Below are 288,358 nucleotides of genomic sequence, written 5' to 3' on the forward strand. Positions count from 1 at the left end.
AAAATTTTTGTGACTTATTGAGTTTTAAAAGCTATCTTTATATGTCTGTATGTAATATCATTGACTATAGGATGTCCTTCACTAATTAAAATAATAATATTTCTTGGTAGATAAATTGTAAAAAAATCAATGTTGAAGGGTCAAATAAAACCAACTGCTGGGTAGGTTGTGTAAGAGTAAGAGCAGTGGCTTCTTTTTTCAAAGTAATTTCTTCCCTGATAATGTATATGATAATAAAGTGCTCTATAATTATGTAATTAATTCTTCTAGCTGGGCACTTGTAACTTTGCAATTCTGCCACTTCAGGTGGAAAAAGCATGATTTGGTCAGGTGTTCAATACCTTGTTGATAATGGTGTCATTGGAGACTGAACACAATCTTGGATTAGATCAATATGGAGAGAGAACTAGGCTATGTCTTTTCAAAGCCACTTCCTGGCATTTGCTCTACACCTTCTAGTGAAACCACTGATGGAGATTTGAAGTCTAGTCCTCTTGAATGTGAGTCTGGTGTGTTAACTCCTGCACCATCTTACTCGATAATTGATAAGAAATTACAAATTGTATTGATGTTAGGTACAAACGAAACACCATCATTTGCACCCAGGCTTTCTGGACTTACTACTTGTCTATTTTCCCTTGTCAGGTACAACATGATAAAACAGATGTAGAGGCATAAAATTGAATGGCACAGAGGTAGGTTACTTCATAATCAGAAATTTTCATGAATAGTAAAAAGTCTTTATTTTGCACCTTTATCTGGTACAAAAGCAACTATCAATAAAAAAGCAACCAAAGTGTTCCTCAATACCATAACAAGTAATTACATTTCATACACAGTGAGCCATACTGAATGGCTCTAATATTTGATTCTCTTATCTGAAACTAAATAATAAGTTCCTTACTCTAGAACACATTATGTAAATGTAGAAAGCACAGGTTTCATTAAGCTTACTTTAATATAACTGAATATATATAAAAAAGACATTTGACAACATGTACAACTTGGTCACATATACATAAAAAAATCTAAAAAGTCACAGCACACAGTCCTCACTTTTACTTTGCTATCACATTTCAGTACAAAAATATTTATGGGTATGGGGGTCATGCATTGTGTGAAAACAACTGGAAGTGATTTACAATTTGATGTGAATTATGCAAAATGATTTTCTTTAAAACTGTGCCTAAATGACAGCTACAACATAAATTATGTATTAGTCAAATCTGATTATAAAATTTGTACATGTTCAGAATAATATGGATGGACAGTGAAACCTGCTGCTTGGCAGCTAACAACCATCATGTCCTTGCACTTTTGTGCATTGCACAGTCTTGACTTAACACCAAATCAAAATGGCACTTCATTTACTTATCCTTGAATCATAGTTTTAAAGGAAAAAGAAATATTTACAACAGATTGTGTTCTGAATATGCCTAACTTGTAACAGAATGTAGAAATTTACATTAAATGTAAAATCTGCCTTACAAGACTCAAATATGGCTACAGAATTGCTAATATAAATTAATACCTCATTAAAATAAAAACTTAAATTGCAGGTAATGAATCTAAGATTTAAATATTGGCAGTAACTATTAAAAAAAAGACTCTTCTGAATTTGGGAGATGGTAAAATTTGCATGAATGTTATTTAAGCCATTTTTTCAGTTAGCTACCCTTTCATGTGTATTAAAATGAATACTGATGGTCAGCATGTAAAATTTATAATTATCTGTATGAAAAGTGGCAAAGCAAGACAAATATATTATTAAGTGGCATGAAATAGCTGAAAAAACTAATGCTGCTATAACTTTTAAAGCTTTTGTTTTACACATGTTCTGCATAATAATATAAAAGTTTTAATTTTTAGTTTTGATTCTGGCTATTTTAAGTAATTATTAAATTGTTTTTCATCATTCATTACGAACTATGGCGACACATGCAACAGACACAGTTCACATGACCTGTTAAGGATTGAACCTTAAGCTGAAATATTTTATTCTGCATGTTATAGTGTACAATTTGACAGTAAATAACCACAAAATTGTTATTTTTGTGCAAAATTTTTACCGCTGTTCATTCTCTCAAACTCGGAAAACATTCTGTTTGTAAATGATATTTACTATCCGATTCCAATTACGTATGTTTCAGTTATAAACTAGTTCATTGGTCACATTACCAACAGTCTGTTCTTGACTTTGTGTTACCTAGAAGAATCAATTTGTTAATAATTCATGACAAAATCTATTTGTCAAGAATTATCAAAAAATAGTTCGCTGACACAACAAAATTAGAAGAGTAGTTTCTGCTTTTCCCATGTAATTTAAAGGGAGTATTATAAATTAGCAAAGCTGAACTTTAACACTCACTGTACAGTAGTTATAATATTTAATTAAAATTATCCACAGATAACATTTAACAAGGTGATAAACTTTATAATAAAATTACAATGGAAGACAATGTTGTTAGTCTGTAACACATGCAGAATATAATTCAAGTTATGTGTTTCTTTTAATTGCTAAATCATACAGCTAAGGAGACATCAATATATTCTCATTTCTATTTGCATAGCATATACTATCACAATTTTTTCACGGTATTCATTTATGAATTAAGGTCAAAAAGAGAAATGAAAGTGAAATTTATGAACCAATATGGCAACAACTGTTTTATTTTTATTTTACTGAAAGGAGAGTTCAGTTTATTTTTTGGATATAAAATGTATCTTGTACTCATAGTTTCAGATTAAGCAATTAATTGTGTAATTTTATTAACATATTTTTTAAAAAATTTTGTAGTGTTTGAGATCAACAAACCCTGAAACAGGTCATTCATTATAAACACTCTTACAACAATATTAGTATATCTAGATTCTGATGTTAATGTGAATTACATCAATTTGCTTAGATCTCAGATTTTCATTTATTAACAGTTCGTAAACTAGAATCACAAACATACTGTACAAGTATTTGTGACTCTCTGATAATTTCTCCTGCTTGTAAAATGCTTACAAGTTTAGAAGTCCACTCACAGATAACACAGTTGTGTTGAGCACTTAAGTCACGCGATGAAATGCACTGTCTTCTCTGAGCTCATTTATTTGTCTACTCAGTTTATCATAATCCTCACTCAAGGGAAAAGGTACTGAAATTAAAATAAATAAATTTCACTGTTGTTTTTGCATGAGACAAGTCACTCACTTCCTGTTTTCCATTGTGAATTACACAAGATATAATGTTGTTTCACCACAAATAACAGTAACTACAGTTCAGCTAAATGCACTTTTGTCATCATAGTGTCCATATGAAGCTGACTGATGTGCAAAATTCATCAAGAATTTTTTTGCTGATGAGGATCAGTGATCCATGAGTTCCACAAGTGTTACTTCAAAGCAATCATCACCATCCACTTGCTTTATTTCCATTATAAACAGATCTTCATTGCAATAATATTTTAGCATATCATCATCAATTTTGGCGATAATGCTGTAAAAATAAAAGACCCACATTTAGTTAACCAGAAAAATCAAATACTTCAGAGCATTAGTTAACTATAGAAAAAGATAAGTTAGTTAACTTGTTTTTTAAAAGTAAAGGTATATACATCAGTGCACTATATGGTAGTAATTTAAATGCTTGGTTAATGATCAGTTAGTAGAAGCCATTTGTTACTTATGATTCACTTTAAACTCTACATTAGCAATTCCTGATTGTCCAAAATTTCTACTTGAAGAATAGTTTGTGTAAGAGTTGACTGTCAGTGTGATCTCACTACCTGAGCTCAAAGATAAATATGAAATTATATCTTAACTACGTAAGAACAAAAATACTGTTTTCTGAGCAAACTTACCCTTTTTTGTTTTTTCGATACAAGTTACTAATGCTTGAAGTAGAAATTTTGTACTTATTCTCAATCTGTAAAATAAGGAAAACATATTAATAGTAACTGGACCTTAAAACTGCAGTGATATTTGGGAAAGTGGGTTGTAAATGGTAAGAACTTTATGTTTATTGAGTGCTTCACTGTACATTAATTGCTATTACAGATATTGTTTTAAAGCTGTTAAAGTGCTCCTGTACACCATTTACCCTCTATCTGTGTCCACAGTGTAAAACAATGCATGCAGTAATATTATAAGTTAGTATTTAATACAATACACATGCAAGGTACAAAAGTATGCACTTACCAGAATGACTAGATTGTTGGACTAATGGCAAACTATAGATAATAACTGAACGTTGTCAGGAGATACTTCCTTACTCTTGTTTCTTTCTTTGTTAAATCTTTTAAAATGGAAGTGTTTTCTTGATTGAACACAAAATGTTTTTTGCTGTATACTGAAACCTGGCCACAACAAAATAAGTTCCTCCTTACAACGTGAAGCAGATAAACGCAGTTTAATACAATAGGGTGTCTGTCTCAGTATGTGCAAGAACACAGTAGTCATTGTGCATTGACACTAATGTAAAGCAAACTCTGTGGCCTTCTGTTTCTATCATTTATCATCTTGTCACAAAGAGAAATATTTATTTTGTTTAGATGTGCAATATCTACATTTCAAGAAAAAGAGTAGTTAAATGCCCTAAACATGTAAGGAGGTACTGTTAGTTTTACATGTCGTGTGTTTGTGAATTAGTACTCTCTTTATAATACATCGTACATTTATGGATTGTGAATGTTCCTATTGTCTCTAGTTTTTGATGCAGTGATTTATGTCATGTAGAGTTGCTTAAAATTCCAAGAAAAAGAATAACGGAAGCTTTTGATTGATATGCAGATGCTGATTTCTCTTCTGTGCTTTTACCTATATTCATTAACATTTTCAGTTTCATTATATTTTCCTTCTTCATATTTCACTTCTAAAATAGCCCCTAAGTCCATATCGTCAACTGGATTTTAAGCCTTGTATTACCAAAACATAGTTTTGATTGCATTTATTTGTGACAATTTTCATGTGTTTCTTTGATGTCATTGTTGCACATGGTAACATCTTCCATGAAGTCATCATAAAAGTGGAACAATTTAGTACTTTAAATTGCCTATTAAAAATAAATAATTTTGTAAAATACATATTGTCTTTCATTATGTTTTTCTTTTTATGACCAAGTGACAAATGAAAAAAAAAAATCATACTTCCATAGGCCTCTGTTGATTTAATATCTACCTCTCTCTTTTTAATTTTTCTACTGTTTAATACAATATAGAGAGATTTTTTGTATTTGTTTTGGCTTAATGGCAATGTCAAAAGCAATATGAAGCAGATAATGAAAAGTACTTCACAAATTGTGATGTATAGCAAACATTTATTGATCAGGAGGAGGATGGTTATATGCAATAATCTCTGTATTCTCAAGCCATGTTTTTGGCAACTCAACCTGTTACATATTTCAAATATTAATAACTATACGTCTTTGTATAACTGTCTGTAAAATAACTGCACATTGAACTTGCTTCTATTAGTCCAAGTACTTAGTAATGGAAATGTTTACAGCCTTAAACTTGACTTGATAATTGTTAGTGACCAGATTAATAGCTATATGAGTATCGTTTTTGCATATTCTTAGTGGTTATTGGTACTGCAAAAAACTAATTTCTAAATTATGCATTGTCACGATACAAAGCGCCACCACTGAAGTTAGCCACAGAAGCAGTTCCTTTTTACAGTGGTCTCCATTCCACAGTACTCACTGGTTCAGGTACTAAACTTGCATTAAAAATATGCTCCAGTGATATGATGGCTGCTGAACGCTTATGAATAATTTTCTATGAGTGTCAAAACATGCCAATATTCTAAACGGTACGCAGGTAGCAGCAAATTCTATAAATCATTGTGATTCAAGGTAAGGAGGGACATTAACATAGTCTGTAACAAGCAGTCTAAACAAGACTTTTGATAATAAACCCAGTTTGCATTTCATACTCTTTCATCTGTAAAATGTGAATGGTTTCTTCTGATGCTGTAAACTGCAATAGCATCAATATATTAAATGAACATTAGATTAGTGAAAACTGGGATTAACAGTCTCTAATAAGCTGCTTTCTACGTGTTTTGTATGTATTGAATGAATTTATTTTATTGTACCAGGCTTCTTGATACAGCAAAATACATTGAATATAGTGTGCCAGAAATCCTTCACAACAACAACAAATATTCAAACACAGAATACAATATATACACTGTTTGATTACTATTTTGTAGAAATATTTTCAAAACAACATTTGAACTTAAAAGTAAAGGCAGTTTCAGAAACACAGTGGACCTGACTTGTGAAAAATTATGTTCCAGCATGTGTATGAAAAAGTAATGATATCTGAGCAATTAATCAAACAGCTTGCACAATCTTATTATGAAATTTCTGAATGCTAGGTCTGGTGTCCATATATAATTTAGCAACACTTAAGAAGATAAATAACTCTTTGAGCAACACCACAGAGCAACTGGAACTCACTGGCTGTTGCCATATATTAGTGCATGTGTCCACTCTGGTTCTGTAGAAGCCCAAGAATAATTTGCACAATGATTGGTACTAACTGCATTAAGTAGACCAGAGGTGGTAGGAGGGACAACATGTAGTGGTGTGTAGACATCTTCATTGTCCTGCCTCACATACAACATGACTCTTTCATTGAGTGGTGGACCTGCCATCAGCTTGGGCCTCTTCAGAGGAGGATTTGAGAACACACTGCCATCTGTTGACATTCCTCCATCCATTACATCCTTCTTGTCACTGCAACAGAATCACACAGATTTCCCAATGAGCACATTTTTTAAAGCAGAAATAGGTTAGCAATGGGAGATACACATGTTTGTAGTGGGCACATGTTTTTCAGCAAAAACAGATCATCATAGAATATGTACTAGGTAAGTTGTACTGAAGGAGATGAAGACTTCCTAAACATAAGCAGATAGGTCCAAGATCCAAAAACATTATCTTTTTACGACATTGTAAGGTTTCTCAAAATTTCAAGTAGGGAAAACAGCATTCACTTCAGAAACAGAGATCATCTATAAATTTGTTTACTGTTTTTTCACTCTATAGGAGTATGTTTGTACTATTCCTTTAATTCTAGTTTTGGAAAAAAGAAATTTATGGCACAATTTTATTGAAAGAAGGGACTGTTTAGTAGGAGTTTCCTGAGGCATCAAGAAATCACCAATTTGCCAATGGTGGATAAAAACTGTAGAGGAAGAGCATGGTTTGAACATAGTAAACAGGTTCATAAGGATGTAGGTTGCAGCAGTTATGCAGAGTGGAAGATGCTTTTGCAACATAGGCTAGTGCTGAGAGTTGGCTTAAACCAGTTGCTGGAGTGAAGAGCACACAACAATACGACTGGTCAACACACACACTACATACGAAGTTGTGGTTGGTCGGTTATCATTCAGTCCTCTTCTGGTTTACCTTGGAATTATTTATAAAACTGTTAACTTTCTGTCATACAGTTTGGTAAACAAATGTTGTGAAAAATAGATGTAGTATTTTGGATAGTGTTACTACCTTTCAGTCTCCATATATTTTTCCCTTGCCTTTAAGATTGAGCCCTGCAATCGTTCTGCTGCATGTGTGACATGCAGTACATTGATTACAAACTTCACATTTTTGTCTCTTCTTTAATTTGTCCTTTTTACTGAAATCTATTATCTATTGTTCTTGCTTTTTTCCATCTTGCCTAGGATAACAATTATGATTCCATTTATTTGTTACAACACTTAGAGGTATACATTCTTGTAACTGTTCTAAGTGATGTCACTGACATTGTCTTGCATTGTTTTGTAAAAATTTGTATTTCTTCTGAACCCAAAAGAAGCTTTTTGTGTTGAACTGGAATAGAAAGCTGATTTCCACTGTTATTCATTGCAATCTTATTTCCTTTGTATTACCTCAATAACACAGCAACTTAAGCAATCATCTGACACATCTTACTGAATAATTTACATTATGGAAATAGTGAATTGACAACTGGAAATAAAATTAATGCTTTTTATGCATCTGGCCGCTTTTCTGTTCTGTGACATATCCGACCTCCAGAATCTACAATATACTTCCTTCTATAAAAGAGCATTTTTGGATCAAAGTGAACTGTTAGGTTTTGCTTTAAACAGCTGGACAAAACAGATTTTTTTCCACTTTATTGAACATGACAAATAAAATACAATATAGAAAACAGAAAACACCCTACACTGTTCCTAATGCCTGTATCATACCCCTGGACTGTTTTTATGCGGCTTGCAGACTAGGATACTACATAATGTGCAATTATGCAACAACATTAGTTGTCATGCAAAAATATCTGATTTCAGTAATTAGAGCTACTCTAAATACTACTGATCCTGGATGGTAAGAAAATGGATTTCCCTTTCTTAAACTATTTTTTCCCAAATGTGTTCTCCATGCAGATCACAGACTATTGGTCAGCTTGAAATCCATAACCACTGAAGTGACAGGATAGCAAGATAAAAGATAAAAGATAAATAAGGGTTACCAGTATCCTGACAAAGAAAATTGAGAAAAAGAAGATAAATCAGAATACCAATGTGTCATCTGCTAAAAGGCCAATTTCAAGCAGAAAGCAGAAGTAAACTCATTAAGTTGTATAAGAATGTAGCAGAATGTACATGACCATAAAATCAAAAACCCAAAAAGTGTATCAGAACATGCAGTATCATATGTAACTGTGTGATGACGATAGGAAAAATTTAGTCAGAATGTTCCAAAACTGAGCCTGTGTTGTGCACACAAATGGCAAAAACAAATTAACAAGTACAGTGGCTAATTCTGTATTTAATTTTTATGTGGCAAGTAAATTACAGAACTTGCCACTTAGAATTTCTTACATAGAATGTATATAGTTTGATTGTTCTCATTTCTGGTGTTCCCTCAGATGATTATATGTTTTTAGATATTCCTATGTGATTAAGAATCACCTACCAATGTCATCATAGCTTCCAAAGAAGTGATTCTCTACATTATTTTCAACACTTCACTTCATGAAAAATTGCACCAAAACCACAACGAATATCAAACATATATCCAGAAGGTGCACATATACTGCACTGCTTCCTTTCCCAGGCAGTTGTGTAGGATTTTGCTGTTGTGTAGTTAGAAACAACCACTGGAGATGCAGGCCGTTTGGATAGAAACAGCCAAATTTTTGATCGCAAGCACAGGCAGAAATTGCAATGGAGTGTGTGTTCTATCCCCAGGAAGGTGCAGCAATAGCAGCAGCAGCAGCAGCAGCAGCAGCAGCAATAGGCATTGTCGTGCAAAGCAGGGTCCCCTGAGCCTTACCCAGGTGCATCCGGAGGGAAGTGGTTGTGGAACTTGAGAGTCGGCGTGGTGCTCGGTTTGCTCGGGTGCAGGAGGAAGGGCGAGCTCTGCTTCCCAAGCCCGTGCTGGGAACCTGCCTCACCATTCGACAGGCTAAAGCACACAGAGTTCACAAGTTAACACCCCACACAACAGCCAGCAGCACATGCACAGACAACCACAAGCTTTCTTGCACTTACCTTGAGCCATCTGTGTCGTGGTTGTAGAAGCCACCCAACTCGATTGAGGCCAGCTGAAAAAGAGAGTTCATGTTAATACACATAGCATATGGACAGAATAAGTGTTATCATTAGTGACAGTTGTTATCCTTGAAATATTTCAGAACCATTCTGGATCATAGATAGTACATAATCATGTTAAAATACCATTATGAAGTTGAATAAGATTTGACTCAAGACAGTGTTCACATATAAGCTAGAGTAAGAAAAATTTTTTTTAACTTAATGTTTGCGCTGTGTCAGATTGTTTCTGCATTTTGAAATAGTGTCAAATAGTTTTTCAACATGTCTTCCAAATGTTTTTAAATCATAAAACATGTTCTTAGTGTTTCCCATTAATTAGATTCAGTGAGCCCCTATTTTCTATTAAGCAGTCAGCAATATACATTCATTGTGAACTTTCTGTAGTTATATACTTCAGAGTGTAGCTACTGAGTGTACCTAATGTTCTAAAGTTTTGTGTGTTCCATATGGACTGAGAACGATATGGAGGAAATTCGTGAACATAAGTGTTTCATATCTAAATTTCTGCAAAAGCTTCACACATTCCTTACATCATTTTTTCTGCATGCAGTAATGTCATCATTTGTTGCTGATATCATACCATTTAGTACATTGCCACAAAGGTTTTCACTTTATTTTTCAACGTGTGAATCATAAACACACACCTTCAGTCATGCTTTGTCCATAAACACGATGAAGTTTGCACCAACTGAGTTAGTGCAGTGGTTAAGAGGCTGTATTTGTGTTCAGGAGAAGTGAGATTCAAATCCCCAACCAGCCACACATATATAGATTTTTCATAGTTTTCTTAAATCAATCAAGGCAAAGGCTGGGGCATGTCCCTCATAAAGTACTCTGCCAATTGCCTTTCCTATCCTTGTACAATTCAACCTTGTGCTCCATCTGTACTAACCTCACTGCTGATGGGCCATTAAAGCTTTTGATGAAGTTCAATTTCAGCTGCTGTGAAGCATTTTGATAATAACAAATTTATTTATGTACAGAGTTCACATCTGGAAGGCTTCTCAATTGAAGAACATATTGCGATTGAATACTGTAGAGGAACCAGTGACAGTACAGTACACTAGTAGTACAATTATATACATACTGATCCTTGGTGCAATCCAGTACAGACATTGTGTCACTTGACATTCTGCTTCTCATGTTGCACTAAAAGGGAATTACCTCTCTTTGTCAAGAGTGGACTACCATTCTCTGTAAAACCTATACCAGTGTAGCTTGAAGTACACTTGTGAGGGTGTTTTAGAGTGTGGCATACAGTGGAGGAGGAACAAGTCTATAGCTAGATGATTCTACACGAGATGGACTCTTGAACAAACTTTGACTACAGTTTCAGATGGGTGAGGCTTTTTTTCGCTACAAAGTATATCCTCAGCAATGTAGGAGCTTCTACAGTGAGTAGTGTTATACTTTACTAACTCCATGGGGGTGTCAGTTGGTGGAGAAGAGAGGGGAAAAAGCTTCACCAGTTTACATAGAAATGAAGATACACCAGCAGCATTAAAGATGGACATACTAATCTGGATGCTGCAGTGGATATAATAAGGTGGTTTTGGTGCCAGAAGAGGGGTACTCTTACAGTACACTACCCACATGAAATATATGTGTTTTGGCAATGCAGTGGTTGTAACACAGAAATCGAGAAGAGTCTGGTATTTGTACAATGTGCTACTCATTTGGGAAACGTGCTTCCTCTGCACCTTGCTGCAATGCAACTGTGTTAAGTCAGAAGTAAAGCTGTGATAGTAACACCCTACCTTGTCAATGTCTTCAGCAGGTGTGAAGAGCACCGGTGGCTTGGCAAGGTCGCTCATGCTGTAGAACTCTGAACGGTCTGCGGGTGGGTGGTACAGCTCATCCAGCTTCTTGCGGCCGGTTGCCGTCATCTTGCGTTTGGCAGCCCGCCGCTCCTCATCTCGCGTCTTCCTTTCCGCACCCTGTGAGAAAGAAATATGATCATTGCCATTAGTGTGGACAGGGCTTCAGCTGTCAGGCACAATTTGGCTATGCTAAAAGACATTATAAGTATTGATCAATGTTTTGGTGATCATGCCTTACTAGTAGATACAGAACATCCTGTACTGAACACATTGAACTAAGATGGATGCTACTCAAGTCGGACACAACTCCAAAAACCATGCTGAGAGAAGTGGTGCGGTGATTAGCACGGTTTGGAGGACGACATTTCTAATCCGCACCTCACATCCATGATTTCCCTGTGGTTCCTTTGAAAGCCCACAGCTGATATCTTTCCCCATCCTTGAAACAATTCGAGCTTGTGATCCATCCCTAATGACCTCATTGTCGTTAGGCGTTAAACCCTAAAAGTTTTCCCTTTATCCCAGGTGCACCCAAAAGAGAGCAGTCCACATTCATTATGCCTTTCGACATTCAGCACATGCTATAACGTGCGTATGCTGAACATGGTTGCTTCATGTCCCAATTTAGGAAGACTGTCCTGATTTTCATGTTGAAAACCAGATTGGCGAATAAACCCTATCGAAATACGCAAAAATGCAGCTTACAGCGACATGGATAATATTTCACATAATACAATTTGTTCATTAAGTGAATTATTAAATAAAGAGGCAGTCTTGTAAACGTGAGTGAATTTAAAAATTCAGCTTTTAGTTCGAAACGAGGTAAGTTGTTAACTTGTACTTAACTTCCGTTATGCAGAGTTTTTACGCATTCAGTAGTGAGTCGCATATCGATCAAAATAATTTGTTGCAATTAACATGCATTTTATAGGTCGCGCTGGGTTTGTTCTTTATATACGGAGACTGGAAACGAAGTTAAGAATGAATGGTGTAAGTTTTACTCACGACTCAGCAACGGTAATGATAATAATGCTCCCTGTATCATGTTCCATTCACATTTTCGTGTGTAACACAGAGCCGAAAATAGCGCACCACACAAATGGTAATGTTCCACTACGGAGCACAGGTGTTCGCAAGGGGGTTCAAAGGCGCCATCTCTCTCCCCTCCCCCTCCCTCTCCCCAACTATAAAATTTAGATCGCATTGAATGTTATGTCTCGAAACATTTATATAAAAAATTGAATTTTACAACCCTCCGAAAAATTTCTGCGGACGCCCATGCTATGGAGGTTGAAAATCGGGCAGAAACAGTGCTTTCCTTCAATTTTTATTGGAAGGACAATAATAAAGCAGTAATTGCAGGATGTATTTTTGAACTGTCAATTTTGAAAAAAAAGATAAAGAAAGAAAGCTGCTAGTAAAGGATTACGTAATTGGCAGAAGATAAGAGTTTAAGCTCTGTTGTCTTCCACTTAGCCCGTAGCTAAGCCGCCTATGGGAGTCGGCCATCTCCTCCTCATAATATGGCCAGGTAAACATTTCACTGACAAGAAAACCTACAATATGAACAACTTTTACATTACTTTATAGCACACCACACAGGGTTTGCTTTCGTGTCAATCCCGTTGACGGCTTATCTCTCGGGTTGTTTGAATCGTTTACTGAGAAAAAATGACTATCTCAACTTACAGAAGTTCTTAGAGCGAAAACACAGTTTCCGCTTGTTTGTTTTTATGGTCGTGGGCATTTTGTTGGGAAATACTACATTGTTATTAGTGCAACGATTTCGGGAGCGCACCACGTCAGCATCGTTACCGGTACCAGATTAGGTTTTCACACCAAGTTAAAAAAAGTGAGAAACACTTTAATCTAAGCACATTTTAGAACTGAAATGTAAGCTGCTGCTAGAAACTTGCTGTGCGACTGCAATAATCACTGAAAGGTTTGTACTATGTCGGCCTTGATGTGAAACGATATACTCAATTTCCCTTTTCTACAGTTCAGTAGATTGCATGCTAGTTGAGTTGACTGTTTTTAACCAAAGTTGTGAACATTCCGAGAAACTAATTAATAATGGAGGCAAAATGCCAAATCATTTTGATATGAACCACAGGAGACCCAGTGGGGCCAAATTGTAAGGTTAGTAAAGCGACGTAACGGCTTTCTCGACTGAGTTACTGTTATGCCACGATGCGGTGGACTAGTCAAAGCGCAAAGCAAACGGAAATAAAAATTACACACACACACACACACACACACACACACACATGCACATACACACAGAAGAAACAAGCGTGTTGATAGAGTCGGTGGGTAAGTGTTAGGGGTGGTTAGGAAGTAAGAAATCTAAAGTGATGACGGTAGCCGTCGGCCAAAATTCATAAGGCACCATCGGCCTTCATTAAGCCGGAGCCGATTCAGCTCTCCGTGTACTCAGGACAACAAATTGCCCGTGAAATCGCCACTTGCTGTGCGCTCGATCTCACGCTGAGAGATCGCTTTATCTCAGCCATCGCTTTTTTGTGCTCGGGCGTTTTGCTTTTACATATAATACCCTCGGATACCTGCCAATAATTGTTTTGGGGTCGGAAGGGGAGGTGATAGAAGCTGGCTGCTGCGAGAAAGATACTCTGAAGGTGAAAAAAAAAAGAAAAAAACAAAGAAGAGGAAAGTAAGCGAAACACAGGGCGTTCCTCAAGCAGCGTTCACTGCCCTTCATTGTTCCTTAATAACTGTCTGAGAGTAAGCAATTTAACGCTTCTGGTTTTGTGATTCGTGATTTACTGGACTTGTTCAGCGACCAGTTCTTGTGCACGGTTTGGTACTGCACTCCACAATATGCAGGCAGTGGAGTTTTTCAGCCCAGCACTATTCATAATAAAAAGAAACGTAGGTACAAATAGTCGGGAAAGATTTGTGAGGGTATTTTTGTTCCGTTGTTACAACTACAAGAAAATACGTGTTTTTCTCACCAGACGCGTTTGGCTTTATTGAAGTAATGAATCATCAGTAGTCTGTAATTAAAGATATTTACAATCTGATTCGTTTTGTAGATCGAAGAACAGTTCGTTAACAAATTGTTGGCTTTTCTTACGGTAATTTCTGCTTGGTTTATCGCTAAAATCTTCGTTAGACACTGATATCTGTGGTCTGATTTTACGCTGCTTTGGAGAACTATGCATTTCTGATGTTTAGAGTATCGTGTTGCCAAAATTGCCACTAGTTTTTCTTTGATCTTTGTATTTTTTTCTCTCTCTAGTTCATTTTATGTGTGTTATTCCTATTTAATTATGTTACTGTGTATTTATATACTTTGTAAGAAATATGAAGGAGTTTAAATGTTGTGTGGTGAGTAGCTGGGGAGGGGCGAGGGGAGAAGCATTGGACAGTAAGTGCATAGTAATGGGATGAAGAGTGAGTTGGAAGAAAAATGTTAGGGGTAAGATGTGAAATGAAATGATGAAGTAGGGGGGGGGGGATTTAGTAAAGGAGAGTGAAGAATGGAAAAGCTCTCCAAATATTGGTTTTCGATATTTATATAGTCATTGAGTAACTGTTTACTTTGTGATAATGCATTTTTTATTGAAGTTTTCTTGGAAGGGGAGATGGTGTCTGTTTTCTTATACTATGGCCACGCAAATGAAGAATTCGGAAACAGAATGATGGAAGAGAAGAACTAGGAGGGAGGAACCAATGACAGAGTTATTCAGTCTCAGGGGCGTGTTCGGAAGGCCCCACTGGTTGACACGACAGCTCCTGCTAAGCATGGTATCCGGATTATAACTGCGGTGTGACCACGACGTTCAACTGCGACCTTAGATGGGTAGTAGTTTTCTCTCATAGTATATGTGATATATGTTCTGACACAGCTTGGAGCAGTTTCAATGTCTATGACTAGCTATTTGAATCTTTGCTTAATATAAATGATTTTTTATTCGTCTTTTATGTAAATCAGTCAATCGTTTCTCCGTAGATGATACCCCCGTCAGTCCAAAAAGTTTTAAGACTAGACTAATAAAAACCAGAGAAAAAATAAGATGGTGATTTCAATACTTCAAGTGTGTTACATAGTCTCTCCTCACTTGAGTACATCACACAAAACGCTCATACAACCATGTGAACCTGTCAGAAAAGTCGTTCTTTGACAGTAGGCTGTGTCGTCAAAGCATTGACGCTGCATGTGAATATCTGAACTCCGCCGATTTGTGGAATGTTCATATTGATGACGTCAAGTCTCGTCGCCCGTGATGATTTTTTCCCAGAAAAGAATTGTCTGCGATTTGCGTTTCAGTCAAGTCGCGGCTGGCGTGCAAGCGTAGTAGATTATGCTCAAGAGTCAAGGTGTCCGGGACAAACCTTGCACACCCTTTTTTTCTTCTTAAAAACATTCTGGATCATCTCTTGAACATTTAGATATCAATAATGCTCTTTTAAAAATAGCTTCGTGACCGAGACACAAGGGAAGTCTTTTGGTTTCTACCCTTGCGGAAGTTTGTTTTACCTTTTCAGGGGTGAATACCTCCATGTTGGGAACCACTGATCTGGAATCGGTGCGGTTAAGCGTCGCTACCTCTTTGTCCTGCCGCATCCTCTCGGAGAGCTGTTATCGCTTACTGCCATCGGGTCGCCAACAGTCGTGGCACCCTCCTCTCAGGAGAATGCTCTGTTCCTCCGGTTAGTGGCCGCAGCATGAAGTCTGAGAAGCGGGCGGCCGGCCGCTACCACCTTCGGACAATGGGCGCCGGCAGGCCAGTAAACAGCATTTTTAATTTCCCTCGTTTCCTTCGCGAGCCGCCACGTTTCCCCCGGCAGTACGCCGCTGTTTATCTGATTTCTCCGCGCTTCGCCACTAAACATGTCTCTTTACTCCGGAATTATTTGGGGAAACCGCACCTGATACTCCACTCGCCCGCGCCCCTCCTCCCCCAACCCCCCCCCCCCCCCCTCTCCCATCCCTACCTATCCTATGCTTGCTTGCTTGCACTGGTAGTGGAGAAAGTACGACAAAAATTGTCGGTCCCAAACAATTTATTACAAAGGGCTATTAAGTTAATTACATTCCCGCGCCGACAGGAATTCTCCTCAGACACACGTGACGAACAATGGAGGTCCCTGAAATCAGCATTCCTGTGATTCATACCATACATATAGCCGCGCTGTGTGCGTCTCTTGTTAGAAGATATTATATAAAAAACGGGAGAGAGAAAGAGAGAGAGATAGATAGATAGAGAGAGAGAGAGAGAGAGAATAGCTCCCTCATCTCTCTGAATCTGAAACCACTCTAATGTGCATGCTCTGTCGACGTTCCCAACCAGAAAATTACTACTTCATTAGAACGTAAGATTTCTCAATTCCTAGTTTCATTGTTTCGGAACATCATGAAACTAACTTGAACCAACACCCTAATACATTTTCTCTTTGCTATCACTTCGGCAGATGAAAGAGGTGCTTTGTTTATTTTAACCTGCACAGTTTAACAAATATAGACTTGTCAATGTTTACAGAAGACAGATGGAAAACTTGGTGCGTGAGGCAGCTGCTGTAAACTTCAGTGTTTACAGAAGACAGATGGAAAACTTCGTGCGTGAGACAGCTGCTGTAAAGTTACTTACAGTGTGGTTGTCTTTCTTCCTAGTACTTACCATCAAAAGAGAAAAGCTTAAGTTTTAATAATAAGTTGACGATCAAGTTAGTAGTAGGAGGAGGAGATTAGTGTTTAACGTCCCGTCGACAACGAGGTCATTAGAGACGGAGCACAAGCTCGGATTAGGGAAGGATGGGGAAGGAAATCGGCCGTGGCCTTTCATAGGAACCATCCCGGCATTTGCCTGAAGCTATTTAGGGAAATCACGGAAAACCTAAATCAGAATGGCCGGAAACGGGTTTCAACCGTCGTCCTCCCGAATGCGAGTCCAGTGTGCTAACCACTGCGCCACCCCGCTCGGTAAAGTTAGTAGAACGGAATAATAATGGATCAAGATGTGGCAATGGCTGTTCGGAAAGAACCATCCTGGCATGTGCCTGAAGAGGTATAAGATATCGGTGGAAAACCTAAATCTGGATTGCAATCTTACACGTCCCGAATGAGTGTCCATTTCTTTGAACAGTGCGCCATTTCCCTCGATTCTGGAACCAAAAGGGAAATAAATAATTTAGCGTTTTTATCAGCAGATGGGTGTCGTGAAGTAACTGTGCACGTTAAGCGGTTACCAAGTGTAGAATCTGTTAGAATCACAATTAGTTTTCCTTTCAGTTTTTGTTCAGCCCGGTCTTCCGAATAACGGCGCTAGTCTATGACCCTAGACTGGAAGGTTAGAATTTCTAAGATGGACGTACTTTTCCTCTTCAATACGTAGCTATCAAGATAGACCATGCGCTTGTCATTGGACTGTGGACCAAAGTCATGAGTTAAGTCTCAAATGTGTCAGCCATTTCTTGTTGAATTGAATGTGTAAAACATAGCTGAAGATTATTTGTTCATCGGATGAAAACATTAAGCTCTCTAAATCTCTTAATTTACGAAGCCGATAGGATGCTTATTGGTATCATTTTACAACTAGTTCATTCAATTAATTCTTATGTGCTAGAGGATAAAACATGCCAATGGACGATTGCAGATGTATCTCTAGTAACTTATCAATTACAGTGGATCAACAGAGATATCTCTAGTAACATAGTATTCTCTGAAGAAGGCACAGATATACACAGTCGCACATTTGAAACTGTCATGAGTGAAACTTAAACCAGGATCTATTTCTTTTTTGTCTTGTGCGGACTTAACTATGTCTATTAATTGAGGAATGGCAAAACAGACCTGCGGGGATCGACTGATTCCGAGGCATTGTTCGTTTGCCCTCCAAGTCGAGGATCCGTGCTGAACAGAAACAAGATAAATGTGCTGCAGGAGTTAGTTTGTTCTTCGCATACTCTCATTAAAATGGGACTGAAGCTGTCCGGAGATAGGGGCTTTGTTAAATGATAAAACATCGGTCGCTAACGAAAGCGGAGAAATCGAAGAAATTACCACGCTTTCAGTAACTATAGTCTCACCCCGAATATAACGCTTAATTAGTAACCAGAAACACTTTACTGGCGCACTGATTACAGAGCCGAAGGCCTCCTACGTGGGTGTTTAACAGTCCTCAGTAAACACAGAATGCGTCTTCGTCATCAAAATATCAACGCGAACGAAAACCTGTTTGAGTACAACGCCGCGAAAACTGTTCTTAGGCTGTTACTAAATTCGCACCGTAACGAGCATTCCTGAGAGAGCAACGGGGATGCTGCACCTATCGTTATAAAACAATAAACCCCTTCGGTGCTGTAAACTTTAACGACGATGGCCTGATGCGCGTAGCTTGCCACGCAATCTTTTGCCTTGTTGTGTCCGTTCCTAACAGCATTCGCAAAAGAAGCTGTGAACTGAAATGGCTTGCTTGGAGGAAGTTTTATTTACAGGGTCACACGACCGAAAGGATATCTTAATGGTCAACAAAGTACATAGAAAGCACCGGTACTAGGCGAATAATTCAAATCGTGCGACGTCTGGATCATTAGAATTTTCTGCATTTATGGTCCAGTTTTACGGTAGCAACTTCAACATTGTCTGATAATACCCTCCTAGTGTCGCAATTTACATTTAATGCCGAAGAGGCGTCAGATCGCGAACTGTTTGCCTTCCACGCAAATCGCACAAACGTCTAGTTCACTTCGAGCGAAAATAAAGGTCTTAAGAACATCATTTGACCGTTTTTAATGTCTTAGATGTTACTGAAAAGCAAAACGAGGTCCTTGGTTTTGCTGCTATTTCCTCGGTTGTAACATGTACCTGCGATACAACCACCGTCGCTTGTTCTTACTCTATATGAGCGTGCGCATAAATGTTGGAAAACTTGGTAGGGAATTAACTAACGTTCAGACCGATATATTTTACTTTACCCACTTCTTTCCAAGTCATTTATAGCTTGAGATGATAACACTGCCATATCTATCTCAAACAAACAGGGAGAAGAATAACCATAATTTTTATCTTTCCCTTTGACGGGATTCCTTTTTCTGCCGGCTCACACTTAACAGATAGTAGTTTAACGTAACAATAGTTTCATTCTGGTAAGTTTGCTATTAGTTGTTCGCATCTCGCATCTGCAGAAGGACTTGTAGTGCATGTGTAGTCTACCTACACCAACAGCTACAGGGGACTGACAAAATATGGAAACACACAAAAACACAACACATTACCATGCCTAATACGGTGTAGGAAACCAGTCGGCATTCGAAACAACTTCCAGTCGTCTCGGAATGGATAAATACTCCCGCAAAATAGTGGTGAATATAGATAACGATGATGGGGGCAGACGGCGATCACGCACGCTTCTCTCCCAAGCAGACAACAGAGGGTCAATAATACTGAGATATGATGACTATTGTTGCCAGTTACGCGACCTTTCAGAGTAAGCATGGGGCCCCTGGAATACCACGACTTGGCTGCCCAAATCACTACCGAACACTCGCCATGTTTCACTCTTGGGACATAAACTCGACCAGATGCTGGAAACAGTGTGAACAAGACTCATATGACCAAATGACTTTCTTCGATTACTTCATAATCCAAGTTGGCACCACTTTTTCCTGTTACGGGCATTTGCATCACTGACGAGTGATTTTGAAATTTCAGTTCACATTGAAATCCGCTGCTTATGCAGCTCCCTTCGTGTTGTTTTGGCGCTCACAGAGCTCGCAAGTGCGACATTCAGTTCTGCAGTGGCTTTTGCAGCTGTCTTTCTCTTGTATTTCGCCACAATCGTCCTCAATGACCGCCGGTCACGATCGCTGAACGCGCACTTTCGTCCAAGTTGTGACTTAGCGGATGTTCCCCCATGGCAGTATGTCTAGTACAGTGTGACATTTATTGAACTATATGAAAAAAAAACGTAAGTTTCCTACAAACTAAGGCGTGCACACTGTTTATTCAACATGTACACGCCACTACAGATATTCGGATTTAGATTATGACATGTTCGTGATGCCTGCCATCACTGGCGATGATGTGGTGCGGACGAGTAGCGAAATTCTGCATGACCTGCTGAAGTGTCGGAACATCGATGCTACCGTGATCTCCTGAATAGTTGGTTCAGATGGCTCTGAGCACTATGGGACTTAACATCTACGGTCATCAGTCCCTTAGAACTTAGAACTACTTAAACCTAACTAACCTAAGGACATCACACACATCCATGCCCGAGGCAGGATTCGAACCTGCGACCGTAGCAGCCGAGCGGTTCCCGACTGCGCGCCCAGAACCGCTAGACCACCGCGTCCGGCCCTGAATAGTTGTTTACAGCCCAGGCATTGGGGTTATTGCGGTACACCTTGTCTTTCATATAACACCACAAAAAGCAGTCACATGTGTTCAGATCCGGAGAATATGGCGACGAATCGAGGCCTACGCAAGTGGACTCTGGGTACCCCAGAGCCAGAATGCGGTCCCCAAAGTGCTCCTGCAGGACATCAAACTCTCTCCTGCCTCGATGGGTCCGAGCTCCACCTTGAACCACATCTTGTCGAAATCGGGGTCATTTTAGATAACGGAAATGAAGTCATCTTCCAAAACCTTCACGTACCGTTCGGTAGTCACCGTGCCATCAAGGAATATCGTACCATTATTCTATGACTGGACACTGCACACCACCGTTGAGGGTGAAAACGTTTCTCGATCTTGAAATGCGGATTCTCAGTCCCCCAAATGCGCCAGTTTTGCGAACCAATCCAAACGAAAGTCGGGTTCATCGCTAGGCCATGCATGCATGCGCGTAATAATTCCCATGACGCCCCGCGGCCAACCATGCAGTCCAAACGTCCTAACGCAAACCGTTCAGAAGTTATGACGGCTTTATTTCTTATAGTTCAATAATTGTCATCCTGTATGTGCAATTTTAAACAGTTCGGGCGATCATCTGACAACACAGAACTGAACATCACAGTTCAGCTCTCTGTTCTGCGCTGCGAAAGAGATGTCAAAATCCGCATCGGATTTCAAATCACCAACCAACGTGAGGCACTCTAATTACCGCGGGGACTTCATAAATTCAGCTTATATCGATCTAGTTTTTTGTGTAAGTCACCCTGCTCCTTTGAATGAAGACATCGTGTTGCCTCCTCAAATCTCACACGGTCAGAGCGTCAGAGTTTAGGGGTCCCCAGCGTCTAACTTGTACCGAGGTGGAGGACATTTTCGGAGGACTCCCGGCTAGCGATGGCCATTGGCCCTCCGGTACGCGACAAACGCGTCGCCCGATCGCGGAGATTAATGCCCCCGCTGGCCGCGAGGATAACGGCAAGCCCCCGCGTCTAATAATTCGTCGTCTTTGTTGGCCACGATTTACTGCCCAATTAGGAGACACTGAAATTGCAGCCGCGAGACGTAACGTGGGATTTATGGCGAGTACGGCCAATGGCCGCGGTGTGTGTGAGGCGCACGCAGCACACATGACGCTTGTCGCCGCTCTGTTACGCACTGCCAGATAAGCCGATATAAGTACTCCGTAAAAAGGCGACGTTCCTTCTTTCCGAATGAGCCTTGCTTCGCCTTGCCCAATTCCGAGGGGAATTTAAGCCGAATTATGGGCTCCGCAGCGACATCCTTTGAAACCGGATAGCGATCTGATGGCTCTCTTGGAAACCAGTACCGATGTTGGTAAGTTACGCGCGCCCAGAATATGAATCTGATGTCAGTTATTCTTTTTTCTTCCGCCGAAATGCCATCCATTCTCTTTTGCCTTTTTGTTTGCAAACTGTGCAGAACAGTTGACAATGTGGCTGAATATGTTGATGGTGTTATCCTAACACACGTGGGAGACACATAATGGAAACCTCCCCCAGGAGCTACCTCGTTTTGGTTGCCTGTTGCAACGGTAAATCTGTCTGCAATCACGGAAGATACGATTTATGTTAGCATGGAGCTTTGATGTTTCACTACTAAATACAGTTACGAAGCATAGGTATGTGGCCATTGCCATATCAACTTAGTTTCTCATTCCAGACACGTGGCTGTCTTCTTTTAGTTTGGACATTACATTCTAAGTCAGAAATTAGGAGGGTATGTTTTGAAGAACCTTCTGCTCTATGAAAGGTTTACATAAGGCCGACGCTAGAAAGAAGTAATAGGCGAGCGGAATCCTCTTTTCAAATGGTTCAAATGGTTCTGAGCACTATGGGACTTAACATCTGAGGTCATAAGTCTGCTAGACTTAGAACTGCTTATACATAACTAACCTAAGGACATCACACACATCCATGCCCGAGGCAGGATTCGAACCTGCGACCGTAGCAGCTGCGCGGTTCCAGACTGAAGCTCCTAGAACCGCTCGTCCACAACGGCCGGCAATCCTCTTTTAACGTATATCCATCTTTCAGTTAATACGGCGCAATTGCTCATGACTGAAAACAGTTAAAGGAGCATTTTTCGCAAACAAACAATAGGACATGCACGTGGAGTGTTGTAGAGAAAACTGACAAGGCAAAAAACTTAAGTGGACGTTACGTCCTTTTCCTTAGGTCATTTTGCTCCTAAATCGCAAAAAAAAAAAAAAAAAAAAAAAAAAAAAAAAAAAAAAAAAAAAAAAAAATGGCTCTGAGCACTGTGGAACTTAACATCTGAGGTCATCAGTCCCCTGAACTTAGAACTACTTAAACCTAACTAACCTAAGGACATCACACACATCCATGCCCGAGGCAGGATTCGAACCTGCGACCGTAGTAGCTGCGTGGTTCCGGACTGAAGCGCCTAGAACCGCTCGGCCACAGCGGCCGGCTCATAACTCGGACTTTCGTGTTTGAGTGAATGTTATCCAGATCAGAGTCCACATCTCTGTTAGGCTACCGGCTTGCAAAAAAATCTACATAACAATAGCGGAAAAAATGAGAACGTGGCAATGTCGACCAAAACAACAAATCTCTCTATAAATCTGAGAATTCACACTGGCAAGAGAATGGTTTTCCTTGAAAGTTGAGAGCGCTGGAGATTTGATTCCACGAAGGCAAGCTGTGTGTGAATGCATCGCTTCGATGCTGTTGGGGACCAATTTGAAATAACATCTTCATGAGCAACTCAACACTGAGATTTTATCAGCCAAGTTCTTTTTTTGACGACTGAGGCCGTTAAGACATTGTTCACAATTTATGTCCTTCTGTGTTTTGCTCATCGTCAACTGTACATTGCCACGCCCCTGCGATATTCACAAGGCTAGAACCTCATGTATTTTAAGACATTGATTAAAAAAGTTTCTTAGGAGAAGAAAAGCTTCTTAGCCAAGATTGCAATAAAACTCTTATTGTGGATAAACGGTTTCGATAAACTATGTTACTATCATCAGATCTTCGTATCGGTTGTTAAGAAATGTCTTGTACCAGATTAACACAAAAGATGTACGAAGATCTGATGATGGTAACGTAGTTTACCAAAACCGGTAATCCACGAAACAGTGTTTTATTGTGATCTTGGCTAAGAAGCTTTTCTTCTAAGAAAGTAAATACAGATCGATCCTTCACACTCAGTATGAGTAAACTAATGGATGTGTTCACGAAACGAAGGTGGGGGAAACGAAGGTGGGGGAAAAAAAAGGAAGTGTAAACGTGTAAGCCATGTTTGTTTAGTTTCGGTTTCGCGAGAGAATGGAGTAGTGGCGACAAAGAACCAGTTTAAGAAATTAAGAAAGTGAAAATTTTAAAAAATGGCGAAGAGGATAATTTGGCATCGTAGCGGTCCTGACCTACTGCTCTTTATCCTCTGCCTATGGCGACACTGCACTGTAGTACTGTGTGCACTCGTGAACAGCACGCAGTTCTCTTGCCGGTTAATTTCGATTACGTAACCAGAGTCACTGTATCTCTTAAAAGTAGTTTCTTCCCGAAGCTGAGTTGAATTCCGTTCCAGTCCTCTAGCCAAAGTAAAATGCTTGTCAGAACAGTAAATCTCACGCCACAGCCTCCGTGCTACTGTCAGCCACGTTGACTGTTCACCAACGAAATTAGGTAAGCGTGGGCTGCAATTGCGAAAAATGGCCACTTGTCTGTGAAAAGATCTCTTGAGTGGCGTGGTCACCTATTAGGACGACGACATGCTCAAACTGTAGACTTCGTCGGGTGTGTTCTTTTTTTTGTGGCCGCAGCTGCCATTAAGGAAAAGCGCCGACCCCGCGGGCGACGGCAGTGAAGGCGCGGCAGATCTCACGAGATAGCGTCCGAGGCACGGACCCGCCTGCGGCGCTGATCGAACTCGCGACCGCCACGTGGAAAGCTTCCATCCCACCGCCCACATCGCACGACAGAGTGCTCGGCCTCCGGAGAAATCGTGTTTCCGTTTGCTTGAAGCAAGTATGGGACGAGTTTCGTGCTATAGGCTGGAATCCACTTTGTTTAGCTCCTCACAAATGTATAATGACTGCCCCTTTGTCGGTCAAAGCCCCAGGCAATTATCTAGCCGTATTTATATCATGGACAACATTGCATGTATATACCACTTTCCAGTCCGAATCTCCAGTCGGATTCGTTGCCAAGGAGAACACCAGTTCGTTCAAATGGTTCAAATGGCTCTGAGCACTATGGGACTTAACTACTGTGGTCATCAGTCCCCTAGAACTTATAACTACTTAAACCTAACTAACCTATGGACATCACACACATCCATGCCCGAGGCAGGATTCGAACCTGCGACCGTAGCGGTCGCGCGGTTCCAGACTGTGGCGCCTAGAACCGATCGGCCACCCTGGCCGGCTGCAACAGTGAAGACTTCTCTAACGAACTTGTCATCATCTCTCCAGATCGTAACGAAATGTCAGTCGAAGAACTCTTGCACACTTTGCAGAACTGGATATTAGCCCATACATGTGTCTGAAAGTGCATCCTTCGCTATTTCTTAAGCTTCAAGTCTCTCATCCGGTATTGGTCTTTTCTAATTTCTCTCATTTTCACAGTGCCTCCTGTATTCACTTTTTAGTTCTGGAGGCAAATTACGCACTAGAACGGTGTAAGGAACATTGCACTGCCTCGTTGATAGCGAGGTCATTATAGACAGAATGCAAGGTGGACATTCACTTGATACAGAGCAACCACATAACATCGAAAACATTATCACTGGGAGGGTATTCGAAACCTACCCACTACTCTAAAAGACGACTCTAGGAGCACCTCGCTGGTGTACTGAAAAAAATTATATGTAATTATTAGATGTGTTTGGCAACAGCCTTGCAGTGGGTACACCGGTTCTCGTCAGATCACCGAAGTTAAGCGCTGCAGGGCGTGGCCGGCACTTGGGTGGGTGACCATCCGGGTCGACATGCACTGTTGCCATTTTTTGGGGTGCACTCAGCCTCGTGACGCCAATTGAGAAGCTACTCGACCGAATAGTAGCGGCGCCGGTCAAAGAAAACCATCACAACGACCGGGAGAGTGCATTAGATGTGATTGGATCACACTGGGGCATGCAGAGCAATACGATTCAATTCTCCAAGTTTCCAAGCAGATTTAATATTTTTCTCTCGAATTCTTTACTTCTTTAGTCAATTTTGTTCATGTGGTCCACCGCCTATAGTCGATGTCAACGTGCAATAACCACTCACAAATGGCAGGCGGTAGCTACAGCACTGGAGAGTTTGAAAAAGCGTATCGGGGGACGCTGTAGCAGTGCATTAGCTGTCGTAATGCTGAAACGGAGCGATTTATGAGGCGTCCAAAAGGGCTCATTGGCTTTCGGGCCAAGGATGATGGTATTTCCGAAACAACTTAGTTTTTAAACTGTTCGCGTGCCGCCGTCGTTAAAGTGTACTATGCATAGCATAAAGGCACTATCCAAAACAGGCGCCGAGGCAACTATTGTGTATCACGGTCCAGGTATGGACGACGGTTGTGAGGCGAATAGACCTGCAACTGTTGAGCAACTGCCCGCCCAGATGAACCAAGGGGCGACAGTGTCTCCTCAATGACCGTTCAGTGGACGTTGCTGCGTACGGGCCTCTTCTGGAGAAGGCGCCTGCTTCATGCACCCATGGTGACTGCAGTTCATCGCCAGCGAAGGCTGGAATTTGCAAGAACTGAGTGGCGACAGGTGACCTTTTCAAATGAATCACTTTTTATTCTCCATCGGACAGATGACCGTTGGCGTGTACAGCGTGAAACGTCTGAAAGCAAACACCTTGCAACCAGGAGGGTGCGATATGGTCTGGGGAATGTTTTCCTGATATTGCCTGGGTGATATCGTCATTCTAGAAGGCACAATAGATCAACAAAAATATGCGTGTATCTTTGGGAACCACGTCCATTCCTACAAGCAGTTTGTGCTTCCTCGACACGACGTCATCCACCAGCAGGACAATGCGTCACACAGCTCGTAGTGTACGTGTGTGGTTCGAAGAGCATTAGGGTTAGTTTACGGTACTCCCTCGGGCAGCAAACTGTCCGAATTGAAACCCAGTTGAGAATCTGTGCGACCACCTCTATAGGGCTATTCGCGCCGTGGATACTCAACCGAGAAACCTGGCACAGCTAGCCACGGAGTCAGCACTACATCCGTGACGGTACCTTCCAGAACCTCAATGACTCTCTTCCTGCACTTTATATATATAATTTTCCAGTGCGTTGTATTCAGGATGTTTATGCGAAATCAGAGGTAATCATATAGCAAAGAGGAAATGAGTCGTGCGATTTCCGTGTGAGAAACGATGAAGAAACAACAAGAAGGCAAAAGCAGAGCACTGAACTTCTTTCTATGAAACGAGTCAACAACGTCTTCTTTTCAAAATGTTGAAACGCCATTATTAGGCATTTCATCTACATCTACATTTACATGGTTACTCTGCAATTCACACTTATATGCCTGGCACAGGGTTCATCGAACCATTTCCATACTACTTCATTCCACTCTCGAATGGCGCGTGGGAAAAAGGAACACCCAAATCTTCCCGTTCGAGCTCTGATTTCTCTTATTTTATCATAATGATCATTTCTCCCTACGTAGGTGGGTCACAACAAAATATTTTTGCATTCGGAAGAGAAAGTTCGTGATTGACATTTCGTAAATAGATCTCGCCGCAAAGAAAGCCGCCTTTGTTTCAGTGACTGCCACCCCAACTCGCGTATCATATCAGTGACACTCCCACCCCTACTGCGCGATAACACAAAACGAGGTGCCCTTCTTTGCACTGTTTAGATGTCCTCCGTCAATCCTACCTGGTAAGGATCCGATACTGCGCAGCAATATACCAGCAGAGGACGGACAAGTGTAATGTAGGCTGTCTCTTTAGTGGGTTTGTCGCGTCTTCTAAGTGTTTCGGTAACTAGTTTCTACTGATTTGTGTGTTCGTACAAGGCCATTTTTCCACCAAGAACTACATTTTCGCAGATATTTTTTGTCACAGTATTAAGACGTCTTCTAGCGGGTAAAGTCTTAAAGTTATTTGTGTTTCGGATGGGGTACCTTGTCAGTGTGTGTTTTAGACTGCCTCCTCGGCGCGGCACTGCAGATTGGCACGATTCCTCGGGGTCGTCGGAATGGTGATTCATTTCTTGATCTGCGGGCGCAGGGCAACTGCAGCGTCTCTCTGAACGCCGGCCGGCAGTAACTCGTGAGGAACGTCCGTTGGACGCGCGCTATTGGGCTCTCCATCAGCCGTCGCGCCGTGAGTAATAACAGAAATGAAATAGTGTCCGGCGCAGCGAAGAGAGGCCAGCATCTCCTCGGCATTAGTAAGAAACTTATCTCCATTTGCTCTTTACGCCTCGTGCCTCCCCGGCGCGCCAGTGTAATTATAACTTCATTTGCTGTTGGTTTTGCGGCGAGCCGATCGCCGGCACGGATAAACGGAACTACGACCGTTTCTTCGGCGGGAAAGAAAAATGCCGAGTCCTTTCTATTTCCCCGAGAGAACGCTTCGGTCCGTGAGAGATGTAATCTGGCGGAGAAACGCGGCGGGGAGGTGTGGGCAATAATGAAGTACTTTCAATTTATTGCCCCCGCTCGCTGTTATTTGTAATTGCGTTACGCTCCGTGGTTGCAGCGGATGGCGCCTCTTTGCGCAATGCGCATGCGCCAAGCCAGCGTCATCGCACTGCACAAAAGACGACGCCCTTCTTCAGCCTTTGTGTTCTAACGTTGAATGTTACTTTTTAGATGCATGTTTTAAGAGCTACTTATGGTTCGTTGCGTTTAGCTCTTAGTCCACGTTCGTTTATTCGATTTTGAACAGGCCATCACACCCCTATCACTTTCTATTACTCTATCACAGTCTTAATGGTTGACAGTTATACTCTGAGCGATTCCCTTCCTTTACGGAGTTGTCATTTCTACAACGTACGTAGCTGAACAGTCAGCGTGGCGGATTGTTAAGCGTAGGGGCCCGAGTTCGATTCCCGGCCAGGTCGGAGAGTTTCTCCGCGCAGGGACTGTGTGTTGTGTTGTCCTTACATTTTACCACAAGTACCCTTTCATTAGCAACTTTGAGCCAAGCACAAAATCAATTACCTCTCTACTGTATATCGTAATTAGTTTAGCAGGCTGGACATGGAGGTCTTAGTCTTAGTTTCTAGCTTTAACGTACCCTAATCTCTTCTAGTTAAGGTAGTTTTTAGGATGGTAGATGTTAAAGGCATGGTGAGCAACGGCCAGCGTCTTGAGGGTCATTCCAAGACCCGGGCCGTCGCCCACAATCGGGTGACGGGCAATATTATACCTATCCCTTCTCTATTCAGTTCTCTTCCTTCCTTCTTTCTAAATATTTAATTTCGTTTTGTTTATTAATACCTTACTTGATTTTGTATTAGTTATAAGTTTTTCTAATGCTGCACAAAAAAAAGATATCAAATGGATCCAAACAGAGCCCGCCTCCACGTGGCGGGACACGGGCAACGGTGTGAGTGGGGACGGGAGCCGGTGTGGTGTTACTTTCAGTCACTCCGGACCCCAGACCCAGTCACAGCGGCTAAGTGGCACATACGACCCACCATAAGAAATTAGACGGTGGGTCATAAAATATAAGCAGCTAGTGGGAAAAAAGTGTCCTTACATTCGCATCGTCATAACTGACATTATACTGTTGAGATGGATGAACAGGCGTAGCCCGAAAGCCAATAAATTAAAATAAAATACCACAACTGTATCACAAACAAGCGTAATGGACTACATGTAACAAAACGACGTTCAGCTCAGCCTGTATCCCGAAACTCAACGTCTCTCGACACATGATTTCCCTGAAGCCAGAATACCAGGTTATTTTGTGTTTAGAGGTTTGCGAAAAGCTATCAGTTCAGCAGCGCACAGACTACTGCTGAGGAAAATACAATAGTATGAGATATTTGGTCAGATTTGCGACTGAACTGTGGACGCACTGAATCAATTTGTATCCAGCCTAATCACAGGCGGATATTACGATTGTATCCGAGGATTACCCATTACTCATTTCATGCTATATGATTTAGCAGATTGCGTTAGTTGCTATCTTAGACTTCTGGCAGATGAAGCAACTACCTCTGAATAAATGTATTCACATCCAGTCGTCTCTGGAGAAAAAAATTTAGCCACATCCTAAGATTGGTAACTAGTCAACGTAGGGAAATGTAAAGTTCAGAATTTCATCAAATGTAGAAAAAAAGAGAGAAATAAACATTATGAAGCCATCATATAGGCTCAGTTGTAGATCAAACAAACGGCAGGTCGCGATACATGGCCAGGATTCTGATAAAATGGGGTTCTTCTAAAACAAATATTGCTGTGAAGTTCTTGAAAGTATGTCCAGTAATACAACTTGATTGCTTTGCAGCAATGCTCAGGATGTCACCGTCCTGATCTTATACCCAGGAGCCCCAAGTCGAATGGTCAGTATTCACGGATATAACAGGTACGATCATTCGAAGCAAAAAGTCTAGTAAAATGGGCTATAAAATGCTTACCTTAAAAGCTTTGAGTACAACTTTTTCTTCGATAATGTGAAACAAATTTCTTCTACTGAAAGGTCTTTGCTTTTCATATTTCAGAAGGAAGTTGTATAGAGCAAAGCAAGAGAAACTGTCTAGCAAACGTTGGTTAATGCATACCTTAAGAGGTATGAGTACTTTTTCAGTAAAAGAGGCGTATTTCAGAGTAGCGAAGATGAAAAAGTGCTCTTAGCTCTGAAGGTATGCATTTTAGAACCCATGTTTTATTGACTTTTTCGCTTCGAATGATCATTCCCGCCATATCCCTTATTATTTTCGACTCCTACTGGGACACCCTGTTTACAGGGATAAGTATTTTCCACTATTTTATCGAGAAAACCCTTGGTGCACATTCAATGGCACCTTTTGTGGTGAATTAAAAACTCAACGCATAGAACTTCAATTTTTGGCATTTGCTTTCTTTATTGGGGACCGAACAGAAACTAAAGTAGCATATATCAAGCTAAATTGATGCTGCCTATATTGACAGTTACTCATGTAATTCCCCGTGACAGCCCAGTCTTCCTTTAGTAACTATGTTGATGAATTATCGCTTAAGGCGTAATATCAGACATTATTATAAATATACTTTTCTATTTAAAGTATATATTCAACTCTTGAACGTGACTGTTTTCTGTTATTGTCAAGTCTTTGGATCGAGACTGTTTAGTCATTCAAGGAGCTTCAGTGGATCTCATTATCCTGTTACGTAAAGGAAAAAACTGTAATACTTTGTCCAAGTGAGAAGGTAATCACAAACTACACTAGACAGAAACGTCTTGCCAATGGACAACCTCACGCAAATGAGAACGCTGTATCCAAGGATAAACTTTAACGAAAACTACAGTACTGTACAGTCGATTTAATGTATCTTCCAGATTCTCACTAGTAAGGTATCAGCTATTTGTATTTCTTCAAAATTGGTCCAGACGCAGAACGCTGCCTTCACTATGGTGGTGTGTGCGCCCACTAGTTTTCGTGAGACATTTCAGTTGCAGTGGCAACCGATCCGGACACTATATAGAAATTGTAACAGATCTACACAAAAAAAAGCCTAGTTTCATCGGCTGATAAAGCTGTGTGTGGTTGTGACGACCTCGACATACTTTCCGTAACACTTTTTAGCATCTTCGTGATTTCATCAGTAACTAATCAAAAATGAAGGGAGGGGGGAAGAACTGTACTTGTAATGGGGCTACACGACACGTATTCCGTGCGCACGTCAGAAGGGAGAGCGGTGGGCGCACGCCAGCTGAAATTACGGGGCAGTTCCCCGCGGCCGTGGCAGACGCGCTCGGTGCGACCACAATGAGGGCCTTGCCGAACAGCAAACAATAGGCTCCGAGCGCGCGCGCTTTCGTGATTACCAGCATTACGGTCCGGGACACCGACTGCTCCCCGCTGTTCTGACGTCCCCGTTGACTTGTCCGATGCTCGTCCATTTACCGGCACTGTTAATCTGCAAGCTATGTGAACGGATGTCTGCGAAGACTGGCTCTGTTTGTTTGTGTGTGTGTGTGTGTGTGTGTGTGTGTGTGTGTGAGAGAGAGAGAGAGAGAGAATTGTGAAAGATCTCCATTGCATACTATGCTGGCTTTCCTTACGATCCATCAGGAGAGCGTTGGAGGAGGAGGAGGGGAAAAAGACACCAGTTCGGGGTGTCTAGTCAATAATTCGGAATGACAGCGTAATACGGGAGGCTGGCGCAGTACACAGATTACTTAACTAGCTCAGCGGTACACTTGTCAACTCAATTTTTGATCAATTATTTTGGGTGTGAAGTAATAAAGATTTTCATTCTGACCTCGCTTATGTCTCACCAAGGATGTACCACAAAGATGACTGCGATTATTATTATTACTTAAAATCAGCGGACACTCCGCTGCAGAGTGAAAATTCATTCCGGACATAGTCCCCTAAGCTGGTGCTAATCCATTTATCCGCGGAATCCTTTCTTGCAGGTATGCAGGTAGGGAAGGAGGAGAAGAGATACTAGCGGAAGCAAAGCCGTAAAGGCGGGTCGTGAGTCGAGCTCAGTCGGTAGATTACTTGTCCGTGAAAAGCAAAGGTTCCAGGTTCGACTCTAGATTCTAGGTTAAAATGAAGACTGAAAATTCCGCAGTCCTACCGAGATTCGATCCTGCAACCTCTTGGTTTCCAGGCAGCGCTTTACCTTTTTTTGTCGTCGTTCTCGGCATTTGATCTGGGCGGACGTTACATGACTCCCCGTCATGCATATCATCAAATACTTCACTTTTTTTTTTTTTTTTTTTTTTTTTTTTTAGCAATTGGCAGCCAGCCATCTGACCGAACACGCAAATGTACCGAGCTGGCAACCGTTAGACGACCAGGCCCGATGAGTGAGTGAGAGAACAAGAAAATGAAATACAAAAGATGAAGTAAAAAGACGCTATTTACTGCGTTCTATATATTTTTTGATGTGTTTGCGAGTATATAATTTCTGGAGCAAACAGATGTATATGTTCTGAAATGTTTGAATGACGCTTTTCCTATTCTTGCGTTTCTAAGGAGTGAGGAGAATTTACCACATGACCTCTGACATTAACTTCCGCTATTAATTCTGCTATGGATATTGATAAATTCTATTATGATTCCTTGTTCCAATATTTTACTACTAACTCAGTTTCACCGTTAAGATACCAAACTGCACAGTTGATAGCCCCGACAACACTGGCGCTGATGTGTAAACAAAAATTACCACTCGAAAGAGACGAGACTCAGTACGGGCATAAAACGCCAGGGGCGCTGCAGTAGACTCACTTTTCTGGAGTTGTCAATTAAGACAAGAATTTTAGCGAAATTTTGCGCTGGTGGGGCGAAATTGGCTCCTCGCGACCTGACGCTTCCTGCGGCAGCGAAACAAACGAGCGACGTAGCGCACCACGGATGTCTGCGACCGCAGGTGGGACTGCGCGCACACCGCGCCGATGCCCGGCGAGCCGCTTAAAGTGCGCAGCGCCGAAAAGCGGCAGGTGCCGGCGAGGCGAGGCGAGGCGAGGCGAGGCGAGGTGAGGTGAGGCTAGGCCAACCAAGGCCGCTCGCGCTGACATCATCGCGCCACGCCCACCGCGCTAACTGACAGAACTCATTACTGGCCCGGCGTGTCCTTCGGGCACCGTTACGGGGCGCCCGGTCGCTCATCACACCTACTCATTAGCCCAGGCCTCGCTGCTAGAAGTACAAAATTAATTCCTGCTGCTTAAGTGGCTTAACACGGCCGAATACCTCTCACACGTACCACTCCCCCGTAATCTCGAACTCATCTCTGCGCAGTCAGTGCCGCCGATGCAACACGCTGGTGAACTGATCGTAACCCTTCTTCCTCCGCTCGGTTTTTCTTTCTTTCCTTTTGTCCGGTATTAATCTAGCTGAGCAGCCATCCCATTAGCACAATCAGCTTGCTGTAGCTGTGGGAGTCAGACAGCCACAGGTTGTTGACCTACGGTTCGGTCGCCGTAATTCTCTACTCGTAGAAGCTTTGAAACAACACCCTGGTCTTGGGATATGGTCGCTGCCGCATAAGGTGGCGCTAAGTGAAACAGTTGTAAGTAGGCTGTTTAGGTTTTTATGTTGGTAACGCCACGTAGCGCTCTGTATGAAAATCACTGGCTGTGCTGTGTGCAGTCTGTGGCTGGTTGACATTGTTGTTGGAATATTCGCCATTGTAGTGTTGGGCAGTTGGATGTTAACAGCGCCTGGCGTCGCGCAGTTGGAGGTGAGCCGCCAGCAGTGGTGGATGTGGGGAGAGAAATGGCGTAGTTTTGAGAGTGGATGATCTGGACGTGTGTCCATCAGAGACAGTAAATTTGTAAGACTGGATGCCATGAACTGCTATATATATTATGACTTTTGAACACTATTAAGGTAAATACATTGCTTGTTCTCTATCAAAATCTTTCATTTGCTAACTATGCCTATCAGTAGTTAGTGCCTTCAGTAGTTTGAATCTTTTATTTAGTTGGCAGTAGTGGCTCTCGCTGTATTGCAGTAGTTCGAGTAACGAAGATTTTTGTGAGGTAAGTGATTTGTGAAACGTATAGGTTAATGTTAGTCAGGGCCATTCTTTTGTAGGGATTATTGAAAGTCAGATTGCGTTGCGCTAAAAATATTGGGTGTCAGTTTAGTGTTGATCAGAGTCGGTAAAGAGCGAAATGTCTGCGTACGTTCAGTTCTGCTCAGCTGTTTGAAAATCAAATAATGTGAGAGGTTTATCAGCACAGTCATTCATTAATTTTTCTAGGGGGACGTTTCACAGTATCATTACTGAATGTGAGATGCGTATCAGATAACACACGGCCGTGATCGAACAACACTTCTACAGTATCATTTCTGGCACATTAGAGCGTTATTACCAAGCTTCACGTAGACAGTGCTCGTTTTTGGGAAAAGCGATGTTCGTATCTCCGTACTGCCGTCAAGTTCATGGCTTTCTGCGCTTTTCTTAATTCAGCTGATGCGAATTTCAGGATGATTCTTGTTACAAAATTGCGTCTGTCCGCTCACCTCAATCTCTGTCCAATCCGGGCTGGAGTTATAATGACCTAACTGTCGGTGTACCTAGTTATGCCTTTGTTGACACAGTTCAATACGTAGCTTGATCGCCGTTTGCGTCTTGAGGCATTCTGGAAATAGAAGATTGTGCGGAGTCATTTTAGGGAGTTTTCGGTTTACATACTGGTGCACCTGGACACGGATCGAAGTATCCGTACTTACATCACACAGGCTGCTGTGAATCACATGTCCATCTTGTGTGACTTGTATTTGGAAGGCTACCGATATGTGAATAATGAAGGTCTACGTATGCTTCGCGCTCCATGCAGTGCCTATTGATTTTACTCTCTTTTTCCCCACACTCAGTGGGTGATACGATTCAAGGGTGATAGTACAGCTAAAGATGTATCTTTTAAGTATAAGTTGCTTGAAACACGTAATTCTTTTACGTGCAGTTGCCTATCGCATCAGGTACCACCAAAGACGGCGACACTATGAGCCAGCCTTGAAAGCTAGTGCTTTTGTATGGAAAACTTTTTAATTATAGATTGCTGGAACGTCACATCTTTATTTCTGAAGTGCTGATACAGTCGAAAACGCACTCTCCCAAAATAAAAGTTTCATCTAAATAATTTCCTCGTCGTCCCATTTGTTTATACCGGTTGTTGCACTTCGTTTTGCATCAAGAACGTCGAGTTTATTAAGCGTAGCTGCATTAAACAAATATACATGCAACTACAATGTACCTTCTGTTCATGTCGACGGCTAGGAAAGTCTTCGCTGTGCAGTCCTAAGTAGATATCGATCAGGGGGTGGGCAAAAATAAGGAAACACCACAAACAACACATTACCATCCCTAAATCGGTGTAGGAAAACTGTTGCCATTTAAAACAGCTTCCAGTTGTCTCGGAATGGATAAATACAGGTCCTGTATGATTTTCAAAGGTTCAGATGGTTCAAATGGCTCTGAGCACTATGAGACTTAAAATCTGAACAATATGGGACTTAACATCTGAGGTCATCAGTCCCCTAGACTCAGAACTACTTAAACCTAACTAACCTAAGGACATCACATACATCAATGCCCGAGGCAGGATTCGAACCTGCGACCGTAGTGGTCGCGCGGTTCCAGACTGAAGCGCCTAAAACCGCTCGGCCACTGCAGCCGGCTGATTTTCAAAGGAAGTTTATACCATTCTTCCTGCAAAATAGTGGCAAGATCAGGTAACGATGATGGAAGTGAATAGCGATGACGCACACTTCCATCCAAAGTAGAAAACGGTGACTCAATAATATTGACATCTGGTGACTGGTCGCCAGGGGAGATGCGATCATTCATCCTCGCTCTCAGAAGACCAGTCCTGGAAGATGCGACCTGTATGAACAGAGGCTCTGTCATCTTGGAATACAGCATCACCACTGGTGAACAAACATTGCAGCATGGATCTGACCAGCTGAACGGTCGTATAACCTCGCAGAATAACCATGGGGCCGCGGAATACAACGATATGTTTGTTCAAAATCTGCGAACCCACGCCATGTTTCACTCCAGGGCCCTACACTAGGCCAGTTGTTGGAAACAGAAATGAGACGCATCCGACCTAAAGGCATTCTCCCATTGTTCCACTGACCACGTTTTATGGCTTCGGCGCAATGTATTCCTCTTAGGGGCGTTTGCTTCACTGATGGGAGGTTTTGGAGCTCCAGCTTGTCCTACAATTCCCAGCTTCTGGAGCTTCGTGTTGTTTTGGTGCTGACAGGGTTCGCGATTGCGACATTCAGTTCTGCAGGGACATTTGCATTTGTCGTCCCCTTATCTTTTGTCATAATCCTCCTCAGTTGATGTCCATCAGGATCACTCTACACACACATCCGTCCGCGTAGTGACGGAGTGGATGATGTTTCTCCGCTTTTCCTATATGCGGCATAAACCTTCGATGCGGTGTCTTGGTTACGGAAGCACACACCACACGAGCACCATGAATTCGCCCAGGTTCAGATTCACTTAGTTACAACATAATGCACCGACAACTACACAGAACACTGTGCCGAGCACAACTGACATTTGTAACGTATTGAGGGTAGCGTTCAGGTGCTGTTCGTGGTTAAAGCGCAACCTTCAGGCTTGGTTAGCATCGGCATTTATGTTCTAGCATGCATTTCTCGCGGTGTTCCCACATTCTTGTCCAACCCCTCTACGTCGGGCGTCTCACAACAGATCGGCCGCTCATTTGCCCACTAGAAAGCGCAGCGCCGAGGGCGGTTGCAGGCAGAAGCTTCCGCGCAATGCCTCGACGCATATTTAGGCCCCGCGTCCTGCTCACGATAGCTGGACGTGGTTCGTAAGCTCCAACTAGCGTGCAGCGTGGTCACGATCGCTGCACGTATTCTTAGCTGCGATGGAGAGATTCTTCCGCACTCTACGCAAGCATTTTGCTGGCTCACAATTTTAACAAAGGTGATTTGGGCAGACAATCGTATTCTTCATGGTTTTCTTTTAGAATATCCTGCTTGACTAAAGTAAGAATTGTCGTAAGTTATTGTTCTTGGTGCGGTGAAGAGGAAATTTTCCGAATGACTAAGTCTGTATTGCTGGAGTGTGTGAAAGCGGAATGACGTATTACCAAAGCTCAAACTGGTGACCAGAAATTCGACGATTTGTATTGTTCATTACTTGATTAAAGAATTTAATTTTAATTCAGAAGTGGAAAGTATCTAGAGTTGTGCCTGAGATCTGATACCGTGAAAGGCCTCGACTGAAACGATTTTCGAAAGTGTCATTGCTGAGCGGAAGCACATATTTTGTGCATCGCGAAAAAGGCTTATTTTGACAAATATGAGACTACCTTCAGCAGGACGTAATGTATCTTGTGTAGTCTACCGGGTTTGCCTTCGGGTGCAACAACGTCTAAATTGTCTAACTAAATGGTTCAAATGGCTCTGAGCACTATGGGACGTAACATCTGAGGTCATCAGTCCCCTAGAACTTAGAACTACGTAAACCTAACTAACCTAACGACATCACACACATCCATGCCCGAGGCAGGATTCGAACCTGCGACCGTAGCGGTCACGCGGTTCCGGACTGAAGCGCCTAGAACCGCACGGCCACACCGGCCGGCAATTGTCTAACTCATTCATCTTGCAATAAACAAATAAAAAACAAGACTAAATTGCGCGTAGTGATTTTTGAAACGTGCCGCACGTAAATACTCGTATAATATAAAACCGATCTACCATATACGTTTACTAGCTACATGTGTGCTGTTCATATAAGCTACAATTAAATGTTTTGTTAGCGTACAGGTATCATACATTAACTACAGAGCACAAACAACAAAGTAAAAATCCATGTCGGAGACTTCGACGAGGGGTTAGGAGACGAACCACATATACTACGTGTTTGACAATAGATTGAGAGAAGAACAGTGCATGAAATCTGTTTTATTATGTGCCACAAAGACACTGTCTTGGCAACTGGAGCTTTGGTCTAGGAAACTTGTGGTGAGGGAGCCGGCAGGGCGTCACAAGCCGCGGCCGGAAGCGGCGCTGCGCTCCGTCAACGTCGGGCGGCCTGGCATCCAGCGCTGCCTACACGACTTGCCCATTACTCCACTGTGTCCGCCCCTCTGGCGCGCACACAAATTAAGATTATCCCTTCCTTCCCTCTCGTCCACCACCACGTTAGGCACTCCGTGGTGTCACTCGCACAAGTCCTCCATGAATCAGGGGAGGAGCGGCGGAGGAACGCCAGATCGGCCCCAGATCGTGGGGACGGCGCGCTGCAGTGCCAGCGGAAATGCCGGAGATGCCACGTGGTACACAGACGGCGAGACGCTCACGGCGTCACGCTTTCGAAATCGCTACTGAGAAAGACTCGCAGTCGGCTTCCGCTTTTATTTCCACGGAAAAGCGCCCGTTAGGTAGTCTACCCAATGCATCGGACGGATAAAGTGGCATACGCTCCAGTCAAAATCTGCCGGGTTTTAATAATTTAACGCTGGAAATGAGGTGATTATTAAGCCCATGAATACAATGTTTTTCACTGACTGTTAAAATACTTTTATTAGAAAGTCATTACTGGTTGTGCATCAGGGGAGATGCACTCCCAGGTGATAAGATTTTTAAAAAGTCATGGCGCAGTATAGTGGTTACTTAGAGCCACGTCCCATCGTTTATAGTTTAGACAAAACCGACAGCATGATGGGACTTGGCTCTAAAGCCGGCCGGAGTGGCCGAGCGGTTCTAGGCGCTACAGTCCGGAACCGCGCTGCTGCTACGGTCGCAGGTTCGAATCCTGCCTCGGGCGTGTATGTGTGTGATGTCCTTAGGTTAGTTAGGTTTAAGTAGTTCTAAGTTCTAGGGGACTGATGACCATAGATGTTAAGTATCATAGTGCTCAGAATCATTTGAACCATTTTTGGGCTTAAGCAATTTTGGCTGTTTATCGTGCAAGTAGAAAATACGAATTTAGTTACGATTATGATAATATTCTTCTTCGTCTTATGTTTCAATCCCATGTTTTTTGTATTCCTTGCCTTCCCCCGATTTTATATTTCTACATGATGCATGCAGTAATGCCATTACTTCATTGCCGGTTTTGTTTCCTTCACAGCTCTTACATTTAATTTCTTTCTGTTCAACACAGTAATTACATTAAAGTGTGACACAATTTGAGTAGTGACTTTGTGTCGTGTTCTTGTTGATGCACCTTGTGGCTGTACGCGCTATTACACCGACCGCACAGAGATTACATAACAGTACGATGTCGTAACTATCAATATCCTTTTTTTTTCTGGCCAGCAAACTCAGTTCGTCTACAAGATGAAGGAGTCCATATGGCTGTATTATTCTGGAACAATCGAGTTTGCCAAGATGGCCAGTAATTCTTCTTATTGCTATTACCGGTTTCGAGAGATTGACGCTGTCATCACCGGATCTTGTAATATTATTAGAAGTATATGTTTTTACAACAATGAAAGTCACACAGTCATTAATAACGTTACAAAATCCGATAACGACAGCGTAGATCTTGGCAAACTTGATTCTTCAAGAATAATATAACCTTCATATCGCCAGCAACGACTGACGCAATGTCAAACGTGTATGCAATCCATAGGGAATTCGCAGGGTGGGCCACTTTGGCATGTTTTACAATCAAGGCCTAAAAGACGCCAAGACATTCATAGGGAGATGGAAGCCATGTCCTAGGTGTAATTATTTCCATTCGTCTAATAGTTCCGACGTCTACCACTCTGACACTCTCCGAAGTATTAGGTAGACAGGAAGTCTTGATTGACATTACCTTCGTGGAGTATCCAGAAACTTCTTCGGTGTGCGTTTTTACTATCCATTTAAGTTTTTAGCTACCTTCATTGCCTTTCTCTGTGATAGTTTTTCTGCTCCAGACCTGTATACTCCAAATGAAAAACTTCGTTCTAAACCCGAATGGAATGAGGCCCCAGATCTGTGTACTCCAAATGAAAAACTTCGTTCTAAACCCGAATGGAATGAGGTATCAGCATCTATTCATGGACTAAACAAAAAAGCGATAATATAAGACTTTTACTAGTTTTACAATTGTTACCTTTTCAGATCAGGTATCTTCCACAAGCACGCATAATTTTTTTTATATATTGTAACTGAAAAATTAATTAATGCTTAAGAGAGGAGATCTTAAAAATATATTCTGCATTCAGTTATTTATCGAAATGAAGGTTGGGAGAGCAGCATTTAGATTTTCGATAGTGCGAACTCTTGGCTTACTTACCTTATCGCAGAAGACTTTGATTTGGCAGTATCCCCTGTGGATGACTGGTCCATCTCTCGGGTCTTCGTACGTATCTATTTGGAGATGTAGCGGCAGTCCCTGTAGGAATAAACAACCGCTTAGTAATCTGTAACAATAAGATGTTATATATAGCCTAGTATAAAGGAAAGGCGGTTCACTGTGTCCTGACCAGTCATTGGTGTTCAGCTAAGGAGGTCGGACCCGTTATTCTATAGACTTCGAATCTCGTATACGAATACGGTGGTAATCCCAGAATTTACGAGCGTGATCTACAGACACCTTTTCCTTTATGAAATACGGCACTGGTAATAGTCCGTACAGGACTCTGTTCTGGATACGGAAACGAAGCAGCGTTATTTAGATGACTCTATTTGAGCAACAAGGCCGTGATTTAGCCCCAGAGCGCGCGCCGCTCGCGCGCCTTTGTGGAGCCAGAAAATCTGGCGGCGCGAGAGTCCTGACGTGAATACGAGAATGGAAAATAATTTAGAGACGGGGTCTCCGATCCAGCGTGCTCCTTTCCCGAGGCCCTCGGCTGCATTACAAAGCCTGCCGGCCCTGCGGGGGTGTCGCGCTCTTTGTGCGTCCATCACTCCGCCGCCCCGGAGTGACTCGCGAGTGATTCAGGACGCGGCGCCACAAAAGACTCGCCGCGAGGCGCGCTACGGTGAGAAGCAGACGGGCAGAGATGCAGAAAAAAAAGGGAATCAAGAAGAAGAAGAAGAAATAAGCAGGGGCGATGTCGCTTGGTACCGTTTCGTACTGGAAACTGGGGAAGCGCGAGTGACGAGCTTATCTGCAACAACCGCAGGTGGCCTCCACAGGCCCAGTTGGTCCTGAAGGTTGCGGCGGGGCCCCAAGACCAGTTTGGAGGCCTACCCGAGTCCTGCTCCCGTCCAGATACGAAGGCAGATACCACCGTGTTTACACAGCCACCGGCGACTCCGCCCGCAGCCCTGCTTTCCTTCTTTCTTTATTTTTTTTCTCCCGCTTTCGCCACTGTTATTCTCGTTTCTTTTTTGCGCGATCGATCGTCGAGCACGTGAGGCGACTGCTCGCGGGTGCACTCTGCGCCAATCAGATCGACGTCGTTGCGCTGGGAAGGGATATTTAATTACGCGATGGATATCGGTACGTGGCTGGCAGATAGTGAGCAAAATGGGAAATTTCTCCCGTAGCAACATCGAAGGAAATCTTCGGCAGAAAAGCTTCCGGGTAATTCTCTTCGCTGCGGGATAGAATCCACAGCCGATTGCAAGAAAATGTGAACCAAATGACGGGTACAGAGAATCTTTTGTGTAGCTACGCTACCATTACCGTAAATATATATTTTTTTAATCCAGTATCTGGACAATGGGAGAGACGCACCTAGACTCAAGTAAAAAGAGCAAATCTAAAAGACTGCACAAGTATCAGTGCATTTCCACACAAGGAATAAGCCAAAAATGTAGCTATTTCACATCCATTAAAAGCTTTATTTTTTACTTGTGGTGATCACCAGCCTTTCCAGTAATTGTTTTCGTTACAGAACGAGAAGCAGGCCTACTGTAATACCTTATTGGCGTCGTAAAATTGTGTGTCCAATTGGGTCATATGTTCTGCTTAGCTTACCAAGTGGCTTTCCTCTTAACAGTGACCTCGTTCTGCCAACTCTTTCAGAAAAGAATAGCGCCCGAGCTTGACACGTTATTAGCAAACTGTACATATAGCTATTAAACACGGTTTGAAATCATTACACACAGCAGTTCAGTCGTAACGAATTACCTATAATATTATACGCAGTTACAATGTCTTCCGTATAGTTTGTAAGCACCTATTATGCCTTAATCACACCATCTCCAATAAACTAGCCCTAAACTGATTCTATTAAACAATGAACTAGAGATCGGTGCAGATAAGATGATAACATACGTAAAATTCATATTCCCACCGCATCTCCAAACGCCTAGTCGGTGACAGTAATATCAGAAATTGAGTCCGCCTTGTTGCAAAACACCTTGCTGTTCGTTTATTTCTTTATTATCCCAAACTAGTTTCGGCGACAAATATCACCATCATTAGTGTTTTTTTTAAATCTTATTTATTGTTATGTTACAGCATGTTTTAAGCAATTATTGGCGCTTTTTGTGTGCTCTTTTTTCTGTTGCCGTCTTTTTACTAAGCGAACATCATGTCATCTGCAACCATGTGAGCGGGTTCGTTGGATGGTATGTGGCTGCTTTTATACACAGAAAAACAAAACTTTTGCACTTTGTTTCTGATCCTAATCGGCCACCGAAAGGCTAAATTGTTTTAACCATGTAGGTACGTCGAAACTCTGACGGTAGGATTAAGCATGCGGTAAATTTTCGTCTACTGAAGTCTGACGTCGTAGTTTACATTCCACTAACTAAGAACGTAGAGATCGATCATGACTACATTTTAAAACAACATAGTCATATTTCTCATACGGTCCAGAAATTACAGTATTCTGTCGCAACTACTGAAACCGATTTTATGAACTTTTCTGCTTAACATATCCGCAACACCGGGAAGTTAAATGAAGTGGTTACCAATTGTCGTCGTATTGGACACTGTCAAATGTTTGTAGTGCTCTTCGTTTATTGAATGAACGTTGATTTACTATTATTATAATTAAAATATGATAGCGTGAAACGCTTCTGAGTGTAATAAGCGTTGCACTCAGTAATTGTGAAGAGATACATTGATAGATTCACCGATTTTATGCCAAACATTGTTTACGCCGGATATGAGACAAAAATAGGAGTCAGAGCATGAATCAAAGACTTCAGTGAATGGGGTGTCCTAGAGCATTCATCTCGTCGCTTTGTGGATGCTGTTGGTACTAGCATGAGTGAGTTACGTCCCTGTGAAGGAAACAGGTATATCTCAGACATAGGGAAGTTATTGTTACGACGGAAACAGGATGTGTCTCAACATAGACGAAAATCTTAATTCTAGCTCTTTCCTTTAACTTTTAACCACAAACTAATTATTATGAAGGTTATACCCAAATGATGCTGCTGTTGTGATCTCCAGTGGGAAGACAGGTTTGATGCATCTCTCCGTACTACTATATCTGTGCAAGCCTCTTCATCTCCGAGTAACTACTGCAAACTACATCCTTCTGAATCTGCTTGATGTATTCATCTCTTTTGCCCCCCCCCCCCCCCACACACACACACACAGATATTCCTCCTATACTAAGAAGATGGTCCCTTGATGTCTCAAAATATGTCCTATCAACCGATCCCGCTGTTCTAGTCAAATTGTGCCACAAATTGCTTTTCTTCTGTTCTATTCAACACCAGCCCAGTAATTACGTGATCAACCCATTTAATCTAAAGTATTCTTCTGTAGCACCATATTTCAAATGCTTCTATTCTCTTTTTATCTAAACTGTTTATCGTACATGTTTCACTTCCACATAAGATTGTGCTCCACACAAATACTTTCGGAAAAGACATCCTAACACTTAAATCCATATACGATGTTAACAAATTTCTCTTCTTCAGAAACACTTTTCTTAGCATTGCCAGTCTACATTTTATATGCTCTCTACTTCGGCCATCACCCGTTATTTTACTGCTCAAATAGCAAAACTTATCCACTACTTTAAGTGTCTCGGTTCCTAAGCCAACTCCCTCAAATTCACCTCATTTAATTCGACTAAATTCCATTATCATTGTTTTGCTTTTGTTGATGTTCATCTTAGACACCGTGTATTCCTTTCAGCTGCTCTTACAAGTCCTTTTCTGTTTCTGACAGAATTACAATGGCATCGGCAACCTCAAAGTTTTTATTTCTTCTCTCTGAACTTAAATTCCTATTCCAGTTTTTTCTTTCGTGTGCTTTAGCGCATCTTCAGTGTACAGATTGAATAACATCGGGGGTAGGCTGCAACCCTCTTTCACTCACTTCTCAATCATTACTTCTTTTTCATGCCCCTCGGCTCTTGTAACTGCCATCTGGTTCTGTACAAGTTGTAAATAGCTTTTCGCTCCCTGTATTTTACAATGCTACCTTCAAAATTTCACAGAGAGTATTTCAGTCAACATTGTCAAAAGCTTTCTATAAATCGACAAACGCTATAAACGTTGCTTTGGTTTTCCTTAACCTATCTTCTGTGATAAGTCGTAGGGTCAGTATTTGCCACCCATGTTCCTAAAATTCTCCGGAATCGAAATTGAATTTCCCCGAGGTTGGCTTTTGGCAGTTTTTCCATTCTTCTGTAAGGAATTCGTGTTACAATTTTGCAACCATGACTTATTAAACTGATAGTTCGGTAATATTCACACGTGTCAGCACATGCTTTCTTTGGAATTGGAATTATTGTATTCTTCTTGAAGTATGAGGATATTTAGCCTGTCTCATACATCTTGCACACCAGTTGGAAGAGTTGTCATGTCTGGCTCTCCCAAAGGCTATCAGTAGGTCTGACGGAATGTCGCCTACACCTGGTGCCTTGATTAGACTTAGATCTTTCAGTGCTGTGTCAAATTCTATCTTCATCTAGGTCCTCTTCAGCTTCTATAACCCGCAGATACACTCGAGGATATCTGTAACAGCTCGGATCGTAACTTCTGCTTGAGCCTTCTACCTTCTTTACCAATATACAAAGTCTATTTCGTGACGTTTTGCATAAACAGAAACGTGGGCTGTCAAACGTAAGCCACAGGGCTGCAAAAATAAAGAGCGTATAGCAGCGCAGCTGTGCGTTGAGGAAGGGTAGAAGCTATGGCCCTGCGAGGGCGCAAGGGCACCGCTGTGCGCCCTTTGGCCTACCTTTCTGCCAGCCCGCCGTCACTTTTAATTATTGGTGGTGTCTACCGCGATAAGCATCTACAACGCGCACACCGCCAGCTGCCCCCCCCCCCCTCCCTCACCCTTCCCTACATGCTGTGTTCTGTTAGCCGCCCATCAATTAACGCCAGCGCCCAGGCGGCGTGACGCGTACATATCACCGAGGCCGCTCTCACCAATTCCTCTCGGTCTGCCGCGCGTTCTGATCACTGATCTGGCCTGGCCGCTGCTTCGAGTGCTGGATAAATTAGTGCGCGCGGTACTTTTGTTGCTGTGGAGAGAGAGTTTTGCATGCGGACTGCTGCTACGTTGCTTACTGCCTTCGTCAACACTTGCGGCTAGATCAAGTTTCAAATGAGTCGGAAGTGTACAACTTTCAGTCTGACTCAGTGGATTCTGGGTAACACCGCTGTCACGAAAAACGGAGGTTCGTGGGTTCAAGTAGGGGATTTAAGTGTACCGTTGGCGTGTAACTCCTATACAGTAGCAGAATATAGTCGAGGTCCTTAGAAACGAAAAATAAAGTGACATATACTCCTGTGTTCATAGAAGACTATCAGCTCGCCCAAGGCGAAATTTCGGTTTTAATGTGTAAAAGTACGTGGGCAGCAATCAGAACTCCTCGTTCAATCGTTAGTATCCCCAAATGAGAGACGGTTACCTTGTTATACAGCTGAAGCTGATCACTGAGAATTTGTGATGGGATCAGGACTCGAACCTTAATTTACTACCTTTCACGAACATTCGCTCACCAAATCCTTGTTAGCAGAAAAAATCTGAGACCAGGAGGAATCGAACCTTTATCGTACAGATGACTAGCCAGTAACAGTACCCATAAATCTACTTGATCCTTACCGTTGCACGAAACAAGCACGTCCTCTGAGTCGCCCAAAATTCTCATTATCCGTTGATATATGTCAGACACAAATGCCTCCTGCGATGCATATCAATGCAGTTACTACGGTAAGTAATAATTCTCATGTAAAATTCCGATTCGTGTTTTATGTTCAATATATGCAATAAGAACTTGCCTAATTGCTTTATCTGCTTAGAAAGTAAATGTGGATTTTTTTTCAAGAATATTTAACAGAAGCGACTGTGACTTGTCTTTATCTTTCTGAGTGGGGTCACATTCGTAGTGATATTTCGTGGGATGTGGACAGTATCTTACACGAATTGCTGAGAAATCAAAGTCATTCGCCAAGTGGTTACTCTATAGGACGTCTAAGCGGCATTTGACTGTCAGCAGTTGGAAACTCTCCTTGGACCTTTGTAAGGTACATATGCTGTGCAGTGGGGCGATATGTATAGTTGAAAATGGTGGACACACTTCGTATGCCGTGATCACAGAGTAACATGGCAATTTTATAAGTTCCATAAGATCAGATGATAGGAGCATAAGGCTGTTGAAACCGATCATCTCTGAACAATAAAAGTGTCTACCCTGCAATGGCGGCAAACCAAGTGTGTTTTTCATTTCCGATAATATTTGCCTATTTTTTTCATAGTCAAGTGCCCGACACTCTTGACAGATCTGCTACGCAAAATCGAGCAAAATTTCTCAGATGTCAAACTGAGACGTCTCTGTGTGCGCCCTTTATTAGCACATGTTCATGCGTGTTCTACCTATAAAATACTTGATTGCGGTATCGTGTAGCTTACGGGATACAACATCTGCGGGACTCATAATATTTATTCATTTCGACAAGACAGCGCGGGAAAGCAGATGGATGAGGATGGCAGACGTGGAACCAAGGTGCTGCATCCACTCTTCGGAACACTAAGAACTGAAGGGCCTCCTGTTCTTAAGTCACGGTTCTGCTTCGTTAGCGATACTTTTTATGGAGCTTTTCCATATCGGAAACTTCGCTGTGTAATAACCGCGTGGTCTAGTTTGAAAGTAAAATGTTAATAAATATATATAAAGAGGACTTTTGCCCTTTTTTCTTTCCGTCTCCCTCCTCTCGCTACGAAATATCGATGCAATTACTTATTAGCATGCAAATCTGAATATTGAACATGAAGCTGAATTATGCATGACTCCACGCAAATTGCGCCATCAATTAAAAAAGGGAGCGGAAATTTGCATATCGAGCGAACAACTGCTTCTTTATTCATCAATTTGGTGTTCATCATCCTTCCACACGTTTTATTGGGCGCGCCGTACGCCTGGTCCCTTTCCCGGCGCACAAGAAAGCGCTGTAAGAAATCTTTATTAGCCGCGCACCATTTCGGACAAACCATTAGGCGGGTATTTTATGGCGACATCTGCGCTTACGGGAGCACCTACATCGTCGGGCAGAAATAAGAAAAATGAAATGTGCATAGAAGAGCATGTCGAAAATTTTTAATGGGCGAGTGCTGATAAGAGCGACAAAGTACCTGAACGCAGTCTTATGTTTCCGAAGAGTTATCGCGAGCATCTTGAAGAGGTTCGAAACTTAATACTTGCCGCGATAAGCTAGAAATTACTGCTCGTTTAAAGACACAAAATTACACTTCGAATTAAACTAGCTATGGTGTGTATAACATGCGTCTGAACGTTTCCTCCGTGTTTCAGCAGATATTTGCAATTTCGTTTTCGCACTGTGCAGCAGGAGTCACCCCAAACAAATACCGCCCGTCACGTCTATTATGCGACGCCCATTGTCAACGGAAGGCGCCGGTTTGTTTCCCGCTACAAGGAAAATCACTTCTAAAGCGTAATTTAACGAGCCCATTCGTTAGAGCGATCCGAAATTAGTTATAGAGCCTGGATGTGGTTTTTAGGCGGTGTTCCACACCCCTCTAGGTGAGTACCGGGCTGGTCCCCATGTCCCGCCTCAGTTACACGACTCACAGACATTTGCAACACATCCGCACCTTTCCATGATTTACACTAGACGCAGACAGATGGGGTACTCTGATTCCGTCCCGGGGGTACGGTGGGGGGGGGGGGGGGCGGCGGCAGGAAGGGCATCCGGCCACCCCTTCAAATAAACATAAGCGATAGATAGAATTACTGTCCCTGTTAATACATATCGATAACAGTAATATCGCACTAGCAATCTGGGACCGCTCTATAAATGAGCGCGTAAACTTCCGTTTTAAAAGTAATTTTGTTTGTAACGAGAAACAGACCGATGCTTTCCTCAACGCTTGGCTTGCAGGAAGCATAATATGATTTGTTTGGGGTGATCACAACTACATACTCAAAAACGAAATTGCATATACTTGCAAAACACAACAGAAAACGCGCGTGACGACTCTCGGGAGGGATATCCTGCATACAATATGGGGTGTTTTTGCGAAATGGGGACTAATGGCACGAAATAACTCCTAAGAGGACACGGAACAAAAAAAAAGATCAAATGGACATATGGCCGGAAATGTGTTCCGAGAGAGGTACATTCACTCGGAGGGGGAGATACAAGATTTTTGACAGTGTAGGTTTCAATGGTTGAAAGTGGACATGAGAACATACCACGCAAGTGGGAATTTTCTGTGTGTACTAGTGTTTTAACTCCCCTCACAAGAGGGCAGTGAATTGGAGCACCGTCATGTAGTAGCTATATTGTCCTTCGTACCACCAAAGGAAAGTCTTCCACCACGGGAATCAGGGACAGCGGCAGGTAGTGCTGATATGCCCAGACTGTGAAGTGTTGTGGAAGGATGGTTGGTCCCACAAGGAGGACGCCAAAAATCCCCACCCATACACTGAGGCTTAACAGGTGCTGGCAGTTTGCTGCCACCATACTAAGGGGATTCTCGTTGGCCCAAAGGTGAGTGGTTTGAAAACTGAAGATATCGTTCCTCGTAATGGTGGCCTCATCTGTGAATAGGATGGATGACATAAATTCCAGCCCCAGGAGAGACCTTTTCGGCTAACTAGCGACGGGATCATCACCGCAGATTTAGGGTCTATAGGTAATCATATGTGATGCGGATAGTCGCAGTTGTCGTGTACAATGTTCCACATGGTTGTCTGGCCTATCCCACGGCGATTGCCTACCTGTATAGTGCTGATACCACGGTTACTGACAGGTATCTTTCATCTCCACCCTCAAGTGGGTGTATCTTCCTTGGAATCCATTTCCAGACATATATCCACATGTTTTATGATAATGAATACAGACTGAAGCAATGAATTAAAATTTATACCAAGGTTGGGATTTGAAACCAAGCCTCATGCTCACTAGGCAGATGAACTAATCACTTCGCCGCGCTGGCATTGTGGCTAACACAGCTGCATGGATTCCCTAGTATGGCTTCCAACGTAACACAAACTCCAATTCATGCCTCAGCCCATGTATTAGGAAAGGAGGCTTACTAGGGTAATTCGTGCAGCTGTCTTAGCCACAGTGCCAGGTGACACAATGGGTGGTGCATCTGCCTAATGAACAGGAGACCAGAATTCGAATCCTGGCCTTTGTACCAATTTTAATTCATTACTTCGGCCTGTTTCCATTATCACAGATAAAGTGGAGACTTAACATGTGTCCGGAACATATCAGTACCATCCGACCGCCGTGTCATCCTCAGATGAGGGTGCGTATAGGAGGGGCGTGTGGTCAGCACACCGCTCTCCCGGTCGTTATGATGGTTTCCTTTGACAAGAGGCGCTACTATTCGGTCGAGTAGCTCCTCATTTGGCATCACGAGGCTGAGTGCACCACAAATTTGGCAACAGCGCATGGCGGCTGGATGGTCACCCATCCAAGTACCGGCCACGCCCGACAGCGCTTAACTTCGGTGATCTCACGGGAACCGGTGCATCCACTGCGGCAAGGCCGTTGCCGAGTTAAGAAGGGGAACATCAAAATGGGCTGAGGCGTGAATTGGAGTTTTTACTAGAGAGGGTGACATATTAGGTTAATCCGTACAACTGTGTTAGCTGCAATGCTGCGGTGGTGCAGAGATTAGCGCTTCTGCCTAGTGAGTAGGGTACCTAGGTTCGAATCCCGGCCTTTGTGCAATTTTTAATTCATTGTTTCAGCCCGTTTTCAGTATTGTACATACAGTTGAGACTTAATATGTTTCTCGAACATATAATTGCATCTTTTGCTCCTTATCCGCTTAGGAATTGTTTCCTGCAGTTTGTACCTACTTAGCAATATAAGTCTGTATATGAATGTGAAATATGAATACAAAGTGACTCGTTCAACATCATTACAATTACGTGTACACATGATCCATGGGACATAAAACTGGAGATAACAACACATATTACCCTTACTGCGCTTTTTTTCCTCGATGACTGTGAAAGTTTTTGTACACAGCAATGAGAACGCACTGCTAAGAGGAGAAAACTGAAGCAGCATTGTTGCATCATGTTGGCAGCTATACGGGGAGAATAACAATCGCGCTGCGGTCGTCGCCCCACGCTGTGGGCGCTCGCTCGCCCGCTCCGGAAATTACAGAACGCCGTGACGCTGAGAAATGCGCGGTCAGCGCACGTATGCAACCACTCCGATTACGGCGTCCAGATAAGTATCTAAATCACTCCTAAGTGCTGTCCGCGGGCGCGGGCGCAGTCCGACTCACCTTAACTCCCTTCTGACTGCTGAAGTCCGTGCTGAGACACTGCACCGCCACGTTGATCTGAAACAAGAGGAGAACACATACACAATGTGAACATAAATCGCGCCTGTTGCGGCGGCCAGCAGAATAATGGGTAATAGAACGGGGGCTCGCGGCGTCGATAAACGTGGCAGGATTAGGGCGGTGCCGGCCGGGGGGGAGGGGGCAGGTGCTCGTTACTCGGCGTGTCTGCCTGTCAGACCGACTCGCTCTCCTCTAGTTTGTTGACCGCAGTGGCGCGGTCCTTTCTGGGTGCGTGCTCTGGAGAATCGGCGCCAAGTTTCTCTCCGATAGCAGGGTGTGTCGCAAAGGGCGTTGTCGGTCCGTGCGTCTGGTCACTGGTGACCTGGTCAGTTCATTAGTGATGACTGGGTGTTGTGTGATGTCCTTAGGTTAGTTAGGTTGAAGTAGTTCTAAGTTCTAGGGAACTGATGACCATAGCTGTTAAGTCTCAGAGTGCTCAGAGCCAGTTCATTAGTGAGCAGGGGTCAGCTTTCGACTTGTGGCATGTCTCAGTGAGCAAGATAAGGCTCAAAATGTACTTCCGATTTACGTATACTAGCCACTCTGCCATAGGGAAGCATAAGAACTGCCTTGTAAATTTTTTTATTATTTATTTCAGCCTAAAAAAAGAAAGGCTTTGAGTTCTATGGGACTTAACATCTGAGGTCATCACTCCCCCCTAGAACTTAGAACTACTTAAACCTAACTAACCTAAGGACATCACACAACACCCAGTCATCACTAATGAACTGACCAGGTCACCAGTGACCGGACGCACGGACCGACAACGCCCTTTGCGACACACCATACTATCGGAGAGAAACTTTGCGCCGATTCTCCAGAGCACGCACCCAGAAAGGACCTAACATCACACACATCCATGCCCGAGGCAGGATTCGAACCTGCGATCGTAGCGGTCTCGCGGTTCCTGACTGTAGCGCCTAGAACCCCTCGGCCACCCCGGCCGGCTTTCAGCCTCAGATCACCAAAGTGATATCATTACGGGTTTCATCATGAAACCACGTAGTTATCAAATGACCTGTCTAAAAAGAGAGGGGAAAGAAGAACAAAAAGGAAGAGATCACCTGAAAATGACTTGGTAATAAATCGAAACAAGAAATAACGTAATGTGTGACCTGAGGTGACGTTGTCATTCTTTGTAACAATACGTCCACTACCAAAGCAGTCGTCTTCGCCAGACGCTGCTGCGACTCCGATGACACTATAGTTGGTGTCCAGGAATCAAATATATGTAAAATAATTTCTAGCAGCATTTGACCAAGAAAACTATGTTGGTCATCAAAATATTGTGCAGAAGCGTGCTACTGCCGTCGGTCTCAACACCCATAAATTCTTAAGTTACCTCACAAACACCTAATAAACTGCGCTGAATTGGTAATGGATTTAATAGGAACCATTGTCCAGCAAATGTGCTTGTACACCTGTCAATTAATTTAGGTACTAAGGGAGCAAAAGCACATTTTCCACTATCATGCATCTGCTGCGGGAAATAATGACACCAGCAGCAATTTGCCATGCCTCTTATAATTATTACATTCGTCATAACGTAACTATAGTGCTAACAATACTTAACACTAACCTTGCTGCTGCATTTGAATAGGAAGCTGGCCATTAGTGGATGGAGAGACAAATAATGTGCAGTTTTACCCGTGAACATTGCACATGTACCTCATTACTGACACATTTTCTGAAAACAACAACATTTGGAACAACGCAAATGCACCACCACCACAAGCACCACCTCCACCACCTCAAAAAACTGGCAGACACAGCAGCAGCAGCAGCAGCAGCTGCTGCCAGAACAGCTATGTCACGATTGCAGCATTAAATTTCTATTGTATTGGTTGCAATATCCAGGGTGAAACAACTCAAGATGACGCGTTCATACTGGAAAACAGAACAAGACATCCAAGACTCTTCAATTTTCTGACATTTCGAGGTGCTGTTCTAAAACGTAAATTAACTTTCGAAGTGGGTACCATATCATGGTGCGTTAAACCCTAATTTTCCCTCAATTCCGAATACTCGTGTCTCCCTCGCAGTTTTTCGCAATTTGTGTCGAAAAGGCGAAGTTCGTCTGTTACTTCGTCACCTCCTCTTATTTCCGCTGTACCCTTCTCTTAATGCCGGCCGAAGTGGCCGTGCGGTTAAAGGCGCTGCAGCCTGGAACCGCAAGACCGCTACGGTCGCAGGTTCGAATCCTGCCTCGGGCATGGATGTTTGTGATGTCCTTAGGTTAGTTAGGTTTAACTAGTTCTAAGTTCTAGGGTACTAATGACCTCAGCAGTTGAGTCCCATAGTGCTCAGAGCCATTTGAACCTTCTCTTAATGGCCAGGAGCTGTCAATAGACCGTAAATTAAATGTGGCATCTGCTGATACTTCCAGTCATCTTGTACGGCTCTATGGCATCAGGTACGAACCTCTTATACCTCCAAACCTTCCAAAACAAAGCAATCCGTATAGTAAAAGGAACTAACAGATACTTCCTTGACACATACATTAGACAACAGAGAAAGCCACCGTCTACTCCCTTATTCAGAACAAATAAAATTTTATGAACAATCACAAACTTCGCCCCACGTCCTGATCCAAGATCTAGGGAATGAACCTCTTGATGCTTCGCGCAGAAGGCCCAAACTGACCAAAACACGACAATTTATAGATGAACACCCGAACGTACGCTACCGTACCAGTAAGCGGCGATCAAAAATTTTCCGTTCGAAGACCGTACTGTCCAGAATCGGTATGCTAATCGAGCAATATCGCCGTGTGCGTTAAAGCAATTATCCCAGCGACGCATCAGGTTGAAGTTACCCGTTTAGAAAAATAAGCGTGTCCTGCTGCTTGAAGGAGTCCGTAACTGCCTATTGCACATTCTCGTCCGACAGTAATCATCGACCCTTCGACGCCTTTTTTAATGGACCGAAGGCGTCTTGATCGAATGGGGAGAAATCAAGGCTATAGGGTGCCTTCTCACTTAATGAACTAGGCTGGCCTCCCAGATCGACCGGCGTCTCATGTCGAATCGCAACCAGCATTGTGGTTTTCGACAGACGTGCTGGCACATACACATTCATCATTCTTCGATGGATGTCTACCGATGTTCGTCCTTCGGCAACCAAGAAAAGAACAACAACACGCTGATTCTGTTTAGACACATTTGGTAATGTTGCCGTAGCTCTCGTTTCCGCATTTGCCGCATTCACGGCGTGAAGCCACGAATGCCACAATGCTTCCTTTCCTAAATGTCAGTGCTTATATACCTGCACCCGTCAGGTTAGCCGAGCGCGCTAACGCGCTGCTTCCTGGACTCGGGTAGGCGCGCCGGCTCCGGATCGAATCCGCCCGGCGGATTAACGACGAGGGCCGGTGTGCCGGCCAGCCTGGATGTGGTTTTTAGGCGGTTTTCCACATCCCCCTGGGTGAATACCGGGCTGGTCCCCACGTCCCGCCTCAGTTACACGGCTCGTAGGCATCTGAACACTTTCGCACTATTCCATGGATTACACTAGTCGCAGACAGTTGGGGTACACTAATTCCTTCCCAGGGGGGTATGGGGTGGCGGTAGGAAGGGCATCCTGCCACCCCTTCAACTAACATTGCCACATCCGATGAACCATGCCGACCCTGCGTACCGGCGGGATAAACGGCACAAGCAAAAGAAAGAAAGAAAAGAAAGTGCTTATATACCCGGACCGGAGTCGCTCCGCGTTGCACATACGCTGGGGCAACGCCCTCAAACGAGACTTTTTGATCGCCCCGTATAGTTACACAAATTTTCATCACTCAAATTCCCGTTTTCTAGACCACTCTAGCGCAGTTTGGAGTCAGATGGTTAAAATGGAGAAAAATCAGCGTTGCCCTCTTCGAAGAGGGACATTGCGTTCGACTGGCCGCGGTAGACAAATTTGCTTCAGATTATTGTGTTGGAGTCTACGCGGCGCTAGTCTGCACGTTTCTCCTCACTGCATGGGCATACGCTGCCGTTTATACACCGGCCAGTTCACCAAACGTTGTAGCAGACGCGCCTTGTAATAGCGATCTGGCTGGGAATGCAGCCACTGCTTCTTGTACTAGATGTCGCTCGCGACTCGGGATCGGGCGCAACGCCGGGTGCCGCGTCTGCATGCCGGCACGTCCCGAAACCCGATAATGGCGGCCATCGTTCACGAACCGCGCGGCCCCGATAACGACCGCCTCGGCAGTCGTCCGAGACGACAATTTATGGAGCTCGGCCGGCGACTCATTCCGGAAGCACAGGAGCGCGCTGTTGCTGGCGGCTGTGCAACGGTGCGGACGCGACCCGCCAATCTCTTCTAATTAGTGGACGGACTCGTGAGGCACGCTGATCGGCATTTGTCAACGACAGCAGCGGCGCACAGTGCGATTGTTCAGGCGGGGACGGCGATAGCGGCCGGGCACTCTCCTACTCCCCCGCGAGCCGCAGAAATAATTGGTAATGCGGCGATAGCATCGGCAGAGCTGCTGTGCCGTGTTCAAATATATTGGCGCTATTTGTTTACCCCGTGACGCTTGAGCGACCGCGCGGCTGCTGGCTACCGGATGAGCAGTTCGTAGCTGCCGGTCATGCTCGCTTGCCTTCACAGAGGCGCTCTGCCGGGCATATATCTTTCAGCTGCACTCCATTTCGGTGCTTTTCGTGGACAACAGACGGCTGAGGCGAGTGTACGTAGCGTGTCGCGGCGCGCTTGTAGTTGCCAGTGTTGTTGTTGTTCAAAAATGGTTCAAATGGCTCTGAGTACTATGCTACTTAACTTCTGAGGTCATCAGTCGCCTAGAACTTAGAACTAATTAAACCTAACTAACCTAAGGACACCACACATATCCATGCCTGAGGCAGGATTCGAACCGGCGACCGTAGCGCTCGATCGGCTCCAGACTGTAGCGCCTCGAACTGCACGGCCACTCCGGCCGGCCTGTTGTTGTTGTTGTTGTTGATGATGATGATGATAATGGTGATAATGATGATGAGGACAGAGGAAAGGGGAACGGTGAAATCAAATCGTGGCAAAAAGTCACAACTTTTGAAAAGCATCACCCCAGTGTGATGTGGAGCGAATTGCATTGCTATCACAATCTCATTCACCGGACATGGCACTGATTGGCTTTTTTTATTTCCAAAAGTGAAGTTAGCTGTTAAAAGGGACCATTTTGAAACAGTACAGGACATTTAAACGGCTGTAACAAGGGTTTTTGCTGGTATACTGGAAGACGAGTTTCAGAGATGCTGCCAATAATGGAGCAACGTTGCAGTAAGTATGTGCTGGTTGAAGGGAGTTACTTTGAAGGTGATACCAGTCATGTTGGTTAAAAATGTAAGTGAAGGTGTTTTTTTCTGACCAGTCTCAGTACCTCGCGTATCATGTCATTTCTGGAAACCCAGAATCTACTCTGTAGGAATCAACACGGATTCCGGAAACAGCGATCGAGTGAGACCCAACTCGCTTTATTTGTTCATGACACCCAGAAAATATTAGATACAGGCTCCCACGTAGATGCCATTTTCCTTGACTTCCGGAAGGGGTTCGATACAGTTCCGCTCTGTCGCCTGATAAACAAAGTAAGAGCCTACGGAATATCAGATCAGCTGTGTGGCTGGATTGAAGAGTTTTTAGCAAACAGAACACAGCATGTTGTTCTCAATGGAGAGACGTCTACAGACAAAGTAACCTCTGGCGTGCCACAGAGGAGTGTTATGGGACCATTGCTTTTCACCATATATGTAAATGACCTAGTAGATAATGTCGGAAGTTCCATGCGGCTTTTCGCAGATGATGCTGTAGTATACAGAGAAGTTGCAGCATAAGAAAAATGCACCGAAATGCAGGAAGATCTGCAGCGGATAGGCGCTTGGTGCAGGGAGTGGCAACTGACCCTTAACATAGACAAATGTAATCTATTGCGAATACATAGAAAGAAGGATCCTTTATTGTATGATTATATGGTAGCGGAACAAACACTGGTAGCAGTTACTTCTGTAAAATATCTGGGAGTATGCGTGCGGAACGATTTGAAGTGGAATGATCATATAAAATTAATTGTTGGTAAGGCGGGTGCCAGGTTGAGATTCATTGGGAGAGTCCTTAGAAAATGTAGTCCATCAACAAAGGAGGTGGCTTACAAAACACTCGTTTGATCTATATTTGAGTATTGCTCATCAGTGTGGGATCCGTACCAGGTCGGGTTGACGGACGAGATAGAGAAGATCCATAGAAGAGCGGCGCGTTTCGTCACAGGGTTATGTGGTAAGCGTGATAACGTTACGGAGATGTTTAGCAAATTCAAGTGGCAGAATCTGCAAGAGAGGCGCTCTGCATCGCGGTGTAGCTTGATGTCCGGGTTTCGAGAGGGTGCGTTTCTGGATGAGGTATCGAATATACTGCTTCCCCCTAGCTATACATCCCGAGGAGATCACGAATGTAAAATTAGGGAGATTTGAGCGCGTACGGAAGCTTTCAGACAGTCGTTCTTCCTGCGAACCATACGCGACTGGAACAGAAAAGGGAGGTAATGACCGTGGCACGTAAAGTGCCCTCCGCTACACACCCTTGGGTGGCTTGCGGAGTATAAATGTAGATGTACCTTATTGTCGCACGTCGTACGTACTACCTTCTCACAGCAATGTAAAAGTCATAGAGCGACGAAGACGAATACTAAGCGGCTTAAAGGGAAAGTTGATGAGGTACCTGGGTGTCAGTACGCTTAAGAGAAGCTGCTTTTCGAAGAGTAATGGAGCGACAGATGGAGAAGGCGTGGTACTGATGCTGTGTTAGGTAACGGGAGCGGAGGCTGGCGGGTCCGACACGTGGGGCCGGCACGGCAGCGGTCCACCTGCAGCGGGCGCGACTGTCGGCCCGCGGCCAGATAAGTCGTCAGCTCCGGCCGCGTCACGCGATCCGGGGCGGTGCGGCGCTCCGGCGCAACGCGGGTAATTAGGTAGCCCGCTCGCCTGCCGTTAATTGTTGTCGTAAATCGTGCGGCCGCCTCTGCCCCACGCACCGCTCGCACGCACACACGTAACGCTCCGGCTGCAGAGGAGACCTATCGCAATTAAAGTTTCCCGCGATATTGTTTACTGGCTGTAAAGTGCTCACACGAAATGACGCCGAAAACTCCGTAAAATGCGGCTTCCACGCTGCCATTACGGCTCTCGCACTTAAAATACGACAGCTCTGATGAGATGTGAATTGCCCCGGCAATTTCCCCCCCGCGTGTGAGAGCGTGGCGTCACACGTGTGTTGTACGCTTGCTGGTTCGCCGTTTACGTTAGACGTCGCGGTTGTAAAATAGAATGTTGTGCAATTTTCTACACTACTACTCAAGCACTGGGTTCATGAAAGTGTAAAACAAAGATTTGTAAATTAACTGCCGGTGAATGAATCTCCAATACAGCTTTCTACGGCTGGGTCCCGCGTCTCCGTGCAAAACACAAATTTTTCTCCGTTCTTTTCTCTTTCTTTTTTCCAAAGAAAATTCTTAGACAGGGTGCAACAACATTCCTTTACAGTCTTTGAGGACAGGTTCCCCACTCAAAAACTAGGAAAAAAAGGCAAGTAATCGTGGGCTCCAAAATGAATATCGAAGGAATTGTGAGCATATGCTCATCTTCCCTACTGCTGAACTCATCTCTTCTATTGAACAAGGGCTCATAGCTTTTAAGGTATGCATTGTAAAGCCCATGTTTACTAGACGTTTTTTTCTTATTTTGTTATATATTTCTTCCTCTGAAAATATGGAAACCAAAGAGCTCGCAGTAGGGCAGATGTGTTTCACAATAACGAAGATGAACAATAGCTGATAGTTCTTAAGGTATGCATTTTAGAGCCAATATTTGCTGCACTTTTTTTTCTTGCTTTGGTGTAAGGAACCTATCCTCAAAATCTGTAAAGAGAATTTAGTTATACTGTGTATGGTTGAGACCCTGAAAACGGGAAGTGGTTTACGCATGACAGAACAAGAAAACTTTTTCCCCTGATAAATCCATCTGTTTAGCGTGGTATCATTTATTCAGGCATTCTAGTTACTGATATCATCAGATCAAAACTTAGAACTCGTAACACATCCAGCTTTTGGATAGGGTTTATTCCAACTGACACTGAAATTGGTTTTACGAATTTCTAGGTTTTAATACGATGGCAGCAGCCGAAACATGGCAATAAGCAAAAATACAGTAACCAATCTTGTGAATCGTGAAAATTCATGAACATCTTGCGCTAATTTAGGGAATTTATTCCTCTCATCAATAAGGAGAATATGTATGCATATATTTTTCCTGTGAACCTGTCTACTCTTAGGGCATCACGAACCAAAGGATGATTTACTCAAATAATTGTAGTGTAAATACGAGTTAAAGCCCTTTTCGCCTCCAATAGAACGGGGTAAGAAATGTTGACAACGTTTTTATCTGACTTTTTTCGCACATAATTATGCTCTTTCTTCATGAAGTGTATTTGTTGTGCTTTAAACTCTCTCGTGCATGCAGTCTGATGGATTGGTCATTGTAGAAATGCTTTACAATGCCATAATGTGTTATCTGGCTACTCCTGCTCACTGACATTGTGAAGTTAAAGAATTACAAGCAGTATATTCGCTGGGCAAACATACAAATAAACATGTTTTTGTTGTGTCACATGTAACTGTCGTGCAGCAATTATTTTGTTTATGGCGATGAAGGTAAAACCTGTTGGGAAAAATCTACTCTTCTCGAATACGAACAAGGTTGCCAAGCTTATAGTCTCCATTCGACGGGCGGATGCATACTATCAATGTCACAATTCGGTCAAGTCAGTTAGGAGGCCAACGAACTGATTCATTTATAAATGCCACGATAGCCGCAACTGGTTGTCTCATAATTGGAAACTGGGACTCCAATCTCTGACTAGCATACAGCATGTTCGATGCGACCCGTATATTTCGCTAGTCATGTTAGCAGGGACACTCTCGCGATCAAGAGCGACTTGCTAGTAGCGTCTTGCTTTATAAATTGTTGGTTGATTCCTTCTTGAAAGCACCGCCTGAACGGGCGATGAAAGTGCCGGCTTATGACGTAGATTCAGACTAGGGACCAGCCGCTTCGAAAAGGGCCAGCCGCTTCGAAAAGGGCCAGGAACTTCTAGAACCAGCTACTTTGAGAAGGATAAGCCATTTCAAGAACGATCAGCCATTTCAAGAACGACCAGCCACTTCAAGAGTCAGACTCTCGCCGCGGAGGCCAAAATTAATGGCTAAGTAGGTGTGTGCTGATCGCTCGCTAGCAATCTGAGAACGCGTTGCTGCGATACATTAAACTGAAGTTGGAAAGGAGCTGTCTCGAGATGGCACAGTAGCTGAATAATAAAGACAACGCTCCGGATCTGAGGTGCGCGGCCGGTTAACGGTGACCAGCGGGCGATTGGAGCCCGGGGCGGGTGTCTCGCTGCCGGGGCTGGAGCGGCTATACATATTAATGAGTCGGTCGCCGCCGCTACCGGGCAATCAGCGTGCCACTGCACATTTTGTGCGGGACGTCAGGCTATCGAAACTCGTGCTCTTAACGGGGCCTCACTATTTTCATAATAGCGCCGCTGCTACCATTTGCAATTATTCAAATTGATTGCCGCCGCCGCCGCTGCTGTCGTTGTCGTTGGCAGGGCCGCGGGCGGACCGGCCGCTGTGTGTGTACAGCGGGCAGTTCGCCCTCGAAGGCGAAAGATCTCGGGGCGCGGTGCGCTAGCTCACCTTTGCAGAACTCTCCAGCGGGTTCCAGTAGACAGCGATGGCGTTGTGCGACACTTCCTCTATACAGCCCACCAGGCCGACGCTGTTCTTCGTATCTGGAACACACAACGTTCACGCTGACATAGGACGGTACACTCCAGTGACACATGCTTAAGCATACTTGCACAACGGCTCGTTCGTAAGGAGACACAGATTGTAGTGTACAACAGAATCCATTGACAACTGAGAGCTCTTCAGTGATGTTATCAGAGTGCTTTGACGTATGGAACCTATGACCTTGCATGAGTGCACAATCGCTCGTCCCCAGGGAACACATATTACAGTTTTTTTATGAAATAATGTATACTGCAACTTTCACTTGCTATTAATAATTTATTAGCACGATGCGCTTCTGCAGCATGCTGCCATCATCAGGTGCTTTTACAGTTACTTTTACATTGTAATTAACATTGTAATTAATACGAAATGAGGTTAGTTTCCTTTTTTGTGTGCCGGGGTGGCTATATGTCGAAAAAGACGCCTGTTCAGGAAGATAAAAATGCTGTGGTGTGTACACCATGTGATAAGAATGATTAATCATTTTTTTTAGTGCATTTCGTTGTATCGCACACTGAGCACAGTACCAGGTTCAACACAACTTAACACTTTCACAATAATTTGTTTATATCAATCCGAAGAGTCTCAGAAGCTAAGATAAACCAGTTTCTATTGCTAAAACTGGAGTATACCGTGAAGATGCAACATTTATGTCTAGATGTACTTATGTCATGGCAAATATTAGGTGATTAGTTGATAAAAGTAATTTTCCTCAACTAAATGAGCATTTAACATTACAGAAATTTTTAAAGAAGTTAATATTGTTTCTTTCCAGTTCATCATTTACTACCACGTCTCCATTTGCTGTGCCATGAATAAATATTTCCAGTTCTACACGTAAGTCCATTTCGTGTCCCTTGTCCATTTTATGTAATATATGAAGATCATACGCAATATCATGGAATGGGTGGCCCGTGTTTTTTCACGTGAGTGACTATTGTTAGTTTGGTAGACATTTATATGGTCGCTGTATCTTTTTTGGAAGTCTTACCTTCTGAGACTCTTTGGACTGACGTCAAAAAATGATTGTCAAAGTGTTAAGTTGTGATGTACTTTTTTCTGTGCCCTATGTGCCAGACAACGAGATTACCAACAAAATGTAAGTAAATACAGTAATAAAACGTCTAATCATGCTTATCACACAATGTACACACTATAACATATTTACCTTCCTGAATAGGTGCCTTTTTCGACACATATCCTCACTGGCACACGCAGCAAAGGAAACTAACCTAACTTAATATTAATTACAATGTGAAAGTAACTGTAAATGCACCTGATGAAGGCAGCCTGCTGCCAAAACGCATCGTGGTATTAAAATATTTGTAAGATGGTGACTGTTGCATTATACGTTATTTCATAAAAATATTATAATACAGCCCTTAAATAACATCCATACAACAGGGATAAATTTAAGTTAAACAAAATACAGCGTACAACAGAATCCATCGACAATGGAGGACTATTCAGAGATGTTGGCAGAGTGCTTTGATGTAAGTAACCAGTGACCTCCGGAATAATATTGCATACGACAAATGGAACAGTTCAGAGAACCAAGACTTTATCGTCCAGTCGACGACGAGATCACTACAGACCGAGTATTCGCTCGCATTCGGGGTGGACAGGGAAGCCGTGTCTTTTTGAAAAGAACCATTTCAGTCACCTCGCACATTTTAGGGAAATCAAGCAAAATTGTAAATCTGGATGGCCGACGGTTAACTGAACCACCGTAATCCACATAGTGTGTGCAGTGGATTATTTGTTCCATCGTGCTCGAACATATTGAAACAAAAACAAGCAACGGCATGTTATAAATTACTGCACCATGTGTATTGTAGCAGAGGATATGCTCCTTTTCAGCAACTGTCGAAATGTCAACTACCGTCGTTCAGAACAGCGAATACCAAGTGACATTTACTGGTTAAACAGTAACAATTTTGAAAAAAGTCATATTTCCAAAACGGCAAAAGCTGCCGATACATTAATTATATATTTACTACTGGTTTTGATCTTCTGATCGTCCTCAGGAATTATTAAATTATTTACAACTTTCTTACAGTGGCGTCAAATAAAATATAAGCCATCCTGTGTCACTGTAGGGAGCACGTACAGTGAGTACCTCCATACGAAAAGATGGAACCTAATTGTGACGGCATATGAGGACCGATTAACTGTACTAGTATATTTTATTATTGAGTGTATAATGCATATTGCTGTCGGTGGCAGTGACTCAGCAACAGTAACAACCTTGCCATACAGGCTGTTGTAAATAATTTTATGATACCTGAAGAGAATCAGAAGACGAAAATAGGTAATAAATAAATAATTGATATACTATAATGCACTTCATACCCACAGTTTAGAGAAAGTGCAATATTTTGAGACACGTCTTTTGAAGATAAATTGGGGATTTCAGCCACAATGAGGTACCGGAAGACAGATGCCGGTAACTTCTCATTTCTCCTGTGTTGCGTAAAAAATTAGTGAAACTGCACAAGAAACCACAGACCCTTTATGTCAAACTACGTCGCCAACATCACTGAAAAACTCCAAGTTTGTCATTACAGACGGCGTGGAATGAATCAAGGGAGACATTAAATGGTAAACACTAACAATCTTTGACGACGATAAAGGAATAAATTCGCCTAATATATCTTAGACATGCTTTTCAACAAAAGATGTGAGCGATCTGTGTTTACATGTTGAAATGGTGCGTGTAACAAAAATTGTGGCTTTATGAAAACTTCTGTGTGTAGGTCGTGTGAAGCACTACATGCAACAGATCCGAGGTCTTACACATGCCATTCGTAATTCTATGGTTCGAAAAATAATCACTAAAACATGTTCACGCTAAACAGTATGAAGTTTTTAGCATGCAGTGACAGAATTATTCAGTACACGTTATAAATTAAGTTCTTGCGTTAACATATATTAATAACAGCTAGCCATAATGTTATTTGTTAGTGCCACACGGCTACATGAATCCGAAATGGTCTCATAATATGTATTTTTACTTACCAAAAGCGTTCCGAACAAAGCAAGCATGAAAAAACACGAATAAAATATTAAAACTCATTTTTCATCCGTTACTTGCTAAATATTGTCAGTACAGAAATTGTTGGGAACCTTATTACGAAGGAGAAATAAAGTTGCTAAAAATAAGTTACATTTAAGTGAAATCCTGTAACTGAAATAACAGGTAAACTACAGATTTTCTAGCGATCGTTGGTATATGTTAAATAACGCTTGCGTGGAGTTACTCTTTGAGAGTGTCTTAAACGCAAAGCAGTCAGCGACTTGCAGTTGAAATCCTCTCATAATGTGCAAATAAAATGTGTGAAGTATTGTTCAATGAGCAACCTGTTATAGTGGGTGTAAAATTGTGTTACTGTTGATACAAGTCAGAGGTGGCAGAAATCAGGTCCTGGATAATCCATGTAGCGCGTTCTCTGCCTTAGCGTCCTGAGCCCTCGCACTTATCGTTATCTGCTTTGCCTATTCAGTACGTCTCAGCTGATAGACCTGTGATCTTGCGCACTATTCAGTCCAACAATCCGCTTTCCCATTGCAGGATGACATCTGGGGGCCAAGTATTTTGCCACCACCAAGACCGGATTTTCGTCCCACCAGGTTGAGACAAGTCTTGTGAAGGTGGATTGGGGACTTCAGCCACGGACAAGCTGAAGAGGAAGACAGATACCGCGAAACTCACGTATCTGTTGCTGTAGATGACACATTACCAGAACTGCAGGTCATGGGTGGACTGTTACTTTGGTGAAACAAACTGACCATTGAGTTAAGGTCTTCATTGTAGTGTTCAGAAAGATGCGCAGAATTTATTAAGCGGCTTCGTAAACGCAGAAAAATGTAGCAAAAGCAGATATTGCCTCCAGGGGAAGCGATGATGCTGTAAGCAACCAAAATATAATACCTGCCGTATTATCTTAACAGAAATATTTTTAAAAATGGTAATTTTGAATACATATCTGTAAAGACATTTTTAAATACGTATTCTGGTAGATATTGTAATTTTTATAGATATACTTTGAAAGATAAGCAGATACGAGATGTACACACGCTCACAAAAGAGGCGATTAAAATGTCAATTTAGTTTTCGGTGGTTGTAAATTATCTTTGGATGCACCGCTATACCATGGACATTACAGATACGGTTGTATAGTCAATTTAATCTTTGGCGCTGTCAATGTCATCATTTACTACTGTACTTTAAAGATGAGTTTAAGTGCTATAGTACATCCATGTCAAGAACTTCGAAATCTCATTCTACACTAAAGCGCCAAAGAAACTGATATAGGCATGCGTATTCAAATAGAGATACGTAATTAGGCAGAATACGGCGCTGCAGTAGGCAACGCCTGCATAAGACAACAAGTGTCTGGAGCAGTTGTTACATCGGTTACTGCTGCTTCAGTGGCAGGTTATCGAGATTTAAGTGAGTCTGAACGTGGTGTTATGGTCTGCACACGAGTGTTGGGACACAGCACCTCCGAAGTAGCGATGTAGTGCGGGTTTTTCCTAACGACCATGTCACGAGTGTGCAAGGAATATCAGAAATCCGGTAAAAAATCAAATGTCGGACATCGATGCGATCGGAAAAAGATCCTGCAAGAACAGGACCACGATGACTGAAGAGAATCGTTCCATGTGACAGAAGTGCAACCGTTCCGCAAATTTCAGTCCTGGGTCATCAACAAGTGTCAGCGTGCGAAAGGTTCAACGAAACCTCATCGATATGGGCTTTCGGAGCTGAAGGCCTACACGTGAACCTTTAATGACTGCCTGACACAAAGTTTTGCGCCTCGCCTGGGCCCGTCAACACCGACACCTGACTGTTGATGACTGCAAACATGTTGCCTGGTCAGACGAGTCTCGTTTCAAATTGTTTCTAGCGAATGGACGTGTACGGATACGTAGACATCCTCTGAAACCACGGACGCTGCATGTCAGCAGGGTACTGTTCCAGCTGGTGGAGGCTCTATAATGGTGTGGGGCGTGTGCTGTTGGAGTGATATGGGAGCCCTGATACGTTTAGATACGACTCCAACAGGTGACATGGTACGTAAGCATCCTGCCTGATCACCTGCATCTATTCATGTCCATCGTGCATTCCGACGGACTTGGTCACTTCCATCAGGACAATGCGACACCCCACACGTCCAAAGTTGCTACGGAGTGGCTCCAGGAACACTCTTCTGAAAGTAAACACTTCCGCTTGAGTATATCTGGGATGCTCTTACCGATTTATGGACAGCCCCACGGGACTCATGGTGTAAATTTCCTCCAGCACTATTTCAGACCTTAGTCGAGTCCATGCCACGTCGCGTTGCAGCGTGGGCCCTACACGATATTAGTTAGGTGTACCAGTTTCAGTGTACTATCCAAGGTGAGTTTCAACATGTCAATACGCTCCAAAGGAAAGCGTCCTCAATCGAAAGAACCTGCGGAGCTATTCCTGGGACGTGTACGCGGGAAGCTGTATGGCAAATAGCGCACAAAACCGAGTGCAAGTAGGGGCTACGTAGCGTGGCCTGAGCTCAATGAAACCAGTCGGCGATGGCTGGAGCAGTGTGCGGGTTTCCGAGAAGCCGAGGTGCACCTGATTCGGCGGCGCCGCACGCCGTCTGGAGAGCGAGTGGAACCGGTCAGGGCCTGATGGAGTGGGGGTCCACCGGGATGATCCTAATGGAGACGGCCGGTGCAGCGGCCACCGAACCTGGCGTGGCGTGGCAGCTAATGAATGGCGGTGCTGCCGTTGCTCGCTATTGTCTTCTCAGTCAGGGACTGGCGAGCTGCCCTCAGCCGGTTTTGGAAGGTGGTCACGAACCTGAACCGAAAAACAACATCTGGACCGGAAGGTCTTCTCGACCACTTTCTCTAATAACCAACGCGTACGTGTACACGAAGTCACGTGTGAAATTGTTGGTTGGCTTGTGTGTGTGTGTGTGTTTGTGTGTATGTGGGAGGGGGGGGGGGAGAAGGTAGAGGGGAGAGGGAAACTTTTACAAAAGTGTGTGTGCTCTCATCAAGTGCGCCACCCAACAAACAACTACCATGAATTCCGTTGTCACTCCTTGAGACTCTGGAGATATTTGGTAAATACCTCGCGCCCTCGTGGACAATATGGCGATAGGGTGCTTTGCGCCACCACCTCTCTCCATCTTTCGTGCCGAAAACAAAAATTTCTTCCACTATCAGGACTTTAACTGCCTGCCACACTTGCAGATCGACACCGCATTGGAATACATTAAGGACGTTAGGTACGTTAATTTGTGGCATTTACTTGTAGTGAGAATCTAAATTTTTCACCATTTCGATCTAATTTATTTGAACGTACATCAGTTTGTCTGTACAGTCAGTACTGGTCAGCAAATAACGCAAGAAATTTAATATTCGAGAGCTGAAAAACGCATTTAACTCTGCGAGTATTACTCATTTAGCGAGTAAATTGCCATCGCGCCGAATATTCAGTTGGTGTCTACTAGTAACAGAGGCAGATTTCTACACACCACAGCTGTGTGTGCCGGCCGAAGTGGCCGTGCGGTTAAAGGCGCTGCAGTCCGGAACCGCAAGACCGCTACGGTCGCAGGTTCGAATCCTGCCTCGGGCATGGATGTTTGTGATGTCCTTAGGTTAGCTAGGTTTAACTAGTTCTAAGTTCTAGGGGACTAATGACCTCAGAAGTTAAGTCCCATAGTGCTCAGAGCCATTTGAACCACAGCTGTGTGTTCGCATCGAAACTATCCCTGCATTACCAAACTGACTTTCTTGTTGCCTCAGGATGTGTCCTACCAACCGATCGCTTAATTTAGTTAAGTTATGCGGCAAATTTCTTATTGTCCCAGTACCTCCTTGTCAGTTATTCGCAGCCGGCCGTTGTGGCCGAGCGGTTCTAGGCACTTCAGTCCGGAACGGCGCTGCTGCTACGGTCGCAGGTTCGAATCCTGCCTCGGGCATGGATGTGTGTGCTGTCCTTAGATTAGCTAGGTTTTAGTAATTCAAAGTGTAGGGGACTGATGGCCTCAGATGTTAAGTCCCATAGTGCTCAGCACCATTTGAACCATCTGTTATTCGCTGTACTCATCTAATCTTCAGCAGTCTTCTGCAGCGACACATTTCAAAAGCTTATATTCTCTTCTTGTCTACAGACCTCCTACTTATCGCTGAAGTTTCACTACTGTACGAGGCAACTCTCTGGAGAAATGCCTTCATAATAGACTTGCAAACACTTACATTTATGTTTGATGATGACTGGGTCCACAGCCTTCGTGAAATTTTTAAATGAATTCATACCGATTTAAGTTGTTAAAACGTTATTTATTGCGACTACAGTTTCAACTTGTATTATGTTTGACGACTTGAGAAAGAAGTGTCGAAATTTGAGTCGCAACAAATACTGGCTAATAGCCTACATCGAAAAGGTTTCGTTTAGAAGCTTACATTTACATTCGAATTTTCCTTACTATTGACAGTCTCATTTTATATGCTCTCTAGTTCGCCCACTGCCAAAATAGGAAAACTCTTCGATCGATTTACTTTTAGTGCCCTCAGCATCGCATGATTTAATTCGAGTATATTCCATTACGGTTTTCCTTTCTTTAATTTTGCTGATGTTTATCTTAACAATCTTCTTCAAGACACTGGCCAAATAAATAAATACCAGGAACTCGCGAAAGGCGATAGGCGATACACGAGATATTTTCAATTGCAGCTACAGTGTTCAGTGGTTAACAGCGCGATGCAGTTCTCGACAAGAGCTAGACGATTACAGCGTACGCCCTCCAGATAAAAAGTCGACAAGACCCATGCAAGTGTTCGCCGCGAAGCATCAGCTGCTGCAGCAGCAGCAGCACCTGGCGTCGCGGGCGTTCCCCGTGCGTGGGCGTGGTCCGCGCCCTTCAGCGGACCCTCCTCGTTACGTTGGCCAAAAACAAGGTGCGTGGATGGTGGCCAAAACGAGCGCCACGACGGCACCAGGTTTAATTAAGGCCCCTGTTAGCGGGGCAGGCCGGGGCGGGGTGTTTTTCCGTCCTTTGTATCTCATCTGGACGCACCCCTCGACTTCTTTTTCTCGCGCTCCGCCGGCCGAGCGCGCGTCGCCGTGCCGCGTCTAAAGGTCAGTGGCGGGCAGTGACCCGGCGCTAACGCCGGCCACCGCGGCTGGCCTACACTGCACCACATATTGGCCCCCGCATGTGTTACGCGCGGCGTGGTAGCTGCTGCAACTGTTAACGTCGCTGGCGGAGAGCGCCCGCCGAAGCTCTCGTGCTCCTACCGGGCGCGCTGGTCCGGTGCTCAAAGTCCACAAGATGAGCGAGCGAGTAAGCTTCGAAGCATTGTCTTTGGAGAGTGTGAGTGCCTACTGGGATTTTTACGAGGGGTTTCAGAAGTTACACATGTCCTCCCACGCTAAGACAACTACGCAACGAGAGTGAAGAATTATCAGAAGAGAGTAAATGTTCTTGGCTTCTTGCAGACGCGTTTCTGCTGCGGTACGGATAACAGATGCATCTCACTGTGTAACTGAAATGACGCAGCAGCTGCGAACGTACTCCACAGTCGAAGTACCTAGATGAGGCGTCTCGCTGATGGAGGATTTTTTTTTTCTGTGGTTCAAAAATGGTTCAAATAGCTCTGAGCACTATGGGACTTAACATCTATGGTCATCAGTCCCCTAGAACTACTTAAACCTAACTAACCTAAGGACAGCACACAACACCCAGTCATCACGAGGCAGAGAAAATCCCTGACCCCGCCGGGAATCGAACCCGGGAACCCGGGCGCGGGACGCGAGAACGCTACCGCGCGACCACGAGCTGCGGACCTTTTTTTGTGCTCCCGTTTAAAGGTGATGTAGACAACAGAAGTAAAACTTTATCCTTGGAAAATATGCAAATATTTCGTGAGAGTAAAAATTGTATGTTACTGCCAATGTTATTAAATCAAATAAATGACCTTGATCAATTACGCAGACACAAATCACACGTAATACGTGCGAGAATGCAGTCTGCTACCGTTGCCAGCGTTTATCTCTTGCAGCTGCTTAAACCACATCCCACGCAAAATGTCGCCACTGACTTGCTTGTAAAGCATTAACACAATGACGAGTAACCATATAGGTCATGCTAACTATCAACGAATGGTTCGAAAAGCAATTTCTCCCTGTTTAATAAATTCATGAGTTAACATAATATACAGTCAGTGATTCATAACGGCTTCCTAATGCCCCCTGAGCGTATATTCACTTTAGCCTTATAAATTGTATAAGTTACAATCAGGGGTAAAAAATCCAGAACTGCATGATACACGACTGACTCCCAAGGACAGAAACCAGACGAAGAAGAACGAAACTGGTGCAGGAGTTCCCATGTTCTAGAACAGTGGTTGCCAACCTGTTTCGGATAATTACCACTGAGTGCAGTCAGACATTAGCTAGTACCCTCCCTCTCCCCGTCATTATTACCAACTTACTTCTTTTTTTGTATCGCCATCAATAGCGTTTAATAATTCCAGCTCTGCCTGTGACAGCTATAGTGTGATAAGTCCGCTAATTTTATTAATTGTAACAGATGGTAATACAGAAAATGGAAACTGTGTTAGAGAGGTACGCTATCAGTATAGAGAGAAAAAAACGTGGAAATAAATGTACGAGTGTGTAGTCTGTAAGGAAAAGAAACACGAAATTGGGAGTTAAAGTCTCATCCAGAACGAGGCAATTACGGAAGGAGCCCAGGATAGGACACTAGAAGGATGGAGAAGGAAGTCTGACGCCCCTCTGTCATGGGAACTGTAAGTAGGCTGTTTAGGTTTTTATATAGGTAACGCCACGTAGCGCTCTGTATGAAAATCACTGGCTGTGCTGTGTGCAGTCTGTGGCTAGTTTGCATTGTTGTCTGCCATTGTAGTGTTGGGCACCTGGATGTTAACAGCGCATAGCGTTCGGCAGTTGGAGGTGAGCCGCCAGCAGTGGTGGATGTGGGGAGAGAGATGGCGGAGTTTTGAAATTTGTAAGACTGGATGTCATGAACTGCTATGTATATTATGAGTTTTCAACACTATTAAGGTAAATACATTGTTTGTTCTCTATTAAAATCTTTCATTTGCTAACTATACCTATCAGTAGTTAGTGCCTTCAGTAGTTTGAATCTTTTATTTAGCTGGCAGTAGTGGCGCTCGCTGTATTGCAGTAATTCGATTAACGAAGATTTTTGTGAGGTAAGTGATTTGTGAAAGGTATAGGTTAATGTTAGTCAGGGCCATTCTTTTGTAGGGATTATTGAAAGTCACATTGCGTTGCGCTAAAAATATTGTGTCAGTTTAAGCACAGTCTTGTATAATTGTTCAAAAGGGACGTTTCAGAACCACTCCACCATTCGCCTTAAATGACGTAATGGAACTCCGGAACTTAAACATCGTTGTCCGAGCTGGAATTTCAAAGCAATAGTTTGGTATATTGTGCCATATTATACCCTTTCATCACATATTGGTAGATTTGTTTCTGTTATATCTTCCATTTATGTGATCATCAGACAGCCTCGTCCGCAGCTCACGGTCTTGTGGCTAGCGTTGGCGCCTCTGGATCACGGCGTCCCGGGTTCGACACCCGGCCGGGTTGGGGACCTTTTCTGCCCGAGGACTGGGTGTTTGTCCTCATCATTTCATCATCATCATCACCATTCGTGACAGTGGCTAGATTGGGCTGTGTAAAAATTGGGACTTTGTACGGACGCAGATGACCGCGCAGTTGAGCGGCCCACAAACCGAACATCATCATCATCCAGCCACAACCATTTCAAATGACGTCTGCCATCAGTTTCTACAAATAATAGACGACACACATACACATACACACAATTTAAACTGACCTTTATGAGGAGAGCCTCTCAGACCACTGAGAGCCACGAAATATCTGAGCAACACCTATGCGCTAGTGTCTCTGCTTCTCTGCAAGGCATAGATATTGTGAGGAATCGTACCACTTTGTTGTACACGAACGTTGTATGTTAACCTAAGTGCTAACACGCTTCTCCGAGTAGTGAATTCGTGTATCTCGTGTACTGCGCTACGTGCGAAACGGTGGCTGGGCACAGATCTTCCCGTGCGACCCACGGCGGCTACCTCGTTGGTGGTCCGCGGTGGGTGTGCCTCTGCTTTACAGACCTCTGAATCGTTTGAACATAAGCGCGCGTGAACGTGGGCTCCCTTGCTCGGCGCCCGTGTCTGGCAAACAGACAAAATATCAGACAATGAGGCAATTAAAAACTGTAAATTAGCTTCCAGCGCACGTACACTGCTAAGCACAGGCTACGGAGATTGCGCGCCGTCCTTTGCTTCTTTTTTTCTCTCTCTCTCCTTAATAACGAGGATGAGGAGGTACAGTGCGCGAGAAGATGGAACGGGGGAGATGGAGGTCGGAAGACGAAGGGGTTAGGAGGAGGGAGAGGAGAGTGACGCAAGACTGGTGGTAGGGGAAAAAAAAAAAAAAAATCGTATCGTTTGTATTCGGCGCGGTGCGGTGCGAGCATTGTCCCCCCCACTCACTTAGCGTACGACCTGTAATTAGCCAGCGGGGAGATTGGAATCAAATTATCGGCCGCGGCGCGTCTCGCGGTAATTGAAGAAGCGCCGGACGGCCAGTATGCCCGCTTCTGTCACTCACGGCCGTCGTCCGCGCACAGCCCGCTATTAATATTTATACGCCGCTTTTTACCTCTCAGCTGCAGCGGTGAGCTGGCGCTGCCTTTTATTTTACGGCCGTGGCGGCGCCCGATGTCTCACTCTGCCGAGACCCTGAATCTTCAGCTGCCTTGCGTGTGGCGCAGGACCTCCGTCCCGAGTTTCGTTTCCTGCAGAGGTCTCGGCAGTAATTACTGTCAACTTTCTCTTCGAGGGCTCTGAGCTTAGGACGTTTTCCGTAATATCCGACACCGACCCGTGCTATACACTGCGTTTGACTATTGTAGGTACAAACGAAACGAGTGAGTAGAAGGCGATGAAACAAGCAAATAGTCCAAATAAACGTAGGTCCGGATACCAATGGTTTCCCAGTCCGACTTAGGTACAAGTGAGGGCATGCCAATTGTTTCATTCTCTTCTTTAGTGTATCTGCCTCAGGACGTGTTTCAGCTGGAGGCTCTCTCTCGTGTCCTCTTCTGAACATCTTCATCCTTCGGTTTGTAAGATTGTCCTCTTCCAATATCGTCCATCATTCTAAATCTCTTCCTACCTCTTCATCTCATTCCTTCCACTGTTCCGCCTACAACTGTTTACTACAGACAGTTCCTACGCAGTATATGTCCCAGCCGAGACTTTTTCTGATCACTTACAATAATCCATTCCTCCCCCTTTTCTTCAATACTTCTTCAGTCCTAAGTCTCCCAGTCCACTTCACCTTCTACATTCTTCTCCATAGCCACATCTCAAAACTTCCTAATTATCTCTCTCCTTTCTTTTCAACTGTCCAGGACTTACTCCTGTAGAATACTACACTACAGACATTACATTTAGTATTTTTGCTCAGCCTCACTGAAATTCTTCTAGACGTAATTGCCTCACCGTTTCAAATGCTGTTTCCGATAGAATCGTCCTCCAAATTTCTACTCTATAGCTTCCGTTACAATTCATAAAATTTCCCAGGTACAGAAGAGATTTAACTTGCGCCATCTTCTTTCCGTCTAAAAATATGTTACCTGGAGCTTCCTTTTAGCTTTTAGTTATCACTCTTATCTTTCCTATGTTTATCTTCATTCCGTACTCCTCGGCTCCTTCTTATAATGCTTTAAGGGAACAGTGCAGTGGGAAGAGGGATACAGCATGAGTATTTAATACGGTAGTTTCACCTTGCCTCACGTACCCTATGCCATTGGCATTGTGACACACATCCACCTTTAGGAGTAGTTTCCCGCTCCGAGGGCAAAAGAGTGCGCTACCGTCTACTCGCTCAACCAGCCACCAAAGCAGCTATTATTAAGTGCCACAATGAGTCGCCTTATCCCGAGAGGTATGTTACAAGACTGTTGATGTCTAAGGCTACGTTTATTTCGAAACACCGTAAGTTAGGTTAGGTTAGTGTTGTTTAACGTCCCGTCGACAACGAGGTCATTAGAGACGGAGCACAAGCTCAGGTTAGGGAAGGATGGGGAAGGAAATCGGCCGTGCCCTTTCAATGGAACCATCCCGGCATTTGCCTGAAACGATTTAGGGAAATCACGGAAAACCTAAATCAGGATGGCCGGAGACGGGATTGAACCATCGTCCTCCCGAAAACACCGTAAGTGACGCGTAAATTACAAAGTGATAAACTGCCCTTGTTTGATTATATCATTATTGCTGATACCTAAGTACTGATAAACTGCGTTTTGAACGTGTATGGGCATCGACGCGGAGACATACTGAAGTCTGCGGTGACTGTCTGCAACGCTTGTTGTAATGTTTGTGTCCTCGAGTGCACATCTGCACTTTGGACCCCCCGGGACTCTCTTATTAGGTGTTTATGTACTCCGCCGTAATACGAGACCACTGCTTTCCTGAGGTGTGTTGATTAGTATTATTTGCTTCTTTCATTCACCTGTACTTGTCCCCGATAATATCAATATACCCTGCATATTTCACATTTCTCCGTGTGAGGCCTTCGTATTGTGTACAGATGTTAAGAGGACGACTGAAACGAGAAAAACGAATTTATTTACAACGTATGGTGCCAAAAGATCCACACATGTGGAAATTTTCGATAGTATGCTAAACTTTTGTAGCCTCTCATATCGTTGCATTCCTAGCGGTGATAATGCAATAAGATATGAAGCGGAATGAACAAGTGAATCGGTAGTAGAGACGGGCGAGAGGACGACATAGATTTGAAAGTTGTTGCAAGAAAGTGTAGACTCTGAACTCGGTACTGGTAGCTTAAAAGCTGTGAATGGTTAAGGGTTTAGAAGTTGAACTGAAGAATATGCAGTTTTTAAATTGGAATGCAGAGGTTTCTTTTAGCTCTTAAGGTATGCATTTTAGAGCTCAGGCTTGCGAGACTTTTTGTCTTGTTGTCGTCCGCACTACCATCCCTGAGATTGTGGTGTTCTGATTCACCCTGTACATACCTTATTTACTCATAATAACACAACCTAACACCTAAAGAGGATTTTATCCATATTCACAATGACCGTGGAAGCCTACACATTTATATCACCTCGGCCACTGTTCTATGAATTGTTGGCGCGAGCGCATACACGCATACACACTCCAGAAGCCCCGATCACGTCATATGTGGAGCTAGGCGTTTCACAACAAGCAGGTCTGTTCTTTCCAAAATCTTCGACAATCTACCACAATATGTTTCAATAACTCCTTATTCGACCCAGAATCGCCCTCACTGTGGTTGTCCTCGCTACAACCTGTACATAACAACGTAGTGTGTAGCGCCTGTTCTCAGTTTCTGGGGGCGAACTTCGCAACCCCGCAACGCCGTTCCAACCGCAGGTGCGCCGAGCACCTCGCAGGCGGCAGCGCTTCGGCAGATTTTCGCCGGGCGGGCACATCATCACATCACATCACATCGCATCCCGGTGTAAGGCGAGCCCTTGGCGGCGGCGGAATGCAGGTCACTGGAGGCGCTGGCCGCCTCTGTCGCCGAGGTGGCGCGGCGCGTGGTGTAGGGTTGCTCCGAAACCGTATCCGCCGCCGCCGCTGCCGCCTCCTCCGCCTCCGCGGAGCGGTTTCAGTTACGCCTCGGGAGGCGGCCGCCCCGTCTTCCCACAGGCGGCGGGCTTTCACCGCTTCCCACTGTCGCCGCCGCCCATCACCCGTTCCGCGCCACTTCTCTGCTGCTCACACCCGATACGTCATCGGCCCGAAATATCGCTGTCTTCGCTGCAGTTACCCACACGCGGTCGCCCCGAGAGCTGACTTATTTCTGCTCTTTCCAGCTACCTGCGTGAGGCGTATCATTAGTTACACTTTCGCCAGAGAGTAAGAAGCTCAGTAAACGAAGCTTTACAATCCCTCGTTGCAGTTTTGTTGCTACAACGTTCAGAAGTGACTGAACGATACAACGACAAGAGCCCTTTTCGAATTCCCTTGCAGCCATCGTGTTTTATCGAATCTCGTCGGCCGAGTTGCGTCTGGTTATGTTATCCATTTTCCATTATTTTTCTTTATGGGACTTAACTTCTGAGGTCATCAGTCCCCTAGAACTCCTTAAACCTAACTAACCTAGGGACATAACACGCATCCAAGCCCGAGGCAGGATTCGAACCTGCGACCGTAGCGGTCACGCGGGTCCAGACTGTAGCGCCTAGAACCGCTCGGCCACTCCGGCTGGCGTTATGTTACCGATACACAGGAAGTTCGTATAGCACGTGCGTTTCGAATTGTGGTTAATATTTAAGTCATTATCTACCCAGCATCCTACACACACGCTAGTAATTTGTAAGAGAATCGGAGAATTACGCTGCATCACTGATACTAGCTCAGCTGTTTCTTGACTTTTATTTTTCATTGACTTCTGGTAATATACAATACTAGGGATGTTTAGAAAGTTGGGAATTATAGGCAGTGAAAATCAGGACTGTTCTATTTGAAACGGTTACCTACTCCTTCCAGCTACTTCTCTACACAAAAAAATGGCTCTGAGCACTATGGGACTTAACATCAGAGGTCATCAGTCCCCTAGAACTTAGAACTACTTAAACCTCCCTAACCTAAGGACATCACACACATCCATGCCCGAGGCAGGATTCGAACCTGCGACCGTAGCAGTCGCGCGGTTCCGGACTGAAGCGCCTAGAACCGCTTGGCCGGCGCTTCTCTACACAGTCACCGCTCCAATTTGGACATCTGTCGTAGCGTTGTACCAACTTTCCAATAGCCTCGTCATGAAATTCTTTTGACAGAGCTATGAACACTTGTTTCTTTTCCATACTTGTTTTTTTCTCCAGCTGCAAGGCAACATTATTCATTGAACGCAAGTGGCTTCATAACTCTACGTGATTAATGTGCCTTTCCCGACAGCCTCAGCATTAAGGACTATCGAATTGTGTAGGTGCTCGTGGGAAGAAATAGCATTATTATTTGCATAATGGGAGTACGAATACCCTAACTACTCGATGTTAATGCTGTACGTTGATACTCAATAGCTCTGTAAACCCACTATGCAGGCAAAACGGAGTCGCAATGTTGCAATCTGCAGGATTCTGCAGTCAGTACTGGAAGGCTCAGGAACGAAACACTTTGTCAGAAGACTCCAGAGTGTTAGACGATTAAGGCTCGTAGAAAAATGAGAGCCAGGCGTTACAGAAGTTTCGCTATGGCAATAATTTTAGTACTTGATAACGAGCTATGTGGGCTGAATCAAGAAGATATCTCTGCATTTGCCTGGCGGGCAGCAGAAAATTCGTACAAATTCTGTAGTCTATTGGAAGGAGTTTAATTTATTATAGAACTGTTTTTGAATTCAAAATAATGTCTGGAATTCAATAAGAGATGAAATGGGTACGGAGAGGTGCTCCTACATCAACTCTATAGTCCGCAAGCTACCATGGGGTGGGTGGTGGCGATACCATCATAACTTCCTCCATTTGTATGTTCAACCCTAAAAGGAACTGAATCGTGCGTATGGGATATTTGGCTGGGATCCGCTTCAGGGGAGTTCGGCCGGCTGGTACAAGACTCCTACTTCCCTAGCTGATGCATACCTTGCGGGACTAGCATACCTGGAAGAATGGATATTGCAGAGAAATGGTTTAGCTACAGCCTAGGATAAGTGTTTTCAGAACGAATTTTCCTGTGCAGCGAAGTGTACGTTGATTTTAAACTTTCCAGGTAGATTAGGACGGTGGGTGCTGATACGTGTCTTGATAACTCAGTCGGCAGAGCCTTTAAAGGGGAATAGCAAAGGCTCCGGGTTCGAATCCCGGTCCTGCACTTAGTCTTAATCTGCGAGGTAGTTTCAGTTGTCATGTTACTTCCTTGAAGTTTCGTCAGTGCGTGTTTATGGCACCAATCGTCACTAGGTATAGTGAATGTTTAGCAAGTGTCAATGACAAATAACCATGAACTGAAAAAGAATGACAATAGAGAACAAATCGACGAAATTCTGTCTCGAAATCTTGCCCAGAATCTAAGCAGATTCTGGTCGTATATTAAGTACATCAGGAGCAAGACAATCAATACCTTCCCTGTCCGACAGCAATGTTAATGTAAGGGAAGTCGGTCATGAATAATGACTTTATATTAATTTTCGTACCGCGCGGGATTAGCCGAGCGGTCTTAGACGTTGCAGTCGTGGACTGTGCGGCTGATCCCGGCGGACGTTCGAGTCCTCCCTCGAGCATGGGTGTGTGTATTTGTCCTAAGGATAATTTAGGTTAAGTAGTGTGTAAGCTTAGGGACTGATGACCTTAGCAGTTAAGTCCCATAAGATATTAAAAATATAAAAAAAAATTAATTTTCGTTGTGGATAGGTTTTGCCAGCCAAACGACTGTGAGTGAAACGCCAGAGGCAACTCGTAGAGAAGCTTCGATAAACAAATCGTTCGCACAATCCTAGGCGCGGTTGTGTTCTCTGGCAATGCCACGATACGCTCCAGTAAACCGATCTTCATCTACTCTTCCTTTGCCCGACGTCAAGTTTCCCCTCACGTTCTTGTTGGCGAATTCAGGTCACAGGATCTGCTACAAAAACAAAGTGACGGTTGATTAGCACTGTGCGAGGTTACATCGCAGTCCTCCGGGCGATAATTCCCCCGCAATTATTACGGACGGGCTGTGCTCCCTGGCCACGCGTAATTGCGTGTACACTGTCGTGCGTGCACGATGACGATAATCCGACAAGGGGGCTATCCTCCTTTTACTGCACGTCGTATTCGTCAGCGTGTATGCGACCGGGCAGTGTCATCGCCGAAAGGCTCCAGGGAGCGAGAAAAAGTGTCTGCTACAGCGCGAGGCACTCAGCGTGGTATCTGTTTCGTGGCCATCACGAGTGTACACGCCACATATTAAATCCATTATAAAGCGCATCAGGAACGGACCAGGTGGGAGCATCCGCCCGTGCACAGGCCGACGCTTGTTTTGTTTTGCATTCTTATTAGCCGCCGGCACCGCCGCTGTCTGGCACGGGGGGAGGGAATATCTCAGCCTTCCATCTAGGAGGCAGGCCCGGAAAGTCTTTTTGATGGATAACGTGGATGAGTGGACGCAAACAATGTGTGTCAGGCGGCCAGTCTGAGGGAGATAAAATTTAGGCGGATGGTAATAAGAAGCCTTGACGTGTTCCCAGTCAGTAAACGTTATGCGCTGTTACTGCATTTACGTGGTTATTTATATTATACCGGAGATTACTCTGAGAATTTTGAGGTATACTACAAGGCGATATTACCCAAAATATCTCCGTAAAATGACGAAGTTCGTGTTGCAGTGAAATTGCGGGTCCTATGATCCCAAACAAGTTTTGGATATCCTACGCCACACACCATAAGACGACTTGCTGAGTACTGACGTAAATCACACTATCAAATAAAAACTATCCGGACACTTCTGGTGGCCATTAATATGGGGTGTCTCCATCCTTCGCCTTTATGGCGGCTGTTGGAGATACTTTAAATGAAGTGTCAATGTCTGTGGAGGAATGGCAACCCGTTCTTTCCCAAGAGTCGAAACCAGAGAAGGTTGGGATTTGGACGGTGGGGTCTGGAACGAAGTCGACGTTCTGACCCATCCTTAAGACATTCCATTGGGTTCAGGTCGGAGTCTGGGCCGGCTAGACCATTTCAGGAATGTTCCTGTCCATAAACATGCTGCGTTATGATAGGGTGCATTGTCATGCTGACACAATCATCACCTTTGAACTGTTCCTCTACTCTATGCAGCAAACAATTCTATAAAATGAGTTCATATCCTTCCACATTTAGCGTTTTCTTAAAGGCAGTAACTGGACCATACCCTAACGACGGAAATACTCCCATACCATAGCATCGTCTCCTCCAGTACTTCAGTCCGCGGCTCGTGGCCTACTGGCTAGCGTTGCTACCTCTGTATCACGGGGTCCCGGATTCGATTCCCGGCTGGGTTGGGGATTTTCCCTGCCAGGTGTTGTCCTCATTATTCCGTCATTATTCGTGAAAGTGGCTACATTGGACTGTGTACAGATTGGGAATTTGTATGGGCGCTGATGACCGCGCAACTGAGCGCCCCACAAACCAAACATCATCATCATCCAATACTCCACTGTTGGTACTATACATTATGGCTGGCAACGTACTCCAGGCATTCAACAAACCCGAACCCTTCCATCGGATTGCCACCATGTATGGGGTAATTCATCATTCCAAATCACTCGTTTACAGTCATACACTACTTACTGGCATCGCTATCTGCACCACCTACACTGACTACAAGAATGAAGGCTTACGAAGGACTGCTCGATTATTCTACCCAGTGATGTTCAGCTGCCTACGCACGTCATGTGCTATCTGGACTGCTGCTAGCATTTTTCTTCCGTTGACTTCTTGCGATTTTTTTATTTTTCTTTACAAACAGCCTCCACAATGCTCTGTTGTCCCTGCAAGAAGTTAACGTGGGGTCTGACTGCTCTTGGTATGGGTTGTTTCTTCTCGTTCCATTTTGCAGTCACATCACCAACAGTCGACCTGGGCAGCTTTAGGAGGGTTGATGTGTCTCTGATGTATCTGTTACTCAGGTGAAATATAATGACGAGTACACGTTCGAAGTCACTGAGCACTCTTGATCGAACCATTCTCTTAGTACCGCATCTCTGCTTAAAACACAATACTTCGTGCCTCTTTAACAGTCGCGGGTCCGTCTCTCGTGACGTCTAATGGTCAATTCCGCATTACATGGTGGTGTCCGAATACTTCTGATCAGCCGGCCGCGGTGGTCTCGCGGTTCTAGGCGCGCAGTCCAGAACCGCGCGACTGCTACGGTCGCAGGTTCGAATCCTGCCTCGGGCATGGATGTGTGTGATGTCCTTAGGTTAGTTAGGTTTAAGTAGTTCTAAGCTCTAGGGGACTGATGACCACAGCTGTTAAGTCCCATAGTGCTCAGAGCCATTTGAACTTCTCATCAAATACTGTAAACAAAACGTGGTTATCTCTTTATCTGATAAAGTCGTGGTAGGGAAATTTACCATGCACCACCCTTCGAGTTGTACGAAGTGTGCACCTGTATAATGTGACATTGGTCCCATAGAAACTTACCACCGCCACCAACAGACTTGATCGGTCTGATAGAGAATAAAGTCTCGACCATGACGTACGCTAGAACACGATTGACTTTTACTGGGTTTATGGGGCTTTTCTGGAGGATAATGATGGTTGCCTCAAGACACTTAGTGTCCACAAATGGCTGTAAATGTGCGATCAAGACTTCAGATTAAACGCGTAGCCAATGGCCCCCAAATTCAACTCAAGTCAAGCAACGAGAAGCAATCTTTTGGTTAGTGCCCTCATTCATACGACAGAATCTGTAGGTAATGATTACGAGTTCGATCAAGATTTTCTCGAGTATCTTTCAGTGCTGAAATAAATTTCGCATACCTCAAAAGGGAGTTATTGAAAATCGATAAAATTTCGTCGATTGTGTCGTTTTCTGTGCGAATACTTTGCGGCAAGAGCTGTGAGAAGCAGTGAAGACTGCTTGGTTCTGGACTTCTATGAACACTTGATTGAGACGCTGAGAGCTGTTTTGGAGCACACGGCCTCTATTAATTTTCCGTTCAGCTGTGTTTGTTTCATTTTTACTTTAGCTGCATTCGATTTCGAAGACTTTTATGAGTCCAACTTCAGTTAGTCAGTTGTCGAAATACAGAATCTTTTTCTGCTGTATCACAGCGTCCTCTGAGGTAGTAAACATTCAAGTATTTTTGCTACATTAGGTGATAGTGTGGACAGTGACAAGACGTACATGCCGGTGGATTTCGATGGTTGAAAGTGTAAAGATGAAGCCCTAAAAGGCTACGAAATCAGCTGCAAGTAAGGTAAACAACAAAGCCTGCTGAATGGATGATTTGTATGAAAATAAGTAACCTGCACCTTACAAAACACCTGATTACAAAAGCATTAATGTGTTAAATATTTGACGTTAAGTATATATAAGCCTTATTGTTGAAAATAATGTAGTTTCTGATGGATGTCAAAGTTTATAATGATATTTCTCCTGAAGTATGTATCGTACTATGATATAATTTTGTAGCTACGTTTAGTGGCATATGTGGATACTGTCTGAGAACTGTATTGTGAATGGAGTGAGGAGTAAAGAAGTAATAAATTAAAACTTCATACTCGATGCTGAAGTTCTACTGCACGAACAGCGAAAATGTAGTTAGTGATAATTTTTTTTTCTCTTTTACTATCTTGTAGGCGGGTGTCAGCGAGAAAGAGTTTCGAAAAGGTTGATATGTAAAGTTTACCGTGTGTAGCTAAGTACTTGCACTGTCAAATACTGGACGAATATAGTCTGGATAATTTGCACGCCGTGTGTTCTGTCTCAAGTCATATACACAGATTCTAACTTTGATACTTGAGTTATTATGTTGAACCTTTAAGGTACGGTTACACTTCTTAATGAGCTGATGATGACAGAATTTTGTATTTTTAACACTGGACATAAGTTTTTTGTTGTCCCTGGAAGCTGATAAATAGGCAACCTGCAGCTGGGACCGGGTGACCCGTTTTATATCTTTAATAATACAGATAGCCTGAGTGATGCAAAACAAAATGATTTACAACTGCAGTCCCAACTATCGTGCGTCATGGAAGCAACAAGATCACTTCCAACTGGTCTGTCTGCCATGTCTATTGCTACTGGGTGGCTTTCCTAGATAGTACGGTTCGTCATGGTAACTAGAGTCCAGTTCAGTTATTAAAAAAAAAATTCTAGCTCCAGTGGGGCAAAGCCCAGAGGGCGGAGTGTTAGTGGCCGCTATGTTAGTATAATCGTAAGGTTAGTGGTGTCAGACAAGAGACGTGGCGGCGACAACCTTGCGACTCACCGGCGTCGAGGATGCGCTGCTTGACGCTGTGTTGGCGGCTGTGCCAGAACTGCCACGCCTTGATCTCGTCCTCGGGGCTCTTCTCCTCGCGGAACATCAGCATCACGACGCTCTGCAACACACAAGGCGCCCGCCGCGTCACCAACACGCTCTCTGACAAGGCCCACCCGCAAGGCGCGCGGGCTGTGGCTTACAACAAAAAGCGATTACTGTCCTTACCTTGTGAATTCATCCTCTCAATTTCTTCTCAAATACGAGGTGAGCATAAAGCCCTTCCCTGACCGCAAAAATGTACTTGTAAGGACTGAAGGGGGTGAATTAAATTAGGAAACACAACACATTAAACTAAACTAAAATTAAACTCAGTCCGAATAGGCCTTGGAAGGCCCAACGGTACCGACCGGCCGCCGTGTCATCCTCAGACCACAGGCGTCACTGGATGCGGATATGGAGGGGCATGTGGTCGGCACACCGTTCTTCCGGCCGTATCTCACTTTACTGAACCGGAGTCGCTGCTTCTGAATCAAGTAGCTCCTCAGTTTGCCTCACAAGGGCTGAGTGCCAACAGCGCTCGGCATACCGGATGGTCATCCATCCAAGTGCTAGACCAGCCCGACAGCGCTTAACTTTGCTGATCTGACGGGAACAGGTGTTACCACTGCGGCACGGCCATTGGCAAACACAACACATTACCATGCCTAATACGGTGTAACGGTGTAAGGAAGACTTTGTCATAAAACAACTTCCAGTGGCGTCGGAATGGATAGATATACAGTTCATGTATTGTTTCAACAGAATCTTATACCATTATTCCCGCAAAACTGGGGGACTTCACGCAGCGATGATGGTGTTGGATAGCGATTACGCTTTCTTCTCTACAAAGTAGAGCATGGCAATAATATTGAGATCTGGTGATTGTGGTGGCCAGGATAGATGCGATGATTCTTCCTCGTGCTCACAAAACCAGTTCTGGACGCCAGTTGCGTGAAGAGGAGCCCTGTTGTCTTGGAACATCACAGTCGGGGGACAAACATTGTACAGTGTACCATAGGATGGCCCTGGTCAGCCAAAATAGTCACATAATACTTGGCAGTAATGCGATCCTGCGGGCTACCCATGGCGTCCACGGGATACCACGATATGGCTGTTCATAACACCAGCGAATCCGCGCCATGTTTCGCTCTTGAGCCGCAAACTCTGCCGGACTTATGGATCGATAGAGAGTATCCAACAACTTGGCCACCACGTTCAACAGACATAATCTCCCTTGTTGCGGGCTATGTTAACATTGCCTGACATGATTCTCATCGAACATTTATGGGGCATAACGAGAGGTCAGTTTGTGCGCAAAATCCTCCACCGGCAAAACTTCCGCTATAATGGACAGCTATAGAGGCAGTATGGTTCTATGTTTCTGCAGGGGGCTTTCAACGAGTTGTTGAGTCCATGCCACGTCGAGTTGCTGCTATACGGAAGTCCGATGCGATATTAGGAGGTACCCCTTGACTTTTTTCCTTTCAATGTATTTACTTCTACAGAACGGGGGGGTGAGGTCTGAACACATGACAGCAGTAGACAGAGACGCATATCGGGGATATTACACAGACTTTTGAGTTGTTGTTCCTTTCTTCGCCACGTAGCTGGCAGAAACAACTACTTAGCTGCCTATCGGAATATGTTGAAATATCAAGGAAAATCCGTTTCGGCTTATTATAGAAGCTTTAACAGCTGATAACATGTTATCTTCTGTCCAAACGCAACGCAAAGTATAGGACGCAAGGAACGCGGTGATAAATCTTACAGAAAGACAGAAGATAAAAAAAAACTGCGTAAGACGGAAGGTAGGGTTGTTCACATTTCGTGTCAGGTTGGGTTACCTTTGGATAAGATAGTGACCTACGTTACCTCCGGCACTCTGCGCGAAATTGACCGCAGCTCGCTCCTCCACGTTAGTCGCCCGATAACACTACGAAGGGCAGCCAACATGTGAAATTACTGGTAGAGAGACGTTTGTAAGAGATCTTTAGAGGATTTTGAGAAGGTGCAGTACATATGTTGGAGAAAGACCCTATTGGGAATGGTCTACGGCACTGTCGAAGTGTTTAGACTCTCAGTTGGGTTTGACGGAAGACATAGGAATTATGACATTCACTACTGTGCTCGTAACAGATCGATATAGTTCATATGAAAGTGCAACAGATACACTCAGGAAACTTGTTTTGGAAACAATGCTACACACACTACCCTCAGTATGTTCCGAAACGCCAAGTGACTGTGAAGGACAATGGAAAGGAAATACGTCACAATATTGCGTTTTATTGTTTTCTAAATCTTTATTAAGCTCAAACAACACATAGGTAAACGCAACTACTAAATTTTAGATTGCTTAAAATAGCCGCCCTTAGCTTTAATCACTGCCTCGCATACTCTCGGCATGCGAAGGAACTGTTTTGCCTGGGTTTCACTTGGAATTAGTCTCCATCCTTGCTTCAGGACTTCCCACACATCTGTCGCAATCATGATTCCCCATTTTCAGATCCTTCTGTCCAACTCATCCCATAGTAGTTCGATTTGATACTATCACGGGACTGCGGAGGCCATTCCATATTTTTCAAAATTTTCTGAGCCTCTAGAGATTTCACGTAGTTCTGACAAAAGCGAAATGAATGTTTCGGGTTGTTGTCTTGCTGCAAGACAAATCCTTTCCCGATCAGTCTCAAACCAGACATGTTGGCATGTCCGGAGACTAGCATGATAATCTACTTTATCCCCTCCAGAAGATCCCCATACACTCATAAAACCTCTTCCACGCTTCACATTTGGAACTACGCACGGAGGATTCAAGCGCTCAGAGTGATGTTCATGCGGTCAGATTCTCGCTTAGTCCTCTGTATATCCTCCGAATAAATCATGTGCGTTCAAAATCAGGCTGAGAATTTCTAATGTAGTGGCCGTACGGCAAAATGACCAGATTCATTTACTAAAAAGGACTTAGAACCTATGACACTTCTCACGTAACGAAGGCGTTCGTGCTTTATTTAGCTTGTCCAGCTTCCAGAGGTACTGGACGGACAGTGACTAATATAGATATAAAGTACTCTATGTCACGCACATCACAGCGCTTGAGGAGTGTATATCAAGTACATGCGCACCGTTGTCTATCCAGTATGATAAGCGGCATCCTCACGCATTAATGGGAGCTGAAAGTGTACGAAAGATGCCACGCAGGGGACTTCCCCTTCGACAGGCCTGCCAACAGTGCACGAGACCCGTTAAGATTATTTCGGCCAATTAGGTAGCGAGGTGCCGCTAAGTGGCAGGGCCGGCAGAAGCCGTGAGCGATCGGCCGCCGTTAGTCGGGCCGATGGGCTGTCCTGTTTCCGGGAGAGCGGTCGGACCGCGCCGCTGCGAAAAACGACGGCGCGCCGACGCCGACGTCCGCTTGCACCGATGACATTTCCGAGGCTCGAGTGAAGAACGCCGCCATTACATTGCGGCCGTGATTAAGACAGTCGTTAGTGCGAATAGTTGCGTCGGAACGTCCGGCTACGCCGCTCACGTATCTATTTTTTCCTCCTTCGGTTGGCCGGCCTGACGACCAGCCTTCCCAGTACTGACAGGCGCCCGTGACAGCTGCTTGACGTGCTCCAACGGCGTGTCTCGTTTTTCCTCCTTTTTTCGGAATTGTTTCCCGGCGATTTCTTTCGCGGGCGCGCGCGCTGGGAACTCTCCTAGCTATCGCGGAGCCTTTCGACCCCATCAGTCATTCCTCGACGGCTTCCTAACAGGGACGCGACTTCGGTTTTAATAAGGAGCTCGTATCTCTGGCGGCGCTCTCTAGATCTCATTCGAGCCGTGTGCTTATGCGAGACACATACACGACGCGCATCCGGTGGACAGAGAAAACGCTCCGACGTAAACAGAAATTCGAGAAGCTGGAGGACCAGGAAAATAGAAATAATGGCCAACAGAGGTATAAGAATGGGAAAACGTTGAATGATGTTTGATGGTTTTGTTTAAAGTAGATCTTCGTCAGTACTATGCACCCAGCAGTCGTAGCCTTTCTATCACATGCTTCATTTGTTTATAAGATAATAGCTGAGTACCCGGTGTTGGTCAGATGTGTATTTCTTCCACTCTTCTATGAGACCATCTCATTACCCCCCCCCCCCCCTCCTCAACACTTGGCCATCTCCTCCCCTCCCCTTTCTTTTCTATCTCCGAGTGCATCTTCCTCTCCCCTCTCTATGTCAATCACCTCCTTCCCCTATATGTGTTCATTGCCTCCTTTCCCGTCCCTGTCAGTCCACCCGCTTCTGAGCCCTCCTCTCTCCACTTTATCATCCCTACCCCAATAGGATGTATCTGGATCTTATCCCCCAAAGGTAGTAAGTAAAATGTGTACCAAGTTTGACTGAAATAGATACAGAGGTTTACGAGGACCTCCCTGTCGGTGGTTTTGCTCACGTACTCACATGTCACATATACTTAACATATTGCACAAATAATTCAGAAGCCAAGATCGCTTAAATACTGTATACTGGATAACCGGTTTCAACACACTAAAGGTGCCATCATCGGATCTGAATGTAGATTAACATTTATAAACTATTTGGATATAACGATATATGAGGCAGACTAGCTGATATAAAATCATTGTCACAAAAAATAAAAACAACTGCTCCCATGGTCATTCTTTCCCATAAGATACGTAAAACCGAAGTCACAAGATAAAACTATTTGGTACATGACCGCTGCTCGACTAACAACGGCTGTCATTCGTATCGCTCAGCAGCGGCTCACAACAGGACTACCGAGCGAGGTGGCGCAGTGGTTAGCACACTGGAGTCGCATTAGGGAGGACGACGGTTCAATCCCGTCTCCAGCCATCCTGATTTAGGTTTTCCGTGATTTCCCTACTAAATCGTTTCAGGCAAATGCCGGGATGGTTCCTTTGAAAGGGCACTGCCGATTTCCTTCCCAATCCTTCCCTAACCCGAGCTTGCGCTCCGTCTCTAATGATCTCGTTGTCGACGGGACGTTAAACACTAACCACCACCACCACAACAGGACTGGCCCTTGTTATTACCTACGAAAGCAGACCCGCTTACCAACTGCACTTCAAACAACTGCTTAAATTAAGCCAGCGGAAATTTTTACACGTTTACACGCTTTGCAGTTAAAGAACGACATTGTATTTTCTTGTGATGACTTGATGGGCATTTGGCGCCTGTCATTCTTTCCGTTTTTGCTCTGCGAACATCGCAGCAGTAATGGTCAGCGACAATACATATCTTATAGACATCTCTTTGCTGTTGAGAAACCGGGGCCTACTGCACAACACACAGCATTTTCCAAACGCAAGACAGCGAGTTAAGCTAGATTTTACCGCCCAGACGAGTTCGAGATCTTTAGAGATGGAACACTAATTCATGTCGATAAGGAGGAAAAGGATTTCTCTAGCGAAGAAACAATGATTTAAAGAAATTAAATCAAGATGACCGAATATGCATATGAATCCCAGGTGAAAGTTGCAAGAGGTATCTAGCAATGTCTGTCTACCCAAACGCAGTGAACATTAATAGCACATAAGACGTACTATACACTGAGGTGCCATGGCACGGTATAGCGATATTCACTTACAGATGACGGGAGTGTCGCGTACACAAGGTGTAAAAGAGCAGTGCATTGGCGGAGCTGCAATTTGCACTCAGGTGATTTATGTGAAAAGGTTACTGACGTGATTATGACTGAACACGGAATAGCAGTTGGCACTAGACACTTGGGACATTCCCTTTAGGAAATCATTAGGCAATTTAATATTCTGAGATCCATAGTGTCAAGAGTGAACGGAGATTACCAAATTTCAGGCATTACCTCTCATCACGGACAACGCAGTGGTCGACGTCCTTCACGGAACAACAGAAAGCAGCGACGTTGCGTAGAGTTTAGTGCTAACAGACAAGTAACAAAGCGTGAAATAACAAATCAATGTGGGACGTACGACGAACGTATTTGTGAGCAATAGTGCGGCGAAATTTGTCGTTAATGGGCTGTGGTAAGAAAAGCCCGATGCGAGTGCCTTTGCTAACAGCATGATCTGCAGCTCCTCTCCTGGGCTCGAGACCATATCGGTTGGATCCTACACGTCCGGAAAACCGTGGCCTGGTCGGGTGAGTCTCGATTTGTGTTGGTAGGAGCTGATGGTAGGGTTCGAGTGTGGTGCAGACCCCAAGAGGCAATGGACCCACGTTGTCAACAAGGCAGTGTGCAAGCTGCTGGGGGCTCAATCGTGGTGTGGGCTGGGTTTAATGGAATGGACAGGATTCTCTGGTCCAACTGAAGCGATCATCGACTGCCAACATTTATGTTCGGCTACATGTCACCGAGCCAAAATTGTTTGCGACTGATTTGAAGAACATTCTGGACAATTCTGGCGATTGATTTGGGCAACCAGATCGCCAGACATGAATGCCATCGAACATTTATGGGACATAATCGAGAGGTCAGTTCGTGCACAAAACCCTGCACCGGCAACACTTGCGCAGTTATGAACGGCTATAGAGGCTGCATGGCTCAATGGCTCAGGGAACTTCCAATGACTTGTTGAGTCCATGCCACGTTGAGCTGCTGGACCACCCCGGGTAAAAGGAGGTCTGATAGGATATTGGGAGGTATCCCATGACTTTTGTCACCTCAGTGTGTGAAATTAGAGAGTGCACATGGACTCTTCAGGGGAATGTCTTCAACAGAGCTTCCTTATGTATCGCAAGAGAATGGTGAAAACAGAATAAAACGCGTGAGGTCGAAGAACGGTTGTGGTAATGCCTTTTCAAGGTAAGGCATCCACGTCTAAGCTATGTGGAGAGAATACGAAAAAGATTTGACGTCAGTGGTGGCAAACAGGGGAAATAAATTGTTGTTGAAATTTACGTGTTTTTAGATTGGCTTGGCGCTATAAGGAAACTGCGAGGTGCAGCGGTTAGGGTCAGCGGCTATGGCGCCAGTGTGTTCGGCCTTCCCACACACGGGCGCGCGCGGAAGCGGCGTCGAATAACGGTCCGCTAATCGCGGCTGCCAGAGGAAGCCAGGGGCCGGCTGCATTATTCATCCGCATCACTCTGCGACAGTGGCAGGATGTGACGCAACGCGAGCGGACCATCTCGCGGGTCCCCGCTGGCCTAGCCTGCGCCATCACACCCTACTGGAGGCGGCGTGCAGCCTAGGACCACCGGCGGTCACTTGTTGTATCCTAGAAACAAGTGTACACACACACACACACACACACACACACACACACACACACACACACGAGGGAGAACTAGAACCTCCAACGGGGGGAGAGAGGGGGGGGGGGAGCCGCACGAACCGTTCCAAGGCGCCTAAGACCGCACGGCTACCCCGCGCGGCTTTGTCGAAGTGCGGAGATGCACACACACGACTCAAATTCCTGTTCATATTTCTTAGACGACACATGCTGACAAATATCTCCACTATGCACGATATGCATGGAAATACGCTTATACACTCCTGGAAATTGAAATAAGAACACCGTGAATTCATTGTCCCAGGAAGGGGAAACTTTATTGACACATTCCTGGGGTCAGATACATCACATGATCACACTGACAGAACCACAGGCACATAGACACAGGCAACAGAGCATGCACAATGTCGGCACTAGTGCAGTGTATATCCACCTTTCGCAGCAATGCAGGCTGCTATTCTCCCATGGAGACGATCGTAGAGATGCTGGATGTAGTCCTGTGGAACGGCTTGCCATGCCATTTCCACCTGGCGCCTCAGTTGGACCAGCGTTCGTGCTGGACGTGCAGACCGCGTGAGACGACGCTTCATCCAGTCCCAAACATGCTCAATGGGGGACAGATCCGGAGATCTTGCTGGCCAGGGTAGTTGACTTACACCTTCTAGAGCACGTTGGGTGGCACGGGATACATGCGGACGTGCACTGTCCTGTTGGAACAGCAAGTTCCCTTGCCGGTCTAGGAATGGTAGAACGATGGGTTCGATGACGGTTTGGATGTACCGTGCACTATTCAGTGTCCCCTCGACGATCACCAGTGGTGTACGGCCAGTGTAGGAGATCGCTCCCCACACCATGATGCCGGGTGTTGGCCCTGTGTGCCTCGGTCGTATGCAGTCCTGATTGTGGTGCTCACCTGCACGGCGCCAAACACGCATACGACCATCATTGGCACCAAGGCAGAAGCGACTCTCATCACTGAAGACGACACGTCTCCATTCGTCCCTCCATTCACGCCTGTCGCGACACCACTGGAGGCGGGCTGCACGATGTTGGGGCGTGAGCGGAAGACGGCCTAACGGTGTGCGGGACCGTAGCCCAGTTTCATGGAGACGGTTGCGAATGGTCCTCGCCGATACCCCAGGAGCAACAGTGTCCCTAATTTGCTGGGAAGTGGCGGTGCGGTCCCCTACGGCACTGCGTAGGATCCTACGGTCTTGGCGTGCATCCGTGCGTCGCTGCGGTCCGGTCCCAGGTCGACGGGCACGTGCACCTTCCGCCGACCACTGGCGACAACATCGATGTACTGTGGAGACCTCACGTCCCACGTGTTGAGCAATTCGGCGGTACGTCGACCCGGCCTCCCACATGCCCACTATACGCCCTCGCTCAAAGTCCGTCAACTGCACATACGGTTCACGTCCACGCTGTTGCGGCATGCTACCAGTGTTAAAGACTGCGATGGAGCTCCGTATGCCACGGCAAACTGGCTGACACTGACGGCGGCGGTGCACAAATGCTGCGCAGCTAGCGCCATTCGACGGCCAACACCGCGGTTCCTGGTGTGTCCGCTGTGCCGTGCGTGTGATCATTGCTTGTACAGCCCTCTCGCAGTGTCCGGAGCAAGTATGGTGGGTCTGACACACCGGTGTCAATGTGTTCTTTTTTCCATTTCCAGGAGTGTAAATACGTGTAGTTCACTGACTATTGTGATCGGGAACATTCAGAGACCTAAGAGTCCCGGTTTTCGTCTTATTTCGGGAAAATGTGAAAAACATGCTGAACGGAGATTTTAACCTCACTCCAGAGTACAAATCAGTGCCTTGCCGTGGCGTGCCTCTGTGTGAGGACAATTGTTACGACTACAAATCAAAGGATCTGCGGTTCTGCCATTGGTTGCTCCTGAGATATTTTCTGTCACGTACCATTTTTTCACCTCTGCAATAATTAGTAAGTATCTCCACGGTTTCAGAATATGATGCACGAAAACTACAAGACACACAGAAAGCAGGCACACATCAGTGGACAAAGCATCCCTCCCCCCCTTCTCCCCCCGCACCCTCCCCCCAGTTTTTAGCTAACGTTACAGCTACTCAAGCTGGATACTTGTGACGCGGCAAACGTCAGTACGTGCATGCAGTTCATTGACGTTACTGATGCTAACTGCGGCCGCCGCCGCCGCCGCCCGGGAAGGCGTACGACATCGAATTAAATGTTTCAAATGGCTCAGAGCACTATGGGACTTCTGAGGTCATCAGTCCCCTAAACCTAACTAACCTAAGGACATCACACACATCCATGCCCGAGGCAGGATTCGAACCTGCGACTGTAGCGGTCGCGCGGGTCCAGACTGTAGCGCCTAGAACCGCTCGGCCACTCCGGCCGGCGACATCGAATCGCCTTGGAAATCTCGTCATTGGGTCCCACATCTGCAGCCACGAAGTGACACACTGCGATACTACATGTTCTGACACTCCAACGGTGTGTTCTGGAACTACGCCACAGCACGTCATATTACGAATCGAAACTCTGAGAGATTCTCTACCCTCTGAGAGATCTTATCTTGTGATATGTGCCATTCTTCTGTGTGTCTTGTAGTTTTCGTGCAGTCATCTTCTGAAATCCCAGAGGTACTTACGAGTAACGCTGTTTTTAAAACAAGTCTAGCTACTCTGTAGTTCAGAGTCGATGATAAACTGTAGACTGCCCTGTAAGTGTTTGGAAAAGTCAGTTCGACGGCAAGGGCATATCACCTCATATGGAATCGTGCCCAGCAAGGCACTGTGGTGGTCAAACCGAGCTTCTGGTTAAGGTCAGTTTTACCTAACCTCTGCACCGCCTCTATCGGTGAGTAAGTGGCGCTACCTGTTGCAAGCCGCCCTCAATGAAGCCATGTTACACGCTGGAAACGCTGCCCGCTCTGCCGGGCCGCAAACCGCAGCGTGGCACGCACTGGCGAGGCGGCGCACGCAATGCGAGTAAAATTACTGTCGCCAGCGGCAGGAAGTGCGCGTGACGCACTAGGCCGGTGTCCAGTGGCACGCACTCCCCCGCGGCGCTCGGGCCGTCTCACGTTTCCTCCTCCCCCGCCGTTCGCCTTACCTGTCGCTCCACGCCCGAACAACCTCACCGACGCGCCCAACCCTTTCGACCAGCGCTCTGCGTCGAGCGATCCGTGATCAGGTCAAAGGAGCTACCCGGTGCCGAAAGACGGCCGCGCCTTCTTCTAAGGCCTCATATGACCAGTCCGACCGAGCGAGGTGGCGCGGTGGTTAGCACACTGGACTCGCATTCGGGAGGACGACGGTTCAATCCCGCGCCCGGCCATCCTGATTTAGGTTTTCCGTGATTTCCCTAAAGCGTTCCAGGCAAATGCCGGGATGGTTCCTTTGAAAGGGCACGGCCGACTTCCTTCCCCGTCCTTCCCTAATCCATGAGACCGATGACCTCGCTGTTTGGTCTCTTCCACCAAACAACCCAACCCCAAACAGTCCGAAGAGGCAAGTGGTCAGCGTTACCGATCATTCGGCCGCTAATACCGTCCGACTTCTCAAATACTACCTAGGCTTTCGAGTGGTTTCATGCTGTCTTTTTATCATTTCGTATCTTAGGCTAATATTTTCATGTCTATGAAATATTACGCCCAACATCCTGGATTATCTATTTTGCATATTCTGGTCTTGGTAAAGCTCCATTATTTTTTCCTTGTGCTCCTTGTTCCCGCGCCTGGCTAACTATTCACAGATGCCCTACTAAACCATTTCTTCTTCTGTTACGTGTCTCCCATAGACTTCTGTCCTCACTTGTTGTTTCCATTCTCATTTCCTAACCAGAGCGTATATACTCCTTTTATACGAGAATTCGCTCCATTCAACCAACCTACTGCATTCCTGAGACTACAACTGGCTTTCATTTGTCTTCACTGATTTGAATAATATACGAGTAAAAAAGGAAAAAACTAAAAATTTCTGGTAAGTGCTACGGGACCAAACTGCTGAGGTCATCGGTCCCTAGGCTTACACACTACTTAATCTAACTTAAAGTAACTTACGCTAAGGACAACACACACACCCATGCCCAAGGGAGGACTCGAACCTCCGACGGGGGTAATCAAAAAGGACTTTAAAGCTTTAGAATGATATAGAAATTTATCGAAGTAACTTAAGGAATCGGTAGGTGTGTGACTTTTTAGCCAACAACCTCAAGTTTCATATAAAAGTGTCAAGTGTCATTTTGGTCCGATGTGAGTACCATTTGTTATGCGGCAAACATCCCATCGATAATCAGTTTCTTGCCACACTCGTAACAGCAAATCGGGCATAGCTTGTGCTACGGCAGCGTAGATTCGAGTTTTCAGGTCGGCCAAATTTTCTGGTAGGGGAGGAAAATACTTACGGCCTTTAACGAAACCCCAGAGAAAGAAATTCAGTTGTGTCAAGCCACTATCGAAGAAACCTCCGAACTTCCGTGAAGAAAGAAGATGGTGCACCATCTTGCTAGTAGTAAACCATCCCATCTCAGTCATGTTCGTCTATGTGAGGAATTAAAAACTTTTCAAGCATATACAGATACACAACTGAAATATTCTTGAAGAAGAAAGCGGGCGTCGTGGAGATTTATCATGTCGCAGGGAACAACCCGTCTTAACAAAGTTCTTGTGCCAAGAGTAAATTTCATGCCACTCTAAACCCAACAGTATGTGAACAATCTTTTTGTTAACGTTACCAGACTTAAGATGGATCAACTAGTCGCAGTTTTTAATTTGATGGTCCCTCGCATCCTTGTTCTTGCCCCCTTTTCCAAGTTACAGAATTATTATCTTCGGCCAATCTTGTCTCGTGAAAGTCTAGAGGCTGACACGTAATGTAGACGGTTGCTTTGCAGGTCCCCTCCCACTTCAAGACATCTGAAGTCGGTTACTAGCGGGAGGGAAATGGGCGTCGCGAATTGAGCCATGATGGAATGGTAGCGACGCGAATTGAGCCGTGATGGAATGGTAGTCTGCGGCAGCAACAAAGTTGCCAGTAGTTGAAGGAAAAGCGTGACATCATCGCGGCCTGTGGAGGGCCGGGTTCTGCTCATCGTTGCACAGGCTGCAATCTGAGGAGTGAACGTGCGGCCGTCGTTCCATTCGGAGGCAAACGCTTCCGGGACCGTCTCGCCGCTGAATATGCAATGCAGCCTCCGAGTTAAAAGCCCAGTCGATGAATCGAATCGAACATTACCCCGCCAAAAGTAGCCATTCATGTTTATGTAAGGCGAAAGGCGGCGCGCGAAATTAGACTCGTGCAGCAGAATCACAATAGCGCTGCCTCGCTAACCGGTAATTTGGTGAATGAGAAGAGCGACCCGGCGACATTGGGGGAGGCGGACCTCTGCAATTCAGAGCGCCGCTGCACTTTTACGGGTAGAACGGGATGCGCTGCGTTCTTGCTCGCCGCCGAGCTTCTGGAGTTTCACAGCTTGATCTGCAACTGCATGTCACAGCTAGGCAATAGCAGGATGTTGAATGCTACAACCTATATACCTCCTGAAACTTCAGATTACCTGAGCGAGACTCGAACTTGGGACCTTCCTCTTTAGCCAGCAAGTGCTCTACCGTCTGAGCTATCCAACCACTACTCACTACCAACCCTCACAGCTTTAGTTCTCTCAAATACCTTATCTTCTACCTTCCAAATTTCTCACAGATTCTGCTGCATATCTTGCGGGATTAACACTCCATATATATACACTTCTCATAAAAGCTAATTCGTACGTGCGTGACTACAAACAATAAAGCAATAGTTCAAATGGCTCTGAGCACTATGGGACTTAACATCTGAAGTCATCTGTCCCCTAGAACTTAGAACCACTTAAGCATAACTAACCTAAGGAGATCACTCACATCCATGCCCGAGGCAGGATTCGAACCTGCGACCGTAGCGGTCGCGCGGTTCCAGACTGAACCGCCTAGAACCGCTTGGCCACTCCGGCCGGCCAAGCAAAAAGTACTTTTATTTTAAGAACTGCATAGTTTAATGTACAGTTGGATTTATTTCTTATTTTGATTATCCGGTTTGCTCGAATTCAGACTATCCTCGGGTCATATGAGATTGCACAGCTGTAGTATCCAGACATTCTTGAAATCTTCTATTTAAGTACGACATGTGTTACAAAAGATATTTACTCTGCCTTGAAATGTAAACATTAATGTTCCTGGAACAACTTTAATATCTACTCCACTTCTGTAACTGCCCAAATACAGTACAGCCATATATCAGACGATGCACTTTCTAATATTTGTGAAACCTGTCCAATACAGCCTTCATTTGTCACCATTTGCGTTACTCAGTAACGTGGGATGGGCAGCTCAAGTCCATACAAACACACACACACACACACACACACAAGTTGTGAGATAATGCGTGTTCCCATATTTAACTTCCGTCTCAGTTTCCTATTTATGCAACTGATACTCGCAAATACTGCTACCATAATTGGATGTACGATCATCGAAGAACTGTGTGGCTTAGTACCCGTTGTTTGTCGGAAACTACAAAGAATATGATCCTGCCTAGCTGAGACGCATATATAGCTACGAATATGCCGTCTGGAAATACGACCTTCTACCTAATATCTTTGTTAGTCTTATCGGATTGGGAGATCACGTCTGAGGAAATTTCGTGAGGGTGAGAAATGTGGCCTGTCAGATGTAGATCCCTTCTAGGCCCAGACAATAGGCATTTACATATGACCATCCTGGCCTAGGAAATTAGACGGTGATCGCCAAGTAAGGCACATACTGCGCAAGCAGATTAAATGGAAAACACTAGTGGTACATCGGAAGCTACTGCTACTGCCGAGGGCTTGGCACTCTGAGGCGGATATGAGATTTCCGTTTTTTTTTTAATTTTTTGCTTTTTTTCAGGACCGCGGCCGGCGGTAGAGAGAGGAGACAAATCAAGCCGCTCCCGCGGCGAGCTGCCTCGTAAAGCGATCGGCGTTATTTCTGCCCGCGTGCTTGAGTGCGCCCGCGCGCCTTGCTAGTCGCTATAAAACGCCACTCGCAGCTAGCGGAGAGGCGGCCGCACGAGGGCCTAACGAAGCTGACGAGTACAGTAAGGCCGCCGGGGAGCGCTGCCAAAGGCACAGCTTGCGAGCAGCTCTTAAAGCCGATATATCGCTAAGTCACGCACAATAGGTATATACCAGAGGCTTGAAAGTATCCATTACCAACCTTAGTGGCCTGTTAGACGATCGGAAATGGCGCACTGTCTGCTGTTTCAGTGTCTACTACAGCACAATGTAGCAGCCTTTAATGTACGAATGCGTGGTTTCGAGGTGATATGTGCTGACAAAATTCTCTCGAGTTTCAAATCTACGAACTCTCGACCTTGTCATGTGGAGTACTCGGTCGAAAGTTCGTGGATTTTAAACCACTTCACGCGGCTGGCAATTCGAGATAATGTTATCAGCTTTTAATGTCTCTGGCACAAGCCGTCAGTCTTACAGTACTTATTCGATTGCACTGTCTCGGACGGAGCTATACCAGCAAGAGTCTCTGTCGCTCCTGGGGATTGAATCAGGACCAGAGCTAACGATGTCCCACTTTGCTGAGGACATTCAGGAAGAGCCACAAATCTCGATTAAATTTTCCATCGAATCTTGAATTACTGTAAATGAACGATGAAATGGTATCTTAAAACAAATGTCAGTGGCGGACGGAAGTTTGAAACCCAGTCACCTCGAATGTGAGTCATCTGTGCCATCTCACTTGGTTACTGGACCAGTGATTCGACTCCTTACTTCACTGAATTCTGGACGGGACGTTCTACTTTCTTCATATAACCACACTATAGGAGCGTTCACTACTGCAATTTTAGACCTGTTCTGATAGGGTAACGAGGTAGACAGGAAGACGAGTCAGACATGGATTCAATTCACGCCGCAGATTAACGACCGTGGGCTGGTACAACTGCGAGTCTGACTGTAGTTTTTAGGCAGTTTTACGCAAATGCTGGGCTGGTTTCTAAATTTCGTCTCTCTGAATACGACACACAACAAGTTGAAATACGATCACACACAGAACAAGATTCACACGGTTCACAGACGGATAGCTCACAAGGCTTCCCCCTCTTAGTTTATCTTAACTACTGTGGCGGCAGGGAGAGCAACCGTTGGCAGAGGTAAATAATGAAGTTCATTTTATCAAATACTGAAAAGGCGGAGCTGATACTAGACGGAATGAACGCTAGGCAAAAGAGAGGAGGAGGCTTTAGTATTGTAATTAGAGAAATGGTAATACGGGGAGTGGAAACTTCAGCTTGTTGGATTTACATAAATCGTTACTCTTCCAAGTATAAATGTAAATATCGGATGGAGTTGGTTAGGAAATTCCCTTGCCGTTCACGCGTGCAGTCGGTAACGACTGCGAGAGAGAGAGAGAGAGAGAGAGAAATACCATGTGCCAGCAAGTAGTCAGTAGCAAAAACGTAGCATTCAAGCCTATCGTCTCCATTCAACAGTTTACCGTAAACAATGTTGCAAGTCCTAATTCAAGCAGACGTCGCAGAGAGGCCTTGTACTTAACCCAGCACATTCATGCCTTGTCGGGAAGGAAGAAACTCCGGGAGCCGTTCAACGATTGTCACTCACTTTATAATTTACATAAAAAAACAGTCTAGGTAACATTTTAAACTGTTATTACCGGTTTCTGCCTAATTAGGAAGGACGATTGCTACAATGAGCGTCAGCTGGTGCGTGGTATTACAATTACTGCCACTTTTACGTTCTTTAGGAATTACGTTGTCTATGTAACGATAGTTGTTATTACACCCACATTCAGCAACGTTTATCAAAAAATCTGGTGGTGTTGCAGTTATCAAACTAATCGTTAATTACGTATCGATAACAGAGAAAATAGAAACAGAATGGTCACTGCGCTTAACCGTAATTTATCTTCATATTATAAAAAATGGAGTGCAGTAGATGCCAATGAACTCTCAATTCATTACTACTTCACTTACTTGTTTAAAAAAATCACGAAGATCAGGAATGAAAACTACATAAACTGCTGTGTTCTTGCACGATTCCTCAACTTTCGATATTTAGCGTTATTGAATTATTGGACTGGATATATGTGATTGCAGTCTTTCTCGGCGTATTCCAATGATGAATTCTTCTCGGATTATCAGCTGAGTGGTGGTGCCGTCTTGTCGCAACGTTTCGCCAGAAGACGATGGGTACGAAACTCGTGGAAACGTTCCGACAAGACGACGCCACCACTCAGCTGATAACCCGAGAAGAGTTCATTATTGGACTGGATGTTCCACTTTGGCGCAATAACGATTTCTGTGACCTTTTTGTGCTGTAGTGCGCCGCTGACAAGTGTAGTCTATAAGTAATCTATTACATCCGCTATCTCGACTGTAAAGGCTGTAGTGGGGACTAGTAAGATGTAACGGCATCATAGATAACTGTAACGCGCCCACGAAATCGGTGAATCGGACAAGCGCTCTCGCCTGTTTCGCGAGTGTTTCTGCACACGCTGCGTCCGATCGCTATCGGCTCGGTGGTGTGCGCACTGTAGTGCGAACTTGTCGGCGAGTGTTAACATCGGTACTCGCCGCAGCCACGCCCCGGACAGGGTACAAGTTCTTCCCAGCTGTGTCAGGAGACCGGTCCGCAAGCAATGTGGCTGCTAGCGGCAGGCTGCGCGGAACATTGTAAATGACGACTACCTCTTCCTCTGGACTGGATGCCGATGAGGTCGGGTCAGCTTTCTTGAAGGATGTGGAGGAGGCGGCGGAGAGGCCACGTGTAAGAGGATGCAGCACCTTTGGCTCGTTACTAGCAACGCTTTTCCGTTCACACGCTTACGTCCATGTGAGACCCAGTGAGCTGGCGTTGTTATTAGCATCTGGATGGATGGCGTTTCAAGTCGCCCATTGGTAATCCAGATTTTGGTTCACCTTCATTTCCCTAAATCGCTAAGTTATATCGATACAGTTTCTTTAAACAGACAAGTTCCTTCCCCACAGCAGACCGGTGTGGCCGAGCGGTTCTGAGCGCTTCAGTCTGGAACCGCGCGACCTCTACGGTCGCAGGATCGAAGCCTGCCTCGGGCATGGATGTGTGTGATGTCCTTAGGTTAGTTAGGTTTAAGTAGCTCTAAGTTCTAGGGGACTGATGACCTCAGATGTTAAGATCCATAGTGCTCAGAGCCATTTTTGGACCTTCCCCACTCTAAGCGACCCCCCCCCCCCCACCCCGCAATGCAAGAATATGCTCCATCTCTAAAGAACCCGCCTTAGACAGAACATTTAACCCTCCTTCCTTCCAAATATAAACAGAATAGAAATGTGGAAATTGCAGCTCGATTGTGCATGCTCGAGGTTTAATAAGGTATAGGCTTGTAAAAATACCGTAGACTACCACAAGTGTAGACTCGCTGGTTTTCCTGACAGCTTTGGTCAGTGAAGATTGTAACCGCATTACCTGTATGTTAGATGTGTTGCATACCTGTCTGGAGTTACCTAATTACGATCGCTTTGTTTGCATATGCGATGAGTGTCTTACTGGACTCTCCTAGAAACTGGAAGCAGCGAACCGCCTAGAAACTGAGTGAGGATATAAAGGGCTGTGTAACAATGGAACATTTTTGTTCTACACAGTTATCCTCCAGGCTATTACTTCAAAATAAATGGTATTTGTAGCAAAGTTGAAATTTAATTTTTAATTCAGCTTTTATTAGAAAATTGTTGATCAGTAACAGAGGGATGTTGTAGTAAAAATAAAAAAAAACAATACAGGTTTATCAGACAGAGCTAGAAGACTTAGTTTCCTCAAGAAAGGTAAAACTAAAAAAAAACACAAAAAAAATTTCTAACATCGCTTCAATACTTCGAAGAGCTTATATACGACATGTTTCTTTTGTTCATAAACAACTTTCGCACTTATCAATAACAACAGGAAACTCCTGCCTTTGATCATGATGATGAACATTCTATTGAGTACAAAAAACACAATAATAATACAGATTAAGTATGTATGTACATGTAAACTGTACTTTCATCAAAAGTAATTGCTTTGGTTACATCAAAGCACAGCAGTTAACCGATCAAAAAAATTTTATTACTTATAAAATGCACTTTATATTTTCTAAGGGTATAGAGTACACAATGGACTAACTCTGAATTATGTGCGGCCCTAATCATGTGCAAAACAAACGAAAAACAGAGAGAAGTCGTCTGCTTTCCAGTTCCTCTCTCACTTACGTTTCTTTCCCTCCCACTTCTAGTGAAGCACTGCGGCGTTTAAAACCAACAAAAGTGTTGAGGTCAGCTCCACCTTCTACTCTGAATGACATTTGAAAGCATTCAGTTTGGTAACAATCCATTAGTCCTGTTATATTAAATGAAAAATTGGGGAGCAAAGTACCATTAATAATCTGAATACTTATAAACGGCAAAATATTGAGCAACGCCCTAGTCTGGAGCATTGAACTGTCTGGCACCAATGCAGCAAAATTACGTCATCGGGAGAGAGATGTAGTCATTGTGGAGACCATGCACTCAGAATCAACCTGCTCCTCATTATAAGAAGACATTTTTTTACGTTCTCGGTGTTTTCCGCAAAGCAGAAGTGATCGCCGCCAATAGATAGTATGGAAAAACAAATGTCTTGCAACCATCATCACACCGTATGTCGTGGAAGAAACGCACTCATGGTGTTAGCCCGACTGACCGTTCCCTCTCGGTTTACAGGACACGCGAGCGTTTGTCTCTGCGTATCGCACATATTCTTGCCTCGTTCCATCGTAAACTCTCTGACGGAATTTTGTGCACCACACACAGTGTAGTAGGAAGTCATATCACGCATTTATGCAGACAACTGTGAGTGTAAGCCAAATTTATCCCCCGTTGGATCCGATGTATCAGAGAAGTGCTCGAAACGATAAAACAACCGATTGCCAACAATGAAAAGAACGGCAGGAACAGTAGCACCCGATCGGACAGGTAGAAATGTGGTCGGTTTAGAAAAATGAACATAAAGGCTATGGCAGGAGAAAGACCAAATGCTGCGCTTCACAATAAAATTCCAAGATGTTACAGCTACGCAAAAAAAAAAAAAAAAAAAAAAAAAAAAAAAAAAAAAAAAAAAAAAAAAATGACACGACTGCAGCTGTTCAGAAAGTAATAATACTTACGTCATTCGACGGGTAGGAATGTTAGTCTCTCAGACTTTACCCATGACTAACTGCCGAATCTTTTACACCCTCTGGAGTGTGTCAGTGCGGTCTTCAAAGCGCGGAACATATTTTATCCACTTCGTTCATGAATCCCTTGCCGGCTTAATCGCGGCGATTTCTCCTTTAGTGCAGTAGGGAAATTACGGCGCACGGCGGTGACACACACTCATATGCGACTATCTGCGGGAGCGTGGTCGGCAGGAAGTGAGTCAGGGTGTCCTTGAGCTTGGTGACGCACAAAGCTCGGGAAAACGTTTCCTCGAATTCGATGCACTGTTCGTGCGATGCGAACACCTTTATGATAAGCCACTTCGCTGTGACTCATAGCGGTTTCTCCCCGCATTGCAGCAACACCGTCCGCCTGTTACTTCAGTACTTCCGCATGCGACTGTCCCTTAAATAGTATATAGTATGCACGCTGCTGCTGACATTGATACCACTTGCTGCTTTGTTTTTGTATCGAACATGTGTAACCTACATTCAGGTATTAGTCACACATTTGTAAAGAATTGTTTACAAAAATGTGAAAGACATAAAACGTAATTATGAGGCGTTTTATTCTACGAAGTTATTATCGTATATTTACTATTATATAATTTTACACTGAGATGACATTCATGGGATAGCTATACTGTATACACATATGCAGATGGCGGTAGTGTCGCGTGCACAAGGTATAAAAGAACAGTGCATTGGCGGAAGTGTCATTTGTGCTCACTTGATTCGTGTGTAAAGGTTTCCGACGTGATTATGGTCGCACGACGGGAACTAACAGACTTTGAACGCGGATTGGTAGTTAGAACTAGATGCATGGGACATCCCATTTCGGAAACCGTTGGGGCATTCGATTTCCCGAGATCCGCAGTGTCAAGAATGTGCCGAGAGTACCAAATTTCAGGCATTACCTCTCACCACAGGCAACGCAGTGGCCGACGGTCTTCACTTAACGACCGAGAGCAGCGGCGTTTGCTTAGAGTTGTCGATGCTAACAGACAAGCAACACTGCATGAAATAACCGCAGTGCGAGAGTCTTTGCTAAGAGCACGACATCGCCTCACCTAGGCTCGTGACCACGTCGGTTGGATTCTAGACGACTGGAAAATAATGGCATGGTCAGATGGGTCCCAATTTCAGTTGGTAAGAGCCGATGTTATGGTTGAACTGTGGCGCAGGCCCACGAAGCCATGGACCCAAGTTGTCCTCAAGGCACCGTGCAAGCTGGTGGAGTCTCCACAATGGTGTGGGCTGTGTTTACATGTAATGGAGTGGTCCTAGTTATGTTCGGCCACCTCGAGACAATTTGCAACCATTCATGGACTTGATGTTCCCAAACAACGATGAAAATTTTCATGGATTACAATGTGTCATGTCAGCGAGGCACAATTGTTCGTAGCTGGCTTGAAGAACGTTCTGGACAGTTCTAGCGAATGAACTGGGCCCCAGATTGCCCGACATGAATCCCATCGAACATTTATGGGACATAATCGAGATGTCAGTTCGACAGCAAAATTCTGCCCAGCACCAAGTTCGCAATTCTCGACGGCTCGATATTTCTGCAACGACTTGCCGAGTCCACGCCACGTCGAGTTGCTGGCCTAGGCCAGGCAAAAGGGGGTCCGATACGATCTTAGGAGGTATCCCACGACTTTTGTCACCTCAGTGTAAGGATAAATGGAATTTCGTGTGATGTCTGCAGAAATTCTATCAGAAAATGCATAGTCGTATGTGAACTGCCTAGTATTTGTAACATGGAATCATAAAGTGTAGTATGGAACCAATGGAGCCTGTAATGAAGAAACTGTATTATTTTAAAACCTTTTGTTTTAGGCTGAAGTAGAAAACCGAAGTTTGAAAGTCACATGGATACCTCCGCGTTACCTCCTAGAGAACGTCTACCTACACCTCCAAATGTCTGTGGGAATGCGTCTCAGGCAAAGTGAACAAAACGTTTGGTCTGAACACCAAAAGTGCTTTATTAGACATGATTCTATCGGAGATGCTATGCCATCGCCTTCCTCCGACTTTTTAACTGTCTCACAGTGCCAGTAGTCAAGCGACCCAAGGTGCCACCGTAAATTGTCAGTATTGGCTCCTAAGCAAAAACGTTTGACGACTACTACTAGTCTACAGGATACATAGCGAATGGTTGATCCCAATACGATGGAAATCGTAATTATGGTCGATAGCTTGAATTTCAGATGTAAGAACGCTGTCCAATCGGCTTCGTGAAAAATTCCACAGGCGTAAATCAGGGGTGCCGATATGGAATTTGAGCCTCGCTTCTCCAGAATACTTGGTGTCTGTATCTTCACCACTGCTCTTGTTTGCTTTGAAGGTGAAATACTGTTCACGAGACTGAATAGTGGTCTTTCATCTCCGACCGGTCGATATCCTGACTACAAACGCTGCCACAGTTACACAGTCGTGAATGTTAGGTTTTCCTGATTGATGAGTAATCCGGAACCCGCATAGGGGCGTCACTTTCACGGATCAGAAGTTTTCTCCGAACAGAAAAATCGGACGGCCTCTGGGACGGTTTGTTGACCCTTTCATACTGTCGAGAGGAGAAAGGAACCAAATAAAGTGTCTTGAGTTACGGCAGCCGGCGTCGTTTTACTACCCGGCGCTGGGTTCTCTCTTTTTTTGGCCTCTGTGTTAACCAAACAGGCGGGGGCTGTAAAATGCGAGAATGAGACATCAGGAGGCGAGCCCGCCGCTATGCGGACCGCGGGTTCGGCGTGGCTCGCCGCGGCGTCTAGCGGGCTGCCGATTCGTTCCGCGGGGCCTGGCCCAGCCCGGCCGTGACCCGCGACCCGCCACTGCGCAGGCGCAGAGTCCCACGGCTGCGGCGCATGCGCACTTAGGGCTTGCGGGTGAGAAGCTTTAACCTCGACGTGAGGTGTGATGCGTGTTCAGCCACCTGCGGACGCCGGAGGACTTCAGAAGTAGCTCCCTGCCTCCTGGTCGAAACGTCGAGACTGTTGAAGAAGTAGAGGAGGAAAATGTCGAGACCCAATCGGTCAGAGGATGTTATCTTCGTTGACAACGGCTACCAGACCCTGTAGAATAGCTCAGGAAGCCACAATAAGGTTGTTCATTCTTCCGTCGGAAGAACGACTTCGATCAGACTCCATGTGCGCTCTATGTTATCTGAGTATCTGGTCATTTCCCAAGACGAATGTCGGAGGAAGCAATACGCTGCCCGACGCTTGTTGGAAACTTAACTCTCTGAACTTCAACAACAAACCTCACCATGAAGCCCACCGCCTCTATTGCACCGACTGTCACTTGAATTTGTTATGCATCTCAGTAACGCTCTCGGGCTCACTTCCGTGGATCTTCTCTTTCCATTAATCCGACACGAGACACGTGTTTAACTGGTGAGAAATACCCAAGAATTAGAATGAGATTTTCACTCTGCAGCGGAGTGTGCGCTGATATGAAACTTCCTGGAAGATTAAAACTGTGTGCCGGACCGAGACTCGAACTCGGGACCTTCGAGTCTCGGTCCGGCACACAGTTTTAATCTGCCAGGAAGTTTCATATCAGCGCACACTCCGCTGCAGAGTGAAAATCTCATTCTGGAAACATCCCCCAGGCTGTGGCTGAGCCATGTCTCCGCAATATCCTTTCGTTCAGTAGTGGTAGTTCTGCAAGGTTTGCAGGAGAGCTTCTGTGAAGTTTGGAAGGTAGGAGACGAGGTACTGGCGAAATTAAGGCTGTGAGGACGGGGCGTGAGCCGTGCTTGGGTAGCTCAGTTGGTAGAGCACTTTCCCGCGAAAGGCAAAGGTCCCGAGTTCGAGTCTCGGTCCGGCACACAGTTTTAATCTGCCAGGAAGTTTCATGGCCGATGTATACTCATCACCAAACAGCACAAAAGCGAGATGAAAGAAACTAAGTAAAGTGCCTGAAGAGAGAAACCGCTTGAAGCATGCATTTATAAACACCTCCGAGTGAGAGAGGGAGAAAGCCTTCCACAATTTACATTCAGCGGAGACACTAATACTGATAATCTTTTGTCATGAGTTATTACTACGTACATGAAGTAAATAGCCATTAAGTGTAGAATAAATGAACATGGAATTCAGCTTTTGGAAATGTGCCAGCATACACATCAATCTCGCGAACTTCAACTCTCACTTACCTCGCAATCGCGATGACAGATTGTACGAGGATCATTTTAACCTGAGGACGGCGGTGCGGATAATCGGTCACAAGGAGTGAGTAAGAACCTCCGCACGAGGACTAGTAAGGTAAAAAAGCCGGAAACAGAGACGCCCGGCGGGAGATAACAGAATGCCCACAAGAGATTTCAGGCAGTGCAGCCATTACGTAATAAGAAGACAGTGAGGCATAACTCAACCGCTCGTGGCAAGCGGAGCGGACGTAATTGAAAAACATTATACATTCGGGCTGTCTGTCCTCGCCATGGGCGGCCGCGAGTGATTTATGCGACGTTCATCAAATTGTGTTTGTGTTCCGTCCGCGGTAATGACTGCACTGTAAATCACGGCCTCGTGCTGCGCCACAAGCCATCCGCCCACACCTTGCCCGGCGGGGGCGTTTCTGCAAGTGTGGAGTGACGCGCGCTTTGTCGCCGGAGAGCTCTGGCGACGATGACGTCTGTGTACCAATGCTGACAGCTCCTATTGTGCAACGAAAGGAGTGAGTGTTCGCTTCAATTATGGCTACGTTGTCTTCCAGTGGAATTCGGTCGAAAATGTACATCATTAACCTTAGAAAAGAAGAATTTCTCTCGGAGTTACGGCTCTTGTAATATTTGACCATGATAGTCTTGGTCGTTCCTAGGACACTACTGAAGTGGAGCCTATTTGAACCAGATGATCTAGGGATGTTGCTGTATTTCTGCCGAAACAGTGTCCCATTTTCTGCGGTGATCCGCTCGCCCTTCCTACGTAACGCTCAAATACCCGTTTTCTAACCATCCAAACGTAACAAAGCTCACCGGACACATCAGCTAGGTCTGATGGATTGTTGTCTTCTACCCGAGAGAAGAAACCTGAGAAAGTACAACGTTCGCCGAAACTTTTAATATAGAATGGGTAAATGGTATGATCTTATTTCGTGATTCACCTGACCATCAGTATGATAGGATACGTCAAGTGTGAACATGTAATATGTCAAATTCTACGTCTAGGCGGTTTACTGTACATACGACGCGGAGGTAGAATGTAAAGGAATTTGATCAGATACCACCTTCATACATTTATTTCATCCGATACCACAACAAGCATTTATATCATTATTCTGTAAAAAAAAAGTTGTGCAATAGTTAGGACACTGACATCATTTTCGTGGGGACTCGATTCCAAAGATGAACATCTAGCAATTTGATTTTTTGTTGTGACTTCCTCACTTCAGACGAATGTTGCGGTCCATTCGCTTGAACGTTCTTCAGAATATTTATTCTCCATACTCCCTTTCATTGTCACATTGCGATTACTTGATGCCTCAGGATGTGTCCTGTCAACAGATCCCTCCTTTTAGTCAAGTTGTGCCACAATTTTTTTTTTAACCTTGTTCTACTGTGTAATTGATTCGTCACTAATGACCACGATGTCTACAAGACAAACTTTAAATCTCCTTTCTTCGAAACGAAGGAGTATAACCTCTTGATTCTTCTTCTGATATGTATGATTTTTCTGTTTTCGATTAGTACAGTACTAAATCGCAGTTGCACAGAGTACAGCTTTCTCATGTAGTCATGTTCCTTATTTCACGTAGTGTACGATTTTCGAATAAATGAAGAAATCTTATTTTTTATTCTTAATTACACAACATGGAGGGAGGGAGGTGGAGAGGGAGGGGGAGAGGGAGCGAGGGAGAGAGAGAGACTGAAAAGGTGGAAAAATGAAAGCAAAGCTCATATTCGCCACGAATGCCCTGATTTTAAGTATTAATTTGGTAGTTTTTCGAAAACGTATACATGTTACGAAAGAAGCAACAGTGCCATCTGTGGGCAATGTACGGAACATGATGATACGGCGGAAGTTTTTGCTGTGAGATAGAAATGATAAGAAGAAGCGAGCACATAATCAGCATATACTACATTTATGATATGCAATCTCTTCCACTCCCTGTGCCTATGTCCATACATGGGAGCGACAAAACGCTGTAAGGCAAATGCGTTAGCATTTGGTTACTCGCCCACGTGTTTGTATGGGTTGAGAAAGATTCGTGGTGAAGAGTGAGTTACTGCACGGAGGTAGATCCGCTGTCAGTAAGACGGGTTCGCAACTCTCGGTGAATTGTTGGGTGTAGGAGACGGCGTGCCTCTCAGCAGCGACGCACCCACCCTAAGCACGCAGCGCTGCTCAGCGTCTGGGGTCCCATACTTTCCCTTTGGCACCGAGGAGACCGTAAATCAAAGAAAAATGGCCGCCAGATAAATCATCATTTTAATTGCGACCCCTGGAAGCGGCAGGGAGGCTGGCCAGATACTCCGGTCGCGCCAGACGTGCATAAACACCGCCAGAAATTTCTTATTAATGGCCCGCGGTCAGATTTACTGCGCTCGTAATGGTGCACTTTGTGAACACCGTCACGTTACGTTCTCGTCGTCGTCGTCGTCTTTTTTTCTTTTTATAGGACGCTGCTTGTGCGACGCCTATGTAGTACCTTCGCAGGCGTTAGGCTCGGAGCACTAGCCGAGGTGTCTAAAAATTTCTAACTCTGCAGTTACACCATCAGATAAGTACACTGTAGTTCTATAAAGACTAGCAGTATTAACTGACTATCGTATGAATCCCTCCATTCTCGTGTTATACCCGTTAGGGATCCGACTGATGATCGCTCTTGCCTATTGGATTAAGCTAATCATTCTTCTAAAATGAACAGAAGCAGTCTCGACCGCAAGAAACCTTTATTATTATGGTTACCTGTTTCGGTTGGTTACGGACCATCTTCAGATCTCATACCATGGTGGTAGGCGTTGGCGGAGAACGGAACAAGCGTTGCGAACTCAACAAACCGCCTACTCTCATAGTATGATGTCTGAAGAAAGTCATATGATCGAAACCGGTAACCACAAAAATCTTGCGGTCGAGACTGTTCATGCTTATTTTAAAATACCAAGAAAAACCACTGTTCTCCGCCAAAAAAATTACATAATTCTTCTGGCTGGTTTGATGTGGCCCTCCACGAATTCCCCTCCTGTGCCAATCTCTTCATCTCAGAATGGCAGTGAAACACTATGTCCACAATTATCTGTTTGGATAGATTGCGATTTCTGTCTTCCCATACAATTTTTATCTACTATGGCTCCCTCAAGTACCATGGAAGTTGTCGTCCCATGTCCGAACGCATGCCTTATCATTCTGTCTCTTCTTCTCAGTGCTTTCCACAGGTCCCTCCCCTCGGTGTTTGTGCGGTGAACCGCCTTATTTCTTATCGGTCTACCTATTTTCAACATCCTTCTATGGTACCACATCCCAAACGCTCCGATTCTGCCGGCCGTTGTGGCCGAGCAGTTCTAGGCGCTTCAGTCTGGAACCGCGCGACCGCTACGGTCGCAGGTTCGAGTCTTGCCTCGGCAATGAGTGTGTGTGTGTTGTCCTTAGGTTACTTAGGCTTAAGTAATTCTAAGTTCTAGGGGACTGATGACCTCAGAGGTTAAGTCCCATAGAGCTCAGAGCCATTTGAACCAAGCTTCGATTCTCTTGTTTTCCGTGTTTTCCCGTAATTTATGATTCAAATCCATCAATGTTTTACTACAAGGGTGTATCCTCTCCATTTGATTTAGCAGTGATTATTTTTTGTCAGTGAGTGCCATTCCTGTTGTCCCCGATAGCAGGGAAAATTATGACCATCTGTGCGCCCGTTGGCAAAGCTTCGCTCAGTGCTGAAACAAGCAAGACCGGTAAAGGCAACCACCTCGACAACATTTAAACTTAATCAGAGCTAAAACGCGAGCTTTCGAAGATTCACAGCATCTCCTTCGTCAGTAGATGACTGAATGAGGTGAAAGTTACGTTGGGCAGGAAATCCGCACTGTCGCCGGGCGCTGCGTTGAACATAGACGGCAAATCAAGTATAGCAGTCTTGGGAAATCAGCGACAGCGGCACACAGCCTTACGATAGTGCTAAGATAAACTCTGAAGAAACGAAGGTCCTCTTCTGAGATACCGTAATAAAAGAAACGGTAGAAACTCGCATGAGCTCTACAGTTTTATGAGAGACGGAGCTTATAATCTGCGTGCTGCCTGGAAACGAGCACTTGAGAAGGGCTTCTTGGAAGAGATACAAACAAAAATCATATTTCTTAATGGAATAGGTGATGTTGGAGCTGATGTCTGTTACCTTTTCACCCTTCAACTGCTGCCCGATGGAGGAGGAGGCTCATATACCACATAACGGATTTTCTGCATTCGCGCACGCGAAACCATGCCCCCCAGCTAACGTCATCGCCAATAGAATTGGCCAATGACAACTTTGAACACGACTGTAAAAGAAGCAGACGTCGCTCCCGGCAGACAACCATCTGCTGTCGATGAGGATGGTGTTAATATTCCAGAAAGCTCAAGTTTTAGCTCATGTGGATCATGCTTAGTAGTGCCTAAACCTTTCATATGTGTTAGCATCGCAATCAAAGACATCTCAGGCTAAATGCATGTGGCACTGCAGAGATTCCCAAGATTCATTCTGGGAACAATGCCCTAGGCTGTGACTAAGACATTAGTCCGCAATATCCTTTAGTCCGTCATATCCTTTACTCCTAGTCACGTAAGGTATGCAGGACAAATTAAGTATGGAAGATAGGAAAGAGGATGTGACGGAAGTAAACCTGTGAGAGTGGATCATGAGTCATGCATGAGTAGATCAGGAGGTAAGAGCATTGCCTCCGAATGGCAAGGTTCTGGGTTCGATTGCCGATCTGGCACACAAGTTCAGCTTCCGGGAAGCTTCAATGATTTGGGGAAACTACACGTCTTTACTCTGCAGCATAATAGAGTTAGAGGCACATCACAGTACTGCTAGTGGGGTACGAGTGGCGTCTGATTTGCTGTGAGATGAACTAAGGACTGTTGCGAAATTGCACAGGGTGAGAATCGAAGTCACGACCTCCGTGCGGGACCATCGTAGACAGGCATTGTGCGCGCCCGTGCCAGGTTGGCGCAGTGACGTCATCTAGCTCCTTATACGGTGGAAGCAACGAATCGTCTGCTGAAACTTCGAACGTAACCTTCCTGGTTCTTCTGAGTTAAAGGTCGTCGCAAAATTGCACATTCGGGGGTTCGAAGCCGCGACGGCAGGCAGTGCCGGGCAGCGCGCGAGACAGTCGCACGCAGACGACACGGAGCGCCGATGGCGATGGGCAATTTAGATAGCGGCGGTGTTTGGGCAGCGCCGGCGTTATGGCGGTGTTTACGCGCTATAAAAGCGGCGGCCGGCGACCCTCCATCACGCATTGGCCACGGCTGTCGCGCCGTCCCTGAGCCCGTAATTGCGCCGTTGTCATTTCATTACCCGGCCCTCCGCTGCTGCCGGACGATGGCGGCGCCGGACCCCCGTCTTCATGTCATACGAGCGCTCGTGGGCGGCAGTTATCCCGAGGAAGGCAATGGGACTCCGCTGCAGTCCGTCACTCCACGTCCCTTCGTTTTCCTCATTATTCTGCATTAATGGGGAACAGCTTCCAGCGTAGACGTAAGACACGTTCTTCGTGGTGACAGTTATGTCAGAAATGACGTAGTTTACCGACACCAGCAGTGCAACATGGATGGAGGGAGGGAGGGAGGCAGACGGAGAGGGAGGGAGGCAGACGGAGAGGGAGGGAGGGAGGGAGGGAGGGAGGGAGGGAGGGAGGGAGGGAGAGAGAGAGACTAGGATTTAAAGTCAGTTCGAAGACGAGGTCATTAGAAAGTGGCCTAACATCCTACTGGACAAGGATTGGTCTGATATCGGGCGAGCCTTCTTCAAAAGAAGTAATAGTGGCATTCGCCTGAGGTTGTTGAGAACCACGAAAATCCGATGTTTGTGTAGCCGGAAGGTGAGTCGACACTAGCTCCTCTCGAATATGCATCCAGACACGAAACACACAAGTATGGTTTTTCAAACCTTCAAAGTATCTACAAAGTAAAGGGTTTCCTGGCGCTACTGCGCAACATCCTGCAGATTTAACTAGTACGAAACGAAAAACTGGACGAGACACATCTCCTTACTAATCAGCACAATCCGAAATTCCTTCATTGTATAGCAGCTTAACGTATAACATAAAAAGTGCACGCGAAAGGAACGTAATTGATTAATCAGATACGGTCAACAACACTGTCACATTGTCCACCGATGTCGCTGTTGTCCACCGGACAGTATCGTCGCGGGATAATGAAGAGGAAATTGCAGAACGCTGAAACTGTATTTCGACTTGGTATACCACGCAGTGACATTTCTTTTTAAAATGTCGGTGAACACTAGATAGTGTGGCAAAGAAAAGTATCCTAGATTACGCGATTACAAGGCTAGTGGTGAAGATCTGGAGCACGTCACGGTCTTTAAAAACTGAAATGTGACGGACATTTAAAATTGAGATTTGGTGATTATTAGAGACCCAGTAGCTCAGTTGCTCAAGGATTTGGAAGGAAATCGACCGTGGCGTTACTGTGAGGACCAACCAACAATTTTATTGAAAATACGGTGAACCTAAATCTGTATTAGCTGGACAGTGCTTTAATCACTGCACTACAAATGGATCCAAGTCAAATAACGACAGTGGCAGTGACTATTGTGTACCCCAAAGCTAACGACAAGGCTTTTATTATCTGTACCCACACAACACTATTACGACTGCTGATCTAATTGCAATTCTGGAAGGCCTGCTATTTGTACAGACGGCAACAGCACACACAATAGTCATAATCTCTGATGGCATGCCAGCCCTACAACTTATTACAAACAACCATAATAGTTGTACGAATAGCTGCAGCAAATGTCGAGTTTGTGTTTCGGGTGCAGCGGAACTGTCGCAACATCTTGATGGTATGGATGAAAGGCCATTCTCGGATACCTGGAAATGAATACGTAGATGTCCTAGCAAAGCAAGCATCTCTACATAGAGCTGTTAAATATTATCAACTCCCTCTCACCTATATGATACCCATATTCCGAAAGCAGTTGTCATCAGACTGGCAAGAGGAATGGTCGAGGAAGTCTAAAATTGAAAGCAGCCACTGTGCACTCATTGATTTCACGATTCCAAGAGTACCATGGTATAATAAAATATATACACCGAGGACCTTCAGGACATAGCGCGGCTGGAATTTAGTCATTGGAAGTACAACAGACACCTCTTTCGGTTCAACCTAAGCGCCAGAGAGGAAGAAGATAGAAACCATATCTAATTACAACGTCCTCGGAACACGTATCACATCAATTTCCTTACATGAAATCTTCGGGCGTTTGGTCAGCTGTTCCCAAAAAATGGTTCAAAAGGCTCTGAGCACTAAGGGACTTAACTTCTGAGGTCATCAGTCCCCTAGAACTTAGAACTACTTAAACCTAACTAACCTAAGGTCAACACACACACTCATGCCCGAGGCAGGATTCGAACCTGCGACCGTAGCAGTCGCGCGGTTCCAGACTGTAGCGCCTAGAACTGCTCGGCCACGGCGGCCGGCAGCTGTTCCCAAGCAGGCTCTAAACCTTGTCAGCATCCACTGATACAGAAATACACGAAATACTGGAAGAGTTGGTTAACAGAGCCAACATCCAGATATAGCTCAATACGCTGCTAATCTAATGGTTTTCATAATTAGAATGCCGGGGGAAGGCCAAAGCACAATTAACTGACGATATTTGCACTTGCTACTCAGCGGTATTTGGAAGGCTCAGCCTATAAATGTATGTCACTATGTTCCTCCTAGATGTATGTGTCTGAAGACTGGTGTATCTTTACACGTGGCTGTGATACCCAAATCTGGTCATTATATACTAATCTCGTGTTCTATCTACACGGTACTTATAGACTGCACAAATATTCAATTTTCTATCCGCAGCTTTTAAAACAATTCTGACAAGACATACAAAAGAGCATTTTATTGTTAATTTTGATACATAGTTATTAATATGGCTTGAAATGGGAAGATCCAAAATGTATACCAACGGTCTTATTTTTATTGCGTTACTAGTAGGATATTTATAACATAAATACCTCTGTGTATCTTCTGTTACAGTCTCATCTTGCTTATTTGTTTCAGTATACTGTGGATGTCAAGATTATGTCGCAATCTGTCCTTTGTTAAGCCTGTGTAGCTTCGTACCAGGTTACGACTTAAAGCAGTATATAACATGTACTGTGAGAACGAAACCAATCCTAGAATCATATTTCAAGTGTCGAGATAACTCTACCGGCATGTACCGAAAGCCACTAAATTAAAAAAAAAGTCATATCTCTACGTTGGTCAGTGTCAGGGGAGGAGATACATCAGATAGCTGTCGTCGTCACAGACTGTACTGCAAACGAAGCACTAAGCCAGTTGGTAGAGGATTCGATTAGGAAAGCGTTATCATTGAAAGGTTTATCTTGCGCAAGAGCTGCGAAATGTAATACTACAGACAGTGTATTTGTGAGGCCAGAGAAAGGGTGACAGCGGACTACAAGGATGGATAGATTAGATTGCATATACAGATGAGATGATCAGATCAGCGGAGAAAGAATGCACTGCAGCCTGCAGTTTCTTGGAAGATGCAGTCCCACGATTCATAACGGGAAATGACATCTGTCAGTTGCTAACTCAGTTGATGCAAGACCGCAGAAGTTCTGACAAAGCCCCCCGGTAATAGCAGTATCTTCAGCGGCAGGTAACTGGTCGTGAAGCTACATTGCGCAAAGATTATAACTTACTTTATTCACACGTGCAGAGACTCCTGCGCGCTAGGAACGGAAGACAGGAATAAATGCAATGGTGTGAAGCTACACACGTAAATATCCGAGACGCTGCAGGAATAAAACAAATCTCTTACTGACGTGCGAACAGCTTGCTGCTTGCCGCTTTCGGTTAACTTTAACTATAACTGTATGCGAGATATCGCACACGGTTACGTAGAGAAATATGATGGTGTAGCTTACAGAGATATGGTAGTCGTGAGTATTACGTGCGAAATGCTTGCTTGCTGTGTGGTGAGTTCAAGCAAATTATTGCACGGCAGGATTTCTTGATGCTGTGCGAGAAATGATATACGAGAAAATAAAATTTCTGCTAGCGGCGGCTGGAGGTCTCAGTTCGGCAACATTTCAACTATGTTGGGACTTTGAGTGCAGAAGTAAATCAGAGCGATTAATACGAGCAAGGCATATGTAGCGTCGTTCACAGAAATGCAAATGATGCGCGGTATCCGAGAAGGAGTTGTTTGAGCTACTGAATAAGTATGTTGTGGTGGATGAAAAGTACCGAAGTGATAGGACACGGTGAGAAGCGTTCACGGAAACGGAAAGTTTCATGTTTTCTGTCAGTGTGCTGTCTCTCTAGGTGTCATGGAAACTGTTTGTTGCCTCACACACGTACTTACATAAAAAATAGAGAAAATATCGTATTTTTATCGGTAAACGCAGCGACCCTTCGAAACATGCACACATCTCTGTCTCCAGAAGACATTTGAACTTTGAAGGTTTGGAAGAGCTGCCTTCACAGCTTAGGAACCTTCAATATAGTTTCCCACCGTGACAGGCGTATTTTCATGAAAGAATTGGCTACTCTAGTGTGTTACCTACGGAAACTTACGAAACATTGTAATAATTACATTGACAAACAAAATGTTCTACAGCTTACCCCCCACAGTACTTTATTTTCCTGAAACTGAGGTTTCGGGTTATTAGCCCGTTTCCTAACAAAAAAATATTCACTACCATCACCATCAACATCTTCGTCATCGTCGTCGACGTCTTCTATGTGACGTCATTTACTGCATTAGGCCGCATCAAACCTTCTGAGTACATTAAAGTTATGCGCACGATCAATATATCACAAAACATGTTAATGTAGTATAACTAACTAACTCCGTCCGAACAGGTCTTGGAAGGCCCAACGATACCGACCGGCCGCCGTGACATTCTCACACCACTGGATGCGGCTATGAAGGGGCATGTGGTCAGCACGCCGTCTCCCCGCCGTTTTGTCAGTTTACGAGACCGGAGCCGCTACTTCTCAGTCAAGTAGCTCCTCAGTTTGCCTCCCAAGGGCTGAGTGCACCCCGCTTGCCAACAGCGCTCGGCAGACCAGACTGTCACCCATCAAAGTGCTAGCCCAGCCCGACAGCGCTTAACTTTAGTGATCTGACGGAAACCGGTGTTAACACTGCGGCAAAGCCATTAGCGTAAATGTAGTATAGCCGTATTAAAATATTACCGATAGATTTGGTACTGATTTTGTTCTAAATGTCGAAACAGCTGTTTGATCATGATAGGTTTAATGGAGATATACATAATTTAATGGTCGTATTTGACTAAATAAAAGCCGAGAAGCGATTGCTATGCACGATTTCAGGCGGAGTTACGTATATAGGAATGCTGTTGATGGTTCAAATGGCTCTGAGCACTATGGGACTTAACTGCTGAGGTCATCAGTTCCCCACTTACACCTAATTAACCTAAGGACATTACACACATCCATGCCCGAGGCAGGATTCGAACCTGCGACCGTAGCAGTCGCGTGGTTCCAGACTGTAGCGCCTACAACCGCTCGGCCACGCCGGCCGGCGAATGCTGTTTAGCAAAAAACAATTTTATGGGAATAGTACAAGCGAATGTTTCATATTTTTTTCGTTGACTCTGGACACAAATACACCCAGGCCATTGTTACTGCTACAATGGGATTCCTGTTTTGGTATTTGTTCCTGGCATTTGTAGTTGAGAAACATGATAGCGGAAACTAGTGTTCATGTGCCAGAGTGGTTCTAAAATAAGCTAAGGAATGCATTAGATTGTATTAAAGACTCGAGCTACTAATGAATTTATTTAGTAATACTTTTGTTTCTGTCAGTTCCTTAAGCGTCACCTCAGCGGTCTGGGGGCTTGTGTTGTTGCTCATTGACAGGGAAATTGTGAGTTCGATACCCAGTGACCATAGGATTTTCTAGGATGGTGATGTATTAAAGGAAGTCACAAATAGCATTATGAGGGGGAAAAGCTTCTTCGATAGTTAAAAAGTGACCAAACACTCATGCCATCAAAGCAGCACCACGCTCTATGTGCCATGCGTCACTCATTTTCCACATGTTTTTCCTATAATTAATCCGCCTCCATAGCTGAGCGGTCAGTGGTATATGGAGGACCCAAGTTCGATTCCCGGTACTGCCAAGGATTATTCCTTGGTAGGAGGGCTGGTACAGAACGCACGCAGGCTCATGAGGCCAATTGAGGAGTTGCTTGACCCAATAGTAGCGGCTCCACGGTCAGTACAGTCTGCAACAACGAACAGGAGAGCGGTGTGCTGATCACATACCCCTCCATACCCATCCACATGAGGCCGCAAGGCAGGTATACATCCCTTGGGCCTTGACGACCGGGATGTGGAGTTTGTGGACTCCAATTGTTTGAGAAAGGTAGCTAAAGGACACATACGTTGCACAATAGGAAAAAAGGGATGACCAAGGGCTTAAGAGGATTGTATATAAATTGAGAGGAATCACTGCTGTCAGCTGCAGCAGGACGTTAGGCGGAATCATCGGCGACCAGTGAAAATGTTTACCGGAGCGAGATACGAACCCGGGACCTTCTGCTTACAAGGCAGGTGCGTGAACCACTGCACCTTTCGGGACACAGCGTTATCGCAACTGCACGTACCATCTCGGTGTCCCTCACGGCCGATCCACATTCTCCCATGTCCGAAAGAACAGACACGATGCATTCACGTAAAGGATTCAGAGGAGCAACACAAAGCCTTCGTTTCTTAGTGAACGCTTCCCTGTGGCCGACGAGCGGTACTACTTCTGTAGGTTTATATAATCTCTACACAGCACTCTACCCTTCAGGCTGTATAGCTGCTCCTTGCCCTTTTTTTTCTTCAGCGCTGTTGCCGAGCAACGGGTGCTGGACGCAAATTGATGGGGCAGTGCGGAGTCGCCGATTGAGGCGGTAAGCGCAGCACAGACATTACGCAAAGCAGAGCGCTTAACGAGTGCTAAGTGAGGGCGCCGGTGCCCTGGTGAGCAGAGTCGGCTCACGGCAGAGGCCGGCCTCCCGCAATTTCTGCCCGGAAATTAAAACCGCAGCCGTAATAGCGGAGCGCGCGGTCAGCGAACGGTGGACGCTGCGAGGGCAGAGCACCGTCCGTGTGCAAACACCGCTGCACGAGTTCGCCTGAACTAGCGAGTGGGCCTTCTTCTCAAGCCAGTGCAACATCCTGTTATTTGGTTCGCAGGTCAGCATTTATCGCTGCATCCTATTGGGCAACCCGAGTCTTGTCTAAAAGGTGTGCTCGGAATCGGAGAGATCGCGGTATTGAATCTCGGTCGGACCACGGAAATTTTCAATCTGCCTTTAATTTAGCCTTCACCTCTTAACGCTCTGAACAGTTGCCACGAACGACACATAGTTCGGATTCCACGTTAAAGTGTAAGCCCCCTTTGGGTAAGTAGGGTCATGCAAGTCGCAGAAGTGGCGTCCATTTGAAACACTTGAACCCGACCATTAAGCTCCACTAGGCAACTATCGCCACATTGCTCTGCTCTCAATAAACTGTCAATCAAGGCGCTGTGATACAATGCCTGAATACCGTAAGGCATACAGCATAAAAGTTTTCATTAAAAATTTCGACCAACGGTATCGTAAAGAAAATAGTACGGTGGGTCGTACTTGTAAACTGCTGACCAGAGTAATGTACACAAGAAACAAAGAAAAACATACTGCACGAAGATCAGTTTAGTAATAGACTCCGTAGTCGAGTTCGCTAATGCAAGCTGCAGTGCCACATGGTTCGAAGATAAGCCGGTTCGATTCCTGGTGGCGGATGAATTTTTCACTGCCAATATTTCGCTGGCAAGGGGAGGACCAGTGGTGGTGTAAAGCTTCCGACCACCAGTCTTCTCGTCAGTGTTCTAGATTAAATTCCAAACCTCGCTTCAGTGCGTTGTAAAGTGGGGGCATCTGACTCATCCGTTCATCGAATGAGGATGTAAAGCTCGACGGCCTCCTAGGTGCTATTCGAGAGAAGTAGGGCACGATCCGCCACCGGGTTATACTCTCTTCCTTCTTTCATCACCACCACCACCACCACCACCACCACCACCACCACCACCACCACCACCATCATCATCATCATCATCACTGAACAACACAACGCGACACTATATTACACACGTATCCATTACACTCACCTACACTCTACAAACACACATACGTCACTACACTTAGATAGCCGCAAGGAAAGAGCCAACGTGCGCGGAGAAAGAACGCTCTTTGCGACAGGCGGCTGAGTCCACCCCGTGGGATATCCCAACCAACAGTGCTATACAGCATTTACATTTTTATCAGTATAGTCTGAGGGCGGGAAATGGTACTACACAATTCAGACTATTCACTTGGCAATGGAAGGCAGATAAAGTAAAAATAAAGGTGTCTTTCTAGTTGCTGTGGATGTGGAGAGAGATTTCGACAGTCGGAGGTAGGCTAATATTTGTGCAGCCTTTAGAAGACTGGGACTTACGTGCAGACTGGCAAATAACTTACATCATCTACAAAGCGCAAGAATCTGGGGCACAGAGGTTTTATGCATATACTGAGCGGATGGCCAGCAATCTCTAGAATGTAATAAGTTTTGTATATCATCTATAAAATGTTGTTCTTTTGACATGTGTCGAAACTAACCAACTCATTTCTCATTTACACAAAAAAGGTAACATTTAGAGCCTTGCCTGCACCCCCCCCCCCCCCCCCCCCCAATCCCTCCTGAAAGAATTTCTGCGGCGGCCGTGACTGGGCTTAGGGGTAAACAAAGTAAAGGCGGAGGTATTGAAGATTAGAAGAGGTTGGAATAAATAACGACTTGATTCACATCAAAGCCGGGAAAGACACGGTAGTGGAAGAAGCAGGAAGATGTGACAACTAGATTGGCAAAGGCAGAAAAAGCTTGGTCCAATACCAGATTAGTATCAGATACTGAAACATAAATTAAGAAGAAGGTTTTGGAAGTGTACATCTGGAGCTCAGGCCACAGCAAATCCAACAACGAAGTAATTGGAAATATGTTAAAAATTAAGTGGGCACGTAAGGTACACAATGAACTCCAAAGAATAGGTGAAGACATAAGTATGTGGTAGACTCTTACGGCGTTCAGGTACGGTTAAGTTGGCGCTAGAAGGAATGGTAGAGGTAGATAAGTACTACAATAGGCAAAGAAAAGTTATAGAAAATACTGAATGCACAACTAAGGGAAAAATATGAGGGTAGTATAAAACCAGAAAGACTGAAGAGATAAAAAAGAAAGCGTAAGATGGAAACAATGAATTTTTACCAACGTGTATGAAGCTGATGCAATGACTGAACATTTGTCACAAATCGTGGATGCAAGCGCCTGTGCATTGCGACCGGGATAGCTAACTACCTTTTCGAGCTGCTAACGCCAGTAATCACTCATTAACAAATCTCACAGCGGGAGGGGGGGGGGGGGGGGGAGAGGGCACTGAATCTATTTTCTTCGCTACTCACTGAATGAATTCAGGAGGGGAGACGGTATTGAAGTCATGCGCCTACAACACGCGGTAACAAGCGTACCTTTTCGGTGTGCGAAATCTGATGTGCAGCATTCCACGGACCAATTAAGTGCTAATAGGCGGGCGTGCTGGGCGAGAATGCGGAAAAAGGCACTCGGCAGAGTCTAGCGCGCCGTAAAGTACCTCCCCCCTTCGCCCCCCCCCCCCCTCCTCCCCGGGTCTACTGACGTGGGTACCGCGACTGACTCACTCACGGTCGCGGGGCGCTACATACTCTTACGTCACTCTATGAGTCGTCGTTTAGTATTTAGAGGGAGAAATATTTTGTATCAGCTCAGTCGACAGTGATGCATTTATCATTCCGTAGGACACCACAACAACTTTATATTCGCCCTCTTTTGTATCAGCTCTGGCTGACTAAGGGCTAGATTATGCATATTCATTTACTTGAGTACCTGTTTGCTATCGGCTGTTTGGTCATGAGCATTCATTTTATGATTAACATTTTTCAAAGTGCGCACAGTATTCGAGTTAACCACAATTAATTACGTTCTTTCGTCCATTTATTCTCGTATGAAGTATATCATAGCTTACTACCTTGGTAAATCGCATCTACGCTACTTTCATTGCCCTAAAGCGGTATCTATCGCTCTTGTTTTGAAGACGATAAGATTGAGATCTACTGGCGTACAAAAATGTAAGCGACGACGATTTGGTGTAAGAAAACAAATGCAACGACGGTTTATTGGAGATGTAGCACAGTACAGAATGCGAAAGAACTGTTGGTGTCATTTCAAAGAAATCATCCAACAATTCACTTTAATCGTGTTAGATCACATTTAATCTGGGTGGCCGTAGGGGATTTTGCACTTCGTTCCACGAATGCGAGTACAGCGTCTTAAACACTAAGGTTCCTCGTTCGGCAAATAGTTGGAGAGTTTTTAGAGACACTGTAATAGCTCCACACGATATGCACGTAACTATATTAAAAAAAATGGTTCAAATGGCTCTGAGCACTATGGGACTTAACATCTGAGGTCATCAGTCCCCTAGAACTTAGAACTACTTAAACCTAACTAAGCTAAGAATATCACACACATCCATACCTGAGGCAGGATTCGAACCTGCGACCGTAGCGGTCTCGCGGTTCCAGACTGAAGCTCCTAAAACCGCACGGCCACACCGGCCGGCTAACAATATTTTCAAACTGTCCCCTTTATCAGTGTTGGATCTCTGTTGTAAAGGTTACACAAACATTCAGAGCATTCAGTGATATCGGATTACGAATGTCAGTTCTAAAAGAATTGGTGATACACAATTTCGATTCTCTCAAAACTGAGAGATGTATTTGTGGAGAATTAGTTATGAAACTTGATTTCATATTCGTGGGGACTTCATATCGTCTCACGCGAAGACCACTGCGCAACAATAGTAGCACTTTGTTAGGAGTGAGTACATGTTCCAGGATTCCGCGAGACAAAGTTCTGCTGCGGTACTGATAACACGTGAATCATAGTGTGCAAACTGAAATGGCGCGGCAACTGCAAACGTAGTCCAAGCTTGAAATCGGCTGGACAATACGCTTCTTGTGCGTAAAACGTCTAAACTACAAACAGATTCACAGTGAAATTGTAGAAGTATATGGATCTAACGCAATGTCGCGTACAGGCGTAATGAAATGATGCCCACAATAATTTCACCAAGGATGCAAAAAAGTGGGCGATGCTGATCAGGAAGGAAGGCCACTGACATTCGCAACAGACGACACGACAATGTTAACACAATCGAGGAACCGATTCGCAGCAATCACAGATCTTTTCCAACAATGTCCGCCCACGTAACTGAAGAAGAAAAAGTGATCAGCACAGCTGAACACCATGCGGAGGACCTAAGTTCTGTTCCCGGGCGGGTCAGAGATTTTATCCGCTCGGGCACTGGATGTTATGTTGTCATAATCATTTCATCATCATCGACAAGCAAGTCGACTTGCGATAGGCCGCCGAACAACTTCAGATGGAGGCCGTCGGCCAAAAGCGACATACGATCATTTCCTTTCATTATTTTCGACGATGAGAGTGTTCAGCGAACACCAGTTCCCGAATGGCTCTGTGACCAAGCAGCGGATTTCTATCGCCGAGGGACTCAACGAATGGTAGAGCTTTGGACAACATGGTTGTGGAGATGAAGCAGCGATTAGTATGATTAATCAATTACTCAAAAACAGTCTTAATCGCATTCATTATTATCATACCGCCAACCGGTTTCAACCCCACGTAGGGGCCATCTTCTGGGCGTTTACACCATTGGTCGACTGCTGGTGGTGCCACTCCTGCCTACATAACGGCAGGAAACTATCAAACTATCAATAGTTTCCTGCCGTTATGTAGACAGGAGTGACACCACCAGCAGTCGACCACTGGTATAAACGCCCAGAAGTTGACCCCTACGTCGGGTTGAAACCGGTTGGCGGTAAAGTAATAATAAATACGATGAAGACTGTTTTTGAATAATTGAATGGTAGAGCGTTCAGACCGTCGTTTGCAGAGACCTGGTGATTATGTTGAAAGATAGAGTAGTGTATCTACGCCACTATGAAGTGTAACGCAGCATTCAGTAAAAAAAAAATATTGTTCTCTCATAAGAATGTGTAGCTTCCTTTTTGAAGTACCCTCACATCTACCGACAACCAACACTCATACATAACAGCGATGATATTTTGTTTGTGGGGCTCTCAATTGCGCGGTTATCAGCGTCCGTACAAACTCCCAGTCCTTTCATGTCCAGCCTCGCCTTTTTCACGAATGAGGATGAAATGATGAGGACAACACAAACACCCAAATCCCCGGTGAAGAAAATCCCCGCCCCGACCGGGAATCGAATCCGGGCTCCGTGATCCAGAGACAGCAACGCTAGCTAGTAGATCACGAGCAGCGGACACACACACTGATTTATGTGCGCTTGCGGACGGAGACAGATGTGTGATTTACTACTGTTGGCAAGTAACGGCGCTAAATCTCAAGCGAGTAACTATCAACTACGGCGCGAAAAGCTTGGCAGGGCTTTAAAAGCGGTAACTGCAATATTCGCCACATGATGCACTGTAGGAGTCCGAAGCAATGGCACGGTCTGTGTCGCGGCTCGAAATACGCCGCCGTTGCGGTTCCTATGAAAACCTCGGCCATCTGTTACTCGAGCTCGCAGCTTCATACCTATTTTGGTGTTTCAATAGCCAGCTTTTTGCTAAAAGCACGAAAAGCTCGAAAATATATTACGCTGACATCTGCACCTAGGAGACAAAAAAATATGGATGGAAAATGTGAACAAATGGGCAAATTTCTTGAGCAAGGGACATGAAATAACTTGTAGAATTTATCACTCTTTCAGGCAGAGAGCTCTCTGGCGTTTATGATGCAGTGGGAAACGTAGCGAGAAAGGTCAGCCGTCCGCGGAGCGGCGGCTAAGAAATTGGGGGAGGGGGGGGGGGGGGGAGGGACCGTGATATACTGCCGGGAGCTCGGGCGCTTCGGTGAAATTTTAACTGCCGCCTTTTTGTGCGCTTCGCTCCGAGACGGTTAGCACGGGATAGGCAGTGCTCGATAGTGAGGTAGCCGGCGAAACCAGAAGGCAGCAATGATCAGGAATCCAATAGAGGCCGTTTCTTTCGAGAAAGTAGTCGCTTGCTCGAAGTATGATCGACTCACTAGCATCACAAATGCCTCGTCACGGAAGGGAAGCAGGCAGTATTTTTCGAAATAGCACATCCTTGACAGGTTTAAAAATCTGAAGCCTCCGGACAAAGGCGAGTAGTTTTCTTCAATTCTTGTCGTACCTACTGTAATAGAGATATTCATCCACGTTTTTTTGTTTTGTTTCTCATCTGTCGAAAACGATTTGGGTAAAGCACGGAGTATAATAATACGTCTTGCAGTAGGGTAAATTGGTAAAGAGTTCTCTTAACTGGGTGAAATCAACCCATTTAAGAATTTCCTGTTTGGGTAGCTGTGTTCCGTCATACGCTTCCTTGGAATAACAAGCTGAATTTATTTGAAAATACAAATCTGCAGCAAGGCGAGAAATTCCACGTCGGCCAGTGAAATCTGAATTACTCGAAAGCTGGACACCGAGAGGAGAACGAAATACCACTGGAAAACAAATCAAAACTCCTACTTTTACAACTAGGCGCTACGCCACTTCAAGAAATAAGGATTATCAATTTGAGGGTCGAAAGGCTCTAACAATCTGGTGCTGTCAATCGCAGCGCTGCAGACAGAGCTGCGCAAACTTTCACCATTACACGCTCTAAATACTTCGCTAAGAAAAACTCGATCTGCCCATACCTTTACCTGCTAAGTGATTGTTCGCGAATTGGGACGTAATTAGTGCCTTACGCAAGAATACGAAGCGGTTACCCGTTATTGTGTATCATCATGTCACTAATTATTAACTTAAGAATAGTGTTATAGGTAAAGACACAAACAACAACAAAAAAATATCGTATCTGTGTGATACCAGAGACAGTGCCGAACTCAACGAGAATGAACAAAATACATAGATAGTAAAAAGGGAGCACTTGCAATGTACGTTAAAATGTTCTCGCGGCCGCGAAACAGTTAGTGCTAAGTGCACGCATTAAGTTCGCGATTAGGCGACAGGCGACCGATGGTAGTGCTGTTATAGGCAAACAGACGGGCTTCGCAGTTCTCTTAATTACAGGTTCAGGGTTCTTTCCTGTACACGTCAGCGCGTTATCAGGCTAACGACCAATGATACGTAGAGAGTAGCAGCGAGTACACGGCAATTATTCAACGAGCGCTTTTTCTCCTCCAGCCGGAGATAGTGCTGAGCGGGTGTGGTGTCAATGGAACTAACAACAAGCTCAAACATTTTTATGGTGACAGCTACGTATGTTTGTTTTCTCGTATTTTTGATTAGCGACTACGTACCAGTTTGGAGCTGTTTCAACGACGCTCAAGGGAACCGGAACAGGACACTCCGTTGTCCCGGAATCCAAAGTGGCCTTGCACCTACCAGAATAATAAGTTATTCCTCAGATGTCGTAGGCGAAGGGGGCAGTCTTGGACTTTTCTGATCCTGTTTCTCTGCTCGAAGCACGCACTGGATGACATGAAATGGCTTTGCATGATGACCAACGAGCTATAGTATTATCGCACACTATGGACAACCTTGTTTTTGTGTTCGGGTCCCATAATGTCATTTCACCCTAGATGTCAACGGAATAGAACAGAAAGAACGGCGACAGCACCTTCAAATAGTGATGCATTCACCAGATGCGATGTCGTCACGTTGCTGCGCTTCGCCCAATACCGAACAGTAAAGGTTGTGCGATTCCATCCAAGATAGAAAAAATCGAAATATATTATCTGTATTAAGGAATTGGCAGTGGTAACGTTTATTAATAGCCAAACAAAAATTGATAAGAGAGGTTCTTTTTTGTCTTATATATCGTGCTCTTTTCCTTTTTTAGTAGCAAATCTCACGAAAAACATCAGTACTTCTTTCCACAAATAAAGCTACTGTTCTTTCTTTTTCCTGGCCTTTATCCCGTATCGTCACGGGGTCCACATATTAATTATTGGATTTGGAAATATTAATCGCCTCCATTTCCACCCAAGGACGGAATTTATGTACAATAACTGTGTGCGTATAGTGTTATCCACGTGCGAATTTTTTCTAAATGTTTGCGAACCGTGTGACAATGGCGGGGCGTGGGCATCCGCCCGATATTCACCAATTCGGATGCGGAAAACCGCCTAAAAATCACTTCCAGTACAGTCTACACACCAGTCCTTCCGTTAATCGACGCCAAACCGGTGTGCCTCGCCGAATCTGGATGCAGTGCGCTATTGCTCTCGGCTATCCGGGCTGGTCAGTAAAGCTAACTTTGGTACTGTTAAAAAGACTACTCTATGAAAATTATTTCATTAGTTTTTTTTTCTTTGGGTGGGTATTGTGAAACACAAATCATTTTTTCGCTTTCAGATATCCAGCGTTTCTTGTGAAAGAGCAGTCATTGGAGGAATATCCAAGTTACATGAATAATTGGGGTTTAAGGAATGGAAAGGAAACGGAAGAGGAAAGAGACAGGGAGAAAATACTGACTTGCAGCCGCTCAGGGCATTGCAGCAATGCAATGCAAGGAGGCATCAAGGGATCACATATTTATCATTGGAGGGCAGCGTGGAGGGTAAAAATCGTAGAGGAAGACCAAGAGATGAATACACTAAACAGATTCAGAAGGATGTAGGTTGCAGTAAGTACTGGGAGATGAAGAAGCTTGCACAGGATAGAGTAGCATGGAGAGCTGCATCAAACCAGTCTCTGGACTGAAGACCACAACAACAACAACAGTTTCAGTGCGGGTGCTCAATCAACATCCGAACTCTTACGGGAATCAAAAATCCGCGAGTATGGGGCTAATGGGCGGGGAGTTGGCAATATGTTTCTGATGGAAAGCGTGTCCGGGTGGCTCAGGCCGTTAACGCAACCGTTCTAAAGAAGCGGAGGTTCCGGTTTCGAGTCTCGGTCCAGCAAAAATTTTCAATTCTTGTCATTGCATTGGCGCAGTACCCTGAGCATCTGGTAGTCATTATTTCCTTCCTATCTTTTTCCCCATCCAGTTTCCTTTCCATTCCAGTCACCCCAGTTATTCACGTACATGTGCCAGCCGCTTCATCGCGAGTCTCGTGTCTGTAATATTTCCTTCCTATCTTTGTCCCCATCCAGTTTCCTTTCCATTCCAGTCACCCCAGTTATTCACGTACATGTGCCAGCCGCTTCATCGCGAGTCTCGTGTCTGTAATATTTCCTTCCTATCTTTTTCCCCATCCAGTTTCCGGGTCGGAACAGTAATTCGCAGATGGGGCTTCGTACGCCAGAGGCTGTATTTTCGGGTTACCTTCTCTTGCAATGTGACGGACAAAACTCCGACGTTCGGGAGACGAGCGTAGTAGGCAGAGCACTCGCAGAGCCGCACGAAGCGCGCCGAGCTAGCTCCTCGGACCGGTGCCTGATAAGGCGGCCAGATACGACGCTGGAAACGCCGCGCGACCAATCAATTACCCCTCCCGGCCGGCGGTGCACTCCTCGCGAAAGATAACATTGTCCGCGAGTCCGGGCTCCACCTCGCCGCTTCGCCCCCGCCTTTACTCACCGCAGCGCCGCGTTCCCCGGCGAGCATCAAGATCGAAATTATAGAAATCTCCCGCGGGCGGCTGAGTGCTGTTTTACATAAGTAATAAGCAATCGTGAGAAAATGCAGGCGCGACTGAGATTGCTGATCCGGCGGCCCGCCGTAATTGATTCTACTGCGCGTGCGTACTCGTACGCACGTTTCACGGCGATCCTTTTGTGTGTGTATGTGTGTGTGTGCGCGCGCACGCCACATGGCCAGCCGAGAAAGGCGTCAATTATAGACGCGCTGTTCTGAATGGATACCGCCCAATGGGCATGCGCGAGCCGTTTATGGCCGAGGCTCCTTTCACCCGTTGGGGAAATTCTCTGTCGTTCCCCGTGTCTCCCTCCCCCTTTCTTTTTCCACGCCCCTCTCCGCCCACTCACGGGGAGTCCGGCGAGGTCCTTGGATCCTCGCCAGGTCTGGCTCCGTCCGTCTACTGCCGCGCCCGCGACAATTATAATTAATTGCATTTAATTTCCTGTTGCGTCATACCCCGCATCGGAACGGACCGTTTATTTCTTGCCCCTCTTTTCCTTTTTTTAAATTTGGCTTCTACGTCTCTTGCAAATCGTCACCAGTACGGCGCAATTTCCTGCGTAAATTTCTATCGATGAAAAAAGCCAGACAGTTATCGCTCGGCCATGTAGAACGGAATGGAGTTGGGGGAAGTAATTAAACGTTTGGACCGGTCTGCTTTAATGTCCAGGTATGCACTGCTGTTGAGCAGTTGTTTTGTCGAACTGCGTTGACCATGTATTATCTGGCGCAAAGAAAACTCGCTAGACGCGACTTGTAATTCGAAATTATCTTGCACTGTGTCCGAGAACCATGAATTTCATTATTTGGCATACACCTGTTTTCCAAGTAAACGTAACGTTTCTTTTACCTGATTGACAAAAATGTTATTTTATAGCATAGTTGACTTTATTGCCATTTTTGCATTTCAGACTCACCACAAAATCTCCAGTTTGAATTTATTTCACTCTTGCGATTTAGTGTCATTATATTCGTTTGTGTATGCCAACGAAAGTACGAAAACGAGTGAATCTGAAACCTTCTCGGTAACCACGTAACGTAAGAGTAATATAAACTAATTTGTAAGTCTTGGTGGTCTGAACAAGAAAGTGGCAGTCCAATTTGTATCCTGGAATAATATCTGCAACTGTTCATCTCTCTCACCTCTATAAAAGCTTTGTGTGAATGACAAACACGAAGCCACACCATCGATCGAAATCCACGTCCAACGGATGAGTCAATTTTCTCCCCATCTCCCCCCGATTCTTGAAATATATGTTATGGTATGCAAGGAGAAAAGTTTAGCGTACTTCCTATACACCATGTCTTGTACACAAACAATGTGACCATAATAAGGTGAAGATGATGATTATTTCAAGTTTCATTTTGGATATGAACAATGAACGCTTTAGATTTAATATGCTCGTGACATAGGACTGATCATAATATCAACAGCGTGCTGTCCATTAATAAAAAAGAAAAAAATTTAGACATTTTCTTGTCAGAAATGAGCCTTCCAGTCTTTAAAAGAGGTGAGTACGAAAACAATTAGCCGCTGTATATTTTATTTAGGGGCATGTCTCTTTCTGTGTGGATTGCAAGAAGATCCGGTGACAGTATGCCGTATGCTGGGAGAAGTAGGCTAGTAATAGTAATTTCGCCAGGCAGCAGGGGCTGAAGGAGGAGATAAAAAGCAGCAGTAACTCACCTTAACGGTCTGACTTTTGAGCGGCTTGTCGGGGTCCGGAATGTACTCGAGCGTGATGCCGTAGAACTGGCCCTTATTGATGTAACTTATGCGGTCGTCCTCCCGCCTCTGGCTCGTCGATATCGGCGTCTCCAGGTGGTACTTGAAGCCGCACGGGGAGAATCTGCGTTTCAGAACATCACAGTCATTGTACAAGTAAAACAATAGGCCTCGTACTGAGTAAAAAAAAACAAAAAAAACAAAGCTATAATTATGAAAAAAGGCTTAGACACACTCTACTTCAGGCACAATTAGTAACTGAATACATAAACGAAATCCTGTTCTGATGAAGTCACCCTTAGAGGTGACGAAACCTGGTCAAGGTATATAGAAAACCTATGCAACCGGTTGGCTGATTTTTACATATTTTTCAAACTACATGAGTGTCTTTTCTATCAGCACGACACCGCCTGCAGCACTTCTTCTGGGCCCTCGACCACTTCGAGTGGACCCTAGACGATTGAAAAATCGTGAATTGGTCACATGAGTCCCGATTTCAGTTGCTAGGAGTCGATGGCAGGGTTCGAATGTAGCGCAGACTCCACGAAGCCATGGGCTCAGGTTGTCAACGAGGCACTGTGCAAGCTGGTGGTGGCTCCTTAATGGTGGGCGTTGTGTTTACATGAAATGAACTACGGTCCAACAGAACCGATTAGTTACTGTAAATGGTTATGTTCGGCCACATGGAGATCATTTTCTGTCATTGATGGACTTCACGTTCCCAAACAACGATGGAATTTTTATTGATGACAATGCGTGATGTCAGCAGGCCACAACTGTTCGCGACTGGTTTGAAGTACATCCTGGACAGTTTGAGCGGATGATTTGTCCAGGCAGATCGCCTGACATGGATGCCATTAAACATTTATAGGTCATAACAGCTATAAAGGAAGCATGGTTGAATATTTCTGCAAGGGACTTCCAACGACTTGTTGAGTCCATGCCACGTCGGTTTGCTGCCCTACGCCGAACGAAAGAAGGCTCGACACGATATTATGAAGTCTAGCATGATTTTTTCCAGCTCAGTGTACATCCTTGTCTTTCAGCTGGTAGGAGCCGATGGCAGGGTTTGAATGTGGCGCAGACACCACGAAGCTATGGACTCAGGTTGTAAACGAGGCACTGTGCAAGCTAGTGGTGGCTCCTTAATGGTGGGCGCTGTGTTTACATGAAATGAAGTACGGTCCAACAGAACCCATTAGTTACTGTAAATGGTTATGTTCGGCCACTTGGAGATCATTTTCTGTCACTGATGGAGTTCACGTTCCCAAACAACGATGGAATTTTTGTGGATGAAAATGCTCCCTGTCACCGGGCCACAACTGTTCGCGACTGGTTTGAAGGACATTCTGGAAAGTTTAAGCGAATGATTTGTCCTGGCAAGTCGCCTGACACGGATCCCATCAAACGTTTATAGGACATAACCGAGAGGTCAGTTCGTGCAGAAAATCCTCTACCGGCATCACTTTGCAATTTCAATCAGCTATAAAGGAAGCATGGTTCAATATTTCTGCAAGGGACTTCCAATGACTGGTTGAGTCCATGCCACGTCGGTTTGCTGCTCTACGCCGAACGAAAGAAGGCTCGACACAAGGTATTATGAGATATAGCATAACTTTCGTCAGTTCAGTGTACACCCTTGTCTTACACCATTTCTAATCCGAGGACAGCATTCTCGGTTTTTCACTCAGTTAGCAGTACGGTTCAATGAAAAAAAAAAAAAAAAACCGACGTCGCACGATGTTAGACACAGACATTCCTGTCGCCAGCGACACACATCGCGTCTTCGACCGGAGCGCGCACAGTGCGACGAGCGGCGGTGGCGACTCGGCCGGCGTAAAAACGGCGACGGCGACGGCGGCGGCGGCAGCGCGTCCGCCGTGGCGCGGCGGCAGTCCGCGCGCGTCGCGGCGGTTCCGCTTTAGGGCGGCGCGGACACCGGCCGGCGCACGCGGCGCGACTCCCTTGCGCTCATTTTGCCCTTTCGCGTCTCGACGCCGCCGTCCGGCCGGCGAGCCTCCCTCGCTTTTTTGCGCCTCGCGACTAAGTGGAATGCCGCGCACCGGCTAACAGTACCCTCGCTGCTTTCAGATAGCCGCTTACCTGCCCGTATTCGCGCGCTCCCGGCCCTTCATCATTCGAACAATACGTTACCGCCTTGCGACGCTGGATTTCGCAGCGTGCACGAGATAACGGATAACTTACAGAGGCCGGCAACGACTACGTCTTGCCGCAATGCCAGGAGAGCGATAAGGTCTTTTCCTTCAATAAAGGGCTCCACCTCTATCTCACTCGTTTGTTGTGGTTGTCATGGCGTAAGCGTAAAATTCAGGAAACGACACACAGTAATACAGTGGTGTGTAAAACATCAGCACGAAAGCAACTTTCGCATAATGTGGCCAAGGAAACTGGTGCACTTGCCTAATATCGTGTAGCCGGCCCCGGTGGCCGAGCGGTTCTAGGCGCCTCAATCCCGAACCGCGCGACCGCTACGGTCGCAGGTTCGAATCCTCCGTCGGGCATGGATGAGTGTGATGTCCTTGGGTTAGTTAGGTTTAAGTAGTTCTAAGTTCTAGGGGACTGATGACCTCAGATGTTAAGTCCCATAGTGCTCAGATCCATTTGAACAATAATATCGTGTAGGTTCAAATGGCTCTGAGCACTAAGGGACTTAACTTCTCAGGTCATCAGTCCCCTAGAACTCAGAACTACTTAAACCTAACTAACCTAAGGACATCACACTCATCCATGCCCGAGGCAGGATTCGAACCTGCGACCGTAGCGGTCGCGCGGTTCCAGACTATAGCGCCTAGAACCGCTCGGCCACTCAGGCCGGCTTATCGTGTAGGGTCCGCGCGAGCACGCCGAAGTGGCGCAATACGATGTGGCATGAACTCGACTAATGTCTGAAGTAGTGCTGAAGGGAACTGGAACCATGGATCTAGCAGGGCTGTCCATAAATCCGTAAGAGTACGAGCTGGCAGAGATCTCTTCTGAACAGCACGTTGCAAGGCATCCCAGATATGCTCAATAATGTTCATGTCTCGGCAGTCTGGTGGCCAGCGGAAGAGTTTAAACTCGGAAGAGTGTTCCTGGAGCCACTCTGTAACAATTCTGGACTTGCGAGGTGTCGCATTGCCCTGCTGGAATTCCCCAAGTTCGTCAGAACGCACAATGGACTTGAATGGATGCAGGTGATGAGACAGGATGCTTACGTACCTGTCACCTGTCGGGGTCGTATCTAGACGTATCAGGTGTCCCCTATCACTCCAAGTGTAGACGCCCCGCACCACGCCTCCACCAGCTTGAACAGTACCCTGCTGTCAAGCAGGGTCCATGCATTCATGAAGTTGTCTCGATACTTGCACACGTCCATTCGCTCGACACAGTTTGAAACGAGACTGGTTCGAGACAACATGTTCCCAGTCATCAACAGTGCAATGTCGGTGTTGACTGGCCCGGGCGAAGCGTAACGCTTTGTGTAGTGCAGTCGTCAAGGATACACGAGTGGGTCTTCAGCTGCGAAAGCCCATATCGATGATGTTTCATTGAATAATTCTCACGCTGATACTTTTTGATGCCCCAGCATTGAAATCTTTATGAATTTGCGGAAGGGTTGCACTTCTGTCACGTTGAACGATTCTCTTCAGCCGTCGTTGGTCCCGTTCTCGCAGGATCTTTTCCCTGCCGCAGCGATGTCGGATACTTGATGTTTTACCGGATTACTGATGTTCACCGTACATTCGTGAAATGGTCATACGGGAAAATCCCCACTTCATCGCCACCTGTGAGATGCGCCACTTGTTGTCTTATATCTGCATTGCCGACTGCAGAGTCGTATTCTGCGTGTCTTCATATCTCTGTATGTGAATACGCAATCCTATACCACTTTCTTTGGCGCTTCAGTGGAGAAAGAACAGCTACAGTGTAGTATAGAAGATAGCTGAAAGAAATGCTCGGCAACGTCCTCAACACAAGGTCACACTTTAGTGCGAGACGATGGTGCCGAGCGGAGCTTCAATCCCTTAACGCTTAACAATCAGGACAACGAATACGTGGTCGAAAGTGCGAATAAATTTAAAAAATAATATGCGAACTGTGGTGCTTCATCTGTACATTAACCTAAATCTGTCGGACTCCTTAGCTCAGAGTCCAAAGTGTCACGTTGTTATGCGGAGACCTGTGTTCGATCCCCGGTACTACCGAGGATTTTTCCTTGATGGGAGCACTGGAATAGGGTGCACTCAGCCTCGTGATGTGAACAGAGGAGCTACTTGACTGAGAAGTAGGGGCTCTAAGGCCAAGAAAGCAGACAACGGTCGGGAGAGCGGTGTGCTGACCCCACGGCCGTCCATACCGCATCCAGTGACGCAATTGGGAGAGGACGACACGGCGGTCGGTCAGAACCGATTGATATATCAGCGCCACAGCCTAGAAGGAAGGAAGGTGGGGTTTAACGTTCGGTCGACATCGAGGTCTTTAGAGACGGAGCATATGCTCGGATTGTGTCAAAGATGGGGAAGGAATCATCCAGGCATTTGCCTGGAGGGATCTAGGGAAATCACGGAAAACCTAAATCAGGATGGCCGGACTCTGGTTTGAACCGTCGTCCTCCCGAATGCGACTCCAGTGTGCTAACCGCTGTGTCACCTCGCTCGGTCACAGCCCTGAGGTTTGCCTTTTGCGAACCTAAATCTGGATGACTGGATGCGTGTCCAATGCCCTAGCAGCAGAGCCACCGTTTTAGAGATTCGCTGTACCTGCAAAATAACTTCTGCAGTAAGCTCTGAAGCTGGAACCAAGGGAAGTGCAAACTCCGGCCGTACCCGACGCCAGGTAGCTCAGCGGAGACTCTCTTCACACTTGGCGCTGATGAATTCGAGGTGCTGAGAGAGTCACCTGGAGCAATCGGCACGTTTACTTGCTGGCTGCGGCTACCTCGTACTGCCGGCGCGTAATGGCTGCGATATTTTACCGGCGGCGCAGATCGCAAGCAGCCGTGCCGTCCTTTTCTTCGCGCTGGGGTCTGAAATGGCTACCGCGTTTAATCCCCGTCACGAGGCTGAACGTTTAAGGCGCGGAGCTCGGGGAGAATGCGCCGGCGGCCTAGAGGAACCGGCCGGCGAGCTCTTACGCGAGCGACAACCCGAGGTGCGGGAGTACTTACGGCGATTAGCATACAGATGACTGATACCGGCGCGGGCAAAAGCCCGTGGAAAGCGCGTCCGCGTGTGATGCGCAGTCGGCTTCCTAAGAAGCCGCTTCGCAGCGGTGACGCGCCGCGCGTCGCCTGGGAATGCGGGCTGTTCTCGGTGGCTGCTCAAGAGTGCAGAGGAAAGCTGCGGGAGAAACCAGAACGGCAGAACGTTATCGCCTGCGCGGAATGTTGGGCATTTCGGTCCACGAGCTGTTGAAACGACACAAAGACGGAAATGGAAACGGTCCAGCGCCATTGCAAGAGAGTGCAACATCTGTTTGGCGTACAGTTTATTGGAGACTTCAGCACTGCCGTGATTGGAGAAGGTACGGGAAGGAAGCTGTCAAAATTCACGCCTTAAGGAAGTTCTATACAGAAGACTGGAACAGAAAACTGAGGCTGTTTCAGATGACGGTCAGTGTAGCTTTAGGAAAGATAGTCACCAGAAACGCAGAGCTTAATTATGTGGACAAGCCGTAATAAACATTAAGAGGAGGTTTACTATCTCTGGCCCGAAACCAATATGTTTTGAGAATTTTTTTCTCGGGAGGTGTTATAGATATCAATTTCAAATTTGTTCAAAATGTTTACTGATATTTCCTCTACAAACAGGAATTTTTTCGACCGAAAATGTCGAAGAGCAAACGCGGAAGTGCCGTCGGAACGAAACAAAATTTCGATATATACCTCCACGCGCGGTATGTCACAGGGCAGCCGGCCGGTCTGAAATCAAAATTGAGTTGACGTTAGCGAAGTATATAAGATTCTTTAGGGGTTGTATCTCGCTTAAGTTATTTGGACCATAGGAAACAAAATGGCAACCATTTGAAAAAATAGGGTGTTTTTTCATCGATTTTTCGACTTCGTCGGCCAAGTAAAAATATTTATAGTTGATGGATCGGAATAAAACTGGAACAACTCCTAGACAATTTAGTTAGCTTCGTTAGAAACAAAGAATCATGCCAATCGGTTCAGTAGATTTGAAGTTACCATATGGCGCGATAAAAAAGCGTCACCTCGAGAAAAAGGCGTTTGAAGTTTTGGCTACATACAAATGCAATATTATGCAACGTACGTTCAATCTGCTATTCCGGGTCCATAATCTAGTCATTCCTCTTCCAAATAGAGGGCGTTCTGCTCGATCTGGGCCATCCTGCGCTGCTCCACAGCCGCTCGTACGGCCGGTGACAAGCGGTTTTCGGACGCTTGAATCCGGTGGTCGTCCGAATGATTGGCGAACTGTGTCGAATAGAATCCCAGGGTGACGTCCATCGTTGTCATGGACTTCAGAATTGCTGAATACCCTTCGTTGAAGCTGCTCACTGCCAGGAAAGTCGCATCTCCACAGCCTTCGCACCAGAATGCAAATGCTTGGGGGCTAAATTCCAAATACACGCCTTCGAACTTTCATTTGAATTTTGTGTGTTTCCCCACAAGCACCGGTACAATAACTCGTCCTCCGAAAGAAAGAAACTGGTGCGTGAAAAAGGCCGATTTCAGGCAGGTGCATTTTTTATTGTTCAACCGCGAATAACAAACATTTCCGTTTCGAAAAACCGCTTCAGGGGTGGATTCTAAACCCTTTAATGGGTTCAAAAATCCAATTTTTTTTAAAAAAAATCGATTTTTTGAACCAAAAGATACTGAACCTTCCCTTAACAAACTTTGACAGGATTTGTAGACCTAGAAGAATGTTCGACCAACGTAAAATAGTGCAAGGTGTTTGAAATCTTCGGAAAAATAGTTATAAGATACAGGGTAAAACGGAAAATACAGAACCCTAGCGATTCGCGTAATCTACGCACAAAGTATCTACGACTGAGCGATTTTAATGGCGTAGCGATAGTAAGTTACACACGCAGTCAGTATTTATGAATCAGTCTACATATTGGTGGAAACAATATCAAAATCCCCACAGTAGTTCTGAGATTAGACTTCACACTTGGAAATAAAAACGCGGTGGGTGACTTTACATTACATACTAGGTTTTTCAAAATCTTTGCGTCAAATTTCTCTTTTAGTAGAATGAGATTTTCACTCTGCAGCGGAGTGTGCGCTGATATGAAACTTCCTGGCAGATTGAAACTGTGTGTCGGACCGAGACTCGAACTTTGTCTTTCGCGGGCAAGTGCTCTACCAACTGAGCTACCCACGACTCACGCCCCGTCCTCACAGCTTTAATTCCGCCAGTACCTCGTCTCCTACCTCCCAAACTTCACAGAAGCTCTCCTGCGAACCTTGCAGAACTAGCACTCCTGGACGAAAGGATATTGCGGAGACATGGCTGAGCCACAGCCTAGGGGATGTTTCTAGAATGAAATTTTCACTCTACAGCGGAGTGCTAGTTCTGCAAGGAGCTTCTGTGAAGTTTGGAAGGTAGGAGACGATGTACTGGCGGAATTAAAGCTGTAAGGACGGGGCGTGAGTCGTGCTTGGGTAGCTCAGCTAGTTAGCCGGCACGGTAGCTCAGCGTGTTCGGTCAGAGGGTTAGCTGCTCTCTGTAAAAAGGAAACTGAGTTAACTGATCAAGGATGAACTTAAACGGGTGTCTCGCGACGTCCGCCCCAAGCAAATGCAACGAACAAAATGAGATTAAAAAAAAAGTGGTTAAAAAAATTGGCAGAGCACTTGGCCTCGAAAGGCAAAGGTCCCGAGTTCGAGTCTCGGTCCGACAAACAGTTTTAATCTGCCAGGAAGTTTCTCTTTTAGTAGATGCCGACCCTAGGACGACGATATATCACTTGCCGTATTTGCATGCAAATTGCAGCCTTCGTCGCCGATGACCAGTAGTCTGCATGGGTGCTTAAACCAGGTGCCTGCTGCGGAGGCCCATAGGCAGCAACGTTCGCTGAACGGTTGTTGAGGACACACAGTTGGTTGCACGTCTGTTCGTCCATAAATATATCTGCAGCTGTCATTCATCCCTGTCACCTATGGTCCTTAGAGGACCACAGTTGCCTCTGCGCCAGTTTTGGATAGCGCCATTTTGCCATGCACGTTATACTTTGATCATGGCGACACGTGAACAGTTTACAGACCTAGTCGATTTAGAAATGGTCCCACCCTTGGCTGGAAAGCCAACGATCATGCACTTTTGAGCATCAGATAATTCGCACCGTTGCGACAACGACTACACTGTTTTCCACGTCCCCCCAACATGTTTTATATACCTTCGACTGCTACTCCTGCCACTTGCCATTGTCAGCGGTTGTTGTACGTTGACATCGAACATAGGCAGTGGTCGCATTAATTTAACTGGACTGTGTACTTTGAGAGAACAATAGATTGGCGCTTTTTCCATAAAAGCTGTTTTTTATGTGTCTTTTTGCTCTTAGTCCGCCCCGATATCTGAATGGTTAACGCGACGTTCTGTCACGCCAAGGGGCCCGGATTCAATTCTCGGTTGGGGCGGAGATTTTCTCCCCTCAGGGACTGGGTGTTGTGTTGTCTTCATTATCATTTCATCGTCTCCAGTGGAAGGCAACGGGAAATCACCACTGGAATCACTTCCCTTGACGCTCATGCGGTGGACCTCTCTGAAGAGGCTTCCCCCATGACAAGACCTGCCGTACGGCAGAAGACAAAGTTTTTTATGGGGTTCTTTCTCGTAGGAGAGGTGTGTCCCAGAAGAGTGTAATTTCAGCAGGTGAGAGGCACATCGGGGATTTCTCGCTCGGACTTTCCCGCGGCCGTGATATTTAGTGCGGCAAGCAGGAAAACGCGCCGAGCCAAGCTGCGGAGGCTCGGAATATTAATACGGGATACGGCGGCAGCCCACGCCGAGACAGCTAATGAGGCCGGAGAGGAGATTAAGGGCAGCGCGGATCGTGCAGGCTGGGTGCGTTCGCGGCGGAAAGGTCGTCCGTCATGCACGCCCCAGTGACTGCAATCGGCCAGCCGCCCACATTCCGCGGAGAAAGTGGAAATCCGCCGGCGTGTCATGCATGATATTACTTGGCGGTGACAGTACCGCCGCTTACGTAAACCCACCCGTGCTCCATATAGAGAGCGCCGGTGCCGGGCAGTTGGCAAGTGATCGAGTTACAGGGCCGTGTCTTAATTTCGTCAGGCGTGGACAAGCAGGCGGAAGCTGCGGCCCAAAGTAAGAGCGCGTATTGCTGCCGGGTGACGACACCGTTTTTCAGACGTGTGCTGTGCTTATTAGGTGTGCGGCAACGACATCAGCAAGGGAAGTAAGGTAGGGCAATATCTCGCCAATTTCGAGGTGGTTAAGAGCTGTCTACAGTCATGAGATGGTTTTTGTATTGGGCGGGAGGGAGGGTTTGGGGTGGAGAGAGAGAGAGAGAGAGAGAGAGAGAGAGAGAGAGAGAGAGAGAGAGAGAGAGAGAGAGAGAGGGGGGGGGGATGATGTGCTCCTGTCGCCAAGCCAATGATAGACGTGCCACGGGTCAGTGACGTCATGAGCAGGATGGACAGGATGCACGAGTTCAAGACATTTGATCACGACCAGAAACGTGGGACACTCCATCCCAGATGTCGAGTAGCCACTGATCTTTAGACCACGTGGATTCGTTTCAGTGTTGCACCGCGAGGATCTCGATTCGATTAACATCGCCGCCACCAGGAGCCACTTCAGCGGGTAATAATGGCAAGACTCAGCGGAACCAAAAAAATTTCCAGCGCAGCTCTGGATGAGAAATTAGGAACAGCAAAGTTTTATGGACTACTACCATCCAATCTGGAGACTTAGCAGCAGCTAAGATATCAGGTCGTGAAAGCCTCCATTCTACGAGTATAATAACGTGTAAACTGTAGGTGTCGTCGCCAGCTGTCGTGGTTTGTAACAGAAGATAGACGAACCACAGTGCGGCAACATATTCCATAGTTCCGTGCTGAATAATAGCAGCCATGGTCAGCTATCACGGGCTCTCCGTAGTGGTAACACCGGTTCCCGTCAGATCACCGAAGTTAAGCGCTGTCGGGCTGTGCTAGCACTTTGATGGGTGACCATACTTTCGCCAAGCGCTTTTGGCAAGCGGGGTGCACTCGGCCCATATGAGGCACACTGGGGACCTACTCGATTGAGATGGAGTGCCTCCGGTCTCGTAAACCGACAAATGGCTGGGAGAGGGGTCTGCTGACCTCATGCCCCTCCATATCCGCATCCAGTGACGCCTGTGGGCTGAGGATGACACGGCAGCCGGTCGGTACCGTTGGGTCATCATGGCCTCTTCGGGCGGAGTTTAATTCAGTTTTTATGGTCAGCTATACTGCCCACAGAGCACCACCTCACTCTGTGATCCTTGAGCCACTGCTTTAAATATGTAACCATTCTTGTCGGAGCACAGACTGAACAGACAGTAGGGGCGAAAGACTACATCCGTGTCTTACATCCTTTTTAATACGAGCACTTCGTTGTTTGTCGTTCACCCTTATTTTTCCCTCTCGGTTCTTGAACATATTGTATATTACCCATCTATCCCTATAGCTTATCCCTATATTTCTCAGAATTTCAAACACCTTGAACCATTTTACATAGTCGAAAGCTTTTTCATAGCCGACAAATCCTATGAAACCGTCTTGATTTTTCTTTAGTCTTGCTTCCATTATCAGCTGCAACGTCAGAATTGCCTCTCTGGTCCCACTACCTTCCCTAAAGCCAAACTGATCCTCATCTAGCACATCCTCTTTTCAGGGTACTACGAGGTGCATTCAAGTTCTAAGGCCTCCGATTTTTTTTCTCCGGACTGGAAAGAGATAGAAACATGCGCATTGTTTTAAAATGAGGCCGCGTTCATTGTCAATACATCCCAGAGATGGCAGCACCATACGGCAGATGGAATTTTACCGCCAGCGGCGAGAATGAGAACAGTTTTAAATACTTAAAATGGCGACGTTTTCCTTACTTGAACAGCGTGCAATCATTCGTTTTCTGAATTTGCGTGGTGTGAAACCAATTGAAATCCATCGACAGTTGAAGGAGACATGTGGTGATGGAGTTATGGATGTGTCGAAAGTGCGTTCGTGGGTGCGACAGTTTAATGAAGGCAGAACATCGTGTGACAACAAACCGAAACAACCTCGGGCTCGCACAAGCCGGTCTGATGGCATGATCGAGAAAGTGGAGAGAATTGTTTTGGGGGATCGCCAAATGACTGTTGAACAGATCGCCTCTATTGAGGTTCAAGGACTCCTGTAAACGAGATGGAGAGCTTTGGAATCGACACAAACAGATGGGAGGCACGGGCTAGCATGAGACCAGAGTGGCGTGATGATACATCATCTGGAATGTCGAAGCATGATGAAGGCTTGTTAGACAGATTAAGGCAGAAAAAGCTTCGCAATGCTACCACTGCTCCTGCCTCAGTAGCCAGATACAATAGTGACAATTGCGGCAAGAGATGCCGTACTGCCATTGGCTTGACAAGTCATATGAAAAAATGCAACCCATATACACACAGACACTGCAACAATCATCTACCAAGATGTCGTGGCCAATATATCTTCTGTATATCATTCTTGTCAACAACTTGGATTCATGAGTTGTTATACTGAGCGAGGTGGCGCAGTGGTTAGCACACTGGACTCGCATTCGGGAGGACGACGGTTCAATCCCGCGTCCGGCCATCCTGATTTAGGTTTTCCGTGATTTCCCTAAATCCCTCCAGGCAAATGTCGGGATGGTTCCTTTCAAAGGGCATGGGCGACTTCCTTCCACATCCGTCCCTAATCAGATGAGACCGATGACCTCGCTGTCTGGTCTCCTCCCCTCAAAACCAACCAACCACCAACCATGGGTTGTTCAGCTGATTGTGCGATAATACTCGCACTTGTCAGCCCACTGAATTAAGCCAAGTAGCAGTCAGAATTGAGAGAGAGAGAGAGAGAGAGAGAGAGAGAGGCGCTGGGGTACTCACATCTTGGGTATCTGGATCTTGTCGGCGTCGCTCTGGCGGCCGAAGTCGTGCCACGGCCTGGAGCGGGCGCCCGCGCCGCCGCCGGGCTGTCCTGGGGAGGTGGCGGAGCCCGCGCGCTGCGCACCCAGTGACGAAGGGTCAGCCAGCAGCGGGCCCGCCTGGCACAGGTCCGTGTAGTCGAACTGCTGCTGCAACACCCGCATAGGCCTCACCACCCCGCAGCCGGGCACCTGCGGCGTGCTCCACTATACAGGTGCACACTCGCACATTCACTCACTCACTCACTCATTCATTCTAGGCAACCATGCAAGCCATACCAGAAGACGACATAATACCAGTATCTTCAAGATAACACCAAACATATTCCAATATCATGTACAGATTCTCGTACACATACTGCTCTTGTAACAACCACACTAGGCCTCACCACCCTGCAGCCAAAGACCTGCACCGACATTACAAGTACAACTGGCGACCCTGCCAGGATCACAGTGAACAGTAAGAAAAAGAAGAAGAAGAAGAAGAAGAAATCGCTGTCAGTCACTAAATATAGGAATTTAATGAGCAAAGCATAGTCTAGATCACTGTTTTGCTACTGAAGTGGCCAGTTTAGACCAAATCAGGCTGTCTGTAGATCTCAAAACAGAACAAAGAAATCAACAAAACATATACTTATTTAAAGTAATAACTTGAAAGAAATATAAAAGAAGCAGATATCGCAAGGCACTTGAAATATAGAGAAGCTCACATGTATCACCTGCATCATCTGGCATTTGTTGTCAAAATATCAGCAATGTGTTTGCAATTATATCTAAGGATATACCATCTCAATAAAATGGTAACACTAAATTGTAGAGGTACTGACGTGTGTGTCTCTGTTGCAGAGGTACTCTGCTACATCTGTATTTTGTGTGTCTTTTGTGTGTTACTTTAAATAACTTAGATTATTGGTGATAATTGTTTTGCTTTAATTCTTTCCAATTTTGCTGTTGTAACACTCACGCTAGTCCTCACTTCTCCATAGCCAAACACCTGCATCTCCATTACAAGCAAACTTGGCGACCATTCCAGGATCAAAATAAGAAAAAGAAGAAGAAGAAGAAGAAGAAGAAGGAACTGCCAGCAGTCACTAAATATAGGCATTTTGTGAACAAAGCATAGTCTAGCTCCCATTTTTACTACTGAAGTTTTCAGTTTAGACTCAAAATAGAATAAATAAAAAATCGAAACATGAATTACCCATCATGTCTGTCAAAACCTAAATAGAATAAAGAAAAATATCAAAATATGAATCGCTACCTAATATATCCCTTATTTAAAGCAGTACTTGAAATAAATGTAGAAAAGTACATACCTCAGTAGCTGTCACCAGCATCAGCTGGTTCTTATTGTCAGATTGAGAGATCATCAATATGTCCGCAATTATGTCGAAGTATGTACTATCACAATAAAATGGTAATGTTAAATTATATGAGTACTGATCTGTATGACTCAAATTCACAAAACACTTCAGATACTCTGCTACATTTACTTTTCACATATCTTTCATGTATTACTTAAATTACTTGGATTATTGGTGATAATTAATGTTTTGTTTTTATACCTTCCACTTTTAGATGCGGGGACGCCCTAGTTGGGTAATAAGCGGCATTACAATAAAAAATACCTGATCCAAATTGAACTTGTTCACAGAACCGTAAACCAAGATCACTACTTCCTCCTGGAATCACAATGCATTCCTGCTCAAAAAAAAAAAAAAATGTACAGACCAGTGTTTGTCACATCGTCTATGACAAAGTTTTTAGAGACGGAACAAGATGTCGGTTTGGGAAAGGACAGTGAACGAAATAGGCCGCATCTTTTCAGAGTAACATTACATGATTCAGGGACAACAAGGAAAACTTAAATGTCCATGGCAAGATGAGGATTTGAACCACCGTCCTCCTAAACATGGATCTAGTGTGTCATCAATGAGCCATCTCGCTCGGTAGGAGTCACTGTTTATGAATTTTTTTTTACCACAAATTGTGAGCGAAATATTCGTTTTACTAACGGCAAGCTGTGCAGACACCACCAGCATTCCAAACTTGGGCAATCAAGCCCTACTTAGCATCAGTTTCCGTTGGCGAAGATGCGTTATCTCAGTTTGAACGAAACAGCCGAAAGTAAATGCTTGGTGTAATGAAAGAAATCTTACATCACGGTATCCAACGGACAATGAAGTAATCTAATTCTTCCGGATTAAGACTAGACATACTTCACATTACTTACAAATTTCCCTCGCTTGCCAGTTACCGCAGCTAGAGAAAAAAGATATATAGCGTCTTTAAGCGTCCATACCTGCTGTTTAGCGGCGCTGATACCGTGCTTAGCGGTAGAAAAGAAGAACGGAAACAAGAAAGATAGGAGAGGCGAGCAGGTTCTTTTAGCGGAGTGAGTACGTTGAAGGAGATCGTGAACACCTGGAAGTTATCTGCACAGACAATCAGCTAATCAGTTAGACAGTTGACTTGGACTCATTTCGACTTTTATAAATGAAAGAGAAGAAGAAAGCATCCGAACCGCGGAGCACAGGAAAGTAGCTGCCCGACTGACATACACGGCATGGCGTAATCTTCCTGCTCCTTCATTTGCAACGACTGAAAAATGATTTGCTCTTGGGGTGATGAGCACGAAACAAGCGACATAATGAGTGAAACGTTTTCTGACCGCCCATCTGGCGAAAGTAATTACCCCACTTCCATTAAAACTGCGGCATGTGCTTATGTAAAACTTGTCTGTGAGACTAGATAGACAACAAGACATTGGTTGCACCATGTATCGTTGTGATGTTGTCATCTCAGGATCGAACATGATTTATTGCATTAATTAAAAGTGTTGTTTCCTTCACATCTTCGTTGATGGAAAAGTAAGATAAGTTAAGAATTGCAAACGCAAACACTATGTTCAGAAAAAAAAGGAAACTGTTTAGTGCTGGTACAAGTCTGTTTTACAAGGTCGGTGGTGACATGTGTTGAAATGCGAGACGTGTTCTTACGTGGTTTTGTTTACTACGGGTGACTAGACTTTGTAGGGAAATTCTTCTCTAACGAACCGCTGATACTTGGAAAACAGAGATTTATTACGAGCTGACTAAACATCCCTTTTAAATAAGAGATTGTTGCCACTATTTTATGGGTGACGCAATGTCGTAATTTTAGTTAACATATACAGAAAAACAGTCCTTAGCATTCAGACCACTTTGTCGGTAATGTACGGAAAAGTTATAGCTCCTTGGTTTTTACCTTTATTTTACGTCCTATTATTACAATGTAAGAGCTTTGGTAGCCATGTAACGTTATATGGTAGCCTCTCTCTAATCAGGTTGTACAATCTGAGAATGAAATTTCAATACAAAATTCTAGTGGATAGCAAGAAGCTATCTCCATCGCCGAGCGAAGGCAAGCCAAAAAATCTACAGAGGAATTTAAGTTCAACAGCGGACTACTTTGGTGTTTATCTGTACAGTACATGACTACCAGAGCTGTAACGCTTAATGACGTCATAGGGGCTCCATTCTAAGTGGGAGTCGTCACTGAAGACATTTCTTTTTCACGCAATGAGATTTCAGACCGAAGGCGTGCGTGAAGACGCCCCGGACAACAGTGGAATACCAGTCTGAGTGTCGCCTGACATACGGCCTGAGAATCAGGAGCGATGGTCTGAGGTGCCATTTCTTTTATCAGGACGCCTTTGGTTGTCTTCCGCGGCAACCTTACAGCACAGTTGTAAGTCGACGACATTCTGCACGTCGTTTTATTATTGTTCTCCATGTCAAGATATCCTGGGCTTATATTTCAGCAAGATAGTTCCCACCCGCCCAGCTGAGAACGTTTGGAGCATATTCCTACGTGGTGCATAGTTTCTTTCGTCTTGGGGTACACTTACATACACTGAAGAGCCAAAGAAGCTCGTACATCTGCCTAATATCGTGTAGGTCCCCCGCGAGCACGCAGAAGTGCCGCAACACGACGTGGCATCGACTCGACTAATATCTGAAGTAGTGCTGGAGCCAACGGACACCATGAATCCTGCAGGGCTGTCCATAAACCCGTAAGAGTACGAGTGAGTGGAGATCTCTTCAGAACAAGGCGTTGCAAGGCATCCCAGATATGTCAATAATGTTCATGTCTGGGAGTTTGGTAGCCAGCGGAAGAGTTTAAACTCAAAAGAGTGTTCATGTAGAAATTCTGGACATGTGGGTGTCCCATTGTCCTGCTGGAATTGCTCAAGTCCGTCGGAATGCACAATGGACATGAATGGATGTAGGTGATCAGACAGGATGCTTACGTACGTGTCACCTGTCACAGTCGTATCCAGACGTTTCAGGTGTCCCATATCACTCCAACTGCACACGCCTCACAACATTACAAATGGTTCAAATGACTCTGAGCACTATGGTACTTAACATCTGAGTTCATCAGTCCCCTAGAACTTAGAACTACTTAAACCTAACTAACCTAAGGACATCACACACACCCATGCCCGAGGAAGGATTCGAACCTGCGACCGTAGCAGTCGCAGTTCCGGACTGAAGCGCCTAGAACCGCTCGGCCACCGTGGCGGGCTCACCCCATTACAGAGCCTCCACCAGCTTTAACAGTCCACTGCTGACTTGCAGGGTCCACGAATTCATGAGGTTGTCTCCCTGTACACGTCCATCCGCTCGATGCAATTTGAAACGAGACTCGTCCAACCAGGCACTATGTTGCCAGTCATCAACAGTCCAATGTCAGTGTTGACGGGTCCAGTCGAAGCGTTAAGCTTTGAGTCGGGCAGTCATCAAGGGTATACGAGTGGGCGATCGGTTCCGGAAGCCCATATCGATGATATTTCGTTGAATGGTTCGCACACTGATACTTGTTGATGGCCCAGAATTGAAATCTGCAAAAACTTGCGGAAGGGTTACACTTCTGTCACGTTGAACGATTCTCTTCAGTCGTCGTTAGTCCCATTCTTGCAGGATCTTTTTCCGTCCGCAGCGATGTCGGAGATTTGATGTTTTACCGGATTCCTGACATTCACGGTATGCTCGTGAAAAGGTCGTTCAGGAAAATCCCCACTTCATCGCTTCCTCGGATGTGCTGTGGCCCATCGCTCGTACGCCGACTCACGTTCAAACTCACTTAAGTCTTGATAAGCTGCCATTGTAGGAGCAGTAACCGATCTAGCAACTGCGCCAGACCGCAGCGCCGTATTCTGCCTGTTTATGTATCTTTGTATTTGAATATGCGCGGCTACACCAGTTTCTTTGGCGCTTCAGTGTATATACATACATACAGTTTTATAACGTAGTGCTGAACGAACGCTGCCTCCGGAAAATAAGGGATTAGACTCCCTTAAAATTCCGAAGTTGGAGCTATTTCCTCTCTTGTTTTCTCTGAGGGTAAACCAGAGAACAAATCGAGGAGATCGCTCTCGCGCGTTACTGCGAATTAGTCGCGTATTTCCTGCACGACACGGAGCTGTGGCCGGCTGGGCAACGAGGCGGGGAACAGGTGGTCGCGGCGACACGGAAGCCCGACCTCGCGCGTCGCTTGTGCTGTCACACAGCGCAGATGGCGCGTAGCAGCCGCTCCCTTCACGCAGCGCGCACGTGCGCACAATTTTGCGCAACGCCGTTTAGGCGGAATGTGTGAAGACACTCGGGAGATGGAAGACAAGGATCGTAATGGTGGACTCGTCCCTCGCGGACAATTTACGGCGCGTGCCCGTTTGCAGAGGAACTCGCGCATTCGCAACGACGCGTGTCTCAACGAGCAAATGGCCTCCTAGTAGCCCGTTTTATGTCCTACAGGACGTGCCAGTCTTCTAGCATTTGCACGACTGTCGCCGTAATGCAGCAAGTAAACGTGCCGATTTCCTAAATTCTGCAGAGGGCTTGTCGGTTTGCTCAGTGTGTGATTGAATCGTCATGACTACCAGCTTTTGTATGATGCCGTATGTTATGTTTTGATTTTCGTACGAGAGTATCAAAGGCACTGGTAAGGTGAACCGGTTTTCGGGCTACCGACGTGACAGTCAAGTGAAATAATCAGCTATAGAGTTCAGAACTGATATTCGTTTAACGCGTAGCTTCAGTATTCCATTTTCCACCTGCTTATTATACTTCTGTTTGCTACATAACTGTGGACGCCAAAAGGTAGCAAATCTGCGCAGTTCCTGAATGATGACTTTTGTACTTCTGCTTGTAACAAAGCGAGGTGGTATAGGGTATGGATGTTTGATTTTCTCATGCCATCTGTAGCTCACTTTCATGAGATAGCTAGCTGGATGCTCGAACAAATCACTGGCCCATTTCCTTCTCCTTACATATCCTCCTGAGTGGTTTTTCATCTACATCTACATACGAATGCGTATTGCGTTCAGTCATTAATCTGTATTTGCTTATAGGTATCAGCGACCCTGACGTCAACGGCCGATAGCTTTAATGTATCTTGCAACCGTTCTACGCAAGAGATGTTACAAATACTTTGGTCATTCGCCTCCGAACAATGACGTTGTCGATCTTCGTCCATGTCAGACCCCATCTCGTGTTTAATAATTAAATGGTTATCTATCTTACAAAGATTTGTTGTCCTCCTGTGAAATTATGAAGGCAAACTTGAAGTAAACTAAGGAGACTAAGGTGCAACAAGTCAGTGCCCATTCGCCATTAAACAGGTGTTTTTACCATATTTATGCCGACGTATTACCTTACTGAAGCTGCAGTCGTAAGTCACAGTAAACGAGGAAGCTCGCATCGTCAGCTGTCTGTTAATGTTGTAATGGTACTTGAATTATGTAGCCATTACGGCACATCACCTCAACCTCTCGATACCAGCAATATTCTACTGTGTTTCTCTAAAATAGTTAACATATTTCTGTGACAACATTCAGATTTGATTTCATTAATGTAGAGGTACTTCGATACATCAATATGTATATATTGCAATGATATTATTATGTGTATTCTTTCTTTTGTCACTATGATCATTGACGTATTTGTAACTCTGATTTTTGGGCGCTTAAGCAGTTATTAGAGAGTCAAGCTTTGGTCGTCATGTTAAAAAGACGCAAATTGCAGTCAGTTTATGAAATGTGAACTTTAACAGTGAGGAAGATATTTTCAAGTATGTTTTATATTGTGAAGTGATGTTTTGGAACGAGTTACGTGATATTGCAACAAAAGTAATAAAAAAGAAGTGTAACTTAAATTCGGAGTGCTGATTACTTTTTTACATCACCATTGTCCCAACTTGCAAAAGTTTAATCTTCAAGAATGGTTTATGAAATACATCTATAAAACTTTTGAATATCGCAGAATAACAGCTAGGCCTCTTTGCATCCGAGCTTGGAATCATCACTACCTAGATTTTCGACAATTGAGCCATGAGGTGACAACGAGACCAGCGTGGGAAACACGAAAAGATGAGTGCCTAGTTTATCCATTATTTCAAGAAATGACTTTATTAACTGTGCTCTAATGACACCTGCCACACAATATAACTTTGTTGTTGCCCGAAAATGCAATATTTAGCAGCGTGAGCAACACTGCAATCATAATTAATTTTTGACCTTTGTTGTCGTAGGGTTGTTAGAATGTGTAAAAGATGACCTGTGTGTATTCGTCGTTTAAATGCTCAAATGCGTTATCCAGAAGAACCGACAAACGACTCCAGAATTTGCCGAGATACGTCCGGAAAACACGCAAATATTCACACTCTGCCGGCTGTTGTTACCATATGGACAATCGTTGATCTGGCACGCAAATTCGATGCAAAACACCCTGTCCCGAAAGCTAACCGACTACACATTAGGTATCACAGAATGTTTCTGATAAAACACGTCAATAGATGTGTGTCAGTTCCTCCACGCCAGGTAACTGACTAGTGGGTCTTCCCGACTCTTCGTGAAGTTCCGACGCGTATTCTTGACGCCGCCAGCTTCTCCTGCGTAGGTGGCTGTAATGGCAGGTGACGGCACGGCGGGCGAGCACGGCAGCTGCGGCGCAATTTCGCGTGTGCCGAGCCGTGAGTCAGGCGGACACGATGCGCAGATAGTGCGGCCTGTAATATTCGCCGACAACCGCAAATTACGCGTGAATTACGCGCCGTGCCACGCCGTGCAGTCGGCGCGCGTATCCCTAACGGCGCTGGCCTCTGCGGCTGCTCATCCGAACCCAGAACACCGCCAGAAATGCAGACGTGAACTTCACGACTCCTTCCTCGCTAAAGACAGTACCGTAAAAGAGAAGCAGCGCGATCGTCCTATGTGGCACGGTCCTGTGAGCGACCGTTGTTTCATCTTCTCTCAGAGGCGTCACTGGACTACTGTACTGCGGGGACACACAGATCAACATCGCGGCGTACCCGCTCTCGGAAGCGCCGAGGCTCAAGCCTCTGTCCGGGACCCTAGATTTTGGTTTTCCTTAGTTTCCCTAAATCGCTTAAGGCAGATGCCGGAATGGGTCTGTTAACAACACGATAGATTTTCTTTCCTATCCTTCCGCAGACCGAGTTAGTGTTCCGTCTCTGATGCCCTAATCGTCGACAGGAAGTCATCCACCAATATTTCTTCCTTCCTACCGACGGGATATGTGGCCAATATTGCTCGCCTGCCCGTTAATCCCAGATGGCGAAACCGAAGCACTGCGTCGCCTTCGAGCAGCTACTCAGCTAAATAGTAGTACGTTTGAGACGTGGTGCTTTGGAAAGAGCTGCAAATTAGGAGGCTGTTGAAAAGACTGGTAAGGTAAGAAATGTTGTCTTCCGCAGAATCGGCGATGAGAAGAACATGTGGGAAACTCTGACACGACGAAGGGGTAATATGATAGATTACGTGTTAAGACAAAGAATAACTTCACAAGCTGCGACATAGTCGCGAAAAAACAGTGACATGTATATGTAATAAGTTTCTTTTAATTTACGTCTATGGTCACAAACTTTTTGTTAACAGATTACCGATTTCGGTCTTTAATGACCATCATCAGATCTGCAGCAAAAATGGGAAAAACATTAATACACTCGCAAACTGTATACAGCTTAAGAACAATACATGGACCATAATGAAAAGTAGTACTGATAAAATTTACATTTGTGCGGTTTAAATATGAAGAGGCATATCTGTTTCATAACAACAAAGTCCTAATGTACTGCAGCCATAGTGGCATCGTCAAATGTTAAATGCGGAATCAGCACCAGCATCGTCAAATACATATAAATAACATCACATGTACGAGTCATGTTGTCAGTACTACTACTGTTTAAAACAAGCTGCCGTGCAGTAGCCACAAGATGTCTGTGTTGTTAGTTCACCAGATGTCCCTAATGTCGGCATACACTAGTTTTCAATAATTAATTGAAACAGCAAAAATAAAGGGGGATACAATAGTTGAAGTCCATAATAAGCTTATATCGTATAAAAGGCATTACAGTAACTGTAGACAGTTACCAAGTGTATTTATTTTTTTCCGATTTTTTCTGCAGACCTGATGATGGCCATTAAAGACCGAAACCGGTAATCTGTTAACAAAAAGTTTGTGACCATAGACGTAAATTAAAGGAAACTTATTAAAGAACAACTTACTTGGTTCTTGACAGAGCTGTCGAGGTAAAAACTGTAGAGAAAGACAGAGCTTACAATATACCCAACAAATAACTGACAAAGTTGAGTGTAGGTGCTCCGCCGAGATGAAATTACTGGCGCAGGAGACGAATTCATGGCGGGTCGCACAAACCAGTCAGAATGGTGAGCAAAGTCGGGCAATCAGATACGCTACCAGATAATCTTCGTTGGCCGACGGTGTTTATCGTGCTTTCCCAAAATTAATTTTCGCTCTTAAATTCCATTTGTCTTTCTTACAACTGAGCTACCTCTCCGTCCGTCGGGGTAAGTTGTTTGTATTTTAGTATGAACTTACAAGTTTCACTGGCTTGAATGATTAGTATACTGTATACTGTTCGTAACTACTAGGTCTCTGCATACAGAGTACTACGAAACCCTGGCAGCTTAAAACATTTACTGGCTCGAGAGTCGAAACCGGAAACTTTTCTTTTGCGAGCAGTGGTCTTATCCACCAAGTTATCGACACATGACTTATGAGCCGCCCATACAGCTTCAATTAAGTACCTTCATGTTAATCTCCTTACAACAGAATTAATGTAGTGACAAACTGATGCTGTTTTGAGTCATGTCCTGGATGTCCAGTCAGTAACAATACTGCCCGCGAAAGGCAAAGATCCGAATAAATTTTCCTTCATGAATAAAGATCCTTTACATCTCAATATTTAACCTTTCCAGCTTTGTGTTTGGAATACGTATTTCAAAGCGAAAGCTCAATTCTTAGGATATGCGAGACTTATTAGATGGTTTTCATTATGACCTGGCTAAGCAGACGCACCTCAAGCAGATTACGTTGTTATATAAGTAGATGTACATATGGGTAATGGTAAAGAAACAAACTACAGCACTACAAAACACCTAAAAGTTGCGAGAACCTGCATCACTGGTGGTCCATTACATAAATACATACTACAAACTGCATCTACACCTATACGACTACTATGCAATTCACACTTACGGTGTGGCAGAGGGTTCTTCGAACCATCTTCAAACTGTTTCTGTACTGTTCCACTCTCTAATTGCGTGTTGGAAAAATGAACACTTAAATCTTACTATGTGAATTCTGATTTTGCTTATTATGATGATAACTTCTACGTATGGGGATTGGTGACAGTAGAATATTTTTACCTTCAGACGAGAAAACTGCTGATTGCTAACAAACAGAAGTATAAAAAAATTAGGAATAAACTTCTGTTGTGACAAAAAAAAATTAAATTAGTTAATAGTTCTGTTCCATAGATACCAGTAACCCCTCCCCTCAACCCTCGACTAATTAAAGAATCGAACTCGCATGCATAAAACAACTTTCTTAATGATTATGACTTGTTATCTTCTGAGCTATGTGTCGTACAATAATATAATTTTGCAAGTAGATTCAGCGGTATATGTGGATAGCGTCCGCAAAGAGTGTTGTCAATACAGCTAGTAGAAAAGAAATCATTAAAAGGTCATGCCTGTTTTACTGCAAGTCAAGTAACCGATAAACTTTCATTTTGTGGGGAGTATCAGCGAGGAAATTATTTGTAAAGGTAGTCTGAAGTCGTTAAGGGCTCCCATTCTTAAATACTCAATGGATATATTCGTGATAATTTGTGCACTGTGCATTACGCTGCATCAAGACACATACACATTTCCTAACTTGTGCAAAAATTTTAACGCAAGATTATACCTCTTAAGGAGCAGATCGTGACAGCCTGTTCGCTCAGTAATCACATGAAATACTGAAAATAAAGTTGTTGCCCCTGGATGCAGTTAGATAGACAACCGAGTGCAACTTGGTCGAGAGACCGTTTTAGAAGTATAGTTATACAGATGAGACACTGGAGATAGAGAACTGCTCTCAAAACACTTGTTTTCTTTCTGTCTCCGTGTGCCACGTGGAACCATTACTGATTCGTTACAAATGGTGAAAAAATCGGAAGTAACCATTGAATCAGCCTCGTGAAAGGTTTAGGGAAACGACGGAAGATGTACGTCGGGATGCACGGAGGTGGGGTTAAAATGCAGCCTGTTTCGCTGGCAGCTACAATATTTTAACCACTGTGCCACATCGCTGATTTACCAGCGCCGACGAAGCTTGCGGGAGGCGTAAGAATTTAATGGCAGGAGTTGAAGCGACACGCTGTAAATAGTACCAACGAAACTTGTGTTGCGTATATTCCGTGCAATTCGTCTGTTGACAAGACACAGACGTAGCTAATTCCTAACAGCCGGAGATGTGGCAATGTTTCCAATGCATCTTCGCAGTTATGTACATAGTAAATAAATAAACGCTGCGTTATTCTGTACACGAGGAGAATAAATTGCGAAGGGTATGCGGGTGGGAGTCTTACCGTGGCGACGGCTCAGACAATTGCGGCCGGCCGTGCCATAAAAGATTATGGCTCGCGCGATTGATTATTACGGGCTGTGGCGCCGAGGGAGAAACTCGAGAGGGTCGTAAAGCACCGCGGCTCGCGACGCGCCAGTGTTTTGTGTCCCGGTGTAATGGCAGCCTTCCGGCGCGCGGGGAATAAACACGTAGGCCGGCCGCGGTTAGCCGGTTAGCGCCAGCGGCACAATGGCGGGAAAGCGAGAGCTCCGGCTAATTGGGGTGTCGCGACCCGCCACCCGTCGCGGAAGACACCGGCAGCGCATTAGCGTTAGCGGGACCGCTGTGCGGAAGACAGCCGTAACGCACCCTCCCACCGGGCTGGGCAGCTCCTAGCGTGCTACAGCGGAACACAACCAGCAGTTGCAAGTACTGCGCCCAGCCGACGACTGGTAAGTTACGCGACTTTTGATTGATTGATTGATTAAATGAGAGAGTATGGGAACAAACGGCGAGGTTATCCGTCCCGTGAGTCTCCAAAGGGGGTTACATAAGAGTCTGCTAAAAGTGAACGGATTCAGTCAGAGGAGTCAAATTATAAAAGAATGAACATTAAACACGCAGAGCATAAGCATAAAAGGTGAGACCAAATCTAAAAGCTGGAAAGGGGGGTGAGGGGGGGGGGGCGTCATGGGATCACAGACCGTGAAGACTGCAAAGGAGTCCCAATCACAACCAACCCGCCCCTGCTCTACAACGAAAGGAGAACCTTATATCTGGAAATAATCCGTGACTTTTAAGGAGTTATACATCGACATTAAAGAAACTTAATTCTTCGTGTTACCTAGGAACTCCAGGGATTGGACAAAAATATGCAAACACTCCGAGAAGGCCGGCCATAGTGGCCGTGCGGTTCTAGGCGCTGCAGTCTGGAGCCGAGCGATAGCTACGGTCGCAGGTTCGAATCCTGCCTCGGGCATGGATGTATGTGATGTCCTTAGGTTAGTTAGGTTTAATTAGTTCTAAGTTCTAGGCTACTGATGACCTCAGAAGTTAAGTAGCATAGTGCTCAGAGCCATTTGAACCATATGAACCACTGCGAGAAATTCATGCTTGAACATAAATACAGACGCTAGCTAAGTCTGCAGGTTGAGCTGTGGTATTTGACCACCAGCGACACCTATGAATCCCCATCAATACGTTACAACCAAAAAATTAAAAAAAAATAAATAAAAAAGGTTTATTCAAGAGAAAGTGATTCAGTGTTGGTCCACCTTTGGCCCTTATGCAAGCAGGTGTTTGGCTTGTCGTTGATTGTAGAGTTGTTGGATGTCCTGAGGGATATCGTGCCAAATCTAACTGGCGCGTTGGTTCGTCAACATACCGAGTGGATTGGAGGGCCCTTCCCGTAACGCTTCTATCGTTCTCAATTGAGGAGAGATCCGATGACCTTGCTAGCCAAGGTAGGGTTTGGCAAGTATGTCAACAAGTTGTAGAAACTCTCGCCCTGTGGGGCGCGCGTTGTCTTGCTGAAATATAAGCCACGAAGGGCAACAAAACGGGGCGTGGAATAACGCCGATGTATCGCTAATGATGCCGCGGAGGACAACCAAAGGGGTGCTGCTAAGAAAAGAAATGGCATCCCGGACGATCACTCCTGGTTGTAGGGCCGTATGAAGGGCAACAGTCAAGTCGGCATCCCACCGTTGTGCGGGGCATCTCCAGAGACGTCTTCTCATTGACTGGAGTAGAATTGTCTTCAGTGATGAGTCCCTCTTCCAAGTGAACCCCGATAACGAGCAAAGACCTGCCTGGAGATGCCCCGAACATGCTGCTATGGTCGCAAGTTCGAATCCTGCATCGGCTATGGATGTGTGTGATTTCTTTAGGTTGGTTAGTTTTACGTAGTTCCAAGTTTGGGGACTGATGACCTCAGATGTTATGTCCCATAGTGCTCAGAGCCATTTTTGAACGCTCCGGACAGTGTTGGGATACCAATCTGCCTGGAAAGAGCAGTGGAGAGGAGAAGATGCAGACAAACACTATAATACACGAAACTGGTAACAGAGAAGGTTGACTGTTGTCGTCAGAGGAAAAGATTAGCACAAGATAGGAACATAAAACCTGTCGCAAGACGATGAGTTTAAAAGCAATGGTATTAACAATGATGTTTCAGTCATGGCGCAACGCTGTCGTCGTTGAAGAGGTGTCGGAGGAAATTGTAAATTAACATTCGCGAATTTTATGTTGCATTACTTCTTGGCCGGCCGTTGTGACCGAGCGGTTCTAGGCCCTTCAGTCCAGAACCGCGCTGCTGCTACGGTCGCAGGTTCGCGCTTGGTTCTAGGTGATAAACTGAAGCAGATCTCGACCTGGAAACCATATAGGCCTTTGAACACGTAAATTAGCTGCGATAGGTGATGGTTTATAAGAAGCTCCTCTTACGAAATACCCCAAACTAAGTGCATTTGGTAACTCGGTCGAAGCCAGCTCCTAGTAAATGCTGTGTGGGAAGGAAGAAAAGAAGGATGGAGGAATGTGGGACAGCAGGACAATACAGATAAAAGAGATGCTGCATCTACGCTTGGGGGGGGGGGGGGGAGGGACGGAGGGAGAGATGTTGGGTTGGGAAGTGCAATGTGTAAGTGTAGACTGCAGAATGGAGCGAGGTTGGGTCTGTAGTATCGGACGGATGCGGCGCTAAGGCTATAGCTGGTAGGATGGTTAAGAGGGAGCCTGTTCAAGCTTCCTTGACGTGGGATGTGGACGGTGAGAAGGTGGAGAAAGGGTGGGACGTGTTGATATAAGCACGACATCAGAACGGGACTGCAGAGGCTCGGGGAGACGATTGGGTTCCAGTATGTCAATGTGTAGGATTCCCGAAGATGTTCGAGGAATTTGAGAAGGGGAATTTTATCAACTGATGTAGGAGAGGGCAGGCGGATTCGGAGGATCAGGTGCAGCGTATGGCGTCCTAGTAGTGGTAATTCCGAAATGCCTACATCAATCGGGGGCCATTCGGAAGTGCTTACGCAAACTGCTCGCCGTAGGAGAGAGACGGCAGGAAGTGACAGCGAGTAGTAGCCGGCGACGGCAGCGACCTCGGTCGGGAAAGAAGGGCGGCTGGTCTGGGCGTGAGGCTGCGCTTGAACCAGTCTGCCGCGGGGTCAGTTCGCGACCTTGCCGTGCCGTCTGGTCCCGCCAGCCTTGACCGGACTTACGGGTTTACTACAATGCCGCCTCTGCCCGGTTCCGACGTACACCCAGCTGACTCACGGTCTCGCAGACACTGCTCGTTCTGAGAGCACACTGCCTTCCCGTGACTGGCGCTTCAAGCTGGACGCACGCTAGGCTTGCTCGTTCAAGAGTAACAAACGTCACCTCACGATTGTTCGCGTCAGTAGATCATGACTTCATTAGGCGTAGGACGTGAACTCAAATGGAAAACGAAGCAACACTCCGATTTTGGTCTCGTCTCAGCAGTTTATCATAGCGACCGGGTAAGGACACTCGGGGCAGATTCGAAATCTGCCTCGGGCATGGATGTGTGTGATGTCCTTAGGTTAGTTAGGTTTAAGTAGTTCTAAGTTCTAGGGGACTGATGACCTCAGCAGTTAAGGTCCATAGTGCTCAGAGCCATCTTTCCATGCAATGCACATAATATGCCCCAGCAGTATTACTGGTATTATGCTTGGGAAACTCATTACGAGTATCTTAGGCAAGACAAAAAGTGCAATATATGAGATTAAAAATAGCAGTAACGCTTTCCCAAATAGAATTTTATGACTCATATACAAATTCCAGTTATTAATTTCAAATGGTTCAAATGGCTCTGCGCACTATGGGACTTATCGTCTGAGGTCATCAGTCCCCTAGAACTTAGAACCACTTAAACCTAACTCTACCTAAGGACATCACAGACAGCCATACCCGAGGCAGGATTCGAACCTGCGACCGTAGCAGTCGCGCGGTTCCGGACTGAAGCGCGTAGACCATTTTCCGGCTTCAATGGCAGTAATAAACTCTACATTGTTGCAGACTAAGTACCAAAGGCTAGGTTCAGTGATTAAATTTTGTGCAGACTTTGCTGCAATGGAATATTTCAAATTTACGATAAATGATTGCACTTTTCGGATGCATAGTTGATTAATGCTTTTATAACACTAAGATAGTCAAATGGTTCAAATGGCTCTGAGCACTATGGGACTTAACATCTATGGTCATCAGTCCCCTAGAACTCAGAACCACTTAAACCTAACTAACCTAAGGACAGCACACAACACCCAGTCATCACGAGGCAGAGACTAAGATAGTCCAAGCATAAACAGAAATCGATAGTTACACTAAATAAGCGGCACAACTGTGTATTATACAACGCAATTTCAAAAAATTTTGAAAGCTTTTCGACACTTAGAACACAAAATATTACGAATTGTTGGATTGTTTAGGCAACTGTAAAATACGCGAGGGAATATGTCAGAAACTGTTATGCTTACTTTCTTTTCGTTGTATTATTTGTACAGCACGACATGCTATTTAGATATATTTCGAAATTGTAAAAGTTCTGACACCCAAAGAGAAACGTCGAATAGGAAACTACCTATAGGAAGAAAATTTGAAGAAAAGTATTCGTGGCAGAATTTACGAGTAGCGTAAAGCAGCCAAGACATTGTTTCTACGTCACGACTGTCAGTACTTTGTGAACCTTAGAAGGAGGAGAGCCGACCGGTGTGGCCGAGCGGTTCTAGGCGCTTCAGTCTAGAACTGCGCGACCGCTACGAATCCTGCCTCGGGCATGGATGTGTGTGATGTCCTTAGGTTAGTTAGGTTTAAGTAGTTCTAAGTCTAGGGGACTGATGACCTCAGCAGTTAAGTCCCATAGTGCTTAGAGCCATTTGAACCATTTTTAGGAGGAGGAGATAAAAGACAACTGCCACATTCCACATTTATATCAGAGATGAAACTAGCTTTTTCAAAACTGCTCTACAGGGATTACTGCGAAGCAAAATCTCCTAAGTACGTGAAAACTGGGACACATATACAGTTAGTGGCAGATGCCATTTCAGTCGTATTCTTCACCAAATATCTTGATGGAAATCGACGTAATCAAGGCGGAAACCGTAAGTGTAGAGGTATTAATGCAATTAAATTTTCAGCAGTTGTTCCAAGTACCGGCGTGTGTGTTCCGTTTCGAGGTCTGCTGTAAAACTAACAAGGTGCACGACGCCTGTCCTCGAGGACGTAATGAGGATCGCTCGCCGAGTCGACGAACCAGACCGCCTGGCAGCTCATACGAGGTCTTTCCCGCTGGCGTTTCCCCCTCTAATAGGCAAGCGACCGTCATTATGTTTGCACCTTAGTTAATAAGAGCAGGAAAGGGCTTCTGGGACAAATTTTATCCGGGGCAGCTCGGAGTCTCGTATTACATTAATAGCGGTAAGGACTGTTATTTGCGAGCGGTCAGTGTTTTTTGGAGGAGCGGTAATCGCACTGCCTTTGTTGTTAGCGGTGATAATTGCGGCCCTGCATGAAGTAGGGCGTGGCGCCCTCGAGGAGGAGGCAGATGTCCGCCGGAGAAAGCACGGACCAGTCGTCAGCTGTAATTGTCCGCCGACTGTTCCCGACTGGCCGCCAATTTACGTCAGTGCTAGCAGCCTTCTAGTCTATGCCCTCGTCCAGTACTACCAACTATCAGTTGCCTCCAGCAGGTGAAAGAATATTAATATACTAGTCAGCCGTAGAAAATCTCCGGTAGTCAAATGAAAATGGAAAGAAAGTAAGTAAAAATTTTTTTGCTTCAAACTTAATCGCCATAACCGTTAATACATTCATCCCACTGTGAGGGAGACGGTCAGTGTCTTTACGGAGAAATGGTTGCGGTTGCCTAGGAAACCATGATTGTACTCGTACCCAGGCGCGCACCTCTTCGTCCGCAGCAAATCGAAGGCCACGAATGTCTTTCTTCAGGGCTCCAAAAATAGGGAATTCGCATGGGAAGAGTTTGTGACAGTATGTAGGATGTGTAAGGCTTCCCTGTGAAACGTGCTGGCTCGCCCACACGTTGTCAGAGCTATTTCGACTACGATGCAGAAGCTTCGCTGGGAAGCCCTTACACATCCTCCAGACAGTCATGATCTCTCCCCTGGGTTTTTCCATATTTTCGGAGCCATGAAGAAAAATATTCGGGCCCATGGATTTACTTTGGATGAACAGGTGCCTGCCTGTATACAATCGTGATTCCGTAAGCAACCGCAGATTTTTTCCACGAAGGCATTTACGGTCTTCTCTTACAGTGAGGTAATGTATTAACAGTTACGGCGATTACTTTTGAAATAATAAACAGCTTATTTAATTTTTTTGCATCTGCCTCGTTTACATTTGACTATCCCTTATACTTTTGTATAAAATGACTAAACGAAGTTGTTCGTCTAAAATTTATGTAACCATTTAAAATATATTTCTGTTTTCAGATGAACTGTACAACGCATGGTCTCTTGCCACAGCTTTATTATTAATTACAAAGGCCGCGCGGGATTAGCCGTGCGGTCTAGGCGCTGCAGTCATAGGCTGTGCGGCTGGTCCCGGCGGAGGTTCGAGTCCTCCCTCGGGCATGTGTGTGTGTTTGTCCTTAGGATAATTTAGGTTAAGTCGTGTGTAAGCTTAAGGACTGATGACCTCAGTAGTTAAGTCCCATAAGATTTCACACACACACTTTAATTACATAGGTATCAAAACTGATCCAACGCAGCGCGGCGTGTTTCATCACGCTATCGTTTGGTCGGCGGGAGAGCATTATGGAGATGCTCAAAAATTTCATGTGGCAGGCGCAATGAGAGAGGCGTACGAACCAGGAGGAGTCGGACAAGATATTACTTCCTTCCGCAAACGCCTAGCGAAATGATCAAAGTGAGAAAATCTGAGAAATTAGAGGTAGTACGTAAGTTTACAATAAGTCCTCCCACGCGCCATTCGCGAAAGAAACTGGAAACTGTGAAGGGGGAGGAGGGTGGGGCAAGGGAAGAGAGAGAGAGAGAGAGAGAGAGAGAGAGAGAGAGAGAGAGAGAGAGAGAGAGAGAGAGATAGAGATAGAGAGAGATTGTGTAACAGGAGTACCCTCCGCCACACGCTGTAAAATGGCTTGCGGACTATGGATCTAGATGGAAAAAGTTATTTTAGCTGCTTGTGTCATACATATCAAAAAATGAAATCAATCATGTTCCATTCTCCGAAATCCGTCATCAGCTCATTGTCTTGTGATTAGCTGACTCTCAGTCACGGTGTCCCAGGTTCGATTCCCGGGGATTTTCTTCGCTCCGGACTGGGTGTCATCATCATCAGTTCATTATTTCATCATCATCGGCACGCCAGTCGTCAAGTGGCGTCAAATATAAAAGACTTGCACCACAAAGCCGAACATCCCGGCAGGGGTTGCCCGGCCAAAAATGCAATACGCACGTATCTGTTTTATTTCTTTGTAATTCAGTAATTGGTTTCGGAGCAATTACTGTTTTTATAACTAAGTCACTTGCTTACAATTACCTCCCGCCTTTATATAAAAGCGATCTTGCTATTTGTTTTCCTCTCTGAATTAATTCATTTCCGCAGTAGGCCTATTCCTATATGCTTGCTTTCATAAATGACTAGTTCCACACACTTTAACGCTTCATTTACCTTTCGCATTTCTAGTCTAGATGTTCCTTCAACAGTTTTCAGAATAGAAGCGTGTGTTCTCTGTTTTCTATTAACAGCGAATGAATGTGATTATACGAACTGAACGTGAGAGAAGGAAGCTGGACTTGAGTGTTTTAACGATTTATGCTTTTTAAACACATTTATCTCTAACAGTTTTGGCGAGGAATGCAGGAAGTTAAGAATAAATAGCTAGTGCTTCAATATATTTATTCGTATCTTTTGATGGTGTCTGGGAAGTAAACGACGAAACATCTGTTTGTCACAGTGAGAAACCGGAATGTTATAAGTATACATTATTTGCGTTAAGTAATGAAGTGAGATTTAGGGAGGGTTCTCGTGCAAAAATTCCTCTGCGACTCACAAAATAATAAGTTATGTCGCGGCAGACCTCGCAAGTAAAAGGATACACACAGAAAATATGCAAAGAGGACAAAAACTAGAAGCTTGAGCCGACCAGGAGAAAGGCGGCCTCCAACGGCTCCCATTCGCCGTTTTTGCTGACGCCAGCCGGCACGTCATGCACAGCTGGGAAGACTTACGCTGGCGCCAGGACTTTAAACTCGGCGTAATATCCGTCCCTTCTTCAAGGCGTCGCTCGTAAAAAGCGTGTTTACACTCGCGAGCATTTGTTACCGACAGCGTTACGAGCCGCCAATCACAGATCGCTCGTGGTCACCTCCCGGCCGTTCTCAATGCGTCGCACGCCATCTCGGCAGGACTTCTCCTTTGTCGTTTGTTATGGCCCATCACCGCTCGCTGTTAAAGCTACTACCCGCGCTTAAACGGTCAGCGAGATAGTTGTTACAAAGGAACGACGCCGAAGGAAGAAACGTAACAGTACGGAAAATCCCTTGCGGTTCGCGACAGAGTTAGTGCAGCCTCCCGTATCAGTCACGCCTCCTTGGATCTATAATACTGTGCACATGAACGCCATACGTCATGTAGACGAAAAAGGAAAAAGAAAAATTGGCAACTGCTTTCAGAGATTCTACCTCTTTCTTCTATACTCAAATATTGTTCTTTGGGATTTTTTTTCACATATTTCTTATATCAGATTCCAAAACCTACGTTCCTTTCTGTATTTCGATAACGGCTCGCTACGAACCACGTAAAACATCCCAGTTCAACAATTTTCGTCTGTTCGCCACTTCTAAATCGATTTCCTACAGTCCATTACACCGAGAACCGCAGAGAAGACCCAGAGAAGAGCGGCGTGTTTCGTCACAGTGTTATTCGGTAAGCGTGATAGCGTTACGGAGATGTTTAGCAAACTCAAGTGGCAGACTCTGCAAGAGAGGCGCTGTGCATCGCGGTGTAGCTTGCTGTCCAGGTTTCGAGAGGGTGCGTTTCTGGATGAGGTATCGAATATATTGCTTCCCCCTACTTATACCTCCCGAGGAGATCACGAATATAAAATTAGAGAGATTCGAGCGCGCACGGAGGCTTTCCGGCAGTCGTTCTGCCCGCGAACCGTACACGACTGGTACAAGGAAGGGAGGTAATGACAGTGGCACGTAAAGTGCCCTCCGCCACACACTGTTGGGTGGCTTGCGGAGTATAAATGTAGATGTAGATGTAGCATACTCGGTGAATGGGCTTCTCCCACTAAGCTTCCATATGCCTGAAGATGGAATGGTTCAAATGGCTCTATGGGACTTAACGTCTGAGGTCATCAGTCCCCTAGAACCACTTAAACCTAACTAACCTAAGGACATCACACACATCCATGCCCGAGGCAGGATTCGAACCTGTGACCGTAGCAGTCGCGCGGTTCCGGAGTTCGCGCCTGGAACCGCTCGTCCACCGCGGCCGGCGAAGATGGGATGATTAATCCTTGTATACAGTTAGCATTATTAATAAAAGACATTGTGTTAGGAGTTGGAATTCTAGACACTGCAGTTAATAACTCACACGGACAAATCACAACATTCCATCGCGGCAGGAGCATAAATTGAGATGGGTGGGAGGATTGGGGGGGGGGGGGGGGGAGTGAGTGGTACATCAAGTATCCTCCGCCACACACCGTAAGGTAGCCTGCTGAGCATAGATAAGGATGTACGGAATCATTTGCACGAAAGCTGAAGTTTTGACAAATAATGGCTATTGCTCCGAAAAACGCCGTACCGAGGGAGGTGACGCAGAGGTTAGCACATTCGACTCGCTTTCGGGAGGACGACGGTTCAAACCCGCGTCCGGCCATCTAGGTTTTCCGTGATTTCCCTCAATCGCTTCAGGTAAATGCTGCGTTGTTTCCTGTGAAAGGGCACGGCCGACTTCCTTCCCCATCGTTCCCTAATACGATGGGACCGATGAGCTTGCTGTTTGGTCCGCTCCTCCGAGTCGACCAACCAACCAAAAACCCAGTTGTTTTGCCGAGTGCTGACTAGGTTACCTACAGCGGCAGGAGTGGAGCCAGTTTCGGAGACGACGGGTGCTGGGTCGCGTGTAGCGCCGGCCGGTCCACGTGGTGCGACTGGCTCACATTCCACACGGCTACTGGCAGCAAGGTCGCCGCGTGACAATACAGCTGCACAACCCGTTCTGCCACCGGAGACCACTGTCAGCGGCGCAATGACCCAAAACACTGACCAAGGCCGGAGCCCGACTGCTTAGTGTCGTGTACACACACTAGCGCCACGGGAGCCTGTGGTCAAGCCTATTTGCATCTGCCTGCGTGATCGTTTCCGACTGGAAGCTGTAAATCTCTGTAGTCGTTACGTTTTACGGCAGTTTTGGTCTTCATCGCCGCTATATGAGCAATATTCTTATAGCAGAGGAGGAAGACGAACTAAAAATGACAGCTAGAGCGTTAATAGAGAAGGATTCTGAAGATCATCGATGAGAGAAAGGTACTAACAAGGGAGATTAGGAGCATGCAGTTAAGAACTCTAGGGCTTTGAAATACTTAGGGTTCAAATGGCTCTGAGCAGTATGGGACTTAACATCTGAGGTCATCAGTCCCCTAGACTTAGAACTACTTAAACCGAACTAACCTAAGGACATCACACACATCCATGCCCGAGGCAGGATTCGAACCTGCGAGCGTAGCAGCAGCGCGGTTCCGGACTGAAGCGCCTAGAACCGCTCGGCCACATCAGCCGGCGCAAATACTTAGGGAGCAGTGTTAATTGGAATATCACCTACACTTACATGACCACTATGCAGTGCACACTGAAGTGTCTTGCTCATCGAACTACTTTCATACCATTTCTCTACCGTTCCAATCTTGAACAACGCTCGGAAGAAAGGAACATTTAAATCTTTCCGTGCGAGCTCTGATTCCTATTATTTTACTGCAACGTCTTTCTTCCTGTGTAGGTGGCCGTCAACAAAATATTTTCGCATTCGTAGCATAAAGCTGGTGATTTAAATTTCGTGAAAAGTTCTCGACACAGCGAATACCGCCTTTGTTTTAATAATTATTGCCAAACCAACTCGCCTATCATACCCGTGCACAATATGGAAATTCTGGACTTATAAGAGAACTATACGAGACACGATCACGAAGCAAGGACATGGAGAGAAGAGTTATTAACTTTGAAAATAAGGCGTTAAGAAACGTTTTTGGACTGTGTTTGTGCATGACAGTTTCAGGAGAAAAAAAACACGGAAGCTCATTCACTGCACATTCAGCCGGATGTGATAGGTACAAAAACAACCAAGAAAATTGAGAGACTGGAATATCTACTGAGAAGGGAAGACTGGATAGTAAAGAAAAAAGTGCAAGAAGGAAAGCTATAAGAAAGGAGAGCTCTTGTCAGACAAAAGATGAGGTAACAGGAAAGATTTCAACGTCCTGGGAGTTCACGAGAACAAAGCTGCAGGCAGAAAACGATGGAAAAGGCTAAAGAATGAGGCAATGACTCGACTTCGGTTCGTCTGGACATGCTGGGAATAGTAATGAGTATGAGTAAAGAAGGAAATTTAAAAAAGAAAAGGTTCGGAAACTGTAGTCAAGTTTAAGGTGAAACGATCTGAATGGGAAGATTCGCTGAAAATAAGACAGAATTGCAGGAACTGTTGAATTTTAACAGACAGTCTACTGAAGGAATATAGATTTCAAATATGCAGAAAAATTAAGAGTACTGAGGGGCAGCGGAAATGAAATTAGCCCAAACTTATGATTGAAATTGGGACTACTTAATAGACGAAGTGAAGCAAAATAGCGCTTAAAAGAAGAAACAAGGAGGTCGTAAGGAGCGATAAGTCATGTGAACATTCTTCAACGTTAGCAGCACGACACATAGGATTTCATTTCACACAGGAATTTCTTAGAATGTACGTCTGGAGCACAGCTTTGCGTGGAAATGACGATAATCGATACTTTTGAGATGTGGTGCTACAAAAGAATACTAGAAAGTAAGTGGACTGATGCGATTAAGAAATTGAAGTCGTCGTCTGCAGAATCGGCCCGGATGAGAATATGCGTAAATTACTAAGCAGAAAAAGGGACACGATGATTGGACAGGTATCAAGACAACAGGGAATAACTTCCATGGTATTAGTAAGAGCTCTAGCGGACGAAACGTGTTGGAGAATACTAAGATTGTAATATATTCCGCTAATAATTACGGACGTTGAGCACAAATGCTACTCTGAGATGAAGTGACTGGCTCAGGAGAAGAATCATGGTAGACCGTATAGAACCAGTGACATGACTTATAGAAAGAAAAAACTTCTCGCATGCTGACGTCAGAGGTTTGAAGATAATTCTACAAATGATGATGAGACACTGAGAATTCGCTGTAAAAAAATGTATGACATTGATCCTGACGTAGTTCTGAGGATAATTCTAAGGAGAATGCCAACTAATCAGTCATTTTCATCCGAAAAAAGAAGCAAGACTCTGAATCGCGCGAAATCCACAAAATTGTTGAGCGTGTCATCATTTCCATCGTTCCTTCGCAGCAAGAACAATGGATTAACCAGACCTTGGGCAATGTAATGACCTTCGGAAAACATGATGGAATGAGTAACACAGTGTACTTCAGGTAATTATCCTGGCGTGCACTGTTACGTGGGATGTATCCAGCTGCGCAATAGGTACTTTACGCAGGGACGTATGTGGAATACTGGGTTCCTGGTAGGCATCATGCCGCATAGCTACCATATGACCAACTCATTTGCAGTGTGAACAAACAGCAAATATGAAACGTAAGATGCAATATATTCAAGATATTTATTGACATTTTTCGCGAAGATATATATCTAATAAATAGGAACTCTAGTACGGCGTACCACCTTTATATCTAATGACAAGCTTCACGTCAGACTACACTGAAGCCTGATAATGAATACGAAAGGCACGGTAATGAACTCTAACTGATGTCTCTTTTTGTAAGCTCAGATGCTGTGTGGGTCGATGCGGGTTTTGCACCGAGAATGCCCGTCTTTTCCTGGCGGCTTACTAAGAAATGTAATTTACGCGAGTGACTGCACAGCCATTACGCACACTTTATGACGGATAATTACCCTGAAAAGCACGCCGGAAAGCTAGCCTCTGATACTGGCAAAATAAAGTCGAAAACAAGCTGTTAAGCGTAGGCACAGTAATTTAAGGTTGGCGAGAATTTTTTTGAATAAAACGTTCGCGGTTTTCCAGCCGCGTCAGTTCGAATAAAATCCTCGAGCTTTCGATGACCATCTCCGCCATCGTCGTCAGGAGTTCACTGACTGCCGGGGCTGCTACGGCTTCTCGCTTATATAGGAATGATGACGACATCATCGGCAGCCAATCAGATAGACCCAACGTGGAGCGCGCGCGTAAGTCGACCCGAGCAGCTGGCGGAGCTATTGCCCGTGACGTCAGGTGTCGCCAGGGGCAGGCGCCACGTTCGAAACTGCCGCTCCAGCGTCGCGCATCTGTCTTTGCTTTCTTTCGATGTCCAACGCCCGTCCCCATGCGCTGCTGAGTGTTTATCCCTGGTCTCTGTTGAAATTGTTGTTGTTTAAACGAATCTCGGCCGCTTCCTTTATAACGGATGTAGATGCATGAGCCAACACTTTTGTATTTTCGAACTGTATTTTATGTCCGTTTTCTACGCAGTGCTTCGCTATGGTCGACTTTTCAAGCTCCCTTCGTTTTATATGGCGCTTGTGCTCACTACAACGCTCTGCAAACGTGCGAATTGTTTGTCCGACATACGTGCTGCCACATTCACAGGGTACACCATACACACCGACACTCTTAAGAGCAATGTCGTCTTTAACAGAACGCAACACATCTCGTATCTTGGGGGCGGGCCGGAACACTGGTCTTAGCCCATGTTTCTGCAGCAGACGTCCTAACTTACTGCTAGTTGCTCCACAGTGTGGCAGGAATGCAGCCCGTTTGGCCTCTTCTACTGATTCACCATGTGTCTTTCGTCGGCGGCCCTTCAAAGCGTTTGCCATGTTTCTTTTGCTTTATGCATTTTCCCCGAAAACACGTTTTAAGTTCTGCAATTCAGACTGTAGGTGGTCGTCGTCAGAGATAATCTTGGCTCTATGAACCAACGTGTTCAGGACAGCTTTCTTGTGTACAGGGTGAGGGAAACTATTGGCGTTCAAGTACCGATCAGTGTGTGTTGGTTTCCGGTACACTGAATGCCTTTTTTATGACCCCCTTTTTACATCAATAGTTTCTTTGTAATGTTCAATACTTCCTAGCATTAGGATGTGTACGCCTTGTAAAATACTATTCAGAATGAGTAAGATTTTTCTGTCAATTTCCTGATATTCCGGGGAAAAGACCAAACCCGGTAACCAGATAAAGTACGCAGACACTTGTAGTATATTTTGGGCTCTTCTCTAGGAGAAGCACATCAGTTCACAAAAACTTTTCCTCCTCAGTCATGTGAATTTTTCCATGTTGCAAGGTACAATTATCTGTGACTATTACACTAACTACAACGGCGTATTATCCAATGAAATGATAACTGTCAAAATCTTGACTGTTGTGTTGTGATAGTGTAGTGAGTCAAAACTTTTCCTTGCATCTATTTTTCGCATTTTCAGTGGAGAACGTAACGTTGACAGTGTGGATGAAACGACAGAGAAAGAGAAAAAAAGAAATCACCCAGACAATTACTTTTTCTCTCGGGGCGTTAGGATAAACACCGTACTCGGTTATTACATTACGCGCCAAGGAAAAGTTGTAGTACGATGGGAATTTCCTGATGCAGCCGGTCTCGTACTGTTGGTCTTTCATTTTTTCCCCTCATTTGACACGTGGCTACATGCTTCGTGACTGTAAATATTTACGCTCTCTCACTGAAGCAGTGAACATGCTCTGAACGAATGTGACGATTCATATATTGTAGGAGAAGATGCTGATGAGAGCTGCAGAGTTACTGAACACTGTTTTTTTATATTTTACCCATTAAGAAATAAATAGCACGGCATTGGTTAAATGATACAGGAAAGGGAAATTTACGACCATGGATAAGAAAAATATGTTATAGCGTTAGAGAACAGAAAAGCGTGAAAACACAATACCAGGTACAGATAGATTTACACAACAATAACTCATTACCTTAACGGACAAAAGCCAAAGGTTACATTTCGAAGTGATAGACGAAATCGATGTAGATAGATCATATCAGTAGAGTTCTGCCCACAGAAGTGAAGATGTGGTTAATTAAACGAAGCCAGATTGCTTGAAACGCAGTTCTGTAACATTAGTAAGATCTAGATTACTAGGAAAAAAGGAGGACGTAATTAAAAGCGGAGACAACCAGAGCGATGTCGTAGAGAAAAGAAAATATAGAGCAAGGGAATAATATGTTTCAGATCCTTACGGTCCATCTACTCTTTAATTCTTTAGTGAGCAGCGTCCCAGATTTGTAACATTCACAGTCAGAAGCTGGGGAGTCTGTATGCACAACAATGTATCTTTAGTAACTGCTCGTCCTCCGACAATGAGTTGATGGAATTTCATGAAACTTTTGAGGACTTAAGATTAGGATCCGAAATGGAGAAACAGTTACTCATTAATATGTTGGACAAGTAATGCGAGAAATCTCGCTTTCATTTCTTTGTCAGACCCGTTACGTTGGAGAAACGAAGGACTCAGGATCGTAAAAATGTTCTATTATCAGTGCTGCTCACCTGTCAAACATTCAAAGAAAGGAAACACGAGCAGTTATTAGTTTCGATGAAAACAAATCGTGCTCAGTGTGAAAAATTATAGGGGCACTAACAAACAATTGAAAGTAATAAAATACCTCCACATAAAAACAGAGCAGAATACAGGAGCGCACTGGATAAGGCAGGCAAGCAACGAAATTATTAAGTGGAGTTTTTCGGAGTACGCAAATAAGATCAAAACGAAGATTAAGATATTCAGAACTATTGTAGGAATTATAGTAACGTATGGAACAGAAACATGGGAAATAACTAATATAATTTTTAAGAACGTATTCTCAATGGAGATGAGTGTTTTGGAGGTGTTGCTGGAAGTTGACAGTACATAAGAGAATGAAACCGGACACCGCTGTAGTGGATATAATCGAAGCAAAACGACGGAGAAGATATAGTCATGTGTGCAGTTTGGGTGAGAACAGGAGACCTAAAAAGAAGATGAAATGAATTCCACCCAACAGAAGAAGAAGAAGCAAAACTAAATTAATAATCATCAGCAAGAAGACGTACCAAACTGTCATCTAATATTAATGGTAAACTTATAGAACAACTAAACAAGTACAGATATCTGGGAGCTAACATTAAAACCAAGTGGGATGACTCGGAAGAAATTAAGCTCCGTATTGAGAAAGCCAGATCCGTGTTTTGTAGAACGTCCAATGTTTTCGAGAGCTATCATCTGTCAATCGAAACAAAATTAAGATCTGTACGTTGTTACATATTTCCCATCCTTTTTTTGGAGATGAGACTTGGAATTTCACCGAGACGACAAGCAATTGACTTAAGATTTGGCTGTATAGACGAGTGCCACGGGCAGAAAAAATTACTAACAAACACGTTCTCCGCAAAATGAAGAAAAAAGTAATCCCAAACACAATAAAATCCAGAAAACTGCATTTTCTCGACCACCTAAATAGGAAATACGTACGAAATGCTTCAAAACATTTTTGAAGGAAAGGTATCTGATAGAGAACGAGAAAGAAGAAGAATATCTTGGCTTCGAAACTTAAGGACATGGACTTCACAAAAAAAAAAAAGGTTCAAATGGCTCTGAGCACTATGGGACTTAACATTTATGGTCATCAGTCCCCTAGAACTTAGAACTACTTAAACCTAACTAACCTAAGGACATCACACAACACCCAGTATGGACTTCACAGATAACTATGATGGTCACCAGCATCCAGAAAAGATCTACAGGTTGTTAAAAAAGTGTCGAATGTTTTGAGGATGGCGGTATCTACGAAAACAAATACAAGTCCAATAAACATGGTCTCTACAATGTATACCTTAAGACTTACGAGCACTTCATCTTCGCTACTGTCAGACACAGCACTTCACCTGCAAGATCTTTGCCTTCCACATTTTGGGAGGAAGTAGTATGGACTAAACTAGAAGACAGACTATAAAATGCGTATGTTAAGAGCTATGGGCACCTATTCATCTTCGCTGCTGTGAAACATCTGTTTAATTAAACAAATGGTCATTGCTCTTAAGGTATGCATATTAGAGCCCGTGTTTATTGCAGTTTTTTCCGTGTTTTTGTGGATACTATCACCTCTGAAAATATTCGACACTAGTTTTTTAACACCTTGTGTATCAGTAAAAGGCTAACCCGGTACACAATGCCAGTGGCAGGTTGCCTATCTAACAGCTCCCACGGGCAACAAAAATTTTATTTCGTAGAATAATTAACCGAATTTAAAAATCTAAAATGCTGCATTGATCTAATGATTAACAGGCATAAGCTTAAGCTAAAGGTTTGGCACAGTGAGACAGGTAAAGCATTACCGTTAGAAACTTGGGTATATGTCTCGAGGCAGCGTAACTCAAGACACGCAAATTGCCCAGGCTATATATTTATCCATTATTCAGCGTGCTTGGAAATTCCCGTTACCAACTTCTAGGACTTTTACAGGGGAGTGAGTACACAGTGTTCTGAATAGGAGCCCAAGTCCGGAAATTCACCGTTTACGTTCTACGACGGTTTCAGTTCAGACGTGTAACGCGTTCACGTCTGCTGAGGGAATGAGAAACGACTCAAGAGTTGCTTGTCATGGCATGCAGTAGGGTAGACAACATGACGTGTATCACGTCGCATGAAAAATTTGGTTTACGAGACTCTGTAGAGACAGAGGAAGATGTGCTGGTTCGAGTTCTGACAGCTGCACTAGAAACTCCAGAGACGCCAGGTGGGATGGAGAGTGCGCACCAGGACAAGCTTCGTAGGTACAGTGTCGTTGGTGGTCGCCACATCGAGTCACTTTTGTAATGCATAATGATAATATAAACACGTAATGTTTAAATGTTAATAGAAATAAATGTGCTTAAGTGATAAATGGATGTTTCGTTATGTTTATTTTCTAACTGTTACCTAGTAATTGTACCGTGTCACGCCTATTGCAATTCCTGGGGCAGAAGTGGATGAGTTTAGTTAATTTAGTTTTAGTTGTGTCATGTTCCATAGATCATTTTCCCGATTATTTTATCGATATGATGTGAAACAGGTCAGTTTGCAAGATATATATACACACACACATGAATAGTGCTAATATTAATATTACTGAAATTTTTAGTTCTACACATGCAACTACATTTAGAGGTACAAATATATATACATTTTTTTATAATTTCGGAAACAGAAACTCGTCCATGGAGTATAAGGAGTTGTCTAAAAGAAATGATTTTAAGCTAGATTTAAAACTTGATCTGCTACCTGCGAGACACTTTACGTGGTTGGGCAAATTGCTGAATAATGTATTCCTTTTTGAGCAACTGACAGCTTCAATAACGGATAGGAAAGGCCATTTTTCCCTGTAGTGTTGTACGTGTGAACATCACTGTTCTTCGTGAACTGTGATGGATTATTTGTAACGAATTTCATTAGCGAATATATGTACTCTGATGGTGCGGTTAAAATACCTAACTCCTTGAAAAGGTGCCTACATCACGTCCTTGGGTGAACTGCACTAATTATTCTCACTGCTCTCTTTTGTGGAATCAGTACTTTATGTCTAAGTGATGAGTTACCCCAGAAAACTAATCCATAAGACATTATTGAGTGGAAATATGCAAAGTACATTAGGAGGCTGATCTGTTTATTACCAAGACTAGCGATTATACGAAGAGAGAAAGAAGCTGAACTTAGTTGTTTGAGAAGCTCAGTAATATGCTTCTTCCAGTTCAAGTTGTCATCAATGTGAACACCCAAAAAACTTGGAGAAATCTACCCTGTTAACTGAGCCGTGTTCATATGCTACATCAATTGTCGGTATGACTCTATTCCGTGTACAGAACTGGATATAGTGAGTTTTTTCAAAATTACGGGAGAGTCCATTTTCTGAGAACCACTTAATAATTCTTTGAAAGACATCCTTAACAATATCCTCAGCTGTTTTTTCTGGAAGAGGCTTATTATAACACAATCATCTGCGTAAAGCACTAGTTCCGCTTGCTGAACGTTAAGTGAGAGGTTATTCACATGAATAAGGAACAGCAGAGGACAGAAAATTGAACCCTGTGGGACTACCTTTCACTACAATTTACCACCCTCCCAACATTATTTGTGCTATTCAGGACAACTTTTTGCTTTCTGTTCATTAAGTATGATCATGAAGTATGATTCAAACCAGCTGTGTGCATAGCCTTCAATTGCACAAAACCAGAGTTTTTCTAAGAGTGTGACATGATCCACATAGTCAAATGCCTTGAAGAGATCACAAAAAATACGAACTGGTGATAATTTGTTACTTAGGGCTCGTACGAATTAAACACCTGAACTGAAGCCGTCGTAGAACGGAAACGGTAAGTTTCCGGACATGGGTTCCTATTCAAAATATTGAGTACTCACTCCCCTCTACAAGTCCTTGAGTTTGTAACGGTGATTTCCGATCACCCTGTATGCACGATTTGAAATCTTTTCTAAAGCTTTTTCTTGGTTAAATGCCTGACGTCACATATTTAACATATTAACTCATTTGTAAGCTTGAAGATGTATTATACATGGAAGTACCATTCTTTGAGGAAAAGGAGACCGGGGGAGGGGTTGCTGCAAGTCCCTGGGAGAAGAAGAGGCACCGTGTGGGGACGGAGGGAGCGGTCTGCTGTAGGTAGTTACCTGCTGGATGGCGGCCTGGTCGCGCGGCGTGATGGCGTCGGTGCCGATGCCAGAGTCCGGCGAGGGCAGGTCGACGGTGAGCCCGGCGGCGACCACCGCCTTGGCGCCGGCGGCCGTCGCGTGGTACGAGCTGCCGCCCCGCACGTACCTCTCGACGAAGGAGGCGGCGCCGGACGACGCGGCCGACGCCGACACGGACGCGGCGCCGGCGGGCTCGGGGCTGTCGCCGTAGGCGACCACGCTGTGCGGCGTCTGCTGGCGCGAGTAGCCCGCCTGCTGCTGCTGCTGCTGCTGTTGCTGCTGCTCGAAGTAGTCGCGGTAGTAGGGCTCGGCGACGCTGAAGGCGGTGCCGGCGGCGGCGCGCACCCCGACGCCCGCGCCGGCGCCCGCCAGCGTCGTCACGTAGCCGTTGGCCGGCGCCGACGTGACGGCCGCCGCCGTCGTGTATGGGTCCGAGTAGGCGATGGGCGACGGCGACCCGCTGTGGAACATGTGCGAGCCGGCCGACGCGTACGCCGACATGGGCTTGAGGCCGTCGGCCGTCGCGATCAGCTCGATGGGTCCCGCGGCGGCGGCGGCGGCGTCCGCCAGCAGCGACGACGTCGACGACGGCGTCCGCGAGCGCGCCGCCAGCGCCTCCTCCTGCTTCACGCCCGCGTCCACTTCGCCATTCGCCGACACCACCACCAGCCTGCGCTGCTGTTGCTGTTGCTGCAGCTGCGGCTTGATGTCCGCCGGAGACTTGCGGTGGTGGCTCAGGTCCTCGGGCTCGCGCTTCACGTGCAGCTGCTGTTGCTGCTGTTGTTGCTGCTGCTGCTGTTGCTGTTGTTGTTGCTGCTGCTGCTGGAGGAACAGCCCCTGAAGCTCCGCCGCCGACACGATAGTCTGCGAAGCGCCGCCCAGCGTCGCGGAAGGCGGAGCGATAAGCTCTAGCCCCGCCCCGGCCGCTAGCCCGTTGGCCGCCTTCAGCTGTGACGTCAGCAGGGGGCCCCCTCCGCCCGACGACGAAGTCGTCCTGAAACGTAGAGGCGCGCGCCGCTGATGTTCTGCGCATGCGCTAAAGCTTTCTGGTTTGTTTGACAGCTCCGCTAGTAGGGAGCTGCTGGCACCTGTCGCGGAAACTGGCGTTTCCTGGTCTACACCACTTCCTAATCATAACCCTCCCCCCTCTCCACACACACACACACACACACACACACACACACACACACACACACGCACACGCACACAAACACATAGGGGAAAGGGAAAGACGACTCGACATGACATGGAACAGACAAAAATATGAGACACGACAGTAATATAGTAGCCTCGAGAGCTCTAACTTTGTACGCGTTTATTTGAGAACCGACCACTCGACAGGAACTGACTGTATTTATCTATGATTGTGCCTAAAAATGTCATTTCTCATATTCGACAAGAACCTTCCTACCGCAAGGCAGTGTCAGATTGGCACTAGTGTCTTATGTATGTAAACCAAATGAACCTCATTTATAAGGCGAAAAATGCCTTGTGATATGTGCTCCGATACTCCACCTTGTGGCAGAAAGCTCAATAATACTGTCATGTCTTAAAATCAATGTAGCCATTACTACAAATTATTATTATTATTATTACTATTGTTGTTATATATGGCTGCTGCACTGTATAAATTGTAAGGTTCACCCACGAAGAGTATCTGCTTACATACAACAAATATCCAGAAAGCCCTAAATCCTGTCTCATGAAATAAATACATTAAAAAGGAAAATAAGTAAATAAATAGATAAAGGTGTGTTAAAAAATATTTCTCTGTTTAACAGAACGCTGATGTTCAATCTCTCACTCTTAACCAAATACTCTCTCTCTCATATATATATATATATATATATATATATATATATATATATATATATATATATATATATGGGCAGAAGAGGATGCGTACGCTAAATTTAGTCCTTCCCCTAATTGAGTACTGATGCGCACAATGAGATACCTTTTCCGGAAGGAATTGATAGAGGTCATCGAAAATGTTGAATAAGGGTAGTCCGTTTTTGCATTCTGACGAAATAGTATAGGGGACATGATAAGAGAGTTGGGGTGACAATGATTAAAACAGGCGTTTCTCGTTTTGACGATATCTTTTCACATTAGCCTATAATCACCAAATTTCTCCTCTGAATATTTTATTAACTCCCACATATACAGAGAGGAACGACCATCGTGGTAAAATAAAAAGAAATAACAGCTCGTACGGAGAGGTTTACGTGTTCCTTTCTTCAACGTGCTATTCAAAATTAGAATGATAGAGAAACAGTGTGAAAGTAGTATTGTGAAACCTCTGCCAAGCACCTGCAAGAGTTGTTATGTAACTTACATGTAGACACGGCACTAATACTAGACATAGTGCAAATATGTATGAGACACGGCAGTTAGTAGTGTAATATTTTCCAGAGCTCGAAATATGGTTCAAATGGTTCAAATGGCTCTGAGCACTATGGGACTTAACATCTATGGTCATCAGTCCCCTAGAACTTAGAACTACTTATACCTAACTAACCTAAGGACAGCACACAACACCCAGCCATCACGAGGCAGAGAAAATCCCTGACCCCGCCGGGAATCGAACCCGGGAACCCGGGCGTGGCTCGAAATATGTGTGCATAGATGTGGAAAGGGAAAACTTGGCTGAAACTGAGTTAGTACTGATTTTCTGCTCTTTAACGTGCGCATGAAGCATTACCGAGGTATGACTTAAGCATACAGCAGTTTCTTCTTCTATTTTTAATAGCTTTAAAATTGTAATAAATGGAAAAATAGTAGGGCAAGAAACAAATTTTAGATACTTGGGATACAATGCTTCACAGGATAACGAAATTGATTTTCAATGTAAGATAAAGAAATTTCACATCGTGAATGATATTGTAAGACGAAACATTCAAAGCAAATGTAGGAAAGACACTTCTCAAGTTTTACAAAACACTGTTACTCCTGGTTGTAATGTATAGAAGCGAAAGCTGGATAACAACAGTACACACACTGAGAAACCAGATAACAAAAATGAAATTTCTCAGTCTTGCAGTGGGATGCAAAAGGCAAGACTGAACGCGAAATACAAATATAAGAGCAGAATTAGGTTTGATGGTCTCAAATGAACATATTAGAATACAGAAAGACTATCTCTATGTTGTTATATTATCCGACTTATTACCCACAGATAATAACATCGATTTTTTAAAAAATAATTTGTTTATCATTTATATATTCTCGCTTTAGAAATGTTCTCGAAAGCATTAAAATCGGGGATGAGTACGTGCAATTTCTCTCTCTCTCTCTGGCAGAATTAAGAGAGTAACCCTAGATTGCTTGCTATCACTGTCAAGATAAATTATGTCTGCCATTCCTCGATTCTACTCTTTAAATATTGATGGTCGACAAGACGTTTGATATTTTTGAAGTAGGAGGCATATCTAGACAACGCCTGTGACCGTTCCTCTCTTCAGCGGAATATTAAATTTCGTCAAGACAGTAATTTTTTTTTTTTTTGCGATTGGTGGATTCGCTATGTATACAACCGTCTTCATATCTTGGGCTGCGTCAGAAGTATGTCTATTTCATAAGCATATCGTATGGGCACCATGGTTAATAGATCGGACCTTTTGTTAGGACTCCCTGTTCAAGATTACATAATTAAGAATTTAGCTTCTCCTAGAAGAACTATGGCAGATGACCTGCTGAAAATGCGCTGCCAAGGATGGAATACCAGCGCAATGCAGATTGACAAACGTCGCTTACTTACTAAGTAATTTGGACGAATGACGTTCAAATCTGTCTTGTCGTCCTGAATTAGGTTTCTCACGATACGCTTGAGCCACTTCGATCCGCGCTGGATCCTGCATCAACACGGCAGCAGACTAGTGTATGGACGAAATTTCGACGACCACTCAAGTCGTCATCTTGGGGAAATGAGATTTTCACTCTGCAAAGAGTGTGCGTTGATATGAAACTTCCTGGCAGATTAAACATCCCCCAGGCTGTGGTTAAGCCATGTCTCCGCAATATTCTTTCTTTCAAGAGTGCTAGTTCTGCAAGGTTCGCAGGAGAGCTTCTGTAAAGTTTGGAAGATAGGAGACGAGGTACTGGCAGAAGTAAAGTTGCGAGGACGGGGCGTGAGTCGTGCTTGGGTAGCTCAGTTGGTAGAGCACTTGCCCGTGAAAGGCAAAGGTCCCGAGTTCTAGTCTCGGTCCGGCACACAGTTTTAATCTGCCAGGAAGTTTCTTGCTTGATTCTGCTGATTTACGATAAGCTCGCCCTGGGCGCATACATTAGTGAAATGTTGTAGAGGTGGTTTAAATTTCTGGTAAGTTCCTACGGGACCAAACTGCTGAGGTCCCTAGGCTTACACACTACTTAATCTAGCTTAAACTAATTTACGCTAAGGACAACACACACTGATGCCCGAGGGAGGACTCGAACCCCCGACGGGAGCAGCCGCGCGAACCGTGGCAAGACACATCTGATCGCGCGGCTACCCTGCGCGGCTGTGATCCATGTGTTCAAATGCTTCTGCACACCCTGAAGAAGACGACTGGACTAGTCGTCGAAATATCGGAGATAAAAATGGAATCAACGAGTTTGCCCGTCACCCAAAAGCACGCTGTGAAAACGTGAAAGATCGTGGCCACAGACGATTTTCTTCGTTACCCTTGTCGAACTAAGTGAAAGCTTGCTCCTGTCACGACCCCTGCATTTACGGCAGGTTAAATCGCGGCGTAGCTACGAAATTCTTATCTCCATACACGGCAGCGTACGTAGCCACGGGCAGGCCGGCAGACAAAGAGGGTCGGACGCTCGAGCCGCGCCGGCAGCGGGCGTGCGAGACTAATGCCTCATAATTGATTTGTTTTAAAGCGTGCGTGCCGAGCGGCCATATTTAATACGGCGGGGCGCCCTGGTAGCTAATCTCGCGGTGCGTGAGAATATAACGCCCGCTGGGAACTGGCAGTCCGCCTCGCGGAGCACCGGGGGCGAGCAAAGAGACGACGGAGGAGGGGGGGAAAAAAGAGGAAGAAACGGTTTTAATGAACAGGTCATGAGTTATGGGGCCGGCCGCCGGCCCCCACAACAATTATGCACGCACGGCGCGCAGAACGCTCACAAAGACGTCGCCGGCTGTGGCGAAGTTTTTATGCCGTATCCTGATGTATGTGCGTACGCTCGGTCGCTCGCCGGGTCGGAGTCGAGCGCGGGACCGCACGCTGGGACCGAATGCCTTTACAAATATTAGCCAATAAGAAGGCGCCGCCGACGCCTCGAATTATGGCCGCCGCTGTCTGACATATTCTGCTACGGTCGCTCCGCAACATCTCTCACTTGGCCTTTTTCTCCTTTTCCTCCCTCCCTCGTCCTATAACCATACTTTCCGGCCGGTATCCTACGGTCTGCAAGCCACCATACTAAGCGCTGCAGATGGTACTCTGAACGAGTGTCAGCCATTTGTGTCCTATTCCGTTAGCAGAGGGGGCGACAAGAAAGAGTAGATGCCTCTATCCCTGCCACCCCCTTCCCAAGTTCTCTTCGTCGTATTTTCACATGAGCCCCTACGCGAACTATAGGCGGTTATCAGCAGAATTTTCCTCTTCGATATCGGTTCTCTGCATTTATCCGAAGTGTTTCGTGTGAACAACGTCGTCCTTCTTCCGAAGATTATTATTTTGAGGTGCTCTGAGTATGTCTGTCATACTACAGCACGGACTGTATAGACCTGTTCTAAAACTACGTATGCTTACAAGGGGTGGACAAAAATATGGACCGAGGGAGGTGGCGCAGTGATTAGCACACTGGACTCGCAATCGAGAGGATGACTTCAAGCCGGCGTCCGGCAGTCCTGATTTAGGTTTTCCGTGATTTCCCTAAATCGCCTGAGGCAAGTGCCGGGATGGTTCCTTTGGCAGGGAACGGCCAACTTTCTTTCCCATACTTACCTAACCCGATGGGACCGATGACCTCCGTGTTTGGTGCCCTCCCCCAAATCAACAAACCAAACAAAAATAGCCTATTGAAACACCGCTCGAAAAGCAAGCGTGAACAAAAATACATCATTATCATCATCATCATCATCATCATCATCATCATCATCATCATCATCATGGACAGTTTCCAGACTCTGGTCGGGTCTGTTTGGAACATAAGCCCCTCCATCGTCTTCTGTCTTGCCACCATCTCCCCGTCGTCCCTTTGATCATCCAGTGTTCTCCTTTCTTCTGGGAACATTCCTCCACTCCTTTCAGCCATCTGTCTCTCGGTCTTCCTCTTGGTCTCATCTCGTGTATCCTCCTGTGTATCCTCTTCTTCATTGGCTTAACGTTCCGATACCATCTAGCCTTGATTTCTCTATTTCCTCCTGTAATGGTTCCACTTTCATTAACTCTCTGATCCTCTCATTTCTTAATCTGTCTATCTTTATCACTCCAATGCTGTTCCTCAGGATTTCATCTCACTAGCTTGTACTTTGCTTTTCTCTCTTCCTTTCATAACCCAGGTTTCGGATGCATGTGTCAGGATTGGGACAGAGTATGACCGATATATAACGTGATTTGGGGTACATCCTTGCTCCATATCAGGCTTCTGACACTCTTCCGAAATGCTTCTGATTTTCTCCCCCACTCGTTTGTCTGTCGCTTTTTCCATCTTCCTGTATCAGGCTCTCCTCAATCATTCCCCCTATCAATTGTTATTCCAGTTGTTCCTCGCTCCTTCGTTCTTGTTGTCACAATCATCTTATTCATATTAAATTTCATCCCATATTCTTGTACTGTTCGTTCCCATACGTCCAACAAGTAGGAGTGAGGTACAGTGGGGACTGTGTTCGCCCCGGGATCGCTACGTTAGCTGTGAAGTTCCCACAGGAAACCTGAAAAGTGACGGCTAAGGGGGCTCTGGTGAAGCTACGATAGGCCCAGCAAGCCAGTAGTGGATTATGATTTCTGCTTTCAAAGATAGAACGGGTCTCGGAAACACATATTCAGAGTGTGTAAATTACAGGAGGAAGGGGAAGAAAGGAAAGGAGAAGGTAGTGATGTCCGAAAGAACGGACATTACGCATTGATATAAATACATACGCTAGCCATGCCTCCAGGTTGCGCTGTTTTATTTGACCACGAGTGGCATCTGTTCTCAGTACGTTGGAAGCGTCAGTCGTAGTCAGCACAGTGTTCTGTGTAGTTGGGGGCGCATTACGTCGCAACTAAGTTAATTCGGACGTGGGTAAATTGTTTGTGGTCGCACGGTCGGTGCTTCCGTAACCGAGGTCGCTGATGTGTTTCGAGTTTCAAGAGACGCCGTATCGAAGATTTAAACCGCATACAGGGAAAGCGGAAGAAATGTCACCTCCCAAGTCACAACACGGACTAAAGTGTGCGCTAAAATGTAAATGTCGTGTGACTAGGACCACCTGTCGGGGAGACTGTTCGTCGGGTGCAAGTCTTTCGATTTCACGCCACGTCGGCGACTTGCGCGTCGATGGGGATGAAATGATGATTAGGACGACACAACACCTAGGCTCTGAGCGGAGAAAATCTCCGACCCAGCCGGGGATCGAACCCGGGCCCTTAAGATTGACATTCTGTCGCGATGACCACATTTTTTTCTTTTTTGTTTCTTTTTTTTTGTTCTTTATTGATCGTCATGTTTTGTCGTTGCGGACGTCGCAAGACATCCTGTTCAAATTCGGTGGTTGATCGTTCCACTCAGTTTTTTTATTACAGAGGCCAACCGGCTCTCTGACCGAACACGCTGAGCTACCGTGCCGGCTAAACCACTGAGCTACCGGGGATGCACAAAGTGTGCGCTGAGTAACTGTGACAGACAGTCACAGAACGGGACTGAGCCGAAAATTAGGGGCGCGATACATACAAAGGTCGATACGGAACTGAATATCGCACTCGTGAACCCTGTCATCACCAAGGGAGTTCCACAGCCAGCAAACTGCAAGGCGAGCTGGAATCCCAAAAGCACACATCAGTGGTACAAATGCTCTAACAGAACATGGTGCCGAAGCCGTAAGTCCCGGACTAGGAGGCAATCCAAGAAATTCATCGGTCGGATGAGTCTTATTTCACAGTGTTTCCAACTACTGCCGAGTTTACGCTCCAAGAGTTCGGTGATTTTGCGGACAGTCATAACCTGGATTCCATGATCCACTTGGGTACTGTACAAGGTCGTATTACTGCCAAGGATTATGTGACCATTTTGGCTCACGTTCAGCCCATGATAAAATGTTTATTTCCCGGTGATGATGCGGTGTTCCAAAGACAACGGGACTCCTGTTCACACGGCTCACATCGTCCAGGACTGATTTTGCGAGCACGAGGATGAAATGTCACATCTCCTCTGGCCACAATAGTCACCAGATCCAATATTATTGAAACTTTGTGATTTACTTTGGAGAGAGAGGTGCTCTGTCAATATCCACGATCATCATCGTTAGCTGAACTCGCCACTATTATGCAGGAAGAACGGTATAAGATTCCATTGAAACCCATATAGGACGTTTACTTATCGATTACGAGAGGACTGGAAGCTGTTTCGCATGCTAAGGTTTTCCTACACCGTATTATGCGTGGCAGTGTGCTGTGTTTTTTGGTGTTTCCATATTTTTGTCTGCCCACTCTATGTTGTTCATCCCATGCGTCATAGGAAAGCTGCTAAACCCTAACATATGGTACAAAAAGCATTCTCTGTTGTTGACAGCGATTGGATCTAGCTGGAGAAGCCTTGAGTAACAGTGGGGGAGATGAGAGCTTTTTTATCTAATTTTTAATTAGATATGGGAAAGCAGCTTTTCGAGGCAACATTGTATGATGAATGCTTCGTGAATTTCTTATCGCGTCAGATTTGTGTGTAAACTCAAGCTTTCCCACGCCTTACTCTGTCGTCATCTTCAAGAGTTATCTGTAGGCAGCGTGATACCAAATTCAGTTGGCCGAATTATGTCACGGAGACGAAGTCGCGAAATTCCACGTGTTTCCCTTAGTTGCGTAGGGAAACGGCAGTTTGAAGCAGAAAGGTTTTAGAGAAACGAAATTATTGATCCACCATCTAACGAAGTCTGCATCGCTAGCAACGTTCCCCCGTCATAAAAACAGACATTGCCCGTGGCAGCAAGTGCATAGTCTGTGAGACTATGTCTCCGAAACATTGCTCGGTCAACTAAATAATTTACCACATGGCCCGCCGGCCGGGGTGTCCGAACGGTTCTAGGCGCTTCAGTCTGGAACCGCGCGACCGCTACGGTCGCAGGTTCGAATCCTGCCTCAGGCATGGATGTGTGTGACGTCCTTAGGTTGGTTAGGTTTAAGTAATTCTAAGTTCTAGGGGACTGATGACCTCAGATCTTAAGTCCCATAGTGCTCAGAGCCATTTGAACCGCATGGCCCTCGTACGTGACGGCAGCTTGAGTCGATATTTAAACCAGACACGGCAAAAGTGACGCATGTTTGGGGCTCTATAAGACACATAGTAAAGGATCGGCGGCCACTCTCCTTGAGGTAAATGAAACGTCCGAGTACTCTAAGAGGAGGGCCAGGGCCACCACCCACGCAGTCGCGCCGGTGGGCGGTTGGACGGCCGGCAGGTGGCGGCAGAGTTTAAATTCTTGCGCGTCGCCCACCTGCGGCGACAAAGCAGCCAATTAGCGGGCACGGGTCTGCCTCGTTAGCAGCGCCGACACCCGATCTGAATTTCCGAGCGCTTTGCCAGCCCTCTCTCGCCGCCGCCGATCCTCGTTAATTGACGATGTACTCTCTCGGTGCTAAAGCACGCGGAAGCTTCTACGTGGAATGTATTAACAACTTCGAACTGGAGATCCTGTCGATATGAAGGAAATCTTCTACCCACCTCTGGAGCCTGCTGCGAGTACACGAAACAGACTGTGCAAAAATGGTTCAAATGGCTCTGAGCACTTATGGGACTCAACTGCTGAGGTCATTAGTCCCCTAGAACTTAGAACTAGTTAAACCTAACTAACCTAAGGACATCACAAACATCCATGCCCGAGGCAGGATTCGAACCTGCGACCGTAGCGGTCTTGCGGTTCCAGACTGCAGCGCCTTTAACCGCACGGCCACTTCGGCCGGCCAGACTGTGCAGCAAATGTGGTAACGTAACTCTAGGATGAAACTTCCTGGCAGATTAAAATTGTGTGTCTGACTAGGACTCGAACCCAGTGTAACAGATCTTTTCTGGCCAACGACTGTCGGCGAGAGCTGGTCGCTATTGGTGAGCGACAGAGCTGGTTTCCGGTGTCCGTGCGACTGCGACTACACTCCAGTCTGGAGATAAAGGCCTGGGCACTCTAACCAAGCTGACGGGTGATGGTCTGGCCCGATTGGATGGTCTTTCGAGCATGTTTTGGATAGTCTTTCGAGCGTGTTTCCCACAGAGCGGCTTGTATTTCCCAGTATCCTTTGGGGAACAAACTCCTGAAAATGTCCACAGGCGGCTGCAGTTTACGGTAGCAGGAAATTGCCAATCGCAATGCTTGCTTTCTGCTCCGGAGGCTTATTGGACGGAACGTCTGAATGTGAATCTCGTGGAGTCATGGACTACCAGCGAAATCGAGGAGTCGCTCAGTGGCCCTGATAGGGTACAGGTGGCGAGTTCAAGCCCTGTAGAGCGGAGGTGGCGCGGAGGCGTATTTCGGAAGTTTGTAGTCAGGGATCAGTAAGGTTTTTCTCTCTGTGTGGAAAGTGGACTTGTCAGTTGCACACTCATAATGTACTGTTACGTAAACACACTGAAGTGCTGCAGCATTATATTAACAGAGTATCAACTATTTAAAAATAATAGTCGAATCATTGTCGCTGAGTTATGCTTAAATGGAAATGTGAACTATGGAATTCTTGTGTATGTGCTAATGCTATTTAACTTCAGACTGTGATCCTTTGAGATTTACAGAGGAGATGGTGGAAACCAGTTTTGGCGGTGCAGACACTGACCGCGGTATTTGTTGTCCAATCCAATACTCCGAAGACTTTTGACAGTAGTCAGGTGGCTCTAGGGCACTGAGTGGTAGTACAGAGGAAGAAACTGTTTTAACCCGATTTCGCGGTACAAAGCGAGGCTGGCGACCGTGATTTAGACAGACAGCATATGAATAGCAAGGCCTAGATATAATCAAGTTCTGCCAACAAACGTTTCGCTCGATTTGTCTCTAAGTGTTCGTGGTTTCTGGCCGCGGCCGAGAGGGGACTTCAGTAGACGCTGAAGAAGTTCCCAGACAATGGACGGGGAGGTGGTGATTCTTTTTTCGGGCAATGAGGACCATGAGGAGTCAATATGACTTACGGTTTTTGAAACATAACAAGAACCCTGCCCGCGGTCGGCAGCTCTGTTAGCCTCTACCTCCGCATCTGAACAAATTGCCGCGAAACCTGCCAGATCAACATCGCAGATATAATGGACATTCCGGCTTTTGCTGCCGACCCTGCGGGAGGTACGTCCGGCGTCAAGCTAATGCGTTATATACAGATCATTTTTTCCTCGCCTTCCGCAGTCATATGCAGAATTAACGAGATGCGTGCCGATTAACTGTCGATATATTCAATGAAAATTATGGCGACCGGAACCGGCGGGAGGTGGCGGTAGGTCGGCGCTGCAGAGAGAGGTTCGCCCTGCAGCCGACATTAATCGGCTGCCTTCCTGTTCCAATATCTCTCTCTGGTAACGAGCTACATGTCCTGTCGTACGCCTGACGCCCTAATACGGAGCATTAGCAGGGAAATTGAGAAGAAAAGGCGACGCGAAAGTTTGATGCTGATTAACTTCCGACGTTAACATGAAACGCGGTAGCGGTTCTGGAGGCAATTAGGTTAGAATAAAACAAAACCGCGCTGGTCGGACAGCCGCTTTAAAAGAGACCTTTTACGATCGAGAAACCGGTACTGTGACCCCAGCTCATCTGCTTTTAGCGAAGAGCGCTAGTCCTGGATATAGTACTTGCAATTTTCCGGGCGATTTCCGACAAAAGCAACTACTGGTGAATATGTTTTTCAAGAACGCGGTTGGATTCCAGTAGCAGAAAGTGACGTTATCCAATGAAGAGGTTACAACCAGATGATGATTAAAATTTGACTGGTGGACTTGTCAGTTGCACACTCATAATGTACTGTTACGTAAACACACTGAAGTGCTGCAGTATTATGTTAACAGAACATCAACTATTTAAAAAATAAGTCGAATTATTATCGCCTATAGCTACCGACGTGTATCCAGTTCTTGAACAAATTCGACTGACTTGCTGGGATTCGCTTTTGGTACATTTGCTGGGTAGTATTTTTGACTGATTCTGGTAGACTAAAACATTCCCTCACACAATCTGCATAGCGAATTATTAAGATAGGTGCCTCGAGATAAAGACCCTTTAGTGAAATTGAGCATTGAATGGATAGGGAGTCCATTAGACACAACCAAATGATACAGACGAAGGACTAATCCTCATGCTGGTTAGTGGGCGTATATTGACAGGTATCAATAAGAGACAGTACACTATACACAACTGATCGAAACCTGTACAAAATATATTTAGGGAAGTAGAGAAATGATGTACTGGTTACTGATAAATAAATGTAAACACTACAGGTCATTCGAAAATTACCGTGTTTCATCGAACTGAAACATTCTTAAAGCTAGGCTAATCGATTAGAATTTTACAGGCAACTTACGTAAGACGAGGTAGGTGGAGAGATGGAATTGGGCAGGAAGGACGGAATTGTACAGTTATTTCTTTGCGATAGGAATGCACGCCGAACGCTATTAGCGCAACAAAAGCGATCTTGCAGTGGGGAAATATGAAGAAGGGTACAACTTTGGAAAGCCGCTACAATTAAATTAAGCAGGCTGCTAAAGAAAAGCGAACTGTCACTGTTGTCCAAAACAAAAATGGCTCAAACTGTGAACTTTTACGTAGTTTTGTGCGGATGTGAGTCGTGGAAAATAAAAACAGTGGATCACAAGAGAATCAGATCTTTTCAAAGGTGGGTTCTGGAGGACGATTCAGAAGATTTCGTGGACTGACAAAATAAAACTATAAGACAGTTCTGAAAAGTAACCGAAAATATCTTTGGAATCCAACAAAATACTACAGTTGAAATTAATAATAACCATTCATCAGCTAAGCTCACACAAAACATTTTTTTAAAATTTAAGACAACCGGTTTCAACAGACTATGCTGTCATCTTCAGGCCTTAAAATCTTTTATTGTAAAACATGTTGATATTACGCTGACCTCACGCACAAGATGTCGAGTGATAAAAACATTATAAAAGGTTCGTCATCGCTATTTTTAACGACTTGGCATCTTATGTGTGAGGTCGGCGTAAAATGAACATGTTTTACCATAAACGATTTTAAGAGCTGAAGATGACAACTAGTCTGTTGAAACAGATTACAACTAGTCTGTTGAAACAGATTACAACTAGTCTGTTGAAACAGAATGTCTCAAACAAACAAAAATAAAAGATGTTTTATGGGATCTCGGCTGCTGAATGGTTTTTAACAATTAAACATATCGCCCTTCAGTTCTCCCAAAATTAGTCAGTTCGATCAGATGAAATTAAGGTAGTTTGGGCATAGCTGAATGCAATGAACTCACTATAAGTACTATAATGTTCGGAAGAACATAGAAAAAATCAAGGAAAGCACCGAAGAAAGCACCGATATGTCCTTGGAAGAGCTGAGGATCAAAACAACGTCTGGAAGTGCATGGAGGGACATCGTTCATCTTTCAGAAATGTTCAAATGTATGTGAAATCTTATGGGACTTAACTGCTAAGGTCATCAGTCCCTATGCTTACACACTACTTAACCTAAATTATCCTAAGGACAAACACACACACACCCATGCCCAAGGGAGGACTCTAATCTCCGCCGGGGCCAGCCGCACAGTCCATGACTGCAGCGCCTTAGACCGCTCGGCGTTCATCTTTTCTCTAGGAGTTGGAAACGGCTTGATGGAGTCTAACGACAACAACAAGATAAAGTGAAAAGGGTCTGTACAATATTCTTACGACTAAGATAAATTTTCGCAGTTGCTAGTATCGGTAAAAGGGAAATTTGCCCTTTTTTGTGATACTGTAAAAAATTAACAACGGTAAAATTTTGCTCTTGGACTATTACATACTACAGTGGGGAAAAAGAAAGACTGGTTAATGTATCACAGGCCAAAAGTAACAAGGCACTCGCGTGTTCTTGGCTGGTATATCACTCCCTCCATCCTGTGCATCTTCTGGGTCGATACGGGCGAAAAATTGTAACAGAGCCCGAATAATGCTCGGCCGCAAACATTTATTCTGACGCTCGGAGCGAACAGAATTTTGCCGCATATCGGCCCGGCTCTACGAGGAGCACGTCCGAGATTCTGGGCAGATAAGGCGGGGCAGAGCCAGGGAGAAGCGCGCAGCTGCGCAGATAGGGCTGCCTGCCGGCTGGGTAGGCAGGTAGGTGGGTCGGGTATCGCGGGAAATTAGTTAGGGCCGCGCGCCGCGATGTTGAAAAACTAATAGCGCCGCCGATCAGATAGGGGCGAGCCAGCGGCACAGAGGGGGCGGAACTCGCCGGAAGCTGCTTAATTAATATCTGGCGGCCGGGTCGGCGCCGTTCCCCGGCCAGATTCCACCAAAATACTGTGTGTGCGCACGCACGGGCGCGAGACGCGCACTGCGACGCCGACGGCATGCAGGTGTCAGTAGCAGCGTGATGGGAGGGCAACACGAGTAGGTGGCGCGAATTTGCAGGAAATAGTGGCTGTCGTTGAAGCTAAAGGAAAGAGCTTCGGCACGGATAATTAATTCAAAGAGAATAAAACTAATGGCACGAGGAGGAAATAAAAGGGTAAAGATAATGCTGATCATGCCAGATGGACATGGTGTCTCAGAAGGAACGGTCAGTATTACGGAATATGACACCAACGATGATTACAAGCAAGAAAGTCTAGTAAACATTGGAAGCAATTGGCTCTAAAGTGCATAGCTGAAGAGCTATGAGCACTACTTCATCTTCGATGCTGTGAAACAAATCTCGTCTATTGCAAGCTCTTTGCTTTTCGTATTTTGAGAGGCGGTAGTACGGACTAAAACAAGAAAAACGTGTTCAGTAAATATGGGAATATGGGCCCTAAAGTGCATGCCTTAACCCTTTGAGTACCAGTGGGTTCTGCTGAAACCACCGTTTTATTACTTCTTTGTTTTGTTTTAAGTACCAGCGCCTTTCGCCTGAATTCACCGATGCTAAAAATGGCTTCAAATGGCTCTGAGCACTATGGGACTTAACTTCTGAGGTCATCAGTCCCCTAGAACTTAGAACTACTTATACCTAACTAACCTAATGACATCACACACACGCATGCCGGAGGCAGGATTCGAACCTGCGACCGCAGCGGTCGCGCGGTTCCAGACTGTAGCGACTAGAACCGCTCGGCCACCCCGGCCGGCTCACCGATGCTACTGTAAAGACAGAGACATCTAGTGATGCACGAAGGCACTTCTACGTATGTAGTGCATTCCAGCAGTCATTTACAGTGTTCAAAGCAACAGTTGGCGCTCATTTTTGCTGCGTGATTGTAGGAGATTGTGAGATGTGGTTTTTTATGTTGATAATATTGAGGATATAATTACCGCATCAGCGAAAATATGTATTGTGACAACGCAGTTTAAATGTCTAGGGCCTTGAAGGGGTACCTATATGACGGCCGTGGGCGAACGCAGCATATTATTCTTACTGTTCGCTTCGGTACAATCAGTATTTTCTTTCTAAGTGATGAGTTATCCCACAAAATTAATCCGTAAGACATTATTGAGTAGAAATATGCAAAATATGTCAGGAGGCTGATAAGTTTGTTTCCAAAATTAGCAATTATACGAAGAGTAAAAGTAGCTGACCTTCATTGTTTGAATAGCACAGTAATATGCTTCTTCCAGTTCAGGTTTAATAAAAAGGAGAAAGCGAGACTGGATAGTACACATATTAGGAAAAATGGAGGGGCTTTTAAATGCATTGTTAAATATGGTTCAAATGGCCATGAGCACTATGGGACTTAATATCTGAGGTCATCAGTCCCCTAGAAGTTAGAACTACTCAAACCTAACTAACCTAAGGACATCACACACATCCATGCCCGAGGCAGGATTCGAACCTGTGACCGTAGCGGTCGCGCGGTTCCAGACTGAAGCGCCTAGAACCACTCGGCCATTCTGGCCGGCTGCATTGTTAAAGGGGTGCGTAGGACGAAAGAGAAGACGAGGGAGGGAGGGTGGAGAGATTTCAGATCCCTGTCCATGGTAAGGACGGCAAGACATACAGCAGGGTTGAGAAGGAAGCGATACACCGGTTGGTATGGAGACGTAAAGGAGCTGCTATCACAGCAGGAAGCTAGGGGTGATATTTCGAGAGCAGTTGTTTAATATGGTCTCAGCTGTTCACTGCATTCACGTACACAATAATGAGCTATGAACTAATTTTTGAACTGTAGCGCTTCTGTTCTTAACGGAATTTGTTCGTAAATGCAGCAAGAAGCGTATACCACAAGCGTATTCCCTGTCAAAACAAGCTGGTTTAGTGAAAAATGTTCTGGATTTGCGATAAAACAGAGCGAAAGTTGCAAGCACTTTTTTAGAAATTAGGTCCCGAATTGTGCTTGACACTTTTTTGCAGCGTTGTTTTCCTGTATACAGCTTCCTGTTCGCCAAGTGTCACGGCGTCCTTAACTTTGCGGTGACGTACTCGCGAGGAATGTGGGGCGGCGTGCTGAGGGTAGCGCGCTAGCGGCCTCGTGCTCCTCGCCATCCGGGACCGCGCCCGTCTCTGCCATCAATAATGTATGAGCGGACACTGGCCGCCTAATGACGCCGCTTTGTTTAGCCGCGACGACCTGGGAATGCTGCCGCGCGGCTCCAGATACAAGGGCGGCGAAACGCGCGTGGTCCTGCTAATGAAGAAGTAGGTTCGGACGTAGCACTCTTTTGGGCGGGGGTTGCACTATTACGGAACTGGTCGCGTCGCCGCTACCCGTCAACGCGATAGTCCTAATTACCAGCGATGTTCCCATTTGCTCCCATAAATCTTTGCGCGCAGCCACGGAGGTCACCGTGCGGTTGGTGACCTGGAGACAGCTGACGAAGGCACCGAAGGACTTCTGTTTCGGGTGGGAACAGTCCAGCCCTCGCCTTCGCTGCTACCTTTCCAGTTCTCGTACTCTGTACAGGGTGGGCCAAAAGCCACGAAGGGGCTACGATTTTTATTTACCTTTAGTTGACATTGATTTTTCACAGATTTAAAGACCAAGGGTGGTAGATTGTTTACATTTGTGTGCGGAATATTATCTCAGATAGGTGTCCGACATTAAGTAAATAAAAAAGTTGCGCTCAGTTGTAAATCCTTCGCGACATTTAGTCCACCCTGTACAATACGTTTCATATGACTTCTAACGTGAATATCAAATTATTACACTGTCCAGGACCTCTCACGTTAACTCTATGAACTCAATTTTTGTGGACGTGCCAGCCGCAGTGGCCGAGCGGTTCTAGGCGCTACAGTCTGGAACCGCGCGACCGCTACGGTCGCAGGTTCGAATCCTGCCTTGGGCATGGATGAGTGTGATGTCCTTATGTCCGTTAGGTTTAAGTAGTTCTAAGTTCTAGGGGGCTGATGACCTCAGAAATTAAGTCCCATAGAACTCAGAGCCATTTGAACCATTTGTGGTCCTCTACAATTTTAACTGCCCCCCTTCCCCAAGTTGTCCCCACTACCAAACATTTGATTTCTTGAAAGCTTTACGAAGTATGCTGTCAGCTGATCCTTTCTTTTAAGCGAGTTGTTTTGCTCCCACAAACTGTAAGTGATCAACTGTCATATAAAAGCCTTTTACACTATTTTCGTAACACATAACTGATGCAAATCTATCTGCATCCTATACAAGCTGCGATATACATAGTCAACCACAAAGAAGAAAACCAGGAGAAGACATAACTGATTTCGATTTCCAGCCATACACTGCCCTCCTCCTTCCCCCAAAATGCCACGCCAGCAGCTACAGTAAAAACCAATGGACAAAGTGTTCTATATTAATCTAGTTTAAGACTGTTTATTTTTAAGTAACATTTCTCTATGTATGTATGTATGTATGTATGTATGTATGTATAAACACCTGAAGATGAACAGAACATGTTCGAAACGCGTTGCATTATGTTAGATTAAGCATAAAATAAAAAGTGATTGGTAGCAGAAACTTGAAATAAATAATTATCCCACACAGTCACGGTTCACAAGCATAGCCATTATGGCAGAAAATAATCCCACAATTCTATTCAGCAACTTCTCATGCGTCATCCGCATATAATCTTCGCCATTATTCTGTGGCACCACATTTCATCAGCTTCCAGGCTCTTCTTGGCTGTACGATTTGTAGTTTATTTTTCACATCCGTACCAGGCTATATTTCAGGCAAATATCTTCAAAAGAGTGTTCTTAACATATAAATTTATATACGATGTTAACAAATCTCTCTTTTTCAGAAACGCTGTCCTTCCTGTTGCCGGCCTGCATATTTTAATATCCTCTCTGCTTCAGCCGTCGACACTTATTTTGCTGTCCAAATAACGGAGCTCATGACTACTTTTAGTGTCTCATTGGCTAATATGATTCCCTCAGCATTAATGTTAATAAGAACAAACACAGCTATATTTAGGTACGTTTATTGTGTCACAACCGGTTTCGTTGTGTAAACATCGGGCGACATTGAAAATTCGCCAACAATCTTCGTAAATAATTGCCACAGAATTGTGCCGATACAATGACTCAAGAATTCTAATCATCTTACGTAACGCTGAAGGCATACTAACATTCCGCCGACCGCCGCCACAAGAACAGCCAACACTAGGTGCAGGAACATAACATGTTGTGCTCCCTAGATACACGCGTGTTATTGTGCTCGTCATATTCCGGAATGTGCCTTTGACGTTATATAAGACCATTGCACTCCTTTAGGTCATGATATCGGCACAAGTTTGCGCGAACTAGTTAAGAAGACTGTTGGCGAATTTTCAGTGTCACCTGATGATGTAAGTTAAACGGAACGGGTTGTGACAAATACACCTGTTGGTGTCACTATTAACTTGAACGTAAACCAGCTGTGGAGCACGAAATGACTAAGATTATTTCCCCAGGACTGCTTGATTTAGTTCGATTACATTTCCATTAGTCATGTTTTATTATTGTTAGTTTTCATCCTATAAACTAATGTCTAATCAAGACACTATCCTTTTAGGGTATATTGATAATTTTTACTTTATGGGCCGTCTGACCACAACTGAATGAAAAACAATTTTCGTGCCATACGCGTTTCGCCTTTATTTTCTGCAAAGCATCTTCAGTGGCCTGGAATATGTACATATTTTTGCTATTTAGTTTACATTTTGACAAGTATCTATAGGTTATAAACAATTCTGGTGGTTGGTTTTTGCTATTATGTAGTAATATTTTGAGCTGTACTTACAAGTTGCGTGGGCGATTTTCTACATATTACTCTCCTGTTCCATTTTTGGTGTTGTTCCTCTTCTTATAAATGCCAATTTGCGGTTTCACACCACTAGGAACTGAACACTTGTTTTGATGCAGTGTTTTGGTTTGTGTTGCCGACTGTCAGATGCTATTGCTAAACATCGAATGTTATTGCCAAGTTTCGAGTGTAATTACTGAAGTGTTCCGGCCGGAGTGGTCGTGCGGTTCTAGGCGCTACAGTCTGGGGCCGAGCGACCGCTACGGTCGCACGTTCGAATCCTGCCTCGGGCATGGATGTGTGTGATGTCCTTAGGTTAGTTAGGTTTAATTAGTTCTAAGTTCTAGGCGACTGATGACCTCAGAAGTTAACTCGCATAGTGCTCAGAGCCATTTGAACCATTTTTATTGAAGTGTGTGTGATCTGTTTGTGTATGCATTTGTGTGTGTGTGTGTTTGTTTTGGTGTTGTATAACTTTTTTATTATCACACACACACACACACACACACACACACACACACACACACACAAAATGCATACAAAAACAGATCACAGATACCTCAATAATTACACTCGAAAGTTGCCAATAACATTCGATCTTCGGCAATAACATCTGAGAGTCGGCGACACAAATCAAAACATTTCATGAAAACAAGTGTTCAGTTCCTAGTGCTGACAGGACTACAAAAGTTAAAGATGTGAAGACACTATCCATCCAAATTCCTTCTCCCCCCCCCCCCCTCTCCGGCAGAGGTTCGAGTCCTCCCTCGGGCATGGGTGTGTGTGTGTTGTCCATAGTGTAAGTTAATTTAAGTTAGATTACGTAATGTGTAGGCTTAGGGACCGATGATCTCTGCAGTTTGGTTCTTTAAGACCATACCACAAATTTCCAATTTTCCAAATTCCTTCACTATCTCTGACAAATAGAGAATCATCGTTAAACATTATGTATTTTATTTCTTCCCCTGAACTTTAACTCCCCTTCCACATTTCTACTTGATTTCTTTTACGACATGGTCAGTGTACAGATATTAGGGATAAACTACAAACATGTGTGACTCTCTTCTCAATTACTGATTTACTTTCAAGTAATACGACTCTAGTTTCTGTCCTTTTCGTTCCCTGTATTTTTTCCCTGCTGCCTTCAGATACTTCAGTGTATTTTCTGTCAACATCGTCAAAAGCTTTATCAAAATTTACAAATGCGATAAATGTAGTTTTGCATTTTCTTTAAGTCTGTCCTCCAAGTTAAGTCATACCTACGGACTGAAAACTATCGGATGGTTACAACTATGGTGCAGCTACTCAAGGAGGTGCAGTGTGGGTTGCAATTATCGTACGATGGCGAAACTTGGTAAATATGCTAATGCGTTAATGCGGAACTTAAGCTGGAAAAAACTGATTTCAATTTTCGCCACCAGGTGCAAATCTGGCTGTGTACAGCATCTCGGCGACGTCTCCGGTGTTCAAATTGAACAAATTTTATAAGCGGTGCTTAATAATAAAAACAACATTATGCCTTGTTTGGCCTCTTATGCCTGTGTCGCGTTCCTAATCATTTACATATGGAAAGAGTTCTATGAGTTTTTCTTGCATTCACAGCGCCAGATTCGCACCTGGTGACCAAAATTGGAAATATTTTTTTTCCGACGTAAATCGGTTCCGCATTAACGCATTAGAATATCTACCTAGTTTCGCTGCCATAAGTCAGGTGAAGCTGAAGGAATTAGATTAGGAAATGAGGCACTTAAAGTAGTATAGGAGTTTTGCTATTTGGGGAGCAAAATAACTGATGATGGTCGAAGTAGAGAGGATATAAAATGTAGGCTGGCAATGGCAAGGAAAGCGTTTCTGAAGAAGAGAAATTTGTTAACATCCAGTATTGATTTAAGTGTCAGGAAGTCATTTCTGAAAGTATTCGTATGGAATGTAGCCATGTATGGAAGTGAAACATGGACGATAAATAGTTTGGACAAGAAGAGAATAGAAGCTTTCGAAATGGGGTGCTACAGAAGAATGCTGAAGATTAGATGGGTAGATCACATAACTAATGAGGAAGTATTGAATAGGATTGGGGAGAAGAGAAGTTTGTGGCACAACTTGACCAGAAGAAGGGATCGGTTGGTAGGACATGTTCTGAGGCATCAAGGGATCACCAATTTAGTATTGGAGGGCAGCGTGGAGGGTAAAAATCGTAGAGGGAGACCAAGAGATGAATACACTAAGCAGATTCAGAAGGATGTAGGTTGCAGTAGGTACTGGGAGATGAAAAAGCTTGCACAGGATAGAGTAGCATGGAGAGCTGCATCAAACCAGTCTCAGGACTGAAGACCACAACAACAACAACCAACGATCATTATTGTCCACACTGGACCTCTGTGAGTAGATGGATTTTAATTTTAACCATCTGGTACCTACGCACCTGCCCACCTATCCATACAGTTTGTTGGAGCACCTGCTGTGAAAACTGAGGAGAAATAATAATCAGAGCGGGCGCAGTGCGTGTGAAGTAGGCTATCCGGAGGAGAGAGTGCGAGGCAGCAGGCGGGTATGAAGGTCCGGGAGACGGGAGTGCATAATTCAGGGGACGATGTGTGCCGGCGACCCACGCGCTGCCGAGATGCCGGGCGTGCCTCTGCGCTCGCGCGTGCGTACGTTCGTGCGTGTGCGTCAGTGCGTGCGGAGAAAGGGCGGAGAAAGCGCCCCGGCGGCTGTCCACTCGGCCTGACCCCGCCGTATCGCCACTCGCATCGCGCCGCAGAGAAAGCCGCCACCCCGGTGTCGTCGCCGTCTGCTGGACCAGCCCCGCATTCTGCCCATCTCAGCACGCGGCTCTGTCGGCGCGCGTCACGCCTACCTCACTAGCACGAGCTGCCGCCGTGTTCGTGGCTGCCTATTACGGAGCACACCTCAGCGCGCAGCTCGCAAGAGAAATGGCCCTCCTCGCGCCAAAGGTCGAGGGCAAAATTTTCGAGAGCCAGCTATCGACTAGGCCCTGCGCTTCATAAGTCTACCATAACGGGAATACGGAAAAGATATGTAGGGAGGGGGGAAGGACGCACTGGAAGCACGCAGAAAGCAATTCCATTTCCTTCTCACCCGTCATAATGGTGCCAGAAAGATAGTAAAATGTGTAGTTTGACACAGACTTTGCAGTGTTAGAAGCAAAGACTGAAACATAAACGGGAGAAGGGGTAGTGTTTACCATCAATCGTTTGCCAGTCTACAGAGGCGTAAGATAAGCTGAATTGGGCGTGGAGGAAGGAACTGGCCTGAATGCGATTTTCACTCTGCAGTGGAGTGTGTGCTGATAAGAAACTTCCGGGCAGATTAAAACTGTGTGTCGGAACGAGTCTCGAACTCGGAACCTTTTTCCTTTCGCGGCCAAGTGCTCTACCACCCGCGAAAGGCAAAAGGTCCCGAGTTCGAGTCTCGGTCCGGCACACAGTTTTCATCTGCCATGAAGTTTCAAGGAACTGGCCTATTTGATGGCGGAACCAAACCAAGGATTTAAGAGTTGCTGTCGCAATGTTCAACTGTTGAGCAAGCTTACAGCAACTACTTCCATAAATACGTAGTAATGATAAAATGACACAGAAACTCAGAACTTGATTTCTGATCATCTGCCACGTACTGCAGTTTCCTTTTGTGCCGCACGCACCCCTAACTCACGCCCAGCACGAAAACGTCTCTTGTGAGGAAATGAAACGCTTACAGCCGGCATTATGATTTTATTTCTTTTGTAACTATCAGTTTCGGTTCTTCGATGCGCCATTTTCAGGCTGCAGTTGATACTGAAGGGTTTGACACGATCCCTATATATACCGCACCAGTGGCCAACATAACTGGTTACGCAAACTAATTGAAAATGTAGATGTCAGCACTCCAACCATCAATTGGTGATTGGAGCGGCGAAACTGGTAGCTACAAAATAAATAAAATGATAAGGACTGCTCTAGGCGTTCATTTCCTCACAATAGGAAACGACCGTCACCCCAAGACCTGCTGTCAAAACGATAGTCATAAAAAAAACATGACAATATTTCTTTCTGAAATACAACAGTGAAACGGTAAGTGCGTAAACAGAATATTCACAAAGCAGCAAAGGACCTAGTATATCTAGCAAATTCGAGATAGAAGTTTCTTTGACACAAGGAGCATATAAGCGTGGGCAGTAGTACAGGATAGCCAAGACAAATCTGACGTGGAAAATATTTCGTACTCCTTAAGATAGGCAAACCAGCTTACATCGCCCACACCTGCAGCAGATGTTGTAATTTGGGTTGCTTATCTTATGGAGCATGAAATATTTTCGAGACGAGTATTGTTTTATCAACCCTGTACTTTTCTACTGTTCTGTACCGGAGAATGTCTTTACGAATTGAAAAACATCAACAGCGGGAAATGGGGACTTCTCGTAAGTTCAAAAACACGGACCACTGGAATTGCGGAGTTAAAGTGACTGGAAGAATCGAAGAACGTAGTGGGAGGGGGTACGAATCGAAGAACAGTGAGGAAAGTAGTCCATGGAAGATCTTACGAAAAGAAAGGAGAGGTTAATAGGAACGTTTTCTGGCATCCAGAAATAACCTGACACTGCACGGATGAGTAGAACCGATGAGCAACAGGGGTGCAAAAAGGTGAACGTGGAAAAATCATTACAGATGATATGAGTTTAACAGTAACAGAGATAAAGACATTAGCTCAAGAGTGGAGAAGACTGAGGTCAGTTTCAAACAAGTCAAATGATCGATGACTTAAATAAAGCACCCAATGACGCGAATATTCACAGAAGAACGGCAGGACGTGCTTATACACCAGACACGGGAGACGAATACAGCGAGGACTCTCGTTCTACAACTCTGAAAAATATGGAAGGTTTTTTGTGGGTCCTGAGGTCACAGTGATAAGATAGGTATCCATTTTACGTGCAACGAAGCAAGTAATATCGCGAAGATGGGGATAGCATCACGTAAGAAGATATGATACCACCCACGCGAGTTAGTATGTTGAAATGATGAACAGCTAAATAACACATTCTCTCTCGTCTACACAATCCACAGAGTTAAATATTGCGAAAAATGTTACGCCTCAGCAATTTGTAAAGAAATAGAGGCATTTCTTTGCTGCGAGCTGTACAAAACACATTTATCAGCATTATTTAAGTCTCTTACCAAGAATATTCAGGACGTTTTGCATACCAGCAGTGCCTCTACACCGTGTGGTTTTGTATTACTTTTGGGCATTCTCCGAACGAAGTAAGGCAACACTTTGAAGACGCCATATCAGTTCGATGCCATGTCAGTTCGATGCACCGGTGTAAAAACGTTGTGAGGGTGAAATTAAAATGCGTGTTTACGGAACCTGTCGGCACATTTGAAGGCAAGACACGCCACGGCCACGTATGAGGAGGGAGGGGGGGGGGGGGGCGCTAATGCGCTGACGAATTCCTGGCCGGCGCCGACAGCTTTAGCGCCGCAATTAAAGCTCGCCTTGCGTGGCGTGGCTGGACCAAGCCGCTACCGCCCACGGCGAAGCCGGGATCCCACTGAGGGAACGCGTGCAGATGGCTCTGTAAATTTCCTCTCGAGGGTCACATCTCCAGTCCCCGAACGTAACGGGCAGGCCACTCCCTGTTAAGTTCTCTCTCTTTCTCTCTCTCTCTCTCTCTCTCTCTCTCTCTCTCTCTCTCTCTCTCTCTTTCTTCCTTTCTTTTCATCGTGGTTTGGGCTTATTCAACCGTATAGGCAACAACTTCATACAACGATACATTCAGATACGGACTTTCTCGAAAAAAGTAATAAACGTGAAGGTCCACCTCGTACTTGTTTTTCAAATAGTTTTTATTCCTGTTGTCTCGCCGGCCGATGTGGCCAAGAAGTTCTAGGCGCTTCAGTCTGGATCTGCGCGACCGCTACGGTCGCAGGTTCAAATCCTGCCTCGGGCATGGATGTGTGTGATGTCCTTAGGTTAGTTAGGTTTAAGTAGTTCTAAGTTCTAGGGAACTGATGACCTCAGATGTTAAGTCCCATAGTGCTCAGAGCCATTTGAACCTGTTGTCTCCAGGAACATTGAACCCATTAAGACACACACGTATACGTTTGCAGTAACAAGTTGCAGCAACAAGTAGAAGTGAAGCAGTTTTTGACAGAAGCTCTTTCATCTGTATAATGCTTTTGGAACAACAGCCTTTATTGCTTTTCGAAAGGGATGTAGAGGAACAGCTTCTGATTGCATCCCCTTGTTCATTTTCCGGCAGAATAAATTTCCGTTGCTCTGTCCACTAAAAAAAAAAAAATTATAGGCTACACAAAAAACAAGCAAACAGTATGACAAACTACTTCTCATACAGGTACTTACGAGGTGAATATGTACGCAGCAATTTGTGCTCTTGAAAATGAGCCAAAGCTGGAAACTGTCTCTGAGTATTTAATGAAGAATTTATTTTAACCTAGCAGTGTGGTGGAAATGAAGTTTTTCTTTGAACGTGCAAACTGTTTATCTATTCACGTTTTGTGCAAGGGGTGCTCCACAGATTTCACGAACTACAAAAGATAGAAATGACTGACAAAAAGATGCAGTATGAGTTTATTAATTGAAGACTAATTTTTGTAATAGTTGTACCTAGTCATCGTAATCAAATCACACTGCCTTGCTCTGGTGAGGCATTATCCTCATATATCCTGAAGCACTAAGCACTGTACAAAGCTTTAGTATATGTTTCCTTGGTTTGCTCCGATAGTAGCAAAACCAACTCCGACTACTATAGCGCTCATTGTCGCCCACCATTTGTTATCTACAATTTCGAAGTTGTTGCGACTACATTCTGTATTGTCGGAGTTTCTTTATTACCTAATTATTACATGTTTATCTGTTTGCCGTTATATCTCCTCGTGGCGGGCAATGATTCGTGCGCAATCGTTGAGCGGTCTGTACTCGGGGTCAGTTTCTCGTGCACCATCCTGTACTACGAAACTGGGGAAGATGACAATAAGTACATGCTTCTTGTATTTTTTTCCAACTTCGTAGAATTATCGGTGCATGCAGAGTACACAGGTACAATTTTAAAAGTTTTGAGCAAAGTTTTCTGCTTCACGGTATGCGATGACAGTGGCTTTCTCTAGCAAGCCAATACGAATTTACCATTATTGTCAGCAGACTGTTCTCTGCTACTGCGAGACCCACCTGAAGCAATGACAGAATTTCTCTCTCTTATACTGAAACTATCGTCGATACTTGCCAGCATTTTTTCGTTCTCAGCGTTCTGAGTTTCTTTCTTTCGCATAATTTCTCATCATACCAGTATGCTTCATTGCTTTTCATCTTATAACATGCTTAAATATCCAGTAGTACTACACAAGTTGGGCCGATCACGGCTCAATTACCTTCGCTAATCTTCACATTGATTTCGATGTCTCAAACTATCATTTTTTGCGGGTAACACGAATATTACGAAAATCAGGGAGGAACATCAAGACTACGGAGGACTAAGAACCATGAGGTCTTTTTTTTCTAAATTTATACAGCCATCCTGACAGTGGAAGGACGATACGACAGTGTCTTTCGACAATTCAGAATATTCATTAGGGTCAAGCCATAGCCTGGTGCGAACTTACATGGGCTTGGACATGTCATGCGACGCCAAGCAGTTTTTGTGTCAGTTATGACGATACGAAGGGCAACACAACACACAGTCCCTCGGTGCAGGAAATCTACAACCCGGCCGGGAATGGAACCCGGCCCCATCGTGGCGGCTTTCGCAAATTTTGCTGGTTCTTGGAACGTGTTTGGTGAAAATATTTCACTAACACTTCACTACAGCAAGAGGGCAGCACTGATGATGTTAGGATTATAAGTGATAGCCGTGAATAAATAAAGTGCTGTTTATTATGGGTTATGCCTACTTTTTTCATTTTTGACATTTCAACCCTCCTCACGCCCCATATGAACTGGGGGTGGGCTTATCAGCCACGAGCATTGATAGGCAACGAAGATTATAGAAAAATAAAAATATAATCATTTAAGTTTTAAATTAAAAAGATTAATGATGGACAGCTAAAAGAACGAAAAATAAGCGCTAGAGCACAGCACTTTCCCTTAACATCTGAAGGGTTATGTCTACTTTTTTCATCTATTTACATTACTACGACCCCAATAACTACGAAAGCATGTTTCCCATAACAACAAAGACGTCAGCTCCGATGCAGTGACTGTAGGGAGCGTACTTCCTATTTCGAAATCGCGAACTTTTCCTGTAAAAAAATAAAAAAAATCCATTGGACGTGCTGGAAGAGGAGTATGTACTGGATTGTGGGGGTTAGCATCCAATCAGGCGGCAGGTAGGGGCCCCCTAGTAGCGCAGCCCTGTGCGGTGCGCGACAATTATTCCCCAGCAGGTAGCCGACCCGCGGACTTGTATGTATACATATACACTCTAACTTTATCTGAGCATCTTTGTAATACGATACTGATACCCATCATCGCGCGAACAATCGTCACAATGTGTGGGCCCCCGCTTCCCCCCCGTCAGCGGGGCTTTATTCGAGCCGCACCCTCATCCCGGCGCTTTTGAATCTCGGAACGGGAGCACGGGTGCCGCCTTATAAATGACATTAGCATGGGCCGCCACAATGCGAGACGGGCGGGCACGTCGCCACCTCCGAGTGCCTCGCGCGGGCGCGCCCCTGGCGGCAACGGACGGAACCAATCCGGCGGCCTTTCTTTCCCTTTCTGTGCCGTAATCTTCCTGAGAAGATGCCACCGTTGGCGGAGGTGCATTTGCAGAAACTCGCAGCGTGCTCCCTCTGCCAAGCTTCGAGTAGTCTGAAGGCCAGCACTGAACCACCCAGTTGCAAAAATTAAACCATCATAAATCCAATGTCATATTTCATCTCACCTAACTATTGCCATACCAATGGCACGATACATTCTGAGGGATTGGGACGTACTCGTTCATACACATTCGTTCATTCATTTCAGATTCCCTTTTCCATATTGAGTGGCTCATTAGCTACGTTTTTCCTAAACGTCCCTGTTCCATCCCATTTAGTATTTTATTAAGACTTTGATTTATTTTCTAATTGCATCCTTTCTCTGTATGTGTTAATTTCGCGTCCACTCGTTCTCTTCCGATTTTCAGTCTGGAACCGCGCGACCGCTACGGTCGCAGGTTCGAATCCTGTCTCGGTCATGGATGTGTGTGATGTCCTTAGGTTAGTTAGGTTTAAGTAGTTCTAAGTTCTAGGGGACTGATAGTCTCAGACGTTAAGTTCCATAGTGCTCAGAGCCATTTGAACCATTTTTTCTTCCGATTTTTTTAATTAAATCCACTACCTAAAAGAGTTAGTATCCACTTTTAGTATGCACCACGCGAGTGACCGTTTTACAAAATTTTAAATGTCACTCTTTTCGTACTTTAATTTTTAGATGTTTGTTGAGTGTTCTGAATATCATGTTAAATCTGTCGACTTTGTTTTGTATAGCTTTTTCGTAATTATAACAAAAGTTCCCACTCAAGGTGACGGAAATAATTCATTTCCTCTACTATTTTACTGTTAACAATAATAAAAGTTTCAGTGTGAATTTGGATTATCAGTACAGTTTGACAAGCTTCAGTAGGCTACAACAATTAATAATTTCACGCAAACTTACATAGCTGCAAAAATAATCCTCTCAATGAACTAAGCACAAAAAGTAAACAGAATTTAAAGTTTTTAGGGCTGTAGGTACATCACAACCATAGTTGGACGACCATTATTAATGAAGCACCTCATTTCAGCTGCAGTATGCATTATTACTGCTACAAACGATTTAAAAATAATAGAATTGTTCTGCATTTTCCTCTTACTAATTGGTTTTGGGGAAACGTTACTGGAATATGGCTTCTAGAATAAAAACATGTGTTATGTATCTGGTATTACTTCCAGAACATCCTGCACAGACTTCTTCAAAACACTCGGTATTTTGTGCTAATATACCGGCTGCCCCGCAAGGAATGGTCAATTTTCAGCCATATGACAGGAACAATTATTCGAAGATTTGAAACAAAAAAAGGCCAATAAACATGGGCTCTAAAATATGTTTCACAGTAGTAAAGCTAAATAAGTGCCCATAGCTTTTAAGGCATGCGCTTTAGAGTCCATGATTACTGGGCATTTTTTTCGTATTTTGGTCCAAAAAACCACCTATCAAAAAATGGAAAGCAAAGAACTTGCAGTAGAAGACATCTGTTTCGGAGTATCTAAGATGAAGAAGTGCTCAGAGCTGTTAAAGTACGCAGTTTAGGGCGCATGTTTGCTAGACTTCTTTGCTTCTAATGGCTGTTTCTGTCATTTGTCTGACTATTGATCTTTTCTCCTGGGACACCCTGACGAATAGTGAAATACTTCAGCACAAAAAGCTCTACACAGAATGCAAAGGAATGTAATTAGCACAGAAAGGGTCAGCTCCTCTTAGTCGACGGGAAAGTGTCTGCACACTCTTAAAATTCACTTTTTAGTTATTTAACTTTTAATATTGTCACTGTAACGCAGTAATATTTTTCATTATCTTCTCCATTACGTTTGAAGACGAATTCTATTGATAAAGCGTTTTGGAAACAGAAGTTCTACAAGTACACTCCATTACTATGTTTTATTCGTTTATCCTTCCGTTCTTTGATACTAGTTTTGGGATAGCAACCCCATTATAAAGCAATTATTCCTGCCAAACGGGTGGAATGCACAGGCCACAGTCAAACTAAAATTGCACAGGAAAGTCACGTGCAATTTTTATTTGGCTATCAGCCCGGGCAGCTTGTGTGACGGCAGGAATGACTGCTTGAGAATGAAGCTGCGAGCTCGAAACTACTACCAAAGAACGAATGGAGAAATGGATAAACAAAAATAAATTGTACTTCCAGAACTTCTGTTTCCAAAACAACTACGTCAGCTGATAAAATTTTCTCCAGTTTCCAGCCGCGTCAAATGGTTAAATGCTCCTGAGGTATGTGGTAACTCTAGACAAGAGACATTTAATTACCTGAATGGGCGGGAAGCTCAACAAAATTTAATCATTATATATCGGCATTTTCCATATTCTAGGAACTCTTCTCCGCGGTATCCATGAACTATGACTATTGCAATACAACGTACACCCGAAACTACTCTCTTTGTTAACCATTTCGCCCATAAGAACTACGCGCTGAGATTTACTGGCTAGGAATTAGAGTACATGCTACTCGCAGAGTCTTCGCAACTGTTCGCGGCTTGGTATAAGATGAAAGCAAGGCCGTGTCCTAGCAATGCCACCACAGGTGGCGGACGCTACCACTTCTGTCAATGAGGCACAACACGAGCCCAGCCTTCGGTTGCCCAACCGCGTTCGTCGGAGTCGCTTTGAGCCGCGCAGTGACGAGAATTTCTGACGGCGCCCGCAATTAGCGCTTCCGATCTGAGGCCATCTCCCATCCTGAACTCCTTCCTCCGCCTTTTAATTTGTCTAATTGAAGAATTACTTGCGCAACCGAGGCAATTACGGTGGTTATCTGCGCTGTCGAAACGCTTCGACTGCAGCTAACAAGAATGCCTGAGAGAACACAATTGCAATCCCACGACCTTCAGATAAAATTTCTGCGCGAAGTTTTGAATATTTTCAGCAGATTATTCTCTGCGATGTTTGAACCAAGTGGCGTAATGGCGATATTTATCACCTTCTACCCAAATTCTCGTGCGTACAGTCGAGTATTCTTTGAGTTCACACCGCCACATTCTTTTTTTTTTTTTTTTTTGGTCTCTAGCATAATTTCTCGCGGGACATAGCAGTATGTTTCATTGATTTTTCATCCGCTAAAATGCTTAAATATGCATTACTACCATACAAGTTCATTTCTTCTCCTGAGATACAGCTTACCTGGAAACGTCAGACATACAAAAATGGTTCAAATGGCTCTGAGCATTATGGGACTTAACATCTGAGGTCATCAGTCCCCTAGAACTTAGAACTACTTAAACCTCCCTAACCTAAGGACATCACACAAATCCATGCCGGAGGCAGGATTCGAACCTGCGACCGTAGCAGTCGCGCGGTTCCGGAGTGAAGCGCCTAGAACCGCCCGGCTACCACGGCCGGCTGTCAGACATACAAAGCGCCACTTTTTCACAAAACGTGTTTTCGGTGATATTGTGTTCTTCGGTGCCCGTTGCATATCTCTAGACCTTATCTAAGCACCAAATCACGGAGAAAGTAATTAAAACATTCATTACTAGATGGCGCATGTGCCAAGCATGATTACATTTGCAGTTCCAAGTGTCATGCGTTAAAGTCTTCTCCATTTAGTTGATAACGCAAATGGCTAATTTAGGATTCAGAAATAATTTAAAAAGTTGGAAAAGTAAACAGACAAAACAACGTGTGCCTGGAAAATGTTATGAAAAGCCATTTCTTCCTCGACTTTGCAACACTTGATCCCAAAGGTGGAGTTGTGTAAGAAACAGAAGTCAATGCTTAAAGGTTTTTCTAGAAAATTAGAAGACATGGGAAATGGCTATTGTTGACTGACAAATAAAATGTAGTGCTTTAATATTGATAGCATATGAAACAATTTTGTTTTCGCTTAAAGAAACATTCAGTTTACTGGTGTGGCACCTAGAACGTTCTTAATGAATAATTTACTTCCTAATTTGTCTTTTTTTTTTTTGTAGTGACGAGGTGAGCAGCATAATTCCTTGGTATCGGAATATCTTCCCACTTTTTTGGATTCAAGTAAGTAATTACAAAACGAGATACATTACTTTTTATTGTAGTGAGCAAGTGTGAGATCTGGCACTCTGAACGTTTGACATTTACACTCTTCAGTTAGCTGCGCTAAACTTTTATATTTCTGTCGATGGCCAAAATTTTCATGATATTGTCACATGATAAGAGTTGTTTGAAAATAATAGGATGGATAATCAGGACTGAGATGGACTAAGAAAATGAAAACACTTCACCGCAGCAACAGCTGCCGAACAGTTGTTGGTTCCAGTAGTCGGAAACTTTCTAGTTCAGGCAGTCGTAAAAGTGATTATAATATAGTGTGTTATATAGCAGAAGAGCGATAAACAGCTAAAAAAATCAATTTCGCAGACAAACGGAAATGTAGAGGAAACTTAACTCTGGTGTAATAATTCTTCGAAGGAGCTGTTTCTGAATAGTTCGGTTGCTGGTGTTCGCTACAATTGTTGACTACTTATTTTTCATTTGTAATGTAATCTATGTTACTATTCTGTCTACTAGGCGAGCTAGATACAGATTGGATTGGAAGACGTAATTATGAATGTAAATCAAATGTCTAGATGCGACGTAACTGGGCGGTGGATAGTATGTAGACCCTCGGAAGTTCTTTGCTGGATTTTAACTGATAAGTAAAGATCAAGACAGTGACAGATTGGAAGCTGTACAGTCGACTTCATGAAGAATGCAAGTTCTGCATGCATCTACAGCTAAAGACAGTAATTCACGAATAATTCGGGAGGAAGGCTTTATCCAGTAATGGCTGTCAAATGGCTTCTACTGCTGCTGAAGATGATTGGTCCCAGATACTGACTTCAGCACAACTGAAGTATTTAAGATCTGATTTATTATCACGTAGACATAACTTTTTCAGATTTAGTGACAGCAAATGATCAGCTTGAGCACAATTTTGCACTGCTTTTTCCTGAAGCCGGACCATTGTTATCGTATCACAGCAGTAATAATAGAATTCTGTCCTATCGATGTTGACATATTGTAAGAAAATGTAAACAGAAAAAAAGAACCATATTATTTTGTACACATGTGTGGACATCCAATGTGAAATTCATGAGAGAACTATTTTTCCTTCGTAAGCTGTTTTATTTTTGAAACAATCACTTTATTTATTTATTTAGCTATCAGCTAATTTCGCCCTCTTTGATATTTTCAAGCTACCTCTGCTACTTGTATCACAGTAAAAAAAATCTGTAATCATATATCATCTTATAGCCCACTGATCTACGTGAGGAAATATTAACGACGTCATCAGATGTCGCTTCCTCCGCACAGACATGTGCAATGTATGTAAAAAAAATTTCATGGTGTTTGTTTCCAAAACGCCACAATGCTGCTCAGTCTTGACACGGACATTCAGCTAAGTTCTTCTCTGACAATTATTTTCATAGTAGTCAACAGAAAATCGATGAGAATAGAAAAACAATCGAATGCAACTCCCAGCTCGAGGGTTTACTACTTCAGTGTAACAAAATGGTGCTAAGATCCACTTCTAAACATGTGCCAGTTTCTGTGATTAGTGAAGAACAATGAGCTTACGATTCAGCGTATAAGAATTTTTGACAAAAGTAGCCAGTGTGAACAGGTAAACCTGCTTTATTACCTACACTTCTAAATAGGAGCGTTTAATAATAACGAGCATAAGAAATGAAATGAGCGTGTGGCATTGTTGGCTGGGAGGTCCCATTTGGGGAAGTTCGGCCGCCAAGTGCAAGTCTTATTTCAGTCGACGTCACATTGGGCGACTTGCGTGTCGGTGATGAGGATGAAATGACGATGAGAACGACACAACACCCAGTCCGCTAGCAGAGAAAATCCCCAACTCGGCCGGGAATCGAACTCGGGCCCGCTGCGTGAGAGGCAAGCTCGTTACCACTCAGCTTAGCAGGCAGACAACGAGCATGTGAAGAATAAAAGGAATCCGAAGTGCGATGGTATCAAACTCAGCCAAATTTTATTGGTATTTAAACTGAAATATTAAAACAACGACTAAGGTTTACGAAACAGCGGTGTAAAGAGGTAGAACCTTTTCAGTAAAATTTTACTAGGCTTTGACCGCAGTCGAGAGCCCAGAAGAATTTTATTGACGGTGAAAACGGCCGCCGAAGCCTACGCTTAAAAGAGAACCTTGATTCGATATAGTTTGTAAACAGATCGGAGGCCGCTCAACGAATTATTTTGTCCTTCGGCTATTGCAAGGCCATATACTGGACAACTTCGAGCGCTTTACGGACTAATCAGACAAAAACAAAAAAAAAGCGCCAGGAAAGATAACACACAGCGGGCAGGTGTCACTAGGCATAACACTTACGGCAGTATAGTTACGTAAGTCGCACGTCAGATGATACACCCACTTATTTTGTTACAGTGCCGGATTTACAAATGAATTCAGGCGGACGTTCAAATGAAATTCTGTATATGCGGTATTTTTACGCGCGATAACGTGCCTCTTTTTCGTGCTGAAGGTATTCCATCATGAATATCGCCATTGGTTAAAAGCATCAAAATGTTTTATTCTTGTTGGTCATAATAAAGCACAGAGAAAAAAATCCGCTTTGGTATCGATCAGTCTCGAAATTAAATTGTAAGGATATGAAAAAGGATACCAGAGATAATTTAGATGTGAAACTGGTAAGACTTCAGCATTACTTCAGACAAATGTCAATCAACAGCGAGAGACAAACGTTAAAAAGTTATCTGAGCACATGTCAACAGAACAAACTGGATATCTTTTAATTGCCTGACAAAATACTCTCTTCTCTCTGAACAATAACCACATACACAATTAGAGAACCGTCTTACTAGCACTATAGAAATCGAGACTTAGTACACTATTCTTCGATAGAACCCTTAAATCAGAAAATTTCAGATTTTACCGAAGCGTGAACAGGACAGACGAAAAGTGGAAAACTTTTTCAAAGAGGGATGTTAATGAAAAGAAAAGAGAGCAGTGCTGGAGTATCCGACAGTATTGCCATTAACAGTTTAGGTGGAATGTAGCCAATAAAGTACGTGAATCATAAAAAAAAGGAAAAGGTTATTCAAAGAGATACGCAAGCCAAGATGAAATTTTTTGTGTACAGATACTAGAATCTCATACGTGCCTTCAGTTAAGATACATAAAAACTTATGCTATCATTGTGTAACAAGTTCTGACATGTGGAAATGGGACATGGACTTTAAATGGGAAAGCTGTTCAAAACTGTAGGTAGCTCCGCAAGGACTCTAGAGATGCGTATTGGTATTTCACCGACAGGCACAGATAACATACAAATGGATCACTCAACAGACGGGAGTCCAAGCTGTAAGTAAAGCAGTTCAGAATCTATAAAAATTCAACAGCAGGAATAATAATACAAAATTTTCTCTCACTTGGATTTAAAGTCACAAAGGGATTACGTCAGGGATATATGCAGAGTAAGCGTTGATAAGCTGAAAGGAAAAAATGTAAGAACATAGGCATCCCAATAATACTGTCTGTTCACTACAATTTCCTGATGAGTTACTAATTTTGATCTAGATGAAGAAGACATTGAATATATATCTTGAGGAAGTGACTAGAGGAGGATAAAAATGAGACCTTCAGGTCAACTGAATTAAACAAAATAATACGTGTCTTTTTCTGACGAAGTGACCTTACCGGCAAACCACATGCAAGAGGATTCTACGCAGCACCAAGCGCTGCATTCTGTAGCAGAGAAAACAGGATTGATCAACATCAGAAAGACCGATTTAATTGCCAGTATTAAAGACGCCAGTAGAACGATTAGAATCAGTGTTAGCAAGCAAACCAAGAGATCCGAAACCTTTCAGATGATCTCAGTGAGACAGTAGCTCTCGAACAAGGGGAAATCTAACTAGATAGGACATACTGTGCTTGCAGAAAAATGTACGCCTCGAAACATTTATCGATGAATATCAAACTAAGACGAGATAGCACAGTCGTCTCATCAGTTCTCTATACAGCAGATGCAAATCCCTAGCCAAGAACTCCGAAATTACAAAAAGGAAATTCCTGCGAAAGATGGTGAGCGAAGATGGTACAAACTTAACTGTGAACTCTACCAGCAACAAGAAAACCTCGCCGATGCAATAAGAAGACGACGACTAGCTCTGTATGGCTATCTGTACACAGTCGCCCCCACACTCTCTCCTACAAGATTTTCTAAGTAGCTAACGAGGGTAAAGCCAATGGTTCTCTGGTTCTCTGTGGATCAAGCAAATAGAGAAAGACCTTTCAGAACGCCGTGTTAGTCAAGACATAATACCTAACAGAGGTGACTACCAATTAGCTACTGAAACCAGACTTCCTAATACCCCTTACAGAAGTTATCGCAGTGAGACCATGAGATGGTACGAGGAAGGAAAGATAGAGTTCTGTACAAAAATGAAAGTATAGTAGGGTAATAGAAAAGCTCAATGTTCTAACAAGAAAACAGCTACTAAATTTCAACAAGAACACGAGAATTGGCAGACAACAGTGCAGCAGAAAACCTAAGCACTGTAGCCCACAGAGGGCCCAAATGAGTTAAAAAAATTACTACAAACATTATGACATATGAGCCCGAAGAATGCACATTTAAATCTCAACTAATGGAAATATTAGTGGCATCTGAGATGGATAGTCTCCAGGAAAATCCAGGCAGGGAAGGAAGAAAATGCATGTCTCAAGTTCGATAATTGATTTTGTGGGAGAGGAGAGATTGCCACAACGAATCATGGAATGGGAACCACCAGTAAGAGAGGAAAATGGAAGATCACCTGCCACATGGATACAGGAAATTTGGGCATTAATTAGAAGAAGAAATACTGAAGAAAATTTACAGACAGACAGGCACAAATGGAGAAAGAAAATTAAATGTAATGCATAATCGTGGTTTACCGGTAAATGTAATTACTTTGTAAAACCGTGAATAATAATTATGAAAATGAAATGAGGGTGAATAGGCGAATGGGTGGCACATACACCAAGAATGTTGTTTGCTGCATTCCAGAGATAAGAAACGACCAACCTGGCTCCTAATAGAAGGTAAGTAGATGACATCAGAAAGCAAGTAAGAGCAATATGGGTGTACTAGGCGCTAACTACAATACATAGGTGTATCTAGAGGACTGCTCCATCCGGGTGACGTCAGATGAGTGATATAATTCGCGATGGCAAGTAATGTAAGTATTCTTTTGCTATAATTCTCTTCTTGCGAAACAGGGAGTCCCTTTTTCAGTTCTGTGGTGGCTCCCTCGTCTGTTATTCAGTGTCAGAGTGTTGCAGATTGCTGCGAGAAAGACTATACTTTCATAAAAGCGCGATACGTCTTTAGTAAGAACAACAATAACACACTAGAATTTTTGACCCGCTACTGTAACCAAGATGATGGATCACAGTTATACAGAAAGTAAAAACGGACTGTATTGGTATGTTGACGTTCGGAAACACCGCAGAATTTTTGTTTTCGTTTCAAGAGTTATGAAATGGAAAAAGAGTCAACGTACCCTTTAATACGACCAGCGTCTGGAAGGAGAGTCTTTTACAGTAGAAAAGACTACCACTTAAAATTGATCGTTGTTTGTATGCATCACACAGAGATAATGTGCGAGAGAGGTGATATAGGCAGTGTTTGGCAGGCAGCTGAAGTACCTTTCTTCTATTTGCATTCCGTTCCGTAGATCACAAAGTGTCTCGGCGAACAATGGGGGAGTAATCGAATGCGCATGCATCCGCGAAGTGTTCCGAACGTTCGTTCCTCCCACGACTGGGTCATTGGCAAGACGCGAGCAACAAACACCCGTTATCCCAGAACACGCGCCAGCCGCAGGGCTGGGACCGTCTTCTTGATGTCATCTGGAGCGATCGACAGCGAGCACCGCGGGGAGCCGCGAACAAAACGGCAGTCGATACCAACGATCCATTGTCGACTTCCGAGAAGCGGAGTCGATTAGGGCGGTGGCGAGCGGAGCCCGGCGGCGTCGGCGAGATGGCGCTCCGATAGCAACCGACTACTGCTGGGTGGTCGCGGGTTAGCGCTGGCGGGTTTTAGCACCTCGTAAACGCGGCTTCTAAGCGGTCCAGGCGTTTCGCGGGACGGCCGCTCTGCCGGCACGCTGGGGGCTGGCGGCGCCTTCCGCGTTGCGAATCGAACGCTCTGCACTGCTTCAGCTAAATTATTTTCAGTGCCATTAAGACGGAATGGTGGGGCAGGTAGTTTTCTCTTTTAGCCGACCTTAAAATACTGACGGACTCCGAGAGGCATCGTAAACTAATTTTCTCGTGAAAGGAACGCCGCTGAGAGGACTATTCGAAGCAACGATGTTCACAAATATGGTCAAACACAAGGTCAAACTGAGGAAAGGTAGAAGATGATAGGGTTAAAGGCCACGTTGACAAGATACAGACGGACCAAAACGCCGCTTTGGACGAGAGTAGGGAAGAAAATGAGCCTTTTTCGAAGGAACCAACCCGGCATTCGCTTTAATCGATTTACGGAAACCGCCGAAAAAACTACAGAGCCGGACGGGGATTTCAGTGGCTCTCCTTCCGAATGCGAGTCCAATATTTCCTGGAAGAGTCTGGTACCAATTGCCTCGGCATCACGGCCGACGTCTGCCGCTATAACTTTCGTCATTCTGTGTGTATAGATTGAAAAAACGGCTCTGAGCACTATGGGACTTAACTACTGAGGTCATCAGTCCCCTAGAACTTAGAACTACTTAAACCTAACTAACCTAAGGACATCACACAACACCCAGTCATCACGAGGCAGAGAAAATCCCTGACCCCGCCGGGAATCGAACCCGGGAACCCGGGCGCTGGAAGCGAGAACGCTATCGCACGACCACGAGCTGCGGACTGATCTTACATGAAAAATTCGCAAAGGATTGCTGAAAAAGAAAAAAAAATGTTTACGATACCATATACATACAACAGCGAAAGGTTCTAATTCTTTACTCCCGTACAATAAAAAAGGCGTGCAAGTCACTGTGGAATACTTAATCTGGCAGTCCTAGACGGATTAGAAAGACGAAATTGTGGAGACGACTTTGTACCACCTACTGTTTTAACACTTTGTTACGGATGTCAGTAGACAAGAAGAGGACACTTACTATAGATTTGTTATTATTTGGTAAAATTGGACATTTGTCGTAAGGTCTTATGGGACCAAACTGCAGAGGTCATCGGTCCCTAAGCCTACACACTACTTAATCTACCTTAAACTAACTTACGCTATGGACAGCACACTCCCACGCCCGAGAGTACTCGAACCTATCTCCGACGGGGAGGGGGGGGGGGGGAGGGGGAAGTCGCATTTGTTATCTTCTAGAGTAAAAGCAGTATGCCACAAAAAGCCTTTGAACATAGATTTGAAAATCTCACATTACTCAGTCGTGCTGCAAGTTCAAATGGTTCAAATGGCTCTGAGCACTATGGGACTTAACTTCTATGGTCATCAGTCCCCTAGAACTTAGAACTACTTAAACCTAACTAACCTACGGACAGCACACAACACCCAGCCATCACGAGGCAGAGAAAATCCCTGACCCCGCCGGGAATCGAACCCGGGAACCCGGGCGTGGGAAGCGAGAACGCTACCGCACGACCACGAGATGCGGGCGTGCTGCAAGTCAGCTGAAAACTGTATTTGCAGAATAACGCATACGTTTCCGTGCAGTGGTTAAGAAAAATAGAAATGTAGACGGTTTTTCTGTCCTTCAGTTCATGTTCTTTGAGTCCACATTATTAGCTACAAATACCATAGGGGAACAAATGTATGGTATTGATAGTATTTGTAACCTGCAATCAGTAGTCTCTCTATGCTAACTTCGCGAACTGACTACGCCGTCCATGCTGATCTCCCTTTTCTGGGCTAAAAATATTCTCGTGAATGCCTAGTTTTCTCAAAACATGGCACCAATGGACTTTTTTTCATGTTTGCTATTTTATTGGCAAAGAGTACTGGCGAGAACATTTTCTTTTCAAATAACGTACTAGTGTATTGCATTCAAGTACCCATACAAAATATTTCTGTAGTTGTATCGGTTCCGACTTATCAGTTATTTTCAGTAGCCAAAGGAACGAATTTTGCAATAAGTCTGCGCCAAAATATGCTGAGGTTCACCACAAATGCGATGACCCCAGAAATACTACAACGCAACCTTAGTGCAAGATTCGTTCCGTCGACTAATGACTGACAAGTAGAATTTCTGTAAATCCAGTAATGGCTTACGCTAGTATTTGGCTGTAGTGAAATTGTTTCTTATAAAAACTGTAGTATGTAGGTGAGTGAAAATGAGAAACTAGACAAACATTCAAGTTTCAGTGCAATCAACCGACGATGGAGGCCTGGAGAGCTATGTCAAATCATTCGAAATATGGATGACTATCGAAATAATGGGACTTTTTCCAATTACTGTCGAGTCTGAAAACTGTTCTGCTACTAACGATTTCTCTCACAAAAAGCTCCACAGAATAATTCTATCTAACAATATTCAATGAGCAGTTCAGATGCAACTTGCAATACAATCAACAATGTGAATTGATAGGTTTCATGACAGTATCGACGCTCTTTCTGCAGCCCGTTTCCCGATTATCTGCCAAAAACAATGCCTGTGCAACGAAATAAATTCACTTGCATCTTCCACGAAGTAGTCACTTCTGGAAGGCTAAGCACTGCGACCGGGGAGACGCCTGCCTGGGTAATTGAGGACTCAGTGGGTCGCCAGGGGAACTCCATTCATTTCGCTGTGGTTGGCGCCGGCGGCTTCTTCCCGGAGGCTTCTGGGAAGGGCGTTCCGAGCTCTGGAAGACCGGTTCCTGCGGGAAGCTCGGCGCTAGGCACCTGGCAGAGACACGGGAACCCACTCCGCACGCGTTTTTACCGCTACACCTCGCTCGCTAACGACACTCCAGCTCTACACGAGGAGAACTCAACGTTACAGGGGCTGATTTGAATGCAGCCCCCTCAACAAACTGCTTCTAGCAACGTACTCTGGAATCTGTAAGCGGTTGCTGACGTAACGTTGGTCGCCATAAAATCCATCCTCTCCTCAGGAATGTTCTTACTTGCTAGAGACGTAATCTGCGCTACTGGATGAAAGTAGTGTGTGCTGTCAAGTCAGTGAATCAACCGCTTATACCTCTGCAGAAAGTGCACTGTAAATGCAAGGAAGGTGTACAAGGTGACAGCGAAACCGGACTCTAATCGTAGTGCAGTTCTGTTCGGTTCTCAATTGCAGTCGAAGAGACGTTCTGGTATAAATGAAGATCGTACCTAGCGCAGTATTTTGAGAACCATTTTGCTTCGCAGCCCAGGTATATTTGATGGAGGTCATTTCGATACTTGTCGTCAAAGGCTACGTGAGCTGAATAACTGCTGTTTCGCTTAACTAGTATCTAGCGTTGCGTTCATTGTCTTTTTTTTGTTATGGTTTTAGGGCGCAAAACTGCTACGGTCATTAGCGCCCGAGAGAGAGAGAGAGAGAGAGAGAGCGTTCATTGTCTGCTGTAGAGTGAAAATGTTCAAATAGCATTATAGCATTATAGAATAGAACAACTACAAGGCCTTTGTCATACCATTCAGTATAAGTATCAGGAAGAGGTGTATTAATCGAGTAATATGTTATGTAACTTGCCTTGTAATCATTGTGGTATGATGTTTCTATATTGATGTGAATGGTGCAAATTCAGACACTAGATCGAAGAAAGTATAGAAATATTCAACTATCTCCTTAAAAATAATTTATTATTAGTTAAGAACTCACGGAACGCGTTTAAAATTTATTTAGGTCCTAAAAGCATATTTTAATTTAGGTGGCTCAAAGTTACCAAGCACCAGGCTCTGATGTAAACCCTATTAGGCTTTACATTCAGCACTATGTGGGGCTGGCCCCTTTCCTAGCTCATATACACAGATAATCTCTCGCGTAGCAATTAGTATCAGCTGAGTTTAAAAAAAAGAGAATGGATCACTTCTGTCTGAAACATGGGTGAAAAACAGAGGAACAGAATTTCAGCACAATTTCCTTAACGTCTGTCTGTTCCAGAAAAAATAGAACATATCATGGGGCAAAAAAAGTTTGTCAATCCGTAAGGGCTCAGAGAAAAGTCCCTCGTATGAAACACGATATCTTGCATATACGATACGCAAGTAACGAGGTACATTCAGTCTTCCTACATTTCCGAATGGCCCTCAACCCCACCTCACCATAAGGAGAATATTTACGGATATGTGACTAATACGTCGAATTTTTTACTAACAAAACTCAGCGTGTTACAGTGGACGCACTGACATGGGTGTGTGTGTTTGTCCTTAGGATAATTTAGGTTAAGTAGTGTGTAAGCTTAGGGACGTATGACCTTTGCAGTTAAGTCCCATAAGATTTCACACACATTTGAATATTTTGAACTAATGTTCTCAATATGCACCATCAGTTAGGATTGACGGTACAATCAAATTGTTCACTGAAGAAGGTGTTGCCCACAGTAATCGCCGCAGAAAGACTTACACAGCGTTTTAGCTTGGTGTGGTGAATGACAGGTCTCTTAAAAACTGCATGAACACAATGTAATGCTTGAAAGTAAGATACGATTACAAGATTAGCTTCAAATTTGTGGAGCCTGTCGCACCCAGATATACATGACTACACTGCAGTTCGCACGTAAATGCTGCGAGACAATCGCTTTGATGCGTTACGAAAAGACCAAACCTACCCACCTCGATGTTGTGACCTGACAGTTTTTCCTTTACCAGAACAAACTGCGTAACCTGCTGGAAATCAAACAAGAAATTCGACGTGTCCTCGGTGAAGTTGATGGGGAAATGTTTGAGTTAGTAGGGAAGGGGAGGAGGGTTTCATACTTGTTTCAGGTTTAAACCTCAATATCCCCTGAAGAGAATGGTGTGTTTTGTTTGCTTCTTTGAAATAAATAAATAAATTCGATTTATAGCAGCCTCATATTCGGTGTTCTTTTTGAGACGCCCCTCATTAATCATTTTGGGGGTTAACCAACATACACTCCGAAACTTCCTGGCAGATTAAAACTGTGTGCCGGACCGAGACTCGAACTCGGGACCTTTGCCTTTCGCGGGCAAGTGCTCTACCAACTGAGCTACCCAAGCACGACTCATGCCCCGTCCTCACAGCTTTACTTCTGCCAGTACCTCGTCTCCTACCTTCCAAACTTTACAGAAGCTCTCCTGAAAACCTTGCAGAACTAGCACTCCTGAAAGACAGGATATTGCGGAGACATGGCATTCTGGAAACGTACACTCCTTCCAGAGTGAAAGGTTAGTTCACGCCCCCAGGCTGTAGCTAAACGATTTCTCCACAATACGCTTTCTTCGAGGAGTGCAGTTTCCTCAAGGTACGGTGGAGAGCTTCTGTGAAGTTCGCAAAGTAGTAGAGAGAAGTGCAGATGTGAGCGCAGGCAGTGAACCATGCCTGGGGAGCTCAATCGGTAGGTGCAACTCCAGCGAAAGCCAAGGTTCTGGATTCGAGTACCGCCCGACACACAGATTCAGACTGTCAGGAAGTTGCAAGACAGCGTTATTTCAGCAATAGACTGAAAGATTCATTCACTGCGAAGTGATGAGAAATGGGTTGATGACGTGAAACGGAGTGGAGAAGAGGGCAGAGCTGGTGTACTCACGGCCAGAGGTCGAGCTTATCCTTGTCCGGCAGCTTGTACTCGTAGATGAAGCCCATGGTCTGGGCCTGGTCGTCCGCGGACGCTCCGCCGATGTTGAGCATGGCGGTCGTGACGGCCGAGAAGGGGTGCTCGTAGTAGGGCCGCCAGCTCGCCGCCGCCGCTGCCGCCGCCGCCGCCTCCTCGGAGCCGGCAGCCGCCGCCGCGCCGCCCCCGGCAGACCCGCCGCCTCCGCCGCCCCCGCCGTCCGCCATGCGGGTCCCGGATCCGGACCCGGCGCGCTCCTCCTCCAGTGACTCCTTCCCGCCTCGCTTCCTGCCAAGAAAAACAGGAGACGTCTTTCAGTCAACGAGCGGTTGCCAGCCTTCCGACAGTTAGTAAAATGTTCAAATGTGTGTCAAATCTTATGGGACTTAACTGCTAAGGTCATCAGTCCCTAAGCTTACACACTACGTAACCTAAATTATCCGAAGGGAGGACTCGAACCTCCGCCGGGACCAGCCTCACAGTCCATGACTGCAGCGCCTCAGACCGCTCGACTAATCCCGCGCCGCGACAATTAGTATCAACACTCTGTAGTATACCTAAAGTGGGAATCCGAAAGCCTGTGAATTTTTTAATTGTTTGTGTCGCTCTTTCTCATGATTTATTGTAAGATAAACCTAACAAGTCTGTACAACACTTGCCGGCCGGTGTGGCCGTGCGGTTCTAGGCGCTACAGTCTGGAGCCGAGCGACCGCTACGGTCGCAGGTTCGAATCCTGCCTCGGGCATGTGTGTGATGTCCTTAGGTTAGTTAGGTTTAATTAGTTCTAAGTTCTAGGCGACTGATGACCTCAGAAGTTAAGTCGCATAGTGCTCAGAGGAGGATGTTAGTGTTTAACGTCCCGTCGACATCGAGGTCATTAGAGTCGGAGCGCAAGCTCGGGTGAGGGAAGGATGGGGAAGGAAATCGGCCGTGCCCTTCCAAAGGAACCATCCCGGCATTTGCCTGAAGCGATTTTAGGGAAATCACGGAAAACCTAAATCAGGATGGCCGGAGACGGGATTGAACCGTCGTCCTCCCGAATGCGAGTCCAGTGTGCTAACCACTGCGCCACCTCGCTCGGTGCATAGTGCTCAGAGCCAAGCCTGTACAACACTTGGTATAGATTCGATGTTATCTTAGAAATTTAATTTTTTTTTTTACATGTTGATGCATTTACTTTGGACTATTTGCATTTCGTTGCGTTAAGTAGTCATGCGTTCAACTGGTATAACAGCACTTCAAAGCAGTATATGAAATGGAAACACTACCCAGAGCGAGTCATCTGTAATAAAATAAGCTGTCATAGCACCGACAATCGTCTAAGAAGTAATACCAACAAGAGGAATGCACACTTAGGCGTCATTACTGTTCGATAATAATGCAAAATGAATCATAATTACAATAGAGGGCAGAGTATGTTGTCATTTCAGAAATCTATTAACACGTAAAGGGCGACTCAAAATTCTTAAGATAATTTTCTACACTTTACAACTACCAATCAGTAAATAAGTTACATGGGGATTCCAAATTCCTGTTACAATTTTCTTTACATTGTAAGGGTCCAACAAAAGGTAGACGGTTATTCCAAAACAAGATAGAATCTTCTAAATCTTATAATTGGCAGTCAATAGATACACAATTATTCCAAAGTCCTTTTACAATCTTCTACACCTTGACAGTTGTAGTAGAGCCATTTTAAAGCACTCTTCTAAGTTCCTAGGCGTTATCGTGAACTATCATTAAGTAACGTTTGGAATAAACGTTAAAGGCAAAATTTAGGAAGGTGAATTGTTCAAATCTTCCGCTACTGCGGTCAGAATTCTTGTCACCACTGTCTTCCCTGACTTTGTAATAATATCGAAAATTAATTACTGTATATAGCCTCATTGGCTAAAAGAAATCGAGAGAACATACATCCAGAGAACGGGGACGGTAGCACGTTTGGTTATCCCAGCCAGGTCATCATCTCCTGAACGTTTCGACTATGGTGACGCGCCGATGATTTTTTTATCAGCACCAAATATACAGCTCCCACAAATGACTCGGGCAGAACTGGTGAACTGACACGATTGGTTTGTTTTTCTTCAATCATAGCAGCGAAAAATTATATGGTCAGTGCCCAATACAAAGGCACACACTTTTAACACGAATTTCGGATCACTCTTAATACGTTTGTGTGCACCCGAGTCGACAAACTACGTATATGGCGCCTTTAGTCGCTAGACGTATTCGTAAACGTGCATTCCCATTTATTCTACTGTACTTTTTTCTTTTTGCTATATTTGTGTTGTACATCTGTTTTATGTAACAGTGTAGTGTTGAACTTTTAAAGTAACGTATGTCTGTAATCAGATAACACAGCTGACTCTTTGTACATCTGTCAAACGCTTAGGGTATATTATAAGATACATAACTTAACAATAATATTACCAACGTGCGTGCGACCATCCGATTCACAACATGCAGAGAAACGTTTATGATTCACGTCTGCAACTGTCATTCCCAGATTTACGACCTTTAACTGTTTTCAGGGATATGGAAGAACTCAAGTCTCATAGCGCGACGCGTTAGTAATTATCCGATACGAATTTTGCTGATTCGCGAATTTTTAGTGAAAAACAAGAAAATTTATTGAGGATTCAATACGCCTGTTCCGTGTCATTTGATTGTGATAAAGACTTACTATTTGTACACCTAAGAAAAATAAGGATAAAAGAGGAAAGCACTTTTGGTTTTTGGGTTGAGGCTACATGTAATCAACATTAGTATCACTAGTAAGTAATAACCCAAAAGAAGTGCACTGCCGGCCGGAGTGGCCGAGCGGTTCTAGGTGCTACAGGCTGGAAAGGTGCCACCGCTACGGTCGCAGGTTCGAATCCTGGCATGGATGTGTGTTATGTCCTTATGTTAGTTAGGTTTAAGTAGTTCTAAGTTCTAGGGGACTGATGACCTCAGAAGTTAAGTCCCATAGTGCTTAGAGCCATTTGAACCATTTTTTGAAGTGCACTGCAACTTTGGCTTATGGTGCAAACAAGGCTCCTTCGGAATAAAGGAGCAGATATGCAGGACCATTTAGACACTAAGGGAAAACGCTCGCTTAGATTTGTTAAATAATGGGGGCAATTATACACGATAACCGATCCACCAGGAATTACTACTTGTCGTAGACATTGCTTTCTTAAAGCTGTGCCTTTCGAACCTTCAAAACAGAGTAATAGCGCCGTGCCTGCAGTAGCGGCCAATCCCTTCTGCACTCCGAATCTCATTTGGTTTTTCCGCAGAGGGGCGCTGCCGCAGACGTCTCTGCGGTGCCAACAATCGCGCTTTATGCTGTGCGGTGAAAGCAAATCGGCGTCCACACACGCCTGCCCAGTATTTCCTGATGTGGTAGCCGTCCACGAGTTCACTACGGGTCGCTCCTGTGCGGTTTGACCCAAATACGCTACAACTGCATTTCGTCGAACAGTTAACCGCAAGGTACCGGGCTCCGCTCAAGGCAAAGCTCCAACTCTTCCTTTTAAGTCCGTTACAGTCACTGCGTATTTGTACAACAAAATCATCCTTTCTTTGTTATTTTACATCTCTTAATGGTCTCCTGAGGAGGTAATTAGCGTGACAGGTCCGTCTACAAAATAACTATGGTTTAAATGAGCGCTGAAACTACGAAAATACAGGAGCGGAATTGACTACATTTTTCAAGTGGTTAAAATGCATTATATGTTTTTTCCCTTTGACATTTACCACCGCGAGATTGATGGGTAGGTTCGTCGATAGCTTTTCTGATGCTAATGATGAAACGAAGCATGTTATTGATTCCTATAAAGAAGGATATCTTTCGGGGTTCGTATCTAAACTTCACAGATGATGAAAGTAACTACTGAAGTCACAAATCTATATTCATAAAAAAATACACAAAGCAGTCGACAGATATTTTCCTACAATCAGAGGGAAAAAGGCTTATAAAGTAATGAAGATATTAACAAAGAATTCCAATGAGGAACGAGAGAGGGGGTCAGAATTAATAGACAGTGTAACCTCATAAATTTGTAAGTTATGTTCCATAAGGTGATACATATGCATTCCTGGAGCTCTAAAACGCATACCTTAAGGGCCATGAGAACATTTTCATCTTCGCTACAGTGAAACACGTCTCTTCTACTGCAAGCTCTTTGCTGTTTCGAACATACTGCCAAACAAGTTGGTTGGTGCGTTGTATCGTCGGTTCCTACCAAACGACTTGCCTGTCCTACTAGAGGAGGTATCATTCCAACAACGCTTGGAGATATAATTCGTGTACGATGGAGCACCAACTCATTCCCTCAGAAATTATCGAGAACACACCACACAGAGATTTAATGGCAAATGCATTTGTCTGGGAAGTCTAGTACGTTGGCCAGCACGACCCCCCCCCCCCCACCCCCGACCTTGATTCTTCGGAATTTTGGTTGTGTGGACACTTGAAATCTTTGGTGTACAGAAGCCTCAATAATGATGTACAAACACTAAAAGAACGTGTCATCAATTAAAGCGAGCACACTCGTCACCAACCAGGAATTTTTCAGAGAGTGCTTGATCCCGTAGGACGTCAGACAAAAAATGTGTTACTATGAATGGACACCACGTCGAGCACTTCCTTATCCGATGGAACATATGTGCAAGTCATGTGTAATAGAAAGCAGATTACGTAAGAAGCTCTGCTTTTCGCAGTAAGAGAATTATTTTTTCTCAATTGTTTCCCACATTCTGCAGGTCGTTCGTAATAGCAAAGAGCTGCAGCCGAAAAGATGTGCTTCACAGTAATGAAGAACAAAAAGCGCTCATAGCTGTTAAGGTATGCATTTTAGAGCTCATGTTTAGTGGACACTTTTTTCTTGTTTAGGGCATACTACCACTTCTCAAAGTATGGAATATTTTTTTAACAGTCTGTGCTACACATTGCAATTTTTGCCATCACTAAGGAACTGCAGCTTCCCACCCCCTCCCCTCAGCACCCTCCCCTATCTCCACCACCATACGTCTAGCCCGCTATCGCGTCGTGAGATCATTACTTCCTTGTGACAGAAAAACAGGGAGAGACAATAGTGCGTGTACAGGGCAGCACTGTTACCACACCGGTAGCACACAATACCTAAATCAGCCTTTAAATGTGGCACAAAAGTTTTGGGTACTTTATACTGTCAAGCCGTCACAATCATGAAATTTATACTAAACATTCAAATTTACAAATTCCGGATGTTAAGTTGCTATTTAAGCGCAAGCCAAGAACAGTGAGAATGATGTCATCCTCTCTCTTTGTTTGCAGGAGTTCCAGTTCGATGAACAGCTGCGATCGTATTTTCTCTCAAGGATGGCAGTAAGTGTCGTCTATAAGTGGTAAACTGCTGCACTGTCAGTCTGTGTGATACATGTAACTCCATGTAAACGCAAGTCTTAATTTTTTTACTTCTTTTGGAAAACAATTCCCTGTGCACGCTTTATACTTGCAGCGGTCAGTCCTTGTTGCTATAATCGTTATGCACTGCGTACGCCAGTTGGAGCTGACCGTGTGTGGTCCGAGAAATTTATTACGCTAACACCTTTAGCGGCGTAGAGGATATCACTCACTGCGTTCGTGACAGGCGTGAAAGGAGACGCAAATCGGAAGTCGTGCATTCAGCTACGTGATCCAGTTGTGCGCTGAGGGCATGGCATTAGGCCCACCGAACAGCTATGATAGATTGCAACACTGGTGTCGAGAATTAGTCGAAGAGTAACCTGGTAATATGGCTAATTCGTACTGCAGTAAGTGTTAGTCTGAAACTGTTACTAAAATATGAACAGAATGACGAAATGCCTTCGCTCTCGTTTATATACACCAGTCCTTTGAAAGATTTAATATCATCCTCCAACTCTTCCTTCTGCCGTAACAGTTTCATCTCCGCATACCTACAGTAGTCGAAGTCCTTAATATCATTTCACACATCACAACATTTGTCAACTCTGCAAGTCTGTTCCAGTACCAAGATAACTATGCTGCATACTTCGTACACATCCAGGTAAACTGGCGCTACCTCTGCTGACGGCATTTCATGACCATCTTTCCTCGCCTATTTTTCTTTTACATTTTCATTTCTTATCTTACCACTCCAATAATTTTTAAAAAATGTGGAAGTATAAAATCTTTGACCTCAATCCGAAGGCAGTATCTGATATTAGTAGATAATTTCTGGTGTCGACGTCAAGAGCGTTACAGAGGGAACACTAGCTCCACTTCAACAAGAATGAAGAAACGGTCTGGCAGTGAGAAGTAATGCAGGAAGAGACAGAAAAGAAGCGGTGGCCAACGTTATATCAGACGTCCCAGCGAAGAAGCAAAAGATCGGACTGGCGAAAGAAATCGGTCGTGCGATTTCAAAGGGGTCATTCCAGTGTTCTCGTTAAACGATTTAAGGACATGACGGGAAACCTGAATGGCTGTGGCTGGACGGGGATTTGAACCACTTTTCTCCCAAACACGAGAAAAGACAGAGAAGAACCACCGAATAGCGGCAAGTTTCTTTACGAGAATTTTTAGTGAGTTCGATGGCGTTACAGAGATGCTCAACCAAGACACAGGCGCTACAAAAGAGGAGAGTTGAATTACGGAGAGATTTATCGTTTGAAGCGCGGAAGTTACGATCCAAGAAGGGTCGGGCAACATATTACGTCGCCTGTTCAGAAGGTAAGGTCCGATCGGTCGCAAAATGGAGACCACCGTGAAAATCAATTTTTTTTGTTTGCAACAGTTTGCTACACCTTCCAGCTACTTCTCTACATAGTCGCCACTCCGATTTAGATATTTGTCGTGGTGTTGTCGTAGGGGGAAGCCACCTGTGCTTCCTGCCAATTCTCTATGCTGGTCGCTGGTCTAAGGCTCGTTGTCTGTGCCAGAATGTTGTTTTCACAGCCAGTGGTTCTTGTGAGCAGAAATGAAACTCAGGGAGAGAGTCAATTACGGGCTCTATTGTGGGTGATCAAACTCTTCCCATCGAAACCGCTGCAGAAGCATCTTCATAGCCCCTTCAGAATGCGGCCGAGAATTGTCATGTAGAAGGAAACGCATGACAGCTATGTTATGTGGGCTGCTTGACATCAGGCGAAATCTTACACCAGGTCCTCATACTTGATGGGAGACACTATTGTTCTAAGCATCTTCACGTGCTCACTCTGCGCTCAGAACTGAAAAGAGCGATGTGACGCGATCGTAGGTCATACATTGCCCAACACATCTGTGCAGAGCTTTATCGGATTTTCGCTGTGATTTACAGTTCACATCCCATCGGACCTTACATTCCGAATAGTGCTCGTACTTCCTCTCGCACATGTCTTAAGAAAGGACGACGAGGAAAATCAGAGAATGGAAAGGTCATATCGGTGTTTGTCGACCTGCCCACGCACAATTCGAGAATGGAAAAGAAAGTCCGCCACACATCGTAAAGTATACAGGGTGATTCCGTGAGTGATGAAGAAGGGTAAGTGAATCAGTCTGAGGTAAGGGACTCCGATCCGGAAACCTTAGCGTCGAAAGTTATAAGCAGAAATCGTTCTTATACCTCTGACAGTGGAGCTCTATTGTAAACTCTTTGCTTTCCATATTTTGTAAGGAGGTAGTACGAATCAAAACAAGAAGAAATTGTGTAGTAAACATAGGCTCTAAAATGCATGCCTTAAGAGGGCACTTGTTCAGTAGAAGAGATGTACTATAGAGTAACAATGTTGAACAAATGAAGTATGCACTTTTGAGCCCATGTTTACTGGACATTTATTTCTTGTTTTGATCCTTACTACCTTCTCATAAAATATGGACAGCAAGATCTTGCAGCAGAAGAGGTCCATTTTCAGAAGTATCACAACTATTTTCGCTTACAACCTTCGACTCTGTCTTTTCCGGACCAGGATCCCTTATCTAGAATTGATTCACTAACCCTTTCCATCATCCCTGAAAGTTTGTGTCATCATCACGAACCACTCTGTACATAAGGAGTCCAGCGCCTTATCAGTGCGTCATTTTGCTCAGTAAAAAGATGATTATGATGATAATTTGGTGTTTTCTCTGTATGCGTTCTCGACGGTAAAGACCAGGAAGAATACGAATGAGATTGCAAATTACCTTCTTGTAACCAGCTCTCTACTCCTCTCAAGAACAGCGAAGGCAGAGGACTAGGCAGACGGCAGCAGAGGTTCCTCTCCTTCCCACGCAGAAACACGAGAGAGCTTGCCTCAGATTTGCAATGCGAGTAACAACCACCTCTTTGCAACACAACGGCCCCAGCCGCATTTTCGGCGTCACGATTGATTACTGTAATTCGTTATTGTGCCATTATGCTAACGCGCCCGCCGCGGGCGAGTGAGCAGTTTGAATAGCTGTCTCTTTACCTCTTATAAATGCGGACGGCGGCGGCGCACTTCCCCGAAACAGTCCGGGAGTGCATTAAAAGGCGAGTCCACGTGAAGAGCCGCGCGACGTGACGCTACGGGACGGGCAGGCTGTCGCAGAGCCGACGTCCCGGTCCGCCGTAATTGCGGTCCTAAACGCCGCCGTTTGTCAGGCGCCGCTGAGAGAATGCAGGCCCCCATGGCGGCTGTCAGACCCGCTTAGGCTCTCACAGTGTGACGTGGTGCTCGGTGACGCCACGGTCGTGACGCGAGGCATTTAAGGCCTCCTGTTACACTGTCACACGGCTGGGGCGGCCCAACACTCCATACGGCTTTGTCACTCGTGACCAGTCGTGAATATTCAACCGCGCAGTCTCTTCGAATTTTGATGAACTGGGAGCTGCAGGGAGGGGAGGAGGGGTGGGGGTGAGAACAGTCGGTACAGCTACTATATTGCTGCTAGATACTGAACCAACAGTCAGAGCGATAAAAATTTAAAGATATGTCACGTAAAGTTGAGGATGTGTTGTTGTAGTCTTCAGTCCTGAGACTGGTTTGATGCAGCTCTCCATGCTACTATATCCTGCGCAAGTGTCTTCATCTCCCAGTACCTACTGCAATCTACATCCTTCTGAATCTGCTTAGTGTATTCATCTCTTGGTCTCCCTCTACGATTTTTACCCTCCACGCTGCCCTCCAATGCTAAATTTGTGATCCCTTGATGCCTCAGAACATGTCCTACCAACCGGTCCCTTCTTCTTGTCAAGTTGTGCCACAAACCCCTCTTCTCCCCAATTCTATTCAATACCTCCTCATTAGTTACGTGATCTACCCATCTAATCTTCAGCATTCTTCTGTAGCATCACATTTCGAAAGCTTCAATTCTCTTCTTGTTCAAACTATTTATCGTCCATGTTTCACTTCCATACATGGCTACACTCCATACAAATACTTTCAGAAACGACTTCCTGTCACTTAAATCTATACTCGATATTAACAAATTTCTCTTCTTCAGAAACGCTTTCCTTGCCATTTCCAGTCTACATTTTATATCCTCTCTACTTCGACCATCATCAGTTATTTTGCTCCCCAAATAGCAAAACTCCTTTACTACTTTAAGAGTCTCCTTTCCTAATCTAATTCCCCTCAGCACCACCCGACTTAATTCGACTACATTCCACTATCCTCTTTTTGCTTTTGTTGATGTTCATCTTAAGTCTCCTTTCAAGACACTGTCCATTCCGTTCAACAGCTCTTCCAAGTCCTTTGCTGTCTCTGACAGAATTACAATGTCATCGGCGAACCTCAGCGTTTTTATTTCCTCTAACGTTTTTATTTCTTCTTCTTCTTCTTCTTGAGGATGGATACTAAAATATGACGAGCAAGTGAATGTTGCTGTTATTTTTCCAAGATACATAAGTTGACGCAGCGACGAACTCCAAGGCTTGTTTGAACATCTCAGTGCTTATTAAGCATGGTCCTGTTAGAACTGTCTTAGTCAGACAATTATACGGGAACGTACAGTTTACCGCTCTACAGCTTGGGATTTTTCACAAAAAAAAAACCTTCAAATGGCTCTGAGCACTATGGGACTTAACATCTGAGGTCATCAGTCCCATAGAATTAAACTACTTAAACCTAACTAACCTAAGTACATCACACACATCCATGCCCGAGGCAGGATTCGAACCTACGACCGTTGCGGTCGCGCGGTCCCAGACTGTAGCGCCTAGATCCGCTCTGCCACCCCGGCCGGTGATTTTTCACATTACCAGACATTGCTAGAGATGGAAAAAGATGCAGAGACATATAAAAAAATCCTGACCTTGCCGATTTTCGAATGCCAGACGTTTGGATTCGTAGTCTCGCGCTTAAAGACCAAGTCACTTTTTTAGTTTTAGTTTTAGATTTATTTTATTTTTTCGGTGCCACTCTAAAATAAAGGAATGTTTCTGTGTAGAATCTTTTTCCCCTCATTCAGCAATAAGACTGATGAAATTCCGTTGAGAACTAAATGTTTTAAAAACCTAAGCACCTCGAGTAAAATTATCTTGTGGCCGTGCGGTTCTAGGCACTTCAGTCCGGAACCGCGGGACTGCTACGGTCGCAGGTTCGAATCCTGTCTCGGGCATGGATGTGTGTGATGTCCTTAGGTTAGTTAGTTTTAAGTAGTTCCAAGTTCTAGGGGACTGATGACCTAAGATGTTAAGTCCAATAGTGCTCAGAGCCATTTGAACCATTTTTAACATCATCTTCTTTGAAGTTAAGGATAAATCCTAATGCCATCTGCAATGGTGACGAAAGAAATTTAGATATGTAGTTCTTCTATGATGGTGGGAATAATAGGAAGAGTAACATATGCCACAGGCACACTGCCCACACATGTAGGAGTTTAAGGATCTGTTTATAACAGGTTAATGGGGCAACTCACAATGAATTTGTGTGCACTTCATTTGGCTTTAGAAAGAATGGCAATAGAACCCATTATGCCATACAGGATCGCGAATGTTTAATAGGAACGAGAGTAAAGATGAGTTTGTCCAATAAAATATAATAGCACTACTAACGGTTTCAATATAGGGAAGCGAGTTGTCACAACATCACTATCAGATTGTCCGCTGACCATGCTGTTATCTACAGGAAATTCAAAGACACTTGGATAAAATTTCCACTTGCTGTAATGAATAGCTCTACTTAAATGTGTATAAAAGCAAAATAATGACCGGAACGGAGGGAAAAACCCATTAGTACCCAATTACGTGGCTGCTGATAAACTGCTACCGTCTGTCATGTCGTCTAATTATCTAGCGGTGATGCTAAGATGTATTAAGTGAATGCAACACGCCATATCGGTGGTATGGAAGGTGCGTGGGAAACCGCGTAATGGAACATATGACGCTATCGTGGTTGTTCTAGACTACTGATCCAGTAACTGGAATCTTTAACAATTATGCATGACGGCACATGTCTAAGGAATTCAGACACACGCAGGTAGGATAGCAACATCTCGGTGAGGCCCATATAAAAGAGTAACATGCGAACGAAATACGAAAGAAACGTGGCAGTATTCTTGCATAAAACCTGTCGGGTAAATGCAGGGAACCCTTATTCGAAAAAGACTGCGCGAACATTATGCTACGACCATCATATATCTCACACATGGACCATAAAAATAAGATGTGTTTAGGGCACGAGCAAAGGTATATAGATGTTTTCCTCACTCACTACGCAAGTGGAACAGGGCAGAAAATCGATAATACTGGTACGAAGTGCCGTCCGTCACGCACTATAGCGTCGCTTACAGAGCATAAATTTAGAAGCAGACTAATATTAGAATATGTAATGTAGTACATGAAATAATGAAAAGCATCCGGGAACCAACTGGTGGACATTAATATTGGGTGTATCAACCCTTTGTCTTGATCATATCTTGAAAACCGCTGGGGACACCTTCAGTGAGATGCCAGAATGTCTGTGGAGGAAAGCCAGCGAATTCTTCTTCAAGGGCGAAAATCTGTGAAGATAGGAACATGGTGGTTTTGGACGCTGCGATCTGAAGCGAAGTCGACGTTCTGACTCATCCCAAAGGTGTCCCATTGGCTTGAGACTGATATTCTGGGCAAGTTAGTCTTCTTCAGGAACGTCGATCTCCACAAACCATTATCTCACAAGTGCTTCTTTATGGCAGAATGCGTTGTCATCCTGATAGAAACAATCACCGCCTTCAAACTATTCCCCTACTGTACGCAGTACACAACGCTCCAAAGTGTGTTCATGTCCTTCCGCATTTTGCATTTTCTTAAGCGCAGTAAGGGGACCACACACTAATCATGAAAGATATCCACTTACCGCAATACCACCACCTCTGTACTTCACTGCTGGCACTACTCAGAATGGCAGCTAATGTTGTTCAGGCATTCACAAACCCAAACCCTTGCGTCTTACTGCCACAGCTGCAGCATGACTCATCAGACAAAATCACTCATTTCCAGTCATGCATCGTCCAGTGGAATCACTCTTTACACCACCTCAAGCGCCGCTTAGCATTGGTTACAAAAATAGCTTAGAAGGAGCTACTCGAACACTGTACCCCATTCCTTTTGACTCCCTACATTGCGCTAATTAGACTGCACTTTGAAAGTCACAAGTGATTTCTTTCGTTGATTTCATGCGATTTTTTTCAACCACCCTCCGCAAGGCAAGTGAGAAACACTAATTTTGTATTGTTTTTCTCAAACTAAAAACTTTGTTGGTGCGGCGCAACCACAAGCTTATGTATGTAGGTACTGAAAGCCCAGCGAACCCACCTAATCGGCGCGAATGAGTGTATATCGAGGGCGTTGGTTGCAGGAAGTATGCCGAGATGAAAAGATTCTCGCAGCGCAGGATGTGGTGGAATGTACGAAACATGTCAAAAATCGTGAGGTAATATCTTTTTCATGAGGTCACAAAACGAAGTCTGGTATGTCAAAATACGCAGAAGTAGTGCTTGAGAGTCCGCTAAGGACCAGCTGGTGGCGAGCAGATGTTCCAAGACGGCGGCTTGCGCCTAGACGCGGCGAGGTGGTGTCAGCCGCGTAAACAATGACCAGGTGGTGAGCGGCGCGGCGCGGCGCCGGGTCGCATTACCATACCGCTCTGCGTGCCTGGAATAGCCGCCTAAGCGGACGCCGCCGCACTCCATCTTCGGGGGAGTCCGCCGCAAGTGGGGAAATGGGACGGCGTGGATGACACTCGGCGCGTCTCTCTTACCCAGCTGTTTCTGTCCCTAACATATTCGTTACTGCAGTCAGTGTTAATGTTGCTTTCCCCACCATAGACGTACACTACTGGCCATTAAAATTGCTACACCAAGAAGAAATGCAGATGATAAACGAGTATGAATTGGACAAATATACTTTCACGCAATTTGGGTGCATAGATCCTGAGAAATCAGTACCCAGAACAACCACATCTGGCCGTAATAACGGCCTTGATACGCCTGGCCATTGAGTCGAACAGAGCTTGGATGCCGTGCAGCTTCAACACGATACCACAGTTCATCAAGAGTATTGTGACAAGGCAGTTGATCGGCCACCATTGATCAGACGTTTTCAATTGGTGAGAGATCTGGAGAATGTGCTGGCCAGGGCAGCAGTCGAACATTTTCTGTATCCAGAAACGCCCGTACAGGACCTGCAACATGCGGTCCTGCATTCTCCTGCTGAAATGTAGGGTTTCGCAGGGATCGAATGAAGGGTAGAGCCACGGGTCGTAACACATCTGAAATGTAACGTCCACTGTTCAAAGTGCCGTCAATGTGAACAAGAGGTGACCGAGAAGTGTAATCAATGGCCCCCCATACCGTCACGCCGGGTGATATGCCAGTATGGCGATGACGAATACACTCTTCCAATGTGCGATCACCGCGATTTCGCCAAACACGGATGCGACCAAGTCGCATAAAACAAATGCCGGGATTCTCCATCCTTCCCAAATCTGAGCTTCTGCTCCGTCTCTAATGACGTCGTTGTCGGCGGGACATAAGACACTAATCTCCTCCTCCAGTCCCTCCTCAGTAATCCAACACGTCGTCTGTTTGCATATGAGATTTGTATCGAAGTGAGTGAAGGCACTGGATTACCACTCAGAAGTGACTGTGCTCAAATACCTGATTCAAGTTTCGCGCCGTTCCTTCTGAATCGCTTGAGGCTAATTCTGAGGCATGCTTACAGACATGAATGCCAGCGGGACTTTTATCTATGATCTTTCTCCTACTGAGATTTCCAGCACCTGGATACCAGGTTCCGAGGAACATGCAGCGCTAACAAAACCGAAAAAGATAAAAAAAATCTTCCAGTTTATTATAAATTATGAAATTATCCTACTAGCTGACCTACTTTTTTCGAAATACAAGTTGCTACCCGGATTTGCATTTCTTCGCTTGTTGCTTATCGCTATTTGTTATTTCGAACGAAACGGTCTCCACAGTGCAGTTCTATGACATTTTTGGGCTGCTACTGGATTGACCTTCTGGCCACGACACTGTAATTACTACATACTGAAGGGGAAAATAAATCAGAACACAGACAAGGTGAAACAACAGCTAAAGTACATGTAGCAATAAGAGATGCATTTAGTAGACCGTAATGCTTCAATCTTAAGCAAATTATTAAGATATCACACAGTAATTATCACGTTCACGATGAAAATCGAAATCTCATAAATTATAAACTGTTAACAGTGAACCGGATGTCATAAAAAAATAAGGCTTTAGAAAAAGCATGCGTAATTTTCTCAGTGAAACATCGTTATTAGCGGAATTGTAGAAAAAACGTAATTTGTTTTGAATGCCATTTGCAGCTGCACAACCCAACGGCATAAATCAAGCCGCCATATTTAAATGTTCTGTTAGTTTGCAGATTTATGCTGCTACAAATGACGCTAACGTCAAGGACAAAAGAAATATTCTACCGCCGTCGTCGAATAGAGGTCAACTCCCCATTTCAGTACGCGTAGACCTCTCATTTTGACCATTATCGCACATTGATCTATACTAATGGTGACCTCCCATTAAGTACATATATTATTAGAAAAGAAAAAGCATTAAGGTTTATTTTATACTTTAACTATTCGACTGATAACTAAATCCATTATGAAGAAAGAAGCTATAGTTACCCCAATAAAAAAAATAATATTTCAGTTTTGTGAAATTTCGCAGGTAGTTGTCTTGGTGTGGAACCTTTCAAGCTTTACGAGACGTGTGTCACAGTCGACACCAATTGGTTGCTTTCTCCGAACCTGCACAGTCACTGGATTTCAAAACTTGTTCAAAAAACTAAACAATTGGATGCCGTTTCTTACCAGTTGCTGGAAGGTATTTTGTAAGAAGTGCCTTTCTAAAAGTCACTTCCCATTAGTTTTACTAAGTGGCTTTCCTTGAGATGGTGGTGTACACTTCTGAGTAAGACCTCCAACAAAAATAGACAAATCTGAGAACGTTCACACTATTCAGATTCGGGTATTTCTCCTTCGTATCATAATCATCCAGTTTTTTTTAAAATTCTGTGTCTATTCTTCTGTGCACTACAATAAATGCTATAGATCTGCAAAAGGAATTATCAAGTACACGAATTTCACGAAACGTTCGTACAATGACAGTTACTATAGCTGCAGTGGCTTCGGTGCAGCTATTTCCGAAATAGTTCTAGGAAGTGTACATAGACGGCAGGAACTGGCAACGAGTACGTATACATACATCGCTCTCATGCGAATTTTGCCCACTTTTAAATCGACAGCTAGCTACACCACATAGCACAAACATTTACCGAGCGGGAATTGGTCGAGGGGTTCCAGTGGCGTGGCCTCCCTATTTTCCTGGTCTTAATTCCTCGTACTTCTATCTATGGGAACATTTAATGGCATTGAAGTACTCCGTACCCATTCACTACATGCGCCTGTATCCTCCTGAGCGTGACCATGTCCGAGGACAGTCAGAGTTCGTGCAACGATGACTGCTAGCCGGCACGGTAATTCAGCGTGTTCGGTCAGAGGGTTACGTGCCCTCTGTAATAACAAAACTGAGTCAATCGATCAACAACGAACATAAATGGATGTCTTACGACGTCCGCCCCGAGCAGATGCAACGAACAAAAGCTATCAAAGTGAGATTAAAAAAAAAAAAAAAAAAACTGGTCACCACACTGAGAGCACCTTTTGTTGTGTTACGGACAGAACAGCACGAAGCACTTGTCAACAGATGTTTATTTCTGGACGTATGAAGTTTTCCCGGTTTAGACCAGTATTATCTCTTGTAACAGTACGGGACACTTTTTTAAAAGAGTTGTGTGCCTCGATGAAATCAGTGATTAAGTGACGGATTACGGATACACGGGTCTGGGTTTCAATCACCGGCCAAGCCTAGGATTTTTACCTCTCACTTATCACTTCTTTCATCTCTCGGAATGTTTTTTTGATCTGAAAAATGTTCAATTGCTCGTGGTTCGAAACCCAATCATAGCTCCTCGTGTAACGGACTGAGTAAGTCACCTCAAAGGTTGGAGAAGGGCTATGGCATAGCACCAATAGTAGGACCATGTGTTGTGGAGTTCAAACCAACTTTCGGAGCCTTGACACCTTTACCTTTTTAATTATTTGTTAAAACACATATTTCTCTAGATCATGAGGTGCATTTAAATTATTTAGTAGCCAAACAGGTATTCGGGAATGGAGCACATCATCGGTAGCGTGCATTTTATGTATACGTTCATGCCAAATGACGTTTGCGCCAAAATCTCCACCCCGTCAGGATATTTGTGGATCTTACAGAGAAAAAAAAGGTTCAAATGGCTCTGAGCGCTATGGGACTCTACATCTGAGGTCATCAGTCCCCTAGACTCAGAACGACTTAAACTTAACTAACCTAAGGACATCACACACATCCATGCCCGAGGCAGGATTCGAACCTGAACCGTAGCGGTCGCGCGGTTCCAGACTGAAGCGCCTAGAAACGCTCGGCCACACCGGCCGGCGATCTCACAGCACACAGGTTGTCGTGCGCAAAAGTTACAGTCATCAACCACCAAACGACGACACTTCCTTGTCATATTAGACATTTAGAATGGATAAAGAGGAAATTGCGATACTAGCTGGCGGCTCTTACGGCTGACGTAGTGAAAATGTGATAAACGACGTAAGCAACACGACCACTGTAACGTCATATCATTGGCGATATTTTGAAGCGTAATTGTTGATATGTTGCATACAATTAATAGAAAACGAATTTAGTATCGTAATAACAACTTTGTGGCTGTGATGGGAATCATGAGACACTTGTAAATACATGTTGTCTAGTATCGTCAAACACACTTGAATCGTATAGCTCAAGTGGAGACTGCAAAATACACTTTCGAATATACAGTGGCGGTCGAAATAATAGAGCCACCTCTATTGACGAGATTAAGAACTAGGATATCTATTAGTTCGCGAAATCGCCACGAGTGCCGTGTTGTCAGTCCCTTGTAGACAACATCAGGGAAGACGTTGCTGCTATCTTTAGTCGTCCGAAAGGAAGCGTTTGAGCTAGACGTGTGAAAAGAGGCATAAAGGTAAGAATCTTATGGGTCAAAATAATAGAGCCGCTTTACACATGTGCCTTTAAATTGATTTTTATGCAGTTGTTTTGTATGTAAATTGACGTGTGGTTTTGTTTACATTCGTCTAGATGGGCAGAGCAAAGCATACCAGTGAAGATGAGCGTATAGTAATGTTCCGGATGTTCAAAAGTGGGATATCCATGAATAAAATAGCCAATGTCTTGCACGTTTCGCGAAAACGAGTCCAGAACGCCATGAGACGGTCAAAACAAACAAAGCCGCAGGTGGAGAACAGGGGGCGACCTCGTGTAACTACTCCTCGCGTAGACAGACTCATCACTAGGGAAGTGAAGAAAGACCCATTTTTGTCAACACCACGACCGAAAGCCATTTTGTTTAGCGACGAACATGATGTTCAACCATCAACCTCAACGATTCAAAGACGACTGAGATCTGCAAAATTGAATGGGCGCATTGCAAGAAAGAAGCCACATGTTTCACAAGCTAATGTTCGGAAAAGGTTAGCCTTTGCCCGGAGAAATGAACAAAAACCTAATACTTGGTGGAGGAACATCCTTTGGTCCGATGAATCCAAGTTTAATAGGTTTGCCTCAGACGGAAAAGTCTATGTGCGCCGCCCACCAAACCAGGAATTTAATCCCAAGTACACTTTAAAAACTGTGAAATACGGTGGCGGAAGTGTTATGGTATGGGGATGTTTTTCGTGGTACGGCATTGGTCCAATACACCGTATCAACGGCATAATGAACGCAGAAATGTACAAAGACATCTTGGCAAATGTGATGCTGCCTTATGCTGAAGAGGAAATGCCGCTGAAATGGAAATTTCAGCACGATAACGATCCAAAGCATACTGCAAGGATCATAAGGCAGTTTGTTCAAGAGCACAATATCGAAGTATTAGAGTGGCCACCTCAGTCCCCTGACGCATCACCCATTGAGAACTTATGGGAGATCTTAGACAAGAGAATTGACCGCTCAAAAGCTACATCGTCAGAAAAACTGTGGGAAGAAATCCAGAGAGCCTGGTATGCGATCAGTAGTGACGAATGCAGGCGTTTAGTAGACTCTATGGGTAAGAGGTGCAGGGCAATCCTCAAAAATAAGGGTTACCCCACGAAGTACTAATGCAGTCCTATGCAAAAAAGACTGTTCCTGTACGTTTCATAAGACTGAGATCAAGTACAATATATTTGTTTCAATTGGCTCTATTTTTTTGACCCTGTGGTCTGGTATTCTTTTGAATATTATCGATTATTACTGATTATTTTGTGTTGTGTTATCGATATAACTGGCTATAGTACAATGTGACTCGGTTGTAATGGTTTCCATCATAGTTCAAACATGTCAAGTAATAAATGTGCACTTTATTCCAAACCATTGCCAGGTGGCTCTATTATTTTGACCGCCACTGTATGTACTTTCCACTGAAAAATCATAAGAACATTTATGTCGGAAAGAAACCGTCTGACAATCGGAAAAAAAATGAAAAATGCTTTACAGCTGTAGCGAATACCTCTATACTCGGTAAAATGTGTGTCGTAAAGAATCGAAGCTATCGGAAAATACACTTTAGCTATATAGTTCAAGCTGAAACTGGGACATGCACTTACGAATTGTAACTACGTGTCAGTAGTAAGTCGAACGGTCAGCGCAGAGTACGTAGCCATTTATGTGAAAGAACACGTACCTAATACTGTAAAAACAGTCCTACAGATTTGGTGGGGATCACATTAAACGAGAAAAATTTTAAAAATTATCGTAAAGAATAAAAGAGTAACAAATGTAGCGAGTATTATAATTCCATCCGGAACAGATGAGACAATATTTAGTTTCTCTTGCGAAACAGAGATAAAAATATAATCTCGCTCTAAAATATGACGACAGGTAGAGCTACACAGAAATGAAATTTGAAATGCACACCAGAAAGTGACGGAATAGCAGCCATTATCATTACTACACTGGTCAAAGCCCATGGTTAGCAGAGCAAATTCCTGTTGACCCACGTAGAACATTTTAGTCCTGTTCGGCTTCCTTGTGGCACAACGTACTATGGCGCGGTTCTCTGACAGACCGTCGCCAGCGTGTCAGAAGTGTACGAACGCCGATAGTGCCCGCGACCCCACGGCAGCGCAAGCTCGACTGGTCGTATCAAACCGGGAGCTGCGCCGGCGGTGCGGGATCGGCTCACAGAGGCGCGGGCGGTGTCCGAAGCCGCATAAAGGCCGTAATAAAAGACGGCCAGGGGGAGGGGGGAGGGCCGCCAAGAAATTGTAACGACGCCACCGCCTATTATCCGGACGCTCGCTATCGGCCGTGAAAGATCTCGCCCATTGTCCCCCGCGCGCTGCATTTACATATGACAGGCGCGCCGCCCTTGAGAAATGAAGAGCAATTTTTATCTCTCTTTTACCGATTTTTTTTGTGACGTGTCGCCGGAGGAGGAGATGGTTAGGTGCCGCCTGTCCGGGCGCGGAGTGCGCTACCGGCGGGCGGCTCTGCTCTGGCCCGCTTTTGTGCAGCCGACACTTGAGTGATGCTCGCCCGACGTGGCGAATGCAAGGTAAATACCGTTTGACCCGCGAGTCCCAACACGGATTTGTCTTGCAGTCGGGACGGAGGGCGCCGGCAGCTACTGTCGAGTCTTTTTCCCGTCGTCGGCTAGTCTGGGATTCCGGGCACGTAGCATTGCTATCCGCGGCGGTGCGGCTGATTACATTGTGTTTGCTGGCCGTAATGAGGCGTGTCGCCGGCAGATGGCGGCGGCACGAAAAACCCCGAGGGCATCATTTTCTTCTCCCGCCGTCTTAATTAATTCGGAGGTAGGAATCGGTAAGCGAGCTGTGGCGACCGCGAGCTGGGGACGCGCGGTTAATGACGGCTGCAACGCGAGACGAAGAGAATAATTAGAGGAGGTCGGCCGTCTTTATGGTGTGCGTTTGGGCATCAATTGTAGGATTGTGACGCGAGCTGCATGGTGAGAGCTTGTGATTATAAGTACTCCACTTCCAGGAATGTGGACTATTATATTGAGCCAGTAATTGCAAAACCAGCAGCTGGGAGTGCACGGGGATTTTTTTTTCTTTGTTAGTACACCCCGAAGCAAATCCTCAAGTGCGTATCTTGCACAGTAGAGGCGTTATTAATGCCAAGCGGACGTACAGAGCGGTTATTAATATTTTCAAGGGTTTCACTTTCCATATTTTTTTTACAACAGGTTAATAATATACACACATATGTAGTCATTGGTGTCATTTCATCTTCACGCAATTCACGGGAACTCGACAGTAAAAGTACACTCAAAACACAGCCCGATAGCCAGGTGGGCGCCCCTGATCTCTCTGGACAGGTCAGCTACGCCAACGCCTGATAGCGGGGGCCAGCAGTGTAGACAACCGAGAATTAGTCTTACTTTGAAACACTAGCGGAAAAAGCAATGAACTAAAACATTTTTATATTAATGGGAAAGTCCCTAATGCAAACAGAATAATAGAAGATGGACGAGTTCGGGAACTTCGTTGTGGATGATGAAGAGGTCGGTTTATATTCAAGCACTGCTAAGGTAAGCTCTACCCAGTGATGAACCTACAAACATGTGAGGGACTAAAGTAGCCAAATTCAGAAATCTGGTTATTTAGATGTAACTATGGATGGCACACTACATGTTAAGTTTTGCATACTGGAGTATTATATCTAAGCTTCATAATCTCAAATAAAGTAATAGCCACGTTTCGAAATATATATATTATTCCATCCAGCGGCCAAATAACTAATCGTCCAAGGGTTTTTATGACGTTAGCAGCATTTGGCCATTGAAATATATCTGTGATAATAGGCGAAAAGTGTTGCCACTTTATGCGAGCAGTCGCATTAACCGCCTCTGCCACAGTTGCACGCTTCCCTTCTAACCCAGATTCCCAACCTGTTACTCACTACTGACGTAGCAACACCTACTCATCAAGCCCTTACTCGAAGTCCCTGATTCCCGTAAGAGATTGGACATGATGTGCATCTGCACTGAAAGAAAGGATCGGTGGTCGTCGTCACTTTTTCTTCAGTCAGGCACAAATTTTCACCTGTTGCCCTTGATACATCTGAATACCCAAATGTGGCTAACGCCATTAAAACTGACTGTAACGAAATATTATTACTTGTAATGCTAACTTTTGCTGTCTATGCCACTGTCGACAATAATATGATTACAATCGTTCTAGTCACATCTAAAAACCGCAGAGCACAGTTCGTTTTGTGTGTGTGTGTGTGTGTGTGTGTGAGAGAGAGAGAGAGAGAGAGAGAGAGAGAGAGAGACAGAAAGTAAATGTACTAGTATCGTTTTGCTCCTTCCTACTACACTTGAGGATGGAACACGGGAACAAAGGCAACCGGTGCCTCCCTGCATAAGCAGAGTTTCTATAATTTTATCATTGTTGTCATTGTTATGGTTTCTATCCGCCTGGATCACATGGTTCATATTAAAAATTTTATCACCTTTGCTTTGTTTACATTCACGTGTAAGATACGAATTATATGACGCTTCAAGGCTAGATTAATCTTTCTCCAGTATCCAGTTATCGTAAACGAAATTCGATGACAGCAACAGAGAACTTATACTGAAGCACTATATGAAAAAAGTGTAGATAAAATTAATTGTTTACAGCTTGACAATATTGCGAAAAGAAGGGCGTATATCATATTTACGAGTGCGTGAAATTACGCTTCACACACGGTATATCAGTGCCGAGTTTAATGCTTCCCCATTAATACGCGATTTTCCCCCTAAATGACAGGGAAACACATAAGATAAGGTTGGATGACAATGGTACTTCGTCCGTCAAGGATTGTTCTAAAAGAGTTTCCTGTTAGAGCTGTAAGTGTATAATCTCTTCATTCACGTATTGGGCACGTTTCGAAATGACACTCTTAATATCACACTTTAATTTGATACACACGATTAATTACAGCGTAACGCCTTCCCTAAAAATGACGTCAATGTGCGAAGCAGATGTATGCTGCGGGATGCATAACAGCTAGGATTCAAGTGCGTTTCGCAGAACCGTTAATAATTGGTATGTATCCGATCTACTGTGCAAGAGTATCTTACTCAAAACGTATGGGATGATGAATGAGACCTATGTTCGAATACTTCCGCAAGTTTACCTACCCAGCGTTAAGGTTGCCCCCTATACTGTTAGGGCATAAAATTCGTATCATTACGAATGCTGCTGCAATAAATCTCAAAGGACTTTGCAAGGACTAGAAACAGATATGATAAATAGGCTCGTTACTTATAACCCACAAGAGTAATTAGTCATCACCATATATGGTGGGATGAACGCAATTAGGAACAAGGTTCTAGACACGATTGGGTATTTGGTCAACATGGCTACGACGAAAAACCGCCTCCGGATGACATTCTCGTGTGCCCTTCGAGTACAAGGTCCTGAATACCTGGTCGGGCATCCTTTGCACTTTATGCGGTAGCATCACTTCTAAAAGTAACAAAACGGGCAAAAACTGTATGATTTTTCACCGGAATCGGAAGGTTCATTCTGCTGCTGGTCATTACTCTCATGACAACTTATCAGTTTGAGACAGAATATAATACAATATATTAAATGATCTTGACATCTGCGTTTCTGAGTGAGACTTAACAGTCGATGTCAGCCAACTGTGTCTCTCTACTCAAGTGTATGTACCTAGAAGTTGAAGCGAATACTATACATAAAGCAGAGAAACAGAACAGTATTCGTTAAATCTGTTTCTGCTCTGCGGATCTCGTTCGCGGCACTACTTACGTCTACTGCGAAGGAGCGATCACAATTTTCAAATACTATGCGTCACACGACTGTTGTTTGTCAGCAGAAAATGACTAAAACAGAAGTAAACAATGAGGCACAGTGGCCAACAAGAGCCAACGGAAAGCTATTTGTTCATCTGCCTTAGGCTTCACTGGACAACATTGCTGGAAGAGATCATAGTCAAAACACGGCTCTTCCGTCCGTTAAGCTTTCAACAAACAAAAACAGGTGAAAAATACCACATTGGCAAACATCATAGGCTCGGAAATTTCCGCGAATAGTGATCTTACTTGAGACAAACTTATTACATGAAAGGTTGTCGGGCACTCAGTCGCATCTGAAGATGAAGAGCTTTTGCCTTGTTGAAGTATTGACAGTTCCTATGAAAGAAGGGAGCCAGCGCCCAAGAATCTTCCAACAGTTCTTACATCGGGAAAGCCTCAAACAACACAAATATTTTGTTATTAAGAACATCAAGCGTCTACAAAGTTTGTTTACTGGTACCTATTCAGATTTCGAACCGAAGTTCCATCTTCACAATTTTACAAGTTTAGGTGAGCAGCGCCATCGTTGGTTGGTAGTTTCCAGAAAATAGTTTCTGTTACTTTTGTTTAGATCTGCTTCTATATTTATCCACAAGAGATTTAGTTTAAAATGAAGAAATATAAAAGTTGAACTATCGACGAAGAGGTGATTACAGACAGAGCAGAAGCCCGGACTGAGAGAAAGATGTCGAAGGAAATGATTATTACTTTTTTTTTTTAACTGAGACACTGCAGCATTCACCCTAAGCAATTTTTAAAACCCAAGGAATGCATCACCTCGTTTGGTAGCAAAGTAAGGTAACTGATGATGTAAGAGTATCTAAAACATCATCCTATACTGCAGGTACCTCATTGTAACTCCGTCAGGGAAGTAAAGACCGTGCAAACGTTTCATTAGAATGAGAAAATTCTATCCATAACGATGCTGGTTACAATAAAACAGCGGTTATATCTGCGACAAACACTTGTTGGAAGAGTTGAATTCTGGAGACAGGAATATCTCCCAATATTGTGCTGTATACGGAATAGATATTTGTGGCTGGCTACTGTCCTGTTGTGAGCGTTATATCACTAAAACTTCAGTTTGTTGTCACGAGATCGACCATTGGATAGTTTCAATTGTATTGACGCTGAACGCCAACTTGAAGAATTTTTACAGCAGTTGGCATCCCTGTTTCCTGAGCACTAACGTGGCACAGTGGCGGATAAGCGCGAGTCCGTGACTGTACCTCTCTTCTCCCCTCGATCGTAGCAGACAAAGCCACCGTCGTTATCGAGGCCCTGTGGAAGTTTTTAAACGGAGGAAAGTGGGGATTTCACCCCAAATTTGGGCGTCATTGTTTGAGTCGACATGGGTGCGACGGCGCTGAATAGCGGCGCCATCTGCTGGCGGGAGAGGCACCCCCGTGCGTTTCCCCGCACTCCATCCCCTGCAGGCTGTGGCCCAAATCTGCAGACGTCAAATGTCTGGCGCAGGGAGTGCTGACGAATGCGTGCTGCTCTTAAGAGCAGTGCTCAACAGGATCGTTCTGACAGGTTTAAGAGCAGCTGCGATGAGTGGAAAAAAAAGTTCTTTGCTTTATGTATCGAACTAAGCGGAGAACTAGCGGAAATGGTTCAAAGAAATTGCTTTAGCTTCCGAGCAGAAACAATCTGTACATCTCTGCGTCTGAGGATCACTTTTCTAGGTGACAGCACACTGCAAAGACATGATTTTTTTTTTAAAGCAAAGGTAATGTCTGTTACTCAAGTTATGGTGCTCCATTGCTTTTCACGATATGTATTGGGAACCAACGATGAAAAATATTCCGAAGAGCGCATGCTGATATGCAAAACAAGCCAAGAACCGTTGCTGTTTTCTTTTTCTCACCTAGATTCAGACCTTACGAAATAAAGGATGCAGCTAATCAATGAAAGAGACACTGAAGAACTTAAAGATTCGGACACATTATTCTCCCATAGATGCATTACGTGACACACCTAAGTCCTGATATTTACCAGTCAGCGCAGGGAAGATACGCGGAGAAACTCACTTCATCGTACAGTACCAACAACTGCATAAAAACTTGTGAACGGCATGTTGTTGACAGTGATATGGAACTATTTTCACAATGCGATCAAGTTGTGCAGTCTTGCTCCTCCTTCCTCCCGGATTATGCAGCCGTACAGAAACACTCAAACGCTACTTCTTGACAGAGGAACATTGGGAAAACAATTTTGTGTTTGTGACTCAGTATGTGACACCCTGCACGAAATATTTTCCGTCCATTTTGATACTCCCTGTATGTAAGTGGCTTAGCAGATAACATCTGTAACTCTACGAGTATGTCCGTAGGCAACTCAACTGTGTACAGGTAGGTGGCGTTAAATATCGACAGCAGACTCTAAACGTAAAGAAATGCAGTTCACGAAAATAGACGAAAAGCTCCCTTATGGTTTGACTACGTGGATGGTGATCACTCACCGAAATCAGATACTGATCCCCAAACACCTGGGAGTGTCATGTGTGGCCATTTGACGTCGAACTAACAAATTAATGCAAGTCGTGGGGAAGATGCCAGATTTATTGGAAGACTTCGAACGAAATGCAATTCTTGCAATAAAGGTTCTTCCTTCCAGTCTGATGGCCTTCCTTCAGCCAGTACCAGGTCGTAACGGGAATGGTACTCCACTATAACGCAGAGAATCAACCATACCCGTATATAGGGTATTATTACGATGCGTTCGTCACTTCGAAATTCATTTGAAACCTCCATCCACCATTATGGGGAGGGATCCGGATACGCCTTTTATCTGCGTCTAATGTAATCGCATGTCCAAATGTGACATCGTGCTACAAAGTGTTTCCCCTTCGCGTATCTCAAACAGGACGTGGGAAACCAGGTAGATTTGGAAAAACGCCTAAAAACCATATCCACACTTGTTAGCACACCAGCCCCCGCGTGACGGATTAGATCCGGGGCCGGGGCATCTCCTTGTGTCAAAGAACCGGTCGCTTTAACGTGCTCGGCTACCCGCGTGGGTGACTCAGTAAAGATACCGATTACAAAAGCTTGTTCGACCAATCCTTGAGTATTATTCATGAGTCTAGGCCCTTCACAAGTGTAGTTGACGAAGATGACCAAAGATTCAAAGACGAGTTGCACGATTAGCCACGGTTGTGTTTAGTCTGCACGAGAGTGTCTCAGAAATACTCGGCAAAATGCAATGGGAAACAAAAGAAGAATGACGGTATGCATTGGCAAGCGGCCACGTCATAAAATTTCCGAATGCTCACGATTCGAAGCGAGTCAAGAAACCCACTCTTCCGCCAATATACACCTCGCAAAAATAACTACGACGCTAAAATGAGATAAATTCAGGCCCATGCAGAGGGGTATCGACAGACTTCCTTTCTGTGTAGCATCTACGAGAGGAATAGGAAGGAGGATGATGAATCTTGCTTCCTCTGAGATGAATTCTCGAATGTCGTATAACTCCGCTGCGCCGGGCCAGTGTGGTCCGCTGGACATGATGGCCGCATAGGTAACCCACTAACATCATTCAGAGCGCACCTCTCCCGCATAACTGGCCCACTGATCATAACGGAAATTTCCACACTGCGTTTCACCCTCATAAATATTTCTGATGGCCACATTAGCTCGCAGACGTTATAGGAAATATAAATACTTTCGCCGCAGCTCGGAAGGCGGATGTAGGGTACCGCATACATCGTGGGTATTACAAAAATGTCAAAATACAGAGCAATAGTAGGCAATTTTTTCTATTTTTTAAACAAAATTTTGATTACATAGTGACGCTACATTCTAACACTGCAGCTGGTTTCCGTCCAATTCAGGACGACCTCAGACGAACTCACGAGGCTAATACCATTAAATTCTTATTATCAAATAAAATCAGCTATACAGGGAAAATATATGAAAAATTAAATTAGCAGCAGTCATAATTTTTTGAGTGTAGCTAAAAAGGTCAGATATTTATACAGTGAGAAAATCAGTTCGAAACTACTCTCCTCGTTGAAATATTGTTTAAAAAATGAAGAAACGAAGACCAAAATATTAGGGCTTAATGTCCCATCTGTGAGGAGGGTATTAGAAACAGAAACCACAGGTTTCGAATGGGGACGCATGGATAACGAAATCGATCACATCTTTTCAAGGGAACCATACAGGCATCTGCCTTCAACGATTTAGAGGGAACTGACCCGCTGTCCTCCCAACTAGTGTCTTAAACACCGTGTCACTCCGTGCTGTTATTGTTTGAGGTGGTGTCTAATAAAAAAGATGCACTTACTACCATTCTACTAATCACTAAAAGATTTCTGTTCTCTTGAGAGTATTAGCATTCGTTGCAATCTGAAATCTACCTCGAAAATATCTGTGTAGGGCAACATCCTACCCTGAAACTTCGAAGTATTTTTCAGTATTCTACTTCCATAACTGGAACCTATATGCCAATTAGGCAAAATCGCCTTGAGCATTGAGGGAGTCATCCCACCGACGCACTAGGCTTAAGATAACCGTCCTGCTGCGTGATGAAGCCCATAACTACCTACAGCACATTCCCATCCGACTGCAATCTTCGACTCTCCACGACCTTTAAGGAACCGAAGGCATGGTAATCGCATGAGGAACGATGAGGACTATAGGGCGGGTGCTCGAGTACCTCACACTTGAGTCGGCGTAACTTCTGCTTGACTCCCAAATCGACAGGCATCTTGTGTCGAATCGCGACCAGTAGGGAACTTGGCGCACCATTCGACAATGGTAGTTTTCTACAGACATGCTGGCTCACACACAGTCTTCATTCTGCGATGGATTTCTACCGGTTTTTGTCTTTCGGCAGCCAAGAAAAAAATAATAACACGTTGATCCTGTTTGGACGTATTTGGTAATAACATTGCCGTAGTCCACGTTTCAGCATTTACAACACGCACGTCGGAAACTCACTCTTTCCACACAAATCCATTACCTACATGTCGGTGCTTACAGACCTGCATCGGAGTCGCGTTACGTCGGGTATATGCTGCAGCAACGCCCTTAAATGGAAACATTCTTGATTGTTCCTTGTATGTATATGATGCACTGACGCACCTCCAACGTGGATGAATCTCAGAAATTTTTGTCTAGAGTGTAAAGTACCCTGATGGTGGAGGAAGTGCGATGTAAACGTGATGGTGGCTAGGTAATGGTCTAAAAATCGTTCTGCTCATCTGGATTTTAGAAAAATCTCCCGAGATTTCACAACATCACTTACGGCGAACATTGTAATCGTTTCTTTGTGAACACCGTTACCGAATACCTGTCTCATTCTAGCTTGTGTCTAACGACTTCCATATCGATGGAGGGGATTGAACCAAACATTAGGTTTCTTCCGAATCATTTCACAGCGAGCCAAACTCGGGGACAAAAACTACAGCAAATAGCACATAACATGCAGTGGTACTGATAGCGACAAAGTCTTATGGTTTTTAATAAGCCACACGAATGCCTTCACGCATAATGTAATTTTACTCAAAGTAGCTGTGACAGATAATTTCAAGAATCCCTAAAATTTGTAAGCTGGCACACTGAATATGCAAACCTTGATCTTATACTTGTCCAATAAGCTTACTTAAATACTGTTCATTATCCCGGCATTCGCTATGAATGACAATTTTCTTACAGTACTTTAGAGCATCACAAAGATATCGTTAGACATCATATCGCAAAACTCCTGGAAGTAAACTCTAAACGTTGGTCGATTCCTTTGCAGCAGACCTTGTACAACTGTGCCGTGTGGCAACCATTGCCTTCTGGGACTTCAGTTAACGACATGCTCGCATTCTTGTCTCGAGGAATTTTTACATTTTTGGATGGCTTGGCACTGAAGTAGACAGCTGGCACGCTAACGAGCTCGTTAACAGGACCATTAACAGAACCATTGGACTACGTAACATTCAGAGAACCCCCTTCATTTCAGAATCACGTGCGATGTTTATCACCACTTCGTATGACATTAGAGGAAGCACAAAATGGCACAACAGAAGAGGTGGTGTACAGATTTCCAAGAAAAACGAGAGAAACCTCATTCGATAAATTCACAGTCCTACAATTAATTCCAACAGTACCTTATTTAGATTTATGAGGATGACTGAATCACTTTCCAGACCTTCCGTCAGCGGAAGACAGTCACGGAGAATCGAACTTGAGGCCCCAGCGTTAGTAACGACATCAATAGACCACAAACGCGTCGATGTTTTCTGGTACCTGAGGGGTCATAATCTGACAGAACAATATACAATAAATGTAAGACACGGCCGGGTGGTGAATCGGAACTCGCCTATCGGTCAATTTTAAGAGCCTTTGTGAGATCGACAGGAGGCTATGTAGTTATTCGCTAGCAGCGTCACTTAGTTGCCGTGCTCTGGAGGGTAAAGACGGGTTCTCGATGCAGTACGAGAATGCAGTCGTTTGGTTTTATAGATGTATTTAGAATTTTGCTGTGAATGCCTTTGGTTACATAGAGTAACACGGAGTTTAATACATGATTTGCGAGAGTGTAAATAAACCTCAAGCGATATCCAAAATAAAGAGCGATATGGGAATTGTGTTGTCAGAATTGTCATCTTCAGTTCGAAGACTGGTTCGCTGCATATCTGCACGCTGGTCTATCCTATTCAAGCATCTTCATCTCCACATCAGTACTACATCTTCTTTATGTTGCTTACAGAACTCAAAGCCTATTCATCCTTTTTCCAATTCCCCCCTGCCTCCCCTCCCCAAGTTTCTCTCGGCTACCAAACTGATAATTCGATGCCTCAGGTTGTCTAATACCAAGAGATCCGTTCTTTTATTCGATTTCTTGTCACCCAAATTTGATTCAGTAGTTTCAACTCTCTAGTATTCTTCTGTAATACAACATCTGAAAAGCTTTTGAGCCCGCATCTCGTGGTCGTGCGGTAGCGTTCTCGCTTCTCACGCTCGGGTTCCCGGGTTCGATTCCCGGCGGGGTCAGGGATTTTCTCTGCCTCGTGATGGCTGGGTGTTGTGTGTTGTCCGTAGGTTAGTTAGGTTTAAGTAGTTCTAAGTTCTAGGGGACTGATGACCATAGATGTTAAGTCCCATAGTGCTCAGAGCCATTTGAACCATTTTTTGAAAAGCTTCTGTTCTCTCCTAGTCTGAACTGTTTAAATGACATAAAATCATTATACGAGAACGCAATCACTGCCACTAGTCAGCGTTACTTTCCGTCTTCGACGCTTTTTAAAAATTATACACCTTTTCGTGTTTTGGCTTAAGCCGTCACCAAAATCACATTAAAAGAATGTCGATACGCGGTTTGTCGTCAAATTCGCAAGTGCAACTGTACCACGGATTAGTGGTAACTGTTTATTACCAAACAATGGTTTGTTTCTTATACACCAACATTTGCTGATGTCGGTTACGATTTTCCATTTTTCTGCATTAAGCGTTTCGGGAAATGATCCCCATTATCAAGTGCGTTTTTCGTGTGTTGTGACATTGTAGGTGTGATGTTTGCGATGTTTGAGCTGCTGCAAGATTATGATGCCTTTAGGATTACTTGTTGTCCTCTTATGCAGAAACTCACACTTATTGTATGCCACATACACATATTTCACCCTGAACGTAAGTAAATGTAAATGTTGTAAACACGTAGGAAAGGAAATGTACTGCTGTACTGTTGATGAGAAACTGCTGGAATCGGTATCTACCATAAAATATTTAGGAGGAACTATCCAGAACGACCTGAAGCGGAATGACCACATAAAACAAATAATAGGGAAAGCAGATGCCAGACAGTCATAGGAAGAATCTTCAGGAAATATTCACGAAGCATGTGCATTAAAAGGTGCTTGTTCGACCGATTCTTTAGTATTGTTCATCAATATAGGATGCTTACGAGGTAGGACTGACAGGGTGGGAGGGAGGGAGGGAGGGAGAGGGAGAGGGAGAGGGAGGGAGGGAGAGAGAGGGAGAGGGAGAGAGAGAGAGAGAGAGAGAGAGAGAGAGAGAGAGAGAGAAGAATCTAACGAAGAGCGGCGCGTTTCGTCACGGGATCGTTTAGTCAACAAACTCCGTTGGCAGATGTTACAGGACAGGAGTTCTTGCATCACGAAGAGGTTTGCTATTGAAATTTCGAGTGAGCACTTTGCAGGAAGAAGCTGATAACAAACTACTTCCTTCCACATACATCTCGTGTAACGACCATGAGGAGAAAATTCGAGAAATTACAGCCAATAAAGAGGCTTGCCTACAAACGTTTTTCCCACGCGCCATTCACGAACTGAGCGGGATGGACGGGGATCAGCTAGTCGTACCAGAAGTACCCTCAGCCACGCACAACTTCATGGCTTGCAGAGTATGATTTGCAAGCTTTCACGAACTATTTGTAACGGATAAAATAAAAAATAATGGTAAAAAATGACTCTCAGCACTGTGGGACTTAACAGCTGAGGTTATTAGTCCCCTAGACTGAGAACTACTTAAATCTGACTAACCTAAGGACATCACACACATCCATGGCCGAGGCAGGATTCGAACCTGCGACCGTATCAGCAGCGCGAAGTCCGCGAAGGATTGTACATGCGAATTTGACGAGATGCACTGTATTGATGTCTTAATGCGATCCTGACGATGGTGTAAGCCGAAACGCGAAATGGCGTGTATTGTAGGAACTTTGGCGTTGATAAACTCCGACACGAGACAGGAGCACTAATGCGTATCTACGACCGCGACCTAGAAGGAGATGTGTGAGATAAAATATTGTCGACGGGGAAGAAAGCAATTGAGGAGAGGCGCAATCAAGATGCAAAGCCCGTCGCGGCGCAGGGCGTGCCGTGCTACTTTCTCGTGTAGTGTAGTGTAGCGCAGCGCAGCGCTAACGATCAATCAGCGGGTGGGCGCGCCGGCTCGGACGTGTGACCCCACGCCACGCCACGCGGAATCTTCCTCTCCGTCCGGCGGCATTGTCAGCGCTGCCGCCGCGAAATACGGCGGCCCTAAACGTCCGGCGCGCGTAGCGGTCGCCGGGGGTCGCGAGGGCCGCGCGACCCGGAACTGGGCGACGAATTCTTCCGCGCTCTCCGCCGCTGACCCTCATCAACCGCTAAGTTATTCGCGCACCTCAGCCGTACTGCACACCTCCCGTGCGACGGCGCAGCAGCTGCGACAGGGCTAACTACGCTCCTCGCAAAACAACCCTGTTCTCCTAAGGTGTGCGCCACGACTGGGCAAAGTCGAAAACATTTGTCTCTATTAATGTACAGAGCGTCGACTTCGGTGTTCTCGGGGTTTGCGCAGCTGCGTCCTGAAAATGAGGTAGGGGTTCGATTCCTGGCGCTAGTGCAGGTTTTCAAATGGAACTTTACTACGGGCATATTCCACAGTTTCAGGATTAAAGATACATATTACACTGAAGAACCAACGAAACTGGCCTAACATCATGTAGGGCCTCCGCGAGCAAGTAGAAGTGCCACAATAGGACGTGGTATGGACTCGACTAATCTCTGAAGTAGTGCTGGAGGGAACTGAAACCGTGAATCCTGCAGGGCTGTCCATAAATCCGCAAGAGGGCGTGCAGATACGCACAATAATGTTCACGTCTGGGGAGTCTGGTGGCCAGCGGAATTGTTTAAACTCTGTAGCAATTCTTGACGTGTGAGGTGTCGCCTTGTCCTGCTGGAATTGCCCATGTCCGTCAGAATGTGCAATGGACATGAATGGATGCAGGTGATCAGACAGGATGCTTATGTACGTGTTACCTGTCAAGAGTCGTATCTAGATATATCAGGTGTCCCATATCACTCCAACTGCACACGTCCCACACTATATCAGAGCCTCTATCTCCTTGAACAGTCCCCTGCTGACATGCACGGTGCATGGATTCGTTAGATTGTCTCCGTACCCGTACACGTCCATCCGCTCGATATAATTTGAAACGAGACTCGTCCGACCAGGCAACATATTTTCAGGCAGCAACAGCACAATGTCGGTGTTGACGGGCCCAGGTGAGGCGTAAAGCTTTGTGTCGTACAGTCATCAAGAGTACACGAGATGGCCTTCGGTTCCGAAAGCCCATATCGATGATGTTTCAAATGGTCCAAATGGCTCTGAGCACTATGTGACTTAACTTCTAAGGTCACCAGTCCCCTATAAATTAGAACTACTTAAACCTAACTAACCTAAGGACATCAAACACATCCATGCCCGAGGCAGGACCGTAGCAGTTGCGCGGTTCCGGACTGAAGCGCCTAGAACCGCTCGGCCACCGCGGCCGGCATTCGTCCAACAGATGTGAATACATTCCCACTGCATTCCTATTCTTGCACACGTAAATTTTTTTCACTGTGAAAAAAGTTTACGTGTGCAACAATAAGAATGCAGTGGGAATATATTCACATCTGTTGGACGAATGTTATGAAAAGAAACACTCCAAACGGACATTTCACGTAAGTCACACGCAACGGAAATCTGTAACTCAACCATCAGTGTATGGCGTGCTTATAATTATGTATTATTTGTATTTTAGGACAATTAACCTGTAAAAAACACACCACATCTTGTGAGGAAAGCGTGTAAACCGTCTGAAGATGAATCAGAACGATTCGAAACCGGTAACGGTACCCTTTGAATAAAGGAACTGAAAGTAAATTTGTTGCTGGTTGCTGTCCTAACACTATCAACCTTAATAATGATGGCTGGATGGCCATTGGAAATGGTTCAAATGGCTCTGAGCACTATGGGACGTAACATCTGAGGTCATCAGTCCCCTAGACCTTAGAACTACTTAAACGTAACAAACCTAAGGACATCACACACATCCATGCCCGAGGCAGGATTCGAACCTGCGACCGTAGCGGTCGCGCGGTTCCAGACTGAATCGCCTAGAACCGCTCGACTACACCGGCCGGCGGCCATTGGAACCCTGGTCTATTTTATAACCATTATGTCGCTCTCTTGGTCTCAGAACTGTAACAGAGTGCTTCTAAGTGACTTCATATTGACCGTGCCCTGAGCTCGGAAAGCAAATACTCAGAACAGGAAACACGCGAACCAATTTAAAAGGGGTATTATTTAGGTCTCGCGTCTGATGGTAACACGTTCACAGGACGCTCCCATAGCGAGCGTCAGAAATTAGAATTTAAATCGTCGCGGACGGGCAAGAATTACTGGGAGCTCTAAATGCTAATTAAGAAGCGGGAGGCGCCGAGACGCGATTAATCGCCTCGCCGGGCCGCGCGCGCGCCCTCGGCCGGCGCACGTTGGCGGGTCCCACGGAATAGCCGCGCGCCTAATTGCACCCGTAATACGCGCGGCGGCGGGGCAGCGCCGGGGTAATCGCGGGCCGCTCTTAAACGCACAGCGCAATTACGGCCAATAATCGCGAGGACGCCGCCCGAATCATTTTCGGGTACCGGCGAGGGGGCAAATTACCCGCGCGGCAGCGGCCGGCGTCGCGGTGTCTCGTCTGCGGAGCGGCGAGCGGCGGCCGCACGCGACGGGCGCTGACCCCACCGCGGGCTCCCCACAAATTACGGAAAATCGCCGCGATTACCGCGCGTGCTGGGCGACGCACAGTGGCGGAGGCGGCTGCACGCAGCGCCGGCATGCGACGGCCCGCGCCTCGGGGAGCCAGGCCGCAGGGACACACTTACAGCAGCTCGTGCCACTCACGGCTGCAGGAAGGCGACCGTGCCAGAACAGGCAGTCTCAACTGCAACCGTAGCAAAGCTCTAGATGGGATGACATGACCACGGTTTTCAAACTGCGCCGCTCAAAAATTAACACGAAGCGCCAAAGGGCACGATTTAACGCGCCCTGCTTCAAGCGGAATGCGAATGATCCTTAAGGAGTAGACAAACCGAAACGAGGCAGATGGAAAAAAAAGGCCGAATGGGAGCAAGACCAGCACACTCTCAGCTGTATACAAACTTCATTATGTATACAGGGTGTAAACCCCGACCTCGGGGAAGATCAGTTTGCATTCCGCAGAAATGTTGGAACACGTGAGGCAATACTGACCCTACGACTTACCTTAGAAAATAGATTAAGGAAAAGTAAATTTACGTTTCCAGCGTTTGTAGACTTAGAGAAAGCTTTTGACGATGTTGACTGGAATACTCTCTTTCAAATTCTAAAGGTGGCAGTGGTAAAATACAGGGAGCGAAAGGCTATTTACAATTTGTACAGAAACCAGATGGCAGTTATAAAAGTCGAGGAGCATGAAAGGGAAGTAGTGGTTGGGAAGGAAGAGTGAGACAGGGTTGGAGCCTATCCTCGACGTTATTCAATCTGTGTATTGAGCAAGCTGTAAAGGAAACAAAAGAGAAATTCGGAGTATTAAAATGCATGGAGAAGAAATAAAAACTTTGAGGTTTGCCGATGACATTGTAATTCTGTGAGAGACAGTAAAGGACCTGGAAGAGCAGTTGAAGGGAATGGACAGTTTGGTGGAAGGAGGATATAAGATGACCATCAAAACGAGGATTATGCAATGTAGTCGAATTAAATCGGATGATGCTGAGGGAATTAAATGAGGAAATGAGGCACTTAAAAAAAATGGCTCAGAGCGCTATGGGACTGAACAGCTATGGTCATCAATCCCCTAGAACTTAGAACTACTTAAACCTAACTAACCTAAGGACATCACACAACACCCAGTCATCACGAAGCAGAGAAAATCCCTGACCCCCGCCGGGAATCGAACCTGTGAACCAGGGCGCGGGAAGCGAGAACGCTACCGCACGACCACGAGCTGCGGACTGAGGCACTTAAAGTAGTGAGTTTTGCTGTTTGCGGAGCAAAGTAACTGATGATGGTCAAAGTAGAGAGGATATAAAATTTTGACTGGCAATGGCAAGGAAAGCGTCGACGCAAACGTACCAATTTCCTGACTCATAAGGTACATGCCCGAGCGAAGAGTAAGTCTGCCCTCTCGGGCGCTAATTGAGTAGGGCCGCTGAGTCTTCCACGGTGTTTAATATGGCCCTCCTGAACGAGTCTATAATCGCTTGACATTAGCGTTACCCCGACCAACGGCAGCAGCAATATCACAGATGCTACACTGCAGTCCGATATGCCACGATCCCTACTACTGCCGACCCGGAAACATGCTTGTAGACTTTTCTTCTTACACGAGGCGTAACACTATCATCTCACAAACAAGTAACATACAAATGAGACCTCTGAACTGACAAACTTGCTGCGTGATGTTCCCTTATCTACACAATCTAGATGGAGTTAGCCCTACGTACTTTGTGTGCCTGCAGTGACATGCTCATCATTTGCATGTCCAGGCATGTCATACATTCCATGCCAATTTGATGCCTGCAGCATGTCTCCTCCATGTGGCTGCAATTTTAATGACTAGCATTGTACCTGACAACCTGACACAAATACCTAGCGCGGACGGACACTCAACATCGCGTGCATTTGTTGCTCTCATGCGGCGTGTTCACGAACAAGTTTGCAGCAAAACAGTCTGGGAAGTTGTTACAATGAAATGCGTCGCATCTCAGGGCTGGCACCGGAGAGCCCAGACGCCTTCGGCGCGCGATTCGGCCAGATGCGTCGCTGCCGTTTGTCACCAGCTATGAATACTTGCGCCGGCCATTACCATACGTTGGAATACAAAAGGCGGTCCGCGCCGAACGTGAATTAATGCGCCCGCGCGCCACTGACCTTGCCCGGTATTGTGGCCCTGGAAGGCGGCCATACGTCAGCTCGGTCCTCATGCTCGCCGCACAATGCCTGCGGCTGCTGAAGACTAACATACTGCTCGTTAACCCTAAGTGGCTCTCCCCTTTTATCTCCCACTAAATTTTTACACACTGAACGACATATCGGCTGAGAGATAATTGGTAAAGAAAAACTAGTGAAGTTTTGGGATCGTTGTATTGAGTGGACCATCCACAGTAATCCAGAATAAACCATTTACTCCATGAAGCAGTGCACTGAGACAACGTCATTGAACTTGGGAAGAACACTAAGAAAGATTGCACAGACTAAGCATTTGCAACTAGTATGTTCGACAGCCTCATCTGCCTCTCTGATAGTGATTTATCGTGGTTTGCCTAAATCTCTTGGAATGAATGCTGGTATGATTCCTTAAATGTGGCCACGACCGATGGACTGTCCAGCCAGTCCTGTCCAGCCCGAGCCAAGGCCAAGCCGTCAACAGCGCACAGGTGTACCGTCTCCACGAGGCTCCCCTTGGACAATGGTAGGAACTTTTATTACTCTTCCAAGTGGCTATAGGAGTCTCTCTTTCCGGAATGTCTGATGGACTTCGCCCGAATGCCGTCCGATCTATGGTGTTATGACATGACGCCTTAATTTACATGTATAACTTTTGTTTTGGTTTTAGTTTAGAGCATAAATGATTAGTTCCAATACCTCAGCTTTTACCAAAATTTTCAGAAGCTTCTCCTTGGTTATCAAACGATTGCTGGTACTGGACATCCCCTCTCAAATATTCTCAACTGGAATTCCCTCCGGAGCCGCTCGGAGTGGCTGCGCGGTTAGAGGCGTCATGTCCCTGATTGAGTGCCTACTCCCGCCGGAGATTCGAGTCCTCCCTCGGGCACGGGTGTGTGTGTTGTTCTTAGCGTCAGTCAGTTTAAGTACTGTGTAGGTCTAGGGACCGATGACCTCAGCAGTTTGGTCCCTTAGAAATTCAAACACAACGACAACATTCCCTCTGCCCACTTCTAATCTACTAGGGTATCTGGATAGGAAAAAAAACTCTACAACTGCCATTCCTGCTCTCAGAGAAACGTTTTAAACTTGGAAATGGAGAGTCATGGTTACAACATTTTGGAATATCTGCAAATAACTTGAAGTGCGTCAGAACCTAATGATGACACGAGCTGATTAAGAGAATTCTGTCATTTTGTAAGCTGACTTTTGTTGCTAGATGACTAATGCGATGAAGGGTATTTTTGTGTCTAGCTGAGTGTGTATGTGCGCGCGCACAGGCGCGTGGGTGAGAGGGAGTAAGGGGCGAGTGAGAAAAAGAAGAGGGGGGGAGAGAGGGAGAGAGGGAGAGAGGGGGAGAGAGGGAGAGAGAGAGAGAGAGAGAGAGAGGAGAGAGAGAGAGAGAGAGAGACGAACTGAGGTGCATCAATTACGGTTACGATTGACTTTTTCTGGAGATTCTCGATTTTGTTTGAGCAATTGCAGCAACGACTCTGATCCCAGCAACTGTACAGTCAAAATGGAAGGATCACTGTGATCCTAATAAGCAATTTTGTCCTAGTGGTCGGGGCACTAGCTGGAACCTCGATTACACACGTCAGATGCTTCTTATCAGATTTTAGACATAAGTAATTGACATAGTCACACAAGCTGAACTCATGCACGCGAATAGAAAGTTGGACAATCGGATCGTCTCCTTCTGCTGTGCCGGGATGGTTCCTTTGAAAGGGCACATCCGATTTCCTTCCACATCCTTGCTTTATCCGATAGGGTCGACGACCTCGCTGTTTGGTCCCCTCCCCCAAACGAGCCAACCAACCACCCAATCCTCCTGCTGAAGAATATGATAGAACTGCATTTCTCGTGGTTTAATTTTTCAGAATTTGCACCGCTGAGTTGTGAAGTTCCGTGTAACTAGGTTATATTTCCAGGCTAGTCTCCACAGAACTGTGTGGAGATGGCAGCTGGTGTCTCTAGAATCGAGTACAGATTTCTTTTAACTATGCGCTTCTGTAGGAGCCACAGTGAAGCTCTTTCCCATGCGCACGGCGGGGTAACTCATCCTTTCCGAGCCGACGACTCAGTTCACAGTGAGGAAACGCATAACCACGTGAATTCTCGCCGCGAGTTAGAAAGCTTCCCGCAACGCGGAGGCGGATGACATTGTTATCTCTGGCCGTGCTGATTTATTTACGCGGCGTCCGAACCGTTGGCTGATTAATGACGGCTCGCCTCGACGCTGAGACTGGCAAGCGTAATTTATGTGGCCGTCTGAGAGTGATGCCTATCCGTCGCCGGCTGTCAATAAATCAAACGGCTACGGGCGCCCTATCTCCCATCGGGCCGACAACAAAGGGCATTCTGGGCGCTCCCTTGGCTCGCGAGATGAGTTTCCTCGAAAGCGACAGCTACGGCCACCGGTCAAGCAGCAGAAAGACTAGCCAAATGAGAGGAGATAGGTCAGGATCCCACTGCACGTAACTGCCTTTGTCGACTTAGGCTGTACTTCAAATGGTGATAAGCCTAGAGGTACGGCACTGCGGTGTCATTGGATGACGTACAGAAAATTTTGACGCAGCTTCTGAGGACTGCTATACCTGGAATACGACTACGTTCTGCGTAATGGGTGACGCGAAGAAATAGATAGATCGATTGAGGAGAGAAATAGAGCTGCACAGATAGAATGATGAAGTAGGGGAGGGGGTAATGAGGGAGGTATAGGTCATGATGAATTCTTTCTTTCTTTCTTTCTTTTGCTTGTGCATTTTTCCCGAAATGACGCAGGGTCGGCATGGTTAATCGGACTTGGCAAGGTTAATTTAAGCGGTGGCCGGATGCCCTTCCTGCCGCCACCCCGTACCCCCTGGGACGGAATTAGTGTACCCCGATTGTCTGTGTCTAGTGTAATCCATGGAATAGTGCGAATGTGTTCAGATGTCTGCGAGCCGTGTAACTGAGGCCGGACGTGGGGACCAGCCCGGTATTCACCTAACGGGATGTAGAAAACCGCCTAAAAACCACATCCAGGCTGGCCGGCACACTGGTCTCCGTCGTTAAGCCGCCGGGCGGATTCGATCCGCGGCCGGCGCGCCTACCCGAGTCCAGGAAGCAGCGCACTAGCGCTCTCGGCTGACCTGGAGGGTCAGAAATATAGTCCATGTGTGACTATGGCGGAGAGTGGGGAGAGGGTCTGTTACAATGGACAACTGACTGCAGTAATATTGTCTCAAACTAATGTTGCCCATTGCCTTTCGTGCACACACCGAGATCACGATCTCTACTTTGGTTACATGCCATCACTAATGAGGCCTACGCCTTGGAAAGCGTGTTTCAAATAAAATTTAAGTATGTGTTAAGAAATTAGGACGTAGAGAAAAGAGACACTCAAACGAAGAAGTGCTGAGAAGAGCATGATCTTATTCCGAACAGTGATTGATAGGAGAAAGAACAAGGTTAGCCATCTATTCCACCACTGATCGCAATTTCCAGCTGTGACACTGGGAATGATGGAGCGGAAGACAGAGGAGGCGGTCGTGAGAGGAGTTCATAGGTGATATTAATAATGGCGGAAGATACGAAAGGACCAAAACAATAGTGTCCAGAAGAGGGGAAGTATGAGCGAACTGACCAAGTTTTGGGTTGCGGAGGAAAAAAGTCGAAGTGAAAAGACACAAAGTTGCTCGAAAGAAACTGTAATAAAAGACACAAGTTCTTGTGTCTTTAATTCCTGAGAAGACCCGTAGGTTGCAACCATAAAACAATTCTACAATATCAGGCTGCGAAATTCCCGGTACCAGTACCAAAGAATTTGAAGACAGCAGCTTAATACCTTCCTCGTAAAACAGCACTGTGCAAGCGTACTACCAGCGGCAAACACACACACACGTAGGTGTGGAATGGAGGGCAGAGGGAGTGGCAGGCTATTAGAGATGATTCAATGTAAAAATAAATTATTCTTTTTTTCACGTCGAGTGCGCAGTTTCTGCAATCTAAAGTATCTACTTAGGCCAATAAAGGAAATATTCCAAGGAAATGTCTTCGGGTGATAGTTGTCCTTTTGGTTCGGTGAAAAAGGTCGACAAATAACGGCCGAAATACAACGGCAAATAAGCAGCAGAATCTGTAAATAAATAATGATGTGACAATTATCGTTAGCTAACTAGGCGGCCTGTGATAATCCGCTCCGCAATTAAGTAATTTATGCGCGAGCCTTGTTAGGGGCCGTAATTCTGGCCTTGGGTCACGATATTAATGGCAGACGTAATAGCCGAGATCGTCCACGAGATAAGGCGCAGGGACGCGGGGAGATGGCGCGATACGCCGTTGCCAAGGTCAGAGGGAGCCACCTGGCATAGCGTCTCCGAAGCGACGTTGGGGGTTCCCCTCCGTGCAGCACTCCCTTCAGACACTGCGTTGATGCTCTAGGCGGGTGATGGACAGATATGGCGCTAGTGATCATTGTAGTTCCCAAGACAGTTTGTAGATGACGCCGGTCTGGGGAGGCTCAGGAAAGAAGTGGGCCTAACCTTGTGTCGATGATGTCATTACAGACTTCCCGTCGCGATCTGGTCATTTGAGGCGGAACACCAGCACTGGTAGGGGAAGGATGGGGGAAGGAACCGGTCATAGCCTTTGTGAACGATTCCAGCATTTTACTGAACAGACTTAGCAAAAACACGGAAAACTCAAATCAGGATGGCCAGTGTCTTAACCGTGTTGCGTGGTTGGGTGCAAGACGTGATGGGCATGATGGTAATATTGGCAAAATTTGTAGGAAGCTATAATTGCTGGAGGGATAAGATTATCTTCCCATGAAAAACCATAAATCAGATTTTTTGGTTGCTTCGTCAGTCCATCGTGATTGTACGACCTACACGCCTACAGGTAAAAGTGGTATAGTAAATGACATTGGTGGTTCAGAAACGGCTGGTTGACTAGAAGCATTTTAATAGTTTTAGATGAACTCCATCAGTAACTATCTTGGAGATTTGGGGAATATGACTGTTCAAGAAATCTTCCACAATGCTAACTAAGAAGCTTTTCCATTTTTTTGACTGGAGAACTCCCATCGGGTAATATCTCTGCTATCTACCCTTTGCTGCCAGTGGTTTCTCCTGGAACGTTCTCCGAGGGTGCACCTGGTCAAACCTATGCAGCTCTTTGTAAAATTTTATCCTCTGCATAGTAGCCCGAGGCTCAGGAAACATTTGGTGGAAAGGACGATATTGACTCGATGCTTCTGGCTGCCATGTGTAATAGCAGTTCTGAAAATGCTTCTTCCAGGCAGTATGAGACTTGTTTCGTAGCCGCAGTGCAGGGTTATGGAATATACAAAATCCTGTAAGGGTCGTAATTCCGACAATCAAAATGTCGAGAAAATGGGCAGCCCGGTAAGATCAATTTGGCACTCCCGAGAGCATATTTCTGAGGACAGTAGCCCGAACGTTATTAATCTCTTGGGTAGAGCGACTTGGATAACTTACCGCGTACCCATGACCCCATTATCATACATAACCTCACCGGACAAAAATATTAATAATCTTCAAGAGATGTCACGCTGTTGTCGCCTGTGGACTTGACAATGGCCTCTATTTGGCGAGATAAGAGCCCTTGTGTTTCTGTAAACATGGCACTTCCAGATGAAGCTATTGAAGCTACCAAATTGCTTCGGCATTGATTGCTACGTTACAGCCTCTGTTCCACATGATCACAGAAGCTCTCTATGGAATTAAGATCTTGTGATTTGGCGGGCCAGTCGATGCGCAATTGAGTACTTGAGTGTTCATCAGACTATGAGCTTGTACGTGCAGTCCTGTGAACACGAGAGTGACGAGAGCGTGCACAAAATACTCATTGTGTGGCTCTAGAAGGAAAGGTAAAACTAGTTTACCGAGAATGTTGACGAACATACTGATTCATGGTCGAGGTAACTGAATGAGCGGGCCCGAATAGAGATACGAAAACACCCCCGAAACATCACATAGCCACCTCCGGCCTGATCTACAGCAGTCACCATTTGCGGATTGAAGGCGTCATTAGGCATTTCGCATACAACAAGCCATTCACTAATTCCCTTCCGTGTTGTTTGGCATGTTGAAGACGTTTAGTTTAGTATGCCAATGAGAGCAATAGCCTTTTGCACGATATCCAACACCTATTGTTCGTTGCGTAAAGTTCCCTTCGCCTTGTTCGTTCGGAAACTCGCTGAGATGGACCTGCATTCATTCAATGACAACAGTAGTTGCTGGCGGACTGTCGTTGACAAAACGTGACACACGTCTCCGGTCTCTGTCGCTTTTCTTTTTACGACCACCATTCTTAACACCGTGTTACACAGCCGCGAGTGGTAAAGTGTACCTTGCAGATGCGTTGGAGCAGTGGTTGCCGAACTTCTTTGCTCAAGAGGCAATAATTACACTGTGGTGCAGCACCTCGGGCCACATATGTACCGACCTCCTTATTAATTCGTAATTTACACTACATAAATTTGTATGTTATGAACCCCCCACTAGACTAGCTATATTAAGGGCGTGATAACTTGCCTGCCGGCCTCGAAGTGCTGATGGTTAAAAGTCATCACTATTTGTAAGATTTTTTTTGGACTGTGATTCGGGCTGTTGCCACCTTCGGCGACTCCGAAGTTTTTGGCACTGTAATGGCTTGATGAATCGTTATCTGTGTGAGTGGATGATTAATTGATAAATAACACTAATTGTGCTTGTGTTTAAAATCATTATGCAATACGAGACAGCATCACAGATGTTTGCTAAATGTTTTGCACGTAATTTTTGAGCTACTTATTGTACTGTATTAGAACAGCCTTAATTTACATTTACATTTTTTGCTACAAAGATGTACCGAGTTTGGTGGCCATCTTGTAATTGGCATTCACGAATGTTCCGCACCAAAATTTATACAATCGTCGCTGATCGATACGAGATGCGCATGCTCCCGAGTTGTCAGTACTGGATGACGAACAATAAAACATTACCCCGCAGTGGGCGTGCTACTCACCCTTCTGCCCGTGAGGAAGCGGCCAACGTCACTTACCTCATGGCCGAATTCGCCAACATCAAATAAAGTTAAGTACATCTTGAAACATTACTGTCTCTGTAAGAAGCTCTTAATGTCAGACGATGGTTTTGGATTCGGCTGAAAATTGATTCGGGTAGGACGCGGCCAGCGGGTCGCAGTTTCACGAACACTGTGTTGGACGTTAGTGTTAACGCACCTGAAATCTGGAAACTTCTTTCGCGGTGTGGTGATGGGCACGCACAAACACGACAGCTCTTTTCTTCCTTTCTGTCACGTCGACTCACCTTACTGCGCTGATTCTATAGAATGATAGAATGGACTGGCAGATACGAACAATTTCACTGTCTGGAGTTACGTCAGCGGTGGAGGGTCACATGGTCTTCTACACCGTCCACAGCGCTCCAAAGTAACCAGTATGCTCATTTAATGGGATGACTTAATATTTTGCCGGTGAGCTTAGTACGTGTAGGTGGTGAGTGGCGAACAGGGGAGTCGTGAAGGTGCTCAACCGCAGGTGGGATCCGAGAGTTGGGCTCGGGGCGCAACAGGAAACCGGCCGGCGCCAAGAGACCACCGTCAGCGGCGGTGAGTGTCCGCGCTTGGGTCGCCGAAGGCGATACTGTGTAGGCGACCGCACCTCCGCCTCCGCCTCCGCCTCCACCTGCACGCAGCGCCGGGCCAGGCCGTGTGTAATTCCAGCGTGGGTGGAGCGGCGCCGACCGCAGCCGCCGGCGTGACTCAGCCCACGGCGCCGCCGGCTGGCGCTCACTGTTCACCTCTGTGCGGGTGGTGAGCGAGCCCTCTGCCGCGACGAAGACGGCGAAAAGCTTCTCGGTACGTTGGCGTCGCTGGTAACCGACGCGGATTACGCGAATTCTGTTGCCCATCTTTCGAGTATTCTGGGAAATGGGAATTTCCACAGTTAAAAATAATCAGCGAAACTAATCCTGCAGCTGCCAACCTCGTGTCAGATCGCATGACTCGTTCCAGCCTCTGGAATATTCGTATCTCGCTTTTCTCAATATCATGACGTTCCTTGCAAGAAGCTATGCGCCTTTAATCTGTACGTGGCTTAACACGTCTTTCCTTTCCAGGCCTGTCGGTGGTGGGACATAAGTTAACGTAACCCGATCTCGCAGGTATTAAGTGTGGGACTGCGGCTGGTCGGGGAATTGTAAGAATAATACTCCAGTGTCCGTTATTTTTATAGCTTTTTATTTAGTCTACCAGTTTCGACTCAGCAGAGTCATCTTCAGGCCTTGTAGCACGAACGACCAAAGAAGCATCCAGTCGTACACGTATATAACAGGGAACCCATATTTGCGCCTAATTTCCGTAGAAGAATCCACGAGCAGTGAGTGTTCTTCACACGTGTAACAACAACATGTCTGAACAGCACATACTGCTCGTGAAGTCTTCTACGCAAACCCCGCGCAGATACAGGGTGTTACAAAAAGGTACGGCCAAACTTTCAGGAAACATTCCTCACACACAAATAAAGAAAAAATGGTATGTGGACATGTGTCCGGAAACGCTTAATTTCCATGTTAGAGCTCATTTTAGTTTCGTCAGTATGTACTGTACTTCCTCGATTCACCGCCAGTTGGCCCAATTGAAGGAATGTAATTTTGACTTCGGCGCTTGTGTTGACATGCGACTCATTGCTCTACAGTACTAGCATCAAGCACATCAGTACGTAGCATCAACAGGTTAGTGTTCATCACGAGCGTGGTTTTGCAGTCAGTGCAATGTTTACAAATGCGGAGTTGGCAGATGCCCATTTGATGTATGGATTAGCACGGGGCAATAGCCGTAGCGCGGTACGTTTGTATCTAGACAGATTTCCAGAACGAAGGTTTCCCGATAGGAAGACATTCGAAGCAATTGATCGGCGTCTTAGGGAGCACGGAACATTCCAGCCTATGACTCGCGACTGGGGAAGACCTAGAACGACGAGGACACCTGCAATGGACGAGGCAATTCTTCGTGCAGTTGACGATAACCCTAATGTCAGCGTCAGAGAAGTTGCTGCTGTACAAGGTAACGTTGACCACGTCACTGTATGGAGAGTGCTACGGGAGAACCAGTTGTTTCCTTACCATGTACAGCGTGTGCAGGCACTATCAGCAGCTGATTGACCTCCACGGGTACACTTCTGCGAATGGTTTATCCAACAATGTGTCTATCCTCATTTCAGTGCAAATGTTCTCTTTACGGATGGGGCTTCATTCCAACGTGATCAAATTGGAAATTTTCACAATCAACATGTGTGGGCTGACGAGAATCCGCACGCAATTGTGCAATCACGGCATCAACACAGATTTTCTGTGAACGTTTGGGCAGGCATTGTTGGTGATGTCTGAATTGGGCCCCATGTTCTTCCACCTTCGCTCAATGGAGCATGTTATGATTTCATACGGGATACTCTACCTGTGCTGCTAGAACATGTGCCTTTACAAGTACGACACAACATGTGGTTCATGCACGATGGAGCTCCTGCACATTTCAGTCGAAGTGTTCTTACGCTTCTCAACAACAGATTCGGTGACCGATGGATTGGTAGAGGCGGACCAATTCCATGGCCTCCACGCTCTCCTGACCTCAACCCTCTTGACTTTCATTTATGGAGGCATTTGAAAGCTCTTGTCTACGCAACCCTGGTACGAAATGTAGAGACTCTCCGTGCTCGTGGACGGCTGTGATACAATACGCCATTCTCCAGGGCTGCATTAGGGATTCCATGCGACGGAGGGTGGATGCATGTATCCTCGCTAACGGAGGACATTTTGAACATTTCCTGTAACAAAGTGTTTGAAGTCACGCTGGTACGTTCTGTTGCTGTGTGTTTCCATTCCACGATTAATGTGATTTGAAGAGAAGTAATAAAATGAGCTCTAACATGGAAAGTAAGCGTTTCTGGACACATGTCCACATAACATCTTTTCTTTCTTTGTGTGAGAGGAATGTTTCCTGAAAGTTTGGCCGTACCTTTTTGTAACACCCTGTAGAACAGAAAAACCTATATTTGCGCCTGATTTCCGTAGAAGACTCCACGAGCAGTGTGTGCTCTTCACACGTGTAACTACAACATGTGTGAAGAGTACATATTGCTCGTAAACATTTCCACGCGAACGAGGCACAGATATGCACTGAAGAGGCAAAGAAACTGGTACACCGTGTAGCGCCCCCGCGAGTACGCAGAATGCCGCAATATGACCTGGCATGCAATCGGCTAACGTCTGAAGTAGTGCTGGAGGGAACTGACACCACGAATCCGGCAGAGCTATCCGTAAGAATTCGAGAGGGTGGAGATCTCTTCTGAACAACACGTTGCAAGGCATTCCAGATATGCTCAATAGTGTTCATGTCTGGGAAGTCTGGTGGCCAGCGGAAGTGTTCTTGGAGTGACTCTATAGCAATTCTGGACGTGAGGGGTGTCACCTTGTCCTGCTGGAATTGCCCAAGTCCGTTGTAATGCGCAATGGACGTGAACGGATGCAGGTGATTCATTAAATCCCACAATACTATGATGTGTGTTTAGTGGCTTGAAAGTTAGTTAGGGAGAATAAATACGTGAAGACAATAATTAGCACTGATTATTGCATCTGCCCGAACAAGCCTATAAACTACCATCCACAGCACATCCATTTAATTATCCCGACTAGTTTAAATTAACTCCCAGAAAAAGTAGCTGCTCTTACCGTGGTAGGCAACTGAGAGTTGTTTTCGAAAGGCTTTACTTGGCTATCACTGGAAATTCCCTCGTAAATATTCGTAATTAAGAACCCATTTACACGACTCTCAGATTGCTGCTGAGGTTCGGAATACAATATAGTATGTAATGGCACACTTTTTATCGCATTAAAGATGCTACCCAAAAAAGACTATACAAATGAAAACACACACACACACACACACACACACACACACACACACACACACGCAAACACGCACACACACACACACACACACACACACACACACACACACACACAAACACGCGCGCGCTCGCGCGTTCAGATTTGGTGCTAGAATAGTACGAAAACAAGTGAACATCAAGCGGGACTAGACACGTATTAACAACATGAACTTCGTACTTTGAGACGTTCTAAAGAGTAACTGGCAAGATGAGTTCCTCGAAAACATGTTTCTGTGTGTGCATGCTCAGAACAGGGGAGCATGCAGGTGAAGACGGATACTTCGAAAATAGCTACAAGTACTCGCAAAATTACGTTTATAAATGAAGTGGTTTGTTGATTCCCCAGCCTCACACTAGCATAATTTAATTCCGGATGACAAGCTACCATTATATAGGGTATACCCGCAGGAATTGTCAATTTTCAGGAAACGACAGGAACGATCATTCGAATAGTCTGGTAAGTATATGCTTTAAAATACGTACCTTAAGAGCTATGAGAACATTTTCATCTTCCCTGACGTGAAATACACCTTTTCTACTGAACAAGTTCTCATAGCTCTTACGTTACGCATTTTGGGCCCATGTTTACTACACTGTTTTCCTTCGAATGATTCTTGCTGTCACATGCCTGAATACGTACCATTTCTCATAGGACACTGTATAACAATGTAAAGAATGTCCTACTCTCATAGGACACTGTATAAAAATGTACAGAATGTCCTACAGAGTCGGCCGAGGTGGCCGAGCGGTTCTAGGCGCTACAGTCTGGAACCGCGGGACCACTGCGGTCGCAGGTTCGAATCCTGCCTTGGGCATGGATGTGTGTGATGTCCTTAGGTTAGTTAGGTTTAAGTAGTTCTAAGTTCTAGGGGACTGATGACCACAGAAGTTAAGTAAGTCCCATAATGCTCAGAGCCATTTGAACCATTTTTTGTTCTATAGAACCCAACAGAGTAGAAAGTAACATAATAAGCAAAACAGAAGTAAACTGATTTTAGGTCAAACGTCGTTAGAATAATTCGTACTTAAATATGCTTGCATCTGTTGTTTGCATAATAGCTCGATCCGAGTTCTCATAATTTAGTCTGCCAACATGGCTACTGCTAGAACTTCAAAACCAAATCATAGGGTCAAGTTAGACGAAAACCCATCTTCTGTTGTGCGGGAAATGAACTGCGTTATAAAGACGAATATGAAAACAATATACATTAGACGCGGATAAAAATTTCAAGAAAGAGCTGGCTAATGGTTCAAATGGCTCTGAGCACTATGGGACTTAACATCTACGGTCATCAGTCCCCTAGAACTTAGAACTACTTAAACCTAACTAACCTAAGGACATCACACAACACCCAGTCATCACGAGGCAGAGAAAAGCCCTGACCCCGCCGGGAATCGAACCCGGGAACCCGGGCGTGGGAAGCGAGAAAGCTACCGCACGACCACGAGCTGCGGACAAGAAAGATGTGGTGGTGGTGGTGTGTTGGGGCTTATGGGCGCTCAACATCGAGGTCATCAGCGCCCTGACACACATTAAAAGGAACGAATGTGGACAGACCTAAGAAAACTAAAGCACACACTCAAACAAAGAAGGAAAAGAAGGAAAATGCTACATAAGAAAGTAAAACCTAAGGAAAGGGGAAACATAGCAACAAGAATGTCACAGGAAATTGTTATTGGCTGGCCACCTACATAAAATATGGGCGAGCTTGTCACACAGTGAGCAAATTAAAATCCTCTCCCTAAAATCTTTGTAAAAACATTTGACAGGGCACAGAACTTTAAAACTTTAGCCACATTCGTCCGAGTGTTGCCTAAAAGAGATGGCAGGTCCGCTGGCAAGTCAGCCGCGACCCGCTGGTCAGAAAATAAAACGCAATCCAATAAAACGTGGCGCACAGTGACCTGGACGCCGCAAGCACCACACATTGGAGGGTCCTCTCGCCGGAGCAGGAAGCCATGCGTCATAGGGCTGTGGCCTATTCGAAGCCGAGTGAGGAGAACCTTGTCCCGTCGATGGGGCTGAAAGGAAGTACACCACACACGCGTTGTGCGCTTGACTATACGGAGCTTATTGTCAGTCACTTCCAGCCACTCATCCTCCCACCGACGCATGACCCGTGAGCTCAACAGCGAGGTGAGTGCGTGCAAGGGGATAGCACACTGAGATACTTGTGGGGCGAGACACGCCTCCTTGGCTGCGAGATCTGCCCTTTCATTCCCAGCAATGCCAACATGCCCCGGAACCCAGCAGAAAGCTACAACTTTCCCCAGTCGCTGGAGTCGGAGGAGGGCATCCTGGATGGTCTGGACAATTTTGTCTGCCGCATACAAACGTTGCAATGAGTGAAGGGGACAAGAAAGAGCTGAGCACATGTTACTGTAGGGTTGGACTCTAGACCAGGGGTAATCAACCTTTTTTTTACCTATCCTTCACTTTTGTGTGTGTATTAGTAGTAAAATTTTTCAAACACCTACCAGTTCCCCAGTAATGGGGACGGATAAAGTAGGGAAGTAACTGTGTTGTAAAATTGGTAAAACAGCGTTATAGCACGTTAAAGCATGTAATAATAATTACTTATCAGTTAATGTATGTCAAAATTTTGTGAAAACCAAATGAAAATGTCTGTAACCCCCTAACAGCTTATCGCCCGCCATGGAAGCTGGAGCGTCCACTAGTGAGCGTTAGGGACCAGGTTCACTACCACTGCTGTACGCTGTTGGGTAACAGTTCAGTGTCTCGCCACTTCATCACCCCGTTCACCTCCCGATCGGTAGAATGGCAGCGTAGGGAGTGTAGCTTCGGCAGGCAGTGGAATGGACTCTTGGGACAGTGGATTAAACGCTCCGGTCCGCGCTGGGGGAGACGTTTCGGTGTTTGCACAGGTGTGTGTAGACCGGCTGCTCCGCGCCGTCATTTCACGCCCTTGTGCCGCTCCATTGCGGGCTTCATTCCCCGCCGTATCGGCAGTCGCCACCCCTGCCTCCGGAGGGGTGCACAGCTTCACGCGGCCCGTGTGCGCCGCGGAAAACTGCCAAATTCCGTTAACGTAGCGCGTGACGGCAGCACTGTTATAGCTCCGCGTTAATCGGGCGGTTAAAGGTATGCAACGCTCCATCAGCTCTACTAGGAAACGGCCCATCACATTCCACTACCCGCAGTTACTGAGGCATTCGTCATCGCGAAAGTTGATTTGCCATATCAGCGCCGCTACCTTTGTTCGAATCTCTATAACTCAATGCATCATTCATAGATTTCCGGGCGGCCGCTGTTGCCGAGCGGTTCTATGCACTTTAGTCCGGAACCGCGCTGCTGCTACGGTTGCAGGTTCGAATCCTGCCTCGGGAATGGATGTCTGTGATGTCCTTAGATTAGTTAGGTTTAAGTAGTTCTAAAGGACTTGGAAGAGCAGTTGAACGGAATGGACAATGTCTTGAAAGTAGTATATAAGATGAACGCCAACAAATGCAAAACGAGGATAATGGAATGTAGTCGAATTAAGTCAGGTGATGCTGAGGGAATTAGATTAGAAAATGAGACACGTAAAGTAGTGAAGGAGTTTTGCTATATGGGGAGCAAAATAACTGATGATGGTCGAAGTAGAGAGGATATAAAATGTAGACTGGCAATGGCAAGGAAAGCGTTTCTGAAGAAGAGAAATTTGTTAATATCGAGTATTGATTTAAGTGCCACGAAGTCGTTCCTCAAAGTATTTGTATGGAGTGTAGCCATGTATGGAAGTGAAACATGGATGATAAATAGTTTGGACAAGAAAAGAATAGAAGCTTTCGAAATGTGGTGCTACAGAAGAATGCTGAAGATTAGATGGGTAGATCACATAACTAATGATAAGGTATTGAACAGAACTAGGGGGGAAGAGAAATCTGTGGCACAACTTGACAAGAAGAAGGGACCGGTTGGTAGGACATGTTCTGAGGCATCAAGGGATAACAAATTTAGCATTGGAGAGCAGCGTGCAGGGTAAAAATCTTAGAGGGAGACCAAGAGATGAATTCACTAAGCAGATTCAGCAGGATGTAGGCTGCAGTAGGTACTGGGAGATGAAGAAGCTTGCACAGGATAGAGTAGCCTGGAGAGCTGCATCAAACCAGTCTCAGGACTGAAGACCACAAAAACAACAACAACTAGTCTAGGGGACTGATGAACTCAGAAGTTAAGTCCCATAGTGCTCAGAGCGCCAGAAGCCAACAGGCAATTTGTCAACAACTGACCACGAAAACCTTAACAATTTTTTACTGTAACGACATTGAAATGTGTGCGTTTTCTGTCTTACATGTCGTAGACCTTGAATGGATGATCTTTCGAACGTCTATAGTAGTAAGACGTGCAGTTTTGCACGGCAATGCCACTGTTTCTGGGATGAGTGGTTTATATTCTAAGGACATTTTCGTGGAATTCTGAAATTTCGAGGTCACTTCCGTTGTCAGTGGAAATCTAGCTCTGTGAGGTGTTAGCGGTGCGCACATCAATAGACAATACCAGGTCACACAGCAAGGCGGTAAATAGTGCTGAACTCGCAGCTGCGGAATGAGGCGCGGAGCCGAGCTGCTAGCTGCTCCCTCCCTGAGATTCTCATAACTGAGCAGACCCCTCCGACATAAATCGGCGCGCGCGGCGCTGCTGCACACATAAAAGCAACGGGAAAAATTTCCTCCGGGGGAGCGTCGCGGGAGCGGAGGAAGTCGAGCAGAGTAACGGACCACGCGCCGCCTATCTCGCGGGAACCGTTATAAGGCGGCGGCTACTTCACTAACCCAGTGATAAATACCGGCTCATCTGCAGTTGGACGCCGGGATACGGTGATAATTGGGTGATAGGTACTGCTGAACTGTAATCTGGGAGGAACCATGTACGTGACTCTTAATGCTACACGTCCGCAGCAGGCGTTTCAGACACGGTAAGTGGGGTACGAATACCGGGAACACAGCCGGATTGTGCGGCAGCTTTTTTCTGAAAGGTTTACTCCCGCATGCGCCAAACATCTAACTTCATTGGTGTCATTAACTACGAGGCATGGACTCAAGCTTCTTATACGTGGTGATGGTCGTTGTAGGGAAATGATGTCACAGCATAGCAGACTGTTCCAATCCAGAAAGGCAGTGTGACAACGTGGAAAAGATCTTCAATTCTCTCAGTCGCAGCAATCCCGACGGACGTCCAATGAACTGAACGTTGGTATTCAGTAGCATTGTAAACAGCTCTAAACACTCAGGTTTAACTTCTCCTTACCAGTCCTCACTAGCGATCTCGAAGAAAGATTTCTCTGCGTTTATTCCAGGGTCCTATCACTGGTAAGCCATGTTATTACGGATGCATATTGCTGAATATGAAATACAGTTTGTCAAGGCTTGTCAGAGAGATAGGCTAAAAACTGGCTCTGAACACTATGGGACTTAACATCTGAGGTCATTAGTCCCCTAGACTTAGAACTACTTAAACCTAAGGACATCACACACATCCAGGCCAGAGGCAGGATTCGACCCTGCGACCGTAACAGCAGCGCAGTTCTGGACTGAAGCACCTAGAACCGCTCGGCCACAGGGGCCGGCTTGAGAAATAGCTCCAAATATTCGTGAAGGACACGAACTCGTAGCTGAAGGAAAGTCAAAATAATACATACACAAATTTTGCAAACCACCACGGCTAGGTGTAATTTGTGGCGATATTAGCGATTTTTTGGTCGCATCTCATTCTTGAATCGAGCATGGGAGAGCTTCCTGTCTATATGCAGTATGGAGGTGAGATACACTGCTGTACAGGGGCCACAAAACTGCCTCACAGTATTCATCGAATACATCGGATCATCTACATGTTTGTTGTGTGTCCGGATGAACAGTTGTGGAACTTAGCATGCTGAAGATTAGATGGGTAGTTCTAATAATTAATGAGGAAACACTGACTGGAACTGGGGGACAGGGAAGATTATGGCACAACTTATTTAAAAGAAGCGATCGGATGATAGGACACATCCTGGGCATCAAGAAATTCTCAGTGTGGTTACGGAGGGAACTGTGAGGGTACAAACTGTAGTGGAAAACCGAATTCGAACACAGTAAGTCGGCTCGAAGAGATGTTAAGTCGTAGCAGTTGTGCAAAGATGAAGCAGCCCACACAGGATAGACTAACGTGGGAAATAGCATCATTCAAGTCTGAATACAACAACTACTGTTGTGTACGAAGCAAGAGGTCCACACCAAATACCGCGACAGACCGTCACTACAAAGGCACAACAGCACGACTGGTGCCTGCCAGTTCCCTGCAGGATCATCCAGATGACGCTCACAAATGATGGCCTCTTTCCGATTCTCCACCATTCCTTCAGCGTGTCATATACGTCCGCCTCCTAAGTACAGTCCTGCGAGCACTACCTTCCAACCTAATAGTCGTCATTTACAGGAAACTGGGAAGAGTAACAGAGAATCTGCTTCATTACTATCAGTTATCGTACAAGGCCAACATCATAAACTCCCAAGAGGCAGGAAAGTAAAAAAGTTATTCAGATATTGTATTGGGTTTAGGACAGCAAGTACCGTGCATCAGATTGTACCAAAGTGAAGCTCCATATTGTAAAACACTCTTATCAAATGTTATTGGTTATTTGTTATTGTCATATAAGGACATTATACATTATAGTACGAGACCAAGACGCTGCCGTGTTCGATTATGTTTGTTATTACAGCAGGCCTATTTCGGCGTGATTGCCACCTTCTGGTTATATCAGGTTGTCTTGATATCCATATGACATCGATGTCTCACTTGCTGTCACACTACTGTATAAGTTTGCTCCTTTGATGTTGGCGAAGCTGTAGCAGGTGTCGAACTTTTGTTGGAGCAGTTATTTTTGAATTCGTCGTAAAATGAAAGTTCGTTTCATGATGACGTCACTTGACAGCTGATTCAAATGTCAATACAGCTGTCAAGAACGTCATTTTGAAACGAGCTTTCACATTTCTACAACTTCACAAATAACTGCTCCAGCAAAAGTTTAATACCTGCTGTAGCTCGACTAACATCAAAGGAGCAACTGAGACATCTGTGTCATACGGATATCGAGACCATCTGATATAACCTGAAGGTGGAGATCACGCCGAAATAGGCGTATTGTAATAAACAATATAATCTAACGTTGCAGCGTCTTGGACTCGTAATACAATACATTGCGTCCTTATGTAATATATACGACGTAGTGGACGCAGATGCGTAAAAATTATTTCTTATTGTGTTGCCATCGTTTTATTTTTCCGTATGAAACAAGTGTTTAATTAGCAGATGTGCTGTAGCCATCTTCAAGCAACTATAGCTGTGAAACCATGTTTGAGCTGAATTAACAGTAGCATTCAGACATTTCATTAACAACAACAAATGGAATTTTTGATCGTAAACGTAAATGTAAAAAGCTTTGAGTGTCCGCTTGTCACCAAACTCCTCAGACATGAACATTATTGAGCATATCTGGGATGCCTTGCAATATGTTCGGAAGATATCTCCGCCGCCTCTGGGTCTGAGGGATTTATGGACAGCCTTGCAGGATCCATGGTGACAATTCCCTCCAGCACTACGTCAGACAGAAGTCGAGTCTATGCCGCAGTTGTGCGTGATCATGGGGGCCCTGCACGATATTAGGCACGTGCACCAGTTTTTTTTTGATCTTGTACGACACATGACATCAAAATACTGAGAATGGAGAAAAAATGTCGCGTGATAACGTGGAGAGAGGAGGGAGGACCAGGAGATGGACTGTGAGGGGGAAGGAGTAGATAGGCAAAAGTAGGAGGAGGAGGAGGAGATGGACAGAGATAGGGGAGGGGGAGGAGATGGAGATGGAGAGGCAGAGGCAGAGGGAAAGACGAGGAGGTGGTGGACAGAGAGGAAAGGGTAGGATATGGACAGAGACACGGGAAGGCTTTTATGAGTATGCGATTAAAATAAATACCCTAGTAAAATGGTAAGAAGTTAAGGGGGGGGGGGGGGGGCAGGACGTAAAACGGGCTGACTTGGAGCAATAGAGGCACCAGAGGACATTTTAATTTCCACTGTCTATACTGTTACAAGTAAATACATAAAACTGTCACCATGACCAGTAAGGATTTAGGATTCACACTCGTAGCAGCGGAAGTTCAAAAACATAGCAAAATAATTTTTTTTACATGTGAAATTTCATCATTTTTTTCACTTACTATTGGCTGCATTTGTTGCTATAGGTACACTTTTATTCATAAGTAAGAGAGACTGTTCGATGAATTTTGCACAGCATACAAACCATACTTACAGGTGTCTGAAACTCTAGAATCTAATTAATTTATGAAAAAATGAATGAGCTGTTACGTTTTAAACTATGTTTAGAAACAAATCATATTTTGTAGTTAATTATCTCAATTTTTGCCACAGCTTTTAATAGATTTGGAAAATTCTAGAGTTTCATACACCTGTAAGTATGGTTTGTATGCTGTGCAAAATTCATCAAAGAATCTCTCTTACTTGTGAAGAAAAATGTACCTATAGCAACAAATGCAGCCAACAGTAATTTAAAAAAATGATGAAATGTCATATCTAAAAAAATGTATTTTGTTATGTTTCTGCACTTCCACTGCTATGAATGTGAATCCTGAATCCTTCCTGGTCATGCTGACAAAGTTTTATGAATTTATTTGTAAAAGTATAGGCAGTAGAAAATATGTCCTGTGGTGCCTCTCCTGCTCCAAGTCGGCCCGTTTGACGTCCTACCCCCCCCCTTAAACACATTGTTGTAGTATGCTTAAATTAATATACGCCCCAAGTTGCTACGTTAAACACTTTGTTGTAGTATGCTCGAAGTAATATTCGCCCCAAGTTGCTACCTTCGTTTGTTAGAAGACACGGTTGTGAAATGCGACGAATCTTTTTGAAACGCCGGGCGGGCCTCTTTTGCTCGCTCGGGGCACACACGACGTGACTTCCGTTCGCCGTCCAGTTTTATACCTCGGCTTCGCGAGTCGGAAAAAATGCCTAATTGTAGGTGAAGCGGAGCGGACGGCTTGACCGAGGTGGCCCCGCAGCCTAGCTCTGCGTGCGTGCCGGTGCCTGCCCGCCCCTAGCGCAGAGCGCCATTGTCCCCTCGCGCTGCAGCCTGCGGCCCCCGGGGCGGGTGCGCTGACGTGGAAGCTGCGCGCATTAACCTCATTGTCACAATATTTACTGCAGCTGGGGCCGCCACAGCCCCCGGCGTACCGCGACACGGGGCCTCGTTACCGTTACGGCCGCGGCTAGTTGCGAGCCTGCCGACGATGCTAATGTGTCGGCCAGACAGCGACTGACGTACGGGCGCCGGCCGGGGACGGACCGCTCAATCGCGGACGTACGCCGCCGCCGCCTCCCCTAATTTCCGTCTCCGGTGACAGGCAGCCTTGTACGGCTCTCCCGCAATACGCCAGTCGTCTCTTGTCCGCTCGCCTGTGTACCTCGTCTTGTCCGCTGCGCAGTCATCGGTCAGCTAGCGCGCGAGACCATCATCAGCAGAGACGAGACACCACCGACGTGTTCTTTGCTGTGCAAGACGGATGAGACACGGTCGTTGACCGAGACAACGCACTTTGCAAACAATCTGTCACTCATCAGGGATACTTTATTGAGAACTAGCTGAGTACCCGGTATTATCCGGGTATTTATCTATTCCAATCTTCTGTGGTCCATCTCCTCCTCCGCCATCTCTCTGCTTTCCCATGTCTCTGTCCATATCCCCCCCCTTTCATCTCTGTTCACCTACTCCTCGTCTCCATCTTCCCCTCCCCTATCTCTATCCATATCCTCCTCCTCCTCCTCCTCCGCCTAATTTTGCCTATCTCCTCCTTCCCCCTCTCAGTCCTAGTCCTCTCTCCAGCTTACCAGGCGACATTTTTTCGCCATTCTCAGTATTTGAAGTCATATCTCTTGAACTATGTGTCGTACAATGATGTACACTGAAGAGACAAAGAAACTGGCACACCTGCCTAATATCGTGTAGCTCCCCCCCCCCCCCCCCCCCCAGACACACACAAGCGCGCAGAACTGCCGCAATACAATGAGGCATGGACTCCACTTATGTCTGACTTAGTGCAGGAGGGAATTGGCACCATGGATCCTGCAGGGCTGTCCATAAATCCCTCAGACCCTGAGGGGTCCGCAGCTCGTGGTCGTGCGGTAGCGTTCTCTCTTCCCACGCCCGGGTTCCCGGGTTCGATTCCTGGCGGGTTCAGGGATTTTCTCTGCCTCGTGATGACTGGGTGTTGTGCGATGTCCTTAGGTTAGTTAGGTTCAAGTAGTTCTAAGTTCTAGGGGACTGATGACCATAGATGTTAAGTCCCATAGTGCTCGGAGCCATTCAGACCCTGAGGGGCGGAGATATCACCACACTGCAAGGCATCCCAGATGTGCTCAAAATGGTTCAAATGGCTCTAAGCACTATGGGACTTAATATCTGAGGTCATCAGTCCCCTAGACTTAGAGCTAAGTAAACCTAACTAACCTAAGGACAAAATTGGTTCAAATGGCTCTGAGCACTATGGGACTTAACATTTGAGGTAGTCAGTCCCCTAGAATTAGAACTAAGTAAACCTAACTAACCTAAGGACATCACACACATCTATGCCCGAGGCAGGATTCGAACCTGCGACCGCAGCAGCCGCGTGGTTCCGGACTGAAGCGCCTAGAACCTCTTGGCCACAGCAGCCAGCCCAGATATGCTGAATGATGTTCATGTCTGAGGAGTTTGGTGACAAGCGGAAGTGTTTAAAATTAGGAGAGTGTTCCTGGAGCCACTCTGTAACAGTTCTGAACGTGTGCGGGGTCGCATTGTGCTTCTGGAATTGCCATAGTCCAACAGAATGCACAATGGACATGAATGGATGCAGATAATCAGAGAGGATGCTTGTGTACGTGTCCCCTGTCAGAGTCGTATCTAGATATATCAGTTGTCCCATGTCACTCCAACTGCACACCCCCACACCATTTCAGAGCCTCCACCTGCTTGAACAGTCCCCTGCTGACATGCAGAGTCCATGGATTCATGAGGATGTCTCCATACCCGTACACGTACATCTGCTCTATGAAACGAGACTCGTCCGACTAGGCAGCATGTTTTCAGTCATCAACAGTCCACTGTCAGTGCCCAGGCGAGGCGTAAAGTTTTGTTTCGCGCAGTCATCAAGGGTGCACGAGTAGGCCTTCGGCTCCTAAAACCCATAATGACGATGTTTCGTTGAATGGTTCGCACGGTGGCCCAGCATTGAAATCTGCAGCAATTTGCGGAAGTGTTACACTTCTCTCACGTTGATCGATTCTCTTCAGTCGTCGTTGGTCCTGTTCGTGCAGGATCTTTTTTAGGCCGCAGTGATATCGGAGCTTTGATTTTTTACCGGATTCCTGATATTCACGGTACATTCGTGAAATGGTCGTACGGGAAAATCCCACTTCATCGCTACCTCGCAGACGCTGTGTCCCATCACTCGTGGCCGACTATAACACCACGTTCAAACTCACTTAAATCTTGATAACCTGCCATTGTAGCAGCGGTAACCGATTTAACAACTGCGTCAGACACTTCTTGTCTTACTTAGGTATTGCCGACCGCAGCACCGTATTCAGCTTGTTTACGTATCTCTGTATTTGAATAAGCATGCCTATACTAGTTTCTTTGGCGCTTCAGTGTATTTTTCTACGTTAACTCGGCGGCAGATGTGGATTCTGTCTGTGAAAAGTGTTGGGAATAGGGTTAGCAGCAATGAAGTAATAAATTTAAACGTCTTACGTTTCGCGACAGTTTTGCGCGCCATCTCAATGTATGTGACGTCACATATCCTGAAGCAAGTGTCGTACAAGGATGTAATTTTTCTGGTACTTTCAATGGTATATGTGAATACTGTCTGCATAAAGTGTTACGAATACAGTTAGTGGAAAAGAAGTAATAAATTAAAAGGTCATGCACGAACAGGGAAAATGTGACCAGCGATAAACTTTTTTTTTCCTATCGCTATTTTATGCGCGTCGCCAGTGAGAAAAAGTTTCGTAAAGGTTTTAAATTATATTTAAAATTTGTTTCAAGTCTGTAAGTACTTTCATTCTCAAATAATCGATGAATGAAGTATGGGTACTATGGCGTCCTGGGCTATACTGCTTTTCACCCGAACCCCCCTCCCCGCACATCTGATAGGTGGGTGGTTCTTAACACGCAGAGTAACTGTTTCCAGACAGTAAATGAAATGCGTAAAGAGTTTGGTCGAAATCGGTCCAGTGTTTTAGGAAGAGATATTGAACATACGTATAGCCTTTTTTAGAATTTGTATGGATGTATTGATATGGATTAACGCTTGTCGAAGAGCCGTTCATTGTAGTTAAAACGATAATTTTAACACATTTTCTACTATGTATCACATTAATTTGTGTCAAGTGGAATTTGACGAGTTACATAATCGTGATGACCACTGCACGTCACTTCCTGGCGAGCATTCTGAAATTCATTTCTTAATAGCAATTTATTTTTTTATCCCTGCTGTGTACAAGCAACGAAGCACTGTCTCTTGTACTTCGGCAGGTATTCTAATATTTTTATGATTTATAATTTTTTCTTTTAGATAAATATTTTTAAAAAATCCAACAGTGTAGTTTGATCTCCACTACAGTTGAAGGGCTACTTTAGTATGCCCAATTTGCTTTCTTTCCTAAAGACATTATTATAAATACGTGATTGAGCGTTCCAGTTGTAACTCTAAATATTGTTTTTCCTGGTCCAGTGAATTCTCGTAGTCGAAATTATCTTTTTTATTTGCGTTTCAGAGTATGTCCAAGGAAAAGAAACTGTAGCCATTATGTTGTTTACATCGTCCGAAGCACGTTCACAGCATCAGAGCCGACGATTAATACCGCAGTTTCTGTTTTTTTTTTTCTGTTAATTTCTCTAAACCTGTGCGAGTTTAGATCTGTTGAGGTACACTAGACCTGTTGTCCAGTGGTGTAGAAGGAAATGAGTTGTGACGCATCCAAATGCATTTGGCATTTTTCCGGAACGATGTAGAGGAACTTAGACGTAGTGATGTCTCCTATTGCGCTGCCTCTATGTACGACGAGTAAATATGAGTGCCAGTGCAATGAACGTCTCACATTTCCGCTTCAGGAATCAATGTCATAGTTCTTTACCAGTAAAGACAGCGAAAAATAAATCATATTTCATAGCACATCTACCGATGTATGAAAGTTGCTTTGCGTAGCGCCGGAGCTCGACAATTTATCAACTCTAATTTTAGGTTACATATCACACTGCATGTCCGGAGGTCTGTGTAAAGAGAAATTGCAAGTGTTTAAAATTGCCCTCTATCTCATGCTAATGCGGACACACACATATTCGCCGATACAAAGGACGGCGATTACTTGCTGGTTGTTATTGGCTGTAATTTGGTTATAAAGCGTAGTCAAGGCAGCAACCAGACAGCTGGTAGTCTGATACCAGAATGGAAGTCTGCGGAATAACAGGCTACCTCCTGTAATAACAGCTTGTCAGCGGGACAGAATGCTGCCCCCTTATTCTGGGACACACTCTGTAGGTAAGTTACACTGTAATCTCTTGACTGCAAATGGTAAGCATCTAATCCTTATCGGTAGGCGTAGCCTATGCCGTGTAGATCCTCTGATGACATTTATTCCCTCTCTTTGAGAAGCGAGTAGTACAGGAAGCTACTCCACCCAAAACGGGATTTTGAATCGAATCTGGCAGAATTCGATGAGTTTTGCTTAGAGATCACACGATAGAGGACAGTAATTACTCATAGCTTACCTTACAGACTCAATTTATACATACACATTGCAGGACCCCGTTATAAAAAAGCAATAAACAAAAGAGCGATAGCAGCTGCAGGAGAAATGAAGCAGGAATACTTGCGTTAATAGTTATAAAGTGCGGCACTCTCGAAGAAAATCACGCAGCACATTGCAACTCAACTGCAACTTAATTGTATTGATAATTATCACTTTAAATCCGTCTATTTAAAACTGTATAAAACTAATTTTGCGTGCCGTATGCGTTTTTCCTATTTTTTGAAAGGCACTATCAGTGGGAAATTTGGTGGATGCTGCCCTGCGTGTGATCTTGGTCGGGTTTTAGAGCTGTTCTGCTTACTGATATTCAAAATTTCAATTGCTTTGCACCAGGAAATGAACAGTCATTTATTCCCTGTTATGTTTTAAGAAAAAGTCCTTTTATTCAGTAGTAATTAGATGGATAAAAATGATAATTATTAACATAATATTACAAGCAACTGAAGACGACAAGGCGAAAAAAGTTAAAGATGTTTCAACTGCACTTGCTAAAACGGAGAAATCGGAACCAAGTTTTAGGGTTCCATATCTTGATCGGCATAAATGGAACTCCTGTAGGGTCATTTTGTTGTCTTCCTGACTGTCTGTCTGTCCGTCCGTCAGACTTGACCCCTTCTCTGGAACGGGTAGAAGTATCAACTTTAAATTTATGTCAAATACTATGGTCTATGTTCTCTTGGCGGTGTAAAAAATTTAAGCTTGTGACTCAATGCAATTAAAAGACACGGTCACATATGTCATATTTTGATACCTGCAAACTCACTCATCAAAACCTGTAGATGAACTATCTATAAAAATGTAGGTTCTGGTGGTCTAGCGGAGCCGACAAGGTGGCTCAGCGTGTTCGGTCAGAGATATGGCTGCCCTCTGTAATAATAATAATAATTATAATAACTGAGTGAAATATTCAACGATGGACTTGTGACGTCCGCCTAGTCCAAATGCCGAGAAAAATAACGAGCAGAAAGAAAAGCGGCAATGTGATTGCCTGGAAACAGAGAGGTCGCGGAATCGAATATCGTTAAGGCCACGGATTTTTCGATCTTCGTTTTAACCTAGGGTTCACTTCTCAACCATGTGCAGTCGCCAGAAATAACACGTGGCTGGGACTTCACGTTAAACTGTAGGTTCCCTTGCCCCGTTTGGATAACTGGGGTAGTTTACACATACGCATGTCACCGATGTGGCGTCCAATAGAAAAAACTTATACGCTGCCACTGAACCACACGAAACTGTTATTATCTGGATATACCGGGTGATCAAAAAGTCAGTATAAATTTGAAAACTCAATAAACCACGGAATAATGTAGATAGAGAGGTAAAACTTGACACACATGATTGGAATGACATGGGGTTTTATTAGAACCAACCATATTCCTAGACGCGTGAAAGATCTCTCGCGCGCGTCGTTTGGTGATGATCGTATGCTCAGCCGCCACTTTCGTCATGCTTGACCTCCCAGGTCCCGAGACCTCAGTCCGTGCGATTATTGGCTTTGGGGTTACCTGAAGTCGCAAGTGTATCGTGATCGACCGACATCTCTAGGGATGCTGAAAGACAACATCCGACGCCAATGCCTCATCCGGACATACTTTACAGTGCTGTTCACAACATTATTCCTCGGTTACAACTATTATTGAGGCCTGATGGTGGACATATTGAGCATTTCCTGTAAAGAACACACCTTCTTTGTCTTACTTTGTTATGCTAATTATTGCTATTCTGAGCAGCTGAAGCGCCATCTGTCGAACATTTTTTGAACTTTTGTATTTTTTTGGTTCTAATAAAACCTCACGTCATTTCAAGCATGTGTGTCAATTTGTACCTCTCAATCTACATTATTCCGTGATTTATTCAGTTTTCAAATTTATACTGACTTTTTGATCACCCGGTATAATCAAGTTCGCACGGAACCCTTAGAGCACGGGTCCTCCTCACGTTTGTCCGCTGTTTTTTTTTTCTTTTTTTTCTTCATGTGTTGTCATGTGCTGTCTCCACGCGCAGTAAGTAATGAACGAGCAAAAGAGCAAGCGAGTGGGATGCGTCAGGGAGACCTCAACGGCAAGCATATCTCCTTACATTTATCACCAAGGTAAACTGAGTTTCGATGAGTGAGTTAAAATTCACCAGAAGTTTCCATCTTCAGTCATGCAGAAGACTGAAATCTTTTTGAAACACCCTGTGCATTGTGACCGAGCTCTAGTGAACAGAAAGGACGTCGGATTTGTTACGGCTCCCGCGACAACGGTTACGTTCATGCGCTGACAGATTGTGCTACCAGACACCGCGGAGTGGTGCCCGCGGCTACACACACGCGCGCGCACGCACGCACGCATCCACCCCCTTCGCCCCGCGAGCGTTCCCACGAGGCGCGTCGGTTCGTCTCAGGTTCAATAGCTGCGGCCCGCGGCCATGATTTACTTTATATATTCATCGCGCGGCCATTGTGCCTTTGTGCAGGCGTCTTGTAGCGGCTGCAGCTGACAGAGAGACGCATGCGCGCCACTTGCGAATGCGACGTGGAGAAGCGGGGCGCGCGGAGAGCCGGCAGCCGGGTAACTCCCTTCAAGGGTGCGGCGTCTGCAGTAGCACCGACAGCGGCCACTCGTGTGTGCCGTGCGCTATTAGTCGCGCCCAATAGGCCGCCGTGGGTGAGAAGTTATTGTGCTCCCGGAGATGCAATAATGTTACTGTGCAGAACGCGGACATCTCTGTCTCTCTCCTTGACAGTGATGTGAGCCACACACAGATCCAATGCGTGCGTCGAACTACACACGTGACCCCTGTGGCAAGAGTACACATGCCCATGGAGTTCACATATCTACGGAACCAGATACGAATATTGGGACCTTGTCTTATACATGAATGAGTGGTACTTGGTGACATTCATGTAACTGGCCTGAAGGTCACGTTACTGGAACGTCGAAACTGGTTGCCTAATAAAACAATATTAAAATAACGCCTGTTAGTACAGTACAAGATTATTACATTTCATCGACCAGCGCTGTCCCACGACCCTGAACACAGAATGGAGTTCCATTTACTTGGTATTTATGTCTGAGCCTCGTGTTACCTTCTCAGAGTGACAAGTCTTATATAAAACCTAGGACCGCACAATGGATTTTCGTAAGGGATTGACAAAACTATCCCAGTACAGTTCCAAAGATTTATATAAAATACTTGTCTAAGATCTTTTACACGGTGTAATACGGTCCTTAAAAATTTAATATCAGGGTTGTTATGTTTGTCATCCACCCGTACTCTGCTGTGGCTCGATACTCGGATTTATGTAACTCAGAAAGAGCAACAAAGAACACGAAACAAAGTACCTAGATGACAACTGTCCAAATTGTTAGTAAGTAAGGGATCGAGACTCGGGTGTTGAACAAGAGACAACGCGGAATAGTACTCGCATCGCAAAAGGTGTTCTGCGAAAGAAATAGAAGCGTATATCCGACGGAGAAATTTGCTAAATAACTCTATAAGCATTAAGGAATAAATATAGACAAACTGAAACAGAATCCCTACTTTGTTAAGGTAATACCAAGAAAATGAATGGAAGTAAGTTGACAAAAAGAATATGGATTTAGGTTTTTCCAGAAAAATAGGGAAAGACATTAACACCTTGACTTTTCTGTGAAGACTACCATGACGTGATGGCCCGAAGAAGACTCTAAGAAACTTATCGGGAAAACAAGGTGAAGTGGAAATTGGAAAACGCATATGTAGATGGTGAACCAGAACTCCGACAAACTTTCAGACCGAAAAAAGCAAAAAAATGTCTAGCACATATGGATTATAAAAAGCATATCTTAATAACTATGAGCACTTGTTTATCTTAGATAAAATACGAGACACATATCTTCTGCCGTAAGGTCTTTACTCCCCATATTTTGAGAGGAGGTGCCACGTACCAAAACAAGAAAAGAGGCCCAGTCAACATGAACGATAAAGGCATATATTAACAGCTACGAACCCATATTCGGTAGAAGATATGTGTTTTACAGTAGCGAAGACGGAGAACTGGTCCTAGCTCTTAAGGTATACATTTTAGAGTCCATGTTTACCAGATTTTTTCTTGTTTTCTCCGTACTGTTAACTATGATAGTTTATCGATTGAGTCGTGTTTCACACTGAACAGACAGAAAGAAAGAAAGAAAGAGAGAGAGAGAGAAAGAGAGAGAGAGAGAGAGAGAGAGAGACATGAATGTAGGACTCACAAAGTTCCATTAATAAAGGTTTTGATATTAAAGTTGTAACAATTTACGTGACACCTAAGATATTTAAGATTAATAGAGCCGCGCGGGATTAGCCGAGCGTTCTTAGGCGCTGCAGTCATGGACTGTGCGGCTGATCCTGGCGGAGGTTCGATTCCTCCCTCGGGCATGTGTGTGTGTGTGTGTTTGTCCTTAGGATAATTTAGGTTAAGTAGTGTCTAAGCTTAGGGACTGATGACCTTAGCAGCTAAGTCCCAAAAGATTTCACACACATTCGAACATGTTGGTTAACAGAATATGATCCGAAGGTGTTAATGTCTCGAACGCTAAACTTTCGTGTTATGCAACGCATGTACAAGTAGGCAATCGTTTAAACTGCAGTTGGAAGGTACGACTGATGTGTAAGTTGCTTAGTAGTCTTCAGCCTCTGCATGCGAGAAATGAACGGGCGCAGAACCTCATCTGGATGACATATTTGATGAATAAATTAATAAATAGATACAAAGACACTCTTAAAGCTTGTCGGGTAGGAGGCACCAGCGTGTGAAACATCGTCTAAATTATAGCCGGATAATATGACAGGTGTCTAATGAGTGACCAGTAGGTACGAAGGACATTCTAAGACGCTGCTTATCTGTTGGGCAAAAACGATCTTTCATTTGATCAAAAATGGGTGTACTATGGCACTTAACATCTGAGGTCATCAGTCCCCTAGAACTTAGAACTACTTAAACCTAATTAACCTAAGGACATCACACACATCCATGCCCGAGGCAGGATTCGAACCTGCGACCGTAGCGGTCGCGCGGTTCCAGACTGAAGCGCCTAGAACCGCTCGGCCACAGCGGCCGGCTTCCTTTGATCGTTCATCTTATAGGCACCCCAGGAGAATGTGTCTATATTTTACGCTTCCTATTAAGTCCCATAGAGCTCAGAGCCATTTTTTTGTGCTTCTGGCGTAATACGCAGATGTGGTTTGGACAATGGGTTACTCGTGTTACCTCAGTCCTACCAGGCGTGGTGAAGCACCAGAAACGCATCACAGGGCACAGTTTCTGATAACTACCGCAGCGAAGTGAGAGACTCAGGTCTACGGACGCTAAAGACTGCCATACCACAGTGGTCGGGAGTTCAGGTTGGTGGTGATGTTAGAATGTGGCGTAAGGTGTGAGCACGAGCGCAGCGTGGCAGCGGCAGGAGCCGACGGCGCATCTCATTACTGCGGCTCGCAACCTGCTCGGCAGGTCGCCCTGGGCGTGGCCCTAATGACCGTCATTACGGCAGAGGGCCGGAAGCTGCACCCTGCTGCTCTGCTCTCTGCTACAGCTGCAGCTGCAGCGCATCCAGACACCTGGTATCTGCATTTGGAGCGCCGCCACATCCGCGAGCTCTCCCTGGCTTATTCGCACTACACCCTTAGTATCTCCTGTTAGCCTTGTACCGGGGGACTTCAGAAAGTAAAATATACGTTATTATGGCAGTCCAAGTAACTATTTCGAAATTTATTCGCTGACTGTCGATTCCTTGACATCAGCTGTATCAAGTACAGAGTCACTATCCAATAGTGACAAGAAAATTTGTACTGGACCGTTTATCGAAGCGGTCGCCTTAACCACTTCGGCTACCCGTGCACGTTTCCGGGACAGACCCAAACTTTCATATGTCACAATTCCTACAGCCTTGTACCGTAGTTCATTAAATTCGTAACGTACAATGGTAAATAAGCCAAAGTATTATGACTACTACTTACCGCGGTTGCAAAAGTATGTGAGCGGAGCAGACACGCAAGGGGGTTCATCCTAGCAAAGATATGGGCTGCAAATGGGGAGACCCATTGAGATAAGCGACTCTGAAAAAGTGTTCGAATGTGTGTGAAATCATATGGGACTTAACTGCTAAGGTTATCAATCCCTAAGCTTACACACTACTTAATCTAAATTATTCTAAGGACAAACACACACACCCATGCCCGAAGGAGGACTCTAACTTCCGACGGGATCAGCCGCACAGTCCATGACTGCAGCGCCTTAGAACGCTCGAAGCGACTCTGACAAAGAGCTGATTATTATTACGCAGAGCGTGTGATCTCGGAAACGGCGAAGCTGGTCGAATGACCACGAGCTACTGACGTGGCCTTCTACGGAAAGAGTTAGGAGGACAGTGAAACTATCACTAGGTACTAAATGGTTGGACCTCCACGATCTTCACAGAAAATAGGGTTCGGAGGCTTGTCTGCTCTGTAAAGTAGGGTAGATGATGATCCGTGGCATCTCTGCCGAAAATTGCTGGTGCACGCAGAAATGTTTTGGGGCACACCGTTCATCGTACATTGTTGAAACTGGAGCTCCGCAGCAGACCACCCCACATGTTCACATGTTGACCCAACGATAGCGCCAATTCCGATTGCAGTAGGCACGGTACCATCGGGATTCGACCGTCTAACAATGGAAACCTGTCGGCTCTTCGTATGAGTCACATTCTTGCTGCACGAAGTCGATAGTCGTCTCCGCGAACGCCGTAATCGAGGTGAACGGCGGCTCGAAACGATCAGCGCGTCACGGACGCAGACTGGTGGGAGCAGTATTATGCCATGTGAGACATTCTCCTGCGCTTGCATGGGACCTGTGGTAATACTAGGACATACGCTGACAGCTTCGAACTACTTGCACCCCTTCATGCTTCAAGTCTTACCCGGCGGCGATGTCATCTTCCAACAGTGTAAATGTCCGTGTCTCGGAGCCAGAACCGTGCTACAATGGTTCGAGAAGCATAATACTGAAACGTTGATGTCTCTGCGATCAATTTCGTCTCATGTAAATCCTATGGAACCCACCTGGGTCACTGTTTGGCACCACACTGCATACACAAATTAGCGGCCCGTTATTTAAGCGAAGTACATGACCCGAGTGTAGACATCTAATTCCACATACCTCCAAAATCCTACCAACAGACTATCGGATCCCTGATAAGCAGAATCAGTGACGTATTTCGTTCCAAAGACGGACAAACAAACTATTAAGCAGATGGTCATAATGTTTTGGCTCATCAGAGAATAGCTCACAACATTTCCTGGGTGCTCGCAACAGGGTGAATGAGACAACTAGGAATAGAGACTAGTATTGAGACTGAAAAAGACCAATGTTGTCATCGTCACGTGTCCGCCTATGCTTTTAACGGAATACAATATGAAGATGCAGACAGGGTGACGTAAGGAAGTTTGGATTGGTCCGAGGGAAGGCGGTGGTTTCAATTAGGAAAATATTGGAGGAGGTTTCAGTTTCCTGCTTTGCATAATTTGCAAGAAAAGCGTCCCGAAATCTTAGGCTAGAACTATTTCACTTTGTTGCTTGGATAATACTGCTTCGGCCAAAGCGTATGTACCTGTAGATGTTTGTGTCTGTTATCATTTAAAGTTGGTGACTTGCTCGGACCCTACTTTTGTTCTTTGCACCTAGTTTGGTTTGAATTTAACGTGCTGTCATCTGCAAGACTGCGAGGAACGCACTGTATAAAACTGGAGAACAGATGTAATCTTTTTTAAAGAAACACTAGCATTTGGCTGCAGCTGCTTTGTTGATTGATCACTCACTGCAGCTTTCGATTAGAACCCTAAGCTATCTTCGGGTCTCTTGACAGTGTACCTGCAATGACTTTATATTCTGCAGGTGCGTTTCTGACGAATATGGCATTTCGGCGTGATGCACACCACTGGAAACGTCGATTCGCCGAACGCAGCAATTTCAAACGGTGCCACGTGTTTTCCTCCGCGTGGTGATAGCAGACGAGAGCTGGAGTGCTTTCAAACCCGGGAGGCTGCCGCGTTCACCCCGCCGGCCGCCTTTACATACGCGCCTTGTCAATATTTGCACAGCCGCGGGCTGCGCTCCATTCAGGAACGGCCGTAACCGGCGAGGGCTTAGTTGCATGCTGCAGGCAGAATCCCTTCCTCGCAGCGCGGCTCTGATCAGGAGCTTCTTGGTTTCGCTTTCTCCTGCTGTGATATAAAAGACAACGGCGTATGTCGGGAGAGGCCAACTCTTTGCCAACACAAAATTGCGTATGAACCAGAAAGGAAAAATTTCACTATGACATACATTACACCTGTTCTGGACGAATAAGTTTCACATCAATCCACATTTACTATGCAATGTGTTAGGAGTGTAAGCGCAGATACTTTTACTGGAGATTGAGGACGTTGTACTGAACAACATTACGTCAGTATTTACTCAATTTGCAGACTAATAATTACAACTACTAGGAATGGTATGTTTTTCGGTTGGTTAGTAGATCCAAGTACATGTGTGAAGAGCAAATCATTAATGCTTACTTTTCCCTGGCAGCAGGTCAAGTGTTGAAGTATGGGCGCGTGGACGCAAAACGGTTAGTCTATAC

The 288,358-nt window shown here is 44.9% G+C and overlaps 1 protein-coding gene, 1 non-coding gene and 1 pseudogene across 2 annotated transcripts; all 3 read right to left on the bottom strand.

Annotated features, from left to right (window-relative positions):
- Nucleotides 1-726: 726 nt before the first annotated feature.
- On the bottom strand, nt 727-218,098 carry LOC124798717 (protein grainyhead). The gene is made up of 14 exons (XM_047262244.1): nt 217,902-218,098; nt 173,964-174,978; nt 142,081-142,277; nt 129,967-130,129; nt 82,878-83,001; nt 60,779-60,873; nt 50,980-51,036; nt 40,633-40,731; nt 11,328-11,507; nt 9,508-9,560; nt 9,290-9,421; nt 6,532-6,727; nt 3,849-3,913; nt 727-3,484 (listed from the first exon to the last, which is right to left on the bottom strand). The coding sequence occupies exons 1-14, from the start codon at nt 218,000-218,002 to the stop codon at nt 3,355-3,357; spliced, it is 2,607 nt and encodes an 868-aa protein (XP_047118200.1). The 5' UTR covers nt 218,003-218,098; the 3' UTR covers nt 727-3,354.
- Nucleotides 50,117-50,233, bottom strand: LOC124799666 (annotated as a pseudogene).
- Nucleotides 132,755-132,838, bottom strand: Trnas-gga. Its single transcript is given in 2 exon segments — nt 132,755-132,789; nt 132,799-132,838. It is a non-coding gene; the product is annotated as a tRNA-Ser (tRNA).
- Nucleotides 218,099-288,358: the final 70,260 nt, after the last annotated feature.

This window comes from Schistocerca piceifrons, chromosome 5, assembly GCF_021461385.2.
Source record: "Schistocerca piceifrons isolate TAMUIC-IGC-003096 chromosome 5, iqSchPice1.1, whole genome shotgun sequence".
NCBI lineage: Eukaryota > Metazoa > Arthropoda > Insecta > Orthoptera > Acrididae > Schistocerca > Schistocerca piceifrons.

Excerpts from the sequence above, each read along its gene's own strand:
- LOC124798717 (XM_047262244.1), bottom strand. The coding sequence starts at position 218,002 with ATGCTCAACATCGGCGGAGCGTCCGCGGACGACCAGGCCCAGACCATG. Across the intron at positions 174,979-217,901 it reads GATAAGCTCGACCTCTGGCC|GACGACTTCGTCGTCGGGCG; the intron begins GTGAGTACACCA and ends TCTACGTTTCAG. Across the intron at positions 60,874-82,877 it reads CGACGCCGGTGAGTCGCAAG|ATACGAAGAACAGCGTCGGC; the intron begins GTTGTCGCCGCC and ends TGTGTGTTCCAG.